The sequence below is a fragment of the Amia ocellicauda genome, chromosome 16, assembly GCF_036373705.1.
Source record: "Amia ocellicauda isolate fAmiCal2 chromosome 16, fAmiCal2.hap1, whole genome shotgun sequence".
NCBI classification, from domain to species: Eukaryota; Metazoa; Chordata; class Actinopteri; order Amiiformes; family Amiidae; genus Amia; species Amia ocellicauda.
The window spans coordinates 12,549,426-12,816,783 of NC_089865.1; the positions used below are offsets into that span (position 1 = coordinate 12,549,426).

General features: G+C 38.2%; 7 protein-coding genes across 18 annotated transcripts in view; 3 read left to right on the forward strand and 4 right to left on the reverse strand.

Annotated features, from left to right (window-relative positions):
- The window catches only part of ppp1r9ala (protein phosphatase 1 regulatory subunit 9A-like A), a 29,876-nt gene extending 22,316 nt beyond the window's left edge, over nt 1-7,560 (reverse strand). Inside the window, exons 1-2 of one of the 2 annotated variants that reach the window (XM_066688240.1) lie at nt 7,400-7,560; nt 5,017-6,807 (exon numbers count right to left, since the gene is read on the reverse strand). In XM_066688240.1, coding sequence (XP_066544337.1) covers nt 5,017-6,603 — 1,587 coding nt within the window. In that variant the 5' untranslated portion in view covers nt 6,604-6,807; nt 7,400-7,560. The remainder of the gene's footprint in view (nt 1-5,016; nt 6,808-7,399) is intronic. The other variant, XM_066688241.1, reaches the window with a different exon arrangement.
- A 15,790-nt stretch (nt 7,561-23,350) lies between these two features.
- rapgef4a (Rap guanine nucleotide exchange factor 4a) lies at nt 23,351-74,604 on the forward strand. 4 transcript variants are annotated; one of them, XM_066687929.1, is made up of 31 exons: nt 23,351-23,770; nt 29,441-29,583; nt 30,371-30,459; nt 31,831-31,977; nt 48,794-48,866; nt 51,242-51,306; nt 55,545-55,595; nt 55,751-55,857; nt 56,396-56,517; nt 56,725-56,908; nt 57,316-57,400; nt 57,500-57,560; nt 57,900-57,976; nt 58,766-58,912; nt 61,457-61,572; nt 62,920-63,005; nt 63,686-63,764; nt 64,382-64,532; nt 66,205-66,293; nt 66,388-66,418; nt 68,581-68,659; nt 68,967-69,113; nt 69,691-69,788; nt 70,139-70,264; nt 70,573-70,751; nt 71,185-71,275; nt 71,358-71,408; nt 71,952-72,039; nt 72,674-72,738; nt 72,861-72,915; nt 73,411-74,604. In XM_066687929.1, the coding sequence occupies exons 1-31, from the start codon at nt 23,688-23,690 to the stop codon at nt 73,536-73,538; spliced, it is 3,093 nt and encodes a 1,030-aa protein (XP_066544026.1). In that variant the 5' UTR covers nt 23,351-23,687; the 3' UTR covers nt 73,539-74,604. The 4 variants fall into 4 exon arrangements, with proteins under 4 accessions (XP_066544026.1, XP_066544027.1, XP_066544028.1 ...); XM_066687930.1 differs by lacking the exon at nt 55,545-55,595; XM_066687931.1 differs by lacking the exons at nt 23,351-23,770; nt 29,441-29,583; nt 30,371-30,459; nt 31,831-31,977 and adding an exon at nt 34,306-34,557.
- A 2,201-nt stretch (nt 74,605-76,805) lies between these two features.
- Nucleotides 76,806-107,065, forward strand: map3k20a (mitogen-activated protein kinase kinase kinase 20a). 4 transcript variants are annotated; one of them, XM_066688025.1, is made up of 20 exons: nt 76,806-76,933; nt 79,711-79,901; nt 82,481-82,568; nt 86,487-86,588; nt 86,982-87,047; nt 87,290-87,318; nt 87,642-87,779; nt 88,651-88,737; nt 90,194-90,268; nt 90,843-90,949; nt 92,880-93,015; nt 98,430-98,474; nt 98,673-98,703; nt 99,076-99,215; nt 99,639-99,701; nt 99,935-100,027; nt 104,173-104,289; nt 104,679-104,753; nt 105,353-105,503; nt 105,629-107,065. In XM_066688025.1, exons 2-20 carry the CDS (start codon nt 79,743-79,745, stop codon nt 106,261-106,263), a joined length of 2,337 nt encoding a protein of 778 aa, XP_066544122.1. In that variant the 5' UTR covers nt 76,806-76,933; nt 79,711-79,742; the 3' UTR covers nt 106,264-107,065. The 4 variants fall into 4 exon arrangements, with proteins under 4 accessions (XP_066544122.1, XP_066544123.1, XP_066544121.1 ...); XM_066688026.1 differs by lacking the exon at nt 76,806-76,933 and adding an exon at nt 78,223-78,381; XM_066688024.1 differs by lacking the exon at nt 76,806-76,933 and adding an exon at nt 79,255-79,511.
- Nucleotides 107,066-107,557: 492 nt separating this feature from the next.
- Nucleotides 107,558-113,651, forward strand: cdca7a (cell division cycle associated 7a). The gene is made up of 10 exons (XM_066688029.1): nt 107,558-107,778; nt 108,667-108,789; nt 109,005-109,130; nt 109,943-110,161; nt 110,243-110,320; nt 110,484-110,669; nt 110,979-111,113; nt 111,819-111,968; nt 112,347-112,483; nt 112,722-113,651. Exons 1-10 carry the CDS (start codon nt 107,758-107,760, stop codon nt 112,756-112,758), a joined length of 1,212 nt encoding a protein of 403 aa, XP_066544126.1. The 5' UTR covers nt 107,558-107,757; the 3' UTR covers nt 112,759-113,651.
- Nucleotides 113,537-177,738, reverse strand: dnah9l (dynein, axonemal, heavy polypeptide 9 like). Its single transcript, XM_066688023.1, has 79 exons — nt 177,577-177,738; nt 177,143-177,242; nt 176,783-176,994; nt 176,150-176,383; nt 175,637-175,804; nt 172,803-172,919; nt 172,324-172,461; nt 171,041-171,165; nt 170,186-170,381; nt 169,884-169,988; nt 167,952-168,344; nt 166,992-167,324; nt 165,542-165,796; nt 163,221-163,390; nt 162,764-162,986; nt 162,128-162,244; nt 160,964-161,050; nt 160,024-160,182; nt 159,606-159,689; nt 159,183-159,341; nt 158,964-159,086; nt 158,721-158,843; nt 158,204-158,428; nt 157,997-158,088; nt 157,384-157,510; nt 157,151-157,303; nt 156,708-156,941; nt 156,422-156,553; nt 153,496-153,656; nt 152,957-153,113; nt 152,477-152,622; nt 152,253-152,369; nt 151,755-151,893; nt 151,573-151,665; nt 150,897-151,091; nt 150,065-150,142; nt 149,590-149,722; nt 148,949-149,076; nt 148,056-148,204; nt 147,487-147,637; nt 146,866-146,997; nt 146,197-146,370; nt 143,598-143,802; nt 142,832-142,997; nt 141,806-141,908; nt 141,208-141,447; nt 140,378-140,539; nt 139,837-140,030; nt 139,407-139,569; nt 138,842-138,965; nt 137,679-137,821; nt 136,097-136,258; nt 133,746-133,979; nt 132,748-132,894; nt 132,155-132,268; nt 131,924-132,067; nt 131,461-131,643; nt 129,790-129,891; nt 127,634-127,768; nt 126,876-127,049; nt 125,660-125,895; nt 124,948-125,070; nt 124,632-124,836; nt 123,956-124,120; nt 123,234-123,374; nt 122,965-123,135; nt 122,698-122,820; nt 122,174-122,367; nt 121,844-121,992; nt 121,463-121,590; nt 120,200-120,427; nt 119,745-119,936; nt 119,256-119,375; nt 117,981-118,223; nt 117,308-117,490; nt 116,700-116,815; nt 115,742-115,854; nt 114,382-114,522; nt 113,537-113,954 (listed from the first exon to the last, which is right to left on the reverse strand). The coding sequence occupies exons 1-79, from the start codon at nt 177,721-177,723 to the stop codon at nt 113,707-113,709; spliced, it is 12,798 nt and encodes a 4,265-aa protein (XP_066544120.1). The 5' UTR covers nt 177,724-177,738; the 3' UTR covers nt 113,537-113,706.
- An 8,112-nt stretch (nt 177,739-185,850) lies between these two features.
- LOC136711217 (transcription factor Sp3) lies at nt 185,851-197,632 on the reverse strand. Of its 5 annotated transcripts, none has more exons than XM_066687306.1 (7): nt 197,479-197,632; nt 197,089-197,186; nt 196,765-196,851; nt 194,455-195,823; nt 192,045-192,234; nt 191,118-191,314; nt 185,851-188,094 (listed from the first exon to the last, which is right to left on the reverse strand). In XM_066687306.1, the coding sequence occupies exons 1-7, from the start codon at nt 197,483-197,485 to the stop codon at nt 187,775-187,777; spliced, it is 2,268 nt and encodes a 755-aa protein (XP_066543403.1). In that variant the 5' UTR covers nt 197,486-197,632; the 3' UTR covers nt 185,851-187,774. The 5 variants fall into 5 exon arrangements, with proteins under 5 accessions (XP_066543403.1, XP_066543402.1, XP_066543404.1 ...); XM_066687305.1 differs by having other exon boundaries at nt 196,765-196,860; XM_066687307.1 differs by having other exon boundaries at nt 196,765-196,860; nt 197,440-197,632.
- Nucleotides 197,633-212,613: 14,981 nt separating this feature from the next.
- ola1 (Obg-like ATPase 1) lies at nt 212,614-259,812 on the reverse strand. Its single transcript, XM_066687395.1, has 11 exons — nt 259,702-259,812; nt 258,974-259,074; nt 256,635-256,778; nt 255,691-255,818; nt 238,226-238,401; nt 233,061-233,141; nt 232,592-232,689; nt 219,668-219,808; nt 218,974-219,070; nt 216,728-216,850; nt 212,614-213,139 (listed from the first exon to the last, which is right to left on the reverse strand). Exons 2-11 carry the CDS (start codon nt 259,072-259,074, stop codon nt 213,038-213,040), a joined length of 1,191 nt encoding a protein of 396 aa, XP_066543492.1. The 5' UTR covers nt 259,702-259,812; the 3' UTR covers nt 212,614-213,037.
- Between the last annotated feature and the right edge of the window lie 7,546 nt (nt 259,813-267,358).

Below are 267,358 nucleotides of genomic sequence, written 5' to 3' on the forward strand. Positions count from 1 at the left end.
AGTCGCCCACAGGAGACTAACCTGATGTGACCTGGATAACCATCTGCAAACAATGGATAAACGCAAGCAACTGCTCACAAAAAACAATCTGGCAAGACATGTTGTTATTCTGCTTACTGGGTGTTGCTCAGCACTGAATTTATTACGTTCTAGCCAAACTGATTAAAAAACATTTAAAAAGCATTTGAACAGGTTAAAATAGTTTGTTTAGTTTTTTATTTACAGCAGGTATAATGATATAATTAATATTAAATGTCAGTCATTCCCATGGTTCAAAGGTCAGGCGTTTTTCAAAGGGCTGTCTAATCCTATCAAAAGCTATACCAGCCTCCTGTCAATGATTATCTTGTTAGACACACCTACTCGAAGACACAACCCTTTTTTTCATCTCTTGTGCAAATGAATGCCTCACACCTGTGCTTTAGCTCTGGCCTCCTGCAGCTATTAATGTTCTTTTCAAGCATGTGATACATCATGAATAGTAACAAAGGTCCCCAAATAATAGCTGTATGTTACAGAAATTAGTATTAAATTAATATGTGGAAATGCCTGGACTGGACAGGTAGCAGTCAGAAAAAGACCAAAACAATTTGACTGGAAACATTTTCATTTAATTTCACAATGCATTATTTTTTTGTTGTTTTTACAGTAAATTATATTTCAGTATAAGTGTGCTGGGGGGTATTTATGTGTTTAAATGTATTCCTGTGATGGGAATCAAGGGTACACTAGAGTGGTATAGCTCATCCCCCTAACGTGAAAATGCAGTGTGAAAGAAAGGACATTGGACTGTTGTCAGGGTGTTAACTATTGAATGAAAATTGCAGTAAGATACTAAAACCTCTGCAACATGGGGAAATATAATGTTTTATAAGATTCACAGACATTGTCCAAAAGCTGGTCACACTGTGTTGGTTCAGTGTTCATTTCCTGTCTAAATGCACAATCATCTAACCACTTGGGAAAGGACTTGCCTTTATTTCCTTACTCAGCCCAGAACACAAAAGCATGTTCTCATTTGGACTATTCTCTACCCAGAGGTACAACACAGGAGAGTGCTGCAGACTGCACAGAACTGCTACTGATACTGAAGAAAACTGTGGCACTGCAGCACTTCCCAGTGACCCACTAAAATGAACTGCTGCATTGCCTAATAACATGGGGACATGTCACCACTGTGCATTAATGCCCATGCAGCACAACCTGCCGCATAATTAGATGCAACTTGAAATGGTTGCTCATTTTCTTGAAGGAGAAGGCTATGTTTAACTGTAGTGTAGTATATCAACATGCTATTTAAATATAGTGACGTGTTTTAGAAGCTTTACATAAGAACTAAACACCATAGCGGCTTTGTATGTCACTCGATCAGTGTAGGTGAACATTGTGTATTTCTGTGTATCGGCAAACAAATTATTCTGCTAACTCCGCTATTTTTTCCCTTCTGAAGACAGCACCTGCACTACAAAAGTACCTGGTGACCACAGAGGCAGTAATACACAAAGAAAAGACAACTGTATGATACACTACTTGCCAGAGGGACCCAGACTCGGACTGTACTGCTTACGCCCCTTGCTGTGGTTGTCAAGGCTGACAGCTGGGGGGCTAATTTAGGTCCTGTTAGTTTGACCAGCATAGGATTCCCGTCTCCACCATCCTTCAGACTGAAAACCAGAGGAAAAAAGCAAATGCAGCCAAAGTTTGACCCCTAGTTCAACAAGCAAACACACTGCAGCTACAGAAGTCTTGACAACTGCTTCTCAAAAGCTGCCCAAAATCCCAGATTAACTTTTGGGAAGTGTATCGATTTACAACACCATTTGATACAATCATTATGGTGTTTGTAATTTAAAATAGTATATTACTTTTTTACGCCTGCATATGTCAACAGCTGTGGTAAGGGAGGTTACATCCTATAAAACGAGCACAATTTGGACTTTTTATGGAAAGTCAAATGGATAAAACCTGCCTTGGCTTGACAAGGGTCACTTTAAAGTGAAGTGTACACACACCCATGACAGTTGCTTCTTGAGGAAACACCCTGAAGACAAACTACTGTGAAAGTCTAAGGTTTGCATAATCCTCAAAAATGAAACTAAATGTAATGGCAAACAGAACAAGCATACATAGGAGAATGGAACTTTAACCTGCACCCCCCCAACCCCCAAAGTTCACTTGTACGGAGTTATAATATTATTGGAAGAAGGGTGTGATGTATCTGTTCAACAAAACTCCAGTTTGCAAATGGCTGTACACGTCACCGGGCAACGGTGATCAAGTTAATTCCCATCTTGTACAATCACAGTGGTGTTTTCATGTTAATTTGGCAACACTGTCCAAAGGGCAGGTCTTCCAAGACTGCCCGGGTCTTTCAGTGCCATTTCACAGCACGCAGTCGAGTAACACAGCACACCGGATCCCTATTGAGGAGAGCAGGCTATTTACAGCAACTGACCTCTACATCAGCCAGGAAGACAAATTATACTTTAGGCGTTTCAAGCTGCCCATTGTTCCTGTAGTCTAACAAAAGAACACATTGCAAACTGGATACTATATATCCAAATAAGTACACTAGCTGGTGAGAGAGCATTTACAAACAACCTGAAATTAAGAAAATAACAAAATGACACTAAAGATCAAAAGTCTGCAGCCATGAAAATGTACTGATAGAAAAAAAAAGTGTAGTACGGAGTATTGTAACTTTTCTTTATTACTTAGCTCAGTCTGTAGGTTGTCTATTATTGCATCACAACAGAGATTATAAATATTCATCATAAACTAGGCTAACTAGTACAGATACATTACATAGTTTATATTATATCTAGATGAACTATATGGCAATGATTTTATTTCTAATGGCTTGGAGAAACTTAGCAAATAAACTGAGAAAAACTGAAAGGAAATCTAGGTCATTTTCCAGAAATTCAAACTTTTATGTTTGGCTACATTAAAATTGCAAGTATTCATTTCAAACCACCAGAAATAAAAAGATTGCAGTCTCTTCTAAGTACCGATTCACCACTTTCAAACTGATTTATATAGTGAGGAGGAATCATTAAAAATAATATAAATAAATATATCACATGCCAGGGCAAAACCACAAAATGTTCATGGAACTTCTCCAAATGTTATCGTGTATTGCTGGGAAAAACAAAAAAAGCTGTGTATTCAAATTGCTTTAATATTGCTTCACAAGCCGAGGACTTTTTGTAGGACATAGCCTTCTGAGCAAGAACAGTCTTGTTAAGGCCCACTCCTGCAGAGACTGAGCTTTTGGTCTATTGTTTTCAAAAGTAAACTCTCTCTCACCTATAATGGAGATTTGTATGGTTAGACTACACTACGCTACAGTGAAATCTTGAAAATCTCCAGTAGCGTGCACTTGCTTGGCATGCAGGCCACTGAGCTGGAGGGGGGGAAATTAAGAACTATGAGGAAAGGAATGTCACTTATTTGCTTTGTTTTCGTTTTGGTAGTATTGTATACTACACAAACTTAAGTCACTTCTGAGTATAAAACGCCATTATGTGGACTGTACAGAATGAACAGGAATGTCACCTGCAACGCATACAGCAACTTCAAGGTAGGGGGAGGCTCTGACCTGGCATCAATCAAGCAGACTGAACCACGGCTCCACCAACCCAAGGGGGCCTCCCATATGTTGCTTTGGTTCAACTACAGACCATGAGCAATCCGTCACAGGACCCCCTGCAATGCTACTACTGATCTGTCCACACCACCGAAATGATGGAGGATCACTGATAAGTCCAAATGGGGTGTGAAGGGATTTACATACAGCTCAGTTGACTGTTCCCGTTTCAAAACCAACGGTGCGGCTTACAGAGGCAACAAGACTGCTTTTGCCTCGCTGTTTTTAAGAGCTGAGGAAGGCACTCTTTTCCCAATTTTCCTGAATCAGTTGATGTGGATAAGGTGTAATGATACTGTGGCACAGATAACTGCACACCCTTCCACAATGTGTCAATGTTTGAGTTAGCCACCTCAGCAGGGGCACTGATAAATGACAGTCATTACTCAGGAATGTCCATGACACAGGTATCATTAAACTCAGTCAAGCAAAAATCAGGAAAGAGAAAACTGCTGGCTTGTTAACAGGTTTAAATGAAGGAACCCTAAGTGTTAGACTAAGGTGACAACATATTAAAATAGACTGTAAAAAATTGAAACTTCATATTTTTTCAAACCAGCTTAAAATGATCTTCAGCCTTGTAAAATAAGAAAGTATACAACACCCTGCAGTAGGGTCTGTCCCTATCAGAGACCCGGCTGTGCCCCAGTTCCAGATTCACGGTCTCTTCCTCGCTCTGTCCTCAGCTGTGGCCTACTTATTTTCTCTTCTCTACACATTATGTAATATAAACAACTGTTTCCAAAAATAATCTTCATTAGTTCTTGCACAGAACATGTCTGAATAATTTCACAAAACTAGCTGTGCTGGACAAACCTTTCTGTTGTTTTCTGCTGTGAAAGTTTGAATAAGTTACAACATTTTTTTGCATGGTCTTGAACATTTTGCTCCAGCTCTGCCCTAAACGTGTTGACGTGGGTTCATTTGGCAGTATTGAATGCAATAACGTGCAGAATAATTGTTTACTTTCGAACTAACACATCACACTCACTCAAAGAAACCCATGCTTTTTTTAATACTACAAAACGAAGCAGATACTTTTGTGTGTCAAATACTTCCATAAATAAACATTTCTGATTATGATGCATAAGCATGTAGGGTAAGCCAATCTCTCTTTTTTGCATTAAAAGATTTTCAGAAATGTATGTTGTTTTTTGTTAGATGGATAACTGAAGAATGCCTACATGTACTCATGAAGCAGGGAATGGAGAGAGAGAGAGGGTTCTAATTAAAAACTTTCATGGGGTCCAATTCAGGGCGCACAAATAATTAACTCCCTTACTAGCATTATTCACACACCCCCACGCCCCAAGTGAATGCAGCAGTGTGACTTTTTAAGGAAGAGTAAAAAGAAAATAAATAAATACCCGGATTGGCTCAGTTGAGAACTTAATCTTCCTGGGAGGCCCTGGCTCTTCTTCATCCGACAGACCTGGAATCTCATCGTACTCCTCTGCCTGCTCCTCTTCCACCTCCTCTTCCTGGTGCTCCGGCTCGGTGTCCCTGTCGTCCACAAAGGCTGCGTTCTCAATGCCATAGATGACAGGAGACACCGTGCCCCTGCCGACGTCCCCCTGCTCCTCCACTTCACTCTCCTCCTCCCCGGCCTCATCTTCCTCAGTGCACTCCTCAACACTGTTCCCTGTCTTGCTCTCCACTTCCTGTTCCTTCCAGCCTGACACCTGACTGTTGCTTTCTGCTTCGGCTTCCCTCACCTCTCTGTACACCCCCGACCCTCTAGTTTCCTTTACGAAAGGGTTTACTGGCTGCTCACACTGAATCTCCTTCGAGGATTCTGCTTTCTGCTCCTCAAACACATCGTTGTCCAGCTCCTCCTCGTTGTCCTCGCTCTCGGACGACTCGTTCTGGACCACAACCAGCTCTGCCCGGACCATCCCCAGTCCCGTCTGAACAAGAGAGGGGCCTTGGTCAGAGAGGCTGCCGTTTGTGCTGCCTATGACCACTTGCCCATCCTTCTTGGCAGCTTCAGATGGGGTGTCCTTCTGTGCACTGTAGCTTGTACGGACACATGACTGGGCCTGCTTTTGGACTGGACTGGACACTACAGTCGAAGCAGTGATGACAGTGGTCTTACCGGAGCCATCATCCATCGGGAAGGTGGGCTGTGCAGACTCTGGACTTGAAGGACTGCGTAGATTTTGCTGGCTATCTGGTTCTTTAACTGTTGCTTTGTTGCTGGATTCCTCACCATCACTATCTACCATGAAGTTCTCTAACCTCCTGGAAATTGGCCCGGCATTCAAGGATAACCTGGACACCATGGGCATACATTTGGCTTCTTCGCCGTCACTTTTATCATCTTGCCAGCCTCTGGTCAAGGAGGTAGGGCTGTGGTCCATCTTTACGCTGCCCACTGTACTCTCCGAGGACCCTGACGACCGACGCATGCTTTTCCCCTCATCAGATCCGCTGCCCAGTGACATGTGCCCTCTGACTTTGGTGGGAGAATGCTTCTCAGAAGGGGTCTGCTCTTTTATACTTCTCTCAAACAGCTTTCTAGTCGACGAAAATTTCTCCGCCAGAGCTACTTTGTCAATCTCTACATCTTCACCCTTGTGGGTTTTATCTGAACCTGGCGATTCAGGGCTGGTACTGGACAAACTGGTTTTATGCATACTGGTACCGAAAGACAGCTTGGGCGGCGAGACCGCGGGAAGCTCACATTTGGTCACCACTTTCACCTCTGTGGTTTCACTCTGCTGACCGTCCATCTGCAGGAAGATGTTCTTGATTTTATTCACACGGTTCCCAAACGGTCTCCCCCTGGCATCTTCCCGGGTATCACTGGACCCATTGGCGTAGGACTTGGGAGCGATGTCGGGTTTTGCACCATCAAAGGAGCATTTAATGGCGTGGAAGTCCGACTTGTAGGCATTTCTGTGAGGAGAAGCGCTCCTCAGCGTCCGGTCCCCTTTGCTCTCCGTCTTGATCATTTTGCAGACACCAGTTGAAAAAGACAAGTTAGATCTCTTCTAGCAGGAGAGGATGGGGGTGACTATTCCAGGGCACTTTCCCCTTCCGTTACAGTTGCATAAGTCGTCCTTTTTCGTTTTGATAATGTGCCATGAATCCCACTGATCTCGACGGGTCAACTCAGTCCAGACACCAGTTCTTCAGAAAAAGCAGGTTGTGGTCATCTAGCAGAAGAAAGCATAAAGGATGATTAAGACTCAATGAATGCAGTGCGAACATAACCATGCATGAGCTGTCTGCATGTCTAATATACAAGTTCCGCACTTTGTTAGCATATGCCTCTCTCTATAATGTCTATATCCATACAGACAGCTGCACAGATCCTTTCCCATCTAGAGATCTAGTCCAAACCCCAGTCCAAGCCACACTTTTGCGACCCGCATGTGCTTTTTTTCCCTTCCCATCGTCTTTGTAATCAAAAGTAGGCGAATGAATACACGCCTGATGAACGCATGTCCTGAACCCTCCTTCTCTCCCAAAGGAAATCCACACCTACATTAACGAGATCTGTAACATCCACTAAACATCCACCATTTACACAAAACCACTCTCCACTCACGCCAGGGTGACATATCACTCCACATCCCCCCGAACAAACCCCCTAAAGCACTTCGGGACAGAGTTGAGACACTTTTTGTTGTTGGGAAGTGTTTCTATTGAGCTGCAGCGAGTGCTCGTTTCCCGGTTGGCAGTGAAATAAGTTCGCCGGGACCGAGGAGCCTCTGGCCGCAGATATTCCCGTTTAAAGCGCTTTACCTCGACTTTTCCGTGTTTCTGCGTCTGGGGATGAGAGCTCGTCCTTTCCAAAGCCACTCTTTCAAACTCTTGTCACTCCTCCACCGCCATCATTCCCTCTCCCTCTCCCTCTCTCTCTCTCTCTCTCTCTTTCTCTCGACACAGACCTGTCGCCCCGCCGCGCGTGCACGCAGGCCTCCGGCGCGCCGCTCACCCGCGCGAGAGAGAGGGGGCGGGGGCGCGCCTAGATCGGGGACGCGCGCCAGAACACATTCCAGGACTAGTAAACCCCCCCCCCCCCCCCTCCTTTCCCAATTTCCCAAACTGCATGGCTGCACCGGCATAGGAGAAAGCATGGGAACAGCGTGGGAAAGCAAACCCCGTGGAAGAGAGCTTTATTACATGAAAAATAAAAGAAAAAAAGAAAACACCCACCCACCTACCGCACTACACTAGTCTCTGTCAAGTTGGTAAAAGGGGTATGATTGTACTGTGCAGAAAGGCCACAGACGTGTAAAAATGTCTTTACTGTGGGGTGTATTTATTTTTTCATACAGTAAACACAATGTGGCTAGCTACATAAACTTCCTAAAAAGTCATATTTCCCAGGAAAGTTCAACTTCCAGCATGCAGTAGTGAATAGAGCAAGATAGAGCTTTTTTATTATTATTGTTAAATGTATAACAGAGATCACCAACCTCCTCTTCTATGCAAAACACCTACTGCAAATAACTCAATAACTGCCATAGAGCTGAGGCACCTCGTTTCCCCCATGACAGCGTTTTGAATATTACAGTGTTTGTTTACTGATTTTATGTTTATGTATAACACCAGACTTCAGCGGTGTGCCTTGACTTTCTTAAAGCGGACGTCAGCCTGCCAGTCTAATACTGATGCCTGTGTCACAGTGCCAACGTCTGATTACCATTCAGGGATTTCACTGCTCCTGTGTCTTAGGTATCAGGTTGCTGCACAAGCAGTGCAGGAGATGCTAATTACGGCAGAGCAAAGACGTTGACTTTTGTTTGTTTTTGTTCAGTGCCATTTGTGGTCATATGGAGCTAGGCCACATGCGGTACAGATGTTCAAACCTTTCTTTTTTGCCAAAGATTTGACACAATATAAGGCTCTATTCAAGTGTAATTCAGTAAATGGTTGTGATATTGAATTAGATGTCTCCACCCTGCTCCAATGTCATTCATATAATTGTGATATTCTGTCTTATGTTGTTGGTCTTTATTATCTTAGGAGGAGAGAAATTGGCATTTTGAAGGGATCAGATTGAAGGAAGACCCTGCTTAGCAGCAATAAGCCAGTAAGATTGAAAAGTCAAAACATGCAAATCCTGGTCCCAAAAAGGTCTTGTACTTTCCATGACTAAAGTTACGGCAACCAATCATCTACTTACTTTGGCCACTAATGCATCACACATGGCTGTTCCACTTTTCTTTTTCCCAAACTTTTTCAGTAACATTGGTTTCATGTTTCTCCCTTTGTTACACTGGAATGTAGTGCACTGCAATGATCACTGGCGGAGAGCAGATTCTTAATTTACTCCCCTGCATTAAAGTTGAAACCTTCAAAGTTTTGGAAAACAAACTCTGATGATTGTCAAGGAGACTCTTCCGAACCAGCAAAACAAAAAGTGTTCTATGGGTGTGCATCATTAGTTTATAATCCCTCTCTAATACCATGTGGAATACAATTAATTAGAACAGGGAAAAAGTTGATAAACATGGATGAATGTATCTCAATTCAAAGTTCTCAATTGCACAATAGTTGGCTGCAATTTATGCTTAAGTGCTTTCTTTGGTGCAAATTAAAAGAACGGACCAGAAGAGGTCAAAATACATTCCCACAGTACCTGAAAACTGGAGCACGCAATTGAACTGCAAGCCAGAGAGATGCACTAAATCTTTGCCAAGCCTGTCAAGAATGTTATTAGATTTTTCTCCGTAACATTTAGGTCAGGGTGGGTACTTATTCTCAATGCAGCATGCCAAATTGAAGAATTGTTCATGATTGCACAGTGTAATGAAATATTGAAATGATGTTGAAACTGTTGTCTAAGCTAAGAGATAAGCATTTGAAAACAGTTTGAAAGAATTACTGATGGCAATAAACTAAAAGGACTTTTTAAAAATTATTTAAGGAGGAAAAATTGGATTTACAAATCCACCGAGCTAAAATATGTACTTTTTTGGATATTACATCATGCTACTCCATCAAATGGTAAGAATTAAATTTTGTTTTATGCTATGTGCTATGTGGTTTCCCTGGAGGTCATTCCTGATAAGAACAGGATAAATATACTTACATTATTTAACACACACTTCAAGAGTTTTCCAAATTCATTAGCTGTTTTCAGCATTATATTCCTGACTTGTCAAAGATAACTATTTATTTTTTGTGAAATTATACCATAATGCATAACCCCTTTCTGTAATATTTTTTAAAATGTCTCTGAAATAGTAAAAGCAATCAAACTATGTTTTCAGATTGAACCAAATCCCAGCGAAAAGATCATTTGTAAAAATTAGTAATGCTTTGGAATGCTGGTTGTCTCTATTTGTATAATGATGTACAATTCGCATATCGTTGTGGCAAAAGAAAAATTAATCACCCATTGAAGAATATGGGGTGTGAAAACATTTTATTTCCATTAAAAAAAGCTGGAATGTGGACTGGGACATAGAAAAATTAAAATGCTTAAACACTGATGCTCTGTGTCAATCAAAATATAATTTGCCACAGGTATTGAAGTTTGTTGTAATTGGTACCTTATTGCCTTTTGGTACCTTTTGAAGACCATCAGCAATAATAACATTTACATGCCAGCAGTTTTAACTAAACATACAAATTAAGTACTTAATCATTGTTTGTAAGCTAAAGTAACAACAGAAAAAACACTTTACAATACTCCATAAAACACATTTTGACATAATGTGAGGTAATGCACAATGTTAGGAAATGTAATAACTTACCAGATACAAACAAAATCTTCCTTAGGAGTGAAAACAGCCAGAGGAGGCATCTAACTTAGGTTTCATCCTGAATGACGAGAATAGCCCCTAACTGCTCGAATAATGTTTTATTCCCGGCTGCAGGGTGATTGTTATTTTTCCAAACAGACTTATGAAACTACATCTCTGTTGCCTACTGTCCTTGAGATCTGCTATATTCTTTCCTGGAGTGAATTTTATGGCGTCTCCCGGGTGGCAGAAGGACCTAGATTTCAAAAATACTACCCAATCAATGAGTTACAGGAGAAGGAAGCTGAATGAGATTTGAGGGGGAAAAAGGGCTTTATACTTTATGCTCATTCATGTCATGTAAAAATAGGAGATCTCCAGGTAGTGTTTCTCATTTGCTGGAGTGGATCAGAGGCTATGTGATGCAGATAGCATGGATAATATGGCATCTTAATGTAGCCCACTAACAACTGTTCAGGCATGCAGAAACATTTGTTGCGTAAGGTGACAAGAAGTGTTTATTATGACACAAGATGTTACATTTCATCAGTGGTGTGCATATATTTGGAGGCTACTGCATATATAACTTCTAGCATGTTATTGTTTGTGTGTGTGTGTGTGGGGGGGGGGGGGTATGTTTTCTTTATTTATTTCATTGAGAAATTCAAGTATGTATCAGGATGCGTACTAACATTTATTTGAGATATTCCACAGAATTCTTAATGTATTCGTGCTGCACTGTTTCATGACTAAAAGCAAATATATATTTTTTCTTCAGATCAATGAATGGATTGAAGATGTAGTATACATGACTTGATATTGAACACGATATTTTTAGATTATTAGTAGATACTATGTCAAATTTGTAATGGAGTCAGGTATCAAATAAAATTTACAAATTACCTGGCAATATGAAGGAAATGCAAACTCAGTGCTATATTGTGGGACACAGCAATTTGATAGAGGCCTTTTTGATGATATATATATATATATATATATATATATATATATATATACTGTATATATATAGTGATGTAGTCTTGCAAAGGGGTGTGACTAACACAAGATTTGACAGTTTATACATGGAACATGTGATTGGCCAAGATAACAAGAACTGGTCTTATTATCTTAACCTCTAGCTTCTTTAAATAAGATGCCCTAGGATTTCTCTGTCTCATGGATTACAGATTGTGTTTGTTGCGCTCCTGTTTACGTGGCTTAAACGACAGGTTGTGGAACCTAGATTTATGACATGTTGTAACAGCCTTAATGGAAACAATTGGTGTTACTACTGCAAGGCCAGATGCTGTTGTGTAAAAATACATCCCACCACCAAAAGTCAATGCATTTGTTCGTATGGTTTACCATGTAACACTATAAACTTTTCAATCTAGTCAGTAATAATACATGAGTGAGGCCTAAAATATGTATGTGTTCTGTACTTAGATCAGGTTTTGTGCTGGAGTGGGAGTAGGTATACAGAGGGGAGGTGTTTTCAACTGGGAGCAGACATGGTTCAACTAATACGTTCCTGTCACATTCAACAACCTGTTTATGTTCTGGTCTATTCACTCATTTAGGATGTTGTGTTCAAGCAAAAGAGAGTTTTACATCTGTGAAGTCTCCCAAGAGGTAACCAGTTAATCATTTATTAGCTGCTATTACTGTACTATTGCAAACAAAACAAAAAACGATGTCTTCATCATAATGTCTTCACCAATCTAAGAGAATGCCATTCTGAAATGAGAATATACAATAAAGCAATCATCTGTGCAGGATAAAGACTGCTGTGTAAAGGATGAGCTGATATTTCTTACTGTGAGGTAAACTTGGCAGATATTCCTTGTGAAACAGATGGTGATCCATTTCATTCACTGTATTTTTAACATTACAGTTTTCTCACTTCCCTGGGGATTATGCTGTATACATTCTAATTACTATAAACATTTACAACTAACCTAGATTAACACCAGAAGGATGAGCATGTGTCTATATGTAAATAGACATTTTTTCTCAACAGGGAAATTTACAAATCTATTAACATTCGCAGTGAAGCTCTTTAGAAACCCCAGTTCTGTGTGTCAGTACTTGACATTTATAATTGGGAAAATAGCGGTAATGCTGCACTGAAGAGTGATTTATGAGTTAAATAAAAGAGTACACTCTAAAGCATAGTGTAGTAACCTTTAACACATTTTATAATTACATCCTTTTTATACTGAAGGTCTTAAATGGCTTTCAGCAGTCAAGACAAGTACAAAGCCTTTATTCTCTCTTTATCTTGATGAAGTTGGTATGTTTCCTCATTCATGACCATCTTTATATTTTTACATAAAGTAAAATAAAAGTTTTAGCTTAAATGCTGTGGAAAAATAATAAACATTCCCTATTTTGCTTTGTTTTCAAAGGAGATTGATTATTGCGAATGCGATTTTAACCTCAGTGTGAATACATAGAGAGTAAAATCTTTCCCTAGAGAAACATTCATTGCAAGGACTATGTCTACAGGCATTTCCTGGAGTAATGCATTTAGTTTCTTCTAGTTTCCTGTAGTTCAAACTTCAACATTGGCCTGGATATCTGATGGAAGAGAATTTATTTATCTCTGCATTATAACTCACGTTTGAATAATTAAATAGTAACTCTGAATTGACTCTAGGCTACAGGAGTTGGAAAACATTGGAGGACAGCCCATATCAAAGAAATCTGAAAACAAACACAATTTTGAAAATCTTAGAGAAAATACGCTTAGTTAAGCTTATGTTATTATATGGCTTTTACTTTTTTTGTATGTGTGTTTGCATTTCAACGTTTACTACCCTATCAAAGCTCTGCCCTTCACAAAAAGCCTGGGCACAGAATGTTTCAGCCTGATTAATCGGGGGTGTGCTTGTTTCAGAGTCAGAGGTTTTATTTCCTGTGAAAATACCTCATCTGTAGTAATGGGATTCAGCCAAATCTCTTCAACAGGGGCAAACTAAAGTAAAATCAAGAGCTCAGAAGACAGGCTTTCTGACTGATTTAGGTGTCTTTAGAGTTCTGAGAGCAAACTCTGTTCTGTGCATTGATCTTGTTCCTCTCCTCCATGTAGCAACTGGCAAGAAGTTACTCCAGATGAAAGACTGAAGAATTTCCTGTGTTCTTGTCAGGATCTTTAATGATGTGCAATTGCACACAGTGTCTGCAAGTGTGTTTACTGTTACAAATGCATTTCATAATCTCCTAGCAACACAATGGGGCTTCGCGGGCAGCAGGCAGCCATTGGGCAGCTTTTCTCGGGAGAGTTCAACGCAGGGCATCGTCACATTTACCATTTCCATGACAACTTTCTAAACATTTTCTTACAAATGATTGTATCTTTAGAGCAACAAAGACCAAGGGAATCAAATCTGGCAGGTCCTTTTTGGCCAACTATATAAACCTTTATGCAGGGCAATTAGGTCACATTTCTGGATGAGACCTTCAAATAAGGTGTATTTATTGGATTGGTTTAAAGTTTGATAGCTAAAACAGTTCTTAAAAAAAATAAAATCTCCCAATTGTTTGTGTGAAATAACTCTCTTCCATATGTCTGTAGAATCATCCCAAATTGTGTCAGTGTCTTTGACCAGGCCTACCTGAATGCCAGAGGAGTAACACAATGTGTTTTGTGGGTATTTGTAAAGACACTAATTGCAAGAAATCTTTTAACTAGTTTTAAATGGATTAGGCAGATTCAAACAAGAGACAGAACAGAAAATAATGTGTTGTGTATGCAAAGGTGTTGTTAGCAGACAGGGCCTGTTTTTCATATGGAAATTTCTCGTTTCATTGTTGTCATAAGGGGTGCATTGTCTCTATATTCCCATCTTTCTGAGCTACTGATAAAAATATTGATTTATATGAAATTATTTGTTTTACAAGATGTGGTGGTGTATTCCATATTGAGATCAGTCTGTATCTGGCTGTAATTGTACTAAGTGGATATTCACAATCTTTCAGTGTGGCATGTGTGAAGAGGTAATTTAATCTGAATGACAACGTTTGTAGTTTGATCACTATCTGCATCCCAAAGAAAGAGACCTTTTCCCCCTGCCTTTCATGTAAGTGAGAAATAATGTTAACACTTTTATTCCCCTTTTGCTCTTCAGATAAAATTATTTCTTCAATAGTGTGGGTTTTCTTATGCTATATATTTTGTTCCTATTTGTCTGAGGTTTATACTAGAATGCCACTGTAATCTGAGGAAATTGCAGTGGTAGAATTTGGGCTTCAATGAAGCAGGACTTAAATCTATAAAAGCCAACATAGTTTACAGCATGATTTTACACTTTTCAAGCATGAAGTTTCCTAACTGACAGAAACACACAGAATATTTTAAGATTTTTTGGAGTAAATGGGATACTCATTTAGCCTTTCACCTCTTACATCATATTCCAAATAAAGAGTTCCTAAGTAGATATTATTTGTTACAGGTCAAAATGTTTGCTTTAGAGAAAGCATAGGATAGAGTACTATGTGTAAGAAACCTCAGAAATAAAGAATACATTTGGCCACAATCTGAGACAGATCTCTTTTCTGTTCTCCATCATTGATCCTGGTTTGGGGGAATTGGGTCTCCTTTTCAACCAGTTAAGCAATCATCTGCTTTTTTTTCTAATTATATTGTATGAGCTGCCTTTTTAAATATTCCAAGAATGATCATGTGACAGAGGTAAGACCAAACATTCCTTCTCCCGCTGGCAACACCAAACAGGAGTCTTGTGCTATCTTGCTACAAGATCATTGTACTAGCACAAAGCAAGCTTATACAGCACTTCTGAAAACTAGGATCTTACCAGTAGTAAAATTGTGTAAGGGGCAGAATATAGACTATATAAAAAATTGAAAAGCTGCCAACAACTGCAGCCATTTTCTTTGGAACATGATGTAAGGGGCACACTGTATTGCTCTTGTACAAAATGGTCAATTTTTCCCAGTGTTCAAGGTTTAAATAACATAATGCAATCCCTGCCTCTGCATGATTTAAACATGTTCCCTTTTCTTACAAATATATAGTGTTTGGAAATGGAGCCTTTTTCATGAAGCACTCAGATAAGATTGCTATCTGTCTTTTTGAATGGAATTCAAAGACACCATTCCAACCCTGTAAAAGATTAACAACAATGTTTCTTTGAAAGCAAACGAGTATAAAGTGGTATGCTATAATAACAGGTAGCCAAGTTTTTTAGTGAACCATTAACTGGGCTTCAACAGGTGCTGTGGAGTGAGAAGAAGAAAGCTATTGTGATATGAAGGTTATAATAAGCCTCTGTAACGCCAGGGCTGAGCTATAGATAAGAGCTGCAAGAGAAAACTAGTTGCAAAGAAGGAGGGAGATGGCTTTTATGTACACATTTATCTGTGTGTAAAAGAAATCCACTGGTCTAAACATTCTCTATGTAAATGCAGTGCTATGCTTTTGTGTGGGAAATCTTCTTCTTCTATCTTCTTCTTACTTCTACCTTGTGAAGAATGAGAAATGAAAGCTAGTATCCCACATAAGTAACAGTTAAATGTTATTTTGACATTTTCTTCAAGGAATGTTATTGTAACTGATACATTGAATCTGGCTTGCCAAGGCCCGATTTTTTTTAAATAAAGCACAATAAGTAAAAGCCCCCTGGCACTTCAAATCTTATAATCAACAAGGTTGCAGAAATGTCCATACGAAGAAGTTTACCCATGAAGAGATTGTTTATTTATTTATTTGCTAAACTTCAAGTCAATTAAATAGATTTGCTTCAACAAATACTCTGCAGTGGTTATCTGCAGTAATTTTCTTCATTTGTCCCAGGACAGGATGCTTAGAGTTTCCCAGTTTGAACTGGTTTCTTAAATGTCTAGCCCACATGGTTAGCTCATCAGTCAGTACCCATTAGCCTCAGACACTGATGACAATTGTTAAGCAATTGTTGTTGGAAGTCCACAGGCCAACTGGAATAAATTCTGCAGGGTTAAACAGTAACCGTAGTATCTTAAGTTACCTATTCTTTATTCTGCTGAACATCCATACAACTCTTATTTAAGGTAAATTGTTGGGTGTAGGCCTAAGGTGTCTTAACCTAAACAAAAACTACTTTATTTAGAATTATTTAGAGGTATACGTAGACAGGTACTTAAATAAATGAGGAGGCACCAAGATACAGTCGCTGTAACAGTGTAGCTCAACACAAACATAATCATGAATGGTACAATGTCATCAGTCTAAATATTACTGTTACTTTTGTAAAAATCCAAGGAAATAGTCAGAACTCAAACTCAGGCCAATTAAAAAAATGAAAGCATGATGACTTTAATGAATACTGAAAATCAAATGTGCTCTCATAAAAATATATATTACTGTAAAATCCTCTCTATGAATATTTAATAATATAGCAATGTATTTTTAATCAAATGATAATGCATCCACATATGTATTTTTGTACGGGTAAAGAGCATCAGGCAATGTATCATACTGTTGTTACATGCTATGTGCATTTAAGGATTGATCATATTTTCAGAAATCATATTCATTTTTAATGAATGTATTGTATTCTACAAACTATATTCCAAGTAACATTTCCCTTTGATAGAGTTCTTTTCTTTGTGAGTCTTTCACTTAAACTGTTAAATGAATGCACCAGTGGTAGAGAAATTATTGAAAAGACCATGTCAGTACAATATGCTTTTATAACAGAGGGAGGGGTCACTTCAAAGAGAGATTACTGAAGTGTGGGATAAAACCTAGGATTACAGCAAAAACATTCCTATGGGTAAAAAGCCCTGAAACATATAGCAAATATGGAGCAGTAGTACTGCAAAGACTTAATACTGAATCCCTTACCTACTAGTAAAAAAACAACAACATTGTATTAATGGCAACTACAAATAAATCTCATTACTCTGTAACATCACACAGTGTCTATTTGTAAAATCAATATGTTATGATTGTTGATGCATCTTGTATAGCTCTGATTCTTCTACACACCAGACTTCCCCAATTTGTTGGGATTAGCTCAGCAGTAGAAGCGACGCGACTTTAAAAATCGTATTGTTCATGTTAGAATAGTGAGCTATTCCTCTCTACAAGTAGTTTTATTCACTCGTGAGAGAATTCTACCAAGAGGCTACTGTCTTCAATCTATTCCTAATGTATCATGAAAAATAAACACATGTACAGTTAATAACAATCTCTTCTGTGGTAATCCGTAGTTCCTAATCATGCTGAGTAGTGAAACATCAGAAGAGAGGTCCTGAGAAGGTGAGCACCACTTCAGTGATGAATTTGGTACGCCAGGGATCATTGCAGTACAGTGGGAGTCTTTGACATGTTTGGCATTGCAAGTAACAGCTAGCTGTAACAAAACACAAATGGAATGTATGTCCTGTTCAAGAAACATGCCCCAACGTGATCTCCAGCTCTGGGATAGGAAAGCATTCAGGCCTTCTCAAGATGCAGCATGCTACCTCATGGTTCCAGCCAATTGGCACGCAGCTGGCAGCGCCCTATCCCAGTGCAGGAAATGCAGCCGAAATGTAAATAGGGGATTGGTCAGCCTGAAGCTGGAACTGACGACATTATGTGATCCAAGATAAGCTGTTGATCTCCATTTCAGGCCATCTCTATGATTTTTATTATTTTCATTCTACAGCTGATGCAATTCAACCCCTTTTTACAGGTCACAGCACATACATTCCTTATTGAAAAAAATCCTGTGAAAACTAGGACAGCCCAGCAAACCAGAATATCAGTTCAACCCAGGTCATCTGCACACATAATGAGGACATGTATAATGTTAACTGTGTTTGCTAGATTTTTTGTTTTTAAACAAAGTCTATCATTTTTTAGCTGAGATGCAGATGGATGCTTCCGATGCTCTTGAAATCTTAAACCGCTGGATTTGTAGATTTGGCTGCATGCTAACTTGCCTAGACTGCAGAACCATTTCTAAATATCAATACTGCCATCTTCTGGCAATACTTAGAATGGATATATGAATGTATGTAAAAAGATGTAAAATGAAAAAATAATTGTGATATAATCTACTGTCAACGTCCTACAAAGAAATATCTTTGGGAAACAATATAAAAATAGCCCATTGCATTATTTCCCCATGAAATACATACATACATAATACAAAAATACAGTATTATGCCACTAAGGTGTCATTACCTTATTTAATGGTCTTTAAATTTGTTATTTAAATGTTTAGCCTTGAAAATAAATAAAGTTCTGTGTGACATTGTTCCAGTTTTGTAAGCCATTGAGAAATGAAACTATCAGACTTTACTAGGCAATTGTAAAGTTAGTGGTAATTTAGTTTTGCAGTCTTCTCTCCATGGTGCTGAAAGCTTGGCTTGGCTATAAGCTGCTGTTTTAACCAGCTAACTATATGGCCAGCTGGTTTTCTGTACCCTCTGAATGTCCTTTGATCCCATTTTTGTTTGCCAGATAAATGGAAACAGTGACAGAAATTGTAGCATATTTCTGTTAGGTATTTCTTTGAAGTAGCACCTCCTCATCTCATTCAGAAAGAGGACCAATTTGAGAAGGTTTGCATCATAATAGTGTCTGAAGGAATCAATATATATTTTTCTACAATAGTTTCTTTATGTGGGGTATGTTTTCTGGGTCTTCACAGACAAGTTATATAGTTATATTCAGATATTTTGTTTATGAATTGTCTAGATTGTTCCAGGTTTTCTGCTTTCCTACATTATGGAATTCCACTAAATGCTGTTATTATTTTTGTTTTCATGATTTTTAAAATGAATTCAGAGAAAACAAGGAGTTATAAACTAAACACCCCTAGCTAAGCTGTTGATTCAGAAGTTTAGATTGTATATATTTAAATATAATGAATTGATACAATAAGAATGTAAGTAATTCATACTCTAAAGAATAAGAAAGGAGTGAAATGTTATCTGTCAAACCAGGGCCTGTTCGAACTGTAAAAGTAGGGCATATGGTGTTCCTATGCAGTTTATGGTTAACTTTCTAACTTTTACCATAAATATTTACAGTACACTTTAAATAAATAAATAATAGAAATTGTAATCGCAGGTGCCGCATATTAGTTGTTTTTCTACCTGTGTTGTGAACACACATGGCTGACCCTGCTGTAGTAAATCCCCATTGCCTGAATCTCATGCTAATTCCCTGCTTCTCTCTTCTCCTGATGCAGGGAGCGGACATTTTAATTAGGCTTCATGGCACATCTGTTGAAGCCATCTGGTGCTCACTGTCTGCAAGACATTTGGTTTGCCTGGCACCATTTTGTAGTCTCTGGCAAGCACTTTTTCATCTTGATTTAAAAGCCAATAAGTTTGACTTTTTTAACAGTAACAGGTAATTTATTGTCATCTCTACAGCTTGATCCCATTGGTGATTGAAAAGTCCTAAGTCCAGAAACTACAAACCTGCTTTAATTTAATGTAATGTAGATCTTTTAGTATGACGTGTGATTTCAGATACAACAGCTCTGTCCTTTGTATACCAGTATTATATGAAGACAAACACAGCAAACAGACAAGCAGAAAACACATTTTTACCTTGGCATGGATAAGATGCAAGAAGGACTGGCCATGAAGAGAATTTATCAAATGGTTGATTGCTTTCCTATTTCTTCATGATTCACTACTTTTGATTATATAATGTAGATGGCTAAAATCAGTACATATAGCAAAGGGCACATACACAACACTAACCAGCACTTCAGTGAGTCTATAGTAAATGGAAATAATGTCCCCTCATTGCCCTTTTCAAATCATATTAAGATGTTTTTAAGATAATGCTAAAACAACAGAAATCACAAGGTATCCCTTTATGGGTTACATTCATACGTGATTTAAGCACTATAGGAACACCGCTCTTAAAAACTGCAGAGTCAATTTAAAGCCAGAGGGGTGGTTTTCAATCTGTTCCATTTATTCCACTCATCTGATTATTTCAGTGTAGCTAAGCTTTTATGAGAATTTGTTATTAAATTTGGCCTATAACCTAATCAAAAAATATTGTGACTCATGTCTAATATTTCTGTATGCAGGTCTTTAATATTATTTGGTGGTTCAGCTATAAAGAATTACTTCCGGAAGTATGAAGAACTACTGAGGTCAACAACAGGCCTGTAAGTCTAGATGTATTATGAGGAGAGAGAAATGTGGCCTTGGAGTTACCATGATTGATAAATGGTACAGCTCAGTTTATTAAGGTATATAGAGCAAACACACTCAGTGATGTCATTGTGTAGCTTTTCTCCATTGTGCACTGACACCATGATGCTTACAGTTCATTGTTTTTATTATCTCTGTAGTAGTAATTTATAAAGTGTAATTGGGTGAAGCAGTCTTAAATGCACACCTTAATGATTCAGTAGATATAGTCAAACTGTCATGTACACATATACAGATGAGTGCTCCTGAAAACAGATGATAAAGTGCAATAGCTATGCACTGTTCCAGCATCATGCCCACATAAGTTCTATCTATAACTCGGTAAACATCTTGATCTTACCCTGAAGTCACTGCCATTTGGGGCTTTTCGGGTCTGCAAATGCAAAATGGTGCAATTTTCTGTTTCCTCTTTTCAGCTCATTAATCGTGAGAGGCTCCTGAGGCCACCAAATCCATTTTACTTGTGCACTGAGGTGGAGTTGAACACAGATTGTAAGAGCTGAGATGCCCTGAATAGCTGATGCCAACATTTTAGTTTTGGAATGACCTAACTTCCTTGTAGTGAAAGACTGTCTGGAGCTGGCATCCATTATACAAACAGAGCGATCAATCTGTCATCAACACATTTTTCTCTAACCAACCAGACACATGTGCTTATCTTCTGTGTTCTGAACCTGATTTAAAAAATCACATGGGTGTAGACCTTGGGACTGTGTGGAAGCAAATTAATTACTACATTAAATTAATCTCCAGAAACCTCAGTAACTTTAGAAAGATTCTGCTGCTCCCAGAGACAAGAACCTTCACCTCCACTTTGTACTGACCACTCAGCTGTCCGACATCTGAGTGTCTCAACCAGACTATAAAGAAAAATCGCTGGATCTCACATGCCTCGCCCTGTCTCCCGCTCTCCTACAAGGAATTTAAAAAGGCTTATCAGGATTCCCCTGCCAAATCCAGGGTGTTTTGCAGCACTGACTCAATCTCACTCTTTGGGCACTTCCACAGGGGAAAACTGATTTTGACAGAGCATCGCCGTCTCTCCCTCCTACTCATCTGCAGTAATGTTGCTGCAGTGTTACCCTCTCCTAACACGCTGCTTGTCAACATGTGAAAGCCAGGAACCTCACTGTGCTCCGTTCCAGGACCTGGGGGCTTCCCTCAGAGGATTGTGTAAACCTCTATCTCTGCATGCTGCCTGGAATCAAATTCGTTTTCCATTAAAGATAGTTCTTGTTAAATGATGAGGAAGAAGAAATGAAAGGCATTGTCATCAGTGCCAACAATGTCAAATCTGTTTTTGACATGACAGTAAATTCACAATTTGTATTAGTCCTAAATATATTATTATTATTATTATTATTATTATTATTATTATTATGTATAGTATAGTATAGTATAGTATAGTATAGTATAGAATAGTAATAATAAAAATCCTGTTTTCAGTGCACTTGAGCTGCTTGAGGCTTTCCCTAGGGCACTGTACAGAGGGCACCCAGAGACACTAAAAATACACAATACACAAGAGTGCTTGACAAAATATCTTGATGTTATTATTATTATTATTATTATTATTATTATTATTATTATTATTATTATTATTATGATTACACCGATCAGCAATAACATTATGAGCACTGACAGGTGAAGTGAATAACACTGATAATCTCGTTATCATGGCACCTGTCAGTGGGTGGGATATATTAGGCAGCAAGTGAACATTTTGTCCTCAAAGTTGATGTGTTAGAAGCAGGAAAAATGGGCAAGCATAAGGATCTGAGCGACTTTGACAAGGGCCAAATTGTGATGGCTACACGACTGGGTCAGAGCATCTCCAAAGCTGCAGCTCTTGTGGGGTGTTCCCGGTCTGCAGTGGTCAGTACCTATCAAAAGTGGTCCAAGGAAGGAAAAGCGGTGAACCGGCGACAGGGTCATGGGCGGCCAAGGCTCATTGATGCACGTGGGGAGCGAAGGCTGGCCCGTGTGGTCCAATCCAACAGACGAGCTACTGTAGCTCAAATTGCTGAAAAAGTGAATGTTGGTTCTGATAGAAAGGTGTCAGAACACACAGTGCATCGCAGTTTGTTGCGTATGGGGCTGCGTAGCCGCAGACCTGTCAGGGTGCCCATGCTGACCCCTGTCCACTGCCGAAAGCACCTACAATGGGCACGTGAGCATCAGAACTGGACCACGGAGCAACGGAAGAAGGTGGCCTGGTCTGATGAATCACGAGTTCAAGGTGTTGACTTGGCCTCCAAATTCCCCAGATCTCAATCCGATCGAGCATCTGTGGGATGTGCTGGCCAAACAAGTCCGATCCATGGAGGCCCCACCTCGCAACTTACAGGACTTAAAGGATCTAATGCTAACATCTTGGTGCCAGATACCACAGCACACCTTCAGAGGTCTAGTGGAGTCCATGCCTCGATGGGTCAGGGCTGTTTTGGCGGCAAAAGGGGGACCTACACAATATTAGGCAGGTGGTCATAATGTTATGGCTGATCGGTGTATATCAATAATAGCTTAAAACAATGCCTTCACTGCTTCCCTACACTGATTTCAACATAGGCATGAAAAACCTGTACTTGTGAACCATCACCTACTGACATCTCAATGGTGACCAATACAACACAGTTGTATAAAATAAAATAAACAATATTCTATTTAAATACATACATCTTATGAACAGATTATACTATATACTATGCTGTTCTGTTGAAACCTGTGTGCAGAGGAGGCAAAGTTTCAAAACAGACATGCAATGGTTTCCAAGGAAACACTTCTGAAGCACCCATCTCACTGCAGACCATAAAGAGCTGACATCAGTGCAGCGTACGTGGTATGGAAATATATATTTATATGATATGCACAGCATTCAAAATCATCTGGACAAATTGCATATCCATATTTGTCACTACTTCTTCTTTTTTTTTTTTTCCCTGCACCGCAATCTATTGCTGAAATGATTTTCCAGTGGGAAAGAAGTGCTTTTTAAAATAGCTATTGTGTGTTTGAGCTGTTTGTGCAGATGCGCTGCGTTGGTGCTAGCGGACAGTGTCCAGGCTAACTGTGTCTAAACGATGCCTTCACAAACAGGAGGCGGCAGGGAAGAGCCCATTAATAAGTGAGGGTGTAGTAAACCGTCTTCCAGCGACGCGGGGTCCATGATCTCGCCAAAGATGGTAGCGGCGCACACGGCTTCCCATTCTTCTGCCTCGGCAGAGTGGATCATTTGCCTTGATAAAAGGTGAGTCCGACCAAATGTGTCCGTAAATAATTGCTGTGGTGCTGCTGCGGGATTATTGACTAGTTAGGACGGCTCTGATCAAGCCTCCTATTGTAAACCTGGATGCGCTTGCTCAAGCCTTCCCCCCATTGTGCCTGTGCGTTTCGCAGTTTCTGCAAATGTCGGTCCTTTTCATACAGCACCCGTTTAGTCAAACTGGCTGTAGCGGAGTTGGCACAGGAATGTTAATTATTGAAATAAACCCAGTTTCAGTCCAGATAATGTCTTGATCACACATCCGAACCGCTGCCGTATTTGGGTTGTTGAGAGAGTGGGTTGTGTTCTCCTCATATTGGTATTTCTAACATAAGAATGCAAATAATACACATCATGCTGCTCAATAGGGTGGTTTTAATGATGTATATATAAAAGAACTGTGAATCAAATGCTAAATAATTATTGCAAATGTCATCTGGTGGGGCAATGCAGCAGAATTGTGTTTGGTGCATACAATACACTTAACTTACTGGACTGGAGAATATGCCCTTTAATTTAATGCATCAATCTTCTGTCGTCAATGCATTTTGTGTTTATTAAACATTAAGCCCAAACCAACCAACAAAGCACCTGTACTACACATACATCTTGAATGTTATGAATTGCAGTATTCAAGATAACATTTAAACATAATGTATTTTGTATTGGGTTTTTCCAATTTGTTTGGTAGGACTACCATTCATTTTAAAGCCTTGATTAGTCAAACTGATTTACTGAACAAGTTCCTGCTACTATATGGTACAGGAACTTGTCTCTACTTTGATTTGCAGTACTAAATGATTATTTATATAAAACTAAACATGTATACTTTCATTCAGGGATCTTGAAATGATGGTGACTGGATTCTGGAGGTATTTTCTCAGTCTTTTCCTAGAAATTTGTTATGTTATTAAGAAAACAAGCAACAGCACTCTGCTGTTTGCATTGCACACACACCCCCCTACATCACAGTACGAGCATTTAGCATTTCTCCAGAAAGCCTCATGCAGGGACCTCAAGCTGATTTGTGTGGATGTGTGAAACAGGAGATCACAGAGCCAGTGCATGTTGTATTTATGACATAGAGAGGACTTCAAGTGGAGACCTTTTAAGACCTTTCAAGAAAACAGATACAACATGAAGATTAACTAGACATTCACCAACAGCTTGACTCATTATCCGATCAAATCAAAACACATCTTCATTATGGGTTCAGTATTCATGTTCAATAGATTGCTTCAGAGAAAGTAATGCTTTTTGTTCAGTTTTGCAGACATTACTACTAATAAATAACAATTATGTTTTGTTTTTTTCTGCATTCCTGTTATCACCATGGATATATCTTCATGGTAAAACAGTAAAGCATTAAAAATCCCAATTTTATATCACTTCTGTGATAGCTATGTAAAACCTCCCAGAGCTCCAATATAACTCATACGCTACTGGTAAGTAATGGTTAGGCATTTTAGATTTGTCTTGACTCATAACTTTGGCTGATGAATTTCAGAATTGTGTACAGATTGGTCTGTGTCACCAAGTGTATCTAGTTCATATAACTAGAATTTAAATTAATTCATCCTACTCAAATTTAAGTCTTGTCATTGTACTGTTTCATGAATCTTTGTTTCCAGAATGTAATTAAAATAAAATAAGGACAATGTCGGATCTCCTGTTAACGGGACCAGGACAGGGAAGCCGCTCAATTTGAAGGCCATATATCTACTGTCAATAAACAACATTTTACGAATAACTTTATTGTAACTGATGTATTCTAAGAAATGAATAATAGTGTGTCAGGGTGCACATCAAGGTGTTTCCCTAAATTATAAAAATGGATTTGACGTTTAAAAGATGGAGGTCTTGTTCACTGTATCTCAAAGGGCACCTGTCCTTTGGTTAACCATTAACCTTGCCATTTGTGCTTTATAAGCCTTCCTTGCCGAATGCTGCCTTTCTGAAACATTAGTCAAAGACACGATTTAAATGATGGGATGAAGCCTGTTTTATGATTTTCTCCTGGAAAATGAAGTTTCTTGCTCAGTCGGGATTCTTCTTGTGCAGTAGAATGGCTGTGACTTAATTGCAGGTAGTTTGATGCCTCTCGAAATGTCGGCCTTTCCTTGCATTCACATTGAATAAGAATGACATATTTAGCCGAATTGTTCACATGCATTGCACGATTATATAAAGCTCTGGCCTGCAGTTTATTTCTTTTAGAAGGAACCCAGAGCCATTCGGTGCTTTGTGTGCGAGGGGGCTTTCACTGCAGCGCTCAAGTGAAACGAAGGAGATGCTTTGCAGCACAGATGAGTTCAGCCTCATGCGGCTCGTTGCCTGCAGCCACACAAAACGGTACAGAGTTTACTGAATGTATTTGGCATTTATTTTGAGGGTTTACATTTACAAGGCAAACAAGATAAATCCTAACAATGCAGCATTCCACATCTCTTTTCCCTCCCTGTCTTTATTAAACAAAAAGAACAAATATTTATTATTATAATGGCTGGCTTCACAGACCTCGATTAACAGTAGTCTAGAACTACTCTACCAAAAATAACATTTGGATTGTCCATGACTAGTGCTAATTTTAGTCTTACATTAACTAAAATGATGCCTGGGCACACATTTTGTTCTAGATTAAACAGAAAGCAAAGTAAGAGATGTAAGCTTTGGTTCAGATATATAAATTAACTTGCTTGTTTTGTCCACTTTCCTTATAATATTAAGAACAGCAGCATGCATATCAAGCAAAAGTAAAAAAAACAAACAAAAAAACACATTGTTAGAGGCTAATTCCCATTAAACACAGAATCTCTCCAGCACAGCCCTGTAATTATTTTAAAAGACAGAGTTGAAAGGGCTCTGAGACCCTACTCTTATAAATGACTCCTTTTTTTTTTTCTTGTGTACACACCCTGTTGGGCTATGAGGGTTATTTTAATCTTTCACAATTTACATGTTTGGCATTTGCCACACTAATTGACAATTAACACTACTTTTGCACAGTGACAGAGTAGTCTTCACACATTATGATTTCGATCATTGTGGGAGGCGAGTCTTCTTTAAGAAGACATCTTCAGAAAGGCCGTCCTCACCGTGATGGTGATCAGAGCGGACAGGGCTGTTTTGTCTGGTTTATTTTGGTATCTTCAGAGATTAGGAATTTAAATACAGATGATAGATTATCACTGTTCCTTAGCCCCAAATACAGTTATCTCTACTTCTAAAATTGCCATAAGCATATTAACATACACTTGGTGGGAGTTGTGCCACTTCATGTATAGATGAAGACCATACTAATTTATTTTAATATTGTGTTTTCACGAGAACAAGAACAACCATGATGATTGCCTGTAATTCCATATTGTGATGTGGGTGAATTGCTTTGGATAAAGACTAATCTACTACTATTACCACTACTTATAACAATAATAATGTGATGCACTGCTCACTAGATTACAAACCAATGAGATTATTTCTAATCCAAATATCATTCTCAGGATTACTGCATGGTAGTGAATCATAGATTTGATGGGATCAGCCTTTGACCTCTCTGGCATACAGTACTGTGTGATCAGGAATATCTAGTTGGGCTGTCCGGGACTTCTGTCTGTCACTTGCATAGATTTATGTTTCTGGTCAGGATTTAAATGTCACAGATTGACCTTGCTTGACTAATACTGGACCATATGGGTGTACAGAGAATATCGCTGTTATTGCAAGGGGATGTATTGATGAAGAAACTAAGCTTGCTGTTAATGACCACTTTAGAGATGAAGATGGCATATTTGTATGAATTTGTTCTTGCAAAACTGCGGTGGCAGGAAAAACGGTCATATCTCACGAGTACTTCAGAAATGTTATAATGTTTTTTTGCACAGACGACAGATTATTCATTCCAAGAAGCTCGTGTTAGCAAGGATACACTTTGTATTCTAGAGAGAGCATGACAAATATAGTCATTTGGATGGATATGAATCTTTAGAACCACTCATTATAGAAACAGAATCTGTGAATCGGTTAGTTAAAGAATAACACATCAATTCTTCTTAATTTAACAAAACAGATGTAACAATTGAATCAGAGCTGATTACTTGATGGCTGGAACAGAAATATTTTAGGTTGAGAAATCCTTAGGTAATTTACAACAATTAAGACCGACAGTACAACAATATGGAACTGTCAATGGTCCAGATTAAATCAATTTCACATTGTTGGCATAAAGTGTCTGCAGTCATTCATTTTAAGATGGTATGTTTTGCCTAGTTGTATAATAATTGTATTTTAACCTGTATTTAGTATTTTGATTGTATTTTGTTTATCTTGCTGCTTAGCTTTGTCATAACTACGAAATTTTCTTTTGTGTGCATGGTTTATTTTCTACCTTTATATAACTGTCTTAGTGCTGTGCATTAATGTTTAATAAGTACTATATTTCATCATCACAGCAAACAGGGAGTGTATGAAGCCTTAGGCCTTTAGAAAGAAAGTCGCTTTCCTCACAAATATGTATAATGCATTGGCTGGCTTCATAGTATTTTTACATTGGTATTATGGGAACCTCAGTTAGATAATAGAATAAAAAGCTAAATCTGGTTTATGGCACGTACACACTTTGCTGCCCTTTTCTGAGCAGACCATAGGTAATTATTATTATTTTTTTTACATTTATTTAAGAGAAAATGGGTTGGTGGACAAATAAGTAAATACTACGGCCAGTAGGTAGGTGGTAACTTGGTAGGTTGTGTGTCTTAAGTTATTATGTCATATGATAAATCCTCCTGGACCAAATCTTACCTACTACCTACCTTATCATTAGCCCAACAATATCCAGTACCACAACCCTAGCGAAGACCAAAATTTGAAACACACTCAATTCACAACTCAGTCTGTTTGTCTATCCAAGTAGAAATACAACCCTAAGCCTAGTGGAAATCTGTTATCTGGGAAACCTGACCCTATCCTTAATCTGAACCCTGAATAATTCCAATATGACCATAAGCACAAGTTAATTTTTACATTTAAATAGTAAAATAGTAAAATAGTGCATGTAAACTATGAATAATCTAATAATAGGATTATCAGCACATTGACAGTAGGAGAAATAGGTTATCTATGAACAAGTACTGTAGATGTGGGTGGATAATTGACCCAGCGGTCAGTAAGAGAGCCCTCTGTAGCATGATCAGATGAAAGGATTTGTCAGAGCTGGTGGAGGTGGTGCTGAGGAGAGTGAGTCCTGGCCCTGGGGGAAGGTCAGTGTCTCATAGCAGTCTTTCGGCACAGTGGGGAGCTGATGCAGAGCTGCCAGCTTCTAGCCACAGTCTCAGGACAGCCGAGGAAGGAGAATAAAAATAGACTGCCTTAGCTGTGATGGCTCTTGGTTCAGGCGCAAGGCCTATACAATGCTGGCTCAAACCATGGCTTACAAGTACAACCAACAGATCTGCACATTTTAATGCAGGTCTCTGGTAGGAAGATGGAGTGCAATGCAATAAACAACCATTCACCTGTCTAAGCTCTATGGCAGGAGGTTCTCCATCACTTTCTTTACAAGCTGTATATCAAACCTGCAATTTGTCAGTGTGTTTAAATGTTTCAGGAATAAAACAATTAACTCACTGACTGTCTTTTCCTTTATCTTTGTCTTTGTAGGCCGTCAGAGCGCTCTGGCGAGGATGTGGACATCATCTTTGCCCGTCTGAAAGATGTAAAGGCTTTTGAAAAGTTTCACCCAAACTTGCTCCAGCAAATCTGTCTTTGCGGATTTTATGAAAACCTGGAGAAAGGAATCACGTGTAGGTCACTTTATATTTCCTATACTGCACAGAAAATGCCTTTTAACAAACAATTTCTTTTGTAAAACAAATTATACATATACAGTAGTTTTAATGCATTTGGATGATTGATTAGTTTCAGGTCACACTGTTTAGAAAAAGATAGAAGAATTAACAGAGGACGTTTGGGTCAATGCTCTTAAGAAATATTTTTTCAATTAAGTGGTTATATCTAATTAAGTAAAGGACTTTAAAAGGAAAACCCATTTGTGTGGTATATGCATGACCCAGTAATACAAGCACAGCTAAAAATTACGCATATTTTATTAATACAAGAAAAGCTTTTTCTTATTTCACTATAAGTAAACATTAAAAAAGGGGCATCAGGCCAAATCACTTCACTGACCACCCTGTCAATTGCAATATATAATTCCAATATAATATTTGTTTATTTGAGAGAGGATTATTCCTTCTGTGTAATACAACCCTCCTTCACATATTGTGTTTTTAATTTCTGATTGATAGGTGATTGATGTCAAGTTTTAATTTAGTGTGTGCTTTCCCATACTTCAATACAAAAGTGATGTAGACTTTATTAAAACATAAATAATGCTTTCACCAGTTTAAACTTTAATCATGGCTCTTCTTCTCTCCGGACCCTTCTGTACATCACTTATGGAGTGGAAGTCTGGTTGTAATACTGAACTTGTTGGTTGGTAATTGAGTATATGTATATATAAATAAATGTCATAATGCTGTGGGCTGCTGTGCCGCTCTGATTATGTTTTCCTGATGTTTTCATTGTCAGTGTATCGTCAGGGTGATATTGGGACCAGCTGGTATGCCGTTCTCTCAGGCTCGCTTGATGTCAAAGTGTCTGAGACAGCCAACCACCAGGTAAAAACATGCAGGGATTCTAAATATATTTATCTGCTGTATTTTCGTTTGCATTTGCAGAAATATGTCCAATCATATTGTTTTTAAATGAGGATGTTTAATGTTATAATAACTACTGAACAAAGCACCCAGCCTGTTTTTCTTTTTTACCAACAGAAATATAATGGAAGTCATGAGAGACAGATATATGACAACAGAAAGGTGGCCGGCAAAAATCAGTAGATGTAATGTCCTGTCATTTTGCTTATTGTATAATGTAACAGTGTATACATTTGGTACATTGAGTTTGTAGCAGCAGATTGTTTTCCACTGAAAACTGTTTGCTGAGCTGTCATCCCTGGGACTGGAGCTTTATTGTCTGATCACAAATACGTGCAGTGCTGAAAGAATCTATTACACTTCCCCAATTGCTTTATTGATTATTTTACACAAAGTGCATTAACAGTATGGATACAATATCCAGCAACTGGAGATAAAAGCGTTCAAATATACGGTGCCTAGTTACCCCACGTTCGTGATGAATGAACAGCTTTGAGTCTTAAAGATTTACAGTAATGCTGCTTTTACTCCAAGGAGATCTGTTTTTTTGTTATGAATGGAGTCAATCACTTATTTCATAAAGACTTCAAAATGTCAGAGATAACACCAGTAAAAAGCAAATCTTCAATTGCAGCTTAAGGCCAGGTCTCGCCCGCTTCTTGCACTTCTGATTCTTTTGAATTGGGATCCAGAGGGATTGTGGGTATCACTATCTAGTCTAATGTTATTGACACTGTTTGCTATTATAAGGCAAGGTAATTGTACTCTGTAAAGGTTCTACTATAACATTTTATCGTAGTCTGAAAAAAAAATGATATAATTGTTATGCTTCAGTTTGTTTTTGACCCTGCTGCATTGTCTGGCATTAACATATTAAACATCTATTATGACAGGGTTTTAAGTGCCTATATGGAGATTAAATAATAAATTTGACCTTAAACAAATTTTGAGTATTAAAGACATAAGCATATTCTACTTCATCCTCTTTTGTGTTTTAGATTCTCCACTAACCTTGGAGACTTCAAAAGCAATTTGGTGTGATTATCTAAACAGCATTTGGTTCATCTTTTTATGCAAACTAATTTGAATTTTTGGAGTGGCTCTTGTACCTGCAAATTTGAATCTAATGTGTGAATATAATGTGCAGTGTTCTTATATTGTCTGCTGCGCTGGGGACTTCATTGACTGAGTCCCACGTTTCAAGAGGTTCTTGTGGATGAATATTTTAAAATTAATAAGCATATTTTAATTGTTGAAGTCCCCTCCCACCATACAGAACATAGCTTTTATGGTGGAAAACAATCAATCTTTTTGTTTTCTTTGCACGTAAAGGATGCAGTCACTATTTGTACTCTGGGGATTGGAACAGCGTTCGGCGAATCCATCCTCGATAACACGCCTCGCCACGCCACCATCGTTACCAGGGAGTACAGCGAGCTGCTACGCATCGAACAGAGGGAGTTCAAATCCCTCTGGGAGGTAAGCTGTGAACTGCCTGTCGTTGGTGCTATATTAGGTTTTCAGATGTGTTATTCGAGAGGGAGATGAGAATTTACTTACTATGTTGAATTAACACAAACAGGGAACACCTGAGGTCATCTGAAGTGTCTACATCAGTAGAGGATTGGCCAGTAATGCGTGTTTAAAGCACAGCCAAGCATGTTTAAGGAGCTTTAACTGTTTATTAACGGGGCTGAGAGGACACATTTTACTATATTATGTTATGCAAGCCTAAAAGCAACCCTAACCTTCATAAAAGTAAGGTAGCTACATTACTTATAGTGATACTCTTAAAACAACCTCAGTAAATCTAGGTAGTAACCTTCTCCCATTTCTCTAATTAAAGTCATTGGCACATTTTTTGATCAATTGTGTCGTAAACATCTGAATCGTTATTTAATACAGAGATAACAATGAATTTGCATAATACGTTAATAATCTTTAGACTGAACTGTCACATTGTGCTGCAGTGCCAGACTGAGAATCTTGATATCATGCAACAGAAATGTCCAACCAGCATGATGTGGTCAGCACCAAGAACAAAAGTGGCATGAATAAATAATTCAAATATATTTAAATTAAATATATTTCTACGAGAATACAACAACTCTATGCATATGTTTATATAGATACATACATTAGTTTGCTGTGTTCATTTTGTAGCTAGTTCAGAAAATGAGCGGTTTGCCCTCTGCTGGTTAAAATCTGCGATGTAGATGAAAATACAGAAAATTACATTTCTTATTCTCAAAGTATAAGCATGTCAGTTAAGTTGTCTTTGGATTGCTCTTAAATTAAAACCTTTGTACTATTACCTGAATTTGAACAAGGACATATTAAATCACATCATCACTGCAAATAATCAGTACTTTTACATAAGTTGAGTTGATAACTAAAAAATGAGCCTCAAAAGTTCTTTGTCTCAATTGGGAAATACAGATTTGTCTTTCGGTGGTTTGTTGGGAATAGTTTTTAAATGCCTTTGATCACAATAGTCTGTCAGCCACGTTGTTAAGATTTGAGGTTGGGTTGGAAAACCTGCTGTTTTGAATGGTCACACTTTTCAGACATATCTTTTTATAATACTTCACCCAATTAGTTGCGTTTGATGTAAATTGTCTACATTTTTGTGTACTTCACTATGTAAATTTGCACTTCGAAAGTATACAGCTCGAATAATCCAGTTGTTTTAGTGGAAAGGTAAATTTACCTTTTGTAAAGGTAATAGATACACATTTTTTTGTTTGTCTATCATATATATATCATTGCTTCTTCTTTAAAATCACCCAGAAGACAAGTATAATTTGTGCAATTTTAATCTTGAATTTAATTATTATTATTGTGATGTTAGATTCCCACGAGTATTATGCTATGTAATCCTAGAAATTTTCACTGGAGGGCAATGTTTCTCTCATCCAAAAAATGGTCCAGCTTAACAGTTCGTTCCCATCACCAGCATGATAATACTGTACTATTACTAGTATTAGAGCTACTACCTAGACTGTTGAATTGAAAGGCAAGAGATTTCAGTTCAGGGCTGGGTAGATTTTACTAGTTCACTTGTAACTGTTTGGTATCTGTGCCTCTGAATCTGTTAAAGACAAATCCAAAACATGTATGCAGTGTTGTTTAATGGGTATGGATGTACATTTCCTCCCTAGTTTCATACATCAGTCTGACCAGCAGTTAGTACCAGTGAAGTGTATTTGTGGTGGTGGTGTTGTTGCAATTACAAAAGGGAGGGGCGCATTGTAAGGAATAAGAGCATGGAAGAAAAGTGATATAGTCAGTTTATCTCTAGTTTTATGTTTGCCTCCCACTGGTGACAAAAGGGGGAAAAACAGGCAGACAAAAAGAAGAAATTACATTTATTGATGTTTTTTAATAAAATGTGATGTTTTATTGGCACTGATGCTTCATGAACTATGTACACTTAATACAACAGCATTAGACTGTGTTCTTCTCTCAAAAGGACCTTGCATACATGAATGGGCATTAGCCATGTAAGTTTGTTTGTCCTTCAGAAAGCTTGATTTGGATCATTGTGTTGACAGAGATACGAAAGGGGTCGACCCAGGCAGGGATCTCAGAATGCCCACCGAGGCAGTAGAATCCGGAGACCGCAGATGGTACTTTTTGGTAATCTGCGGGATCGGGACTGCAGTAAACTATGGTTTGCAAACACGCTAGTCTAGATGCTACTGTAATTATTTTCCCTGGCAGATGGGAGTTCTTTGAAGTGAGTACCCGTGGAGGAGGAGGGGCAATGATTAGCAGAGCGGCTGGAGATAATGTTCCTTCGGCTCACATCCTTTCCTGCTGCCCTGCTGTCCCCACTCTGACAGGAAGGGAGTGAAAACTGCTGGGTGATGACACTTTGTCTGGAGGGCTTTTTCTTCGTGTAGGGACTGTTTAGATTTCTTGAAAAGCTTGCCAACATCAGGTTTCCTCTGGGGTGACTGGGATAAGGAATGGGTGGTGTGCTGGCTGTTCTGAAAGCAAAAAGAGCGGACGCATCTCTAGGTTGTCTGCTCAGTGTGGGAGCTGAACAATTATCAGGTTGGTCTGAGATTTGGTTTTCCATTCATCTTGCTTTTATTAGTGCAATTATGCAAAGTTTATAATTGCCTTATGGTTTGATAAGTGTGATGTATTCTTTGTGAAGTACTTTGAATTAATTTAAAGCGTCACGACTCGAGAGGGAGGCAAGATGTGTCTGAATTAAATTGAATAAGGTGTCTGCCTTTTTATGAAATTATTAAAAAAGTTTTTGTAGGCTGTCATGATGAACACTTTCCTGACATTTTTGTAGACCAAGTACATTGTACTCATATGACAATTATACCATTACAACTTATTTTAAATGAATGAGATCTGATTAAAAATCCTCAAAGGCTTACATAGGCACTTTATTCAAGGGAGTTCAGCTGGGACTGTTGTGTGGATTTGTTCTGAAATTCAACTTTTTATTTTTATTTTGAAGTGAATAATGAATTTTGTGTGAATGAATGAGTCATTGCAACTTATTTCAATTACCGAGTATGAGATGAAAACACTTATGCTATCTGTTAACTTGAACATCTTAAGATACTTCAATCAAATCACAGTGCATCTCATTAAAACAAATAACACTTTCGTATTAAAATTGGCTTCATCTATGATTTGGTATACATTTTGTGTAGAGTCTTTGCATTTTGTATTTTATTTGAGTTGTTTTAATACCATAACTGCACATGGAGGAATTCTCTCTCCAGGGCTGTTGAAAGGTTGGTCACAGGAAAGTTTTTAGAAATTGTCCTAAATGTCAGTGATTTCTGGGGGCACAGGTGTGTATTACACTCCACCTGCCCAAACAAAACTAAAATATCTTCTTTGTGCATTTACTATATAAAACAAGTAATCAGGGGTACAAATATGACCTGTTTCTACTGTATGTGCCTAATGCCAAGTTTTACTACACAGTTGCTAGCTTGTCCACAGGGCTTGTCACACTATTGTCAACCCAATCTCCCTAAGGTGCTATGCCTCGTTTTAGAAAGTGAATTGGACAGTATAATAATTAAGCTATTGCTGACACATTCTTCTTTTTACCTCACCTTTTGCTTTAAAACCTCTAGATCCTGTTTATAAATCATGCATATTCATTTATGAAGCTGCTGCTTTAACACTGGGATTGCTAAAATGATTCAACTTTAGCACAATCCCACCCATGAAGAAATACATTTGTCATTTCAATTAGTAACTTGTGGAATATTTCACAGCTGTTAACTTAATAACAGGCAGCACCAGTGAGTGTTCAAAACAATCTCTTTATTGCTTGCAATTGCTTTAGTCAATGCCCAGGGAGGCTGTAAGCATTAAGAGACATATGTGAATCTCTCTCCTCTTGCCTTTTGTTTCCTGTGTGCTCATAAGGATTATTGTAGTGACATCCAACAGACTGTGAGTAGTTACACAATGTGTGTCAATTACTTTGTATGAGCCAATATGAGTTGAATCATTCATGTTCAAAGGAACTGAGTCTTTCCCCCATATAAACCATATTCTTGCTGCTGACTTTGTAAATCACAAGTATCAGTGTACGTGATAATCCTGTGGAACATTGAAACAATGCCTGGAGACAAAAATAAATACATGCATTAATAAATAAATGTCAATGTAACCTTGCGTCATGCATTCTGGAGATCCTTCCCAATAACTTTGAAAATGTGTGTAAAACATAATTGAATTTAACGCTTCAACCGGTTCTACCAGTTTGGAATTAACAAAAATATGCAATGTGAATTTAAAGTACATTTTCAAAGTCATTGCCAAAAATAGTAGTGTATCACATGACATAATGACATATGTTGATATGATATTTCCATTATTATTAGTCCTAACCGAACACCTTAACCTTCACCTTAAATTGTGTAGGTCCCCATTGGTCTGTTTCGGTTCAGTTTGCATTATGTAAGTTTGCCTGTCAGTACATAATCATAGCTATGCACTGACATGGTATTATGTGCTTGAGTCTTGCAAAATCTTGCAGAAACAGGAGTCTGTATATGGAAGAGATCTTTGACGACGCAGGCCCAGGAACATTGTGAAAGCAGTAGCAGCCATTTATTAATTTATCTCAAGAGCTTTTACATAGAGTTCCTGTCTTCTGTCATAAAAGCTCCACTGGATATTTTTTCCAAGACAGATGTGGGGAAAAGCATTGATGAAAAATAACCTGTATGTATATATCAGTCTGCTAGGTGTCTACTAACCAGTAACTATAGTGCATAATGCCTGAGGTCTTACGCCTTTAACACTGTGAGTGTTGAGATGAGTCACTCACTTTATAAGGGTGAGTGAATTTCGCCAAAGTCCTATTTTGAGAAAGCTTCCGTTTCATTCAGTTTTGAATCGCACTGATTATCGTAGGCACCTCTGACTGTTCATCTGAACTGCTCACAAATTAACTATGCATAGGTTTTATGAAAGCAAACCGTTTCCAATGTTTCATTACATTGTATTACACTTCAATATGTGGTTGGCTTAAATACTGAATATCCCAGGCAGTGATTGGTGTTAAGGTAATCGTTGGTGTTTTATGATTTTAGCAACCACAGTAGTGATAGTGATTGATGAAAGTAGTATCTATAAACCAAACCCTGTGGTGCTACCGTGTGAGGGTTTTTAGTAGTAAAGTAGTAAAAACTATATTATTGTGCCTTGACATTGGTTACAACAAGTGGAATGACTTTTGTTCTAGTTGCTAATGGCCACAATATGTGCAGACCCTCTTCCTAATTTCAGTACATAATTTTTATGGTATTATATTATACTATATTTTCTCGATTTGAATTTTTTCTAAACATCCACATTTCAATATTTACCATAATAGTGGGTTTTATGGCAATTTTTGCATGCTGAACTGGAGAACAGGGAATATGATAGTGAGATGATCTAAAGTCATGTTGACCGAGTCTGCACCAGTGGAAATAAAGCATTGGATCAGCCAAATTGATTTTAAGTATACTAAAATCATTATTCACAGAACACATTCATTTTGGAGTAAAAGCATGTTTTTCAGTAATGCGTGCATTTCAAATTCTCTGTGTTTTTAAATAGAAAATCAAAGAAATGAGGAGAGCAATCCCCTCTCCCTCAGCCCTCTGGGGTTACAGAGGTGATTATGTAAAGCACGATTTTCCTCCACTCCAACAGCACTCAAGCTTCAGAGCCAAGTATTGTGTTCAAGGAGAGGTTCAAGTAAAATCACTTAATCACATGCAGTAATTATGGCTTTCTGGGTGATAAAAGATGTTTTAAGATGCTATTTAGTGATCGAGTTGGGGTGAAGTGAAGGGTTATGGTTTGAGTTAAGGTTTAGATGTACAATTGAAATTGGGGTAATGCTTAGTTTTAGATCTGTGACTGCTGTACATGTGCATAAAATAATGTTCCCTAGCCAAGGACAAATCTTTCAGAGCAATGCAAATGGTAACTGCAGAGTCCACAAAGACATCTTTCAACACCGTATTGACAACCTTGGCCACAGTGTACAGCTGTCCCAAATATTAAACCTGATGGGACATTTTGTATTGATTTTAGAAGCAACTGAAACAGTTAAGAGGAAGCAGGATTTGACAAAGAGACGCCTCAAGTGATCTTCATTTGGTCCAGCTCTACAACGTCTGGGGAATTCAGACTAAAATACAGTCCGCTTCTGAGAATACAGGATGTATGCAATGAAAGAGTACACTATGGTAAACACAGACAACAAAGAGAAACAGTGTGTATCTTTTACTTTTGTTAACAGAGATTAGCTGGGAAGATGCAACCATTTTTTTATTGTACTTAATTTGCTGTGGATCATAATTTGTGGGACATTATGCCTAGATGGCTGTTCATGCATGGTGCAGATTTTTCATAACATATTTAAATGTAAAACCACGTGGCAGCAGTTAGAGGTTCAGAAAATGCAAAACTATACTTCTATTAGCACTATCCTGTGATAGAGAGGTTACCCAAAAGCACTGGTATGTGTGGATGAAAGCTATTGATGCTTTCTTGTAAAAGCCATTATTCAACATCTCCAGTTTATATAACTGGTTCATTACATTTTTATTACAGTCTGTTCTGCACCCCTGTTAACATGTGAGTTCATTTAAAGAGAGAAGTTGGCCCTCTAAATGCAAAGAACCTCATTAATAATAAAAGTTGTACCTGCCATGAAATCAGACTCCTAGAGCCACATCACGTCATCATTGCTTTAGCTTCCACACACGAGCGTTCACTTTAAAAATGTTTTTGGTAATGAAACAGTAAATGCTAAAATAGAACAAGGCTGAGAGGCATGCCTGTAAACAAAGGAGCCGATGACATTAAAGACAATGGAGTAGCTGACACAAAGAGAGAGAGTGCTTCGCTGGGTCATTTTTATTATTTACATTTACATTATTTACTGCATGTGGAAGGTCTTTTTCCTTGTACATATTTCAGGCAGTAGTTGCTTTTTGTTTTGGAGAAACAGATGCAGAAATATTGTTTTCCCCGCTGTTTGAAGTTATAGATGGAGTACGTCTTCATACTGAATGTAGGCCTTATGTTTACAAGACCACACAGCTTGGCATCGGGCCATTATGTAATGCTGACTGCTAATTGTTTACAGCAGCACAAGTCCAGTGTGATCAGGATTTATGACTTTCTTTTCAAGTGTGTGTCATGTCTGGGCCACTTCATGAATACAGGGTGACAGTGAAGGTCTCGCAAAGAAGATAATCTACAGTTTAATCTATCCAGGAATCACCAATCAGCTTTACGTAACGAGACATCATGCAGTTTCTCCTTCTGATAATATTAATGATAACAGTTCCTAGCCTTTGCCTCAGATAGTTCGGAAAGCTTGGAGATCAAATTGGAGAAAGAGTGTCTGTTCCAGCAGAGAAAATACTTAATGAGACTTATATTTTGTATTATTTGTATCTTACTGTATGTCCCCAACTGGGTCTGGCGTCATGCTGTTGTGACCTTGTTGCAATGAAGCCCTGCCAGTCTTGTCTGTCAGGAAGTGGATGCTCAGTGAACACGATTACAGCCACGTTCAGCCAGCAAACCCAACGCCACCTGATCCCACATCCACAGTCTTTCAGTGTGTGTGTGGGGGGGGTGTCTCTCTGTCCCTTCCTTGCAGCTGCTTCAATGTTTCACTCAGTATAATGCAGTGCTGAGAAAAACTGATTTTTGTTTGCTTAGACAGACCAATAATGAGGAGAAATATGACAGTTAAGTTGATAATAGTTTAAGCCCTGTGCATTGAAAACAAATTATGTTTTATAAACTGTGTGTATATTCAAATATCTAAGTAATGATCTGGATTTGGAATGTGTAGATAGCTCTGTTACTCTATAAGCTAAGAATACGTGTTTGATTTATTTATGTATCTGTTCTTTCACTACCACTGTGTGAATGGTTGCACTGCCATGTCAGTTTTAGATGAGAAGCGAACACACACACAGATCCCTTGACGGCTCCTCTGCTATGGACATCCATGCCTGAAGAAGCACTCTTACTGTGGTCTGTATCTGTAGTCCTGTTTCAGTCACAAACTAGTTAACTGGTTTTCCCTGTGATAGGACTGGGCTGTTCATGAACAAATTCAGGGTGTTTTTGGAAACACCCCCAAAAAACATCTGCACAAACTGGGTATGTTGTATGGGGATATGTATAAAATAATATGATGATAATCTATTTAAATACAAATACTGCAAGCCTGTTGCACAGCATTACATTTAAAAATGAGTAGTCGTTACAATATTAGTAGTGAAGGTTGTTGTTGTGGTGAATTCTGATTTCTGAATGTTGTGGATTTTACTGGATTATTATTTTGTGTTTTAATGCAAAGTGATTTTGCAACATCTGTGTTTAACATTTTATGTTAGTTTACTTTTGTTTTATCATTCATGATTGCTTGGTCTTTATGGTAATTGAAGCTGACCAAAACCCTTCTTTGTTTGCTATCAACAGCATGATGTTGTGGGACATGAAATATAGACAGTTGTTTTACCCTGAGGCCATCGTCAACAGTGTGATATAGTTAAGATGGAATATAACAGACAAAGCATGCATAAAAATCATTTTACATATTATATTGACCTTCTTCTAGTAGTAAGGATTGTGTTTAAATGAATGGCCTTACTTTCAAATGAAAGGTCTCAAAGTCAACATGAGGTATGACACATGATGGGTATTGAGTACTTTTAATCACCATGATCTGAGACCAAAAGTTTGGCTACATTAATTCAGCTTTAGAACTGATGGTGTCAAGCAAAATCACCAGCATCAAATTGAGACTGCTGCACTGGAAATCATTTATTTGCTCACAAAGTGACATAAATCATTGAAAGTATGTGTCTGTAGCATTATCCTGGTGAAAAACCTAGTTTGTGACGGTCTCAAAACAATAACAGGGAAACTACCTCACATTGCTAAACGGCTGAGGGGGAGTGCTCAGTTGGGAGCATCAAAATCATATTAGATTGTCAGGTTCAATTGAAAACTACAGATACAGAGTCTGAGCATTTCCACGTTTTTTTTAGAACAGATTGTTTGTTAATGCAATTTCTGAAAATGCTGAAAATGTGGCCCGCTACAAGCAAATAAGGAAGTGCTTCTTTGTTTGTTTTTGGAAATGCATCAACAAACCTGTTCGCTTGAAGCTGGCATTATCTTTAAAAGTAAATAAATAATGTTATTTCATTACTTCACGGGTGGTCCTGTGGTAAACCAACTAATTATAAATGCTTTCTTGAGACACATGAGGACACCCTACAGATGCTTTGTATTGAATGAGATTGTATATAGGCTGGAGGCCAGTTAAAGTGCACATCTGTGTGTTCAGTGTAAATACCATTTAATAGTTTATATTATTGATGCTGCAGTTGCCTTCTGGGACCCCAGCAGCTCCGGCACATCTCCCTTCCACTCGGCTAGTGAAGTGCTTGAGAGAAAACGTGCACTCAGCGGAGCACGATGATTGGAATACACTAATCGCCTAGGAACTGGTTCACTGGGAAGTCGGCTGTGGGCTCTGGCTCTGGACTTGTATGCCTGTGTAAATCCGATGGTCTGATTAGAGGACTGTCAGAGGGAAGAGAGCAGGGACACTAATATTTGCCGACTGTGTACAATAACATTACATCTATTCTGGGGCTTTTCTTCTACTGGAGTGGGAGACGCTGGAGTGCTCTGCCACCCAGCATTGAGATAGGAAGTCTGTATGTGAACATGGAGCTGTCTGAGAATAGCCTGGCCCACAGAGCTCTACGCTGACAGTTCCTACACATGGGTCTGGGATAAATATTCTGGGTGAGCACAGCTTTTTCAACTTCTGTTGTGTTTTTTTTAATCTGTAATACATACTAGTATTTATTTTAATTTGGCAATGATTTTTCGTTGATACCTGAATATGTGAAAACTTAATAAGCATATATCATTTAGTTGAATGATTTCAGGGTACTGTTATAGCAGCAGATTTGGCAGTTCTTTAAGGGTGGTGGTGATGTATTGTAACCTTTCTTTTCTGAAGGATATTTCTCCCCGTTCCGTGCTGAGCTGTGTGTTATCAGACTGTACACTGTGCCAGGATGGGTTGGCAATTATATTAGGGCCAGCAAGATCCCTTCAGCATCATATTATTTTGAATAGGTCATTTTATATACATATATCTGTCAGTCATATATATATATGTGGTATATTATAATTTTAAAGAAATGAAAAATGGAATGAAGTGATGAATAGCAAAGATAGTCTTTTTCATCATCATCATTATTATTAGTAGTAGTATTTGTAGTTTTGGTTTGTGATATCAGTGACATTTCAGACACTTCTTTTATGTTAGCACTTTAACGTTTGGTATCGCAAATGAAATTGTACACAAGAATATTAAATCTTCACTTCATGGAAGAAAATTACTTTCTTTTACTATCTGTGAAAGATGAAGCCATTTTAATCAGTTGTTATGAAGGCACAATAATAGTGTATTGGGGGTATTCTAGAACTATAGGAGTCTTAAAATGAAAATGTGCACTATATTCATGTTTATAGCAAAGTGCAAGACAACTCCAATTTACGAACGTAGCACTAGGGGTTAGTACTTGTCCTGTGAATTAGGGAGCTGTATTCAAGGGGTGTTGCATGCCGATTAACCCAGCAGGGCTTAGCTCTAGCTGGGGCATCATTCATTGGCCTCCCAGGGCCTAGTCCAAAACCTTTGAGAGTCACCTTCTTATAAAAGGTGACTGGTGGGAAACAGTAAAGTGTGGGAAATATGGGAAGCACCAAATAACTGCTTTCCACATCTCTATGCACTGTGGCAAAACATTCATAAGGGCTGGGCTCAACTTTTAAGTTGTGCAACATTCACCCAACAAGATCTTTTCAAGTTGTTTGCTTCTCAACTGTTCATAGCTTAATTCCAGGTTAGCAGGCAACAGAAATAACTGATTCGGTCATTTTAAAACGAAGGTAGTAGACTATTGATAGCAGAGTAGGAAGTATGTTTTTGCATGTTAGTAATGTGAAAGGTCATTATACAAAAGGAAAGTTTGTGTTTGTTTTGTTTGCTTTTCTCTCACGGACAAGGAGAAGGGCCCTCCAGACTGAGTTCATGTCCAATGCATTAGGGAAGTATACCAGCACATGCTACTCATTGTCAGTGCAAGTAGGGCAAATCACAGTGAGTTTCTCAGGCACTGGCATTTCTCACTGGTCTCATAAGATAGTGGAATTTTTCACATGGATTGCTTAAAACATCCTTTAATAAGCTGCTGTGGCATTTTGTGATACATGATTACTTCAAGGAGCTGTTGTGTGATTACAGTATTTTACGTGTCTCCTGAGTGAATGGTTTATTACAGTATGTGTGTTCCCATTTTGTTAGCTACACCAGATTATAAAACCATGCATGGACCCACTATGTTCAACTTAGCATATATTGTATATTGCATGATTTAAAGTGCTTAACATTGCTACAATCATGCAGAGTTGTTTAGTTTGGAAAAAAATGTCAGACCAAATAGTGTAAGTGTAAGTAAGTGATTGAGAGTTTACAAAAGTGATTGGAGTCAAAAGTATTGATTGCTGACAGACACTGCTATTCCAATTGTAATATCCAGCCAAAAATGTTATTCATGTAATTTTTTTAGTAATAATAGAAGTAGTAGTAGTAGTTATCTTGCAACTTGTTTTTGTGAATCATGATTTTTGTCAGAATTCATCTTCAAAGAGAATTGCCATCAATTTTCTTAAAAAAATTAAACAAAAAAGTACTAGGCAATGCAGCTGTCACACAAGATTTCCTCCGATTTGTACAAAACCACAAGACGATTTTAATTTCCTGTTGAGAAAAAGAAAATGAATGAGTAAATCTTTCATTAAAGCAACACAAAATCCACTTGGAAAGTGTCTTAAACCGTAACCTTGTAAGCCTACTAGGATGATGTTATGGGATTAAAAGCAAAATGTTTTATTATCCTTATGTAATAATCCTTATGTAATACCAGTCTGATTTTATATTTAATTATTTACCGACAAAGTCATTAAGTACAGCACTAGAGTAGTTTGGCCCGCACAGGGTTATAAATGTTCTTTATAAACTTAAAGAACTTAAGATCTTAACACCATTAGATATATCCATCCAGAATTGTAAAGGTGATTAAGATGGTACTAACACAGTAAGTCTGTGGCTCCCACACAGATGCGCACAGTAACAGGACTAATGCTTGTAGGCAGCATGCATGGTTTAGGGCAGGGCTCTGTGTTTCTTTACTTCACTGGTGGCAAGTATAGTCAGTAGATCTGCCAACGCTGGTAGCCAGAGGAGTTGAAAGCCAACGCAGGCCCTTGGGCAAACAACCTGTTTGTGCCCACCGCCTTGCTCTCTTTTTTTTTAAATTATTATTATAATAATTTTACTTTTTAAAAAGGAGATCTTAATTTGGACAGCAATGAGCTCATGGACAAGGCCACATCATAGCAGCAATTTTTTTTTAATCTCACAACAAAAGTGTAAGAAAGAAAGTAGCACATACCTATAAACTGTAAAAAGGTATAAAAATATACCAGCTGAGCGGCATGCGCTTTACTGAATGTGGTACATCAGGCAATGAGGAGAAAGGACGGGGGTTTTCGCTATACTATTAAAACTAGGATTGAGTCGGTTATACATAAAAGAGAAGCTTGGGCTGGGCACCTCAACAGACCCCAAGCCCCCTTCATGAGACCTGCTGGTAGCACGTGATCGGGGGAAGTTTGCTCATATGAATCGTGTGTGTGTGTATATTTGAAAGCATCCAAATCAGTAGTCAATACATGAATTACAGTTAAAAAGCATAAGAACTAAATGATGGAGAGATTTGACCATAGAAATTACTTAAACTTAAACTTTCTTTTTAAATTGGATACAGAAATAAGAATGTCCAGATAAACTCCAACTCCACAAGTTTGAAACTATTATGGAAATACAAAAATATTAAAATTCAGTTAACCTTTATGAAAATAACTGGTATTTAATCATTAAAGACTTAAAAGTGGTTTGTACATGTCCAAAATCTAGCAGGATACCGGATCTGATGCAATTCCTAGCACTTAAAAATAGAAAGCCCCAGTCCTGGAGGCTCTATCTGATTCTCCAGTACATTACCGTAAATTAGGGGATAGCTGATGTGACTGACTTATGAGCCTGCCTTTTGACTCATGCTGTTAATCTTCCCATCTAGTGTAGACTCTAATCTAATTTACTGTAATTGTTGGTTTGCAACAGCATTCTATGGAAATGTCAGAAGCGCTTGCTGCGCTAGTGGGGTGACACAATGATGAAGACATTTAGATGATTCAGTCGAGGTGTTTGTTCCTTTTGGACGGGCTTCCAGAGATGCTGATGGCTTGTCATATCCAATTCTGATTTCATCTAGTGCAACAATTATTCACAAGGTTAGATCTTTGATTTGTTATCTAGTGGCACTCATTTGGATGAGCAGAAATTGCATTTTAAAAGTAGCTCGCTGAATGTGCTGCGACCTTCCTGTATTTAAAGTCAGGTGGGAGACAGAAAGGGGTTAATCTGAGAGTTGGATTGAATTGTTATAACATATATCTCTGGCAGCACACATACAACTATGTTGCAAGCTTACAGATAAACTGAATGAATGAAACTGAGGTGTCACTTACCCATTGTGTATGTAAAGTGTCAAATGCCATTATTTAGTAAAATTATCTATCTAATTTTGCAAGTGACTTTTGCACTTCAACAGCTATATAAAACCCTAATAAGAGGTTTAATGTGATGTAAGTTAATACTCTTCATCTGGCGGGGTAAGGGGTAATGGAAGATAATTTGGGGAGAAGATCTTAATGGATTATGTTACTGTGAGGTGGTAAATCCAGTGACAAGGCTGGGTTTCTGCTAATGGAGACTAATTGTTTAGGTTAAATGTTAGAATCTGAAAAGAGCAGAATGAACAATACATCAGCAACATGTTATGATCATGACTAACAAACTTTCTGTATCTTACTGTGTTTGACATTTTTGTAGGTTAAGTATTAAACCTAGCTCATTTATGTGTGCCAAGTACATCTATGATACTGGAAATAATGTTTATATGCATGACATGCTTCTTTTACACTCATCTGTTCAATTTATATAGTATGATGTGATATATATATATATATATATATATTCTCATTGTCTACAGGGAGCAATAGATTAAATTAAATGTTGCAGTTGAATAAATTAATCATCAGTACATTATTTTCTTTTTCCCATTTAACCTATTTGAAGACATTCGATTTCACTGCTACAGCATGTGTTTCATGGGTGATTTACGGGTGTGATGTGCACCCATATATCCCAGGGGGGCTTCAAAACCCCAATTTAAATGATCCAATCAATTACTTTTATCGGTGTCTTTACAAGCTTTTGTGTCCCGATAAGTGTTTGGTTTTGAGTAATTCAGCTCTACCCAATCTATGTAATTGCCCACACAGAAGGCACAACTCAGCTTTAAAATGTTACTTAGAAAGATAAATGTAATTTTAAAGGTTTAGTTTATGCAGTATTTCTGAACTGAAACCTCTCAGTTTACAGCATACTTTCTGCATTGTTTTAATCGACGGGATGTTTATTGAAATGTTTCAGTTATTATCTTATTAATAGGTAGCTCCAACCAAACATTTTCTACCACATTGAGGACATTCTGGTTTTTAAATAAGGTATTTAACTGGAGGAGAAGGCTGTTTAGCTTTAAGGGGACTCAATTTGATTACCAAGCAGCAGTAGGTAGAATTTAATTTTGTTACTCAACCTTTGACAGCTAAGTGCCATCTGGTAACAAACGGCTTTGAGTTTAGTGCTTTTATGAGTTCCAATCTGTGTTGCTGACTAAGGTTTCATGTTTTGTATTTGATTACAAAACTCAAGGAAGATGAAACGCAATGCTTTATGTACTGTTTCAAACTTTAATGTCTTTAGGAGGTCTTTAGGATGTGAGCGCGGGGCAGTATTTCTTCCCTGGTGTAATAACAGGGCTGTTGTCATTGATGCTTTAACTGCATAGAGAGAAAATGTCAGAGAGGATTTCTTCTTTATGTTCGCCTTCGCTGGGACCCAGTTGGATGCCACATTGAAACTGTTGCCATAGTGAGTGAAGGCTGGCTGGCCAAAAAGCCTGTTGCCATTCTTGACTGCCATTCTTGACTGATGCAGACATAAGAAACATATGAAAGTCAACTTGTTTTGTGAAAGATAGAAAAGATGATAGTTTGTTATTGGGAATGTAATAGTCTGTGTCATGTTGTTCCGGAATACTCGGAATACTGAACCTTCTTTAAAGCATGAATCTGCCCATGATTCTTCATTCAAGTTAATTGCGGTCTGCAGGTGAGAATAGCACGCTCTCAATGTGAATGGACTGAGGATGAAAGGTATATCAAAGAGTGTGCACCAAAAAGACAGTATTGGTGTCCCAGAGATCTAAACACACTGCACATTTCACTCATCTGCGCTCCTTATTTACATGATAAATCTTTTAGTTGTGTTAAACCCAGAGAGGAAATGAATGGCATGTCTTCACTATGACAATCTACACTTTGATGTATTGTCTGTAAACAGATTATTAGTTACATTTATTGAATGAGTATATTTATAGCTTGTATTAATGTGTCCTTTGACAGAGTTTTTAAGTACAGAATCCTGTGCACTTCTTTTAAAATCCCTTCCCTTCTTTTACTTTGATAACGTGGATAGAATTTTTGTGTTGTTCTGCAAAGCAATTTGAGATTTTATGTCTATGATTTTGGAGGTGTAATCTGGTATAATCTCCACACTGCACAGTGTTTAGAAACTCGAGAGTAGGATCTTGATCAAAAAAGGATTAACTGTTGCAATTGCAGCTTCTGGGCGCAATCTTGTTTGCTGTTAGTGATTCTGTTATGCAGTACAATCACAAAAACATTTTATGAATGCATAAAACACACACAAAAGAAACAACTGTTGCCATTTTGTAGTACATGAGCACTATTACAGAACTCTGAAGAAAATTTACCTCTTTAAAAGTGTGACAATATAGCACAAAAACTGCATTTCCCTGTAACTGCAACATAGGTTATAAAGGGTTAAAATTTAAATGTCCCAATCTACACAAAATATCATGGCCAAAAAAGAGTGTAATTAAAGCATTTTCATTTTGTGTCCGTGCGAGCGAGCTGGGTGACATTCTAAAGCTGTTTGAAGTAGAATAGAAATTAGTTTCCAGTTGTAAAGCTTTAACATGCTTTATAGTGCCAGCTGTGAAGATCAGCTGCATAATTACGTAAGACCGAATTGTTATTTTAATAAGGGAAGAGAAAGACAGCCACCAGAGGAACATTTTGCATTACATGCTGCATCATTATTATTATGATGATGATTAAAAGGAAAGAACAAAAATGTATCAGCAGTAAGTTATTTACCATATAGGTACAAATATAGATCTGTAAAACGGATTCTGGCATTTGTGGGTTAGTAAAAGATAATGGGATTTCTAGCACGTATGTTTCCCTGGTTACAAAATGATGCTTCAGTTTTATAATTTGTCCCATGCTGGGGTGTGCGTGTGTTTTACCTGTGATTCACTAATGTTCTTCGATTTTATAAATCCAATTAATTGAAAGCTGAAAGGGTCCACACTGAGTGCAGGATTAATACCTTTCAAATGACTAAATAAGGTCATTCTGAAAATCACTCTTATTATCTGACTTTAATATAATGTGTTTTTGGTTTTTCCAGAAATATCGACAGTTTATGGCTGGTCTTTTGGCCCCTCCCTATGGTGTTATGGAAACTGGGCCCAGCAGTGACAGTAAGTACTAGCTGGTACTTTAACAGTTGCAGAAGGTGTTTATTTTTGACAGAAATGCTGAAGGAAAGAATATCTTAGCATCTTAAGGGCTTTCTTTAATATGCCAGCAGAAATAAATAAATAGACATGAATAATGTACATTGACAGCTGAAGGGAACAGTTTTCGAAATGGGATACTGCATTTGCTAATATTAAGGAAGAAAATTATTTTGCATGATATTTACAATTTGATGTGCTTTTTAAGGGATGTGAAAGTGTCAATTAAAACATGCCTGCTCCTCAGGGAGATGTTCCAGTTCAAATTCTAAAAAAATACAAAAACGAGGAAGACTCTTTGTAAATGGTTAAAAAACAAATCTATGGACTAAAAATACAGTGAACAAGAAAAAAAAAAAGATCTAGCCTAAATACATCACAATCAATAGTGCTCTTCAGACAAATGGAAACTGACTGCATCTTGACAATGTTCTGGCACAAGCCAAAGAAAATAACTGTAAATCCATTACATAAAGAGCGATGCATTTTTAGCCTTTAGAACAGCCCATTATGCTGCACTTCTGCATCCTATGACTATATCCCTGTGTCTGGTAGACATAAGCTTAATGTGAGAAATAAGTGGTAATAAAAGGTATGTCTGCTGACACGTAGAACTACAGTAAATGTCCATGAGCTATGAGAAAGACTTTATTATCAATGCTGCCTGTGGCTCAGTGGGTAAACTAGGCCTGCTGTATGAAATGTATTATGTAATCCTTATTGAATGCCAATGTTTGCTTAGTTAATGTAACAGATTGTTTAAAGGATTTATTGTGAAAATTAAGGTTCTTGAAAAACTGTTTTCTTTGAACTGGGATTGTGTTTAGCTGTACTACAAACAGAAACATTAAAATAAACAATAACCACTTTCATCTGCTCTTCATTAATTGCAGTACATGCTTCATGCATCAAGTTTCCACTTTGATGGGAATCCCAGATTAATTTGATATCTCTGGCATCTGTTCATTGGTTTCAGTTTTACTGTGTAGGGAATGGATTTGACATGGAAGATAGTTTAACTCCTTCAGGTGCCTTTTAGCCATGATGTGGTGGTTTTTGGGCTATTTTGTTTCCTACCACTCCATATGCCTGTGTTAAAGGCACGGGAGAAAAAAAAACAACTCAACAACAAAGAGAAATAAAGAGAGCTATAAAAGACTGCGAGGGATACTGTGCAGTCTGGAGGAGAGGGCTATGAAAACAAGTCACACGAGAAACTACTGTACATCCAGATGTGCCTACAGATATTTCGTACTTTTGATAGATTGGTCTGCTAAACCCTGCATAAGGTAGAATTAGGAAATGGAAGGAGAAAAACACATCCATGATTTTGTGATATATGAATATATCTGTAAAAAGAGAACAAGGATTGCTTAAATGTCTCTATTCTCATTGTATGAATACAGAAATCAGTTAATAAAACCCAGAAATGCAGAAGAAATCATCCATCCAGGTGTAAGCTCACAGCCCATCTGTTTCACACCAGGACTCTTGCGTAACCCATTCAACACATCCACGAAATGCCTTGGTTGATTATAATGACTTATAGACATGAACACAAGCTACTAAATAGTTTTACAGTTTGCGCTGTGAGCTCAGGCAGTTTGTTGTTGATACCCACATTGGTGCTAATGATGTGCAATATGTGTGAGGATGTTATTAATTAATTACCATCATTGTTTTTATCTTGTTGATTTATGTGTTCTGTGGCTAATCAGAAAATGGAAAAGCCAGGCACTTCTAGATTGATAAATGCAATTATCTCAACATAGTAATTAATGTCATCAAGGAGTCTGTGTTTGACAAACACTTAAGATAAAGTGATTAGTTTATATCCATGTGATGGATGTCAGACTCTCATTAAAAAGGACACTCTCATATTTTTGTTTCTTCTGTTCCTGTGAACACATTTTTGGTTATTAAGTAGGATTATTAAACATACAACGCATTTGTACACTTTAAAACAACATTATACTGGTTTGAATGGATGAGTGCTTTTGAATTTGGCCTTTGATTTATTACTTTAAAAAAGAATAAACTTTCTCAGAATCATCTTAGATGCAGGTATAAAGTGTATAATCTCGGTCACATCTCGGTTGCATTTCCTTTAGTTTTGCAAGTCAGTGTAGGTGAATGGTTGATATTTAGAAGCACACCACACACTAACTGTTTTTCTCACTCACTTAAATCTATTAAAATTAATCTCTACCTTTGTTTGGAAGTATAGGGGTGTAGCTTAGTCCATCCCGCAAAAGGAAGTATGAGGAAATGTAAATGTTGAGAAAGCCTTCATGTAACAGTAAACTAGGTTGTTGACTATCATTTATCCTTCTTTCCAGGAATGCCTGACAAGGAGAATATGTCTAACAATGCCTTAGGATCCACCTCTAAAAACTTGAACAAGGTAAGGAGACTGCTTCAGTTAAAATTTTCTCTCTTTTTTTTCCCAACTAATAGACTATTCTGCATCTGAAGGTGTGCTGTGGTATTTGGCACCAAGACGTTAGCAGCAGATCCTTTAAGTCCTGTAAGTTGCAAGGTGGGGCCTCCATGGATCGGACTTGTTTGTCCAGCTCATCCCACAGATGCTCAATCGGATTGAGATCTGGGGAATTTGGAGGCCAAGTCAACACCTTGAACTCGTGATTCATCAGACCAGGCCACCTTCTTCCATTGCTCCGTGGTCCAGTTCTGATGGTCACATGCCCATTGTAGACGTTTTCGGCAGTGGACAGGGGTCAGCATGGGCACCCTGACTGGTCTGCGGCTACGCAGCCCCATACGCACCAAACTGCTATGCACTGTGTGTTCTGTCACCTTTCTATCAGAACCAGCATTCACTTTTTCAGCAATTTGAGCTACAGTAGCTACAGATCGGACCACATGGGCCAGCCTTCTCTCCCCACGTGCATCAATGAGCCTTGGCCGCCCATGACCCTGTCACCGGTTCACCGCTTTTTCTTCCATGGACCACTTTTGATAGGTACTGACCACTGCAGACCGGGAACACCCCACAAGAGCTGCAGTTTTGGAGATGCTCTGACCCAGTCGTCTAGCCATCACAATGTGGCCCGTGTCAAAGTCGCTCAGATCATTACGCTGCCCATTTTTCCTGCTTCTAACACATCAACTTTGAGGACAAAATGTTCACTTGCTGCCTAATATATCCCACCCACTGACAGGCTCCATGATAACGAGATTATCAGTGTTATTCACTTCACCTGTCAGTGGTCATAATGTTATGGCTGATCGGTGTGTGTGTGTGTGTGTGTGTGTATATATATATATATAATTCACTCTCCATCATAAGGTCTGTTGTTCAAGATACATTTATGGTATTATGATAATTATTTACTTATTCATTCCAAAACAGGAGCATGAGCAGACTTTTTGACCGGGGTTTTCCATAGTTATTTTAGTTTTTTTCCTGGACCTGACCCATAGATTTCCCCCATTGTTTCCCCTGGTTTGTCTCTTTACCAGTTGAGCTTTTTTCCCTTGTATATTCAAGTCTGAGCATGCTCAGTGGGTTGCATTAAAACCTTCCGTGCTCACGTATGCTGAAATGCAGAATGCTAGCCAGGAAAATGTGCTTTCTTTGCTTACACGTAGACGAATACGTCAACATCCACTTCAGTCTTTTACTTCCTAAAACAACTAAAAACAGAAAGGCAGGTTTGTTTAACATTGCTAAATATAAACAGAGACACTGGTGGCTCTTCCGTTTCTGTTACATTTTTAGTAAATCCTGTCCCACCTTTCTGTATCTCAAACAGATTTCCCTTTTACGTACATTATCTGTCACCATCCTGAATCAGAGGCCTAAAATACATAATTTAATAATGCTCTACGTTGCTTTGGGTGTTTTTAAAACATTTAACTTATAGGCAAGTCTTGTCAAAGCACACAGTCTCTAAGAATAACCCCGATAATAGCACCGTTCTTTTTGTAATATTTTCACAGCTTTTGAATGAGAGTGTTGTCTCTCTTTATTGAACAAATCTCTGCCCTGCTTCACTGTGTTCTGTCTGTGATCAGCATCAAGACCCAATTGCTTCACACAATAAGATAAATTAAACTATATATTGTAGTGAAATGCTTCATCTGAGGTTAGGCTGTATTATATCTTATTATATTGTAAGACATAGTGTTTGGCCAGTAAGTCTGTATTGGTGTGCTTTAAAATGTGTTTTGTAGAGTTGTACTGGTGGATAAATCAATGAATCTCATTTAACTTCTGTGTCATTTATTATTCATGTGACATGGACAGATATTATCTGCTTGTAGAGCTCTATCAGGATTCAATTATCATCTTTCCTCCCACTTTGTGTCCTTCAGTTTTCCTACAATTATAGGTTTGATCACCTCTCCGTTCGCAAGAGTTGACTTGCACTAAACAAAAAACAAAGCTCAGCCAAAGCTAATCAAAATCACAAATCAATCACTGACAGTTATCGACATATCGTATGTTTTATCAGTATTGAAGAATGTATTTTGTATTTGAGGGTACTGAATTATTAACAGCACAGTTAAGTATGCATTGACAGCTACTGATCATACAAAGCCGAGTGATTCTTCACTGAAATGTCAGTTTGATAGAAAAGGGATAGTCATTTAAAGCATGCAGGTAGGCCATTACAACCACTTTATAATGGTAGATTGGCTTTTCCCTCAGGAGGTGACTCACTCTCTTTCATTCTATCATTGATGAACTACCAGATTGATATATGAAACATTATTGTTTGCATAGGCAATACGGTGGAGAGAGTTTGTTTTGCTTTAGCTAGGCTTTGTTGATTCTTTGTGTACATATTTAACATGCAGTGTACATGAATAAAAACAGAAATCTCCACATCAAGATATTGAGGGCTGCTGGTTTTGTTCTACATTGACAGGCAGTTGCTTAATAAACTTATTATGTCTTTAATGGGACCAACATGTGGCTAGGTCTTAAACAGTGGATATTTTTAAAACTGCAGGTGTGTCCCAGTCAAATATATATATGACACACATATTTGTAGCTTTAAACACTATGATTAGTATTATTATCAGTACAAATTATTGACATTGATTTAATTCAATGTCAGTTGAGACTGCTGTTGAAGTTTCAACTGGATCATTTCTCAAGACAATACAAATGAAGTACAAAAAAGGCAAATATAGCAAAATGCCTGCTGTTTTATTGAAAAGCTATTTAAAAGATACAGTTTCAAACTATATTGTTTAACTGTGACTATACTATTCCTAGGAATAATAAGACTCATGAAAAGGCAAAAAGTATGAGATATCTATAAAATAGAGACAAAACAATTGAAGTATGATCCCACGCCTCTGACATCGAATTTACAAACGATTAGAGTACATGCTTAGTGAAAAGGTATGAATGTCTCTGAATGCATGGAGGTAGTCTTCTAATGGATTGGAAATTATGTATTATTAGAGGCAATTGCTTTTTCTCTGTCTTTCATCTCAAAACCTTTGCCTTATGCAGGTATTATTCTGCCTATATAATAGAACATGTTCATTATCTGTTCATTGCAATATGACATAATTTACCTTTCAGACTGTTTCAGGCCTACTGTCTCGACAGTGGTCAAAACAACACATACTCAATTATCATTAAAAAAGGCAAAAGTGCTCAGGTTTCACAGTGTTTATATTTAAACTGGCAAAGATGTATTTTACTGATATATTTAGAAATGTTTTGAAACACAGATTTTTTTTAATAACCTACAGCAAAACCATATACATGATCAAATTCTGAATTCCAGAGAACATTATTTAACATATAATAGCCAGTTGGATTGAATTAAATTTAGCTGCGACACATATTACCATTTCAAAGCTCAAAGCCCAAGGAAGTTGATGTGATAACTGAAGGGCACAATTTGACAGGAGAGGGGTACTGCTCGTCTGCATGTACCAATCAATTTACAACATATCCATTTTGCTCTCTGCGTGAATTAAAGCATAAAACATTTAACTTATTACATAAGTGAAAATAATTACATGCCTGCTCTTTATAGCAGTTTCACATGGCACCATTCTAAAAAGGCAGCTGTTAATCGCGGGTCACACAGCGGTCACGGCAATAATCGGGTGGAAGCGATATGCCATTCATTTTCATCAGATTTGTCTTCTCTGTTGAGTTGTGTGGAATGGGTTTAGGAGAGTGGAGTTTTTGGTATAACATCACGGATGCAGCACAGCAAAGGGAGGTATCGGAAGATCGTTGCACACAGTTCAGACATTGGGAAAAGCAGCATAGAAGAAGAACGATCATGTTTCTAAGGGAGGATATAGGCCTAGGTCATTTCAAAATTCTGAATAACATTGCTGTGAAAAGTTGTATATTGTTTTAATATATTTTGCACCTTGTCCTGTCATGTTTTTCATATATTTTACATTAATTTACTATTTATTCATATATTTAATTTGATTTAGTTGTTTTTAAGTGTGAACATCATTGCAGGAGTTTGGTCAATTAAGTAATGAGGAACAGATAACCTTTTCACATTCATATCAGGGGTACTGAAGGCCATTTCATGTCATCATTCATTTGACTTCACTTTATTTGTCATTTTGCATTTTTGCGTTCCTTTTGTTCCTTTTTTCAGTTTGTATTAATGTTTTATTTTTCAGACACCTCTCAATGACAGCCAAGCCAAACCCCATCCCAAATCCATTACACAGGTATTGGGAAATTTGAATTTGAAGGATAATGTGCGTGTGCTTCTGTGTGCAGTTCTTTCTTGAAAAGGGAGTTTTTCAGCTTCAGTATGCGGAACAAAAAACAACAACAGACAAACAGCGACAGTTTGACATTTCCCTCCTCTTCTGTGTTGTAGGTTCCATCAGAAAAGATCCTCAGGGCAGGAAAAATTGTACGCAACTCAATCCTTTCTCGAGCTCCCCACATGATCAGAGACCGAAAGTACCATCTGAAGACTTACAGGTAGGCATCGAAAGAGAATGCTATTGTTTGAATTCTAGATGGTTTGTTTTTATGTAAGACTTTGGGTAATGCTGTTTTTGAATTATTTTCTTCAATCTACAGCTTGTCTATTTATCCAAAAGGCATGTAATTGTTAAACAAAGCCTCTAGTTTACATTAGTGATGGCAGAATGAGCTGTTCATTGAATCCTCCATGACTAAGTTATGCAACTGATAATCTCGGACAGAATATTATGCACACTGCTGTAAAAAACAAGAACACTTAATTTTTTATCTTTATAATTCCAATGCATTAAAACCAATCTTATGCAAGAACATTCTTGGAATATGTGATATAGTAACAGATAGGCATCAGATAATATTACTTAATCTTCCTAGTTCTTTAAGTGGCTGGACGTGGACACTTCCATACTTTGACCAAGGCCTCCATACCTAACAGCAGGCCGAGTATCCAATGTCTGTGCACCTGAGAGGGGCCAGGGCAGAGCCACTGTGATAGTTTGATGTTTGTGCTGAGCGGTATGTGTGTCTCTTGCAGGCAGTGCTGTATGGGGACGGAGCTCGTTGATTGGCTGATGCAGCAGAGTCCATGTGTCCACTCCCGCACCCAGGCTGTGGGGATGTGGCAGGTGCTGCTGGAGGAGGGTGTTCTCAACCATGGTAATGAGAAATCGACCAATCATTACACAGCAGCATGTACACTTCCTGTTATGAGTTAAATGTTGATCTGGTGCAGAAATGTGGTTGTGTGTGACAACCATGGAAATCTTGCTTTACACATTAGTATAAAAGTGCTGGACCCAAATGTAAAGTATATCATTGATGTTTGTAAACTGAATGGCAGGGTTTTGTGTGTTTGGACTGCAGTGGACCAGGAGCACAACTTCCAGGACAAGTACCTGTTTTACCGGTTCCTGGACGATGAGCAAGAGGATGCCCCGCTGCCCACGGAGGAGGAGAAGAAAGAGAGCGACGAAGAGTTGCAGGACACACTCCTCCTCCTGTCCCAGATCGGCCCGGACGCCCACATGAGGATGATCCTGAGGAAGCCGTGAGTAACACAGCGGGCCTCCCGTACTGCTGACCCAGGGAGTCGTGACTCTGCAGACGCCGTCACTGTGAAGGACAAAAGAATGGTTGTGTCATCAGAACTTGATGACAATTAGTACCGAGCTTAGGGACACACATTAAATGATGTTGGTGGCATGAAAAAATCTTTCACAGAGGCCATCAAATCATTGGCATTCAGTGGTCAAGTAGTACAGCCAGCTTCACAGAAAAAGTAGTGTTTTAGGTTCTGCCCTGAATAAACTGCATACTTTCTGAGGCACTATATCACTTAAAATACTAATTATTATGTATTATAAATAGTCCTGTCTAACAATTTGTTTGTACATGTATTTGTTGATATGTAGAGACATCGTTTATCCTAGACAGATAGTATGTGCTGTTTTGCAGGCCCGGCCAGAGAACTGTAGATGATTTAGAGATCATATATGAGGAGCTTCTGCATATCAAGGCCTTATCTCATCTTTCCACGACAGTAAGTACAGATTCACTCACATTAAATGCTTGTAAATTGCACTAATGTGATTTCTCCGTGATGATGTGGTCAGCTAATTGTGCCATTTCCTCCTGGTAGGTCAAGAGAGAATTAGCTGGCGTGTTGATCTTCGAATCTCATGCTAAAGCTGGGACAGTATGTAAGTAATCTAGTGATGGCCTGCCAGTTTTGATCCATCATATAGTTCAGAAAGTCATATTTGTTTGAGGATAAAACTTTTTCCATACACCATTATAGATCTTAAATCTTGAAATTGCAGAATCTTGAATTCTTCCACTTATATTATTTTAATCGCAATTGCTCTTCTGAAAAATACAGCACATTCTGTGATATACGTTTGCATCTTGTGCCATACCTTTTCAAAGACATGGGAATATGGTAAGCTTTTATAGGTATAATGAAGACCTAATTATTCTTGTAATTTACATTTCTTTGTATTAATCTGGTAATATTAACATAATTTACTTTGTATGTTAAGTGTTTAATCAGGGAGAAGAAGGCACATCCTGGTATATCATTCTGAAGGGATCGGTTAACGTAGTGATCTACGGCAAGGTATGTTTGTCTCGACAGTCTTTCTTTCCTTGTCTTGGCATGTTTAGCGTATGCTGTGGATGTCACTGTGAATAGATAGTTTATTCAGTAAAACACATTTTTCTTTGGAGTGGTGGAATGTGTTAAGTGGGAACATGTGGAGAAAATATTTAAATGGGATTTGTATTGTAAATCTATGAATAATACATAGGCTTTTACAGTAAGCAGTTTTTGTTACTTATTTTATTTTATACGGCATAATGTTGAATACCAAAACTTTTGCCTCTTCCAATGTAAATTATTAAAGATGTCTTAATGGTTTGCCTTAATGTAAAGAGGTATCCTTTTTTTTTTTTTTTCGTTCTATGTACCAGTCACTATGGGGAAGGCAACACATGCATGTTATGATAAGGGTGTATTGTGACATGCTTAGGATGTTACAGTATCCATTTTTGTGGATTTAATGGCCCTGCTGGCTGCTGTTTTAGACATGCAGTAAGATAAAGTCATTATTAATAACTTGGAATTGAATGAAACCGTGGCAGGGATGGAATGTTGTCATGTCAGGTTTGAGTAATGAATTAATAATACAGGGGACAAGTCATGCATTAGAAGTGTGTTTGGGCCTGTATTGGGACATACACATCTTTTTCTGCATGATGCTTCCAAGCAATAAATCAAAACACAATATGCATCTGTATGCTCCTGCTTACAAGGGCTTTAGTGTGAAGATGAATATAGTAACACTATGGGGCACTTAGCTTTCCTGGTCCCTACACCATGCAACCCTCTTTCGGTGTCCCTCTGCAGGGTGTTGTGTGCACGCTGCACGAAGGAGATGACTTTGGGAAATTGGCTCTGGTGAATGATGCTCCCAGAGCCGCGTCCATTGTGCTGCGCGAAGATAACTGTCACTTTCTCAGGGTGGATAAAGAGGACTTTAACAGGATTCTGCGGGTAAGTCGGCAGCAATTCCTTCTAGGTTCGCATAAGGACGTAATTAGAACATTTTCATGGATGTCTGTATCCTGCTGTAAATAATCCCTGCCATGATTTATTAAGCTCCCAGAAAATCCCGCTTCATCTGTTGCAACAATGGAAATAAGAGATTTACTAAGGGCTAGAGGCATGAAGACCGATCTGTTCTCCCCGCTCAGAGAATGCCACTCAACTGTTTTTGTTTTTTTTGTTGTGTTTTTTTACAACCAAACACTTCATTTTTTGTTCAGATAAGCTTCTTCTATTTACGTGCTTCTGGGATTCAGCATCCTCCCAACTGTTACATTAATGATACAATTACCTGGGTGAGATGTTTTCTGAAGATATTTGTTCCATGTTTGTGGGTATGAGCATCAGATACAGTAGTAAAACATGTTACACAACATCAGGTGGACAGATTTGAGAGCAGAAATTATTACAGGGAGACTGAAAACAAAGTTAGCTGGTTTAGATACAACATACACTCACCTAAAGGATTATTAGGAACACCTGTTCAATTTCTCATTAATGCAATTATCTAACCAACCAATCACATGGCAGTTGCTTCAATGCATTTAGGGGTGTGGTCCTGGTCAAGACAATCTCCTGAACTCCAAACTGAATGTCTGAATGGGAAAGAAAGGTGATTTAAGCAATTTTGAGCGCGGCATGGTTGTTGGTGCCAGACGGGCCGGTCTGAGTATTTCACAATCTGCTCAGTTACTGGGATTTTCACACACAACCATTTCTAGGGTTTACAAAGAATGGTGTGAAAAGGGAAAAACATCCAGTATGCGGCAGTCCTGTGGGCGAAAATGCCTTGTTGATGCTAGAGGTCAGAGGAGAATGGGCCGACTGATTCAAGCTGATAGAAGAGCAACTTTGACTGAAATAACCACTCGTTACAACCGAGGTAAGCAGCAAAGCATTTGTGAAGCCACAACACGTACAACCTTGAGGCGGATGGGCTACAACAGCAAAAGACCCCACCGGGTACCACTCATCTCCACTACAAATAGGAAAAAGAGGCTACAATTTGCACAAGCTCACCAAAATTGGACAGTTGAAGACTGGAAAAATATTGCCTGGTCTGATGAGTCTCGATTTCTGTTGAGACATTCAGATGGTAGAGTCCGAATTTGGCGTAAACAGAATGAGAACATGGATCCATCATGCCTTGTTACCACTGTGCAGGCTGGTGGTGGTGGTGTAGTGGTGTGGGGTATGTTTTCTTGGCACACTTTAGGCCCCTTAGTGCCAATTGGGCATCGTTTAAATGCCACGGCCTACCTGAGCATTGTTTCTGACCATGTCCATCCCTTTATGACCACCATGTACCCATCCTCTGATGGCTACTTCCAGCAGGATAATGCACCATGTCACAAAGGTCGAATCATTTCAAATTGGTTTCTTGAACATGACAATGAGTTCACTGTACTAAACTGGCCCCCACAGTCACCAGATCTCAACCCAATAGAGCATCTTTGGGATGTGGTGGAACGGGAGCTTCGTGCCCTGGATGTGCATCCCACAAATCTCCATCAACTGCAAGATGCTATCCTATCAATATGGGCCAACATTTCTAAAGAATGCTTTCAGCACCTTGTTGAATCAATGCCACGTAGAATTAAGGCAGTTCTGAAGGCGAAAGGGGGTCAAACACAGTATTAGTATGGTGTTCCTAATAATCCTTTAGGTGAGTGTATATGTATTGAGGATGATGCTTTGGGCCAATTAGATATCCCTGTAACATTTGGCAGTTAAAACATTAGACGTTGCTGTCATAAGATTAGTCTTGAAGGGTTTATCACTGGGTGTGATTTTGAAGCTTCCAGAAAATAACATGCACCTTGATATTCAGGTGTGACCATACATATATCCATCTCAAGTCGAAAGGTCCTTTATAGAATTTATGATTAGTCCCCCTCTGCTGGTACAAAAGAGTCATTACAGTGAATTTCTATACAATTTAAGAACAAAGGCCAAAGTATTCAATCAGTATATCAAAAGATACACAAATTCAGTTATTTGTTCTTGCTTTCGTGCTTTGTAGATCGCCTCTGTACTAAGCAACACATTCCCTGACAAACACATGACAACACGTCTCCCTTGGCTTTGATTTGACATTAAGCCCTCAACTGCCCCTACTGAAAACCTGAGTGATGTTTATCTGTATGAGCAACACCAACAATTGAGCTGAGTGGACCATCAGGGTCTTCTCATATAAGTCTCCTCATCCTCTCCAAATCCCCTGCAATCTCTTCACTGGGACGTAGAGTTTCAATCAAACAGCTAAAAAAAGCTCCCCACTACAGTATTGCCCCCGAAAGCAGTGTGGACAGCTGTAATGCTGAGTGTGTTTACTGTGCCTCTGAACATGTGAGCACGTGGGTTTGTTTCTTCGCACACTATTATATGTGAGCGTTTTCGATAGTCCTTCCCAAAATGTACATTATTTTAACATTATTTTAATTCAAAAATTAATGAAAAAGGAAAAGGAAAATGTAATGTTTACTCCTGCAGGATGTCGAGGCCAATACAGTCCGGCTGAAAGAGCACGAGCAAGATGTCCTGGTGCTGGAGAAGATCCCCACCAGCAGCCGTATGTCCAACCATGGCAGCACTCCATCACACTACAAGTAAGCCTCCCCTCTCTGCTCTGCGTTCATTGTGAGAATAGCAGGGGGAATACACACGTTAGACGGGAATTACACTCCTGCTCTAAAGCACAAGCACTATTTAAATTCTGACATGTGGTGGCTGTTGGTCAAGATCCACAGTCGAGTGTCTTTTCACCACTTCTGGCAAGCCAGCGCTGGGTGTCTGGGCCAGTATCTGAAAGGTGTCATAAAGAACCCAAGGGCAAATTAATCAGGGACCATAGAGAGGCTGCAGAAATTGTCAAGCCTTAATTGAAACTCTTTTCATTTACCTCGCCAGCTTTATTAAAGAGTCACTTTAATGGTAATGATCGTCAGTTCCCCGTGAGGAGGGCTTATGGGAGATCATTAGTGCTCTGCAGGTCAGAACCAATCTGCCAGCCGGGTCAGACAGGGCTTCTGCTTAATCAATTGTAGCTGGGAAGTGTAGAGTACATGATGAGTGCCTTTGGGATGTCAAAATGCACTTATGTACAGCAAGAGCCCTGCTATGCAACACCTATAGCTTTTCTTGACTCTGACTGGTATTAAGGAGTGTTTCAGAAAATATTTCAGTGTGAGAGTCAAACTCGGTACATAATGAAAATGTTTTACAGTGTTTCAAACGTGCATTTCAAACTAAAAGCTCCAATGAAGATTTACAGATATTAAACTTGGTTTGTACCAAAGTCATACCCTAGAGATGAACTTGGTCTTGTTGCTTTTGCTACTTTTCAAATGGCTTTAGTCAGTAGGTTTTGGGCCAAAATGTGGAGATTTGCAAATGAAACGTCTGTTCTCATGACTGAACTGCTGAAAAGAGCTCTCCCTAACAACATGGAGTTTTGCTCTCCAGGGTTGTGTTGTGTCACGTCTAATGATTCTCAATGTGACTGTTTTATCTTCTTTTGAAATTTGTGTAGCTTGAATCTTTGCATCTAAACAAATATGTTCAGAATGACTGGACACTATGTCATTGCATGTCAGTACTAAGATGCAAGTACTAATTGGGTTTCTCTCAGTTTATTATACATCCCAGCCAGGAAAGACTTTGTACATTTTCAGTGACACATCAGTTAAAACTAAGTAGTAGGTGTTGCACTGACTTTCAAAATGTCAGCTCCCATTAAGCAGTTGTATCTGTGGGGCTGCTGTCCTACCCTACTGAGCTTATTAGGTAGCTACTATGTACAGAATGAAATGTGGTTTATTCATTTAAACAATGAAACAATGTTTTTCAAGGCCCTTATGTTATTTCACTTCTTAGTTTGGGTGATAATATCATATAAACTGCCTTCATAGACTCTAGAGAAGCTTGTGGGATTAATCCTTCATCCCCCCATGCAGGTACACAGTGATGTCTGGGACTCCAGAGAAGATCTTGGAGCACTTCCTTGAGACAATGCGTCTGGACTCAAATTTCATTGAATCAGGTATCACAGAGAGATGCATTTTCTTCTTTTATTTTTGTATTTAATTTCTTAGGGTTTATCTTACACGAGTTACTCTCTTCTTAGTCCACTCATTAATTAACTTTGCAGTAAGCCTGGTTAATGTCATAGACTAAACTATAATGTTTTGCAAATGTTTTACAATTGTGCTTATGATTGACAGTTTCTTGAGTTGGCCTGATTATGATTACAATTAAATAAACAAATATATTCACAGTTTTCTGCATCTTGAAATATTGAAACTTACTTGTCACTCTATACTACATCCCAAACAGCTGCAAAAGCCAGTGCTAACATCTATTGGGACTCTAGCACCCCCTTCTCCTGTTTTAAGACTGTTTAATCACTTGAGAGAGGCATGAAAAAATATATATATTTCTGTGTACGAAAAAAACCAAAAGAGCTGATATCATTTCATGTTTTGCTTTAATTAGTCAGTACATTTTTTCAGATATTGTACATTAAACCTGTTAATTCTCAGCCACGGTGTTCAGTCCCTGGTTACCCTCTAGAATGAGTGCCGAAATTATAAGATCATTATTGCTTACGTTGGCATCCAATGAGCTTAGAGGAGCCGAGTGAAATCATCACTGACTTTAGCTGGATTCCCTCACACATATTGAGCTATCAGCCTAATTCTGAATCTCTCTTTGTTTCCACAGACCCTGCTCTCGATGACTTTGTGTTGATGCACTGTGTATTTATACCCAACAGTCAGCTGTGCCCATTGCTCATGGCCCAATATCCTTTCACTGCAACTGTCACTGTCCATGCTATTACACAGAGACTCAGCAGAGTCCTTCATACGAATTTCCTTGCCTAAACTTTTCATCTGTAGCTCTTCTGAGAAGGCTGACATTCAATTTCCTGAGAGGCTTTTTTCGTGTCTCCATTCAGATTCAATAGCAGACATGAATCTGTCATGAATCAGTTGTCCACAGACCATTTGCAACTTTGCAGTGTAACGTCAAACAGCCCTGCAGCTCATGAAAAGCACCAGCCATTATAGGGGTCTTTGTCACCTATGATCAGACCATGAAAGCCACAACCTAGCAGGGTTATTAATGCTAATTGAATTCAGCTGATTTACGAATTGTTCTAAAATATAAAATTTACAAAAATATATAATGAAACTATGCATGCACATTCCCCAAAATGTTTCCATCTCTAAGCTCTGTCGTTATTCGGAAGACTATCTTTGGTATATTGATGGAAATATTTCAGATGGTTAGAGTTGCAGATCCTTCACTGGTCCCTGTATTTTACAGTGACCCATGCGTCTCTCTGAGGGCAGTCCTTCCCAGAGGTGCCCTGTGTGTCAGGTGTCAGGTGGTCTTATTTCCTTAACCTCGCTGCACTTTCCACGCGCAGGCCTCGCAGGGCTCTGAGCAGGAGAAGCTGGACTACGCGCTCAACAACAAGAGGCGCGTGATCCGCCTGGTGCTTCAGTGGGCCTCTGTGTACGGAGACCATCTGCAGGAGGAAGATGCCTCCGTGGCCTTCCTGGAGGTCCGTCTCTCACTCGCCATCCATCACCACTGTATATTTGGTGCCAATTTAAGTAATCAAAGCCAAATATGTTTTGCCTATGTCTGAATACATTTGATTTGGTGTGTTTAGAAATAGTTAGGGCCATAAATATTTGGACAGTGACACAATTGTCATCGTTTTGGCTCTGTACACCACCACAATGGATTTGAAAGGAAACAATCAAGATGTGCTATAAGTGTAGACTTTCATCTTTAATCTGAGGGTAGTTACATCCAAACTGGGTGAACGGTGTAGGAATTACACATTTTTATATGCGTTCCCCCCAATTATAGGGACTTAAAAATAATTGGACAAACTAACATAATCATTAATTGTGAGTTTCAAGACTTGGTTGCAAATCCTTTGCAGTCAATGACTGCCTGAAGTCTGGAACCCATAGACATCACCAGCTGATGCTCTGCCAGGCCTGCACTGCAGCTGTCTTTAGTTCCTGCTTGTTCTTGGGGTGTTTTGCCTTCAGTTTTGCCTTAGAAATCAAAACAAACCAATCAGAAAGATAGCAAAAATACTAGGTGAGGCCAAATCAACTAATTGGTACATTCTTAAAAGAAAGAATACACTGGTGAGCTCAGGAACACCAAAAGGTCTAGAAGACCATGGAAAACAACTGTGGTGGATGACACAATAATTATTTCCCTGGTGATGAAAAAACCCTTCACAACAGTTGGCCAGATCAAGAACATCCTTGAGGAGGTAGGCATATCTGTCAACAATCAAAAGAAGACTTCACCAGAGTAAATACAGAGGGTTTACCACAAGATGTAAACCATTGGTAAGCCCAATTGAATCCAATTGAGCATGCATTTCACTTGCTGAAGGCAAACCTGAAGGCAAAATACCCCCAAGAACAAGCAGGAACTAAAGACAGCTGCAGTCCAGGCCTGGCAGAGCATCACCAGGGAAGAAACCCAGCATCTGGTGATGTCTATGGGTTCTAGTCCTCAGGCAGTCATTGACTGCAAAGGATTTGCAACCAAGTCTTGAAACTCACAATTTAATTAATGATTATGTTAGTTTGTCCAATTACTTTTGAGTCCCTAAAATTGGGGGACCACATATAAAAATAGTTGTAATTCCTACACCGTTCACCCAATTTGGATGTAACTACCCTCAAATTAAAGATGAAGTCTACACTTATAGCAAATGTTGATTGGTTCCTTTCAAATCCATTGTGGTGGCGTACAGAGCCAAAATGATGACAATTGTGTCACTGTCCAAATATTTATGGACCTAACTGTATATGCTGCTACGTTTGACAGATATGCTTCTGATGCATACAATATTGATAGTAATCTTTTACTCTTTTAAAGAAACATGACTGTATTTTCTTTGCTAAATCAACATTTATTTAGACTTCCTCCAAATACATTTGGATGTTATTGTATACATTATGCAATTATTATGCTAACTAGAGCTTTTATATCTCCAGGCAATCTTGTGTAATGGACTTTTCTTGATGAAACTTGAGAGATAATGTGCAGAGCCTTTCAAAACACACTTTGCAAAATCATGTTAAAATATTAATCAAATTAATGTTATTTAAATATTCATTTCCTCGCACGTGTTTCTTAGTCTTGTTTGTGTAGTACTTTTCCACATTTATACCTATGAACTGTGCTGTGGTTTTCAGGAGTTCTATGTGTCTGTGTCCGATGATTCCAGAGTCATCCCTGCTTTAAAGGAACAGCTACCCGAATTGGAAAAGATCGTCAAACAGAAGTATATATATTAAGTATTGAATGTATTTCCATCTTTAAGGCAAATTTGTCACAGAACATTTGGAAGAATATTAACATTTTCTTTTTTACTGTAGCTCAGAAGAAGCAAAATCTGCACAAAAAAAGGTAATGCTCGTATTTGATTCTATACCTACTTTATTTAAAAAAAGTAAAAAAACAGACCAGTGTTCATACAGCGTGAAGGGACAAAAGTAATTTCCTCAATTCTCATTCAGGTTACAAAATAAATTGATTCAGCCCCAGAAACATTTAAATCAAATTAAAATGTTGATGCTTATGGACATGTTACTCAGTTACAGTGAGGGAAAAAAGTATTTGAGCCCCTGCTGATTTTGTACGTTTGCCCACTGACAAAGAAATGATCAGTCTGTAATTTTAATGGTAGGTGTATTTTAACAGTGAGAGACAGAATAACAACAAAAAAATCCAGAAAAAAACACATTTCAAAAAAGTTATACATTGATTTGCATGTTAATGAGGGAAATAAGTATTTGACCCCTTCGAATTAGTACTTCATGGCAAAACCCTTGTTGGCAATCACAGAGGTCAGACGTTTCTTGTAGTTGGCCACCAGGTTTGCACACATCTCAGGAGGGATTTTGTCCCACTCCTCTTTGCAGATCCTCTCCAAGTCATTAAGGTTTCGAGGCTGACGTTTGGCAACTCGAACCTTCAGCTCCCTCCACAGATTTTCTATGGGATTAAGGTCTGGAGACTGGCTAGGCCACTCCAGGACCTTAATGTGCTTCTTCTTGAGCCACTCCTTTGTTGCCTTGGCTGTGTGTTTTGGGTTATTGTCATGCTGGAATACCCATCCACGACCCATTTTCAATGCCCTGGCTGAAGGAAGGAGGTTCTCACCCAAGATTTGACGGTACATGGCCCCGTCCATCGTCCCTTTGATGCATAATGTTTCCACCTCCATGTTTGACGGTGGGGATGGTGTTCTTGGGGTCATTCCTCCTCCTCCAAACATGGCGAGTTGAGTTGATGCCAAAGAGCTTGATTTTGGTCTCATCTGACCACAACACTTTCACCCAGTTCTCCTCTGAATCATTCAGATGTTGGCAAACTTCAGACAGGCCTGTACATGTGCTTTCTTGAGCAGGAGGACCTTGCGAGCGCTGCAGGATTTCAGTCCTTCACGGCGTAGTGTGTTACCATTGTTTACTTGGTGACTATGGTCCCAGCTGCCTTGAGATCATGAACAAGATCCTCCTGTGTAGTTCTGGGCTGATTCCTCACCGTTCTCATGATCATTGAAACTCCACGAGGTGAGATCTTGCATGGAGCCCCAGACAGAGGGAGACTGACAGTTATTTTGTGTTTCTTCCATTTGCGAATAATCGCACCAACTGTGTGTCACCTTCTCACCAAGCTGCTTGGCGATGGTCTTGTAGCCCATTCCAGCCTTGTGTAGGTCTACAATCTTGTCCCTGACATCCTTGGACAGCTCTTTGGTCTTGGCCATGGTGGAGAGTTTGGAATCTGATTGATTGATTGCTTCTGTGGACAGGTGTCTTTTATACAGGTAACGAGCTGAGATTAGGAGCACTCCCTTTAAGAGAGTGCTCCTAATCTCAGCTCGTTACCTGTATAAAAGACACGTGGGAGCCAGAAATCTTGCTGATTGATAGGGGATCAAATACTTATTTCCCTCATTAATATGCAAATCAATTTATAACTCTTTTGAAATGCGTTTTTCTGGATTTTTTTGTTGTTATTCTGTCTCTCACTGTTAAAATACACCTTCCATTAAAATTATAGACTGATCATTTCTTTGTCAGTGGGAAAACGTACAAAATCAGCAGGGGATCAAATACTTTTTTCCCTCACTGTATGTGCATCTGAGAGGGGCCACTATGAAAACATCAAAGCCAGTTAGGTTATTAATACAGGGGCTGATGTGGACCATAAAGTCACATGCACATTTGAGATGTTTTATTTTCATGAGGTACTATATAAATGTTTGATTGATTGATTGTATAACTCTCAAGACTATCTTCCTTTCCTAGTTCTGTCGGACTACTTCACTGAGTATGTCTGCGTTTCCTAGCTGACACATTTCTGTGAACATTTTATGAGTGCACAATACTGGACCGATGCACAATAACACACACACACACACACACTGCTCTTGAAGTCTCTGAACACACTGGGACTTAATTGAGATTAGAGCTTTGAAGATTTGTGTGTGTGTGTGTGTGTGTGTGTGTGAAGATCACTTCAAATCTGTCAGGTTTTAACAAAAGTCTGTTCTGTTTCAGCACAAAGTTCTGCTGCGCCAGTTCAGCATCGGCGATGAGAGGCTTCAGAAGAGACAGTCAATTAAGAGTAATGATGAAAGTGAGTATATTTTAGAAATGGATCACTACAGCAGGTACAAACCAATTGCTTTCAAACATCTCTCCAAATGTCATAGTCCACAATTATATAGCAATTGCAGTTACTCAATTTTAAAGCAGCAGTGAGCCTACCCAAGTGCTACCCCCATCTCTAACCTTAGCCAGAGAGTACTACCCTCAACCTCACTCTTACTGTGTGTCCCATATCTCACCTTGTGTGTCAGCCATAGTCCTAACCCTAGCTTATGCATCTTGCACTTTTCTGATCCGTGTGCGATACAACTGACCCGTGGTTGCTGTGTCTCCAGTTCTGTTTAAAGTGTACTGCGCCGATCACACCTACAGCACCATCCGTGTGCCAGTGTCTGCCTCTGTCCGAGAGGTCATCAGCGCGGTGACAGACAAGCTGGGCTCGGGGGATGACCTCATCCTGGTCCACCTCAGTTCTGCGGGAGGTGAGCCAGTCTGCAGTTACACGGCAGCTTAACCAAAATCATTCTGTGTGAGAAGCAGCTTGTGTTGTTTTTTGCACTGATTCCTTCTTTCTTTTTAAGTACATATTGAAGTAGGTATTGTATTTTTGTGAAAGCAGTAGAATTTCATTTAATTGTAGGAAAGTCACTCCCCTTTTTGTTGTTTTGGAGGATTTAATTAGCTTGCACTTTAAAGAATAGGTGAAGCTTTTGAAATAGGAGCGTCCCGCTGTGTAGACACCTGCACTGCACTGCTATACTTGCCACAGCTTATAAAATACCCGGATCCCCTACTGGGGCTTTCGTGTACATTTACTTGTAAAACAAATTCCATTCCTTCTGCCAGAGTACACTAATACTCTAGCACTTTATATTTCTGGCTTTCATTTTTAGTTTTTTTTACACATGGTTAGTTATTTGAAGCTTTGAGGTCTTTAAAACAAAAGACAAGTACACAGGTGTTAAAATGTAAAAACAAAAAGGTGTTTGATGGTAAATCTAGGATTGATAGTATTGTACACTTTATAGTGTCTTGTGTTTTTTTCTCTCTCATGTACAGACAAAGCAGTGCTGAAACCCAACGACATTTCAGTATTTTCGACCCTCAGTATCAATGGCCGTCTGTTCGTTTGCCCAAGAGACCAGTTTGATTCACTGGTGTGTATCTGCCTGACAGGAAGCAGCCCTCAAATCATACACAAAGCACAAATATATACTCAAAGCAAAAAACATCTAATTACCAAACATACCAATAATCGCTCATGCATTTCTGGTGCATCTGTGGTATTGGTGAAGATATGAATGTGTGATATAGACCAATCGTACTTGAGTTTAAGCGCCAAGCTAATTCTTTCACTGTCAATATCCCCATTGGAACTAATTATGATTCACAATCAATTTAAATTTATTATGACCTCCCACATATTTTGATGGCAACCTTCAAGCTTTAGTGACATAATGCATTTCTTCCTGCATGTCGTTTCGATTCTTCTTCTCATTCCATACAGACTCCGCTTCCAGAACAGGAAGGCCCGTCAACGGGATCCATTGGAACCTTTGAGCTCATGAGTTCCAAAGACCTGGCTTACCAGATGACCATTCACGACTGGGAGCTCTTCAACTGTGTGCATGAGGTGCGGTGAAACTACTGCGCATAGGGACCATTGGCTGTTTGTCATATATGTCTATATATATGTCATATATCTCTTCAACACCTGCAAGCGTCTTTTTTGTTTGTTGTTCAATCATATCCCTTAGTATCCCAAAGAGAACTCCAGAAAGACTACTGAATTATTAATTTCTAGTTTATATCTTTTAGGCATATTAAATGCCTTTTTTTCATTTTCACTGCTCAGAGCATCTGTTTTTCTTTGTTGTCAAGCTTCTTCTCACATTTTTCTAGTTTAATCCTAATAATGTATTTACATGTATTATTCCACAGCATGAGCTGATATACCACACATTTGGGAGACACAATTTCAAGAAGACGACGGCCAACTTAGACCTGTTCCTGAGGAGGTTTAATGAGCTGCAGCTCTGGGTGGTCACGGAGATCTGTCTGTGCTCCCAGCTTAGCAAGCGCGTTCAGCTGCTGAAGAAGTTTATAAAGATAGCTGCTCAGTAAGTTGGCGCTGTTGAAGCGATTGGGTTTCGTGTGTGCATTTCCTGGTTTATTTAACAGTCTTCTGATTAAATGAAGTGAACATGCCTTTGATTAGCTGACATTTCTTTGCACACTTTGTATTGTGTTGCGATCCACAAAGAATTACACAACCAGAGAATAAACGAAAGTACGAGTGCCTCTGGGTGTACTTGTTTTTAAATAATGCATGTTATGTAAATAGATGCATTCATTCATGTGTTAATGCTCTAAACAAATGCCACGGGACAATTTGTTTTGGCTGCACGTTAATTCAGATTCTCTCGGTGCATTGGCTTGGCTGCTTCTTCTCCATTTTATTACCCAGCTTTGGTGTAAGTGTAGAATTATGCAATGCATGTCAATCACCTGTCTATTGGCAGTGAGATGGGCTAATTTGTTTCATTCTTCCAGCTGCAAGGAATATAAAAACCTGAACTCCTTCTTCGCCATCATCATGGGGCTCAGCAACCCAGCAGTCAGTCGTCTCAGTCAGACCTGGGAGGTGGGTGCTGTACCTTCATCAGAGTTCAGCAGCCTGTCTCAGTTTCTTTTTTAATGTTTTTATTTCTTGTTTGTATTTGCAGAAACTTCCAAGCAAGTTTAAAAAGTTCTATGCAGAATTTGAAAGCTTAATGGTAAGTTTAAAATACTGCATGTTCCCTCATGTTTAATTTTTTTCCCCCATGATTTAATGTACTGTTCTCTTGAAAAGAACATCAGTGATGGGGAGAAATTGTAACTGATGTAAATTACATTTTAATTATGTTTTCTTTTAAGTAATTCATCAGAAAACAATTACATAGTATTTGTGTTTTTTTCAAAGTCCTGCTGCAAATTAAACATATGTAGGCTACGTGTGCCATGAATTGACAGCCATTCTCATTTTAGTTACACATAATAGGGATCATAACTAACAAAACAAAAACTTATAATGAAGAATATGCTGTGTGAATGAAATGTGTCCATCCTTTATTTGGCGAATATTAGGATGGTTCAAAGAATACCAAAAATAAAATAATAAAATGCCACTATGGAGTCTAATGTAAACATTTAGTTTGGAGATGGCTGTTATTAAGCTATTGGCACGCCATCGGTGAAATCTATCGGCATCTCCGGCAGGTGTTCATCAGTTAATGATGTCATCACTATGATGTCATCACTACTATTTGTCTTCCCAGGATCCATCCAGGAACCACAGAGCATACAGGCTGACTGTGGCCAAACTAGACCCTCCCATTATCCCCTTCATGCCTTTACTCATCAAAGGTAAGATTATTTTAAGTGTCACTGAAAGCTAACACTACCAAATCACCACTGTCACCAGGGTGTACACTTGAATATTCTGAGAACTATTCCTTTGGGGAAGGAAATGGAAAATACTGAAGTTCCTAATTCTAATTACTAATTCCTTCTCCTTAAACTCTTCTGTAGTACTTATACTTCTTGGAGCATTACATCTCTAAATCCTGGCTCCAGCTCTGCACGCAACCCTAATTCAAACAGAAACTGTAGCATTTGCCTTGAAACACCGCTGCTTTGTACCGACTGGTTTGTACCGGCTGGATTGAACAGGCTGGTCTGTACAGGTTTTTAGATGCAGGAATCGAGCTGTTTGGAATCAGTTGTAGCTAAAAAAAAACTGGATAATATATTCCTGGATAAGGGCATCAGCTAAGAAATAAATCAATAAATAAATGTACATTTCAGGACATAGACTACACAGGGATAATAACAAGCACTAGTCTTGAAACAGTTCCATAAAATATTGCATATTTAATATTGCAAGAAAAGTAGATTGTCACAGATTGACATTCAGACAGAAACCAATATGAAACAGATGATGTATAAACATGCACAGCCTGTGGTTTAGTGCCTAAAAGATTGTTTTTGTTGTTTTTAGATATGACTTTTACCCATGAGGGCAACAAGACCTTTATAGACAGTCTGGTCAATTTTGAAAAAATGGTAAGTTTGTCATACGGTCACCACACAGTACATGTAAATCTCACTTAAACAGTAATCAAACAACATTATGATGTTGTTGTTGTTCTTGTTGTTTTTAATTCACTGATGGGTTTATTTTTCAGCGTATGATTGCCAACACCGTGAGGATAGTCAGATACTGCCGAAGTCAACCATTCAGTGAGTCACTGTCAAAACCACCTGACCTCAGATAAGCCTTTCAATTCTGTTTTGCACTTTTTAAATGTATTGCTTATTTAGGCATAATGACATCATAGCAGGCGGGGACTATTCTAACTGAATTATTTATCGCCAAAATGGTCTCCTCAAGGGATTTTGATTGCATGATTTGAGCTCGTTGTGATTCGATCGATACATTAGTAAATTCTATTTCAAGAACTGTGGTTGTAATTCACCCTGTACTTAAGATCACTTCAGCGATCTGATTATTGCGAAGATTACATGATTCCTCAGTAGGTGGCGTCGTCTGTTAAGCTGCAGAATGTGGCGAGTTAAGTGGATCCTTATCCACAGCTCATCGACATGCTGATTTCTGCAGTAATGATACCCAGACTCCAACTTCAGGGATTGTGAATGACTGATTTAGAAACCAATGTCTGGTTCTTTTTGATACATTTTACTTTCATGGGATTGTGTTTCTCATCCCTTTCTCAGATCCAGATGCATCAGTTGCTATTAAGAATCACCAGGAAGTACGGAGCTACGTGCGACAGCTGAATGTGATTGACAACCAGAGGACTTTATCCCAGCTCTCCCACAGACTGGAGCCTCGGAGGGCCTAAACAAAACCAGTCTGTGGACTTGGTGGCACAGCAGTTGGTTGATGACAGTGTTCATGCTGCTACTTTTCTGCCAAAACATAACCATGCTTGGTATTTATCTTACGTACCACGGAGACCCTCATTGCGGCTCTCTTAGAAAGACAAAAAAAAAAAAAAAGCTCTAAGTCTGAAGACCTCATGTCCAGTCCCTACCTTTAGGGTTTGCATCATCTAATGTCAGTTTGGGTTTTTTTGGGAGGAGGACGTTGTTTCCTTTTTAAAAGAAAACTCCTACTTGAAATCCCTTAAACTGCTGCTTCAATACCGAGTTCCTGTCAAAGTGCGTTTGCTGTAAATGTGCTCCGTCTTTAGTATGTATTCAGGTCAGGAAATTATAGCAATTTGCTTTGGTTTGGAAATCCACCTATATGATGTGACCTATCAACCATGTTTCCCTTGCATACTCTTATGATAAGGCAAACTAGCAAACTATCTGAACCTGCCAAGTTTCCATTAGAAGATTCCATGATGTGTGTCCTGTATAGAAAGTAAATGATGGTGAAGCTCCAGGAATTCCCAAAAATGTGTAGCCTCTAAGAATGCTCATAAACAGTAATGTATAAAAACACATTTAGCCGTTTCCCCTTTAACTGGAATAAGAACGCAGGCCTTGAATTAACAGGATATTTTATTCAAATTTTGTTTTTACCATATATTTATGTCATATTTTGTTGTACATGATTTTACGGGCATTAAAATGTAGTTTATGTGCTATCCATTCACTTATGACAGAAGAAAGCTTTTTATTTTTTTAAATGGATAACAACATTAAAAAAAGTTCAGCACTAAGCTTGCTTTGCTTTGTAAATAGACATTTATAGATCTTTCTGTTTTTCTGTGATCATTAAATTATAGATATGGTGCCAGAAGTATTCAGTTTGACATCAGCATGCAAATTGATTGTTTTAAAGGAGCACAAAAACAGACTGCACCCCCTCTGTAGAGAAGCTGTGAGGTATCTATTGTGTTAAAGCTTTGTACTGTATGTGTATCCTGTAAATAATATATACCTAATAAATGTATTTGCTCAAAATAGGTTCCTTGTTCATTATGAGGCATCACCATTGCCCTGTTTTGCAGTATTATTTTTAACCTGAAAGGAATGCAAATTGCCATTAAATACGTGTGGGTATATATTTTAATATATAAATGTAGCAAATGTGATCATAACATGATATATATCCATACAGAGTGTTTAAACCTCCCACGTTGGGAGTCTTTTGGTGTAGTGGGTTTGTTGCGCTTATATATGTAGTGCTGGATTTTAATTGCTACTATAATCACGTCTATAGAAATACATTCAAATACTTCTCGTTAAAGACAGTAATTGATTTTGGCAACTAGTCACAAAACGAATTTAGCATTAATCAAAAAACTAACGTTTGCATTTCTCAAATGTAATTTCAGATATATAAATTTACTCCCACTTTATGCTAAAAGCCATACTTCTACTGCTTCAAGGATGACATATGCATAATATATTAATCATTGACGATCAGAATGGGTTGCATAGCTCATAGTCCTGTAAGGCCGGACACTTAAAACTGATCTGCTGCCTTACTAATTATTATTGGAGGATGAGGAGGAGGGGGTTTCATATCAAAATCAAAAATACACATCTACTGCAAATTGAGTGCAGCAAAAAGACTGGGAATCAGAGGCCAGTGTAATTCAACCTGCATTGCCAGTCAGTTTGAAATATTCTGGTAGAGAGAAGAGCATTGGCAAATGTATAAATCATCCAAAACTGAGCTCCAGAATGAGAACAAATACATAATATATTTTTTCAGACAATGTCAGAGCATAAAAAGAAACCTTAATCAGCAAACTTTTTAACTGTTTCCGTCAAGGTAGCAAAGACAGTTGACTTCCAGTTGACCATCTTTCATGACTTGAAACCATGGCCGACTTTATCATTATTGTTCTTCTTGTTGGATAGCCCTGTTCTGGTCACATCCTGTTCTCATTTTCTGACTCTCCCTGTTGAGTGAAGCTGGCCTACTAACCCCAGACATATACCCCTTATCCTCTGGCTTTCCAACCAGAGCCAGTATCACTAGGTACTAAATGATTACTAGGTTTAAATACATGACAAATACTTAATACATTAATAAAATACATTACTTAACAAACTACTGCTGCTATTTATAGACTGGTAAAAAAAAAGTTTAAACAATTTCGAGTGATAGCCCTTCTTCATCTGTTAACTCCTTTTGCCTCTCACAATGTATAAATGTGTTTATTTATAACAGTAAATGCTGATACCTTTTATTACAAAATAAACCATGGCAACAATGATTAAGCCAAACATTTGAATGTTGCAACATAGCTTTTGAAATAGGTAAGCTTAGAAATTGTATAACCTCCACTTTTAGGTGTTTATGACCGGGTAGTTCCTACCAGCAGGAGATAGCATTAACAGATAATATATATAAGGCAATACACACCTCTCACCTGCATGGTGCAAAACAGGTAATAATGATCCACACAGAGCTGAGACATTAGTTTAACTTAAACATGTTGTTGTCATATCTGTAAACCATAATGTGATAGAAGTGGCATAGTCTCCAGCAGTTATGATGTGGGACAAATATTTCCTACACAGTATGTTACATGTCCTAAGGTCGGGCCCTTATCTTAAGAGCTGTCGCCTGCAACTCTCAATTATGAAACTGTCAGCAGTGTGTAAATCGTTGTGTTCACAGGAGCAGTTAAACAATAACTGAGGTCTTTCCAATTAGCCTCACTCGAGGACTCATTAACTTATCTGTGTGGTGACTCCTTTTACTAGAAAGAACATCCTTGACTTGGCTTTTGAAACCGGATTTAGCTTCATTCCCAGAATGGGTGAAGGTGAAAATGTACTTAAGCTTTACTAAAGGAGAACATCAAAAAAAGGAGTCAAATTAATGATTAACTGAAAGAAGATTAAAAGGGGACATTGCATACAAATAGTAAAAAATGAATACAATTTACCTATAAGTCCTTGTAAACACCAAATGCCCAACTAAATAAAAACTAACAACAAGAGAGATCAAGCCTCTTTAGTTACACACACGGGTATACTCTGATTATCTGATTTTTAATTATGTGTGCTTGTTATATTAGGTGAACTATGGCCCAGATCTCTACAGCTGGGTGTTCCCCCTCTGTGTGTGTTTCCCCTCTCTCCGCGATAGGGGGCGCTGTTGTCTGACTGCTCAATGCTGAGGCTGTCCATTCCTTATAGGAAGTTAGGCAAGACGAGAAATCACACAGGAGCAGACACTGGCGTCATCGCTTATGCAAAGTTGATTTCCGCGTTTTATGGTGGCTTTATACAGTTTTGGAGACTTGTAAAACACCAGCAAGCACAGGTATGTATGGGACAATACTGGACAGTGTTTGCTGTGAGCATTGAAACCGGCTTGTCTGTAGTACTGGTCGTTATTGCAGGGATATGGGCTGAATGGAGAAGTCGTGAGCTCGGTAGCCTCATCGTGCAGACGGGAATGTGAAGCAATGTGCTCAGGGCAGCCACCGCTTCTTTGAACATGTAGGTCGAGACCACATTGTATTTAACTTCTGCAGAAAAAGCAAGCACGACAAGATAGAAATAATAATAAAAATGGTGTCGAATTTACTTTTTCACAGAGACAGTGGGTCCGGAGTGTCATTTTAAACTGCGTTTTGACATTAATGACCCCACGACGTGCTGTCAGTTTCGGTTTGACAGGTGACATGACAAGAAAGAGAAAAGAGTCACGCTTATGTATCTAGGCTGATCTGTTTTTAGTTTTTGACATGTCTGTAAACCATGTGACGAGCCCAGAGCTTGTCATCCACTTCTCCTTAGCCCAGTACAGCAGAAACGTCATATATCACTAATATATAGCGCCTTTCACATATCACTAATATATAGCGCCTTGCTTCACTGAGCAGGCACGTCGCGGGCCCTTTGCAGTGGGAGTGGATAGGTTGTAAAACACCAGCAGTTCACAGGTGCCCCTGGACCCCAGATTATGTGGTGAAAAAATAACTCAGTGACTGACACTGAAACTGAATAAAATCTAATGAAAATGAATATAGCACTCATATGTCAGTTCCAACTGTTTAATTAAATATGCTTTAATAGTATGGCATCAGTTGTATTTTTAGAAAAAGTGTCAGTAATTGCGAATTTGTGTAAAACCTTTCATAAATCTGGGCCAACCCTGGACATAGGACTGACAGATGTTGTAGGCATGATGCATTGACCATGTAGGCAATCAAGAGTTTGGTCAAATCAAATCAAAACGGTATCCATTTTGAAGCTTAACATTGTAGAATAAGTTAACCATCTGTTGGAGGAAAAGTAACACCAGGATAGAAGTGATGTGGATTTATGAATACTTTTTATCTTTATGCTTTTCATGTACAGTATGTGCATTCAGGGAAGACATTGGTGTTAGTGATGTTTGTGTTTAATAGGCTGTATTGTATTTTGTAACATTGCAATGCTCATAGTTGTCTTGTTGAGATGGAACAAACAACTCTATAAAAGTGTTATTTCACCTCTGTGTCATCACTCTGTGCTCTTGGGAAGGAACTGGTTTGGACTTGTGGTCATGCCAAGTCATGGTTGATGAACCCTTATTAGTTTTCATGGTAAAATGTCTACGGCTGATTTGCAATTTGCTCCTGAGCTGTTACCTGGTGCAAGTACTGGGCAGCTGGTGCTGATTAGGTAACAGGCAGACGCTGAGATTGTAATTAGTCATTCTCATGTCTGTAGGATGTAATAAGGATGTGAGTTTGGAACTGGGCATTAGCAGCTGAAAGGAAGGTGAGCGAGAAGAATATAAAGTGTCAATTGTGCATGTTTTAGACTTGAAAGCACTTTGTATTTTAAATCATGCAGTCCAATCTGCTTCAGAAAAAATATGTATTGTGAAGTCTTTATGGAAATAATACAGTATGGTTGCAGTATGTTTTAATTAGTTTTACTTTGTCACAGTAAAGGCAATAGTTCTGCTGGGGTTTTGTTGTTTACTTGGTAAGTGTGAAGGAGTTCCCCAATATCCAAGTGATCGTGGCATTTTGAGTAGCAATGGAAACGGTTTAAAAGTTCATATACAGAAAAAGGGCAGTACGGTGCTAAATATAAAATTAATAGCAGCAGGCCTCACGAGCGCACTGGGTTCTTCTGTGACAATAGAAATATTTCCTGCTGTCGGACGACAATCCCACTTGAATTGCAGCTAACAGCCTCTTAAAGGTCATTACTGCAAAGCAATAACTCTTACATTTGGTAGATTGCATGATGCAATTACACCTGATTTCCAGAAGTATTGTTTTAAAAAGAATGATTATGAACAAACAAAAGAGTACCATTACAATTTAAGAATTGAAATGTTTAATATCAGACATAATAAATTATTTAGTAGGTTTTTATTTTATTGACCCAAATTGTATTACATATCAACCCCTATTTGTATCATAAGGAGTCGGATTTCTTACATTAGCAACTCTTCAAGTTCAGTTAGGCTACTTGTTGCTGTAATCCTGCTCCTTAATATTAAAATGTTGAATTTCTAACTGTTAGCTGGTGGAAGGATTGACGTATGCTTTTTTATTTTATTTTATTATTTTATGTCTGTCCTGTCATTATACACCTAATCCAAAATGTGCCAGAATATTCGGTCGCTTCAGCCATGTATATTTTCCGCAAAGTGATCACAGCACAGAGAGAATGCATGCTTCGGATTCCAGAAGCCTTATACAAGCTCACAGCGTAGTCCCAACTGCTCATTTGTCAGAGAGCAAGAGCACAGGTCCTAGTGATTCATAGGGAGTCTTGGAGTGGGTTGCTGTTACTGTAAATCAAAGGCTCAAATCCACAGTGTTGCAGTACAGCTCTGCCGGGAACTTGCCAATGTCTGTGTGAGATACTAGGAAAAAAGGTGCACAGGCGCTGTAAGTATTGTGGCTCTTCTGTAAACAAATGCAAGCAGTGTTTGCTGTGCTTCTGACAGTGCTTGCTTGTCTTCTGTTGAGCACGACTGCTGGAGGTAGAATTAAAACTCTGTTGCGTGCTTTTGAATGAGCCGGAAAGGGGCTGATGCTTAACAGAACCCTCTCCTACTCTCTGCTGCTTCTCTCTCTGGCCCTCCAGAACCTTGAATTGGTATCAAGGGTCATTATGCGATGTCGTCTCTCAGTGCCTCGTTTGTGCAAATCAAATTTGATGACATCCTCTTTTATGAGAACTGTGGCGGCGGGAGCTTTGGAAGCGTGTACCGAGCCAAGTGGATCTCCCAGGACAAAGAGGTGGCTGTGAAGAAGCTTCTGAAGATCGAAAATGAGGTAGGAGATATAATTACTTGTGCTTGTTATGTACGTTTTTTAAATCCCACGTATAATAACCTTTTTAATTGCTCTGCTATTAAGCCGGGTATAGTAACTTTTGTGCCCGTCAGTGGTTAAGTCATTAAACACCCCCATGCACAGAAGTGATTGTGCTGTTCCTTTGTGAGGGTTTTCCTGTCTGTGTGAAGATATGCATATACGATAAGAGCAGTCTTCTTTAGAAACAAATGACTGCATAATTAAATCAAATTAAACCCTATTAAAGCATGAGTTCTGTTAATTATTCTGAAATTATGGTTTTATTGTTTCAAAGTTTTAAAAAGACACCTCCCTGACTCCTTCTTGAATGTTACAGGCAATGGTTGCCTTGGTTTGAGACATACAGTTAGGTTCATAAATATTTGGACAGTGACAGAATTGTCATCATTTTGACTCTACGCCACCACACGGGATTTGAAAGTAAACAATCAAGATGTGCTTTAAGTGTAGACTTCTTCTTTAATTTGAGGGTAGTTACATCCAAATTGGGTGAACGATGTAGGAATTACACCCATTTTTATATGTGGTCCCCCCAATTTTAGGGACTCAAAAGTATTTGGACAAACTAACAAAATCATGCATAAAACTGTGAGTTTCAATACTTGGTTGCAAATCCTTTGCAGTCAATGACTGCCTGAAGTCTGGAACCCATAGACATCACCAGATGCTGGGTTTCTTCCCTGCTGATGCTCTGCCAGGCCTGCACTGCAGCTGTCTTTAGTTCCTGCTTGTTCTTGGGGCGTTTTGCCTTTAGAAATCAAAACAAACCAATCAGAGAGATAGCAAAAACATTAGGTGTGGCCAAATCAACTATTTGGTACATTCTTAAAAATGCACTGGTGAGCTCAGCAACACCAAAAGGCCCGGAAGACCACAGAAAAAAACTGTGGTGGATGACAGAAGAATTATTTCCCTGGTGAAGAAAAACCCCTTCACAACAGTTGGCCAGATCAAGAACACCCTCCAGGAGGTAAGCGTATCTGTGTCAAAGTCAACAATCAAGAGAAGACGTCACCAGAGTAAATACAGAGGGTTTACCACAAGATGTAAACAGGAAACAGGAAGACCAGATTAGAGTTTGCCAAAAAACACCTAAAGAATCCTGTACCGTTCTGGAACAGCATCCTATGGACAGATGAGACAAAGATCAACTTGTACCAGAATGATGGAAAGAGAAGAGAATGGAGAAGGGAAGGATCTGTTTATGATCCAAAGCATACCACCTCATCTGTGAAGCATGGTGGAGGTAGTGTTATGGTATGGGCATGTATGACTGCCAAGGGAACTGGTTCCCTTGTATTTATTGATGATGTGACTGTTGACAAAAGCAGCAGGATGAATTCTGAAGTGTTTAGGGCTATATTATCTGCTCAGATTCAGCCAAATGCTTCAAAAATCATTGGACGGCGCTTCACAGTGCAGATGGACAATGACCTGAAGCATACTGCGAAAGCAACACAAGACTTTTTTAAGGCGAGAAGTGGAATGTTCTGCAATGACCAAGTCAATCACCTGACCTGAATCCAGTTGAGCAGCATTTCACTTGCTGAAGGCAAAACTGAAGGAAAACGCCCGAAGAACAAGCAGGAACTAAAGACAGCTGCAGTGCAGGCCTGTCAGAGCATCACCAGGGAAGAAACCCAGCATCTGGTGATGTCTATGGGTTCCAGACTTCAGGCAGTTATTGACTGCAAAGGATTTGCAACCAAGTATTGAAACTCACAGTTTTATGCATGATTTTGTTAGTTTGTCCAAATACTTTTGAGTCCCTAAAATTGGGGGGACCACATATAAAAATGGGTGTAATTCCTACATCGTTCACCCAATTTGGATGTAACTACCCTCAAATTAAAGAAGAAGTCTACACTTAAAAACATCCAGATTGTTTCCTTTCTAATCCAATGTGGTGGTGTACAGAGGCAAAATGATGACAATTGTGTCACTGTCCAAATATTTATGGACTCAACTGTACTTGATGCTTATCAATTGTGTAGATCACATATGTTATTTGATCTCTTAAAAACAAAGAATGCTCAATTAATAATGGGAAAGAACTTTCTTAAGTTGGACACTACCCAAGTGTTGCATGTTTTCACTAACCAACCATGATACTTATTTTGTGGGTGTTCAGCTCAGCTCAGATTTTAGGAGTGACAATTTGTAACAAATGACTGTAAATGTCTTGATTCATGTCTTGATAAGATTTGTTCATTGAAATGCAGCCAAGACTTATGCAGACCTGCTTTGAGCACCAGTTTTTGGGGGGCTTTCAAATTCTTCCAGTAAAATGGCAGTTTAATTGCAGCAGCACACGTTGGACGTTTACATATTTCCCACTGCTCATAAAATGATCAGCTCTACTTCCAAATGTGGACTGTGTTCAATGTCTTCTGTCAAGGTGGTGGGGGGGGTAAAGGAAGAATACACAGACACACCAGCTGACACCTATTACTGGTAGCCAGCTCAAATACCCATTTACAATTCCTATATAAAAACATACTTATTTGTTTGAATAAGTTCATTTTCTTTTTTAACAGGCTGAAATTCTTAGTGTTCTGAGCCACAGAAACATCATCCAGTTCTATGGAGCTGTTCTTGAAGCACCCAACTATGGCATAGTAACAGGTATGTTTATTTCAATTTTTTATATTGCTTTGTTGGTTCTTTGCTTTGGACATGTTGACAGAGAATGTACTACTGATACACAGGCTGCTAAAAAAGCATCAACATCAGCATCAGTGTCAGTATCAGTAAGAGTAGCATGTCCACATGACTGACTGATACATTTCTATATATACACGTGCGTAAGAGCTGTCACTCTTCTTAGACAGACTGCTGAGTCACACCAGGTTTATAACTTCACCCTGCGTATAATATGAAAATATTGTATTAATGGCTTGGCTTATAATTAAGTTTAGAAGTGCCTCTAGATAAAATAGTGCAACAACATTAATATAACACTGTATAATGCAATTTTGCATTGGACAAAAAAAAACATTCACTGTGGTCTTTAGCTGTGGCTCTTATGATTGTTAATGTCTGTTCACTGATATAGTGTTGATAGCTGTGGCTCTGAGAGGAGCTTTGGTAGTTGTGTTTTTGTAAAGTGCTGTGAAGGATCAGTCATATGCAAATAAGGGCAGCACACATGTGTGTAAATGTAAAGCACAAAACTCCACACACTTAATGGCAGCCTTATCTTAATGAGGAGGATCATCTCAATACCTGCCTTCTACGCTCGCTCTCTGGAATAGAAATGCTGAGAGCGCTAAAAAAGTTTGTGTACAGTGAACCGACCGTACAGTGCACTGGGGGAGATGCCTAATGGGATAAATACATTGCACAGCACAGAGAGGATTTGGCCTGTTGACCTCTGGGATTGTTAGCAGCTTGAGGCGAAGTGGAAGCTGGTGAAGAGGCAGTGGCCCTGAGAGCAGGGCAGGTGCCCTCAGCTCATTAACCTGTTCTGGTTAAGACAGGCTGGGAGACACCGGCCGACGATCACCCACCTCTCGCCCTTCACATTTCACCCACCAGCCGCACGATGCCTTGGACACTCACTCTCAGTGCTGTCACACATATTCACTAGCTTTCTCACTTGAGCAGCATTTCACTAGCTGTTGAACTTTATCAGGTGCTTTTCTTAAACAGATGGTTTGAAAATGTGATTGACAGGGGTTATGTGCAGATACAAGAAGAGGATGGAAAGATAAGGCAGAATGTTCTGCTTAGTTCATAAGCGAGATCAGGGGGATGGCGTTTGTGCCTGTATTACACTGTGAGAGTGCGTCTTGATGGAATAGATTGGGGAGAAGTTGGCAGACTGAGTTTGAGTAATGGATTTCGAAATGGAAGGGAAAACTGCAATATCCTCAAAGTGATCCCACTGCGTTGGGTGTATCTGGGATGAATATACTGCACTTTCCACCAGAAATAATTACAGATTCACTCTTGCTTAAATAATTGAACAGATTTTAACACAAAAATACAAAATACAAAAATGTGTAGCAGATATAAATAGATGTTTCCCCACTATTCTACCTATAAGACAGTATTCTCGTGCTACAGAGCAGCATTATTAAGTTCTTGTTCCAAAGGTCTGGCACATCAGATATCGTTTCACTGCTGGGGACATTGTAATTTGATTACAAGAACCTGATGGGTTGCCAAGGAACTGGCTTCTCTATTTATGAAGGCAAAATCCAATTAGCACCAGGTAAACAAAACATGTTTGTTGCTGGCATGCCGACATTTCCACATTCATCAGCAAACTTATACATTTCCCCCCCGCTGGTTAATTATCCAGAGACCACTGCCACTGCTTTCTAACTAACAATATTGACAGAGAAATCATAAATATTTCCCTTTTATCATCTCAGTTAAACTGCTTTTGATATTGCAAACACTGCTGTGAGATATGTTATCTGTTTAATAATAACCAACGGCAGACTGACGGCTGAAGCTATAACAGAATCTCGAACTACTCCTGTTGTTTCTTACAGTGAGCCATTGATCGGGTTTTGCCGTGCAATGTCTGCTGACTTGTTTAAACTGTTGAAATGTAAATGAGTTTGTGCAAAGTGTCTAGAGCAGTGTCCAGTGTTCTGTTATCCGTGACCGAAGGGTAAATGCAAGGGCAGAGCAAGCGTTTGACTTTATTGTGCCTGGAAGGAGACAACACGCCGCAGAACAGACAATGTGATTAATCTCCTTGCTTCACTCTTAAATTACTGACAGTTGTAGAGAGGGTGCTTCAGAATACATGAGTGATGTCATGAATTAGTCATTATTTGCTATAGTTAGGCTACTGTCTGCTGCATCCAAAGAGCGAGAAGCTTCCTAGTTTTATGCAAATGGTTTTCCATGTCCATTGAGGAAAATAGTGTATATGAACATGAACATTTTTGTGCAATGTATCGTTCTGTAGCCTGCTGCTTGTGTTGTAAGGGAGTACAAACCTGGGGCTTAAAGGAGTAGGGTTAGTGTAAGTCATATTCACAACAGGCAAATGTATTTCTGTTAGTCTAGCTATCAAGCTATGTGGAGTGCTGTGACTTTTAGCTACACAAATACACTGTGGCAGATACATGATCTTTGTGTATTGACTGTTCAGCTGCACAGTTTGTTCTAATAAAGTATGCAACGTTTGTTTTTTATGAGAAGATGAAGCATGCCAGTTCAGTGCACGACTGTTCGGATCATGGGTTCGAAATTTAATTTGTGTTCCAGTAAGCTGTTTTATAACCAAAATATTTTCCTCAGAAATAAGTTGCCGTAATAGTTTGGTTTAAAAATAAACTATAAGTGAAGCTGTTCCATTTACGCCAATCGAATGATAATCTAACTTAATGTTATGGTACCAAAGTATTGGGGATTTTCATAACATTAGAAGATCACATTTTACAATTCCAAAAAAAAAGTCTGACAGTGGATCTAGGATACTTGCAGGAAACATTAATAATAATTCACTTACTGATTGTTTTATTAATAACCACCCCTATACCATCAATTATAGGAGAAGCTTGGCAATAATAAAAAGCTATAACTATATAACTATAACATGCATCATGTGTTTCTCTTTGTCTTCTTACCTTTTTGTCTGTAATCATCATTTGTCATCTCTGTTTTGTTGTTGTACAGAGCCATTATACTAGGCGTTTGGTAAGTAGGTCATGGTGGAGACAGACCCATATAGGTTATTAAAATTTGATCATTAGAAGGTTTGTAAACAGTTTACGATTCAACCACCTGTCAGAGTTCTTTGTTGGATTAGGCTATACAATCTTTTGTCTGCTTCAAACACTCAGTATTTGTGTAAAAATAATCTACTCCATAATAGCTTCTAGCAAATCCTGTGTGTCTGTGGTGATAAAACCACAGTATTGTAACCACACTGACTCCCAGCTCAGATAACGGATCAAACAGTGTTCACTGTGAAGTTTTGTTTTGTTTTTTCCTCTAAAGATTGAAGGCTGCAGCATAACCAAATCAATGTGTGAAGGGAATAGACTTATTAAGCAGGCTTATTAATACGGCTGTTAATGTAAACGAGCAAACTGACGTATAATGCTTTCAGAGCTGACTCTGGCCTTCTGTTGGCAAGGTTAGACAGGGCGGTAGGCTTGCTTGCTGGGGTATAGCTGTGTTTTGGGTTTCCTCTCTGATTAATGAGCTCAAATGTGCGGTGTTGCAGACTGTGTCTTTTCAGCAGCGGGTGACAGGGAAGAGACTAGCCTGTCCTAAAAACAAGTGACATTGTGGTTTTAAGATGCACAACCTATGCAAGTGTTTAAATAAACATGTTAGGTATAGGTTCAAGCAAAAATGAAATTATCTTATTTTTCTAAAGTTGCATACATGAAAAACACCTTGCACCAATGCAGGAGAGGAGTGGGGGGGGTACCAGCCCAACTATACTTCCTCTCACACATTGATCAGATTGTATTTTTGTATTTTTGTATTTAGGTAATGGCTTTGTGGTATGTCCCTATACTCTATTAATGGTTGTAATAATGTGATGTATGTGTGTGTTTTGTTTGGCAGAATATGCTTCTGGAGGATCTTTGTATGACTACCTGTCTAGTGAAGAGAGTGAGGAAATGGACATTGAACAGATCATGACCTGGGCAATGGAAATCGCCAAAGGTAAATCATCAGTCACATTGCCTGGTATCTGTGCAGTGCCTTGTACAACAGATTAAGAGTGTCCAGAAGAGCCCGGTCCACAGTGCTATGAGAATTTAGTGACAGAATGCAAAGAAAGCCCTCATGGAAATGTATGTCGAAGAGGCAACCCTTCTTAACCCGATGAATGCTTAAGATGTTAGTAGTACCCTTATATTACATTTGAAGATATTAAAGATGTATATTTCTTTAGATAACGATTAAATCTATGGATGCTTACATCATCACATTATATAATTCAGTTTTGGGTACGGGTTCCACTTGAAGGAATGGAGTTTGTGATCTGTTGTGTTGATGTATATTGACCCGCAGATATTGATTTGTACTGAGAGTCTTTTCTGCCTTCTCCATCAGGAATGCACTATTTACACATGGAGGCTCCAGTGAGGGTAATTCACAGAGACCTGAAGTCCAGGAATGGTAAAGTTAACTATTGTTTTATTAGGCAGATTGGTCAAGGGTCCTTCAGTATTTAATGAAGGGGCCTTTCCCTTGAATATTTATAATTAACTATTTGAACACATTTCATTTTGCACTTTAAAGACCGTAAAAGTGAGGGATTGTCTTGAAAGTACCGAACACTTCTTTAAGGGTGGGCTTTTAAATAAAGTCATGAGCTTTTTTCATGTATCTAACTGCAGATGTTTTATGTTCTGTTGCAGTGGTGATAACGGCAGACAAAGTTCTCAAGGTATCGTCACGTTTTCAATTCTTTGTTTGGTTTTCTTGCTGTTTTAAAGAGGCATGTACAGCTCCAGACCACTGCAGATTTTTCTTAAATCAGCATTACTACATGTATGGCAGCCATTCCATTCCATTCATATTTTTATTTTGAATTTGTGATAAATGTTGTCAGTAGTTTATAGAATAAAACAAAAACCTATAAATAGTAAAACCAGAGAAACTGATCATTTTGCAGTGGTCTCTTTATTTTTTCCAGAGCTGTATTTGTTATTTAAAATGCATTGACCCTCACATGGTAGAACTGCAAGCCCCTTGTTTTCTTTTGGTCAGATCTGTGACTTCGGGGCCTCCAGGTTTCACTCCCACACCACCCACATGTCTCTGGTGGGGACCTTCCCATGGATGGCGCCCGAGGTGATCCAAAGCCTGCCCGTGTCCGAGACCTGTGACACGTATTCCTACGGAGTGGTGAGTAATGCAAGTGAGAGGCCAGATATCATCGAGAACCACTCATGTCAACACACAGCTGAACTGGGTGTGTGCTATTGAACCCCAGCTGTCAATGTAGATCAAAGTAGAGTTTTATTTTAAATACCTCCTTTACAGAACATAAAAGTTCCCGTGGGAGCCCATTCATATATATACTGTATATATATATATATATATATATGTCTTCATAAACACAAAGCCGGATCGAACCTGATTTGGTCATATAATTTTGACCATTTACTGTAGGTATACATACATTATATAATATGTTTGATTTACTTTTAGTTTTAAGTTCGATCCTCTGTGTTTAAATCCCACCCTTTGGTGTTCCCCTTTAATTAAATGATCCCTTCGGAAAAGGACAAGATGAAGGGCTTGTGGGTTCCTGTAACTATGTATGCGGATTTGTAAACTGTCTGCATGCCCACATTCCTCAGAGCTGAGAGTAAGCTTTATAGACTGTAATGTGACAGAGCGCATGGATACTCCCAGTGTCGCATATCGCATTTCACAGTCATAGCTGCGCTGCTGACCCAGAGCCTGTCAAGTATGTGATCCGTGAGTGGCAACGTGTCAATGGATGGACAACACACTGCTGTGCTGTAATGAATACTAGCCCGGTAGATTGTGTGCCATTGTTGCTGTGGTTCAGTAGTTTGCAATGCCCTCTTTTTTTGTACTTGGATGGAATCTGTCTCTATGTTGCATTCGAAATGCTTATGAAGTTCAATGTCCATCACATAAGAATTGTGCCTTTAATTGAGAGGTGGCACAAGGGTAGAACTGATCTGAATACTTGAGTGCCAGTAGTGTAAGTATATAAACATACATATCTCAACTTATTTAACAGGTTCTTTGGGAAATGCTTACGCAGGAGATACCCTTTAAAGGTCTGGAAGGATTGCAAGTGGCCTGGCTTGTGGTGGAGAAAAACGAGGTACGGTAACATCCGCACATAGATAGTAATAACATCTGTAGGACAAATAAACAATGCATCGGTGAAAATGTTTCTTGAAATGAACTGTAGTGTTGTAAATAAAAGCAGTTTGCGAAGTGGTTACAACTCTTGCCAGTTTCGTGCAAGCGGTTAAAATTCAATGCTGCTGCAGAGAATTAATAGCTTTTAAATACCTTTCTTTCTTTAGCTTCTGAAACAATATGGGGCACTCATGAATTCCATAGTGAAGTGAGCCGGCGTATTTTTACGCAGATTACATCAACCCTCTTACTCTAAAACTGCCTAAAGGCGATTGAAAAGAACGTATAAACAGTACATCCTGAGAACATGGAAATATTAGGCTTTTCATACACGTAACATATTTATAAGTATGTGTATATATAGTTTTAGGATTAAATCATAATAGATTAAGATTTGGACTGTTATTGCAACCAGATAGGCCTAGCTGTACGCACCCTTTGATTTATCTTCTGTGCTTTCTGTAGTAAAATTGGCCACATACTCTAGTGTGACTTCAGAATGATTCCTGCTCTCAGTTCATAGCCTTTCCCTAAATAGACCAAGTGTTCCTTCTCAGTATAACACTATAAGTATGGGAAGATGTCTGTAGCTTATGTTGTCAAAACCGTCTGTCCAGTAGTGATCGTCATTTTGGAACCGGCATTCAGTGGGTGACCTAAGAATAATCTAAACCGCAAGAAGCAAGCAGTTTGAGGATTATAAAATAATTTAATTATACTTTTATCCTTGTAATCATAATTTTAAATTTTTACAATAGATGTATGTGTGACTCTTTGTTGTTTTCTTTGTTTATTTGAAAGAGTTAGCTTTGGGATTTTCATCAACAAAATAAAAATGTATTGTTTGTGACTTTAAATCCATCAAAACCATGCTACTCTACGTCTGTTTACTGTGTGTGAACTGTATACAACATAAAAAGCTTCACTTCCTTCAGGCCAGTTGTATGACAAAGTTTGTAAAGATGGACAGTATGACCTTGACTTTTTAATTTAACACTCACTGCAGTAGGTTTTTGTGTATTGTTGAACACATGTATGTGATGATTAGTGGTCTCTATAAGTCCACTATATAAGGCACCATTTTGGAAAAATTGTAACACCAGGATATTTAATCTGTTCAAACTATAGTCATTATTTTAAGAAGACCAGATTTCCTCACGGTTACATGAAAGACATCTAGTTTCTCTTTGAATCTCTGCATTCATTAATTGCATTCATACAAATCACCATGATAATTATTTTTACTCAGGGGATTATAAATGGGAGCGATAATTACGCCCGTGGTGAACGTTAGTGCTGCTGTACACGGATGTCCGTTCCTCTTTGCATAGTGTTGGTATAATTCACTTTGCAGGGAAACATGTGTGGCCGAAGAGCAGACACCCTGACAATAAACTTCTCTGCTTTTCTCCTAGAGATTAACCATTCCCAGCAGCTGCCCAGCCAGTTTCGCTCAATTAATGAGGCAATGCTGGGAAACAGAGCCAAAGGTAAGTGACTCTCCAGTTTAATGCAGGACAACAGCTACATGTCAGCCTTCTGATTTACAGAGTTTGCTCCGGGTGTAACTGAATACTTTCTGCAATCAGCAGATCCTTAATCCAGGCAGAGGCACTCTTTGAAAATAAGGTATCATGCCTAGCTCAGGTTGCAAGAGAGATGCATTAATTTAGCTCAGTAAGTGAAGGATATATATTTGCAGCTGATTAAGAATAATGGATGGTTATTTATTTATTGGATTATTTGTCTATATGGAAAAGTGTAAGAGGAGGGGTGCCATGTATAATGATCCATTACTTTTAGCAAAATGTTTATCTGTAGTTTGTATTGCATGTGCTTGTACCTAATTTAGAAAGAACTACAGCATGTTGTTGGCTGTTGGCCTGTATTATTTCTATTCTAAAGTACATTTAAAACAGTGGTGGTCCCATTAAGCTTAAGTGAGGCCACGCCCATGTCTCACACTGAGGCCGGAGAGTCAGGGATGTCTTTGCAGCAACATTGCAGGCTATACTGTTACAATCATAGAACAAAATACTAATATTGTGTTTCATCATTTTTCAGAAAAGACCAATGTTTAAACAGATCATGATGACCCTGGAGTCCATGTCCAACGACAGCCAGCTTCCTGACCAGTGCAATTCCTTCTTACACAATAAGGCGGCGTGGAGGTACTGTACGGTCAGCCCCTGCCCTCATCCCTGCGTAAACTGAGCTCTTTATTTACCATTGCTCCTGTAAAATATACCTTCCCAAAGCAGCTTTGGTGTAAACCTACCCATAAGTGCAGTGCAGCGAATCTGAAAATCTCCCTTACAACCTTTACGAACCAAAATGTATGTCGCCATGACAACAGCTGGCCTCTCGTTCAGTACAGGTTACTCCCCCCTACTGCTCATGCTTATCTCAACTCACGCAGCAAAATCCCACAGGCGCAGAGAGCCTTCGTGAAAAGTGTGTTGGGTTTGATGTCTGTTTCCCAAGAATGACAGTCGATGGGATTGCAAGGCAGCAGTTTTAACCAAATAAACAGTTGTGAGGGCTGATTGTTCCCACAGGAGACTGAAATGATATTGTCACTGTCATCTACTTCTGAAACACTTTAGATTCCCAGGCACTGAGAGATTAATGTAGACTCTATTACCTGGAGTAAACAGGTGTTACCGAGAGCAGTTGTTCTGATTTATTCTAATCAGAAGACTTCCGTAGCAGCTGCCTGGTGCAGGTTGTACAGCAGAGTTTATCAGATCTGCAACGCGAGGTGCGGCAGACTGATGACAGAACGATGACCATTCATTGATGAACTACTTTGTTTTCTGGTCTATAAGGGCACATAGTGGAAAATCATAATTTCCTCTAGACTCGGTAGTGTTCAAACCCCCGCTGTCAGGGTCTTTGGTTGCGCTGCTGGAGTTTCAGATCAGGCACTGGGAGGTGTGCCCGAGACGGCCGTTGCAAACAGAGAAAATTTGTCTGACCCCATGCACTATACTAGGAAGAGTTCACAAAAAAGGCAAGGCTTAGGGTTGAGATAAGTCGACAACAGCTTCCGGTTTCCTTCCAAGTGCTTACACTGTTGTTAAAAAATGCCTGTTAAAAGGAAACTGGAATTCTGTGTCGTAATATTTAAGGAAAAGCATAACATGTATTGGCAAATAAATTGGCCCAGTAATCAAATTGTTTGTTGTGTGAAACAATCTTGCAGAATTTCAGCAAGAAGTGATCATGAATTAATTAATTTGTCAGGATGGGAGTTCTTCCCCAGCTGACCGCAACCCTGCTGTTAAGTGCTATCTGTGGTTCTTTGTGCCGGCTTTTATCAAGATAGTTTTAGGGCAAAGAAAAAAGAAGGCAACCTAAGGGTGAAAGTATATTACTCAGGCTGTACTTCACTCATCTGAAAAGGACCTCTGTTGAATTACCAGAGGTCACATTTTTTTAAAAACAGAATGTCCAGTCCCACTCTTTGCACACAAATGTGCTGGAAGTTTCTGGCTGGGGTCTATATTAAGGCTGTCTGGAAACAGTCCAGGTGGACATGACGAGGGCTCCTTCAGGCCGCGTTTCCACTGCAGCTGTCTGGGCTAGTGAGAGAGGGAGAATGCCGGGAGAGAATCCGAGGTGCAAAAATAGGGCAAGAGAAGGGAGAGAGGACGAGAAATTCCATGAGTGTTTGTCAGTAAACCGGCGAGCAAGAAAATCAATTACAGGAGAAGTTTAGAGCTGAGTGGAAAAACTGACCATGTGTGGGGGGTTTTCAAGCTGCATCACATGCCTGGTTATTAATAGCTCCTCTGCAAACTGACTGTGGGGCTGCTGTGACTCAGCACAGGGCCAACCTCTGTAGTAATCACACTCCACCATACAGCCCCACCTGCTGGGCCAGCCTGCACGGTGCGCCAATGACTGCAGTACCGCCCGTGCAAAAGTTTGTCCAAGTCTGACATAAGCATAGAAGAAGCCGTGACAAGTGTTCTAAGAAAACAAAGGTCTTCGTTCTTTCTGCCAGTGCTCGTGTGTGTACGGGGGGAGCTTCTCATCAGGAGAATTGTGGGATTGAACGGTGTGCCAGGCAAGTAAGTGCGGTTCTGTCTTTGCTAGATGTGAGATTGAAGCCACTCTGGAGCGGCTGAAGAAGCTGGAGAGAGACCTGAGCACCAAGGAGCAGGAGCTGAAGGAGAGGGAGAGGCGCCTCAAGATGTGGGAGCGCAAGCTGATTGAACAGTCCCACACCCCGGTGAGTGACATCACAGCTGGGCCAGGGATGGATTAGCCCATTCACTGCTCACTGAGTATGGACACGTACACAACTGGCTGCCCACTATGCGCAATTACGCTGCTTTTAACGGCAAGCGAGATTGTGTCGCTTTGCATTTTTGGCTGTGGAGAGTCACTCCAACACTTTGAAGTCTCCACATGTTACAGGTTGAGATCAAGGGGAAACAACAGTGGTAATGAAATCTGCATGCTTCAGGGTGGAGTACTTTGATTAAGACTTGGGGATTTGGTTTGTACAATGTGTCTGCTTGTCACATTGCATTGCACGGCTGTTACCAATATCCCCTGCCTAAGAAAGGGCTGGAACTGTGGTGGATATGTGCAAATCCATTGATTTTCCAGGAATACCCAGGAGACTGTTTAGGTGGGCAAGTTTGCCTGGGAAGAGCTTGTAGTATGTGCACTGTTATCTGAAGTCTTATGAATATAGACCAATTCTTCTGCTATACATTGACGGTTGCTGAATAGTTGCATTGTTTGTTTAAGTTTTGCTAGTCCCGAATTTGTCCAGGGGAATCGCATGTTGGCGTGTGCATGTCTTTGGTTTTTGCCTGCATGTTCTGAGCTGTCATTTCAGTACCATTCAAGATTTCTTATTATTTTGTTTAAAAAGCCTTTCCGTCATAAACGTTTAGCGCAGTTCTTCTGTTATGTAGACGTACAATTTATAGACGTAAAAAGTAGCACAAAGACGCTTTCGTGAGACCCTGAATCTAAATCAGTTACACTAAATCAGTTACTTGTTTGATTACATTTGTTTTAAGTAATTTATAGTTGTCCAACAATTTCTATTATCTTTGGCTTCTTTTGTTTTATGTATCTATGACTTCAAGCTGAGTGTCTAACATTTCTTTTTCGAGAAAGGTTTCTTAAACATTCTACTCTCCATCAGCCCTTTGTCCACTTCACAAATGGAAAACTAATCCAGGCTTTTATTTCCCCTTTGTTTTGTGTACTGGTTCTAACTTCTGCTCCCTTTCTATCCTTTCCTCTTTTTTCTCAGCTTTTCTTACCTGTTGCTGCAAAGATTTCTGAAGAGTCTTTCTATGAGTCTAAAACAGAGGAGTCAAACAGTACCGAGATGTCTTGTCAGATCACAGCTGCCAGTAACGGGGAGGTAGATGGCCTGAGTCTGCAGGCCATGATGAAGGGCTTTGGAAATATGTTGTCTATGGACCTGTCAGGACCGGTTCTGCATTCTGGGATGCAGATTAACATGCAGGCCAAACAGAACTCCTCCAAGTCTACCAGTGTCAGAGAGGGGAGGAAAATCAACATGGCGGTGGGGCTGGGTCATCTTACCTGGTCAGACGACAGCGACTAATTCCGGCTAGTCTTTCACTGCGACGAGTTTATTGCATCCAGCTGGGTGGGGTAATACAATACGTGCCAATCAGCTCATCTGGCCTGTGTTAAAACTGGGGTGATCGCAACCACCACACTGTAGTTATGTTAACGGCATTACGTCATGGTGTATCGTAAGAATAGAATAGAGTCAGTGATGTCTATGATAGCATCAGCTGGACTTTCATGTCTGTATCATAGACACGCCTGAAATATCTTTTGCACTTTTTTGGTGAGTGATGCTGCATAGTTTAGGAACATATACATAGTATTCAATATTTTCCTTCTGAGATTGCTTACAGTGACCTGAAAGCATACTTGCAAGGTTTAAACTGTGCAACAGCAGGGTATAACTTAGTGCAACTGAAACTTTATACTTTTTATATTTCTCAAAACGGGTTTAGTATCTTATCCTAGAGCTAACGTTTGCTTTTATGAAAGTATTCCAGCAGTATTTTTTATTAGTATATACAGTTTTATATTTAATTGTATGTTTTATACAAACCACGGATGGAGGAAAAAAATCTATATTTTACAACTGAATAAAAATATCAGGTTTTGGTCTTAGCATGTATGCAGATATTTTCAGTTATTTTAATTGAGGGGATTTATGGAATGATACACACATCAAAGGGTCAGTAGGGTACAGAAATGTATGGACTCTGATTAAGTACAGGGTGTGGTAATTACCTGCATGGCATGACTAAACTCAAGGATTTCATTGGTGATGAGAGAATTTAATTTACCTAACATCATGTTGCGAAGCATTGGGTGTAAGAGCATGTAATGCTTCTGAATATTGGTTCACAAATCTTGTAAAAAGTTAAATTCAGATAAGTTGATATTCAGCATGGCAGACAGAAGGAGTTTGCCCATATCTGTAGTGTGAACAGCTATCCTGTGTGATAGAAGCCGACCATTCTCCTAGTTATCAGCACACACACTTGTTGTCAGCCAAAGTGTGATCCACAAACCCTGGGAACTTCCAAGGCTCTGGAAAGGCTTGAAGTGAGGGAAAGATAATCCACAAGTAACCTGCAGCAGCAGATGGTCAGTGTATGGACCTATCGATTGATCAAATTAAGGCTTTTGTGCTGCAGAAGATCTTTTGAGATCTCATAACAGTTCAGTTGGGAATTCATGACAAAAATGTGACTCAGTGGCAGACTCCTAGCAGTTTATGTCCCTTTTACACCCGGGCATCCTGTCTGTGCAGTGCTGCACCATGGGGCAGTGGAGCCTCATTCTGTGCACCGATGGGTCAGGGCACAGCACCTGGCTCTTAGTGATGCGCATGTCTCACTGCCAGGATATTGACTAGTTGCACTTTGGGAGATTCCTGCTGGAATGACTAACTGTTGAGAGAAGAGCATATTGAGGAGTGTTTCCATACTGCTGGTGTTCCAGGAAGTAGCATTCTGCTTTTTACCTTAGCAGTCATATTTATTTCCAGGCACACTTGATTTATATCGTTTTCCTCCCTAAAAATTATCGTACAGGAGCGTATACTGTGATGAGAGGTTTGATGTGTGTATCAAAGTGCTCCGTGTACATGCTGTTATGCAGAGTTTAGTTTAACAAGTTTATCTTACTAGCTGGCTGAGGTAAACCACACAAATGTGTGGAACTTCCTCTAAAAAAAAGCTATGAAGATGCAGTGTCACAGTGCAAAAGATGGGCCTGTTGTACCAGTCAGTGAGCTTGACTTCTGATGCAGTAAAATGAACCTTTGAGAGTGAAACCTGAGCTATCCTGTGTGATAGAAACCTGAGTTTATTCACGGTTTGAACACGGGCCAAATGAATTGTTGATTAGGTATGTTCAATCTCAACTGAGCCTTACTGTGGCTCCTGAGTACTACAATTTAGATGTCTACATGTATGAAGGCAAACTAGAAAAGCATCTACTACATAAAAAGAAAAAACAACAGTAGGTCGGAATGTTGTTTAAATCAACCTTCATCCAAAGATTTTACCCCCAACCCCAACACCCACCCACAACCCACTCAAAATACGTTTAATTAGTCGTATACCGGAGGTCTGTAGGTAGGACAAGCAGTCTTTGGCAAATGCTAAAATAGAGCATCATGTCTAATCTGAACTGGTGCTGACGTTAAAATTATACACCAGCAAAGCTAAGGACTGTGAAGAGAATTGTTTTGTGTTTTGTTTTTTGTTTTTTCAAATTGTGCAGATGTATGCTGTGTTTTTTTATTATATTGTTGCTTATTTAATAGCCACCAGGTATGCACAACCACCAGTCAGTTACAAACTACTGTATGTGAAAATGTCAACCACTTGTTGGGTTTTGTGCAAGTATTAAAGTGATAGAACTGCCATATCATGTGCACTGCATTAAGGCTTAAGCACTTTTTACAATACTACATTTTTACTGTGACGTAATCCTATTTATATTTCACATCCTATTTAAAAATCCGTTTTGATGTGAACTTTTTTTGCTGCTTTCTCTTCTATATTCTTATTTTTAATAAACTTTTGACATGAAATAATTTCTTCTGTGCTTTTTCTTTTCCTGTTGAAACATATTTTTTATTTATGTCTTCAAGCTATAGATAAATATATATTATCGATCAGCCACCCTTAATCCAGCTGAAATAAAGTCCTTCCAATAAGATCTTTTGGCCTGGAGCATTTGTTGCCCATCCAGCCTTACCGTGTTATAACCCAAAAGGGGTGTCTGATCGCCGAGACGCTAATTTTTATGTGGAACAGTGTGTCTGAAAGGGGTAAAATGGACAGCTTGTTTTCATCAGCTGGTCTAGTATCGTGTTCTGAAACCAAAAGATAAAGTGTGAAATGCACTTTAGAAATTATCCACATTGAATACAAATTATATAAATGAACTAGAATGATAGTTTAATAAAACACTTATTGAAAGTGTAAATTCTGACTGAATACAATTTTGACAAAAGTGGGAGCACATTGGTAGATATCATCACACTAAAATGTCTATCACCCTGAACTTTGTACATTCAATATTTTATTGTATTTGTTTTTTAAATGAAAATGCTGAAAGTGACCGTTTGTTCTGGGTTAGTTCAAAGTCTATTTATCCAAGGACTTCTTCAGGGATCTGGGAGATCAGTTTGTGCCCCGTGTTCAGTGTTGTGATTTGCAGATTCCCTCCTCTGCCACCAGAGGGCAGTGCTCTCAGGTCACTCTTGAGATGCTCTGGGCATTCAAAGGAATTCCAATTAGTGAGCAATTTGTGCTGACTTTCACTTCCTGCTCTGTTTCCCCTTGTCATCAGTATGCTTCAGATTTTAATAAAATGATGTAACTCATTTGTGAAGTATAAGAAGGGTCCTCGATATGTGCTATTACATCACATTAATTAATGTGACATGTCATTGAATTTTGTCAGATGGTGGTTTTACTGCTATTTACTTACAAACTGATGTTCAGTTCCACAAGTGTTAGCGAACTGCGCAGCTGGGCTTCTGGGGTTAAACATTGCAATCAAGGTCTGAAGAGAAATATATTGCACTGATTTCATGAGTGATTCTGTTCTTGTGAATGTTGCAGAAATGCACTTGAATAACAGCGCTCTCCATGTTGTGTGTAGCTATATAAATGCTTTGTGAGTTTCTACTTGATTTCAATGTCACATTCACAACTGTAATATAAACGTGTAAATAAGCCAACTGAAATGGAATATAATTTGTCAATGACAAATTCATATTATTTGAGGAAATCTTTTTATAAAGCAGAGTAAAGCTTTTTATTTATTTTTTTTGCCGTTTTTGAAATGTGGCATATAACCTTTAGTTTGTAAATTAGGAGGCGCAAACAGAGCAACACAACACCACAATTGTTATAGTTAGAAGAAGTCTAGGAAAGATTTGCAAACATACAGTTATTGTATTTGTATCCTCATGTAATAAATGACAATGTTCTTTTGTTCCTTTGTAATCTGATTTTTACATAATTATTTATAGCCACAAAAACATGCAATTAGTAATTCTTCTGTTTTTTGTTTGTCTTATTTCTGTGTTTTCTTATTGTGCAGCTGCTCCCATCTCTTGATATTTATTCCTGGGCAGAGGACCATGTTGTAAGTATTAATTTATGATTCAACACTCTAGAAATCTATTTTGTTTAGAAAACTTTAAGTAAATCGTGTTTTGCTGTGGCTCCAGTAATAAAAAAAATCAATTCTGCATACCTCAAAAGATGCGATTGAATTTGAGTATACAAAATAAAAATGAAATCGTGAGTTTTATAACTACATTTTCTAATGGTGTTTTCACAGTATTTCTGGATGCAGCAGGTTTTTGGAGAAGGTAGGAGAGCTGTTTCAATTCATTATCGTCAATTTACTTGAAACATGTAATTGTGTGTATATATATATACTGTGTGTGTGTGTGCGCGCATAAACATAAACCTGTGTTAAATAATTATATGACGATTCACTGTCTAAGGGATATAATGAAATGGTAGTTTATTAATTTTTGGAAATCCTAATGTTAGGTTTGAAGTTTGTTTTTAAATGTGATTTGTATTTTTCAAGTAATTGTATTTGTCTTCCAGTGGTTCTTGAGTGTAACCGTCTATTCTTTGTTAATTCTAGTACAGCTGTTACATGTGTGAATGAGGAATTGATGGTTTTCTGTGATTCTGATTGTGAAGCCACGTTTGCCTTTTCCTTCGTATAGCAGAGGGCTTGTGTGACATGCAGTGCTACGCGGAGCTCTTTAAACAACATCACATCACGGGCAAGAGACTGCTCCTCCTCAGAGAGGATGACATGAAGGACATGGGCATCAAATCCAAGGGACACATTATTCATTTAAAGGTACAAACATGACAGCCAGGTTGAACAATGCAGACAGCACCGATCTTCAAACAACAAGTCATTAGGGGGAATATTGTTTGTTTTTGTTTTTTATCGTCTATTTTGGCAGATATGATGTGTAAATTGATCCCAGCAGTACTAGTCAGAGCTGTTATCATACAATTATTAGTGGTCAACAACCAATTTGAGGCAATATACGTTAGAGTACAGAGCAGTGACCTCTGGGACACGGAGGCCTAGTGTATTGGAGTTCGTGCCTAAATGTTTTGAAGAGAAAGCAACTTTGTCCTGCTGTTGTTATTGCTGTTGTCACAGAGTAGGTGGACACCACTAACCTGAGCTAGACACACACATTCATAAAGTATATACACATGTAATTATAAGTTGAAGTTAAATCAAATTATATATTTTGTTTTCTTCCAGAGTGCGATTGAAAACCTAACCAGTGATTATCTGGGACTTTTCCATTTCCCTCCATTAACCAAGGTATACTGGGAGAACTGGGGGAACAGTCCTGTTCTGTTCTGTGTTTGAAACATTATTTAAATACTATTTATTGTGTATATTTCTATAGAGACATGGGTCTCATTTTACATAGTTTCAGGTAGCACTGTCATTTTCAGGAATTAATTAATTAAGTAAGAGTTTAGATTGATTTAAAACAAAGCAGCTTTTGTTTCCCTCTGGTCATTTTGTCCCGTGTAATGCTGTCTTTCTAGGAGGCTGAACTGGAGATGGGAGAAGAGGAAAAGAAAATAGTAAATCTGGAACTGGTGTTTGGTTACCATCTGAAAGCTGGAAGTGGACCTCAGGTAGGAAGCACAAAAGTCTGACAGTTTCCCTAACACCATTCTCGTGAATTGCTAGTGAGAATCACAGGAATAAAACCAGATTTGTGTAGGCAATTCCTCCGAGTTAAGAGTTTCTTTGCTGCAGGTTTTGTTAATCACATGACCTAACCACATCGCTTTTGAGCAAGGATTGACCACTGCCTGACACTTATGTGCACATTTTGCAGAAATGTTATATACAAGAAAAATAATCTTTCTCCTAAATGTAACGTTCCATATTCATTCTCCGTCGCTCTGGCCCTTTACTGGGGTGTCTCGAAGGGCGGGGGGGGGTGGGGGGGGGGAATGCTTCTCTCAGGCTGTTTGAATATAATCAAAAATTGCCCATTTAGCCAGAAGTCATTTTCTTTTTAAAAGGCAAATGTTATTTAATCTTTCAGCTGTTCATTGTCCCATCATAAATACTCTCTTTTCAGTGCATTTGCAGGGCTGAAATGAGCCCGCTAATTGCCTCCCATTTCGACTGACATGTGGTGGTTTAGTGGGTAGAAAACACAGCGGGTAGAAGGAAATAGGAGGCTGAGAAAATGAGAGCTAATTATTTTCCCTGCCTCATGTCAGGTTCTATGTCAGCCTTGTTTTTACAAACTGGAAGGTTTAGCACTAAATAAAACAAACTGGCGTCATGTTTTTATATACTGGCGGTGTCATGGAAGCAGCTGCACTTCTCAAAGACAAAATAATGCCTGCAATTGTATGGACACCATCTGACAGCCACTGTAGGTCTCTGCTAATGAGGATATCACAGTGGTGCCAAGTGAAAGGTTCTGAATTATGTATGAATCTTCATTAGAACAGCTATAGTCCTGTACATCATTACTAGACATTGTTTCTGCCGAAGTGATTAAAACAGCCTCAGTTCTAGACCTCGGCACAACTTGGAAAAGGCTGGTTAGGGTTATTAGTGCACTTCTGTGCAAACAGCTTCCTGTGGATTTCTTTTTAGTTACATGAAAAACCCTCGGGACAATGCAGGAGTGGGTCATGACACTGCACCGACAAGGCCACCATGTATTAACAGTACTTGTGTGATCTTGGTACAGGGTTTTCTCGTCCCCTGTGATCCAAACACAAAAGAATTCCCAAATTGTGAACCGAATGGAGCTAAGCTGTGACCTGAGGCTCAGTACAATTGTGGAAACTCCAGAATCATTAAGGCTTTGTCAGCATGCAAGATGTGTACTGCAGAAACACGGTTTCTTCTCTTGTTACAAAGATAAATATATATGTACGTCTTAAAATGTCTTTAAAATATATAGTGTAAAATAATGTAACGATTTCTGTCCTGGCAGTATGTGCTTGTTTATAGAATATTGACCACTGCAAATCATACTTATAACAGAGGAACAATACACAGAAGTATGACATAACTGGTCTTTGTCTGGGAAATGTTTACATAACATTTTGATTAGGAAATCAGTAAATAATATGTAGAAGAAATGAAGCTGCATTAATCTCTGATATCTAAAGACCCAGTTGTGCAATAACACCAGACTTTTCTGATTCATGGTGCATGGGTTTTAGGTGTTGTGATACCAGTGCTTTGTTACACCACATAATCTAAATCTAAGTTTGTTTTTAACATTCTGTGGATAATTTTTCCAATAAAAAAAATCATGAATAGTGAGTGAGTCACATGACTTTCTGTTTAATTAATTAATGTATTTATTTATTGTAACAAAATCTTGTTTGAGCTACTAATAATTATTTCTCAATGGGCGTATAACTAAACTAACAGTGTGTACATAATTTGGTTGTTTTGCAACAATACATAAAATAGTTTGTCCTATACTTTCATGTATACAACGTTCATATTGTTTATCTTTGTTTATATTACCATCACTGGCATTCTCCCCAAACGTACACTGTTAGAGTCTAATGTTACAGATTGTTCAAGTATTCATTAACTTGAACACACAAAGCCTTCTTTCTGTGCTTATTATTTTACAGTGTTTTAGTTTCTGTTGACTACACTATGTGTTATTTTTCCACCTGTAGCACAATTACCAACGTTTTTTAGACAACCACTTGCAATTTAAATTCATGCAGCTGTTATTTCTGGTTGGTGTTTGCTTCACCCCCTCATTTGTCTGTATGATTGTCGGCTGTATCATTTAATGTGATAAGTGTGCTAAAAGCTCCCTAAATGACTGCGTCTTCTGACACACAGCCCCGGAAAACAGCCTCAGATAATTTGTACCACAAGTGCATTTAGTCAAGTCAAGTACATGTACCACAACAGTGGTACCATGGACCAAGACCGTTTTGACATTGTTGTGCCTCAGGATGGGTCACCTTGTGCTTTCCAACACTGTGTTGATCTCTTTCCCTAGCGGTGGCTGTGTGTGAGCCTGCGTTTTTTTGGTTTTATTGAGAAACTGAATGAGAAACCACGGTACACAAGATCGAAAGAACAGGAATGGAAAAGGTGAAGGCTTTTGCCAGGATTCATCTTTCTTTTGTGTGAGGCTCGTCAGGCAGATGGAGGAGTCCTGGAGGGGCTGGCGGCGCGGCACACCAGCCAGCGCACGAGGATCTGACAAGCTGATTAGACAAGAGCAGTCCTCAGCCTCTCCCGTTCCTCCAGCTTTATTAAAACCAGGCTTTGTCAAACAATTAAAAGACACTACAGAGCCAGACCTGAAACATCCTTTGATTGTCTGACTAATTACACGCCACGTAGGAAGTTTTCATTCCTGCTCAGAGAATGCAGAGCAGACCAGAGAAAGAAAAGCAAAAGCCACAGGTCTGTACATGAGGAAAAGGTCCAAACGTTTTTTCCTAATGGAAAAAATAAATCCTTTATATAGGCCTAAAAACGTGCTAATTTATATAAAGCGCACACATTACATTTATGTTCCAGTCTTTGCTTTGCACTGAATCAGAATGTATTTCTGCCTCTCTGTGAATCCCAGACCCACCCAAGGGACAGCTGCTCCTCCCGGAGACTCGGTGTCTCCTCCCGCTACCGCAGGCCTCTTGAGTGGTTGTTCAGTTTCCCAGGCCGGTGGGGTCCTTGTGTGTGTTGTGGGGGCGGGGGGGTGCTCCCTGTGGAACGCTCATTGTCTTTTTATGTCCAGCAGCTCAGATAAAACACAGCCAGGTTTGTCATTCATTACAAGGTTTTACTTTCATGATGTTTGCGTGCGATACGCAGTCATACTTCCACATAATCACTGACAGAATTTTAAACTAAAACAGATCTTATTTTTTCTATTTCCATAAGAAACATAAATTGAATACAATAGCGAGCTGCTTATGAATTCAGTAGGGCTGTGCAGTAAAACTGTAATATATATATGTGTGTGTGTGTGTGTGTATGTGTGTTGGGAATAGTCCTTTCTTAAGAATAAAATGTACACACTGGAAGTCTGTACTGTACATTATAGGTTGTTTTGAAGTCTGTCTTGCATTCTCTTTGCTATCGAAACTTTGAACTTGATGATGAAATACTGAAGACAGTGTATTTTTGTCTTGGCTCTATCATTACTACCTCTTGCTCAGCTAGCCATTATATTCTTAGACAGTTCATTCACAGTTCGCTGTTTCTTTGTCGATTTCTGTCCAGTACAACAGCAGATGCATCTTATTTTATTTTAAGAGAAATATTGTAGTAGTATATATATTACCTAATTCAGTCCAAACTAAATGAATATCTAAAAAATTAGGACCCTAATTCCAAATGTAAGTGATGGGATTATGGTATCACCATGTCTAAACATTCATTATTTAACATTTTATGTAGAAAAACACCAAATGTATTGCACTACCAGGAAGACTTGAACTTGCAGTTGAAATACATTTTACCTGATTAAAACAAACACTTTTGTTTTTCTTTCAAAAAATGTAAAACTCCAGTAATTGTATTGTAATGTTCAAATGTTTGTACTGGAGAATGACATTATTTTCCATTCTTGTGGTTTGATTTTTTTTTACATACCTAGGCATTACAGTATAATGACCTCTAGGCTGTGCTGTTGGTTTAAGATATAGATTCATATTCTTATTTGTTCATATGACTGCTTCAGATAAACACTGTAGTTTGGTTATGTGCAAGAAAAATAAAAAGGAAACGGGCGATTAATTTCTTCCCTTATTTGTTTCAGGATTGCAAATGGAAAATGTACATGGAGCTTGATGGGGATGAAGTTGCAATAACCTACATAAAGGATGTCATTTTTAATGTTAACAGGCCTGACGTGGATGGAATTAAGATGACCAAGGTGAGTGATTATAATGATTTTATATATAAAAACATGCAGTTATGATTAAATTAACCATATGCATATGTAAAGCCACTGATGTGCAATTCCCCTACATATACCTTCCTATCAAAATAACAAAGTCAATCCTTAAAATGAAAACAATGTAAAGGAAAACATTCAGATTGACAGTATCCCAAGAGTGTTTAACCAATATTGCCTTTGAGTTGATGCTCATGAACACATGAAAACCAGCCTTTAGGTTACACAAATCTCCATTGACGATACTAAACTGTATTTAGTCAGACATGTACAGCAGCTCTACTGATCATTAAATGTAGCCCACTAATTGCACACTATCACATAGGGTTTGTAATTAATTATTTTTAACACATGCCATTGTTTTACAGCCACCATTCGTGATGGACAAGTGGATTGTTGGAATAAGCGAGAACCAGGTTGTTGAGTGTATCATAAATTACGAGGTGAGCCTTCTTCCTCAATTCAAAACGTCTGTCTTATTATGTGGAAAAAAGGTCCCTGAGGTTTTAATAAACTACTTGAGGCAGAGTTAGCTGGTCTAGATTTGGCTCAAGGAAATAGATCTTGCTGCAGAAAAGTGGGATATTTCAATGTGCCTATAAAATAATTGTCTAGGCTTCTGACTGAGTTTGTCATCTTTGTTTGTTGTCTTAATATGTGACTAAAGGCCAGATAGTCAACTTGTTCTGTGGAAGAGAGGAACTATAGAGAGGTCTCTGTGTGTTCTGTGAAAACCTCATCTTTATAGACGTGATGTCAATGGGATTAAACCTTTTAACAGTAGTTTAGCTCCTACGTATCAATTGATAAATGAGTTAATGGATGTTTAAGAGTCTTTAGAGAAGATATGAAGGACACCTTCCTTGAATAGAACACCTTCCTTGAAATATGAAGAGCTTCCTTACAACAGAGACTACCATCCTGTTAACATGTCCATGATAATCACAAGGCTTTAATAAATAACATATTCTTGCTGCTTCTTGAAAGAAACAAAATGCTTTAAATTTGCTCAGTGGTGTCCATGTTGTCATGGCTTTGACAGAATGACGTCAGATCTCCAAAAATAACCAGACACATCCATGCAATGCAATGGAACAAAAAGAGCGGTCAAGATGACATCAAGACAGTGGAGCTTGTGATCCAGACGGCTCCAACAAATATCGAGGGGATACCAAGGAGCAGATCAAACTCAGGTAAGCTCCTCTGCACATACTCCTGACACACAAATTCATCAAAACATACATGAAGTCGGCAGCTTAAGGAAAGAAAAGCTTTGTGGTTGACTTCCGTTTCACCATTTTTATCTCCTTCTTTTCAGATGTGGATGCCCAGTGGATGTACGCCCTGAGAATGAAACAGTTGCAAAACAATACCTCAGAGATCAACAACGCTGCTGCTCCTCCCTCCAGCTGTGATAGCATTACGAGTTTACCTCAGTTCTTGACATACTGTGCAAACCAGGGCTCGTACGCGGCAGCCGTCAGGAGGTCGCCCAACTACAGTCTTCTGTCCATTTGGAGCGACTCCCGAAGCTCTTCCCCCACATCAGGGCTCTCAAGGAAACTCTCCTCGATCCATCTAGGCTCCAAAGGCAGTAGCCCATCCAGCACTACCTCAGAGAGTGCGTCCGAAAGAGAACGGTTGCCAGGCAGTAAAACACCAACCAGTCTCCGCAAAAACAGTTACCCAACAGGAGCAAAATCAAGCGAGAGGCCCAACAGAACTTTCCACACCGGGAAGCCAAAATCATATGCCATGGCAGCACAGAACTCACCCCGGGTAATACCTGGCATGTCTACGGTAGACAACAGCGCCCCAAGGAACGGAGAGGAGGCCAAAGCCAGCGAAGGTGGATGGATCAAAGTCGAGCGACTGAAAAAGTCACCCAGGCCGGAATTTAAGCAGACCAGAGGAAGACCTAGGAGAGGCGGCTGGGGTCGTGGTCGGCCGTAACCTTTACAGGACATTTCTCTGGAGAAGCTGACAGACTGTGGTGATGTTTACACACGTGTCATGTGTAAGTGCAGTGGTCAGGGTGGTTTAAAGGACACAGATTCAGTATATATGATATTTTAAGTAATGCAGTGATCTTTCTGTGCCTCCTAAAATATTAATTGGGAGCACTATTCTTGGAGACATTAAAGCTGAACTACTGTACCATATCACTATCAGCAGTATAAAAAGCTACTGTTCTTTTGAATGTTTTAAAAGTTACTACTCACATGTTTATAGTAATAATAATAACAGTAATATGGCCATTTGGACGTAGATTCAGTGTGATCTATTAATATGTATTACGTTGTCTACCTCAAAAGCACTATTACTATATTATAAAACTGAGAAGCGGTAATGTCTTAAAAGAGCTGTTCATTTAAACATACATTGTTATAATTGCAGCCACTTCAGTTGTTACATTTGTTTTTGGAACTTATATTTGAAATTATTGTTAACATGAATTGGGACTATTTTTAGTGTCATGTATATTTTCACAATATCCTTTACGACCTTATTTGAAGGAAATACATTTGTATAGCACAGCCAGATGTTTTATACTGTATGAACTTACAATTAGATACAGCTATTTTAATTTTAAATTGCTGATATGTTCAGAATTGTATTACAGGTACGTTTGTAATGTTTAATATACATTTCTGTACTGATATTTTGTATTGTATTTGTATAAATTGTACCTTTAATTTATCATATGCCTTGCGTATTATATACATAATACACACACTATATGTGTATCTATTTATATGTGTGAGTTTGACTATACTTGTTTTATTTTGTATGGACTTTATTTTTCATTTCAAGGTCGTGACGTGTTTTATTGTAGATAGCGCGCAAGCACTGATATGAATACTATTTTACTATTTACACTTTTATCTTTGAACTTCATAGGTACATCAACAACAAAAATGCAACACACACTATGCATTATAGTTTTTTTTTGGGGGGGGGGTAGGTAAAGCGCGCCATTCATGCTACCTTATCCGGTTGATTAACACTTCGCCACAGCTGTTAAAAAATGCGCCGCAGTGATCTAGTCTGTGTACCTTTTATGTAAATTAGCGAATGTTTTCAACAAAGACCGATTTGGCGCCAGTGCACAGGACCTGGATTTTGTTCAACTTGATTACCTACAAACTTTTTAATAAACCCATATACAATACAGTACCTACCGTTAAGGCTGAATTTGTACAAACAATGTTATACCCAGTTAAATATATGCTTTGTTTTGACTGTTTATTAACTTTAGTTCCACCGATATAAACTTGCATTCCGCTGATCTTTAAGGACCTGAGGTAACCGCGGGAAATCGAAGCATGTGTCTGCCTCCGAAGGGGGCTTGGTTGCCGCGAAAACGCCACTGCTCTCCCCGCACCCTGCACACGCAGCAGCAGCCGGAGCTGAAACCAGTCGCAGCAAAACCAGTAAAATAAGAAAATGCGTCGCAGTCGTGCAAAGGTAAGCGCCTGAGCTCCGCGCATTACAATGCAAACGAGTTTTAAAAGCGAGTTTTGCTTCTGTTCACCTTTTCCCCGTGCAAAGCAAGGACGTTGTTTTTAAACAGCGGATTTTGTTTTGGGGGTCTCATACAACAAGCGCATTATATAACAATAACGGCAATGTATTTCCATTATTGCTATTTGTATATATATATATTGTTAAAAAGTAACTTTGCAGCTGTGCTACGTGAATGCATTTTAAAACCAAACCAAGAACAATACAATTTGAAGTCACGTTGAGGTTAATTGTATTGTCATTTATTTTAGTTTTCTAAACCATGCTGATTTGAATGAAAGCGGTGTGATCTATGAAGAGTTCAGCTTGTGCAGCTTATGGAAGTATTTCAGATTTCAATTGCACTGTTTCAAGGACAGGTTGGGGCGGAGACCCGCGAAAGTGTAAGATGGGGGTTTCCACTGCAAAATCTGTAACTGCAGCTCAACTATTTTGCAGTTGATATTTTTTGTGCATTTAAAAATATCTGGTCGTCTTAGACGCAGGTGTGGTTTAAGTGAAACCAACTGTTGAAAGTGAAGACAAACGTATTGTTGACTGATTTGTCTGGCAGCCAATAGCACTACAAAGGATTATTGTAAAACCTGAACAGAGGTTAGTTAATAATTCACTTGCCTGTGTGTAATCCGAGTTCACTTGAACGGGATCACGGGTGAAGCCATTTATTTGAAACTCACAAGTTTCTGGGCCCGCAGGTAAGACTTGTGAATTGTCCTCCCCCAGGTGTCGGTGTTGATCATGGGCTACAATAGCCCTGCTGTTTAAATGTCCAAATCTTGTACTGTGATCTGTTTTAATGTGTGTCTCTGTAACCTCATTTGAACCTTGCAGGCAGTCGTGCCATTGGTCAGGATGAATCTGAGAAGCTTCCGCACTGTGCCCCTGGTGCCCATGGAGACCTCCTCTTCAGATGACAGCTGTGACAGTTTTGGATCGGATGGTTATGCCAATACAGTAAGTCAGGGTGGTGAAGTGAAATGGCACAAGATTGTAGGCATTTTGATATTGTAGATCTCCATTAGTGTGTAGTATTAATCCTGCACAATATTCTGTCAACTATAAATGGGATTAGTGTTAATGTTAGGTATGTCATGTTTGCCACAATCCTGTTCTTTATTTCTATCTTGTCATGCATCAGTTTTTAATTATTTGCTGTTTTTCATTCTCAGAAGAAGACAACCTTAAAACCAGCAAAAGTGCCAGCTGGCAAGCTGAAGATCTTTAACGAAGCCCCGGAGGAGGAGTCTCTCTGCGGGTTTTCGGAAGCCACGTTCAGCGATGTTATGGGTGCTATGGTATGTCCTTTGCTCACAGGAGGGGTAGGACTTCCTGCAAAATCAACTTAATCAGTTATTAGCATGAATATGGTGGGCCGCCATGAGGAAAAGTCAATCATTGTTTATTTTATTTTTTAAATGTATTGTACAGAATGGGAGATGGAGTGTGTGTGTTGAATGATAAACTGGCACATGGTTTGATTACAGATTATATTCATTATTAAAGACTATGCCAGAGGAGGTGACATCTAGCCCATCTTAAAGGTTTTCTTTCTTTTTTTGCACTCTAAAAAAGCTTTTTAAAAAGGGTGCTCGTAAATGGCAAATCTGAGTAACAGAATGCCATTAATAAAAGGTTAACCAAAGCCACAGTGCTTTGTTTAATAAGAGCTGTTGCCTACAAGTACTTCCCATCACAAGGCATTTAGAGGATGCACTACATTGCTACAATTTAGTTTGACTTTTCATTGAGATTGACCCTTTTTTCCCTTAATGAAGGTTTTAGAAGTAAGGTTTGCCATTTAAAAATATATTTAGTATTGTAACGGGTATGTTTTTAGTTAATACTTTTAGTCTGAGATAAAACCTTTGTGTAGAACATAATGAGCTGGTTTTACAGACCTCAAATTAGCACATGTTTTGGACTACCCCATCTAAAATAATATTCTAGAGTCCAAGACTGGTGATAATCAAGTGGACTTGATGCCCATCCTGTCACAGTGATGAATAGTGCACTTAAACTGGGCCTGTGTGTCATGGATGTGTTTCAGGGTTTAAACCAACTGATCCAATAACTTAAACACACTGCTCTTCTGTGTTTTGCATCTCAGACGGTGAACTCGGACGAAGAACACGCCTCGCCCCGCAGGAGGCGAAGGGGATCGCAGCCCTTAAAGGTGGCCATGAAATTCCCTGCCAGGAAGAAGACGCCCACAAAACCTCTCCACCAGCAAAAAAACGAGATGGGTTTGGATTCAGAGTCAGATGACGAAAAAGGTGCCAACTTTATGACGAAGAGGGCCATCAATATAAAGGAGAACAAAGCCATGGTAAGATGGGAACCTGCAGGATGGGCTCACTGCGGTTTTCAATTGAGAGATTTTACTGATTTTGTTCCCATTTGTTCCCAGCTTGCAAAGTTAATGTCTGAGCTGAAGGGCGTGTCAGGACTCTTCCCCAGGAGGATGACTCTGCCTTCTGCAAGTTCAGTAAGTGTTACTGAAGTCACTGACGCATTCCTGCACAGCTTCCATAGCAGCTGACATAGTGTTAGCCCGTGCATTACCAGCACCACTGTAAATGTATGGTTGACCATTTTGATTGTATGTTCAGCGTAATTAAGCTTCTTTATGTGTGTGCTGTGCTCTGCAGCCCCGACGGATGCCGCGCCGCTCTCTGGGATCAGGCCCCTGCAGGAGAAACCCTGAGCGCAGCTCCCGTCCCCACACCCGCTCCCGCTCCCTCATCGAGGGCCCCCCCAGCCCCCCACCAGAGGAGGAGCAGGAGGACAAGTACAGCCTGGTGCGCAGGAGGGAGGCGGATGAGGATTATGAAGAGGTGAGAGCAGGCCCTCCTCCTGGTCGGTGTGAACCGTGTGCCTTGCAGGGGTTTCCTCCCCACCTGGTTTGATGAAATGCTGAGAAATTCTAGAAGAGTTTCCAGTTCTTCAGAAAGAAATTGGTATGATGAGCCATAGTCCAGGAGATTACTGCTGGAAGTGGTCAGGTTTAAAACTTGAGGGAAGTAATTATACCCCTGTAATTTTAGCTTCTTCGACTTGAAGCCTGATCCATGACTCTTGTCTACCCCGGTCTGTTTACTGTGATCTGTGGCCACGCCATCACCACTTCCTGTTGTGTGTTGCAGAGAGCGCCGCGGCGCAGGAGCTACACCGGAGCTCTGGTCATCCCTCACAGGGTGCGTCCCGTGGAGGAGATCACGGAGAGCGAGCTGGACAATATCTGCTTCAACGTCAGGGAGAAGGTGTATAACCGGTCGACTGTGAGTATCTTGGGGTGCAGAGACGTAACACATTTTGTGCATCTTTCAAGGGAGATGCTTTTAAGAGGGTAAAGCTCAAGATGTGTTAATGGCTTAAAAGAGCAAATGCTGGAGATCTTAAAAATAAAGCATACATCACAACCTAGTGCTAAGAACATACCTGTTTTTTTTTCTCTTGCACAAGTCTTTTTTTTTTTTTTTTTTTTTTTTTAAACTTTAAGTAGAGGGGAATCACTGCCAATATGTCAGTTCCCAGTCAGTGCTCCAGGGTTTGTCTTTAAGGCTGTGAATCGGTCTGAAGTCACTTTTAAGCTGCTGGAGAAACCTCTTCCCCTGCAGTGGAAGTGCCTCTGTGTAGCGTTTGTGTGGCCGCTGTGGAGGAGGCCAGACAGATGGCAGTTCTGAGCAAACTCTCCTGCTGCATGTGTGCAAGCTTAGGCCTTAAAAGCACAAGTTCTCCCATAAGTGTAAAAATGTGTCGGGCGGTGAGAAGTGAAGAGCATTGCTTAAGCAATTGCAGCAGGAAGTGGTGATGTCTGTATAGCACCAGATCCATCCAACAAATTACAAGTTGTTTTAAATACGATTGCTGCTCAAGGAACACTTAAAAACTAATGCTTGTGCCAAATTGGTTTACCCCCACGCCAACACAAAAGTCAAGAGGATGCAGCTTCACATGTGAATCAATGTATTTATTTTCAACAGGGATCGACTTGCCACCAGTGTCGCCAAAAAACAACCGACACCAAAACGAATTGCCGCAATCCGGAGTGTGTGGGGGTGAGGGGGCAGTTCTGTGGGCCCTGTCTCCGAAACCGCTACGGGGAGGAGGTTCGAGATGCCCTACTGGATGCGGTGAGTGTCCGCTCTTTCATTGCGCTGTTTGCAATGGGGGTGAGATTTTCACAGTAGAAAATGAAGGGGAAAAAAGTTAGTTGTCACAATTAGCCCTGAAAAGTTGAAGTGGAAAATGGTCTCTGGTAGTGATAGTCTTGTATATTGTGGTCTTTAAATGCCACCGGTCCGCTGTCTCTAGGGCTTCACTGTATTCAGTTGTTTTAAAGCGTTGAATAACAAAACAAAGACATTATTTTAAAGGTTACTTTTTCTTTGTCCCCCCCACTGCATTTTTTGTTGGGGGGGAACGATTCACTAAAAATGTATATATACAAAAAATAAATGGAAATCACTGGAATTAAACCCGTGTTAATGTGGACTGAATCTCTCTTCCAGGACTGGCTTTGCCCTCCTTGCCGAGGAATCTGTAACTGTAGTTTCTGTAGACAGCGAGAAGGGCGTTGTGCCACTGGGGTGCTGGTCTACTTGGCAAAATACCATGGCTATGACAATGTGCATGCCTACTTGAAAAGGTAATTGCTTTCCTGATTATTTTGAAACCCTCAGACCCCTTTTAATAAACCATGTGCTATGGTAGAGCTTAAGATGTCTTCCACACAGTCACATTCAAATTTTTTTTTTCTTCTACGTTTAGTTAACCACATTAATGTTTCACATTTGCTACACATTTATTTCCTCCACTTAATGCAAAGAATTTTAAGTCAGATTTTACACTGGGATAACATAATAAAGTAATTGTTCTTCGTGTAGCCTCAAACGAGAGCTGGAGCTGGAGGAGGAAAACTGAACGGCCGCAGCAGCAGCCTGGCTTTGGAAAGCGTCGCCCTGCTGTTTCCGGATCAGGCCTTTTCATTGTTTGGATCTGGGAAATTCTTACTGTGGCTGTATTTGCACACATTTAGATGGTTTTGTTGTTGCTCTGGAGTACAGTTAGAGAGATGGGGGAAAGCTTTTATGTTAAGTAAATGCATGTCATTGTTTTTATACAGAAGTGGGGAAGGGCAAGGGGTGTATATGGAGGCAGTGGCATTAGATACAGCGACAGTGATTTCTCATTTCTAAATGAAGGGGGTGAATTCGATCCCCATTAAGCTTTGCTTTCATAAGGAGTCGAAGTGATTCTACCTGTACACAATACCCAAACTGATGTGGTTTAAATAGCTCCTCTGCTTTTGTTTTCTGATTACATTGTTTTAAATGTATAAAGTTCTATTTGATCAGATGTGAAATTTTAAATTTTATTTGCCATGCAAAACCAGGGCACTAAAATTTGGCCTGTGAAATTTGGGTTGTGCTTACTGCATCTATTAATGCAGTGTTCCTTTAATTTAGATACCATGTATTTGTCTGAATCTTGTGCTTCCATTTTCCATCTTTCATAATCTCAACAGCAAGGACTTTTTTCTTTAATAACTTGTTTCTTTGCATATTTTTCAAGCTAAATCCACCCTTTTAATGCTTGGTTGATACAGCATTTACTTTTTGTTATAATCCTGTGATTTTCTTTCTGCTTAAAGAGCTTTGGCTTTTAGATGTAACAAATGAAAATATTACATGTACAAAAGTTGTTTCTCTATCAACATTTTTATTCAATAGGTGTATACCTTAAGATACTGACCAGTTTTAAGTACACATTTTTTTTTGAAGCACACAAAAAAAAATAAACTTGAATTAAAACTACAGGTGTCGTCCAGTGTCTTATGTGAAATGTATGGTGGAATGGATTCGCTTGCCTTCACACGCTCAGGAGCAGCGCCACGCCCGCCAGAACCCACTTCGCCGGCCGTTCTTTTGTCTTCAGGCTAAACGTCCAAACATAGGTGGCACCTCTGAACTTGGTCTTGTACACCGGGCACTCGTAGATGTTCCTCGTCTCCTGCCTGTCGTTGGGAATGGCCCTGACGAACATCACAGGCATGATGGGCGTGAGCTCCTTCAGACGGGCCTCCGTGATGTTTCCGCCCTGCGTGTCCCATCTGGCACCTGTGCAGAGACGACGGGAAGGGCAGGGTGGTGGGGCCGTTACCTTCGGTGTAGCTGAGAGTGAACACATGATATACGGCAGAGCTCCCCGAAATACTTCATTAGATAACTGTCATTAATGGTCTGGAAACAATTAGCAAGCTCTAATGGGAATTTTATACCTGTAAATCATTCCTAGTTGTAAAGCTTTTTTTTTTTTAACCCCCCGCCTCCTTTTGCAGCTACTATTTCAAGATTGTATAAATTGTTCTTAACACTTCTCAGTCCCTGTGTCTGTATCTTTATATTTTTTCACTCTTTAATGCTTTATTTATTCTGTATACGTCTGATTGGCAGGCAGACAAAACTACACTTCCATTTCTGGCAAATGTATTTATGTATGATAAGCTTTTTATACTGCATCAAATCTTATATGGTGGTCTCTTACCCTCCATGTATAAGCCATAGACGTATGCCCCTTCTCGGGCAGGTTGGTTAAATTCTTCCTTGAATTTTTTTGTGACATCCACCGTCAGATGCATCTTATCCAAAGGCCATTCGTTTTTCCTTGCTAAACTCTGCATTACAGCTAGAAGGAAAAGGTGTCAATTTAACAAATACTTATTCCTTTAGAGAAGCATCAGTAAAAGCCTACTTCATAATAGATACACAAAGTAAAAATAACCCCCTGCCCCTACAAAGAATCATCCAGTGTTTTACAGCTGCAAGGTAGCAAACCATAGTTGTCTATTTTTTAATAGTCCATAAGAACAAAAAGACGACAGATGTGGTTGTTTCAATAAATCTATTTGTTGGAATGCTGTAGTTGAGTGATAGTTCTGTATTTTTATTGTTCAACATAAGTAGTTCTAGTTAGAGCTGAAGTAACTCAACCCCACAGTGTGCATGGTTACACAAATTGTTTTGAAAGAGCCTGAATAATTTAATTTTTTTGTCTTTCAAGTACCTCTGTAGAATTAGGAGTTTACAAAACACCACTAATCAGCCTTTCACATGTTCTTTAAAACAAATCGACACCTTCATTGTTTGAGAAATGTTTAATTCTGTGCACTAAATAAAACCTTTTTTCCTACATTTGACAAGTTTGATTTTCACCTTTGATTTTATATATATGATGAAATTGATTTTTGAAACGTAGATACGTGTAATACTTTTTCAACATAGCCTAGCTATTGAGAGCCACAAAACCAAAATGTCAGCTTTAGACAAGATACCATTATTTTTTTCCACAGTTTGGAAAGCCAGACAGAGACTGAATATCTTCTAGCCATTGATGTTGACACTATATATATATATATATATATATATATATATATATATGTATATTGTATTGTAAATGGTTCAGAGATTGACATTTAAAATAAGAAAGCTGTATATTCAGCACTGCAAGGACCAAAAGGCTACATTTTGGTTGTCTAATTCTGTCATTCCCATCACTGTGCCTGCGCTAAAATAATACATTTTCCATTTACCATCTTTATTTTTAGTTTGCCAAAAAGCGCTTTTTTTTTTCTTGTTCTTCAAACATAACTGCTTCAAAAACTATTAGCATAATAAAGATGCACTTGAAAATACCAGTATTAAATACCAATGATCATCCACTTTGAGGTGATGAATATTTAGGGAAATAATTGTTTATGACATTCAAGCATTGAGCTGATCTGGTAATCAAGCTATGAAATACAATATTTATTCATTAGAGCAAATTTAATGAGGCCTCCTGGCAGTAATTATAAAAACTACTGTAGCAGTAAATTACTAATGAGTTGTGCCAGGCGGCTGCCTACCTGTGAGGAAAGACTGGGGGTTGAAGAGGCCAGCAAGCCACACAACGCTGGGCAGGGCCAGGTCTTGGGTCCAGCTGTCCAGCTCTCGGCATCGCAGGAGAACGTCATTGTACCTGCGGAGAGGAGAGCACAGCCTTCGTCACCGTCATCATCGTCATCTCTGCTGTGTCTTCAAATCGCAACATTAGTCAGCTGGCCTCACAATGTTAATTCTGCAGAAAATTCACTGAAGGCAAGCGCTGGGAAGTCTTCTGTAAAGAGCAGGTTTCTGTACTAATTGTAATGATTATTAACACTACTATAACTACTAATATAATATGTGAAATTACTATTATTTTGCAATTGCAGTATTTGTGCCAATTTTAGAATTTCTTCTCTTTTTGTTGTAAACATAAGTCTATGCCAGGCTCTATGGTGATCAGATCATATATATTGTTTTTACCAGGATATCCTGAGGGGGGGGTTGATATTATTAGGAGCAGGATCATGCAGTGAGAAAGCTGCAGTAAATTCAAAACTTGACAAAAATAGGAAAGGACAGTGCTGTGCATATACTTCATGAAACATTGATAAGATAAAAAGGGAAAGATTTATTTGTAATGGAAAGAATTTGTATGGAAAAAAATCAATTTCTTTGGATTACAATTTCTAGATTTAAATCATAGCTATGATTTTTCAAGCACACACACACACAAAGCACACTTATCAGCTATCATATGTCTGTAGGTCATTTATTTAAAACAATTATTACAAAAAATGTTACGGGATTCTGGATGTTTTCATCATTTTGATGAAGCTCGCAAGCCATTCCAACACCCAGCGTACACACGGGAGAGACTCCTTTCATCCCGACCTCCACCACCTTAAATAAGAATGCTAAAGTGTTTTGCAATTGATGTTGCCTTTTGATGCACACCAAGTAATACAAATGCTGTTTGGCTTATGACATGTTACTTACCACTGTGCAAGACTGTATGTTGATGGATATGCTAGCTTGGTCCAGGTGTCAGGAACATTATCAAAGAAAAGAGCTGTCTGCAGTTGCTCCATCTCTGAGGAAATTGCCAACTCACCCTAACAAAAGAAAGCGTAAGTGCACTCGTTGTGGCTTAAAAGAGACTGTGATAAGATGACATGATAAATAGTGAAATCCTTGCAGGGAAAACACATCAAGGAGCTGAACTTGACAATTCTGTTATTTCATCAGCTGCTACATTAAAGCACCATTTGTTCTGTTTCGTGTGTAGGTTAATTTAAAAGAATGCGCTTAATGTTATGAATAATTTAAACGCGAGAGATCTGCATTGGCATGTATACCGGGTGAAATCCATTGACTATTGCTCGTAATTGCCCAGTTACCTAGTCAAAACAGTTTGAAGTTTTAGACGAGATGGGAGCCGTGTCAAATTTTTACGGCCAATAATGCATAGGGGAATATTATATGTTTAGTGCTTTTGCATTTTCCCTAAATATATGTGACACGTAGTTATGTACCACCTCATTACGCTTCACACTTCACATATGTATGAGCTGTGCAAGAAGATGGATTGTGAGACATTTACCAACCTTCAGTCCCAAATCCAATTCCTTCAGCGAGCGTCTGATTTCATATAGGAGAGTATTCATTCGTTCACACTCCTGAAAACATACTAAGATATAGGGAGAACGTTCTGCCGTCTTGGAGGTAATGTCTGACATGTTATACTCCTCTGGCAACTTCTCCGAAATATCATCAAGGATTGTTTTCACCTTAAAAAAAAAAAAAACTTATATTAGTTAAACTCTTTTGATTCAATATACCAGATGACAAATCAACACCTTGTTCCAGCTTTTATGAAACTACACACAAAGAGCAATTACTATTAATATTCCATAAACATCCTGTATTAAATGTAGTTACTGGTTTTGAAAAATAATAAGAAAAAATGTGGTTACATAAATACCATAGTATTTGTAATCTAGGTCATATTATAGATCTTTCGTGGACTTTTTATTTTAAATTTAGTAAAAACAAAATGATTAACAGTTGGCTTTAGAAACGTGCAACCAGAAAATAAACTCTATTCATGCACTGTAAGTAAAGTGTAATATTATTTAAATGCTGAAATACAGAATATACATCAAAAGGTATGAAACAAATCACCAAGCTGTCATAATCAATGACATTTAATAAGAAAGCGGTAGTGTTAATGTGACTGTCAACTGCTTCAGATTTCATTCACTCTCTGCCTCGGCTGACCTTCTCTTCCACGGTTTGGGAGGCCCCCTCCCCGATCACAGCGTCTCTGGGCTGGAGCTCCAGCAGTGTGTGGAACAGATTGTCAGAAGTGACAGTCAGGAATTCTATTTCAGCATTAGGATGTAGTCCATAATGCACTGGGCTTTCATGTGGCAGCATCTCATCAATGTAGCGGTGGTATCCTTGGTAATCCAGGTTTGAAGGGACTACAAACCCAGGAGCTAAAGCCAGCTTTCTGTCGAACTGAAACACAAAAACATCAGTCACAATGAAACATGGGTTTTGGAGCTCATACAAAACTGAAATTAGGTATTCATAGACACACTTCTGTATATATGCACACACACTTAAAGTGCTTTTGTTATTTTGAGGGAAGTAAATTTTATTTTGTACTTTTGTGTTTCACATGAAAACATAACAAGGTTTGTATTTTTAAGTTGTAAAGAGGACAATAAAAATGTTTTGTATTCAGAAAAAACTATTGAATGGCAAAATACAATAAAATCCAGGAAGACATTTGTCTACTTCAAACCAATTTTGGAGAGAACAAGCCAACAAAAAAGTGTGGAAGTGTAGAGAGTAGACAGCAATACAGCACATATAGAAAATACAATGGTCAATAAAATAATTTACAAACAAAAATATGTAATATTTCTGAAATGTAATTTTTTGAAAGACTAACATTTATACCCAACTGCCTAATAATTTCAATATGGTTTAAAAATCCTTCATTAAAAAAAACATTAAATCCAAAGATCAGATACTTATTCATAGACTTCTAATGGTGACAGCTATTTGTAATCTGATTATTGTAGAATATAATTTATGTAATTTTTTTCTCAATATCGGGAGATCATCTGAATTTGAAGCACAGTGACTGTATTAATTTATTACATTTATCTTACAGGAAATCATTAAGAGCGAAATAAGTATGTCAGTATAAAAGTATCTTTATGAAAAGAAATGTCACCCAACAGCTTCACATTTGTAAGAAGATAATTTCCTTCTCAGTTTTGTTGGCAGAGTTCTGGTGTTCCCACAGGATTCCAGAAGGGGGAGTTCTAATGCAGGCAACACTGACAACCTCAGTGCAACATCACTGCTACAGCTACATAATATTCATATATATTTATATTTTTTCCCATATTCACTGATAAATGTAAAAATGTTTGCCTTTTAAACATTGACATGAATGCTATCTTTGCACCCATGTTGGCTCCTTCATTCTAGAGAGCCATTAGACCAGAGGGGAGTGCAGTGGGGCCTCTCTCATACCTGGTTGGGCTGCATGTACTCCTCCAGGTAGGTGCGACACAGCCTCCTGTCCCAGTCGTCGGTAATGTGGCCACCATACATGATCTCTCCAAATAAGTAACGCAGGTCCTCCCACGGCACCTAGCACAGCACCAGAAAAAACGTGTTCCACTATATTGAATAGATAAATGTGTGACACAAATCTATCTATAGATGTGACTAAAAGGGTGCCCGCTTTATGACAAACAGTGCTTGTAGTGTAAACATGCTTTAATGTCTTTACATCTTTATATGTCCATACTGGTTCAACATGTTCAACTGAATAAACTGATTCAAAAAGATTATGTTTGATGTATATTACAATACTATGTGTATTTTTTTAACAACACTTGATTGCTCATCATTGCTTATAATAGCTGAAGACATTTCAGAAGGAAATATATTCTAATTGTAAAGCAAAGGACACTGTAATATAGCATGAGCAGTAAAAGGCCTGCCTCTAGTGCTCACCTGCGAGTTGGCTTCCAGGTAGTTGTAAAGCACATTAACCGAGATGGTGAGGTCTCCGGTGTTAAAGGGGTACTTGCGATTCCAACCCTGAGGCCCAAACTTACGGCGCTCTGCGACACATGCGTGAAAGTAGCAGAGGGAGAACAGGATGGTCTTGAACTCTTGCTCCCGGGAGCACTGGTCTAGAATATCCTGCCACACAGACAAGGGGGGGAAAGAAACCAGGGGCATTTTTGTTTTTTTTCATTGTTCACATACAGAAATATACAGTAGCCCATACACTTGAAAGAATAATACAATTTTTATAAATAATACTAAAAATATCTGCAGCAAGAACAATCTTCTGTCAAGCTGCTCTTAGAAAGAAAAGGAAAAAGAAAGACATAAATAAGAAAAGGCATCTCAGTGCAACGGCAGCCAGCTTCTTCCTCTCGGTGACAGGAGCAATGAGTCACCTGGTCGAAGTTGTCCAGGGCGCTGTGCAGGTTGGCCAGCATGCCAGTGGGAGGCTCATTGGTGATCTTGATCGAGTTCTCCAGGATGCCCTGGGGGATGATGTGCTCGGGCGCGGTGGGTGCCGGCTCGGCGCTCATGAACACACGGTAGTCTGGGTGACTGCCCTCACTGTAGCGCTCCAGCAGTTTCTCCAGGTTGCCCAGCCACTTTGCTACCAGGTGGATATTCTGCACCAGCAGGGCACAATAATGAGCAAGGTTTGTTATATTGTTTTGTGTGATTGTGAAGATTACAGAAAACAACATAGATAAGCATGATTACACATCAGCCAGTTTGTCATAAAACAACAAGCACAGTTTAATGAAGACTAGAGAGAAAAACAGAGCAAGGAAAAAAATATATATATTTAGTCATCAAATTGTCAGGAGAATATCCAGTTATGCTGATACATCTGAAAAATTATGCACCATGTTGAAATAGCTCTGTGGTATTTAAACATTTTTTTCCAGCAATTGCCAGTTTGCTTCAATTTAAGCTAAATACAATTACTCCAGTGCAATCTGTCAGCTGCAACATCAACATTTCAGCATGATACACATTTCACACTACAGTGGAGACGTTATGGCATAATCAATATAAACATTTTAAGCGAAAAATATTGCGCTTAATCATGTGCAGTACGACAGGGTTTGCAGAAGTGTTTTGAGAAGAAGCCCATTAGAGATGGGTTACCGATATACTGGTGACTAGAGGAAGCTAAAATACTGTGATTATGCTTTAAAAGGCGGCATTAAAAAGTAATCTCCCTCACAGCAAATGTTTGAAGTACAGGTAAAATACATCTTGTATGAATTGTACATTTCCAGTCTTTCCCTTTTTGAATGCAATGTGATTGAGATACAGGCCCAAAAACAATGCCCAGAAAACCGGTCAGCCAGCAGAATCTCTACTGCAGAGTGGTTAATCCCAGGTCCTTGTGGGTGAAACATCTTCCACCCAATACCTCAGTAAATTTAAGAGAACTATTGACTTTTTTCAATGGACTATTGAAGATTTAATTCCAGTACTACATCTTTTCTATAAGTACTGTATCTTGAATTAGCTCTATAATTTAAATGAACAACTCTATAGGAATGTGAGAAGAAATTAATTTACTATAATAAATTAATATAGAAATGGGTAAGTTACACTTGGAACAGAGAAGAATGGCCCGTGGCTTTGGCCAACACCCAGTATGAACTCCCCTCGGTGTGGCCTCTGACCTGCAGGATAACCCAGTGGCCCTCCTTTGAAGCTTTTTCCATGGCCACTTCAGCCACAGCCTCCTGCCCCTGCCCCAGGGACACATTGTGCAGCTTTCCCAAGTCTATGGTGAAGCCAAGCTTCTTACCTACATTTAACAGACACATTAGAGATCTAAACACATACATAATTAGTCACATTTCACAAAGTATTACAATAAAATGCTTGTGTATTTTATTAGAAACCAAAAAGTAACCACACTAAGAACATCACAGGGATATATACTTTATTAAAATGGTTGTTAAAATATCCTTCCAAAAAGCTCATATATACTGTATTACTAAATGGTGTATTTAGCAATGATTTTATTATTTTCTTTAAAACAGCTATTTGTTCATTACCAAGTGATTCTACATCTTTCAGGGGGTCTACTCCAGGGGAAAGAATGAAAAACACTGGCGACGCCGGGCCGCTCTCTTTGAATGACTTTGCGAACTCCGTTTTGCGCACTTCAGTGTATTTTGCTCCAAGCTTCTCTTCAACAAAATTTCTGTCAAGACATAGGTTTAACAAATCTGGATCAAGAACAATATATTACATTCCAGTGACTGAGATTGAACACTAAGCGGAGAAAACACACTTTAATTTTAAAGCACCCATGCTGCATTCATTTGTTTTTCAGCTTCACATGCTGGACAGCACTTCACACGAGGCCACGGCATGTCATTTACCTCACTGCATATGTCATCCGGTCGGGGCGCAGTGCGCGCATCATTATCAGCTTCTGGAGGGAGCTTTTACTCTTCCACTCTTGAGGGAACTTTTCTTTTTCCGGACACTCTGATTCAACAACTTTTTTCCAGCGTTTGGGAGATCCCTCCATGTCCCTGTCCAAACCACGGAACTCATCAGTGAAACTCATTGTCTGCAGTAGCATGATGGAGAGGGAAGGAGGATGAAGAATTGATTGTAATCCCACAGTGAGGACAACAAAAATCAGCACAACAGTTTATAGTAATCTGAAACAAATAAAAAGTGCCTTTTCACTTCAATAAAGGGCCAGATCTATTCAGGTCTTTGTACCACTTATAAAATGAAGAGGCATGTAAGCATGCGATTTAAGTAGTTAGTTTCAAATGCTGAAGAGTATATTACTTTTCACCTACATGCCTGCAATATATATATGTAAAATAGAAATAGTAACGTTTATGTTACTGTTTATAGACTAATGCATAATACAACTAATAGGTCATACCTTAATAGCACTCCAAGCCGAATTTGTCAGAAAGTCTAGAGGACTGATATAGCTGTGGTCAATGTTGAATCGGAGTAAGAAATCCAATTCACGGACGTCAATTTCTTTACTCATTAAGAGAAGCTGCAAGTAAGCATAGAAACATCATAGTGTAAATTCCCAAACAATGTTGTCAAACTTAAAGTACCAGGCTTTGAAAAGCATGCAGGAGCAGGGTTAAAGGTTGAACAGATGCACACCTAAAATCACACACGGCACAAATTATACCTGGAAGGCCAGCTGGGCTGTGAAGGTAAGTTTGTCTCGTTCAAACAAGCCTCGACTAATGTAATTGAAGCTGGAGAAGGTGATGCAGTCGATGAGGGTATTTACCCTCCTCCTGACATCATCAGAGGGTTCTGCTTGACGCACAGCCTTGTGAAACACAACATTAAATGCCTAAAGAGGAAAAAGAAAATGACTGGCAATATAGATCTTCGCTGGGAATAAATACATATTTGAAGACCATAGGCAGTAATGTGTAAATTAAATTTTACCTTAAGTGAGAACTGGTACATTGGATTTATTTTATTGAGATCATTCATGATGAAGTAGAGCAGAGAGGCTCTTACTGCTACAGGACGATAGTGCTCACGTGCTTCATTAATTTTTACTTCATTAACTTTCGCTTCCAGAACCTACAACACAGAATTCATTGCAGTTTGTTAGGCAGGAGGACTGGCCACAGGCAAACAGCAATGAAATGCAAGCTTAATGATATGAAAGCATATAAATATATATATAAATATACACATATAGTGTTTTGTACATATAATTACAAAAACATACATAATATTCATATGTTTTTTTTCCCATATTCACAGATAAAAATAAGCTATTGTATAATAATAGTATAAATAAGTACATGGAGCGCAAATATTCAAATGTATTGTTCAATTAAAAGTCAAGGCATTTATAATTACATTTTATAAACACAAATGACAGATTTTAATGTTAACTGGAGACAATGTTTGTAATTAACTCTGCCAATAACGACATTGATCTTAAGAAGAAGCTCAGTTTTAGAATAATTACAGTTTTACAATAATATATATGTAGCACATCAGTCTATGTATTTATCTGTTCTCTGACTGCTTAAGTTCTAAATACAATGTGATCTGGCAGAAAATACATAATTTTACTATTTAATTCATATTTTTACAGATTATTGAGTTCACCATCATCACTGAAGAAGGCATGGACTTCCTGACCACTGTACCTTCATTTCAATCTCGGCGGCCGTGTGCTTGGTGGTCTCCAGTTTCTCCACCAGAAGGTTGTCTCCGAGGAAGTTACTCTCTGCAGCTGAGAGGCGGGTCAGCAGTTCATCCTCCAGCAACTTCAGCTCAATCTTAAAGTAGTTCTGCTGCTTGGTCAGGTCCGACTGCAGACACATGAAAACAGGGTCAGGGTTCTCTACTGACGGACCTCTTTTAAGAGTCTGCTTTCTGTTCAGTGCATACGTTTCTGTATTTTGATTATTTTTGTATCTATTTCTAGAGAATTATTAAGGCAAGGGGTATTGGTGAACTAGAGATGAAGTTAGAACAGTTTGTAGAACACATGGAGGGTGTTACCATATCTCTATCAAGTATAATGACATGTAAGCAAGCAAGGCCTCCCATTTTATAACAGTATACAACAAATAACATTGTTGCAATCTATATATTATTTTCAGCATTGCTCATATTTTTTTTTCCTAAGCACAGTATCAACCTCTCTTACCTTGCATGGGCCATTTGTTTGCTATTATAGTCTCTAACTCAACAATATAAATCAGTCAGCAACCTATTTGACCATGCTCCCATGCACACAAACGCTCTGTTTTTATTAACCCCGAAAAGGCCAACTCATCTCCAGGTCTTTAGGGATGAATCCGAGAAAAGCCGTCCAACCTTTAAGTGTTCCAGGTCAGGCCTTTCCAAGTTCACCACCTCAGCCAACAGCTGGTCTTCCAAGCCATCACGAGTTACTGTGAAGTTGATCAGTGTGGTCTGGGCCTGGATTTCTGGCTTGTAGTGAGGGTTGGCCAGTTTAGTGTGGAGGATCAGACGAAATTTGGGATGGAATCTGCACTCCTTGTCTCCAACCTTGATATATCTTCCAAACGATAATTACCAGACATAATTAAGAGAAAACAAACCAAAACCTATATAGTAATTATATGCATTGCAATTCTCCATTCATTTCGAATAAGGTCTAAAATATTACCTTCCCTTCTTAATGGTATGCCTCCCCAGCAGAGGGTCGATCACCGGATCAATCGTTTCTTCTAGATTCTCAATTAAAACTGGATCCCCATCAACTACTGCTTGCTCAATTACATCCACATACCTGCAGAAATGTTCCATACAATATAAATACCGTGTGTAAATTAAAAAGTGCATCCTCTGCAATAGGGACTTATTGAGGAATCTTCTTCGAACTTTGAAACTAAAACACACCACACAAAAGCCATTTTAACAAGAAACTAAACGTACAATTGGAAAAAATGACAGCTCTTCAGAGTGACAGACTTCTGTTTTGTTGATAAATGGAGAGCAAATACCAAACAAAGTGATTTCGAAGGTGGATAGCACAGTAAATGCAAACTTCTCGGAATAAAGTTGATCAGAGTTTGCATGAGGAAAGGTAAAGAAAGAACAAGTGTCAATAGGATTTGGGGCACTAAACTAAAGAACGGTCCTTTTTTTGTTTCAGCGCACTATTATGCCTTCGTTGCAGGTCATGCAGTAAAGTTGTGCAGCTGCTTCTGAAGCTACTGCAAGGTCATTATGACTTTTGTTTGTTTTTTTACCCTGTCAAAAAAACCTTTCAAACAAAAGAATTAGGGTCAGGTCTCCTCTGCAGTTCTCCAAGAGCTATGCTTAGCCTCCTTTTCACACTGGTGGAAGGGATGTTTCAGTGGCGCACACTTTCTTACCCTTTCTGACCCAAACTGATGACTTTCAGGTTGCTGCCATAGCGGCTCTTTATCCATTTTATACCCTGCAGCTGTGGGTCAATGAGGAGAGGCCAGCGCTCACAGTTAGTGAGAATAGTGGCGTTCTGTGTGGACATTTTATCGCTTGGCAAACCCTCATTGTTCCACTTGGCAATGGTTGCATCATCGGTTAACATGCTAACTGGATCAAGTCCTTCGGTCATTGGGATAGGGACCTGCAGGACAAGAGGAGGCAGAATTAGAATGAAATGTACAATATTTAAAGTACAATAAAAAAACACAGAATTGTAGTTACTAGTTTAAAAAGTGGATAATGTTTGAAAAAACGATTTGGGCACTAATCATAACAGGATTGCTGCAGTTTAAAAGGCACTTGATACATACATATAATTCAGCAATTTAGATATATCCATCTCCAGAATTGATGCATTGTTCATAAAACATCAAAGCTCTGCAGAATATGCCCAAAACATTTAAACAATTACTTTTAAGAAGAATAAAAGAAACTGCATGAAAGCAGCTCTTAGACAATTAGAATTTGAGTACACTCTGTAATTTAAAAGATTATGCTCTCCACTTTAAAAGCTGCACCCGGTTTATAATAGGCTACATGATTGTCGGCCAACAAGATGTAGCCTTTAATACTTTTATTTCCACTCCTTAATCTAAATTTCTTATTAAGAGTTTTTTTTTTGTGCATATTTCTCTCCGAAATACCCATGCCAGTGGGTGTATCATACCCTTGCCATAGTGTATCATTACTGTCACGCCACTGCAGCCATTTCCAAAATGCTACAATGAGGGGCAAATGTTTAGTAAATATTGAAATACATTTTGATGCATTGCAAAAGTATGCTAAATGTGTTCCCGGACAGCAAGAGAGGACTAATTCTATCCAATCATCCTGAGATTGTTGACAAAATGGAATAGCGGAAGTGCAATATATTTTTATCATATGCAATAACATACAGCACAGCAATTTTGATTATGTGGACACAAATACAAATAATAAAGGCCTTTGGGATATAGGACTGTTCACAGTGTGGTTCACTTCCTGCCCAGTGCAGTGTTGGTTTCCAGGTGTGATATGTCACTTTCAACTTGCCAACGCATTTTGTAAATTATGAGGGTAGAGGATGAGTTGTAACTAGCAGAAATATGAAGAAGGCTGCAACATTCAGAAAGAAACAGGTACCTTCTGGGTCCTCAAAAAGGGCATCCACAAATTCTCCAGAAGCTCATGGCGGTATCTCTTGGAAAAAGAGCCAGCGTAGGAGATGAAGGCCGCGGTGAGAAGCACGTCCCCACAGAGCGTCTTCTCCTGTTCGTGGTACTGAGCCACCGAATGGGCCCAGCGCACATTCTCTGACTGGACTCACACAGAGAGTCAAGCACAGCACCAAGATGAGATGAGTTAAATAAGAAAAATAAATAAGGTCAATATGATCTATTCCATCACTGAAAAGGCCAGGGAAGATTGGGTTTCCAATACAGCACTACGCACTACATCAAAAAAGGCACAGCACTCTTCAACTGATACTGTATATCGAACAAACACCCTGTCTTGGATTAACAGTAAAGGTCTAGCAGCAAGGCCAGCATTAATTGTGAATGTCACATAAATTGTTAAAATACCCACTATTCCAGCACCGCTCTGGGTTCCTAATCAGGACAGCCTTTCGTTTAATCACGTTGTGGGCACATACCCAGTGCGCTCACTGCCTAGTTCCTTTATATTAATATGCAGCAGTTTTGATTTTCACATTCTGCTTTAACCGATGAAAGTGGAAAAGGTCAAGAAACATTTCCACGATGATGGTATAAATGAATAGTAATCTATTTTCGCAGCTCATCAGCTTCTTTGATAAGTGCTGCAGGTATTGTCAGATCAGCAGTCGCACAGAGGAGGGCATGCCGCAGACTGCTTCATTAGGCCGTCCTCGAGGGTCTCACCTCCAGACCCTTCACTAATCTGTTGGCCAGCTCAATGGTCTTGTTAGTTCTGTTCACTTCATCTTGACAGCGCAGTTTCTCTGCAGTCGCTGTCTCAAAGGCAGCTGTTAAGGTGGCCAGGCTGGTGTCTAACTCCTTGAAAAAATAAACAAATATGCATTCATATTATTATTGTTATTCTCTTTGGAATGGACAGGCAACTAGTTTCAGTCACTGCCAATTAAATTTGGATCTGCACAAGTACTTATTTTCATGTTATGCTTTCCCTCTAGATACTTCAGATGGTTTGACTGTTGTTTTTTTATATATATATCTGACTAAATATGTTTAATAAATAAGTTATTTTATGTGATTTAGTTTTTTTGGGGGGTGTGGAACATATAACAGTAATCTAACCCCAGAAGAAAAGTGAAATTATGTTTTGGAAGGAAAAAACAAAATACAGCTTTTAGATGGATTACCTAATTTGGTTCTCTGTGTACTTGGTTAGTTTTGGCAATAGGCAAAGTCTCCAGTGCTCTTATTAAATTATTTCTCACTTGAGTCAGCGTAAGGCAAAAAAACAGTTAGACAGCAGCAATGTTTACCACCGTGCACCACTTGACTCTGTTTCTAAAATCTGAAAATAATTTGTCTGCATGAGGGTTGTAGTCAAGGTAATTATTTTCCATACAACAGGAAAAAAAAACACCATTGTCATTTTTATGTGATTTAAAACATTTAATTATGCAAAATTAATAATAAATATAACCATATTTGAATCCCATGTTTTTAATATCTCCTTTTATGTGCTTGTCAGGATCCTTATTGTCATGAGACCAAGGTGGAAAACTGTGGAGGGACCACAGGGTCCTTTTATTTTAAACCTCACAAGGCTAAGCTTCAGTCTGTGAATCTCTTCTTTCATTTAAAGAAGTGCCCTTTTCAAAACAAGGTGAAGTTCAATAAAGTTTCCCTGCCACAATGATCAAACAGTGTCACATCTCTATGGCAATGTCTAGCAGGGCCAGGAATACAGATCAGCTTTAATTGTACAAGGCCTTATTGCCACTGTATGTCAATCAGAGCCTCTGAATTGAGGAAAATTTGCTCTGTTCATTCTGTTAAATGATGTATCCAATTAAACCTGTTAGAATTCATGATCTTCAGTCAAGGTTAAATGAAAGTAGTTACTCCTGTCAGCTAGGTGATTAAATGCTGCCTACAGCAGGCACATTTATGTGCGAAATTAAAATTTTGGTATAAAGCATGAATCTTTATGCATGTCAGTTAATTATCTTGCAGTCCTGCTACATAAATGCCCAGCACATTTGTTCTTAATCACCAGCTTCGTTTTAAAACTTGCGTTAGTTTCCATATCAAAGTAGGTTTCAATGTGCAAATAAAATGTTGAAATAAGCCTTTTCTGACTGCTTAAAATTTCCACAAACAGGATTTATGGCTTTACATGCTTAGACATTTTATTTTGTCTCAAAGAAAAAAAAACTTTATTCTTGCATTTCACAGAGGCGAAAGGCATGCACAGCTTTTCTATAGCGGGAGGTGAAGTATATAACCAGTTACCTACTTTACATCTAGGTTATGATTAGTATGGAGGTAATGAAAAAGAGGTATCTATGTAAATAACAGCCATATATAAAATGAAATAAAAGGCTCTCAAGTGGCTCAACAAAACCACCCCTTCAAGTGCACGTTCAGTCCTCTAATCTAGAGATGACCAACACAGCGGCGCCGGGTTTGTGATCTGACAGTGTTGCCTTAGCTCTGCTGTTTATATGCTAGGGGTGGCGGTGTGAAGAGAAGTGGACAGTCAGACAGTGCATGTTACAGAGGACACTTGTATCATAGAAAATAACTGAATACAAAAATAAATATACAGGGGAGTCGAGAAATTACAAAAAAAAAAAAAAAAAAAAAACAAGCATTTTGTTTTCTGTTTTCTATTAGGAGGATACAATTACAATAACTTTTTTCTTCTTTTTTTTACACTTCTCTTTGTATACACACACAGATGTACATCACTGTGTATTAAGTGCTATCCGAATAAAAAAAAACCTGATTGTCCCAAGAACATAAGAATGACTCCAAAATACATCTGAAACAATGTATATGGCAATAGGAAAATGTGTCCGATTATGTGCGAGACTCAGACTCACGGCTAGCTTTTTTCGAATGCTCTCCAGTTTGTCCGCAGCCTCAGCCAGGTCAGCGTTGGCCTGGGTCAGGGCATGGCGCTTCAGCTCCACTTCACAGAACACCTGACACAAAGCACAGACATGCTATATTCACCAACACCTGAGGAGCCCATAAATTATCACACTATAATTGGCAGAAACAAACACAGGGGTACTTCAGTCCCCGGTGAGGGGTGTGTGTGCTGGCGAAGTGTGGTTTCGGGGGTGGGGGGGTTGGATCAGGGTGCTGGCAAAGTGCGATCCAACTTCCCAGTCAGTTGCGGATCGCGTCATTGATCGGGGGAGGGGCGATCAGGAAAAATGGGGCAGGGGAATGAAAAGGGGCAGTGGCTCGCGCCACCCCTGCCCCCCCACCCCTTCATGTCCCTGCTGTAAAGTGTTATAAAATATACACAATAAGTTTGATTCCAGTACCTAATATTAGACAGCCACAACAACCTAATCTATTTATATCTTTAAATGAACACTTTACTAGTGTTCTATAGTGTGAAATTACAAAAGCCCTAGAATGATAATTTACTTCTTAAAAGTATTTTAAAATGTACTATTATAAATACGTTTACTATGCTGTGCATTTACAATAATCGACACAGTTGTTGAGCGATTTGTCAAGTAGCATTTTACTTTCAACATGAATCTGAATTTTCAAGGTATCATGTTATAACAGGGAACATTTTTTGGTTCTCGCCATTTTCATTATCATTTTGAGTGCTACTGAGAGTACAGAAATAAAATCCTCTCCGAATAAAATAAAAAAAAAATACTTAAGTCAAACTTTCTAGAAAGCTTCAAAGCAGCCGAGCATTAAATTAGAGCAATACTTACATACATCTTTTGGTGGTGTCAGCGTGACAGGCATGCAGATTATTGGGAGAAATGGAAAACAGTAATATGCATTGTGACAAAAATGAACAATTATGCAATGTAACGGAAATTAATTATGCTCCAGTAAGATGAATCATGCGTCACGTTATTAATGAGCATGTGCACTTCCGAGTAACTTTTCTATTTACCTGTGATAAATGTGATAATGCTTGTGAAAATCACAATGAAAAATGATCTCGTATAAAGGATTAAATCATGACACTTCAAACCTGGGAGCACTTTACTTATCTCTCCCATTTCAGCACAAAATAAATTGTCTCTGAGGATTTAGCAAATAAAGCTATTGTAGTGAAGAAGAATATACACTTCATTATAAACATTATTTATTGCTAAATATGAAAACAACATAAAAGTGGAATTTTAAAACTAAAGTACTGCAAGATGTCCCTTCTTAGTTGGATGAAGACAAGAAACCAATTCACAGGTGTCTTGATGTGGAAATTGTAAGTGTTAAATGTTGTCATAGGTTTAGTATATAATTACTACTACTGATCTGTACACAATTCAGCAGAGAAAACAGCCACACTGTAGACAGGAATGAGCAATGTCAATGGAGATGGTTGCCCCATGGTCTTGTTCTACTGTGTAGGTCTTTGTTCCAGACCCTCTATGCTTTTAAAGATTAAATACCATTAAATAAATTGAAGGATGCAGTAAACTAAATGTTTTCTCATATTGAGTGTGGACTCCAGTAAGTGTGTGTGAATGATGAAGGTTACGGTGCCGCCCTGTCACAGCACTGTGTACCTCGTGGAAGCGGATAATGTTAATGACCCAGGCGCACAGTCCGGCCGCAGCGGACGACTTCAAGCGCACAAACTCTGGGTTAAACTCGGGGTCGCTCAGGTACTCCTCCTTCACGACCTTTACTGTGGCTTCGGAGATGCGTTCCTTGTCGAAATTAATCAGGGCTTGCAAGAAATCATCAACCTGCCAGATACAGGAAGCAAACAACACCTTCGTAAATGTACGCCTGGAGGTTACATTTGTGCATGTTTTGTGGTACAACTCCGAGATCCAGGGCTCTTGGGCAGTAAGAATCGGATGCTGTACCAAAGATTGTGCTGTCAAACAATTTTACTCTTCTACAATGCAGTTTTGTTGAAAATTAAATGTACCCCCCAGACTGGCAGGAGGAAAATTATCCCCACACAAATCAGCATGAGTAAATTTCACTTATGTAAGTACGCACTAGCTGATGTCCTCTCACCTTATTCATATACATTTTAGCTGCCTTCCAGCTTCGATCCTTTGGTATTCGACCAGGTGGAGCCAGCAGAACCAGCACAGCAGCCAACACGTTGGCCACAATGGCAGGGGGGGTAGGAAATGTTCTCAGCTCGGTCAGGTTTAACTGAGAACACAGTGCAACGTGAGGGACAATGAGTCACCAACTTCAATCGTAAAGACAGCGTGAAGTGGGATGAATCACACAATGTACCCTGTTTAAGGTGTTGAGAGCTGCGTTGGCAGCATTGAGAGCAGGCTCTGCTTTGGCCAGGTCGTCCTCGGACTCGTGCTGCTGCTTGGTCACGTCAGCTTGAATGGTAGCAACCTGTTAGACAGAAGGACATGCTGTAGCCCCCCACACCTTCATCTGACCCGCAGGACTGCCCTGTATCTCTGACAGGTCTGAACACGCTACATTGAATGGAAGTTCAAGAGGAGGGAAGAAGTAAAAACTTGCTTTTTTGTGAGGTATGATGCTTTTGTTTTTTTTAATGTATTTTAATGTATTTTATCAGTGCCAACGAGAGACATCTTGTTCAAATCTGTGCTGCCAATTTATCAAGGTCATTGTATCAATGTATTTCTGTATATCATTTCTTTGTTTTTGTTTTAAGTATTTAAAAATACAATAAAACAATAATAATAAAAACACAACCACCGGTTCTTTCATTAATTTTAGTTGTTGAATTTTATATTTTATATCATCCATGGTGATGATTTAAAGGTTAAATGGATGTTTCAAATGACTTATATACGTTTTCTCCCTTGAAGACAAGCAGGCTGTGAGGAAAGCTGTAAATGTACCCTGTGCTCCTCGGCATCTGCCACAGACTTCTCCTGGTTCAGTTTGTCCGTCTGCTGCCCTATTTTGGCGATGAGAGCCTCGGTGTCCGTGTTCCTCTGGTGCAGCTCCACTTCCTGAGTCGCCAGCTTCGCCTTCAAATCCTCCACCTGAGTAGCCATAATAGCACAGTCTAATTGAACACCAGCGGGGTTTTAATTTAAACAAGTGTCAGGAAGTTGAAAACAAATAAAGCCCTGGGCTTATTCTTTAATGTATTCAATTAATTTGGGTCCTCTGGAGATGTGTGTTTGCACTCATAAAAATACAGAATAATGCCTGAAGATGAATACTGTGAATATGCTCATCTTCCAGAAGATGATTGGAAATTTTCTTCAACAGGTCTTCATTTAATTAAACTTCCTAGTTTTCTCCATCTGCCTTTCGAGCATATTAGCAGGCGTGGGGCTGTATATTTCAAATATCAAAAAATAAATTACATTTTTTTTTTATTTGACATATTTTAAGCCATGAATAAATATATATTTTTTTAATGTTAAACTCAGTGAAGATTAGATTTGAACATCATTTTTTTTTAAATCCACCCCTTTTTAAAGCGCATTAAATTAGTGAAATATTACAGTTATATATCAACCCTGTATGCTGATATAATTAATTGTGTTTTTGATGCCCATAATGTGTATAATATGGTGTCAATGTGTCTGACAAGTGGATTCTGAATGTAATGATTAGCAATTGCAGGATCTTAATGCATTCCCAGAACATTTTTTTCCAGATGCAAAGATAGGGGATGTTATATAAAACAATTTCAATAAGTTTCATGATAGCATTGTAAAGTTCAGAAATATCTGACCACTGACCATTTCTTAAAAAACAAAAACAAACAACAACAACAACAACAACAACAAAAACAGGTTCCAAATCCAGTTCTAATGTCTTGTCATTTGGGGTATTAAAGTCTGCAGCTTGGTATATTTACAATCAAGGATGAAACATTCACCTGGGAAGCTGTCGTCAGCAGTTTCTGAAGCCCATTTTCAAGTCTCTCCATCTTTTGGATCAATTCTCTCCTCTTCTTACCAAGCAGATTGTCGTAGAGTTTCATAAACTCCAGGAAGCTCTTGGGTGTGGTGTAATTATAATGCTTCTCGTTCTGCTGGTACTTTACACTCACTTCATTGACAGTGGTGTGTGCATAAGAAATAAATTCACTTACTGAAGCTTTAACTTCAGGCTAGAAAAATATATAAAGAGAGGGGGAATCAGAAAAATGTCACTACCCTTACTTAAGAAAAATACAAGCTCAAATTCTCCAAGAGTGCGTAATCATGAAGGCAATATGCTTTCTTCTTTACCAAAACCATAGATAATTAAAAAAATCATATTTCACAGACATTAATACAATATTTTATCAGCAGAATTCTATAATTAAAAAAAAACAATATTGATATAAAAAGATCTATATAGAATTACAAAAAACGCCAGATGGGTAGAATATATTGTTTTAAGAGACAGAACTGCATCTTCTTTTCATGTAATTATCTAAAGATGCCTGTTAAGAATTAATTTTGCATTCCTTTGTAATTGTTCTTTAGAATTTCATGTTAATCCCAATTGTGTTTTAAAACCCTACAGCATTTCGTTTCTATTAAAATTAATCTCTTATTATATCGCCTACATTCACCCTTTGCTACTTAATTTTTCATAACAAATCAACTTAATCAAGCTCATTAAGTGTCATTATTAGCCATTTATTGTTATCTTTCCCAGTGCACTCCTGAATGGCAGTCGCTCCCGCCCACCACTGTTCCACTGACACCGTGGGATTAACTACTCCTCGCATCTACACACCAATCTTACACTCCGAGCCACAGAAAAGGGTTTAATTGCATTTTTTATGGTCATTTATGGTCACCAAAGGATAAAAATATTAGCAAAGGAAAAAAACATTTTTTAAGACCTCTAGAAAGGCTGCAAAAGTTTTTTTGAAAAGTTTAATTAATTGTTCTAAATAACACATTTCATATTAGATAAACAATATCATATATGTATGTATGTATGTATGTATGTATGTGTGTGTGTGTGTGTGTGTGTGTATGTAGAACCGCACACTCAAAGACAATGATGTTTAAACAGCCTTTTGGAGACGGGTCCCAAACAAAACTCTTTGACGTGAAGTGCTGCTGAACAAAGTACTGGTGAATTATTCCCTACTTTGCATGGAAAATGTTTTTTCACAGCTGTCAAAATGATGGACAGGCAGAGAATGATAGGACTTGGGTTGTTTGCTTGTACCTGCAAACAATAGCCCAGTAGGAGCCTTGCTGTGTTTGTGAGACGAAGTTTGTCCCATTTTGGAAGATATTAAGTTTGTCTCCGGGACACACATGGCTTCACCAGGGTGCCTGCCCTCATTCATAATAGATGCTAATCTTTTCAGGGCTGACTGATGACAGCACTTCCTGCCCTTCACGGAATTAGACCTCAGTTTTATCAAAGGACTTGAACTGCCTGCTAATTAGAGTAATTTCCTTCATCATGAATTATTTATTTCTATTGTAACTGATCACGGCAACGTTAATGGATTCTGCGGTACCTAGTTTTCACACAGATGCACAAGCTACAGGAACTTTGAAACTCTTTATGGATGCCTCGAGGTTAACTATACCTTGGGGGGAAGAAAAACATTCAGGATTTCAGAAAAAAAATATGCTCCCCATTCTTTTCTCTTAAATATTTTTTTTAATAAACAAGCAACTGCTTTAAATGTCTCTGCACCTTCTTACTAACAGAGAAGGCCACCTACTGGTTTCAAACCACAGCTAGATTGCAGACCATGATTAAAAGTAAGGACTATACTTCTCCTGCTAAGTGAAGGATCTATTGTTTTTTTATTTTCAAAGCTTAGGTAGCAAGGAAAATGCACCTTGCGACGATCTTTAACAGTACTAGAACAGAAATTACCTCTAAGAAAAATGTGTACCTGAAATGCCTTGCATAATAATTGCTGACACTCAAAAATACATTATTCTTTTAAATATAAAACTTGATTGAAGCATGATTTGAAAAGGAATAATTCCCAAACCTTTTTTCCTTTCTTTTTTTACAGACTGACACATTCATTTCTCCTTTCATATAAAGAATGGTGTAGCCTAAATGATGTTTGGGACATTTCTGAATCCTCCACTTTAACACAGATATTTCTGAGATGGATATCTTCCATATTCCCCAAACCTGGCATACATACATTTAGCTTTCTCTAGTATCCAGGACAAAAGTTGCCTAATCAATTTTCTCAATTAAACAATTGCAGGGTTTGTTAACACCATGCACTTATCAATTTCAACTTACATCCAGCCCATCTATTTTCTCAATGAAAGTGCTGCTGACAGATTGCAGTGCCACTTGAGGCCAAGCATGAAACCAGTCGATGGCTGTGCAGTTCACCAGAGCTGGGAACTTCCTCGCTCTGGTTCTCAGAGTGAAGCCGACAGGGGAGAAGCAGAGAACAACCTGGGGAAGTGATGGCGCACAGAGACACATTAGCATAAGCCAAACATTGCGGCTGGGGACATGTTTAGCCAAGACACCACACACAGCAATGTGGTCAGCAGGAACGTCTATCGCAGTGAGGTTTACATTACTGAAGCAACCTTAAACATCACAACAACTGTCAAGCCAGACAACCAAACGTTAATAACACACTAGACAAATGCTACAAAAAAAAAAGATAAAGGAGTCTGGACAGTTTACATGTAGTTTTCACTGCAATGACAAAGCAGTTAAATCAGGGGTGTCTAACCCTGGTCCCAGAGAGCCCCAATCCACTTAAACTTATAGGTCACCCCAAATCACTAATTTCTAAATACTGCGAACACATGGGAGTGATTAATCAATTAAGCAAGCCAAGCAAGGGAATTCTTCCCTCAGGAGGCTGCAGGTATTCAAATAATTGCTCTAATAGTTTCTAAAAGACTGAATTTATCAAACCACCTGCTTCATTGATCAGAATGAAATACTTCCAGGTGCTTATACATTGGTGATAGAAGGGTCACCTCTAAAACCTGCTGGATAGGGGATCTCCAGGACCAGGGTTGGACACCCCCCGAGTTAAATTATCCAGAATATCTGACACTGCTGTGGAGACGGCAGCGACTTGGTTTTCCGTTTTGACCAATCAAACGCTGACTGGTAAATTAAAACATGAATATACACCCGAATGTGCAATCCTGCCTCCTTTGCTGTTATTTCACAGAGAAGTTAAATTTGGAAAACAACTCTGTTGCCTTTAGAAAATACATTATGTGATTTATAGATAAATATCACAATATACATATTGCAACCAAATGGCATTTAGTGTTTGAACCTTCAGGCAGTAATGTTTGTATAACAGGACTTATTATGTTGCAGAATGCAAAGAAAAGTAAGTTAATACAATACTAGCAAATTCTATGCAGGACTAAGTTTTTAGTTTTACTTCATCAACTCAAGGGAAAAAAAACAAAACATGTTCTAATTTCCAATTATACCTACTTAAGCAATTTTACAAAAAATGTTTTGCTTAATTGCATTACTATCTGGGTAGGCGAAGTATGCCGAGCGCAAATGTATAAACAGCGTGAGGGAATTACTAATTAGTCAGAAAGATATATTCTAATAGAATATTAAATAAGTAAATCATATTAGCAGGAGCAGAATAGACAGCTTACTTTAGTTTTCTAATTCCTCTGTATTAGTATATATTGTTTTAGAAATCCTCAATATATTTAATAATAATTTAAAAAAAAGCTATCTTTAATCACAATTTTTGGGGGAATAGAGAAATACTATGAATAGTATACTATTTCACACTCTGCAGTAGTACACGATTTAGCCCACACTTCTGTTCTCTGCATTGGACAGACTCAGCTTTAATGAGCTTTGCAGAACTGACCTTCAGCTGCCGGCGAATCCTGTCAATGAAGAATTGCCAGCAGTTCTCCCTGGTGTCCAGAAGACCTAGTCCTCTCAGCTCCACCCGAATGGAGGAGATGACAGTGTCCACCTCCTCCTCGCTGAACAGATCTGGGATATCCCCTGAGACGCAGTACAGTGCTGTTCAGTTTCAGAGCCGGCACCGGGGCTGCCCTTGTTTCTGCCTAAACAGCCTCTTGTCTGGCTCCAAGATTTTGAAAAACTGAACCACAATAACTAGGCATTTCTCTAGTCATTTCTCCACAATAAACACTTTTTGTGTCAAAATTCATTATGGTTTGTGGAACCGCTACTTTTGGTGTTTGCCTATTTAATGCTACTTTAAAACAAGCTGGGTTGAAAAGGATATAGCATGGGGGAAACTGAATGAGATATGGAGAATAAATATTAATAATAATAATGTATTAGGGGAATTGGAATAGAATGTTTATAGGAGATAAACCCCTTTCTTGGCTGAGTTACGCTTTATGCTTCACGATTTTTGCTGCATAACTAATCATTTTGTTTTAAATTGTGGACTAAATGGTCCCTGTGAAACTGATTTATTTATTTTTCTCAGCAAAAGTACCAAAAGATACACAGAAAGAACAGAACCATTCCTCAATCTGGGAAGCGAAATCTCACTGGTCAAATGAGAGGTATTAGAACCTATGTCTGCACAAACTTCACAGAAATCGAATCTTTATCTTTAAAAGGTTAATCAGCCTTTCATGTTCGGCAGGATGAAGGTTTTTCAAACAGAAAGAACACTTTCTAAAATAACACTTAAACCGTGTTCTTTTGTGTGCCTTTTTCAGGCGAACAATACGAAATTATACTACAAAAAAGGCCTTTCATAATGAACTCTACATTTACTGATTGCAAATAATTATGTTAAGCAGCTTATTTTACTTAGGTTAGGGAAGGTGACTTGAAATCTCCAATATAACTAATATCCCAGGCTGATCCCTAACCCCTGCTGATGATGCCTATTCAAAACTCAAGTGACCTGCACTCATTCAAAATGTTTTATGTCTGAAGTGTTTTCATGATGAGCATGTTTGTCAAAGTTTTAAAGCACCGATCTCTGCTGCTATTATTACAATGCCCTAACCTACATCATTCAGCTAAATTGCACGGTACCTGATGCCAGCATGTCATTAATTAGCACTAGAAAGCGCTCGTCTGGTATCTGAGCATCTGTATGGAGGAAGACGGTCCCGATGTTCTTCACCCCAACCTTCATGTACAGGGCAGCGATGTCACTCTGTGTGCAAAAAAAAAAAAAAAGTGGTAATCACAGCTTCACACCGTGAACTCTCTCAGTGTGGTGAGATTCAGAGCAACTTAACTCACAAGGAAAAGCTTGAGTGTTAGCAGCAGGTTTCCAAAGGGCCAGGCCACAGGACCACACAGAGCACATTTTCAAGTGGAGCGATCACTTCAAGAAACAAGCAACGAGGAGGAGAAGACGCCAAGATCTTACTTTAGGCCTGAGGGTTTGACATGTTTCAAGGGCAAGTTATTGTTAAAGGAGTTCATGCTAATTTAGAAAAGTGGCTTCTAAACTAAAACCAGTGGCCTCTACAATATTGTAAAGTATAGCTTAACAAAATAGAGAAGTAATTCAAATAAATATGTTTTTCAATGCACTGAAATGAGAGCAAGAATGCCATAATATGTTAAGAATTTTGCAGTTACGTCTTACTCGGAGATCATGAATGCCATAGCCCTTGCGAAGAGTTATCTGAAAGACTTCCAACATGCTGAGAAAGGCCGCAAGACGACATAAGCTTTGTTTTCCGCTCCCTCCCACACCTATCAAAAGAGCATTGCCATGCGGTGCCTCCAGAATACGGCTGATTCTGCATCTAAAGGGGTGAAACACAGATTAAAGATTATATATATCCATTTTGGTGCCGTTAAACTGTTTATTTTCAAGTATTCTAAATACTGAAACTAAATGGCACAGTATTACTATGATCTATGAAACTCCAGGTAGCAGCTGCAATTAAGTAATTAGGCCAAGGGTGGGCCTAGATCCAATTAAGTGTATTGTGAGCAGCTGTCTTTTGTCATGTGTCTGCTGTGCCAGTACCCTTGGTAATGCAGTGTATGTTGCAAGGGCATGGACCTACATGTGCTGCATTGCTTCTTCAAAGAGCACAAGGTTCATGACCGCATGTAGTTCATTGTAGTGCTCCAGAGAGTCAGTTAAAGTCTTATGCAGTTTTTCCCAGTCAGACACAGGGAAGTAGCGCGGCTCCCCAACGCCTTGAGCAAAATGGCAATAGATGAGAGGCTGATGAATAAATATATGCTCATCAATGCCCTAAAAAGAAATGAAAGAATATTTTGACACTTGCATTTATTTATTTATGCATTTCATTATTGTGATATTTCTTTAGCGGATATTTTCATGACTAAAAAACATTTTGGAATTTGGAAAAATGAAACTAAGATAGATTAGAAATCATGCAGACTTAGCATGCATTAGCTAAGGTTTGAATTAAGAATGGGAAGCATGCTTTCTGATTAATATTTATAATTTCCTCTGAGGCTTTAAAATCTGTTAAATATGTTATTTCCCTGAAACTTCCAACTCAAAAATCATCTTCAAATACAGAAAAAAAACTGTACAGGTAATTAGCGAATGACAGAGCATATTTTGATCCCTACCTCAAAGTATCTCTTGCCTGTGTCGATCAGGATCTTGTTGAAAAGCTCTACATCTTTCTCTTCCATTAGTTTGTCTGAATACACTCTGGACGATTCGTGAAGCCATAAGTACACTAAATCAATCGGGTATCGTACACATTCTGGTTGAGCAAACAGGATTCCCTGAAACCATAATTCCAGATGACCTTCAGTTTGATTAGACCGTTGGTAAATCAAGTGAGTAAGAACAAGTTTCTCACAGAAAACATATAAAAGTAAAAAGCAAAAAAGGTTACTAATCATGTAACCTGTTTTTCCAAACCTGCTGCAGATTTGTGATCAAAGTTTAACAGATCCTTTCCTCACAGTTAGAAACACAATAGTGGACAGTTGCAGTACATTTCTTATGTTCTGTAACTATATAATATCTGTGAAATGTAATATCCATTTATTATTAGTTTGTTTGCTCATTCAGAAGTCCTCTGAATGTGACAATTAAGCAAGGACTGGATAGCACCAAATAACACCCAGGGCAATAATGATTCAGTTACATTCAGTGGATTCAACACAATGTATGTTTAACCCCTCATTGTCATTCAAAAGCAGAAGCATTGACAGTAATGTATACCCCCGCCGTATGAGGCCTCAAGACCTCAAAATGTCAATCACTATGCAATTACATGGACAGAAAATACAGTCATGTCTTCTTGCATATGTAGTAGGAGCAATAACCTGCCAATCAAAACATGGCTGCCCAAGCTGACATATGTAAACTCTGAAACCAATACCCTGCAGCCAGTGAAGAGCAATGCACCGGCTCACAACAGAAGAACATAAAAAACACACTATACCTGGAAGATGTTTGACAGATCCCTCATATTAAAAATGTAATGGAAGCGAATGGCTGTGGGCAGGAAGTTCTGAGTCATTTTCTGATGCAGGCAGATTGCGGCCTGAATCACAGTGCCGACGGATTTGGTCACACCGTAACTGTATCCACCTTGCTGGAAGTGGGCGCTGAGGATGCTGCTGTACACAGTGGCCAAGGCATCGACCCCCGGGAAATGCACAGCAAACACAGAGAAGTGCCTCTGGAAGTAAGAAAAGTAGAATTAGTTTGAGGGTGAAATATTAACTGATGTGGTATCCCAAAATAAATATGGCCATTACTTTATTGCATCTTTCCCAAAATAAAGTCTCCCAATTGCCCTCTTGAATAAACCAGAGAAATATATTTGTAACCAGTTCAGTCCTCCGGGTGTTTTAAGATTATTGTTTCATTTTATTGGTTGATTTAATGCATAAAAATATAACGAGCAGAGGAAATGAATTAAACATGGATGCTTCAAAAGGTATTCTTTTCTTAGATGTGCACAGATGCATGTAATTACTACTTGAGCTTGTTAAAACTAATTTTTTCTGCCAAAATATTTATGATTTTCTGTTTACCTGAAGTCTTGGATTCACTGAAAAGCTCCCCGCTGCCGGATTCATGCATGTAATGTACTGGCAATTGTGTATTTCTTTCAGTGCCAGCTTCTGTCTGTCATACCTAGACAAAGAGCAGTCATTTTTCATTCAGTGCTGAAATCAGGCTTTACAGGGAACATGTGTTTTTTTGAAAATCCAATGTACTATACATTAGATCTTGTGTTAAGATTAGTGCCTGCATGTTTAAAGCTGCCACCTCTCCAAGGATATGGAGGTTTTATTACCACAGCCATCGTGCATGAAAAACATTAATTTTGCAAAATATACATTATCTCTGTCATTTCGGTTTGCCACCTCCTCTGTTCCTGCCTTGAGGTTGACCTCGTCCTGTCTCCCACATGCTTCTTTCATTAATTTATTGATTTACTTTAGTCAGACAGCTTGAAGACAAGTAACACAATGTGCTGCAATATATAAGGTAATGTGCTAATAGGGTTTATTTATGGACATCTGTATTATGCAGAAAAACGCACAAAAAGCTAACAAATGGGATATAAATAAAATACCAAACAGTACTGTGCCATAAAGGGGAGTGGAAAAAAAAAATGTCATTAGCACAATTATAACAATTAAAGCATTTCTTCAAGGCCTCAAACAAATATAGGCCCAGACCAAAAAAAACTGACCTACCCGCAAATTGCAAATTACAAATAACAAATAACAAACATGTACACAGTAGTGGTTTATTTTATTGTCAGGGACCACTTCCTACTACTTATAAATAAAAACAGTATAGGGTACAGAATTGTAATTTGCAAATTGCAAGTAGGTCAAATGTTTTTATTCTCGGCCTACTACTTATGAATTTGAGTATTTTAATTACATATCTCTGCTGTTTTAGAGTCTCAATGTTTCTTATTCTTCGAATGTTGAGAATGACAATGGGAAGCGAATAGCTTTGTAAACACCCTCATTGTTATACAGAGACAACCAAGAAACCTAGAACATATTGTTTACCACACTGTTAACTGCAAACACACTTACCAGTGGCTGTAATCCAGATGTTGTCGTATAAGAGTGTGGGGCTGCACTGTTCCATAGACATCCACCTCTGGCATGTTAAGATCATCAATGAAATAAATTAGCTTCTTTGTGCCCGGTGGGGCAAAATTTCTTCCAGCTTTTTTTTCTAAAGGCTTTTCAAGCACACCTACAATGAAAAAAAATATTTATAGCCTAATAGCCTAACAATAATAATGCTTTACAAGAAAGGAAAACAATAACAGCTGACACTAAAGATATTCATGTAAACGGCAATTTTTTTCAAAACAATTAATTACATTATTTTTTTTTATTGTCATTAAGCGCCAGTGGGTATGAGGTTTTTTCAATTAATCAGAATAAAAAAAAATATATAGCAATTAAAGATTATTTGTAAACCATTTAACATCCACTTAATGGGATGACTAGTATAGATAAGAAATTTAATCTTTTTAATTTAACATTTTAAAACGTAATATATTGGTTGCCAGTTTTTATTCGGTAAAAGTATACGATTCATTTAGAAAAATAGGAGGAAGACAGTCTGCCATTTGTACACTCATTTTTAGTTAAAATCATTAACAAGAAATGTTCCTCGTTAGAAACTGAATCAAGGATTCATAGTATGCAAGGCATGCAATTAATTTTTTTCACGCAGAATTAACTTCCATATCAGGTATAATGAGAACATTGCTAATAAAGGTTAAAACACATGGGGGGTAACTTCAAACTAGCAACAGCTTTGCTCCTTCAGGAGAGTGCTACTCACGCTGCAACATGGCGGAGGTGGTGTAGTAATTGAAAGGAACCTTGGCCACCATATAATCTTCACACAGCCTGGAAACTTTGTCTGAAACCAGGATTGTTTTCCCCACACCTGCATTCCCAACAAGCATGACTGGTTTGCCTTTCTTCAGCAGCAAATCCACAAAATACGTCAAGCAAATGGTTTCAGCAGAATGAACAAGGACCGTCTGGCAAACAAAAACAAACGTCCCTGTGTGAATTATATTTCATTTGAAGATTTGTTTTTATTTACTTCAATAAATAAATAATGTTCAAATAATATAATACTTTTTTATGGTTTATAATTAAAGAGAATAATTGTATTGTTATTTAATGTTACTCATTCAAATGCATATACTAGCCAAAAAAAAAGTACTATTGACAATAGGAAAATCATTATATTTTATGAACAAGCATTTTAAGGTGGGCGGTTTTAATTTGAACAACATTACCACTGTTCCTTTAGACCCCTCTGTCAATTACTATTTATCCCAATACACAAATCTGATCATATTGGCAAGGGTATTAATTTGAAGGATATAGATTAGGTAAGAACTGCCTATTATCCATTTCAGCACATTGGACACATTAAAAAAACATAAATATTATTGATTAAAAATAAATAATAATGGAAAAATCTGCACAGTGATCGATGTTAGATTAATACAAAGGGAGGTGAGGAGGTATTTATAGGCAGAGAGAGAACTAATTCTCACATGCAGAATGAGGGAAAATAGAAAATACAAGTCCTCAGTGATGACTAATTTAATACAACCAAATGGATGATAAAAATGAAAAGGAAAAAAAGGACAGTTGCAAGTGAAGAGCAGCATCTGCATCTGATTCTGATCAATTTAAAAAAATGGTGTGACAGTTTTTATGCTTATTTTGTAAGTGAGTAAAACACAAATGAGATTTCTCCTGGTAAATGTTATTATAAAGAATGGGCTATATAGAACAACTACAGAACACTCTGCACAAAGATCATTCGGGAAACCGTTTATCAGCTTGAAATGCAATTTTCTGCATTAATACTTCCCAAACTGCTCCCCCCCTACTTCCAGAACAAAACCTCCCTGGCTTATGCTTATCGTATGATGGGTGAAGAACCTCTGTGTTTCAGCGTGGTATGGTCCCGACAACAATACCACTGCCACAAGGAATTTCTTTCCCCTTGCTCTGATAATTTTGACATAAAGCTAACCAGACCCCTGCAGATTTCAACAAGGTTGTCATGAGTAATGTGATGTAGGTGGACACAGACCCAGAAGAGCTCAATCGTAGCTGGAGGATGACATTTTTTGATTTTTAACCATTACAGAGTTTTTATAAAGCTGCAGTCAATTTATTTTATTTATTCTAATGAAGAGCATTAGGACTGGTGTACTGCATGGCACGCATTGATCACATCATTAATCACACTTTGCAGACAGTCGCAAATCAAGTTCGAACAGCAAGTACTGAATCATGGGCAATGAAGCATAAACTCCTTCACAATTTATGATCTTTCAAATTGCATCTTTTCAACCATTAAATTGCAAGATACCATAAATTTTTATCTTCTTCACTTCAGTCACATTATTGATTCTGCCTTGTGAAATATAGAAAAGCAGTAAATTCAGGCAGTTAGACAAAATTGAAGCCTTGTCTTCAGAAAAGAAACTGAATGGCACAAGGAAGGCTGTTAATTTTGCCATTGAGAACAAATACCAGGAACAATAAAATGTAAATGCCCAACAGGGATTTCGAGCACAGGATCACACTGAGCTGTAGTCCTTTGCAACCTTGAATTCTTGACAATTCTTAGTCCTAGTTCACTCTTGTCAAATGCTTAAACCTATCCATGACTGTAATATATTAAACTGCCACTGTTTCGAGAGACAGAGAAAAATATACATTTTGTGAATGCTGAAGAAAAATACAGCCAAAAGGAATGTGTGTTATACAATGTAATTTAGAAAGAAACTGAAAAATTACGTTATTTTAAGTTTTAGTAACCATCTTAAAGTACATCTGGTTTAAATGGGAACATGTTGTATTGAAAATTGTTCCAGATTCAGAAGTTCAGAAAATGACTGTCTACGTATAGTGTGTATGTGCTAATCTACTAATATTTCTATGATCTCAGCCTTTTTATTATTCGTCACAATCTACATCATCCTCTATATTTAAAAATAAAAGGTAACAACAATCTTCTGTAGTTTAATTTGATGACTATGTCAGATAACTACAGCTTTGTATGTTTTGACTGCCAGTGTAAAAACAAGTGTGAAGCTCAACTGAAGCAACAGTAGTCATTAAACTTAACTCTGAATTAATTAAAGACTTTTAATACCTCCCATGATGTCTCTGCATGAAAAAAAACTATTTACAATGGCCATTTTCAGGTGCTATAAAACAGTAGTTATAAATAACATACATTTTTGTATCTTGTTACCCTGGCTGAATGAGTTTTACAAGAAGTGTAAATAGTGTTTCCTCCATTCTCATCTTTATCTCTTTTAGTAGCCAAATAAGCTGTGATCATGAACTGACATTTAAATATTATACACAGACAATGTTCTTCATATAGGAGCAATTACCTGCAAAGGAACATCAGGTTCAAGTTCAAAGGGTGGAGTCTTATCAGCCCAGGGAGCAAATTTCTTTGTGTCTGGGTCAACAAAGTAATCGAACACAGTTCCCTGAGAAGGAAACTTTACTGCCCTCATTTCCTTGGACCACCAGCGGCTGAATTCTGAACGATAATCAATAAGCTAGGAGAAACACACACTTGTTAGAAGGGATTAAATGCATAAACTAACGTGTTTTTACCGCATTGCATAACACTTACTTTGGGCCAACATGGCATATACAATTGAAATTACGCCCAAAACAAATGAGAATTATAATCAGCCAGTGACTGACTAAAATCTTGTAATCTTAATAGATTCCTTTTTAGTGAGCTATTGAGATCATGTTGACCCTGAACAGTCCTGACCAGGCCTTATCAGAAGAAATGGCTGTGTCGATTTCAGACTGCCAGCCAATTTGTCATTCTTCAGAGCCCTTAAGAATACACAGCCCTCTGTCACTGAACAAAGCATAGCTCAGTCATTCCTCGGGTCAGTGAAACTTGACACACCGCACACACGTTTCCAACTAATCCTTCAAAACATATTTATCTTCAGCCAATTTGATGGATAAAATCTTTTCGATGCTTTAAGGCATTGTTTCCAACAGAGGTGACTCCTGTAAGGGAACTCACTCACATGATCCTGGAAGAGGGCCCCACCAAAGGCCCAGACACAGGCGAAGACGAAGTAGATCTCGTAGAGCTCACGTGAGGAGTCAGGGGGGGTGTTGTCGGGGGTCAGCAGACAGTCCAGCAGCGAGCACAGTGTCTGACAGGGAAAACACACACAAGATACTGGCACTGCATAAAAGTCAATAATATATATATTTTTTTTATGCAGAAGTTACAAAACACCACAGGGACTGTTAACATGATATATAGTTTGGACGTTTGATTAAAATTAAAGTTATTTCTAGGGTAATAATGCATTATTGTATTTGTATTTAATATCCATTTCATTAAACTCTATACTCATCCAAACAAGAACAGTGTCGTAATATATTTAAAACTGAATATACATTGCGGTACTGTGACAACATTTTAGAGCGAATTTCAGAAAGTATAGTAATTCTGTACGCTGTAGCACAACAACTTTGAGTGTAAAATGCAGAAACACCCATAACTAATTGAAGAGCTGGAGTAATGAGAACCTTCTTTTAGGGCAAGAAATTCACCTCAAGGAGGCGGCCACAAAAGAAAGACAAAATCCAGGAAATTATGCTTGATGAAACCCGAAAACTAGCTGTGAGCTACTTACCTGCACCATACTGTTTTCAGGAATTGGTGTAATTGTTTTCAGATTACATCTCACTTGCTCCAAGCAGTAAGGAACATACTTGTCAAACAATATAGTCAGATTAGCTCTTTCTGATTGAGCCTGTCGAGTATCAATCCAGCTAGTTACATACCTAAAAAAGAAACATAAGCAGGAATGGTACAGCATGCAGCAAACCTAGTCTGAGGGTACTTAGAGAATATTAGGTTTAACCCTCAATAACTCACAGTATTGCATTACATTAATACTGATGTGCAAGGTTTAGAGTTAAGCAGGTCAGGATTTGTATTTGTGTTTTATGGCTTCTGAGACAACTATGTTAACATCATATTGCATGTTAAGAAATGTCATCTCACCAAGGACAATAAAGCCAGGTACATTACCCGATAGGTTTATCTTCCCTGGTGCGCAGAATACTGAGCTATGGGTGAAGTGTGTGTGAGTGTAACCATTAACTACATATTTACTCTGGTCTAAGCATGCAGTCTTCTACACACATTTTGAACACCGGCTCTTATTTTTCCATTTAGTTGGCTCTTAAACACACGTACGAGCTCCAGCCCAGGTCCTGCTGGTTGACATAAAGGATGCCGGCTCTGGAGACGGTGGCTGGGGTGGCCGCCCTCAGATGGCTGATTTCAAATACCAATCTCATGGAGGAAGTCAGAGATATCCGCTCATTGCTAGCCAGAGTGAGAACCTGAGAGGTTGATAAGAGTTTGTAAGGCCATTACAATTTTCACCACAGAAACAAAATAAATAGTTATCGTTCTTACATAGAGGATCTATTCTATCTTGAGATAGCACTGACATTGTCAACCATTGATTGCTGTGATAACACAGATGGTTAAAATCACAGAGAAGCACTTGAGTCACTTATTATGGAGACAAATGGTTGTATGCAGTTGAGGAGTTAGAATCAGAACAATTTCTCTAACCTTGTTTTCTTCTAGCAAAACATATGTCTATATTAGAACAACACTAAATATAGCTCCAAGCTGCCGTGCTTTGATTAATAAAGATGCCTAAGGACACTTTCTTGTGAATCCATTAAGGAAACCAGATTAAAATAAAGCAACGAGTCCTACTGAACAAAGTAATGAACAAAGTATTGTGATACAGATTGCCAAATGCTGCTACAGATGTTTAAGTAACATTCATATGCTTTTATTTCTGCAGTTAAAATACTGAAACTTTATTTTTTTGGTGGGGGGGGGCAATGATGCATTGTGTGTGGTGGGGAAGAGAGTCATGACCGTGCGATTTTTAAACATAATTTAGGGATTTTGTCTTTGTGTGCACTGTGACATCTGTATAAATATAAACATGCCTTCCAGATTCATAGACCATTAATTTTACAGCATATATCCACCTTGTTGTTGTGTCTACCATAATCAGCTTGGCAAATACATGCATGTCACTTGGAAGCAACAGTTGAGCTCACCTTGTTGTCATCCATGACCGTGTTGAGAGACTCTATCCACATGGGGTCAATATCACCATCCAGCACAATCCACTTGGGCCCGTCATGAGCAATACCGGATAGCTCTCTCATTGTTGAAGAAAACAATCCTGAAATATCAAATGCAGTCATCTGTATACATAATCCATGTGTGCAGAGGCCTTTTTCTTTAAGAGAGCTGAAGAGGCCTGCATTTCACATGAAGAGACTGATAATAGAAAGTATTGCTCGACCTAAAAATACATCGCTTTCATTTCTTGCATTTAAGGATCTTCGACACCTGAAAGTCATTAGCCGACGAAAAGGAAATGCAACTTTTCAGGAAATCTTTCAGCAGACGGCATACTGTACTGAATGGGTTGACACAGACTTAAGAGTATACCGCACAATGAAAACTGATCATAAAACTCTGAAAAGCATCCATTTGGATCATTGAGAAATAGAGCCCCTTTTCCCCATTTATATTTCTTTCAAACACACAGACAGAATGTTATTCAAAGATGAACCTGGAATAGGATCATTTAAAATCAGTAAGGCGTCCCTCCATGGTTGAGATGCACTGCAGTGTGACAGAATAACAAAGCAGGAATAATGCTAAGTGTCTGTGATGCCACCCGTCTTACCGTCTTTCCATTCCCTGGTGGAGGGATGAAGAAACCCAAACAGTTCGTCAGTTGTTACCGCTTTCGGATTCATATCGTTCCAGACTGGTTTTACCTTCATATTTCCATACGTCTTGTGCAGAGTCTTTAAAATCTATAAAGCAAAACATATATCAAACCTATAAAAAGGCTCATAAGATTTGAGATAAAAGTATTTTAGCAATTTTGTTGCCAGTTTCCTCAATTGTATATTACATAGAATTGAAGGCATGCATTTGTGGACACAGTTTTCATAATCCCCCAGGATGTAATAATAAATATTATGTTGGTGATAAAAAGAAAAAAAAAAACTATACATGTCAATCACTCAGGTGAAAATGTAATGGCTGATGTTTGTTTTAAAAAAATCCAATGGCTTTTCCAACTAAGCTGAATGACACAATTCCCATGAAGAAGATAAGGCAGAACATCTTCAATTACAAGATTCTCACTGTACCTGACTTTTGCCAGTCCCCGCACTTCCCACTATAAAGACTGAATGCCGTACTTCCAACAGTTCCTCTAACTGCGTAACCTGCACATCAGGAAAGACGCACAATAGGAGACAATACTGGAGAGCACACTGGGGTTTGATGACTGACAAAATTTCACTTCCTTGCATTATCACTATCTCTAGGCAATATTTTCATTACATTTGTAACCATTAACCAACACAACTACACAGCTTGTGAAAGACTAAACATAACTTAACAACAATGCATATGTTTTACATATCAAAGCATTAAGTGTTAAAATCTAAAATGTGTCACATATCTCCTGTATGATCATTTTCTTGGAAATTAATTCCTTTTAGCTTTTGCCACTTTGAACAGGAGATATTTCATGAACTCTTTGGTGCAGTTATAGCAGCACGAGCACATGAGATTGTTTTCAACAGCAAATGAAACACTGTTCCATAGAAAATGAACTGAAGAGTATGCTCCTGTAATGGTACAATTTTCCTGTTTCTTGTGTCAGTGCATTGTCCTAATGATAACTGCTGAAAATATAATTATAGTATAAATAGAAGGGAGGTCAAGCCCTCAGTGACTGCTGCTCACAGAGGACTGAGCTGGTTCTTTCCCTTTCGAGGGTTTACTTTGCGTCCCTCCATGTGCGTAACTTCACAGAATAAAATAACTAAACCAGTACCACATGAGGAGGGTTTATGTTTGTAGCTAAGGGCTGAAAAGACATTAGCCATATGTTGTTGCTGATGGCATCAAACAGTGAACATTAAAGCCTCCATCCGATACACAACAAACTAAGCAGAAAGTCGTTATGCCCACCTTCAGGATGAAGTTCTCCTCTGGCTGCAGGTGGAGCTCAGCAATGGACTGGCGCACCATCTGTTCCAGAGAGGGGTCTCTCTTTCGGGGTACATCCAGCAGAGGAAACAGGTCACTTATCAGGCCCAGGAAGATGGGCACGTCGTTTGTGACTATCTTCGGAAGGTTGAAATCACGGAGGGCACGCATCAGAACCTGAAAAGAGGGGGGGGACCACGTCTGAAATGTAATGCTACAAAAACAAACCGTAACCAAAGGCATAAAATGAACAAACATTATGATCTACCATACTTCAACAATTACAACCCATATGGCTTGTTAAACTCAATCTGCTAGCTTATCCAACATAGCCTAACAAAACCAAGTGCTTTTTTATGCACAACAGATTTGTCGAAGGTTGACAATGATGTGTATGAGTATGATTTGGGTAAAAAATTTGTGTTTATTTTTTTTATTTTCTTTTGTTATTTGTGATACGTATAATTTTATCACTTACATTAATATAAACGTAATGTTTATTTATTTTGTGGGATAGGAGATAAAAAAAACAAAAAACAAACACACATACATGCACAGATTTAACTGTCATGGAAATTAAGCCAGATCTGAAAAGCCAGATCTACACTGTTGTAAAAGAAATTACCAACCTGTCTTTAACTGAAACTATGTACTGTACCTGGTCTTCAGGCCTGCTCCTATCTTCTCTCTTAAGGGACCCAGCAACCACCAGTACTGACTTTATAGCTCTGAGGCCCCAGTCATAGTGATCCTGATTCAATGTACAGGACAAACAGGCAGTGAGGAACAGAGGCAGCTGGTATTGTATGTCTTTGTGAAGTCTTGGATCTCTCTCTTTACCTGTTTGGACAGTAGTTCTCTGCACAGCGTGTACAGGCTGATGAACTTTTGTGCCAGCAAACGAGCATCAATGAACCCTTCAGCAACCAACATGATCTCACAGATGAGCTCAAAATCTGGAATCACCATTGCGCAGGGCCTGATGAACACACACAACAAACAAATACCAATGAGAAGTAAAGAAACTATTTTATTCAGGACTACTTAAATGGTAAAATCCACTTATTTTATATTAATTAACTACATAGACATGCAAGTAACCCCATAACCATGAAAACATTCCTACCTTTAGCTGTATCCTGAATTAAACCCAAACATAAATCATTACGTCCTTCAGTCAGGCAAAACAAAATAACCCTACAATTAGCAAGAATATCAAACTAAGTTATCACCAAACTTTTAAGATAAATCCAATCGGAAAATGACTAGAAATGCAGCCCATAATGCCGGGGATGACTTGTGCCATTTTTCTCTGTAACGGCCCAGTCATATCCACACCTGAATAGTGCTTTAAGATTTTCTGGAAGCTCGGTTCTCCCAGCATATCCTGGATTGAGGGTTATAAAGATGCCAACAGTTTGTTTTAATTCTATTTCCTCTCCAAGGAAATGGAACCTAGTCAACAAGGACAAAAACAAATTAAGAAAAACACAGCACACCTTTGAAATGAAATGTCAAAGAGTAAGTTAATTGCGTTGTCAGCAATATTTAAAAAAAGCCACCTTTGTCTCTTATTGCGGATAGCGTCTTGAATAGTTTTTACTTGTACAGCAACAACGGAGAGGACTTCCACAGATATTCTATTAAACTCATCAAAACAGCCCCAAACTCCTGTCTGGGCTAGGCCTTTATATATGTTCCCAATTGACTAAAAAACAGAAAGAAAAAATAAATGAATTAATGAATACATACTTAACTACATAACTGAAACATGGGGGGAACATCTGTAGGCTAACACCATGCGGATAACTAAAAATACAAAGGAAGGTTTTTTACAGATATAATGATCTAGCAAGAATTCACGTCATGGAACAATGCCCTAGTAAGCAATTAATAATAATACTTTTCATTATAATTATAATATAAAATAAATAATGTATAATAATAAATAGGTTGGATTACAGATAACATTCAAAACAATGCAATCTGCAGTTTGTAATGAGATACTAATATAATGTGACCCTCCTAACACCTGAGTTTACCTTGTAGTCCATCTGCTCAGAGCAGTTGAAAACATAGACCATGATGCCGAGTGAGCGGCCCAGGTCTTTGGTGGTCTCGGTCTTGCCAGTGCCAGCTGGGCCGGAGGGAGCCCCACTCATGGTGAGGTGGAGGGACTGCGTCAGGGTGATGTAGCACCTGCAGAGGATAGCAGGGCACAGTCACATCACAGCACACAGCCCTGCCCTGAGTGCCTACCCATGCCTTTTGGCCATAAGGGCAAGCATAGTATGGTGCACAAAACAATGGCATCCGCTGTGAGCTGATGTAGAGTATGCTTTTCCAAATAAAATTATTATAAAACAAACATTATAATTACAAATCTAGTTTCAAGGTATGAAAAGTTACAAACAACATTTTTCCATTTTAAGAAACAAATCATAAATATCACTCTCAGAAAATGCTTTATTTTTAAAAATCATGTATATGCTCTTTATTTATCATGAGTTATGTTAAGCACATGCATCAGGCATTGTTGCTCAGTCACGCTTTGACACTGGCTGGTCAGGTGGGTCTTTACCTGTCAGTCAGAGGGGTGATGACGAGTCTCAGCGTGTTGCCCAAGTACTCGTACGAATACTGAAACTGAGCGTCACAGATATTGACATAACAGTGCCTCCGCTCCTCATCCCAGCGGTGCCGTAGCTGGGACAGCCAGGCAAACGCCTGCCCGTTAATAACCTAATAAAACACAGTGCCAGCATCTCAAGAGTCTGTTGGGTCATCACTGAAGAAAATCTTACTTTTTCACTGCCAGCCGTGACAATAAATCTTCATTTATGGCCAGAAAGGACTTAACAGATTTGAATTACAGAATAAGCATTTAATGCAAGTATGATGAATAGAGCCAAGAGTGTGGGATCATGTGCGCTCTTCCAGGACTGACAAATACGGCTCATGGGATTCCTCGAGGCTCACTTTCATTCCAAGTACATCTCTCTCACGCCCCCAGGTCTGGACTAACTCCTCTACTGGGCTCTCCCTCTCGCAGCACGCACTCCCATCTCGGCTGATGGGATTCACATAGATAACTGGCTGCAATAAAATAGACCTCACTGCGCAGCATCCACACTGACTAATAACTGGGAGATTCAGTACTTAAGGAGGTAGGAAAGGCATACAAATGTTCAGCATTTTCAACACCCAGTTCCCCCTAAGCTTCCTCATTGTTACAGTTCTATTCAAAGGCAGTGCCAGTACCTTTACAGATGTATGTGTGTGTGTGTATACAGTGAGGGAAAAAAGTATTTGATCCCCTGCTGATTTTGTACGTTTGCCCACTGACAAAGAAATGATCAGCCTATAATTTTAATGGTAGGTGTATTTTAACAGTGAGAGACAGAATAACAACAACAAAATCCAGAAAAATGCATTTCAAAAAAGTTATAAATTGATTTGCATGTTAATGAGGGAAATAAGTATTTGACCCCTTCGACTTAGTACTTTGTGGCAACACCCTTGTTGGCAATCACAGAGGTCAGACGTTTCTTGTAGTTGGCCACCAGCTTTGCACACATCTCAGGAGGGATTTTGTCCCACTTCTCTTTGCAGATCCTCTCCAAGTCATTAAGGTTTCGAGGCTGATGTTTGGCAACTCGAACCTTCAGCTCCGTCCACAGATTCTCTATGGGATTAAGGTCTGGAGACTGGCTAGGCCACTCCAGGACCTTAATGTGCTTCTTCTTGAGCCACTCCTTTGTTGCCTTGGCTGTGTGTTTTGGGTCATTGTCATGCTGGAATACCCATCCACTACCCATTTTCAATGCCCTGGCTGAGGGAAGGAGGTTCTCACCCAAGAGTTGATGGTACATGGCCCCATCCATCGTCCTTTTGATGCGGTGCAGTTGTCCTGTCCCCTTAGCAGAAAAACACCCATGTTTCCACCTCCATGTTTGACGGTGGGGATGGTGTTCTTGGGGTCATAGGCAGCATTCCTCCTCCTCCAAACACGGCAAGTTGAGTTGATGCAAAAGAGCTCGATTTTGGTCTCTTCTGACCACAACACTTTCACCCAGTTGTCCTCTGAATCATTCAGATGTTCATTGGCAAACTTCCGACGGGCCTGTACATGTGCTTTCTTGAGCAGGGGACCTTGCGGGTGCTGCAGGATTTCAGTCCTTCACGGCGTAGTGTGTTACCAATTGTTTACTTGGTGACTATGGTTCCAGCTGCCTTGAGATCATTAACAAGATCCTCCTGTGTAGTTCTGGGCTGATTCCTCACCGTTCTCATGATCATTGAAACTCCACTAGGTGAGATCTTGCATGGAGCCCCAGACCGAGGGAGACTGACAGTTATTTTGTGTTTCTTCCATTTGCGAATAATCGCACCAACTGTTGTCACCTTCTCACCAAGCTGCTTGGCGATGGTCTTGTAGCCCATTCCAGCCGTGTGTAGGTCTACAATCTTGTCCCTGGCATCCTTGGACAGCTCTTTAGTCTTGGCCATGGTGGAGAGTTTGGAATCTGATTGATTGATTGCTTCTGTGGACAGGTGTCTTTTATACAGGTAACGAGCTGAGATTAGGAGCACTCCCTTTAAGAGAGTGCTCCTAATCTCAGCTCGTTACCTGTATAAAAGCCAGAGCCAAAAATCTTGCTGATTGATAGGGGATCAAATACTTATTTCCCTTATTAACATGCAAATCAATTTATAACTTTTTTGAAATGCGTTTTTCTGGATTTTTTTGTTGTTATTTTGTGTCTCACTGTTACAATACACCTACCATTAAAATTATAGACTGATCATTTCTTTGTCAGTGGGCAAACGTACAAAATCAGCAGGAGATCAAATACTTTTTTCCCTCACTGTATGTAAAGATATATGCGTGTGTGTTTATTGATCAAATGTACAGCTTTGGAGATTACAGAATTAAAAGCACGAAAGTGTCAATAACTCAGAAACCAATGAGCACCGCTAAGTTCGAGCTATGGCTTATTGTTCTTTAGGCTGTGGCTGTATATGTAATTGTATTATGACAGCTTCATTGCGCTGTAGGCACACTTGAAGGCACTGTCATAATCTCGAGCAGATCCCACAGGTCTTCTTAAAATAGGTCTATTATGCAGCAAAGAAGTTTTCTCTTTATATATATATAATTCTTCTCATTACGCCTACAGCTTCCTCATTAAAGGTCAGAACATATTATTGCCTTTCAACATGCATAATCTTTATAGTTTAATTAGGAGCATTTTCCCCATCATAAAAATGTGAAGTGCAGAATTATTGGGAGAGCCGCCATTGTTCGGCACAAACAGACAAGGCAGGGCTTCACGCGAGGAATGGGACTGTTTTTTTGTCTTAACATGAAAGGTCGTATTAAAGAAGAATCAAAACATGCTGTCACGGAGCAACATAAGCACGAGAAATTGTCATTTTTAACCAGGAAATTATTCTTTATTTCATGCTTTTAACATGCATTAAGGTAATTGCGACAACAAAATTACCTTCTGTGCGATGAGCTTGGCTACGACGTCTCGAGCATGCACATCAATTGTGCAGATTGTCATGATCTTCTGACGATCGCCGGGGGTGAGGTCTCCCAGCAGCATGTTTATGAGGGCGTTCAGTTGGGTAATCTGCACAACATTTATATTTCAATAGAGATATCACACTAAGAAACCAATTCCTCTGGGGTGTCGGAAGGCTAAGCACTGCTAAGCAAAAACTAATAAATAAAAAGCATTAGGACTAAGAAGATTCTGGATCGGAGAAAAAAAAAAAAATATCTACCTGTTTACGATTGTAGTCCTTCAACGCCGTTTCAAAGCCTTCTTCCACGCGCTCAAATGCTATCCCCACATCGGTTGCCCACCAGATCTGGCTGCCAGTGAGGGCTACCTGGGCAGGGTAGTCAAAGAGCCACTGGTCCCGAGGCTTGTCTTCGTAGGCCGACACCGCCTCCATGATCTCCTGCTGCACCGTGCGTCGCATCGTTGCCTCTAAATCACTCAGCCAGCACTCAGCCTGAGGACAGCAGCAACAAAACTCACATGAACCACACACACCGATGCGCCTGAATTGGGGGACGCATGACACACCTCATTTGCCATCTTCTACGTGGTCTTTGATGAATTCCCAATATGCTAGGACAAATGTGTTTTTCCGCTGTGCTGGAGCCTGCACAGGACTGCTAGGATCAGTGTGGTTCCCTCTGGGTTTGAAAGAAGCCTTACCTGGCCTTCACAGACACAGGGCTCCGCAAAAGGCACGTACTCCCCTTCCCTGCTGAGCATGCCCACCGCTACAGATTTCTCCCCTTCAGTCTCTCTCTCTTTAAACTTCAGATCAGCAAGGTTGTCAAACAGTTTCAATAAATGTCTTGTAACCTGAACAACGACAGTGAGACAGAAGTCATTTTTCTGTAATACTTATCTGTAAAACAAAACAAAATATTTTCCGATCCTACCTGCTTCGGCTGTGTTCCCTTTGAAACAATTTCTAGTAAATCGGATGCAGATACAAAATAAAACCTGGGGAAGGTGAGTCTTTTCGTTTCCAGATACTCTGCCAAGGCCTTTTCACACACCGATAGCCTGCAAAACACAAGTGGAAGGGAGATGTTTAGCGTTACATTATCTGAGATGGCATTCAAGCTTAATTTTATCCAGAACCTGCCTTCAACTTGATTGCCAACATAAAATGCATTTCTGAGCTGGCAACAGATAAAGCATGGTAGTGCGAGAGTATGTTTTACATTGGAGGTTCCCAATGACCAAATCTGCCAATATATTTCTTTGTAGGATGACAGCACAATTAGACCTATTTCACAATCATGTATTGTTAATGACAATAGTTAATTGTTAATGACAATAAAAAAATCATCTGTGTCATCAAATAATCATCCTTCAGGACCTGTCTTCAATATGCCCCAAAATACTGCCTATAACCGAGATTTCTAGATCTGTGCTGCAATTCAAGCGTTACTTTCACTAAGACCTCGAACAGATATTATTTTAGCATCATCAAACTCATATTTACGAAAACATGCTTTAACACAGATCTCTGTGTATACAGTGTACCTTTGTTGAAGTGCTTCTAAATTTTCAAAAAATCCCTTCTGGTTTGTAACCTCAATTACTTTCTTTGTTTTAACAACAGCGGCCATCAGATTCTGTTTGACAACACAAAAACATCAAATTTTTGTATTAAAGGCTGTTTCTTTTTTGAAAGAGATGCTCCACACATGTGAATTGTAGAGGTTATAAAACTGGAAGTCTTTTCAGCACCTGGAAGTCAAGGTCAATGCCCTGGAACCTTTCGGCGTCGCGGGCCAGCTGGTTGCGGATGTCCTCTGAGTTGGTGAAGATGCTCTGAAGGTGTGCCCAGGTCCTCTGCACCTCCATCCAGATGGAGATGACCAGGTCTGCTACCACCAGCTTCCTCTGCCAGGTGCTCACCTGCACCAGGAAATACTCCACATACTTACTCATGAGGATGTTTTGCAGCTGAACCTGTTTCAACAACAACAACAACAACAACAACAACAGTCACTTTCTGATGCAGTATTGTCTTCATATGAGAAGCATATATGAGTATAGTATATAACAGAGCTAATGTAGAGTCTGTGACCCCTGGCATTGTCTCATCATCTACTTGCATACATCATTTGCCTCATTCTGTACAGTATTAGCTTAACATTGACTCACTGCAATCCATACTTCAATATTTTATGTCAATAGATATGCAGAAGGACCAACCAGTCAGACAGTTATATAGTCTGTCAGATTATCAATTAATCAATACCTGATTGTCTTCCAGAGTCTCTATCAGATTTTCATCAGACTTCAACAAAGGTGTACCCGTGTTGTGGTGTTTTTCATATGAAAAGTTCATAACACTCCAGGTCTGGTTGATCTCTGTAAGCACCTAACTCCCAGATGTTGATATGAATACAGAATACATGAGAGGAAGGAAAAAATCAGAGCAACATGACATCATCCACTGAAGAAATCAGATCCTAAGTTAAATGTTAATGGTAAAGGTCACCTTCTCTATGGCCATTTCCTTCACTGCCTTATCCACAATGTTCTTCACCTCATCTTCGACTCGATGCAGCTGCAGCTCCAAAAGATCCCCCAGAGTTGTAGTTTCGTCCATCACAAATTGAACCTTTAGAATAAGAAGAATGTAACCACACTTTCACACCGGCAAATCCACCACACACGCCACAGCATTTTCTGACAAAACAATGGACTAGGATCTTACCCCAGTGGTGGTCATTAACTGCTGCCAGTGCCTCTCTCTGACAGCGGTGTTCTGCAGCTCATTGACGGCTCGCAGCGAGGTGAGCAAATTCTTCACCATCGACTCCAGTCCGGTGTAGACATCCCACACACGCACCTCTTTGTCGAGTGTTTTCATTTCCTTTGCAAAGATCAGGAAGCATTTCTCCATTGTATTATACAGAATCTCTTTGCGATTTACATTTCCCAAAATATCGACAACATACAATCTGAAGGTATTCACAGTAAGATAAAATATTTCAAAACCTTTCCACACACAACTTTGTCAAACACTTAATTAAAATTCTGTTGTTTTAATGCCTCTGTAAACAATAAATCCAATTTAATATTATACAAACATAACATAAGTGTCCTCTCAAATTCAGGTGTCCATAATGCACAATACCTTTGCAAATCTCCTTAATTCCATATCCATTTGCTCTACGTTAATTTCTTTCCATGGTGTTTTGGTCCAATCTTCGATACTAGTCTATTTGAGAGAGAGAGAGAGAGAAATAGATAAATGGGATTATTTTCTGGCCCATCTCCATAAAGAATACATTAGAGATAGGAGCATGTCTTCTGGTTTTCCTTCTACATAAAGTCTGTTAGGTTAGTGGAATGCTCTTTCTACTGCTCAAATTAAGCCTTTGCTCCAGGTATGAATTAAGTAATGTCTTGCAGTGGCTATTAAACCCTGCTAGACTACAGCCTTTCAAAAACTTATGAAGACCCTTGGAATACACACTTCAATTCTACAATATTTGTATTGTAAGACAAGCATGTCTGTCTTTACTATGTTTGACATGGATGGATCTCCTCACCTTGACAAATATCACCATGTCCCAGACAGACTTCACCAAGATAATGTCTGCCCGGCACTGCTTGAGCTGTTTATAATCGGGAACGCTGACTTCAAAAAGATCCGCCGTGTCCTGCAGCTTTTGCATTTCTGCTTCCAGTTGAGCCACATTCCTATTAGTCTAAAATGTATAGAAAACAAAACACTCATACTTTAGATTTTAGTACCAGACTGTTTTATAACTTATAAACTCTGAGTTAAACGAGAGATCATTGGAAAAGAAAATAAATAAATTTAGAAACAGGACAGACACCGGATTTAATGAATGCAATTGCAGCTAATTATGGTATCTGGTACATGTCTCCACTGACTTCCGTTCATTGAATACTTCACTGGTGTAGAAACTGGAGTACCCAAGCACTTGAACCACGGTTCACTTATAAGTACTCCAAAAAGAAAGAGGCGTGTGAAACCTCCATGGGAGCATATACATATGCAAATATATATGCTTACAAGTAAAGCAAACAACAACAAAAACAAATAATATTGTTTTATTCAAAATCATATTTCAAAGATGCCAAAGTGGTAATATCAATCCTATATCGACTATAGTCAAATAACTGGCCTTCCAATTAATTTCAGCACAGCAGCATTTCAAAGTAAGGAACTAGTGGTAGACAATTCAAGCACTGATTATGCCCACATCTTTCAATGGAATCATTTAGAAGGTACAATATTATACTTGACTACCCCCCAGCCATGTGGAATATATCTAAGTTGACTTTTATTTAATGTTTCTTGTGTTCCCAGTCTATATGATCACAGCAGTGTTAAACAAAACAGGCGTACAGAACACAGGACAATTCGATTGCATTCATCGAAGAGCACGACTGACAAATCTCAAGGTGAGCACACTGTGTATTACAACAAGGGATTGGATTAATGGGGTAGTAGATGCTTACCTTGTCTATAAGCTTATAAGGATCATCTACATCAATCCTGAAGATGATTTCATTCCGAAATTGTTCTCTGAACTCATGCTGTTTGATCTGAAAGAACATTTCTACCAGCATGTTAACAAACATATAATTTACATAAGTGTATGCTATAATTGACAGCTTGATTCAGCCCCTGCACAAAACTGACAGACTCGGTGCTGTTTTAATCGAAATAACACCAGTGCATGTCCATAGAGGGCATAATGAGCTTCAGACAGCTTTACAGGGATTAAAAGACAGATCTCATTGTTGGAAATAGGATCTTGTAAGAGTTGTTGACAATAAGCTTTATTTTATTGGAGAGAAACGTTTGTAACATTAATAACTTTAACACTGGCAGGCAGACTATTGAAAGTAATTATTTTCTGTCTGACAAACCGTAAGCCTACATATCAATAAGCTGCCTCTTTTTTAAAACAACATCTCTCCAAACAATCAGCGTTCTATATTCAGAAGAGTGGTCAGCCTGCTTTGAGCATTATAAAGATATCAGCCAAAAATAATAAAAATCTGTTTAGTTTACAATATTTAATAAGCTCTAGGGAATTCATATAGTCTGTGTGTGTATCCGTTTGTCATACTACGTGAAATCATGAATAAATTGCTTTGTAGTTTCATCTTGACGGCAAAGTACCTTGGCTCGTAATAAAGTGGAATAAACAACAGCAATTGAATGCCTAGCAGCCTGGCAGCCAAGTGAAGGTGTCATGTGGCTTTATAAATAATTAAAGAGGGGATCCTGTTTGCACAGAGACATTATAAGCTCCATGGAACCAGAGTATAAATATGGTGGACAAAAAAAAATCCCCTTTATTAAAGCTGGATTGAATGGTATATGAAGAAAGTAAATACATATTTATTCTGACAAAAGTATTTGCAAGTGAATATCAAGCTACAGGATTAAACATAACTCACCATACAAGGGGAGGAAACAGCACTCCCATTTTGAAGTAGGTTTTAGCTTATCAGATCCATCCCAAATGCATTACCAACAAACATTGAATTGTTATCTTTAGACAGCCTTTTTTTAGAGTTTACAATTTCTCGCTTCGCTGAAGCCTACCTCCAGCTTGTTACCAGGACAAAAAGAGAGAAATGGTTTGGTTCACAGCACAAAGCTCATCTCACCTCAAAATGTACACATTTCCTCCTGATAACAGACACTTCATTGGACTGCAGAGGTGCTACTTCATGCTTTACTGTAAAGGCAACCTTTTTAAGATTCTTCCATTTCTCTGGCAGCTCCTGAGTGGAGTGTAAAGAGGAAAAAATGACATTTAATTCACTGACAAAATACATTATTAATAAGGTTAGTATGTAAGGTAATGCTCTACTCAGTCATTTTGTCTTACATAAACAAATTAATGGCATCATTTTGCTGGCATTTGTTTCATTCAATGCTGGATTCAAAGACTCAATGCTGGAGAGGTAGAATTTGCCTCCACCAAATACTAGAATACACTTGACACAATACAGCCTCTTTATTAAATAGGCTTTTTTTTAAATGGGCAGCTGTAGAAAAAACAAATCCATGCAAGTTGTGGCTTGTGGAAGCTAACTCATTAACTAATTTCTTTGATTAAGGAAAATACTGTAATTATTAATATACCAAGCAGGGTTTTATTATTAATTTCAGCCTGAATCCCAGAACAAAAGGGTCACCTCTAACTGAAATTATATACATTATATACTTAGCTTGAAATACATAAGTCTGCTCAGCATTAACAAAATTAACAGTTCTAATCACATAATTATGTGCTTTACCTCTAGCTGTGTGTAAACCTGCTCTGGCAGCTGCTGTCCATAGGTCTTGAGGAGATCAGCCGTTGACTTTAAGGGTTTAAAGTGCTGATCTGTGGAGATCTGTCTGTCTCGGATTGCCATTAAGTGCCCCATAATTTCCACAAGGCCGCTGTAGTCTCCCTCCTTCACTTTCTTGGCCAGACCTTTGTCAGTCTCCTGAATAAACATCTCCAGATCTTTAACACTGTAGAGAAAAGAAAGTCAATGTGAAAGATCAGTCTAAAAATGCAAAGGCTTGTCTCTGAACAATTGTTTATATATTTCTAGGCTAGAGCAATTGATCATATTCTGATTGTTATGGACATTGTTATTTGTCAGTGCTGGGAGTATGTGTGGGGACGAGGTAGTACAAGAAATTTAAAAGGATATAAGAAACAGGTTTGCCCCTTTCTGTGGTTTATAATCAGATCGTCTTTACCTGACATTAACGTGATTGAGAAGATGCTCCTTGAACATCCAGCTCCATTTCTTTATCACATTCATCAGTGAGACTTTAAACAGCTTTATGTCTACTTGACACCAGCTGTTGAAAACCTTCTTGTCTTCAAGCTGCTGGACTTTAATGAATAAAAATTCAAAAATGTTGATCTAGTAAGAATGAGAAGACAGAATTCAAAAAGAGAAAATCACATTTAATAAAAAGACCACTATACTAGTTTCATCCCATTTGCTATATAGTATTTCTAAAGTTATATTACCTAAATTGCCAACATTACTGAGAGCATTGTCCTTCCAACAGTCTTTAGTAAAATAATGTAATAAATTGCTTTCTAGTTTGTGTATTGCCAATGGTGTAAAAATAATATATATATATATATATATATATATATATATATATATATATATATATACACTCACCTAAAGGATTATTAGGAACACCTGTTCAATTTCTCATTAATGCAATTATCTAACCAACCAATCACATGGCAGTTGCTTCAATGCATTTAGGGGTGTGGTCCTGGTCAAGACAATCTCCTGAACTCCAAACTGAATGTCTGAATGGGAAAGAAAGGTGATTTAAGCAATTTTGAGCGTGGCATGGTTGTTGGTGCCAGACGGGCCGGTCTGAGTATTTCACAATCTGCTCAGTTACTGGGATTTTCACGCACAACCATTTCTAGGGTTTACAAAGAATGGTGTGAGAAGGGAAAAACATCCAGTATGCGGCAGTCCTGTGGGCGAAAATGCCTTGTTGATGCTAGAGGTCAGAGGAGAATGGGCCGACTGATTCAAGCTGATAGAAGAGCAACTTTGGCTGAAATAACCACTCGTTACAACCGAGGTATGCAGCAAAGCATTTGTGAAGCCACAACACGTACAACCTTGAGGCGGATGGGCTACAACAGCAGAAGACCCCACCGGGTACCACTCATCTCCACTACAAATAGGAAAAAGAGGCTACAATTTGCACAAGCTCACCAAAATTGGACAGTTGAAGACTGGAAAAATGTTGCCTGGTCTGATGAGTCTCGATTTCTGTTGAGACATTCAGATGGTAGAGTCAGAATTTGGTGTAAACAGAATGAGAACATGGATCCATCATGCCTTGTTACCACTGTGCAGGCTGGTGGTGGTGGTGTAATGGTGTGGGGGATGTTTTCTTGGCACACTTTAGGCCCCTTAGTGCCAATTAGGCATCGTTTAAATGCCACGGCCTACCTGAGCATTGTTTCTGACCATGTCCATCCCTTTATGACCACCATGTACCCATCCTCTGATGGCTACTTCCAGCAGGATAATGCACCATGTCACAAAGGTCGAATCATTTCAAATTGGTTTCTTGAACATGACAATGAGTTCACTGTACTAAACTGGCCCCCACAGTCACCAGATCTCAACCCAATAGAGCATCTTTGGGATGTGGTGGAACGGGAGCTTCGTGCCCTGGATGTGCATCCCACAAATCTCCATCAACTGCAAGATGCTATCCTATCAATATGGGCCAACATTTCTAAAGAATGCTTTCAGCACCTTGTTGAATCAATGACACGTAGAATTAAGGCAGGTCTGAAGGCGAAAGGGGGTCAAACACAGTATTAGTATGGTGTTCCTAATAATCCTTTAGGTGAGTGTATATATACTATTGATAATGGTGTAAAAATAATGGAATGTGCTGAAAAATATTGAATTTTCATTTAAGATTAAGTGAAGAGTCATTTCAGAGATCCTTTCTTGGAATAAATAGGTTGTATATGTACTGATATTCATATATCTTTTTTATGTTTCCCTTTAAATGTGTATAATAGAAGTTAAATATCTGAATGCTTGACTGCTGAAAATCTCCTGTACTATTTTCCTCAACATTATAAATCCATATTGTGCATTGGATTTCATTGTTTCTCTTAGAAAAGTTTCAGCTGTGCTTTTCAAATTCGGTCGCTGGGACGGACTATGTCTTTTTTTTTTTTCAGCTGCGTTCTCAGTTTGTCAATTGAACTAATTAGTTACTTAATTAGACCTTTTAAAAAAAAATTCAGCTCTTTTTCAGATTTCAAACTTTTTAAGAGCTGAAAACAATTACAAATTATTAATTACATATATAATTATCTCTGTTAAGGATTTAATTAACAAGCCCAGTTGGAATTAAATCCACATTGTGTCCTGAGGACCAGGTTTAGGAATCTGGTTTACGATACTTTGGTTTGTTGGTGGTTCTGAGGGCGGTAGTTGAGATCAGCACAGTGGCAGTGGGAATCCAATGCACTGACAACACAGAGTGCCCTTCCCGCCCAGCCATACCTGCTCTTTGAATTGCCCCAGCAGAGGGGGGCATTTGGAGAGCTCGTAGTCGGCATACAGCTCCATCTCCTCTGTGCTCAGAACGTGACCATACAGCAGGAACTGACGCATGAATTCAGTGCGGTCGTCCATCCACAGATAGCGGTAGCTGCTGAATGTGCTCTGGTACTCCTTAATTTTGACTATGACACTCCTCACTCGGCTCCTTATGATCTGAGAGAGCTCAGCTAACTCTGCCACCTGGTCTATATCAGCCTGGGGAGAAACAAAGTACACAAATTATCAGGACTTATACTTAATGGAAACCTGAGAGGTAATGAAGACACACAAGGTTTGTTGTAGGTTTATTGAGGTTAGGGGTACATGTACATATACATACACACACACACATACATACATACATACATACATACAGTACTGTGCAAAAGTTTTAGACAGGTGTGAAAAAATGCTGTAAAGTAAGAATGCTATCAAAAATGTATCAATTAACTAAATGCAAAGTGAGTGAACAGAAGAAAAATCTACATCAAATCCATATTTGGTGTGACCACCCTTTGCCTTCAAAACAGCATCAATTCTTCTAGGTTAAAAATGTACATTTTTCTTCTGTTCACTTACTTTGCATAAATATAATCTATTAACATGTCTATTTTTGAAAGCATTCTTACTTTACAGCATTTTTTCACACCTGTCTAAAACTTTTGCACAGTACTGTATGTGTGTGTGTATATATATATATATATATATATATATATATATATATATATATATATATATATATATTATATATATATATATATATATACACATACATACACACACACACACAGAAATTCTATTTTTATACACACAAAAAGCAGGCACACACATGTTTCAATTATTAAAACAGTGCTGCCAATAATTATACACATTGTTCATAGAAATAGAGAAAACAAAGACGGTGAATGTGTACTGGTCAATTGGAATCTGTCAGTTCAACTGAATTGGGTACACATGTGAGCAGCTTGCCAGCTTTTAATAATAACACTGTTTGCTTGGAACAATTTCCCCTCTAAATAGCTCATCAGCAGCAGATAGAGTCTGTCACCTTAGGCTCTAAATGACACTTATTTTGCATCTTCAGCTGTTATTAACATGTCTCTTTAAGACAAGCCCAATTATTCAAACACCGGCCCTAATTTCCATTCTTCTTGGCGCCACAAAGATTCCCTCTTATTTATTTATCTCCCCATTTATTTATTTATTTATTTTACAAGGAGAAAATATACAATGTTAATTATATAAAAGCAGAATGTAAAAACTTGAAATGAAAACTTACTATCTATACGTTTGGGATGTTTTATGTTTCAAAACTGCCAATAATTTCCGACCTGGAGAAACGAGTAGTATCAGCCCAGTGCAGCACGTTTGCATATTGTTAGAACTGAAAACATGAGATAAGCTGGCTTACCTGATAGGTCTCCATATTGATGTGTTTGGCAACTCTTTGCATAAAAGAGGCCATTTTAAATATGTCATTCACCATCTTGTCTATGATGTCATAAAAATTGCCCTTTTTAACAAAGTCTAAGGACGGTTTGAAGGTCATTTCCCTTTCATTGAGCACCAGATGCACTTCAAACAAGGGTTCCATTTTCAAAGAAGAGTCAGTGTTTTCAATTAAATACTGAAGAGAGCATTTGGTAGCGGTGACAAACCCCTCTAATACCATGCCATCTATGTATTCAGTGTACGCTCTCCATTCTTCAGATTCTGGGGAGGCACTAAGCAACTTCTGGTTGTCCTGTGACAAGAATAAAGACAATTAAAACATCTTCTGCTTAACAAAAGCACAGATTTGATTTTTGGTGGTTTGTGTTGAAATAAAATGTGCACAGCCTCCATCTCTAAGGATAATATTTGAATCCCAATGTGCAATAAATAACAACAACTATGATTTATTCAGCTGTCTTTTAAAATGTGACTTTCAGAGATGATCTACATATTTATGGGATGGGAGAAGTCTTATTTACATACACACATAGACGTACTAGATCCCACTACTGTCATCAAAACCACCACATTGTGAACAGAGGTAAACCCTGGTTATCTGTGAAAGAGGATTCTACCCAAAGGGGGAGGTTCCTATGTTGTTACCATGGGACCTTAGTGAACACATTTTTGTAAGTGACAGTCACTCAAGCTGTCTCCCCCTGCTTATATAAAGACTATGATGCACACTGCACAGTGAACCAGCCTCATTTTGCCATTTATCCTGGGAGATCTTCTCTTCAGACCAATAGCACAAAAGCCATTACAAAACAGTTTGATATTCTTACCTCTTTGGATAGTATTCACGACTCAAAAGAGAACTTTGTTTAAGAAGAATGAAAACAAAACACTTACAGGAAGATCTTCGAAGATGCCTCACCTCAACTATCTGATGTATTGTTTCCCCAGTTTCCCGGACTACCATATAGAGTTTACGAATGCTGTCGTTCATGTCATTGATGCTGAGAAGACTGCCTTGGCTACTCTTTCTGGTCACAAAGGGAGTGTTGCTGAGGTTGTGCATCAGCTCCTGGATGGCCTCCACATTGCTCTTGGCCTTCTGAACCCTGCTGTCGACACTGTGCACAAGCTCTCGCGTCTGCTCAATATACTCCCACATGTCATCGCACTGCCAGGTCAGGGTTTCCAGGGCAGGCTGGAGCTGCAGTTCGGTCTTTTCCATTTCGCCTTCGACCAGCCGCAGCTCCACGTCCAGAATTGTGCTGTGCAGCCTGTTGTACCATTTCGTGACGAGAGACAGGGTCCCAGTATACTGTACAAATACAGGACAGCACAAGGCAGCATTAGGCAAGACATAAAACACACAGCTTGTGATTTATGAAGCATGCAGACACACCAGCACCCAGGTATTTGTCAGCAAACAACACTTTAGCAACAGAAGCCAAGTTGTTTTCCTTTCCCCTTCAGTTGGAGGCTGAACTGTAATTTCGCAGAGTGATTCTGGGAGTGCTATATGCGAGTGTGAAGAATGGATGCAGCGCTAAGTAAAAATAGTTCCAGTTGAGTTTCAATGCAGTCACCCATTGCAAGATATCCAATTAACTAGGTCCCATTACTGTCACTGTAGGATTGCATTTCCATTTCAAAAAGGAATCAATGTCTTGTACAGAGGAAGCATATAAATGACTCCAAAGTGGCTTAACCATGAAAAGCATCTGCTTAGAGCCCAGGATGATGAACCCTGTTGTCCAAACAGTGCTGGTTCATGTGGACTATATCAAACCTGAGACTACATCTACATAATGAATATGATGTTAAGAAAGGAAGTGCACACATCATATCTATACCTGGACTGTTAGTGTCCTTTCACTAGGCTTGTAAACCTTTAAAATGAATGGATGCTGATAATGGATAATTTCATTAATAAATAAATATAATGACATTATAAGAGGGAAACTTTAAATAAAGCTACTGTACTGTGCAAATGTGAAAGTGATCAGAAAATTTTACCAGCAATAACGTGAAGACTTTGCATTAATACCATTCGCACATCTGCATTTAACAAAGAAAAAAATCACTTAAGGCAATACTGCAGCCTGACACTGTGCCAGACAACAACCATTAGAACAACTTCTTGCTGTTCGCTCATGAGTCACGCCATTCACTTGCGGGTCCCCCACAGCGCTACTGTCCAGGTTGAGAGACAGTGTGTGCGTTGCATAGAGAGGTTATCATTATGTTGTAAAATGCTTAGAACAATGTTGTGCCACACACTGATTAGACTTCAAGTCCCTTCAGTTCTGGTCCCCACAACAAGAAAAGGACATGGATACCTCGCAGAATGCAGAAAAGGGCAAGTTGACTTATTACAGTGCTGAAAGGCATGAGTTATGATGACAGACTGAGAGAGCAAAACCTATTTAGCCTTCGCCTGGAGATGGCTGCAGGAAGCTTTGATTGAGGTCTTCCAGATTATGTAAAGAATAAATAAGCCTGACTCCAGCAGTTACTTCAAACTTAGTTCCTGCGGTAAAATGTGGAGACAGAAATGGAAACCAAGTAATGTGAGGTTTAGAACTGAAGTAGCTTCACCATGACACCAGCATACTTCAAGGCCCAGTTGGATTGTGTATTAGGTCCACATAGTTCACAGGATTTGAGATGCATGCAATGGGCCACAGGACATTTTCTCTTTTTAAACTGTTCCCCACATACATTGTGAGGTTTAGTGTGGCTCCCAGTCTGCTGGGGCTTAGCTGAAGCAGCCAAAGGTTTCAGGACTATTCAGTTAGGGAACTCATACATTTAACTATTCAACCCCCTTCCGTAATAAGGAAATAAATACATTTACCACATGGAGTGTCTCTCTTTTAGCATAGAGGCGAAGAGCCGCCTGGGGAATATTGTGGCATTTTAACATCCGCAAATATTTCACCTCCCGCAGCACAGAGGACAGCTGTTAAAAATAAACATTACAGGTCATATAAAAAGGAAATACACAGCTGTACATGAGTATATACATTATACAAATACAGTAAGTGGTCAGACTAATGGATTAAAGAACTATTACAGCTTGAACTCTGTACAGGCTTTGTTCCAATGCTTGTCCACATAGAATAAACTACCTGTCCCACCTGGGCCTCGGTTACTTACAGCTGGATGAAAGTTGACCTCGTACAGCCCTGTCTCGTGGCTGTGTTTGAGCAGGTGCTCCTGCAAGTGTGAGCTACACCGCTCCTCCAGGCTCTCGGCCCATGACATATAGATCTCCTCATCATGCTGCTCCATCTGTTCCAGAAGTTTCTCACATTTTTTAAGAACTTGATCTGCTTCACCCCTCTCCAACAGCCTGAAAGCAAAAAAAAAAAGAAACTTAAAAGCCTGTACAGGAAAGGGTTAGGCACAGGAAGAGAAAGCCAACCACTATTTCTTTATTTCAGCACAAAACCCAACCTTATCACATACCACAAAAACAACTAGAGCAGGAATGAAATTAAATACAGCATTATAAAATATAATACACTTTCTGATATTGGATGCAGTTAAAGTTGATTTCTCCTTTCTTGTTCTTTTTGTATGTCTTTGGGAAGCTCTGTGCTTGCTGGTGACTGTCATTTTGCCTGAGCTGGTAAGGGATCTGCAGAACTACAGTCTGTCTCTCTGTTGCCCTATAATGGGTTTCCATTTCCATTTATTCTGCACAGTGCTGAGAGAAGAGCCAGAGGCCTACAGGTCGCAAACAGCAACCTGAAATGACGCACCTGGAGAGAAGGCCCATTATCCTCCGATATTACTTTGGTGACAGTAGCTCTCACCTTTATACTGGACAGCAATAGGCACTATCTCCCCCTTATTTCTCTCATTCCGAGTTATATCTGTTGCCGAGCTAGAAATGTCATCTCTTCCAGTGTGTATTTTTCGTCTGTTTCACTGCAAATTGGCCAGGTTTTGCATTCATGGTTTATTACCATTCGATTAGGAAAAACCTCCTGTAAATGGACTACTCACATGTGTGTCAAATGATTCAGGTTGCTCCGGTTGCTCAGGATTCTCTCACGCAGCTCCTGTGACCATTTCAGGTTGCCGGCGACTGTCGGCATGTTTTTACTGAGGACTGCACAACCGTGTCGGAGCTGAGGGGGTCAAAAGGAACCAGGAGAAAGCAAGGTGAAATAAAACTACTCATACTGTATGTGGAAAAACAAAATCTCAGAAGTAATTTCCTGCTATGGGGAAGCACGATACAGAGCAATACTTCATTATTGTGAAACATAGAAAAACAGAAAGAAAGGCATTATGGTTAACGGGTTCATGTGTAACTATCCATTTGGCACTTTCAGGAAGAGTACGTGTTTACACGTTTAGATTTATAAGTCATTTCAATTTGCCCTCCAGGATGCTTTTTTGTTTGTTTTTTTAAAGCAGTCAAATCATATTCAATTATACAGGTGACAAGTAAGCAAAGGTATTTAATATTTTATTCATAGGTTTATATAAAATCATTTAATGCTTTACAACTTAATGGAGTACTGTATTTAAAAGCTTACTGTATCCATACCAGGCTAAATCATGGTTGTTGTAAGTAACAATGTCAAATATCCAAATCCAGCCCTTGAAAACCACAGGGTCTTGTTTATTTTACTGTGAATGAGCTATTATTTGCTTAATTGAAATAATTATTGACTTAATTAGTCAAAATTACCATATATTTAGCAGTTAACAATTTAAAAGGCATTGGTAAAACGGTCATGATTCTGGCTCTCGAGGATCAGGATTGGACAGGATTGGATAAGTCATTTATATTTGATTAAAACTGTCAGCACTCCAAATGTTGGCCACGATAACTCAAAATGAATCACCTTATTAGTGTGGATTGCAACCAGACAGATCTCTGAAATTTTGGATGTGGATTTTTAACATGCATGCATTTCATTTAGTAATTATTCTACACCCGCATACAGACTGCTAAAGCCAAATAAAGCTTTATTGGGGTCTCCTGTATAATGGGAAATTATTTCCCTGTCATCCCAGATGAAGCCGAGACAATCTGTGTTATCAGGTAACCGAGTGCTCAGTCAAATCTATTTGCCAAAGCTATCAATGCAGGCTTTAGACAGTCTGACTGTAGTACTTTTTTTTTAGCTTTGTTTAAAACGTCAATCTTTTTTTTTTCTTTTTTTACAGAATGCATAGAGTATGCCTCAAGGGTTATAAAGATACAACAATTTACCGTATGACAATATGACTGCATCTCAATGTTCTCTGTTAAATGGTACCAAACATCGACTTACTTTCTCTCTCTGAGTGTCGAGGATTTGCTGGCAGCAGTTCATTTCCGTCTCAAACATATTAAGTAGGACGGTGTAGTTTGGTGCAAAGAGCTTGTTGATTCCCGGCCTCTCCAAAAGTGTTCCGAACATTTGCAGAAGCTATCAAAACAATCACGGCTGTGAATAGGCTGGGAACAGTTTTTTTTTTTTTTTTTTGCAGTACAGAAAAAAAAAGGAAATGAAACCAATTGCCAGTAGGTTTGCAGTTGAGTCTGTAGTTAAGAATATGATTTGAGAAATATAATTGTCATAAAAGCTGCCAGTAATTATTCACATCGCATTTTAAAAGCATGCATGCTATGTAGATAAAAACCGAATGACCTTGAAAGTCAAATAAATATATGTGTTTTGTCATCTCTGGAATGACTGTGTGTCTGACAACTGTCCACTCCATCTCCAGCTAGTAATGATACTGCAAATGGAAAGAAAATTGTCTTCACCTTAAAGGCAGATTCCAGTCCTCTCGAGTGTTGAAATGCGAGGTTAAGCACAGTTCCCAGTCGCTGATCAAAATCCTTGTTTTGTTCAATGAAACGGGTGTAATCAGAAAGAAAATCCTGTACAGATTACAGTTTTCAATCAGTAACTGTGGAAAATGATATGTACATCATCGTCAAACCCACACATTTCAGAAGAAAGACTGTGTCTGCATGAATATTACCTGAAACAAACCCTGCGTTGAGAAGTCAACTTTAGGGAAAGTGCTGCTGCTGCTACAGAGCACTCCATAAATATTTTTTCTGTTTCCTGAACAACGGAATAGATCAGAGCATTTGACATAGTGCCAATCATCCCAGCAGGCTTCTGTGTTTATACTGGCAAAGTTATACACTTAACCAGAGACAACAAATGTATTTAAAAATATTGTTAATTTAACCTACAAAACAAATAAATGGTACCAATACAAATGTAATATGACAATAAAATACAGTATTGTTAAGCTATTTTTAGTTGATATACTAAATTCTTTTTCAGAGGAATATACTATGATGAGATTAGACCCAGAGAGAATTGTGAACATCTGTAAAGTGTCCAAATAAAATGATTTCCATATATAACAAATATCCAGTCTATTTATTTTACTTTTTAAACTTATTACATTGTCGAAATTACATTTTTTGATCCGAGTTGTGCAATTTATTTTTCCACACTTGCAAAATACTGTTCACGTTCTAAAAGTTAGAAAGAAAGTGGTGGAAATGTGGGGAGAGCTGCTGACAGAACAGTAAAATCACACTGCGTGGGTATTGAACATAACTGAATATAAAGGACAGCTTCAAACCATTTCAGTTCAAAACCTTTCAAATATTCATTAAAAATGATATTTGTCCATATTGTGATGCAAATGTAAAACATTGCAGTGCACCTTGTGAGTCAAACAGAAACGGTTTCAAAAATCCTTGAGTCGCTCAGTTAACAATCCACAAAATGAGCTCTTAAATTCAATCCCCCTGTGAGCACCAAGCAATGCAAACCAACAATTTCACTGAAACAAGTAAAAGGCTTAATTACACACTGCAAATAGCATTCCCATTTCCTGAGAGTGAAAACAGATGAAACAATTGCAACTTACTTTTTTTTTTTTTGTATCTTTCATGTTAACTTCCATGCAGACAGCTCACTTAAAGCACTGATGATAAGTAATGACAGTAAACATGACAACAAAATCCAGAGCTCAGAACTACAACCTACCAATAACAAGTTTGCATAATAGCCAGTTTCTAACTCCACAGATAATAGTTCACCTTGACTAACAAAGCCTGTTCCTCAATGTCAACACACCTGCTTGCAGTGGATCGCTCTCATATCCTGCTGGGATGCTGGAGGGAGGTCACAAAATTGTCTGAAAATGTTTTGTGGAGACAAAAATCACTGACCTACTCTAAAATTGGCCATATTATGTAGACTGAGAATATCAGGGTATTGAGCAAATACATGCTGTGCTTTTTTTTTTCATCCACAAATTATTAGTTCATTGTTTGTCTTCTCCAATAGATTAAGGGCATTTGACATTGACTACACTTTGCAGGGGCCGTGTAGAAAAGTACAACGGAGAGTCTGACTTTTCGGAAGTTTCTCTAGAGGCCGAAGCACACAACTCTACACAGATCGACACTTAATGTTCAGGTGGGAAGGATAATAAAAAGGCTTACAGACAGGAAGAGCAGAGACCAATACACACAATCCAGTAGAATACATGTATATAATATATATGGTAAATTGTAGTGGTTTATCTATCAAGCTATACATTAAAAATAATAAATCAACATAAATATTTAAAGGTTTAAAAAAAGAAAAAACTGAATACTGACAGTATTGCAAAAATGAAATAGCTTCAGCATTCCCTTTGATATCACTATACTTTCAAACCACAGTTGTTTCTTGCATACGAAAGTTATTAGATTTTTGAAAATCACTTACAGAAATTCCGAAAGGAAAAATAAATAAAGATTGTACAAGTATTTTATGTCTTCAAAGAAAAAATAATAAAAGAAATCATTTCAGTGAATTGTTATCATTATCAGACTGCGGGAAAGTTCTATAATCCCTATGGTGTTTTCAAATTGTATCAGAAATGTTTGCAGAGAATGTGTTTACATTATTATAGTATGTGTTTCAGACACATCCATTGCTACTTTATAGTTATCGTATTTATGTATTTTGCACATAAATTGAAATAAAAAAAGGCAGAATACTATGTGCAATTACACTGCAATTCAAGAAGAGAAGGCTAGGTGAGAATCTATCAGAAAAGCCATCAGCCTTTATCTCTCAAATAGTAAATAAACGGTTGACAAGATAGAATCTGGGAATCGCATCTTCCCATGTTAGATCACAGACTGACCTGCAGCTACCAAAGACTGACCGCATGTCTCTTTCTCTTGGAATGAAAGCAACTACACAATCTGCACCGCGATCTGCCTAAGTACTTCCATTTCTAGAGAAGAAAAGTCCATTGTTTTACACAACATCTATATGTATTCTTCTTACTGAGAAGTCCCATGCATTCACTTATAACACATTTGGTATATAAACAAAAAAACATTTAAAAATCCCCTTTAATATGAAAAAATGTGCAAGTGAGTGTGCAATATTTAGTATTAGATTTTTCACTAAATGTTCTGTGCATTGTACTGTTTTTATTAAATAAAAAAATATACAAAATATTTAAACTAGGGCTTGAAGGTCTTTTCCAAGATTTTGTCAGTCTTGCTTTTGCATTTAACTGTCATGGCCAAGAACATGGTGGATGAAACATGAAACTGTACATTACCACTTTTTCATAATCCAGAGGATCATATTTGCTTTCTCGTAGCACTCTCCAGCGGTCATGGAATTCGTCGTTCATGCCGTACACCATCTCACTGAGAATCTTGCCCCGGGATCCCCCAATCTCAATCTTCTCCAGTTTGAGGAAATCCAGTGCCGAGGCAAATAGCTCCTAAAAGGTGTAAAAAAAAAAAAAAAAAAAAAACTGTTGAGAAAGTGGTAGCATGATATATATATTTAATCTGGGAAGAAGTGTAACTTTTGTTTGATGCACACAAGTAAATGTCAAATGCAAAAGTATAGAATAAATAGGTCTGTCAAATCAGTAATATATTGTATAGCAATTGTAACTCTCCCACAAAAAAATATATTCAGATTAAGGGGTAAAAAGCTTTATAATAGATTGAGAATGTTTTCTTTTTTTTATTTCACTGGCAAATCAGGTTTAACATTAACTGAACCACATACCCTTAAAAAACAAAAATCAACAACAAAAAAGCACTTGAGAATCTTTTACCTCAATCATGAGCAGTCTCTCAAGGATTCTGTCAGTTCGTACAAACACAAGATGTGATGGGAAATCCCAGTGTCTCACTGGTTCTCCCTCTCTGTAATACTGGCTGATCTTGTCTTTGTGCTGATGGAAGCACCTCTTAAAGCTTTTGATGATGTGTATGGTCTGTTGGACCCTCTCAACTCCTTCTTCCAGCTCCATTTTAAAAAGCTCTTCAGGAATGAGGTATGCAAATGCCTTCAAGAGCAGGGTGAGGCAGAATCACAAAGCTTCCTTCAAAATACAAATCCTAAGCTACTTGAACTATAAGGTGTTAAAAACTGTCAATAGTATAATTACAAAGCAGCTTAGGGGCTAATTTCTGTAACTGAACATTTTAAACCATATTTAAAAAATATGAATACGTTATACAACATTTAGGGTTTTACAAGGCACATTGTCTCTACTCAGCACACTTATAAACAGACTTTTCCTGCATTCAAAAGGTGTCCCTGTGCTACGATTAACACACTGAAAATTACCAATGAATATGGAGGCTAAAACAGTCTTTTTATTACACAGTAGTTAATTATCTTGTATTGTACTGCAGTCCATGAGCAGGTAGGTAGAATATAAATTCATTTGTAAATGACCTACCCTTTCAATCAGTAGATTACAAAACTCCTGTAGTAGAACGACAATTCTGGGAGCAACACAGTAATATTTGGAGTGACTCCAAATCAGGCAGAGGGTGTGGAAGAGAGGGACTATGAGGACTTCAACATCAGTGAAGCTGCACTCCTCAAAGTAGGCGATGTGTCTCCTCAGCGGCCTGAGGTGAACTTCTATATCTTCAGCCTCCAAGACAGCTATATAAAACAACCAAGAGTGTTATAATGTTGTAAAGTAAACAAGGTACTTCACAAGCAGGCAGATGCAAAGCTATTAAAGGCCCATTGAATGGAGTGAAACAGTGGGGATATTGAGCAGGTAACCGAGTGAGACATTTATAATTACCTTCATTTAAGTTCTGGACAATATTACTGAAGGTTGAGTAGTAGCTGCTTTTAATCCTCTTCAGGATTTCCATGATTTTACCCATTTTGGGATTCTGTAACTGAAACAATGAATAAAATAAACGGTCAAGGGAGAGAAACATAAAAACCTGCTCTTATTCAAGTTAATGAGATTCTATTTAGGATTATCTCTTATGTAGTGTGTGTGATACCCACGTGATACAAATCTACAATAGAATACAGAATGTGTTTAAGATACTTCTTGGTGCATTTTGTTTTTTAAATTTTTGACATTCTCTATGGTAACATATTAGAGAGATATTAAAAATATAAAATAAACATCATCCAATTAATAAAACACTAGATTTATGTGACAAAAACAGAAAGAAATGAATAATTGCAATCAAAAAGTGACATTATTTTGGAACACTGTACCTGTTTTTGAATGCCAAGCAGATTTTCTCTTTGGGCCGCCCAGAAGTCAATCTCAGTTGAGGGACCCGGGTTCTCCCCTTGCAGGAGGCTCTGGCTGGAGTCTTTACTCAGAATGGCCGAGATCTGGTGGGTCCACTGAATCACCATGGTTTCAACAGAGTACAGCAGGGCTCTGTCGATCTGCAGCCCTTCAAACCTGGCACCAAAAAAAGGCTGTGTCCACATTCGGATAATATTGACAACCTTGCAGATAACTACATTATTTATGGTCCCTTATTCAAAATACAATTATTTGCCTATTATTTAAAAATAGCATTGGTGAAAAGTGCAAGTGTCCATAAGGGATGACAAAATAATATCAGCTCAGGGGGGTGTGTTAAAAAGTGGACAAAATAAAAATAATCTGAGATTGTCAAAAGCAAAATCCTCGTTGTTGCTTTTAGTTATGGTTCCACGAGATGTGCAGAAAGATCTTGGTGTTATCATATCCAGAGAATCCCAAAAGCACTGGACACGGTTAACCCCTACTGAAGCTGGGTCATTCATATGTTAGGTTAAGCACTAGGTTAAGGGCTGGACTAAGTACTAGAGATAATACGTATGACTAGGCATCTAGAATAGTTATGTATAGTATTTGCTCATTTTTGTCGTAAGATCTCCATTCCTTTTAACTTTAACAAAAAACAACCTTAAATCGACTCTTGCTTGCCCAAACAAAAACTGTGCCTTACCCATCTATAAACGTATGTCCAGCTTCTGCTTGAAGTGCATGTGCAATACTCTCCAAAACTTGAATATGTATTCTTCACTAATGCCTCACTCCCAATGTCAAGACAGGAGGTGTCCAAATAAAGCTCATAAAAATAACACGACTTCTTATGAATCACTTTGGTTTCGATATATGTCCATGTTTAAGGATGATAATTGATAACGGATCTTTCCTGAAAATGTTCACCACATGGAACACGCCAGACCTCCCGTTAACACTAACGTCACTTGAAGCGCACCTATTTTATAAAAGGTCCTGGGAAACCAGTGATCAAGTTGAGTTGGATCCTAATACTGCAATAACGTATTTTAAATTTGAATAGAATAATAATCCAATAATGCACAATACAATTTATTTGTATTATTATTTTAATCATATAACCATTACAAAATAACCAGACAATGCGATGTGACCCATACTTGAATAAAACCGAAGCTGCTAATATAAATATAAACAGAAAACATGTTTATCACTGGCACGTTTGACCTATCCTTTACAAAATATTTTGTCACAGTTTTATTAGGAGCACTTATTTATAATAAAATGAATTAGTCTTGTAGGGTATAGTGGTAATGTAAGCATTTAAGTGAGTTTACTATGGACCAAAGATGAGTTTAAGCACTGTGGTCGGATGTGGGATCTCCTTGGGGCCAGAGAGCAGACTATCAGTGAATCAGCTCTTAAGAGTATTTAAGACATGCTCTATAAATTTGGTCTTGCATGTGATCACAATATCTCATCAGTTATATATTAATAAAAAAAGTGTATGGGGACCTGCCTAATAATGCATAGTCTATGTATAAATGTGAATAATGTTCTTTCCTATCATCATCAATAAAGAGGTTGTCTCTTGGCAACTTTTAAGCAATTTTACATCATAACCCCTTCAATATGCAAATACGAGAGCATAGGTAAAAGTCCAAGTGTGGTGTCATACGTGAACAAACCAAAAAAACATATGTGACTAAAACAAGTCAGTCTCATCTTTGGCCCATGATGTATACCTACTTCACCTGGTCAATGTGTATGTATTCATCAGTGTACCTATGTTGTCAGTCAGTGTATGTGTGTGCCTGCTTCTGCTTTGCAAATAGATACTATCAGACCTCCACCTGGCCAGAATTACAGTGCACTTAGTGCATACAAACAAGGCTTTGTCAGTGGCTTTTCAGTTACGACTGATTGGTGTAATTTACCACACTACACTTATGGGACAACATGGCAGCCTCCTCTTTGACCCATGTAGTATATATGATTATTTTATTACACCACTGCTCTGTGTGTGTGTGCCTGTCTGCATCATAATTTAAGCAGTTAAAAATCTATTATTTTGGATGATATCAGGTCATGTGACAAAATGTTAAGAAGGCAAATGTAAATCAAATGTTTAGCGTTATATTACTTTCCTGGAAGACTCAGAAGGTTATCTGCAAACCATGCAAGAAAGTGGTTTTGTATAGCCTAATAAAACGACATGCCCAGTGTGGAAACACCTGGGTACTTGCCATCTGCAGAAGACGACGTGCAAACAAGCCAGTATTTAGGACAATAAGTGAAGAAATAATATGAAGCATTTTAATTACTATTTGATATTTACGTTTGTTCATAATGTTTTGTTTTTGTTCTTTCCTGTTCTACATCTAACAGGTGAAACGAAGCAGGGGATAAAATTGCCAATCTTGAAATACGCAAGTTGTTTGAGTGTATTATAGTTATTTTACATTTTGGTGCTTTGACTTTATCATATATTATGCACCAGATCAAGTGAAAATGGTTAATCTTGAACATAACATATTTGATTGTATTATAGTTATTTTCCAGTTCTTCTTGTTACATTTAGATTTTAGTCTTTTGATTTTAACATTTAAACGTTTTCCATTGGAAATTGTTCTTAGGACAACGGACATAAAAGCAAATTGACAGTCTTGCTGAATAATTCATTATATTTATCAGGGCATGCATTTAGAGACTCACTTGTGGGAAAGATACTGGTCATCCGATCTCTCCACACACAGGGGCAGAGGGAGCAGGGTCCTTCCTTCTGCTTGGCCTTGCAGGGTGATGACTCTGCTTTTTAACCTCTCTATGTGTTTTTGAATATCTTCAGACACCACTCTGGGCCAGCCGGTGTGATTCTTTGCACTTGCCAGGATGGGGACCAAAACCTTGGACATGATAAAGACTAAGCTACCTTCTGTGATCCAGAGTAACATTGTTATCACTATACGACTCATTCCACAGTGAGAACAATAACAGGGTTTTAAACATGTAAATATGGTTACGCTTTGTTTCAACCCTGGTAACAAGACTGCCTTTAAGGGGAAAACAATTATATAAATATCAGTATTCATATTAGTACTTCGTTGGCCATACTTGTTCAAGGTACCTCACACACATCTATGGTCTGTGCAAATGTACTGTAAATGGTGCCTCCCATGTATAGGTGTCTTAAAATTAAACCTTTGCATAGTTTTCTACACCCGATTCTGCTTAACCCAATGCATTGCACTAAAGACAGGATTACCTCAGCAACAACAAGTGGTAACTGTTCCAGTGGCTGGCAGGACACTTCTCCAAATCCAAGCTGTCCTTTAAAATTAGTCTTAGACACTTTTTTGGTTCCTTTCTTCAGGATGCATAATAATTTAGCTTTCCAAGAAATCGGGGTCTTCAAAGGAACAAAACAATTGTTTAAATATATTATTAAAATATATATTTTTACAAGACAACATATGTATGGTGAAGGTTTTACTTCATACAGTTGGTATTTCTAATATTTCAGTATGAAATTTATTTATGAAGATACAATGACTAATATATTAATCAAATTAATAGTAGATACTGCTTTTGTTTAGGGATTATAAATGTGTTGGCAACGTCCTTGTGAGGAGCTTCGTTACAGATATGTATGTCTTTTCAGCTTTGATATGGTAGCACACACCACTCCTGAGGAAAAGAGAGCATCTCAGAGTCTGATAATAGAGTTAAACCGAAGTTTATTGTTTGAATACTTGATCTGCCGAGTATCATTTCGCAGAGCATCTACTTATTTCACAAGAGCAGTCTTTGTCATCACACTCACCTCTCCATCGCTAATGCACAGCGATCCTCCCGGGCCAGTGAAGAGTATCAGCCTTTCATAACAGTTCTTATCTAGAAAGTCCAGCAGAAATTTTTGGTTCTCCTCCGTGGCGATGAACCGGTTCCATTTATCAGTTTTTAGACGAAGGGAAGTGAAGGCCTGCTCTCTCAGAAAATCGATTCTGTCATCGGCTGCTGCGTTTGGTTTGAGAGGCTCCAGTGGGGCTCTGATGCCACTTTCTGCCATCGCTGGGCCCCACGGTATTGAACGGAACAAGGGCAAATAGAAATTAGTTCTCTTAATCAGCCATGGAAGTCATATAAGAAAAAAATAAAGAGAACTATCTTTTCTCATCAGCAGACATTGGCTTATTCCTATAGCAATCCACAGACAGTCAAGAGATGTTTCACAAGGAACCCAAAAACAACAGTGTAAGAAAGGCAGGTAAAGTTTGATCTTTATCTGAAGTATACCCCCTCTTCACTATTCTCTGGTAGACTTAGAGGAAATGATACCTCATCCAGAGTGTCAGGTGGCTTGGCAGCCAGGGCCTACAGACAATGGGCCGCCCTGCCCCTCTGGGAGAGAGAGGCCTGCTGTGATGTCACTATCACTCCAGCACGCTGCACACCTGTTTCTGCTGCAACCTGAGCACTCTGGCTCACTGGCATGGCCTGCACTATGGATCTACTCAGCAACACCTGCTACCGCAAATTATTAACCTACAAAGCTACCAGCTGAACACACAGCAACTGAGCCATTGTGACTCCCTTTACTCCACACCATGATAGTTAGTCTAGCTCAGGGATTCCCAAATCGATCCTGGAGGACCCTCTGCCCTGCTGTTTTTCTTCCGAGCTCTTAATTACATAATTGAGCCTTATATTGTATTAGTTCAATTAAGCAATTACAATCTGTTGGAACAAAAACCAGCAGGATTTCCTCCCCCCCCAACCTGCACTCTGTAGGGTATTGTAATGGTAGTTGGACTACGATGGTCATGGCCCCGTACATGAAAGGTAACGATGAAAACTATCTGCTGAAATCTAGGAACTCCCTTCAGTGAAGATACTCTAAGAGGGTCTAGAGTTCAGGAGCCAGACAAGTTTGCCAAATGGCTCCCACAAGTGGTAAGTTTCACACTGGTCTATATCAGCATCTGCAACATAGACTAACCCTGATGAATGTGTAATACCAGGTACCTGACCTTTCTATTTAGGGAATGTGACCAGTGTGTACTTGTTCATGAAAATTAATTTAACAGATTTCCACAAAAATTACATTCTCTGCATTAATGTTAAAATACACACACAAATATAAAATGTTCCCTTCCTATTAACCTATGATCTAAAACACTGGTTAAACTTTTGCAAAAGAATGCACAGTTGTTATAGTACTCTAATTTGCATACTGAAGAAATTAATTGGACTAATTTACATACAAGCAAATGATGATTCCGTTAACACATTTCATTAACTCAAACTGTCATTTCATGTTCCTTGTGCCATTAGGTGTTGCATTACAATGAATTGAATAATTAGATTATGCAAATTAAAATTACTGCAAAATGGACTTGTCCTTTTATCTTTTATAGGCAGCATTTTTGAATCCGTACTTCCTCTTTCCAGAAATAAAAGTAGCTGTAAAACCCATCTGCTTTTCAGGTTAAGCAGTCAAAAAAAACATTTTACAAGGCATCCTGTAGTGAGCTCACTACACTGCATTCCACAATAAAATAAAACCCATTCAGTAGATCTGGATTCTGTGCATCATTCTCTAGGTTTACCTCAGATCATTCCCAGAGAGAGAGAAAGAAAGCAATTTACAAAATGCTTCATTTCAATTGTACAAAAACTATACAATCAAATACTCTATTGGGTTATGTTGTTCACCACCTAAAGAAAATCAGAAATAATCCAGAACACCAAATTTCATAAGCAGGATGGGCAGACAAAATGCACAGAAATAAATTAAACAAACATTAAAACTATAATTAAAGGAGCAGAAAGCCACCTCAGCATCCATGCAAATGTCCTAATGGAGCGGGTGCATCGATTTCAATCATGGTTAATCTGTTTGGAGGAGTCAGTATGTCTGGATTGAAGATCTGGTGCTCCTGAAATTGTTATACACCACAAATAATAAAAATCATCGCTATTACGCCTGTACCACTTGCATCTACCACGTGTCAGTTGGACCAGGTCAAACTTTACACACATTCATATATTTTTAAACTCTTCCTATCCAACTTTGGATCCTGCAGTTGTAGTGACATCTACTGGGCTTCAAGAATACAAGGTACTCATATCTAATTCAGGTAGGTTAGTAGAGAGCGTTTGTGCTACCATTGTGTAAATGCAGTCAGTGGAGGGTCTCTCCATCACAGACTGCCACATGAAGAAACGGTCTCCATCAGCCAGCGTGGCAGGTTGCTCTGTTATGATGCAGCCATACAGAAGTGGTCGCCCCACTAAAGCAAATCAGCCCTTCAGAAGGGTTGTCTCAGAAGGGTTATATTCAAGTAACACGACAGGTTTATTTGGTTTGCCCTCAGATGATCCAAACAAAGCCCATGGCAATAAATAGGATACGGATTCCTCCCTATGGCACTTCATTCAGTGTGGGATTCTCATCGTCATAAGGGACTACTATTACTAATTCCTCACTGCTAATTCTGCACGCACGTTGCGCTTGCTTTTCCGGTGCTATGGGAACAGTGTGAAAGAGCCAGCCATGAAGACATGGTACAAACAGCAGCACAGTGAACACAAACTTCACAAATCAGGTCTGGCTTCCTTCTGGAAGGATTTATCTAGGGTCTATGTGGTTGAGAAGCAGAAGGTTTCTCTTGGAATGCATTATCCAATTCTACCACTGTAAACTGGAACGAACTGACTATTCTTCAGCTTACTTTTCCCACACCTACCTACCAAGAATTTCAACAGACAATTCTATCATGGAGTAAAACAGGACTGTATCAGAAATGTGGAATGCCTTTGTCTAAAATGTAATGGGAATATATACACTCACCTAAAGGATTATTAGGAACACCTGTTCAATTTCTCATTAATGCAATTATCTAACCAACCAATCACATGGCAGTTGCTTCAATGCATTTAGGGGTGTGGTCCTGGTCAAGACAATCTCCTGAACTCCAAACTGAATGTCTGAATGGGAAAGAAAGGTGATTTAAGCAATTTTGAGCGTGGCATGGTTGTTGGTGCCAGACGGGCCGGTCTGAGTATTTCACAATCTGCTCAGTTACTGGGATTTTCACGCACAACCATTTCTAGGGTTTACAAAGAATGGTGTGAAAAGGGAAAAACATCCAGTATGCGGCAGTCCTGTGGGCGAAAATGCCTTGTTGATGCTAGAGGTCAGAGGAGAATGGGCCGACTGATTCAAGCTGATAGAAGAGCAACTTTGACTGAAATAACCACTCGTTACAACCGAGGTATGCAGCAAAGCATTTGTGAAGCCACAACACGTACAACCTTGAGGCGGATGGGCTACAACAGCAGAAGACCCCACCGGGTACCACTCATCTCCACTACAAATAGGAAAAAGAGGCTACAATTTGCACAAGCTCACCAAAATTGGACAGTTGAAGACTGGAAAAATGTTGCCTGGTCTGATGAGTCTCGATTTCTGTTGAGACATTCAGATGGTAGAGTCAGAATTTGGCGTAAACAGAATGAGAACATGGATCCATCATGCCTTGTTACCACTGTGCAGGCTGGTGGTGGTGGTGTAATGGTGTGGGGGATGTTTTCTTGGCACACTTTAGGCCCCTTAGTGCCAATTGGGCATCGTTTAAATGCCACGGCCTACCTGAGCATTGTTTCTGACCATGTCCATCCCTTTATGACCACCATGTACCCATCCTCTGATGGCTACTTCCAGCAGGATAATGCACCATGTCACAAAGGTCGAATCATTTCAAATTGGTTTCTTGAACATGACAATGAGTTCACTGTACTAAACTGGCCCCCACAGTCACCAGATCTCAACCCAATAGAGCATCTTTGGGATGTGGTGGAACGGGAGCTTCGTGCCCTGGATGTGCATCCCACAAATCTCCATCAACTGCAAGATGCTATCCTATCAATATGGGCCAACATTTCTAAAGAATGCTTTCAGCACCTTGTTGAATCAATGCCACGTAGAATTAAGGCAGTTCTGATGGCGAAAGGGGGTCAAACACAGTATTAGTATGGTGTTCCTAATAATCCTTTAGGTGAGTGTATATAGGCTATACTATACCATGCAACTGTTTAATCCTCAGTATAAAACTAGACAAACTCACAATTTGGTTCCTTACTCATAACAGGTATGCATGTACTCTCTACAATACTCTATTAAATGCAACTGAAACTAAATTTGATTCGAAAAGCCTATTCACAAAATAGCAACTATCATCAAATCAAAAGTCAAAATAGTGTTTTATTAGTGACCACTTGGATAGAATATATTTCAAATACATCAAGGTAGATTCTGAATGTCTGGTGGCCTTAGCAGTTACAGTATTTTAAAAATATTGTCAAATAGTATTTTATGGTTTTATTTTTTTTTAATACAAGTTCTTTTATCGAAATTCTAGTTACTAGAATAATTAACTCCAGTAACAAGATTGTATAGCACTCATAATCTACATTTTAGCTTACATTACACAATCTGCATAATGAAAGTCAGAAACGTGTATATATATTGTATGTGTATATACACACGTGTGTATATATATATATATATATATATATATATATATACATACATACACACACACGCACGCACGCACACAAACATATATATATATATATTATAAACAAATTATATAGGAATATATATATATAAAAAAAAAAAATTAAAAAGACAAATGCATATATTAACAGAGCAAGAGTGCATAGCCTACACACAATTTCCAGGGCAGTATCAAAAAAATGAGACAATGTTTATACAAAAAGACTTATTAAACTGCAGTTGATTAGTAAACGTACAGTTCTAACAATAAATAGGTTTTCTCTTGAACGGAGTGAACGATGGCATTTCACTGGATTGTTTTTGCCTGCAATGATGGGAGCGTGGTCACAAACGAGAGGGACTCCCATCACCTAGCAGTGGGGGGGAACATTTCACAGGTAATTTAGCAAAAAGTCATTTTAAGACCCTGACATATAAATTATCTTGACACAGTATGTTAGAAATGGCGGCTGCATAATTATTTTTGTCTTTTGGTCCATCATCATGTGATAAATCTACGTCTACAATAATCCACATGGATCAGCCTACGAATGCTGCAGAAAATGGGTGTGCTACCTTGTAATCTGACATTATTGCAAGTCCTTAAGAAAATAAAATCAAATTTGGCAAATCAACCCTTTAACATGGCTTTTTTTTTTATAGAAAGGATTCAGACTTTAATTGAGTTCCATTGGAAAATGAAGTTTTACAAAAGTAACACATTTGGATATTATACATATTTAAAAAGTAATTAAAATAACGAGCTTTTGATACAACAAAACCAGTTTACTAAGTAAAGCCTACTATAAATAGCTTTTGCTCAAAAAAAACTTGATTTGCAAGTTATGCATAATAAACATCAGATCAACAGGAGACTTACAAGGAGAAAAGAAAAATACAAAACTTTTAATTACATGATTGTTTTCTTTTGCCTTCTGCAAAATACCTCAGGATGAATTGAATCAGGTGGGATTACTCTAAATGCTGACAGTTCTGACTAAACCCTGTTTGAGTCTCTATTGAAGGACATAAATTGAGTGAAAACATTGACACAAAGAAAGAAACTGGTTCAACACGAAGGAGTCGGATAAAGAAATGACACATTTCAAATGAAGAAATTACATTTGGACTGCTGTGAGCACACACTGTGCCAGCAAATATGATGAGTGGACTGACATTTGATTTATATTAGCCTAATTAATGTTTTAATAAAATCTGAGGCAGAATGCTTCCTTACCTTGGCCACCTTTAAAGTATGCACATCAACAATTTCCCATTTAATATAGATTTAGGATGAAACTCCCATAATTCTCTTCTGTACCATTCTTTTCATATTACAGAAACATTTTTCAGAACTATTACACATTGAACAGTAGCTAAAACCACATGCAACTCCACCATTTATACTACAGAGTATGATACAAAATAAGGCATTTCAGTGTGTATTGTAACCACATTAATGTCAATTTTTGCCCCTTCCGTAAAAAGACTGCTAATGGACATAAACTGATAATTATTTTTTTAAAATATAATATATATATATATAAAAAACAAGAAAAAAACAAAACAAAAAAAAACACGACCAATAAACAAGTTCATGTCATTGTCTGTTACTCCATCACCTCACTGGCTGAAACTGTGACCAGCTGTAAAGGGATTTCGGAGTTGGAGAGAATCTCTTGAGCGCTGGCATTTGTAGAGTTCACTGTCCCGATGCCCTGTACTGAACCCTGTTGAATATTGGTTAGGATTAGGGTTGTTCCCCCTGCTGTAATAATGTTATCAGACGACGACGTGGCTTCCACTGTCGCCATCACTGTACTGCTCGAGTTAATGCCTTTTTTGTTCTGGTGAGTTTTAATATGCTTGGCAAGATGATCGCTCCGCATAAAACGTTTGGAACATTCCGGGCAGACAAACTTCTTCTCACCTGTCACAGAAAGGAGACAATGTTTTTTAGAACATGATCTTGAAAGAAAAGAAGAGACCAGTTAGAAGCTGAGGCTGTGAGAATCACAAATGCCAATCCAGAGGCTGCACACTCACAGAACACGGTACAGAATCTCTATTACACAGATCAGACATTTAGCACATTATACTTGAACACCACAGAAAATGTATACATCTTACCCATGTGCCCTCCCTCAGACATATACTATCTCTGGATCCCTACAGCTGTGCAAACTAATTATTTTCTTCCAGCTAGTGTATACTGGCAGTTACCTGTGGATAATCATACCCAACATACAGAAAGTCCTGTCTAACAGGAGAGAGAACTCCTGCCTGCCTCTAGGACAGCTGCTCCCAATCCAGCTGTCAAATCACACCAGCATATATAGGTGTCAATCTTCCAGAACCTGTAAACTGCAGGACAGATTGCCAGGACTTCCCTGTTTAATGCTGGCCAGCCTGCAGGGACATAGTGCCCTCCTCCATCACCTATACAATCCATCAGGAGAGAAAGGCCTTCAACAACACCTCCATCTTCAAAGTGGGTCCAGAGCAAATGAACAGCCAGTCAGATTGTCTCTAGTGTCTAGTGTGATCAATGTGTGGGGAGAGAGAAGGGGGTGCATTCTAACCTGTTTGAATGGGGTAACTTTTTTTGGGATTGATAAGAAGGAGGTGTAAAAGCACCCAACTCAATATATTAGTTCAGCTCCAATGAGGACAAGTGTGCGCTAATAAAAGTCACCTTGCAAAGTGACTGCCAGACAGACTGGTACAGTTGGCAGGTCACCTAGTGTAATCGATGCGAGTGCCACCAGGAATGTTGTTTTGATGGAAAGCAATGGGAGCGGGTGTCTTCAGTGGTCCTGTACAACTGCACAGGGTTATACAAACAAGTGCAGTTGACTGCAGGGTGTCACTGCACAACAGCACAACACAGGCCTGGTGGGACTATGCCATTTTAAAGCCAGAACCACAACTATAAAGAGACAATGCTCAGACTCATATAACTAGATAAAGGATCAAAGAGCATCCAATAATAATAATAATAATAATAAAAAATGAAATACTGTAATCCCCCGAGATACACAAATTCAAGTTAGGTGATTTTGACATTAACACTATTTATAAATGGACATCCAAGCAGGAGAATCACTTCAGAAATACGTGACATTCTCTATGTTTAAATTACTCCATTCTAGAGCACAGGGAGCTGGCAAGAGATTGTTTTACAAAGTCTGGTAATAAATCTAAAATTAAACCAGAAATATGCTTACTGGGGCAAAAGTCTTAATTTATTGCATTAATACATTTGAACAATTAACAGAGAGTTAAGTTGATTAAATGTTTTATAATAACATTTTGACACCTATAATGTATGACTAATATGATTACACAACAAAGGAACACTGAAAAATGAAGGGCAGCAAGCAGTCACAAATGCAAGACCCAAACACATATCAAGTGCATGACCAAGAATTTAAATGAAATCTATTTAAAATGAATTCAAGATAAGAATGTATTTCTCTTACCGTTTTGTCAGAAATGTATAATTCAGGATAATTAAGATTAAGAGTAAATTAAGAAAGTTCTGAGGCGTCACCATACATTCGGTCTCTCTCTACCTAAGCTGCGCAGACAGCAAATGCAGTCACGCATAGCTTGGGTTTCTGGGGAGGAATCTGGGTCGTTTGCCCAGCCAGTCCACTGAGTTTTGCCTTTTTGACGCCTACGCAAAGTTTTCCAGGAAAGCAACTCTAGTTTACCTCAAGGAATTACTGTACTTGCAAGGTGTTAGCAAAGTTGAAAATTAGTTCCAGTAAAATGAAGTGATTACCAAGGTTCTGAAAACCTTTTTTCTCTGACCACTATAATTGGAGTCCTGGTATATCAAGAAAAAAAGGGGGAAACTCCAGGCCCCACAATATGGTGGGAATACACTGCAACTGGTTACAAGTCCATGGGCAAGATATAATTGTCAATTTCAATTCAGAAGAGGCAGCACAACTCGATTATCTCAATTAATAGAGATCTTTAAATTTTTTATCATGTTGATGTCAATTATTGTAATTAAAAGCTTTTAAGACATTAGATCTTTGTGTTGTGTATACCCATCATTCCTTGCAGTTTTCTCCGTCCCGTAGAAAACTAAACCTCTCGCCACATCACAGCTGCTCATTATATCCCACAGATCATTTCCTGAAATTATTTGGCCAAGAAAAACATTACGAAACATCTTTACAACGATTCAGACTGTGCACGGCAGGAATTTTATATTGTACTCCTGGCCTACAGGAACATAACATGAACATGTGTAAGCCCAGCATATCAGGAAATGGGATGCAACCCACCGTACTCGAGTAGTGTTAATTTGTAGGGAGCACTGCTTTAAAAGATTCTGCTCTGAATGTGCACAGGTACATGTTTTGAGATACATTTTCTGCAGTCAAAACAGTTTGTTCCAACACTGTAATGTGCTAAAATTGCATTAGGGGAAAATAAAATAATAATCTAGTCACAACTCGGGGGGAAAAAAGCAATTTGAGAAAATATCCAGACACGCAAAAAATAAAAAGCGCCATTATATTCAAAAGCAGTTCGATGCCTTCCACTTTTCTCCCACAGCAGGCGTCTCTCTCTCTGGTTTCTGGGGCCCTATCCGTGCTGTTCTTTTAACAAGCAGCATGGGGGAGTGTTCCGATTAGAATTACGACACTGTAAAAGGACCTGATTTCAGACCTACAAAGCAAAGTCTTCAGAAAACTGATTAAGGAGAGGGGGGGAGAAAATAAGCACTGCACAACACCACAAAGAGCTCCTTAAAAGAATTGCAATTGGGTTTACATTGTTACATTAAAATGCACCTTTTTTCCCCTCCACTTCTTTCCTGTTTTCTCAATTTCAGATCCTTAGCAAAAGTCTTTTCTTGGCATATTGTTTTGATGTTGAAAGCGATTTAGGTTATTTTGCCAACAGTGAATGGATAATACTCCATTACCCTACCTGTGTGTGTTCTTCTGTGCCTCTGTAGCTCATCGCTACGCGTGAACCTTTTGCCGCAGAACATCCAAGTGCAGACAAAGGGGCGCTCGCCCGAATGCCAGCGTAGGTGGGCCCTCAGGTGTGACGTCTTCCCATAAACTTTCCCACAGCCAGGAATGTGGCAAATGTGCTGCTTCTTTTTTCCCAAATTAGACCCTCTGAAAGACAAAGGCCCACAATAACAAATCTCCATGCTCTTCGCAGAAGTACCTTAAGTTTCTGTCTATATTTTTTCAGGTCCTCTGCATATTTACTTAAGTACAATTGACAATTAAAGTTGTACTAAGTTGTAGCATTAAGCTGCCAGAGAATGACCGAAAATTACATTGGTGCATTTGACCGTTTATATTTTCCTCTAGTGTACACCAACAACAAAGAATTGAAGGAATATATTATAAAACTATTCCCTTCTCTTCAGTGAGAAACAACAAACCCTGCAAGACATAATTAAAACACCCCTTTAATCTTTTACAAAACCTGCAAAATGCACAGCACTGTAAAATAACTACAGGTGCAAAGGAAAAATAAATAAAAGGAGGGTTGCAGAAGCCGTCTCAGGAAGAATGAAAGCAGCCTTAAAGGTCAAACAATCCACACAGCAGCTTTGACCCAATATGGAGCAGGCATCCGCTCTGCACGACAACTTGCCATCCTTGCCAAAATCCCCCCCTGCTTTGGACTTCATTATGCCACCTCCACATTCTTACAGGGTCCACAAAAGACCACCTCGACTAAACCAGTCTAACATCCTCTCAGTCTTGGCGCTGGACCTTATTTGATTTTCACTGAAGTGGACACTGGTGTCATATGGACATCCTGGTAAACGCTGACAATGAAAGTGAATTGCTTTAAACTCTACGCAGGGAAAGCAGCAATGAAGACACTCACCTTCCGCCAGCCTCCTTGCAGTTGGGACAGGTGCAGGCCACCCGTCTCAGCCGCTTGCCCTCTTGGTTCTGCTGGTCTGTGTCCTCGTCCACCAACCGGACCCGCAGGTGGGACAGGTCACTGGTGTTCAGGGTGGAGTCACTGCCCAGCTGCCACTCCTCCGAGTCTGGCTCCTCCTTGATCTGGATATCTGAGGGGCAGGTCAACATTAATTTCTTTTGCAGTTTCTGCAATTTCAGGCAACAATCTATCATATTAAATACAAATACCTACATTTTCTTTTTTTGGTAACAGACTGACATTTCAGGAAGTATAGTGGGATTAAAAATTAACTTAAACAGCAAGGAACCTGCTTAAGCACAATATACAAAACAGTCAATGAGATGTTAAAGCTAGAATACAAATATTAATACTTAATATCTGATATCTTATGCATAATTATGGGAAAGTGCTCCACATTAAAATGTAATATGACAAACGCTATTTTTTGTTAAATTATGAAAATGTTAAACTGATCTTCACAGATCAAAATGTGATCTACTGTGCATGCGAAAATTGGAAAAAAAAAGTTAAAAAAAAGACAATTATTTATTGAAATAAAAACTGTATACCAAGCTAAATAGCTTTGACAAACATCACATTGGATATTTTTTCCCCAAGACACACAGGGAATATGCCAAGACAAAGGAGACCAGTCCACCACTCCTAAGCAAAACACAATATTAAATTTCAAAGTTATTCTTTGAAGACCACAACTCCAGCCAACTTTGCAGGGCTGAGCTGATATGTCTGAGGGTTCATTTTGCAGGCTGCAAGTCTGGCAGGCATTTATATCCTAGCAGATGTCTGTTTTTGTTGTTTTAAATAAAGAAATATACATCACTTGTACTGAATGAATACTATTAAAGCTTGCATGCCACTCACAGAAAAGTTTTACATGTAATACAGAATAAATTAAAATCCATGACCAAGCTGAAGGTAATCCAAGCACCTGTGTCAGGTGCAGGGAACAGATGCCTTCATTACAGTCCTAAATGCAACCTTCAGTGTCAAGCATGTGTATAAAACATTCAGGATTACTTACTAAAGAAAGCCTTGGTTTTACAATATGGCCCACAGATCATTATAAAACCCCTCCATCTTATGGAACAATAATTACTTCAAGATGCATTTTGCTAGTACATGCCTACATGCAGCAAAGTTAAACAGGATATTGCCATTTTACACAAATATAGCTTAAATTGAAAATCAGGTAAGAATCTTATACTCTTCAAATTATTCTTCACAAACACACAGGGAGTATAAACAAATCTTGATAAATTCCCCAGGAATGTCTCTGATCAGCACTGCAGTCTTATTCAGAAAATGAAAATAAGCCCCTGAAACGTAACACCACAAAACACATTTATATATGAAGACAACTGTGCAGTGGAAAATATGACTGGTGCACTCAGGAAGTCAAAATAGTTTAACCTGAATCACATGTTCTGCATTTAAATAAAATTCAACCCATCTAGGTTTCTGAAGCCACAATAACAAACCTGAACTTGCAAAATACAGACAGATTTCAAATTTCAACATAAATGTGTGTGAGTTAGAAGGTATTATTGAGGGAGTTATAATTGACAACACTTTCTCAAGAGACAAGGGTCTGCGTGTTGCCATGGCGGAGACCCACATTTGCATATTCATAAATCATTCAAAATTGAGCTTAACAATGTGAAAAATAACAGCACAAAATCATTAGACAACATTACCCATTTACACACACACACAAACTCAAAAGGGTTTTGCATTTGCAGCTCACTTAGAATAGTCTACTGCAGAACAAAAACCGACACTTCTGATCCACACTATTTTAAGAACTGAACTGGATCAAATACCTACATCAAACAAATACGAATGTGCCACAGACAAGCTCGAAGAGGAGTAGACTGACTGTTACTCAGACATTCGTGACACTGACAAAACCCGAGCTGTACTTGCTGACAAGGGGCGTTTCAAAGTGTGACATCTCAGTAGTTTGCTTTTCAACTCATTCCAGTTTCTCACAGCAGATCTTTTGATGTCAAACTTCTGTCATTTACCAAAACTTATTTTCCATGAAGTTTTAGCCATTCATTCAGTCATAATTATTTAGATTGTGCATTTCTACGTATCCTGCCAATGTTTAAGCTATACTTTACCCTAAACAATAACTTATTTCCATTGTGTTTGATGGCATCCTCATGCTGAACTAATTCAGGGAACAAGGTGGCATATAACTGAAACTCAGATTAGGCTATAGACTTGATATGTACAGGTAGTGAATAACTAAAATAAATACATAGAACACTAGCATAGACCCGTATTTTGTTTTTAACCGTTATCCACAAAGTCTTCAGAATACTTCCAAACCAACCTGACATACCTGCCGGACTGCTCGTGTCTTCTTGCTGCTGAAACTGTATTCCAGTCGACCCTATAGAGTTCACTGTGACTGTCTGGAGGTTGGGGATCTGGCCGGTGCTGATGCTGACTGGACTGGAGCCCAGCGTGCCCCCCTGCCCTAAAGACAGGGTCTGCACCGGGGCCAGGGTGATCTGCTGGGCAGGAGCATTGGGAAGCTGGAGGTTCTGCAGGTTCTGGACACCCTGCACCTGGAAAGTCTGCCACTGGATCTGCCCGGAAGGCGTCACTGTCTGGGCCTGTATCAAAAAAGTCCCTGGGTTGAGGAGTTGCAAGTTCTGCAGGGCCTGGGTGGAGATGGTCTGCCCCGCCTGGACCTGCTGCTGGGGGATCCCGTGGACGATCTGGCCGTCGCTGGTGGTGTGCGTGGGGACCTGCTGCAGCTGGATGATGGACTGTGCTGTGGAGACCTGAATGTTCTGCACTTGGCTCTGGTCGGACAGAGCCGTCTGGATGTAGTTTTCCTGAAGGCTGGAAGGGTCCACCTGCTCCCCGGCCGACGAGCCAGACGTGGCTTGCTGCAACACCCCAGTGCCGTCAATGGTTTCATGCAGCTGGGAGGAGGACGTTGTTGGCACGTACATGTCTTGGTTAGTGTTTGAATCATTCGAGGATAGTGTTTGGGAGATCTGACCACCAGTCTTGTCAGAGTTCTCCGAGGTGTCCATGGGCTGGCCAGTCATGATCAACTGGCCATCAGAGGTCACCCCCGTGGCTATAGTCTGGGCTGCTCCCGAGAGCCCTAACGAGTCCAGATCGACACTGTTAATCGGTACAAAGGTAATATTTCCAGGCAACCCAACAGGCACATTAGTAACAACCTGACCCTGGTTGTTATAGGTGGAGCTGCCAAGGGATACCCCTTGAATCTGGACATGCCCCCCGGGGTGCTGCACGTGCCCAGTCTGTGATATGAGGTTCTGGCTGTTGGTGAGGATGTCTGCGGAAGATGTACCAGCAACGGTTATGCTCTGATGCACATCAGGCATGATCTGTATCTGCCCTGTGGCATCTTGACCCAGAGCGGTCCCATCCACAGTGGAGGTCGAAAAGCCCAGCTGCACCTGTTGCCCGTCTGCAGTCTGGAGCTGTGGGATCACCTGGTATTGTATATTAGGCACTGCACTGGCAGACGTGTCTGTTCCTGAAGTCACAAAAATCTGTTGGTTTTGCAGATTCTGAATCGGAAGAACATACTGTCCGTTTGACGTTACTATCCCCGTATTTTGAATCTGTACTAGGCCCGGCTCCTCCTTTATTGTCGCAGTCGGCGTCAAGACTTCCCATCTATTGGAGGTCCCTGACAACTGTATGGAAGTGAGATCTCCAGGCTAAAAAACAAGAACACATGTATGAAAAGGGTTAATATTTCTTAAAAATATCCCCAGTAAATGCATGTATTGATGATATCAAACTCAAAAATACTATTACAGTATTGTAGTCAAAGTAATACATTCTCCATGAAAGGAACTATTACTTGATGTTGTATTGCAACTTTAAGGGAACTGGAGAATGATTATGAATTATTAAACTATTAAACTATTTCTAAGAGAGCAATACAGATTCTCTTTATATGGATAGAAAAATATAAAAGTAGTCTTAGATAAATACTTCACTGTGCTCAGCACCATATTCAGTGCTGTAACATGCTGATGCAAGTTATTAAGTTACATTATATGAATCATCTATAATACTTCATCAATAATTGAATGCAGATGCTTCTTGTAGATTATAAACCTGGATAGGTGAAAAACTGGTTAAGATAGTTTAGATTTCACAGTAACGGTCAACAGTGAAAAGGGGAAAGAGGACAAGAGTCAAGAGAGGGTTTACAGTTGACAGTTTGGGTTTCTTAGGACAGATCGCATTCGTATTAAAGGTTGCATATATCTACAAAAAATAAGTATTTTTCGGGGTGTCGGGGAACCTTATCGCAATGTTATTTGATTAATTGAAAAGCAGGCCGTTTCAATGCAGTTTAATTTAAAAACAAAGAAAAAGAAAAGAAAAAAAAACGCATCCGGATATCTGGCACTTTTGAACCCGTATCAGCCAACCTGGCATGTTGTGTCCAAACCCCAGCGGTCTGAGTGACAAGGATCAGCACGTTGTGATCATCAGGCATGAACACTACTGAACACCGCGCTCACTTCAGCACTAGGGCCGACGAAGCACCGCGCTGCCGTGGCGCTTCAGTCCCGCAGCAGTGCATTGGCACCGGGCAGGGCTGCTGCGTCGGCTCGGCTCCGACTCTACCAGCGGGCTCACTTACCACGCCAGCGGCGGCACAGCCATCCTCCTCTGGCGATGGCGACCCGATCTTGCTGCAGGTAGCTGCCAGCAGAGCGAGCGGTGACGGCTGAGTGTCCTACCCACAATGGGCGGGTTTAGAAAGAAGAAAGTGGGTGGCCGTTAGTCCGGAGCTACACAGGAAGTACGACTTTTTTTTTTCCTCCTTTTTTTTTTTTTCTTTTTTTTTTTTTTTTTTACAACATCAAATTTTAAAACGTGTGAACTTCACCAAAAAACACACCGTGCATTTACAACAAACCTGGCAGAGGAGCAAGCAAGGGGGCAGCTAGCGAAAAAACATTACCTGGTTTCCTCCGCCGCCGCCGTGCTGCAGATAGTCGCTCTGACTACTGTCCACGTCTAAGGCAGCCATTTCCTCTTGTTTCACAGGCTTTTCAGGCGCTACGGAAAGGCAGAGAGAGGGAAACAGAGCAAAACAAATCATATATCTCCACTTTCCGCTCGCCACAACCGCACCAAACGGGAGCGAAACGACACACAAAGGCGCAAAACACACCGATCGCCTCCCATTGCCGGCGCCGGCGCAAGGATTGCGATGCAAAGTCTTAAAAGGTTTATACTTTAGCGTTTAAATCGGAACTGCTGCCTGTGCTGCTGGAGAAAGATTAAAGACTTAAGGGTTGTACAAACTCACCGGTGATGGTGTGCGTGAATCAGTTTAAATGTTACGTACCAGTCATAGCGTAAAGGCTTAAATCGGGAGATTCTCGATTTATTTAAACGCCAAACATGATTATTTTAATCAAAGGCGGGCTGCGATCGGTGATTCGAGTCGATTTTTTTTCTATTTTGATTGACGGTGCGGGAAACACAAAAGGTGGGGCTTCTCGGGCTTGACGGTGAAGTTTTGCGTCACGCACAGGAAGTCCCGCCGTTCTTCTCTCAGCCCATTGGCTGCCCGGCTCGACTCCGCGCGTCGGGAGTGGCCGGAGCCGCTGTCAATCATTTTTCTCGGGTCGAGCGCTTCCTGTTTGTTATTCATACGAGAAGATGCAGAAGCGCTTTGGGAAACTGTGCCGGAGCTGGAGTCAGATGCCAGGAAGTAGTTGAAAAAAAACACACATTCGGCCATTAAAGTTTGTGTGCTGATGTGGAGCGGTAACATGCTGTCTCTTGTATTGCTACGAAACCGGTCCAAGCGTGTGTTTTTAATCTGGAAACGTATGTTTATTATTTTGTTCACGTCTAAATGAGAACGTATAGTGGAAAAGGCATACAACGTGGTTATATGAACACGAAGGCGAACCTGTTTGTTGTTGTTTATTGCTAATCGGGTTGATTGTACATTCAGGCTAATATATTTTGCACGGCAAGTTAAACGGTGGTGACCAGTGATTTTATTTAGAACAATAATAGTATACATACTATTAAACGGTAGGGTGAAAACCACGCTGTTTGGCATATGATCCGGATACTTCCGAGCACGTTGTGATCGTAGAGGATGCAACTTGAAAGCACATGTGGGACGTGTCTCTGACGTCTCGGAGATACCCAGTGTGAGGTCAAAAGCCTGAGACTACAAACTAACCGTTTGTCTGCACGTGTGTTTTCAATGTAACTAGTTTGTTGCAATGATCCCCCAAAATAAATTACACATAATTTGAAATAAGTATGTAATTATATAGTCATTCATATACAGCCTGCACTATACAATGTATAATGAATAATGTGGAATCTTAAATCCACATGTGCACCTTGCATCCCATCTACCAAAGGGAAACCGAATGGGGATCTATTAAAAAGTTGGGAGCACCTGGTATCACTACACTATTTCCATACAGGCCACTTATTCAGCAGATCAGATTTTTTTTTGTAGTTCAGGCAGTTCTTTGAAGCAGCTTCAGCCCAGTGCATGAAAGCCTTTGTTTTCTGCACAGTAGTGTTTTTGACCTGTCAAACACGTGGAACATGGGAAAATAGCTGCCAATTATTTCATATAAATGGAAACTATGTTCTGTGAAAGGGATACAACACGTCCCAGTTGTGTTTTTATATCAAAACTAAACACAACAAAAATAATCTCAGAAAGAATGTGAACCCCCAAAATGAATTGACACCGCACTTGAAGTTAAATATTTTTAATATAGTTATGCATTCAACATCAGTAGTACAAACACTGCACACAACTATATCACTGAGTAAACCCTTACCTGAAATCCATGACAGTGTGCATTTCAGATAACTAAGAGGGTCACCTTGGGTTTAGTTTAGGCTAAACATATATCAGAGTTAACTCTGTAAAGATCACAGACAATTAAAATACATCTTCTGATACTCGTATAGATTTAATACTGTTTTGTATGTTGTACATCTGTTCAGATAGTACACTTTTCATTCTGTGGTGATGTAACATACATGTCAAAACAATCTGCAAAGCCACCAGTTGGTGTTGGATTGCATGGTCACTGTATGGTGCATTTTCGCTTAGGGTGGGACCTCCTCTCATTAAAGATTTCTGTAACTTCTTATCCCACACTGTTACAAACTGAGATTTGAGTGTGACATCAGGCATTGACAGATGTGCCACAGAATTTGTATGCATCCCCACGAGACAAAATAAATGAATGAATAAGAACAAACCTTTAATTTACTTTAATTAAACATGTTCCTGACAGAATTGAACAAAGATTGGTGCCCCCCACAAAATGGTTTAAGTGAAGAAGGTCTGCCTTATTATATTACATCAATAGCTTAACTGCCTATCTAAGATTGAAATCTTCACTTCAAGCACAGATAAAAATGTATTAACCTAACACTGGAAAAGTATTTTGAATATTTATGCTGTACTGTGATACTACACTGCAGTTCAGAAAAGAGAGAGTTCACTCTAACCCATTGAATTGCATCAGTAGGTTGCCTTGCCCTATGTTAAGGCCAAACAGTCTAAACTCCAAACCTAGCTAACACCAGAAATGTCAAGCTAGGCCCATAAAATATGTCAAATCTATATTCTGACACTGCATTTCAGTATTTTTTCTGTATATCATCAATCTTGGTATAATATCTTTATATTCCTAATCAATTTGTGCAATAAAAAAATCAGCTGCTTAATTAGTAAAGGTGGAACTCACGTCTCATAATTCTACCTATGGCTGCTCCCCCCAAAGTACCTGATTTCTATTTCATATGGACCTTCATTTAAATTAAGAAAAAATATTTTAAAGTGTATGCCTACTATTTAAAGAGAAAACATTGTTTTTCTCAAGAACCCTGCTGAGATTGTGTAATAGACAGTGGTATATTTTATTGTGAGGAAACATATCTCACCTTACCTTCATGATTCTGCAAAATAGCTCGTCAGGTTTAGTCACCAGTCAAAGTGGATAGAGTTCAGTGGCCGGGGACCTCAACATAGCTCATGGGCTTCACCGAAGGGTCTCTGGGTATTGAAACAGTATGGAAATATTTATGCAAAACATCTCAACAGCTCGTGGTGTAATTATCCATAGTATGTTCATTGAATTGTGTATTGTTTGGGGAAGAAGCTGAACTGTAAGCTCACACAGTGTAATACAGTGGATTTATGTTAAGAAAGCAATGAAAAAACATCAATTACATCAGAAACCAAAGATCTAAATTCCTTGTTTTGAAGCTACCTGACAGAGGGTCTGGTTTTAAGGTTTGTTTTGTGGACACATTCTCTCTACCAGAGTTCCCATCAGCAGGGTGAGAATTGTTTCTACTACAGCTTAAAGCACATCTGTCCCTCATGTATCCATACGTGTGTGTGTGTGTGTGTGTCTGTGTATTTGAATAATTGTGTGTGGAGAATTCATTCACTATCAGTAACAGACCAAAAAAGATTATGATTTTTTGCTTTAGTTTTCTTTCTCCTCTCAGATTAAAAAGACCTACTAAGCACTGTGTGTGCTGTGTCATTTCCTCTCCAAGTGTTCCTGACAAAGAGTGATTTCTCTCAACCTGCAATTCATACTTGGGCCATTAAGGTCTGACTACAAAGCACTGCCAGTGCACTCAGGGGCTCATGGAAATGAATGGGGGATATTTTTAATCACTTTGCTGTCAGTCCCAGTGGCAGGTGACAACAGGGTTACAGAAATGCCTGTAGAAAGCTGTGTTTAGCAACTCATCTGTAGTTCCTTTCAAAAAGACAGCAGAATTAAGTTTGGGAAAATAAAAAAAAAGATAAGAATAATGCAGTCTTTACCTGGCAATGATATATTCTTATAGTAAGCTACTATTTGAGGGCTTTATATACTAAATCTGAAGTTCTTTAAAATGCAGCGAGTGTGTTTTTAGGTTTCCCCCCAATATATTAGTTTGCAAGCCAACACACACAGGCAACTTGAACCATTTGAGAAGTAGAGCAGAAACATTGAATGCCAGAATGTATTGGTGTTATTGATTGATTCTATTCCAATAATTGCACCAGTAGAGAATGCTGTGTATCGACTTTTATAACATGAAAGATCTCAGCATTCTTTTACCGCAAGTCCTTGTGGATTCTAACAGATGCTTTGGGGGCTTTGACAAGGTTCTCTTTGAATTTGTAAAACAGGGATGTTTTGAGTAAAACTAAGGTTGCTGTAGACTGTGTTCTGCTGTTCTGACAGCACATTTCCCTGAACAGTGTTTGCAGACAATCTTTGCAAGCCACCCTGGCTCACATGCCTGTGTGCATCAGCTGTAATCTCAACACATCGCTTAGCATATTTTAACAGCTTGTTAACCTCAGCTTTAATTAGCACAGAAAGTGCAGTAGGGTGGTGAAAAATGAGATTTTGCAAATTTACTGAATCTCAGGAAAACAATCTAGAGGACGTGGCTGGCATTATTCCTGTGTGTTTTGTGCACAGAAGAGAGGCTGTCATGCCAGACCATACAACTGTACACTCCCAAGTGTAAGGCTTATTCTGTGTGTGTTTTGTTGTTAGAAATAATAGCACCAGCATGTGTTGTGTTTACATTAACCCTTTCCAAATGTTTTCTGGGCCCTGATTTCCAGTGCGTATGATATTTGGTAATCACAGCACTGAAAAATAAAGCACTGTAATAACTCTGTCCACAGAGAACAGTATAGGTTCGCTCTCCTTTCTGATCTGCCAATATGCTCTGGTGAGACTGATACTGTTAAAAATATGTTTAAATCCAATTTCCCTTTTCCAGTACAAACTCTTAAAGCACAGACACAAACGGGGAATCAACGTTCCCCCTTTCTTTTATCATTAGCAGATACCAGTGGGCTGCCAGTGCTTGATCTAGATATGTTGTGGACAAAGCGTTAATTGGAAATCAGTGTCCAATAATAAGCAAGGCATTGTGAGAGCATGTTTCTGTTTCTGTGTGACTGAATGTTGCTGCTGCTCGAAAAAGAGAAGGGTCTGGAGGTGTTGTGTTGCATTAACATATTGACAGTTTTGTTCATAAAGACCACTCTGAGAGAGAAGTGACCCTGTTGAGCAAAAGTGCCGCACAGGAGACACCTTGTAGGACATGATAAATGGGGCCTCAGAGGGATGCTTCAAAATGGTGCAGCGGGGAGGAATGTGGGCAGAATATGAAATGTGTCTCAATGACAAACACAGGAAAGGCCAGGAACAAGGACACAGAACAAGTCAGAGATCAATACAGAAGGGTTCGTTGGAGGTTAGGCCTCTGCAGGTGATGGCAGGTTTTTCCCGGGGTATGCCCTCCCGTGTTTCACAGATACAGCATAGTTAAATAGTTAAAGGAAAGGCACAGTACCCCCGCGACACTTAAAACTATCAAACTCAGCTTCCACTCTTCTGGCTCAAGGTCACATTCACCTTGAAATCAGAAGATGGAAAGCCAGACTAAAGGGGGAAAAAACACCTATAGGCTCTCATCTAGGCCACAGAGGAAAATGCTGCCCTTGGGAGTTCACGGTGAAGCACTCTCACAGAAGGCAGAATGTCTGAAGATGCACATAAAAGCTTTCTGCTAAACTCCGCGTTTCAGGTGTCTGTCGAAACATTCGGAGCCTGAAGTAATTTTTCCACCTCAGAGCACATCTGTACACTGTCTGAGGCAATTATTATGACAGCGCTACACGTCTTAACTTCCTATGATGTTTGTTTGTGAATGCGAGTGGTGCACAGAAAGTTTGTACTTCTTGTTTGGTATGTATTCTGGTTATAGGTTAAACAAACAAATAAATCACAGGTTTCAGATGTTGTGTTGCTAGATGAAGAATATTATATTAAGATGTCTGTATAAATACAAAAGAAAAGAGGGAACGAGAAATGGTTTGTCTACTGGATAGAATCCCTTCACTGACAGAGTTTACAAGCCAGATGCTAAAGCAAAGTCCTTTGGTCAGATGAATATACAGATATTGTTTGCTTGCTTGAGATGTGTGGATAATGGTGTGGAGAAAGTCACCAGCAGATATTTTCAGTCCTCTATTAGTGTCTGGAAGCCTTAGGTGTTTGGAGAAAGTTGATTAATACAAATTAATAATCAAATTATTACAATAATAGAAATACAAATATAAATGGAAATTGAAGGACATTAAAATTATTTTTGTACTAAATCCAAATTAAGTAAGTAGCAGTTTCTTTGCACTAGGTCCCCTGTTCTTATATTACCATAAAGTAAGTTGCAGACAATGGTGGAATTCTTTTATCTGGTGTGAAAGAGAAAGATGACCTAGTTTTATTCATTCCCAAAGTCGTCTGTGATTGTGACCTGGACTGGATTCACTGAACACATCTGAGTCTCAGCAGGGGGTCACGGGAGGCCCCTCCTCCTTAATTACAGGCCAGTGATGAACAGCAAAGGTCACAAATAATCAACCAGCAACACGAATCCCGCATCACGTGAGCGCAGACAGCTGCTGTATTTATGCAATCAAATATGCAAACGTTCATGAAATTGTTAATGCCACGGTTTGGCTCCAAAAGGGTTAATCCACGACCGAGCTCCATAGAAAGAACATGTTCCATTATGAATAGAGACAGAAATGATCATTTAAATGACATGATTATGTCACTTTCGTTTAACCTGTTTTTCTTGGCGATGCAACACATTCGCTCGTTAGCTCACATTTGTGCCCGTTTCATTTTGTACCCGCCAATTTGAATGTGAGGAAGTGTCCCAAATCCTGACCAAAGTACCCTCCCACAATGGCATGTTTCATATATATATAAGCTTTTTCCCATTGGGTGTAGAGAATGTGAATTTTTTCACAGGGTTGGGGGAAACGAAACCAGGGCACTAATAATTAATTCCCCAACAGAAATTAATAAATGGGATTTACAACTCTTACCGTACACAAACGGGTTCTTCAATGCCACGCATCCAGCTGCTGTGCCATGTGCCATTCTCAGAACCCTCGGTCAGTAATTTGGCCTGTGCCCAGCTGATACCCTGGGATGTTTCTGTAGTGTCTTGATTACTGCAGTGTCCCTCTCTCAGATCCTTTAGTTAAGACTGCTTGAATGAGTCTCTGGAGATGTTCTGCTCACATCTGAAAACTACTCCCATCTGCAGAGAGTGATTCCTCAGTCCTGTTGGCAGTTTGCCCAATGCTATGCCCAATGTGTAGAACTGCATCCCCCTTCTCCTTTCTTTACATTGTGTCAACCCATTGAACATCCACTTGGCAGAAATAACCCCCAAATACAGTTTCTGTAATCAACACGGTCATGGTATTTTTCATATAGTCGAACTAAGCGTTTTGGTAAATGCTGCAGATTAATTAAAAGTGTCAGTTACTGTGAAGAAACATTTTTATTGTAAATTTATGTTTATTTTAATTGTAATTAAATTTAATTGGATATTATTAAAACACATATTCGAACATAAAATTAGACAAACACCAAGTCAGATACCTTTTATTCTTAAATAAAAGGTTCACCCAACTAAAGAGTGACATGTATTTCAGTTATATTAAAAATATATATGTATTCTGCCTTGTTTTTAATGGTTGACATACAGTGTTTCATAATGAATCTTTTTTTGTGCTTGTTTATTGGTTACAATTTTCTTTCCAAGGCATATATTAGTTTAAATCGAATGGGATTTGGAAGGGGGAGAACAGAGATTTCTTCATCAGAACCCGTCCCCAGTTCTTTCTTCCTCATTTCAGTATTCTACAGACCCTCTGAAAATGACTGTATAATAAATTATGAAGCTTAAAAAAAAAAAAAAAAAAAAAAGCTTACACTGCAAATACAGTTAATTGATATTTCTTTATCACTACGGGGAACAGTTCTTGAATCTGACGGCTGCAAAACGTGATCATTTGAAATGGGACTCTTTAATTGATTTTATTCACTAGGCTTGATTTCTGAAGATGGAGCGCAGCAGAGCTATTTAAAGGCAGAGCTGAATTTCTTTAGATTTCTTTGAAACACATCACTTCAGACTGAACAGTGCTGTAAAAAGAGCCCAAGTGTTTAATTTCACTAAGCTGATAGGCATGTACTAAAGAATCATATCATTTCAGAACATGGTCATAGTGTCACATTGCTTTGATTGACAGACAGCCGCATAAAGCTTGCAGGTCATAATGTATAGAAGTCACGTACTAGGAATTTTTAGTGGCGATTGTTCCTGCTCATTCATACCTCGCTAATATGTGGAGCAGGTCCTTATCAGGTGAGTTGGACTGTTAATCACTGACAGAAACATAACAAAGGCCTTAAAAATGTTTACATAACAAGACTTCTCCTTCGGTCTCATTAGTTCATCTGCAGCGAGGGAAGTAAAACATAACTAATTAAAGTTAGCTGTAGCATTAGTCAATAAGCAAAAAGTCTGCATAACACTGGCACTAGATATGTTCATTATAGTAACTGTAACATTCTTTTAGCTTACAACTAATAAAATGTCATATATGTTCCCTGGAAAGATAGCGTATGTTATATATTTGAATGATATCTATTTCAAGAAGCCAAACATGTAAAGGTTTCTACATCTGTGAAAAATGTAGGTCACAGGAAGCAGCTTCTATCATCAGATCTTAGTAAATTAACTGCAAAAGCCTACTTTATCTAGTACGTGCAAAACCATTCTGCTCGACTGATTGGTTTTTTCCAGTTACTTCATTAACTGTTCAACAGGTGTTATAATAGCAGTTTCAAATAAGCTATGTTATTAAAACTTAAACAAATGAGCCTTTTTTTGCAGTCTTCATTCATTACTTGTGCCATGTTCTGCTCTATAATTTTAAAGGGTCAAATCCTTATGAAGATTACCAGGCACTGAGCATATATAAAAACATATTTTATATATATTTTATATATATTTTACGGCAGACTTAACTATTTATAAATACGTTTGATCAAAATGTATAATTTTCCTCTCATATGCAGTTTTAGAAACCTTTTGTTAGCTCTACATTTACAATAGGATAGTTCATATTTAATTGTAATGTCAAATACAACCTCCTGCGACAGCTCTACAAAATACTGATTTACATTTTGCAATATTAAAAAAGTCTTAAGTGAGAACTGTATATATTACTACCTTTGTGTTAAACAATTTTCTATCTGAAAAAATCGTACTCTCTTAAAATATAGTAATAACTTTTTTTTTAATTAATATTGTTTAAGATGTGCTAAATTTGTAACATTTTTAACATTTGTAAGGGACATTCATGTGTTAGAAAATGATCTTATTCCATTGCTCATTGCTCCTGTATTTAATTTGTTTTAATTCACACAACACACACACACACACACACACACACACAATACTCTCAATAAAATAAACAGGATTAAGGCTAAATTAATAAATACACCTTGTAATAATTAAAACAGTAAACAGGAAATGCTGCCCCCTGGTGGTTTGGTTCTGATAAGGCTGTGTTGACCATTAACCCTTAAAATATCTGCATATAAATTATGAATTATTTAATCTTCCTCAGATATACTCATGATTTCTACTGTAACGCATTTTTATTTTTTACATTCCTTTTTCTACATAACTCATATACAATTATACAGATATATTAATAAAGTTTAAACTACAACTCTGTATGATAAGGCGCTAACAAAGATAACATTTCCAGGCACTATTATATTGATAAAAAGAATCTACATCCAATCAAATAAGCAGTAAAACTGTGCAGAAATCAAACAAAAATAAACTGTTTTAACAAGAACAATGAGAACAAGATCAATATTATTATATTGCAATGCAATGGTGTTTACCATCAATTTATATTCATTGGGTAATATCATTATTATTAATAATAACAATACCCAATTAATATAAATTGATGGTAAACACCATTGCCAAAAGAGTATTGAGAACAATAAAGCATGATTAATTTACCAAGTTCAACTGACTCCAAAATCAGATTCGAGTGGCTCTAACAAAATTAGCCAGACAAATTAACACAAACAAACCATATTTTCGTCTACTAAAGTACTTCAAATTTGATATTCCCTTGTCAGGAAAGAATGCAAATTACACTGAATTCAAAAACAGTGTTACACACTTTGGACCTCCTTACCTTTCATTGCTAACCCGAGATTGTGGCGTAGAGCCGGAGAAGGTGTCAGCAGCCTGGGGCAAGTGTCTCCATAAGACTCGGACACTCCTTCTATTGAGGATGTTTTGTAGGAATTAATCAAAAGAATGACACTCTCTATTGCATGTTTATTCAGCCCCAAGGAGAAAGCAGTAAATCACCACATTCAGTTATGTTGCTCCTGTTCCAACAGTTACTGTTGCCCATCTTTAAAACGATATATTCACCGTACACAGAATATTTTAATAATGGTTGTCAATGTCAGTTGCACAATACAAAGGATTCAGCAACTGACTCAACTTTTTTGAGGTTTAGTTTTCAAATCTAAAGTAAAGACTAGCTCTCCTTCAATGTATCAATATTAATAGTCACTTTTTTTTAATCTCTGTGAAATAATCTCAAGAAACACCTCCTGGACAATAGGTAGGTTCTTGAACAATTGCCCATTTGTATTCACACACCTTAAAGATCTCCAAGACATTATACAGAGCTTCTACCTTCACAAACGTCTTTTAATTGGGTTGGAGTCGCAACACATTTCCACACGACATCAAACAGCCTACAGTTGTGGCACAGAGCAAAACAGAACTTGCATTCTTTAGGAAACAGGATTCTTAATCAATGTATTTGCCCTTCATTATATGTTCAAAAGTCGTCTTTAGAATGTCATTGATGTCGATTTATTTATTTGCCGCTTATCCTAAAATGTTTTATGAAAGGAATTATGTATCCTTTCAAGAGTGACTCAATGCTTTCTGGTTAACACTGAACTTACATGATTTATCATCACAGGCTTTTGCCTTTCATGTGTTTAGTTTCTTTAGTTCTCTTTATACTTACTGCCAGTCTTGGGCTGGTGCCACTGTGGTTTGCCTCTGGGCACAGTGGCACCGCTTGATTGATGATCCTGACAGTGAGGATTTGAACCAGGAGATACAAATAAAGTCCTACTAGTCACCAATCACATTGTCCCATTTCCTCGAACAAATAGAAAATTCAAATCAATGTTTTAATCTAACTAAAACCAATATCTTCTGTTTTTCTTATGAACACAAAAATTGAAGCTAAGTTAGCTGAAGTTAAAGGCTTACAACTGCATTTAAGTTGGTTGTTATTAATGTAAACCTATTATTAATGTTATCAGATTAGTAGGAAGATTTAGGACAGCATGCTTACGTTTTTATCATTTCACATTTATGTCTCCATTTTGTATCTTTAAATCTTTAACTAGCAATAAGCTGATTAACAGTAATTATTAAACAGTGATTGGTTTTACTTATTTTATAGCTCAGGTCTCATCTCCAACTCTTACAATAATTATAATACAAATAAAAACAATAACAATTATCATTATGGATGTTTTTATTCATTTTGAAGATTTATCCAAGGCAGTTTACCTGATCTTTAGCGGGCCATGTATCTTATATATAGTTATGGAGAAAGTTGCAAAGGAAGAATACAGGACCTACAGTCTAATAAAACTCTCCTTAATTAACTCCATCAAAACCAATATACCAGCATGTCATTTCCTAGGTTTTTGTGTTTTGCATTTCATTATAACAGATAATGCAACCCAAATGGGAAATTAACAGTGTCAAACACCTGTTTTTTTTGGTAGTGAAAAATGTTACAAATAAGATTGATTATATTATAATGACTTAAATTGGTAGAATTGAGATGGTTTTCAATTATATTTGTGTAACATGTAGTGTCATTATCAATGTGGCAATACCAGAAATGAAAAAGTGAAGGAAAAAAAGGTTTCTGCCAATGTGTTTTGTTTCAGTCCTTTGAAAGCCAGCCGGTTAGTATTGGGTAAGTCCACAATGGTTGGATTGCAAGATGACTTTAAGACCAAAATATGTTATGGTATTTTGACTTAGGGGGTGCATCGCCACATTTTAAAATAATTTTATTATCGTTTGTTAAATATTACTGCCATTGTATAAAAACAAAACAGTACAGCTAAACCACAGCAAACAACTCGTAAATCTCGCACACATTAAATCCCGAGATTGCTAGAATGTTGGTTTTAAGTCCTGGCTGACACCATCACAGCTCCCTTTATAAGAAAAAAACATCAGAAATGACTCCCAAACTGGAGACAGCATATGGTTACAACCAAAGAGTCTGTGAAAAACAAGGCACAAAAACTATTACTAACTGCCAGTTGGCCTTATGAACGTACGGAATGTGTAGGACAAGCAATCCTGACTCTTCCCACATGTTTGCAGATCCCGAAGAGGAAAAATCTATTTAATGCGTGACACACCCGGTATGAATTTAAGGACACTGCCATAGATGAAACAATCAAAACAATAATGTAACAAATCTGAAGAAATTAAATGTTTTATACTGCAACAGGAAGTGTTTGACATGATGTTATATACAGTAGCCTGTAGATGTATTTGTACTCTTGGGAAAGTGCATCTAAAAATCGATTTAGTTAGTACATGGAGATGCACGCAGTATTTTTCGATACAAATAATCTCATGAATTTGCCCAAGTACCAACATAGTTTGCATCATCAGCATATCTGTCAAAAATAGTTACACTTATTTCAAAATAGCAGATTTTCAAGTTTATTCATGTGCAAGTACTTAGTGATTCCTACTATGGCTTTGATAACTTGGGAGGCATTTCCTGTTGGCTTTTAACAGGTTCATTGACTTCTCAGGCTGATAGGACCACAAATGGCTCCTTCAAGATGAGTATTAATCTGGATGCCTCTTTCTTTATCTCTTAACATAAATATTTAAATTACTTACTGCATCAAAAGTGAAACAGCATCTGGTCCAAGGGAGAATGGCTAGATGGAGAAAGCGAAGATACTTTAAACGCTCTTGTAGTTACTGCGATTTGGTCTTGGCCCGAGCAGTCTCGGCCTCAGTGGAGGATTTTACTTGGCACAAATCACTCTGCCTAAAACTAGCAACATTACCTTAAGCGCTGCAATTTCATGAAACGATCGCTGATAACATGGCGATGTTTAGCCGAATGGAGTTGACCACTGAAAAAAAGAGGTTGTGCTTGATGCACGTCTTGGAATACTCACTTGCTGGGAAGATGATTTGCCTGCGGAAATAGATACAACCACCATCATTCAGATTAGAGCTCTCTCTCACAGTGCACCGATACTGTTCTCTGCCCACTTGGATTGAACCAACTCCTTGGGTTAGAAACTGCTAGTCACATAAGATAACAGATAAGCACACAAAATGTGGGGCTCACAACTTACATTTGACTTTTTCCTGTAAACATAGGGGAAAAAACTCAGTATACATTTTCTCACATGCAAATGCAAAACATATCCATACAGAAGGGCTGACCAACATCCTTTGACCACAGCACAGTGCAATGATGAGTATACCTTGAGGATCATCGCTTCTCCATGACATTTCACCATCAACATTAGCAGGCAATACAAGTGTGGCGTTCGAACTTGGCCAGGCATTTAACAGCAAGTCTCTAGGACATTCTTTGCCCTACACATCCCTTTCCATTTAGCGAATATGTGCGATGCATTCCTACATTTGCCTGTATCACAGTTCCAGGCAATACTGGGAAAGAGATAGTTACCCGAGGGACCCAGGGGAGATTCTCTGTAATCATCTGGACTCCTAAAAGCAGTAAACAATTCTGTATTGTAGGAACCCAAGAAATGTATCCAATTGTACCTGCAAAGGAAGGCCAGTGCAAAGCTCAAAATCAACCCCACTTCCAGGCTTGAGAGTGCTGCTAATTAAAGATGCCCTTACACAAGCTTCCCAGATTATAACTGTTCTTTTTCTGTATGCAGAACGTGGGCAGTCTTTCTTTGTGAGATCTGGTACAACCTCCTACTGCGCATAGCAGATCTAAGTGGGCAATAACAGGCTTTTGCCTACATAAATATAGATTGCAAACCTTTTTGTATGGAAAATAAGCCGAGCATTCCTTTAGTTTTTTATACACTTGTATGATTTCTATCTGTCAACATGAATATGTTAACACTAAATGCTCCCCCTTCAATCTAGTGCTATTTCGCCGAATTATTAGTAAAATGATTTTTGGCATTTTATTTTTTTATTTGGGCTGCTTACAGAAAGTGAGACAATAGAATTCAAGTATTAAACACTATCTTTAACAAACAAAAAATTATGTATATGGTGTATTTTGTAAATGCATACTTTTGCTGAAACTCTTGCATATAGCATCATTCCTACAAAATGACCATTTTTATTCAATCTCTACACCACCATCAATGCACCATTTTATTCCCTATTCAGAATGGGTTATTTATGTTTGAAAAATATTCTTGTGAGAGGGCTGATTTGCTCAGTTTTCTCACTCCTGTGGTGTGGGCAATCTTGCTTCGCAGTTGTACAGAAGTCACACAATTCTATTAGCATAAATGCTTCTTGTAAGCGTACAAATACAGTGAAGAGGGGGGAATAAAATTAAATCTGTCATCTGGCAATAATATGAATTTTTTTTTTTTTTTATGAACAGATGAACAATACATATTGAAGACAGTAATACATGACATATGTATGCATTATTGACTCACACTCTGGGTGGATATATATGCATCTTAAGTTGATTTATTGTTTGAGTGCTTCTGATGATTAACCTACTTCAAAAAGAACACTGTCAAAAAAAGTTACAAAGTTATCTTCATAATATCACTGATTACCCCTCAGACAAGCTACATTCATCAGTTAATAGCTTTATTTTTTTTTGTTTTTATCCTTCCCCACAAAATCTAAATAGATGAAAAGCCACAAAAGTATAAACTGAAAATTACAACTTATTTTGTAGAACTGAGAAATGGGCAAGGAAGCTCATACATCAAGTCAGTGAGATTGAAAATCAAAAATATATTCAAAAGTATATTGAAGCTGTTAATATACAACAGATACGTTGCCCTGAACCAACCCTATATAAACCATTTTTTTAAATCTCACTATATTTCATAAGCCTTACATTATGGAACTAAATCACAAAATATACTTTGCAATTAATAACATTCTGTATATTTCCCCCTTCAAAAAGTGTATTACCACCAAAAGCAACAAAAGCGGTACAGTGTTCAAACTCTACAAAGAGTGTTCATTCACATTCACCTGTCCAATGAGGGAAGAAACAGCAGGATCCCCCCCTTTCTTCCCTGTATGAAATCGTCAGTATCCTACCCTTTCCAATCCAATAAAAGAATCACTTTAAAGATACAATTACAGCTGCCCCACGTTGCCAGTCTCTCCATCACCCTCGTCTTTTAATTCTGTAATCAGCTTACACCAGGTGCCATATCACATTCAGCACACCGCCGCCAGTCAATACAGACATCCCCAAACACACACAGGCTGGTTTTGTCAAATGTTTTATTGAGTGTAGACATCTGGGGTACTGTAAAACATGCATTATCTGTAGATTCAGAAAGGAGCAAGCTGCATTGTCCCTGCTGTCAAATGTGTCAAGTTTGGCTTACATGATGGAGATTAATGAAGTATCATGAGAGTAATATGGTTCCTCAAATGCTTCTACAATTTGGAGTGGCGTCCTAATCTTAAATAGCAAAGCTGTCAACATTTAGTAGACCTGTGCTTCCGGGAGCTGTATTATTGAAACCCCAAACAAACAGAGTGTGTGCTTGGGAAGGGAGACGGCGGGCACCAATCCCTCTTTCCTGCTAATTCTTTCAAAAACAATGAACACCCCCCCCGCTCCACCCCACCCCACCCCACCCCCACTCCCCTTGCACAGTTTATTCGTCAAACTCTGTTTCAGGTCACTTCTTCTTGGGCTGGTTTGGGGTGTTGAATTTAAAAAAGATAATATCTCCATCTTCCACAGTGTAGTTCCTGCCCAGTTGTCTGTATTTTCCCACAGACTGTGAAACAAACAAAAATATATATCATGAAGGGGGAAAACAAGCAAGTACGTAACATACACACACAGATCTAGATACAGATAGATTCACATGCGCACACACATACACAATCCATCTTTCTCATATTGAGACTCCACGACTAAATGTATGCTTTTTCTAGGCAATGTGTAAAGACGTGATTAAATCAAAAGCATCAGTACTGTAAAAATAAACTTTTGGGTTTCTTTAATATATATTCGCTACATTTTCCACCCCCACCCCCTACCCGTCAAACTGGATATAATTCACTTGATGTGCTAATACGCCATAGTTTATGCATTCTGGTTGTACAGAGTGTACAATTAATTAAAAGAATCAATGTTCCTTTTAAATGCTCTGGAGACCATTTAATCCATTCTCAATACCACCAGAAACACTGGTTGGAGGGGAGAAAAAAAAAAATCAATGGCTATTTGTGATTCCTGAGTATGTATTAAACTAGACACGTCTAACCAGTTCATTTGCACTTGAAAGCAGCCATCTGGAGCAAGCTTTGCCTAAGCAGATATGATTACTAATAATGTGATATCCCTGTACACTATAAAGCCCACACATAGCTATTCAACGTCTAGTTCATACTAGTGACTTTAAATAGTATTAGCTATGCTGTACTTGTGCTCCACACATAAATCAACTTTAATAAATAATAAAAAAAAAAAAAAAAAGGATTAACCCGATAACACGCAGGGAAACCTAGGCTCTGATCTCTCTTCGCTGCATTTTATGACCGGCAGCATTAACTTAGGGAATTTCACTAACACGCCAATTGATGTTGCTCAGTGTTTAGATTTATGAAGAGTACTACAGCACCCACCTAAATTAGCCTGTCTTGTTGAAGGAATTTAAAATATCTAATTAGTACTGTCAGCTGTTTATGGAAATCTTAAAAAAGGAGATCCCCCACCCCCTCATCAATCCATGATACAAGCACTTAGCCCAGCTAAAAAAAAACTCCCCTTAAATTCAGAAAGAAAGAAAAAAAAGAAAAGAAAAAACACACGCTTTTCTTCAATCTTAACCGGCCCATCTGAGCATTAGCACTTGGTATCTAATATTTAAAATCTCCATCACTCCAGTCAAACAGTGGGAATTCAGTGGTTGTATGCTCTCTCCAATCATCAGAAGGGTGCTGGCTTTGGCTCAGAGGAGCAGTTAAAACTAATCCACTGCAATGTGTGGTGAAAACATTGCCATCAAATCCCTGAGAGCGGTTTACACATTACACATGATGACATTCATTTCATACAGTAATATGCTCTCTTTGATTACAAATATATTGAAAAAGGTTACATTGACAGTTTGTGTGTTTATTAAATAGTTTTATAAAAATACAGAAATAAACTTTTAAAGTCGGAGATATTAAAAATAACAAAAAAAATCTGTGTGAAAGTAAACCACCTTGCATCATGAGATATGTCTGGATTAATGAGGCACTGCATCTTATTTTAGATCATTTATGATGTAAAGGAAAACTAATTTGAATATAAAAGTGGAAGAAAATGTCAATTTATTTTGGTCTATAGTTTGTATTTTTTTTTTAGTCCAATCTTGTTTCACATAATTAAAAAGATTACATATAGGACAGTTACATATATTTTCTTACACATACATTTGTATGTCATTGCTACAAGAAAATGTGTTTGGACAAAAAAGCAATTTATCCATTGTATACATTAGTAAGGATGGCCTGGTATGTCCTCAAGTATGTTCACTGTTGTATCACAGTTTAGGGTTAAAGAGTTAGCTTCAATTAAGACCTAATACCAAGAACAACAGGATTTTAAGGGATCAACCTGTGATGGGAATATATGAGCCACAAACCACCACATAATCTGTAGTTATTTCAGATTCCTGCAGGTGTCTTACTAACTGAAAAGTTTTTCTAATCCAACAGTTTTTTTCCCCCCCAGTAAATAAAAACATTTACTTCAGGGTAAAAGACTATTGAATTTCAGAAATAAATAAATAAATAAATAAAAGTACAATATGAATTCTGATGCATCTGAACTCTGTTGCTAACATTAATTGAATTAATAAATTGAATAAATTGACATGCCATCACAGAGAGGTACTTTAGTATCTAAAATAAATATAATATTCATAGATGAATACCTTCAGACTTACACAGGGAGGGAGATGATTTAATACAATGTAGTTAAATCATCGAATCACAGGATTATTTAGTGAAATACGACAGCACTAACACACTTAAATCAGGTCAAAACTGTTCAGTGTATATGCTCCTAAACCCACAGCAGAAGACCAAAAAGATATTTCCTTGTTCTCTTCAAGAGTTTGAAGGAAACAAACCATCACTTTTCCACTGTGCACAAGATCCACAGTAATACAGCCAAGCATTTCTCATGATGACAAGGTCTATAAAGTGTTCAAGTGGAGCTCCATATTCATACCGGCGTTTCTGATCAAACCTGTTCTTCTGAGCACCTGACACACTACATCTGTTTTGTTTTAAGCTGAATGAAATATTAAGACAACACAATCATTGTTTGCTTTATTCTGCCTAACATTACACAACTGATGTCAGTCACCTGTCTAACTCAAATCAATTTATTTTCTCGTCATGTCATCTAAACAACTTCCTTTAGACACACCTGTTAACCACAGTTGACACATGTACATTTTGCATCCTCAAGGTACAAGAATACAAAGATAAACCACTTATCCAGACAGTTAAATCCTGCTCTAGGTTGTGAATTACCTATGATGACAGAAAGTTGTGGAGACTAGTATTCCTTGCCTTAAGGCACTCAAAGAAACAATCCAACATATAATGATACCTCACTAGGGGGAAGTTATATGCTGTAAAGCCTAAGCAGGGAGAAAACCTTCATCTGCTACTGCAGAAACCCAAAAAGCACTCAAACATATGGAAATGACCAATGCTATACTCACCTGGTATATTTATTGCACAGGTATTCATGTTTATAAGTTCAACCACACATAAATTGACGGCTTTGACTCTTATGGCTGTACGGTTTAAAAACAACACGGGCCACTAAAAAGGTCAAAACACATGACTAGCTATAAAAGGAGATATATAAGCCACTTATCTGTTATTCATCCATGAAACTGTTCTTATGTTAAGAATTACACACTTTATTTAACTTGCCTTTTCAGATCACTATCATTGTGCTACAGTAGCTTACGAGCTGACAGCAAATATTCAGAGAGACTTGAAGAGAAGTTTCAAGTTCCACACGCTATCCTTTTTTTAGACAACCTAGTTTAAATTACAAGGAGGAGAAAAAAAAAAAAAAAAAAAACTTTGAAGAAGCCTCTTAAATATCAGTCTGATTAGGACCGAGCCTACACGTATGTGGGAAATGAAGGCATTTAGTCATGGAGTCTGTTATCTTGTCAGATCTATAGTGAGAGAATATGTGGTAATTTCTTCCCCTGTGTAAAGGTGAAGTACATTTGTAGTGGCTGCCTAGTGAAAAACCCAAAGTGACTGTCAGATCCAGTGATCGCAAGAGACTTCTCTCACCGGAAAGTGATGTTGAAGCGGCTCCGAAAGAAATATCTCACCTTGACAGCGTTCTCCGAGCCTTCTTCTTTAAAATCAGCAAATTTCATTACTTCAGCCATAATGAACCCCTTTTCGAAATCGGTGTGGATCTTCCCAGCAGCCTGTGGTGCCTTCGTCCCTTTCTGTCAAAAAAAACAAAAAAAGAAAAAGAAAGAAAAAAACAAAACAAAGAAAATTAATTGTTTTTAAGAAGATGGATTACGGCGCAGACTGTCACCTCTTTTGATACCGAATCAGGATTCGCAGAAACATTGCTTCATGTCGCTTGGCATGCCATGAGTACAATCACTCGGCTCCTGATATTGGAATCCTGTTCAGATGCTCCTCACAGGGCTGCGTTCACTCAAGATAAGGGTGCACTGCTGCTATCAATGCAAGGCAGCAATTTTTGATACAGATTTCGAGGTGGTATTGATTTCAGCTGAAGCAATCTTGTTTCATTGTGGGTTTCAGCTTAGCCTCTGATCATCTCTGGTGTCCAAGGTGATGTTTTGGTTACAGAAACTGAGATTATAATTGAATTTATTGACCTCTGTGGATCAAACCTAGCAGTTTTCAAATATACAGTGGCACGGGATTTTATAGATACATGTCCGGAGCCCTCATATCACAAATGAACTCAAAATATAAAAATCAATAAATCCTCCACGTTAACCCTTCTCTCTCATGTTTATAAACCTTTATTGCGGTGTCTCAGGAAGAACAATTGAGGCTAAATGGGATGTCAAAAGGTCCTCCAGAAGATTTATTATAGACTATTTAAATCAGCCACTTCATAACACGTGAAACGAAGAGCGTATGATACAGAGGACAGAAAAGCATACCGAAATAGTCGACTTAAACAAAAACATCCCACTTTCCGTTTTTATGACTTCTGTCTATAAATACAGTTCAATCCAGCATTTTGTTCAGGAACTGCTAAGCAATTTTTAATTATGTATATAATAAGGTCAGGGTCAACATATTTCATGCCAAAGAATGATGTGTATTTAATGACTCCAATATATTACCATCCCCATGTAATTTCATTGACAGAGCACTTGTAAGTATAACTACCATAAATCAGCATCAAGGTTTGTCTAGGTGGGGAAAAATACATTAGAATGTGATTTTTCCATATGGTGAATTACAAGGGTATACATTCTGTGCACATATAACCATGCAGAGTAGGCTGATAGATAATGGTGACCTCAAGGCTGCCTAATAAAGCATGTTAAAGTGCTAAAGAGCCTGACATTACAGAATGCAGTTTTTATAATAAAAGATGTATTGGGTTAATATAGTTACTCAGTGATGCTTACCTGACTAAATGCCCCTCACATAAAATCAAGGCTAGCTATAATCAGTTACACGAGAGAGAAAAAAAAAAAACAGCACTCGTTTTGTCTTTCCTTTAGGTAAATAATGTACACGTTTCAATTATAAGAGATTAACTTAGCAATTGTTTTTTGTTCGTAATTCAAACAGAAACACACAGTGGAAAATAAATTGATTAAGCAGCCGGGCTTGCATGCTTTTTCAACAAAGGAATCTAATATTAAATGTATAGGCCTATTTTTTCTATTGAATCTTCATACCGGAATATATTTAATGAAAAGTCTGTTCTGTCATCCACTCCACTAAAGTAAAAGTTTACCTTAAGCGTCTCCTTCAATACAATAAAATCAATTAAAAAAAGAAAGAATGGCTGAAATACAAATGTTTAAATATTAAAGATAACACTATATATATATATATATATATATATATATATATATATATATATATGCTTTTAAAGTATATTTTCTGTTTACACAAATTTAACAACTGTATTATTGTAATTCTTTCATTTTAAATACAGACTGCAAGTGGTGACAAAGATACAAGGGGGAAAAAGCCACCAGTAACCCAAACAAACAGCCACTGAAAAGCGACATCAATTTCATTGGAGACAAACCCAGTCACACAGATTAAGCAAGCACAATACGCAGGCTCCTTATCTCCGGCCACAGGAGGAGGGAAGACAGATTCTACAGGGTGAAAAAATTCAGAGTATGTAATAGGCAGAATCAATTGTTACCCTCCTCAATCAATGCAGCCCCACTTTCACTGTTCAACAGCTCACAAATAATTAAAGTTATCCTGGACAAAAACCTCATCTGTAATGACTAGCTAACCGCTACCATGACAAACTTCAAACTCTGCGATATCAATCTGTATTCAATAGTGTGGAACTGGAGAGAGCTGGCGATAGACTGAAACGTACCCTGACGGTCCAAGCGCGCACTTCATCTGGTCCGGCGGTGAAAAAGTATTCAAGCTGGAGAGCCGAATAGCCAGTCTTGATGATCTTGGTTAACACACTGAGGAGTTGAAAAACAAAAGAAGCCATCTCAGATGGCCAGAAATCCATATTGAGACATTAATTTCTTACAAAACTGCTCATAACCTGCAAGCAAATCACATGCAAATCATCATCAACACTACTGTTAATTTAAACTCAAATGTTTGAAAATCTAAAGACTAAATTCACACGGGCCCAAAAATAATAGTTAAAAAAAAAAAAAAAAACTCGATGTAATTTAGAAATTCTTTATTTTACCTAATAGTCTATAATTAATGAGTGTACTTGTGGTTGAATAGAGCACAGTTTATGAATCTGTCGGACAGTATTTTCAATATATGTAAGACAGTTTTAATCATATTTTTAGGCAGCACTTTTTACATTGTAAGAAAAATGTACAAAAAATGGCCAACTTATAATTATGGAGAGATGACAGATGACAGTTAAAAACTTAATTTAAAAATAAATCCTTTCACTGTGTCTTACCGTAAAGAGAAGGATTCCTTCTTTATAATGGTAATTACTCTGTCATTTATTATTCTATCAGCACAAGCAATTAAATTACTGCAAGGAAATAGTTGATAATAAAGTGCAGGGAAAATGAATGCTAATTAACCTTTGTGTCTTGTGCTCCTCCGTGTACTTCTTTTTTTCCTCATCGCTCATGTCTTGTAGCTTGAGCTCCAGCCCACCGCTAAAAGGGATGACCAGGGCTCCTGGGTCATGGCTGTCCACCCACTCTTTAATTTTTACCAACCTGTAGACAAAGAGGGCAGTGGCATTAACATCTGCTGCTCGCATGACAGTGCTACATTCATTATCGAGTGGCACATCCATATTCATAGGCACACGCAGTGTTTATGATGCCGTCTCCGTGCGCACCTCTTCAAGGTCAGGGGACTGTCACACTGTAACACTGTAGTGTAAGTACTCTACACACACACACACATCATACCAGCATGTACCATGGTCTTACCAGTTCTGTGCAATATTCCTCACAGTTGACTTGGCATCCATAAAATCTCTGCCCATATAGGTTTTTTGTAACATGTGACCTCTGGTAAAATCCAATAAAAGCTTGTTTTTAGTAGTGCATTACTTATATGAAATGTACACAATTAAAACAAACCTTACACAATGTAGAGAGATCTAAACGCCTGCAGACTCATTAAAACTCAGACTGAAGACACTGGGGGATTCACGCTTATGGATGTCTTTGCTGTTCAGACATTTAAAAGCTCTTTTGACTTTTTACAACTTGAGTCAAAATTATTGTCCCGGCCAAGAGGCAGTAACAGCAGGCCACCTGACATTAGGGGACAAAGATAGCCTTGCAGTTAATCATGACTTTCTTTCTCAACAAAGTGGAAGGAGATGGGGGCAATTATGAGATTAGGCACACACCCATTCACCAGGGGTTTGGACCCATCCCAAAAAATGGGCTCACAAAACACTTCAGTCTGCTGGAGCTCACACTTAGATTACTCTAGAAATATCCTGTCATTACACATAATCCCGATTTCCATTTAAAAATGGTTAAAGTACTAGAACAAATTACTATGTATTCATGACGTGAGCATTTTATCACCATTTAAAACTACAAGATCAATCAGGAAAGGCTGCTATGCTATTGAACACCTAAAGGCAACGATTCCAAATTAAAACAAACTTTTGATTTGACTCAAACTATATAATTTGATCATGTCTCAGATCATATATGAGTGCATTACAAACTGCTTTATAGAGTATTTATCCCTACCAAAGAAAGGTGATAACATATACATTATTTTGAAGTTTGATTTCTATTCTAATTAAAAAAGACATCGTGTTTTGCAGTTACATAACCACTTAATATTTCAGGGACTGTAGTTCTGCAATGCACCTGGCAATTTTATTAGAGTTGTCATTTGCACTCCTGTAACATATACCAGCACACGTCTAGTACAGAAAAGAACATGGTGTGACTGGTAAATCACAAAAGCATCACACTGGTGAGCGATGAAGACAACTGCTTCTTACTAAGAATCCAATCTTCGATAATAACAGTTGTAGTTTGTCATTTAAAGAGCTTTGTGATCTATTCTTTCAAGGATTATTTGCATTCCTCAGGTATTCTGTTCGGCAACACGGTTGAATAATGATTCACAAATCATTCCCCTACTACTAGTCAGAGGCTTTGATCCAGTGAATAGACCCTTGTACCTGAAACTATAATTGGTGAAAACTTGACAGTGCTGAGCATCACAAGCTAAATAACAAAGAGTCTCTCTAAAAGTGTTTGACAGATGATTTTCATAATGTAAAAGCAGAAATGGTACATGAACAGTAAATGAGCGTGGGGGTCTGAAGGTCTTTAAACTGAGTGACACAGGACCTGACAAAACCCTGCAAGAGGAACAAAGTATTCAAATTCCCCAGCTATGGCTCTGCGCTCTATCAATTTAGAGATTTTATGTTTCGTACAAAGCATCACTCTTAAAACCAGTTTCAAAACTTTGCCAATAGTTGTATCTTAATGCAAAACACATAACCTTATAATATGTTCCAATCTGAACAACAACCCACAGACGAGTCACAATCAATGGCACAGTTCAAATATATATATATATTTGAGGAACAAAAAGAATGCTTTATCTACTGGAAAATAACAGGAAATCACAGCTGAAATAACTGCTTACTCATATTTATACATATACACAGACTTTACAGAAATAGCTCTACCCAAAAAGAAATAGGCAAAGAAGAGAGCAAAATACATTAGCAACCTGTGAAGCAAATTGTCAAAGTGTGATGGATTTTAAGTACTATTGTATTGATGGTTTCAGCTTCAACTGCCTTCACGTCCTGTACTCCTCACCCTCACTGGACGGCTGACTGAGAGGGAAGGCCAGCCCAGCCTTTGTCTGCATGCCTCCACTCCACTCTCATGCAGATAGTCCCTAGAAGCCATGGTCAAGCCTCCCACTGCCATTTCCCACTGGGCAGCTTTATTTAATGCTACATTTTAATAGTACTTGTACAAAAGGAGTCCAAGTGATGTCACCTTTTCATGATCAAAAAACGGTCTGAAAAACTAAACCATTCCGGAAAGGACCTCTGTAAGAAATCACAATGTGGTATGAGGACAAGGACACACACGCACGCACACACATTATATAATATTATATATTATATAAAGAACATTAAATGTAGAAAGTTCAATTGTGTTACCTTCTCTTGATACATGTAAGATGTACTCTCACTAGTGCATTATACATTTCGTTTTGTTAATCTAGAAAATCAAAAACCTTTGAAAACTTTAATAAAGTCAAATGCTCTGCATCTTCCGTTTATTTAAATATTCTGAAAACCTGTCTGTGAAACAATCCTCTTTTTTTTTTTTACTAGTATTATTATTATTTCTCGCACTTGCTTTTAAATTATTTAAATACCAGAAGCATATCAGCGGTATTGTTTACAGTTTTCTTAACATCAGAACAGTCTGCTCTTTCGGGCTACAATCGAGTGTTAAACATTGAATAATGATGTGTAGCCTAGAAGAAAACTTCCACAAAAACAGTACCTGACGACTGACCTATCGCAGCGTAACCGAAATTGTAATGTGTGGATCTGTGTGCAGTGCAATCATTCACAGTTACACTGATAGAAAGATTCAGCAGTTTCCAGTCCAGGCCTCCTCCTTCTCTGAACAAATGATGCCTGAAATTTTTATTCTTCTTATAATGGAATTTCAATGGCCTTCACTGCAAATCTAGTGGAAATTTTTGCATATTAAGTGGGAAAAATTAAATGTTAACCACGTTTTAATGTGATTAAGGCTGACAGGGTGATTATTTCTGCTAATCATTCATCTGCTTAAAAAGCTCAAACAAGACTTAGGAACAGACCATGTTTGTGCCTTTTTTGTATGTCCCAATAAAAAAAGGGGAATTTACCTTTTTTTTTTTTTTCCTTTTCCAAAAAAATGTTTTACATGCTCACAATTACCAACATTTATCTGTCAGTTTAAAACAATACAAATTACTAAAGCAGCCATCATGCTTTGTAGATAAGAGGTAGTTGAGTGTGTCAGAGTTACATGAATAAGGAACAAAAACTAAACAAAATAACAGCACATACTAAACTTACTCTGACTTATATATATATATATATATATATATATATATATATATATATATATATATATATATATATACTGCAAATACTGACAGATGTCAAAAGGACATTCAAATAATTAAAAAGGTTACAGCGATCATCACAGAGAACTGAAGTTAAACAAGGATCACTTTTGAAGGTTGCTACACTGTCACATGAATAAATACAGATTTTTCAATTATCTAACGGGTAAAACAACAAGTCCTTTAATAATACTGCCCTTTTGGAAGATGAAACAGACCAAAAATCATTGAATCTACACCTTTTACATTACCTTAGAATACAGTGTACTACTGCAATCTTCCTCATTGTAACAGCCAAGTTTGAATTAAATATATAAATGATCTAGGGAATTAAAAGTTTTCTTCAGTTTTTGTTATTTATCCTACTTTACGATCACACATCCTGAATTCAAACAATAAAAATGACAGGAAATAATTAATTGAATGCCCATTTCCATCAACAAAGACATACCAATCCAGCAATAAACCTAATTTAGACATTCTTTTAACACTGCACTCTATTACAGAGGGGCTTGAATACAAATCTCTGGCATTTTTTGGCTAAATCTTGGATAGGGGAATAATATAAGAAATTCCACATGCTTGTGGTTGCCTCAAGCTATTTATACCTTTGATCTGCTGAAAATACTTGAGGGGAAAACAATTAACTGCCCAAAATACAGGTGCAGCTACCTGATCCAATGGCTAGGATCGACCGCTCCTTTATTTCTTGTGTAGCCTTACCTGCATGCATACAAATAGGTATATTACCGTGATTAGGCAGGTAAACCCATAAAAGGAGGTGACAAAGGGGCCCAGCACCTGGGCATAAACAACCCTTTTCAAATGCAATTTTCCACCAAACGAAAAACTGAGGAATAATCCTCTGAGAGCTGTAAAACTGTAAAGCCCCAAGAGGAGAGGAGATACTCCCACTCGCAACAACTTTATTACCACTGAATCCCAATTTCGTGGCCTAAGCAAACAATCAACTCCGCATTCATATTATCCTCGGCACAGACTCTTTGCTGCTTCGCAACCAGAAATGTTTGACTTTGTATTGTGCATTTCTCTGCTGGACATTGCTATTTTACTGTGATGCTATGCACTGATGCATCAACTAATAACCTTATGATTTTTTTTTCCTCCTTCTTTTTCATGCCTATCGAAATGAGTCCCCGCTGAACGTTCTAATACATGCTATTGTGTTCCACCCCTGAAACACCCCCCCACCCCAGGGGGAAAAAAGCGCATATGAGCTCATGATGTGATTTGCGGCTAGAAAGTCATAGAATCTATGGGAAGCTTTTCATCCTCCCAGCAGTACATTCTTTTGAGGACATCAGTGTAGCCACTGTCGTTACCTGCAGATTACTTGTATTTCCTTAGCCTGTGTCCTGCAATCTAAGAACTGATGGAGGGTCATTAGAGGGCTGAGGAGGGGATGGAGCGAACGGCATAAGTTTCTTTATTTCCCTCATAAGCTACAGATTGGAAGGTTCATTTTTTATATACATGTAATATACACTCAAATACATATACACTTATTTTTTAAAAAGGATTCTTCATTTTAGCTACAATCACGTTTTAGTGCATTTCACTACATTAATGTTAACTGGTACATTTTTTTTTTTTTTTTTTTATGTATTAAGTTATAAAAGAACCACAATCCTGAAATACCCTAAGCATTATCATCTCAGGTCCTTCAAAAATAAACTACAGTATTTTAAAATCCTCAATGATTCAGTTCCCAATGTTCAAAACGAAACGCTTTTCCACAGTCAATCGAAGTAATTAATCAATAATTATTGCTATACAGGTTATGCTTTTGCTTCTCTTTCCATGGGAAAATATTGCTTACTCTAATTTCAAAGATTAATATAGAGAAAATTAAAACAATAACCATTGTCGAGTATGTCTCATAAAATATTCACTCGCGTTGGCTTTCATTGCCGTTGACTATAAAAATAAAAAAAAACATGTCAGATTTTGACAATTGTGACAAGAGCTGGAAAACTGTAGCGCAGCAGAATTTCTTGTGAATTTTTCCAGCTACTTCTTATAAATGCTGTCTTAGATGACAGCTTAATGTGTACCACATGCAATATTTATTCTCATCCCGTGTCAGACTGTCTAGCCATCCAAGGGAGTACAAAGAATGTCACTTATTAGAATAAAAGCAGACTGAAGGTAATCAAGGACATATGTAACATCAGCCAATCATGCCCTGTTTCAACATCCCATTCCATTCATAACAGTTCAACAATCATTCTGATAACAAGCTTTCACAAGCCGTATGTGGCAACACAAAATTCATTTATTTAGCTCATTAAACTAGGCCACCACAGGACACTTGCTGTGACATATGCATTTTGTTACAACCTTATCTTGAATATAATAAATAACAAAATGCGTCTTGGTAATAACAATCAAAATATATCATTAGCTAGGCTTAAAAAAAAAAAAAAAAAAAACACAGCATATTCCATATACTCTCAATATCCCACACCCCCCCAAAAGCTAAGCTCTTGAGTTATAATGATAGACAACCACACAAAACCTGCTTTTTGCGTTTACATTATGACACATTGGAGGAAAGAAGACTGTGCATTTGAGACATAGTTGTAATCAAAGGGGATCCTCTTATCGATTTTACAGTTACATTGAAAAAGCTTAATCTGCAGCACCGTTTATTAGGAGCCCTTTTAACATTGCCAGTTGCTACAATGATAATGACTATATAGACACCCCTTTTCTCTGGCTTGCTTCTGATTGAAACACTAGAGGAAGAAAGGTTAAACATGAACATCATCAAGTATGCGCTATAATAACAAGTAAACCTAGCCGAGATGCTCTCCCTGCTGTTTCATAGTGGAAAGGGGTAACCGTTTTCCAAAACAAATTAATGCAGTACCACTCCCGGCTCCTGCTACAGAGCAGAAGAAAGCAATGAAAGCCAGCTAATTGGTAAAGGTAGAGATCCTGAATTTAGCACACTCCAGAGCGGTAATAGAACCATTTTAATTTCAGTTTTGGAGTACTTGGCCCTACAAACGTTTTGAGATTGATGAGGAAAAATAATAGTCTAATAACTGCGACTGAACACGGATGTTTTTTAAAACTGGAATAGTTTTTTCTGCTTTTAACATAATCACTCCATCTACTATTTAAGTTATTAATTCCCTTCATGGAAAGGGGAGGGGACCCCTGAAAATTAAAAAAACCTTGCTAACACCAATTCTAATAAGTGTTATCAAACTTTTCTTCTTTTGAAAATCATTCTGACCTTTGCCTGGTAAGGTAGGAATCTCTTATGTTCATATCTTAAAAAAGCAAAATGCAAATGGATTAGTATGCATTATAAATGCATATATAGTTCATAAATATATAGTTCACTTCATGCCAAATATAACCGACATGGTTTGCATCAAAAATAGGACCATGAAGATATTGATGAGCATGGTAACATCCAGAGACAACACAATAGCACATGGAATATATTTTATATATATATATATATATATATATATATATATATATATATATATATGTGTGTGTGTTTGCTTTTGAGGTCTTAAAAAAAAAAAAAAACTAGTTTCAGTATTCCTGACATCGACTGGATTGGAGATACACAGACAGAGCACTGAAGGCTCTTACTTGAGAAGAGCTTTCTGAGCAACCAAAATAGCTCCATTTTGTGACCTTAGGGAACAATTTGGAACCCACTGAATAAGTAGTTCTTTGAGGTAGGAAGGCACTAATCCATGAAGGACTTTGTATATTATGAAAACTTGAACTATTTAACACAGTTCAAAAAAGTGCAAATTTATAGATCACACTTTTCTGAAAGGTTAATCTTGAAAATATTAACCTAAAATAAACTGGTTTGGAAAATGATTGGACTAAAAGCCAAACCGCTGTTAATCAAGGTACAACGTGTCTATTTGGTCACGGAGTCTCGGGGGGGGGGGGGGGGGGTGGAGTTATGATCTCATTAGTGATAAGAACCACAATGTAATGGCACTCCCAAGTAACGACAAAGGCTACCTGTGTCGCCTTTTCACCTGACAAAGTGAAAATTTGACACTTGTAAGAGGCAAGCTTGTGTTACCTGAACCCCAAGACACTTCAACACAAACAAACAGATCTAGAAGAACTTTATTAGCAACATCTGTTTATGCTTTACTGTGCGCCCTTTCCAAGTCATTAACACTCACTACAAACTTACCTGATGTGGGGGGGAGATACTGTTATATTACAACTTCTAATAGACAGCTGAGTCTGTGCCTTCTGGTGGGAGTGTGTCGCAGCTAGCACTTTGGGAGCACAAGAGGATTATGAAGGAAAAAAGGAAAACTGTTTTGTCACCGCAATACTCAAAATAACCATGTATGCATAAATCATATATTGTGACTTGTCCTTCAATTTAGATTTCATCAATTTAGTTTCAAAAGCAATACACAATTATTAAACATTCATAAGCCTAAAAAGCAGTCTCTAATCTTTCCCTAATTTCAAGACTAGTAATCACACACAGGAGTAGACTGCTGTTTTTGCACTCAATTAGGTTTCAATTAAATTCTTATGTATGAAGCTTTTGGCAGCATTTTCTGTTGCTGAAGTTGTTAGTAGAACCAAACTCCAGCTTTACGATTTTTAATCAACATTTCTTTCTTAGAGTTTGTGTATCTTCTTAAGTACTATGGAGCCACACACTGGCATTTGTTGTTATATAGCTGGTATGACAAACAGACCATCACCTGCAATTTGTGCACTTCACTGACGGTATCATATAAAGATCTATCAATTACATTAGAGCAGGTAAGACTGGAGCAACCATACTGTACAAAGTTTTGTATCTTTAGATTTTTCTTTACACCAGTTAAATGATACATAATGTATTGCTATTCAGAAATGCATCTAGTTTAATACATTTTGTTCATTAAACTTTATTTCAGGAATATGTTTCCAGAGACTGTTGACCACTGACTGACTCAGCCTACAGAAAACTAAAGATTGCAGCTGAGTTATAACCAGGTGTGTCTAAAACATCGCTCCCCTGGCAAAAAACCTCAAGAAAATTTCTGACAGGGAGATGGAGGCTTCCATGAGAAATACAAACTGATCAGATGGGAGATAAATGGTACAGGGAATGCATCCTCAGCCTAAGAATCTGTTTCAAGCCACACTGTAAGAGCATCACCTAGAGGCCAGGCTGGGAGAGCCCCCCCTCCTAACAGATTAACATCTGATCACTCTGTCCTGATAACAGGCACAGCTGCTCTCAGCTCCCATTCATAGACCAGTCCCTAATTGTAAATCGAGTGAGGGACTTACTTGGAGGTTTTCCAGTTCTTGCATTCTTTTTAAAGGTCAATGCACCTTCTCAGAAGCTTGCATTTACTTTAAGTACATTAAAAAAAAAAAAAAAAAATCATCGTTGAAGAAATATATAAATAAATACATACATACATCACTTGATGCTTAGTGCAAATTAAAATGACAGTTTCCCCCCTTCAATCTGCTTCTCGGCTGGTACTTGTAAACCATAGACAGTGGTAAACGTTGAATCTTTTGCCAATTGAAACACGGAACATGACATTTGATCAGGTTAAAAAAATAATTAAAAACATTTTAAAAAGTACAAAATCAAAAACTATAAAGATCAAGTATATTAATCTATTTCTATTTTTTTTAATGATTCCACGAGTGACACTGATTCAAATCCTGTTTGTCTTAAAACACAAATAGTTTGACTTACAGTGACACCCCACCAGACAAAGCCACTGTTTGCATTCTTAGCGGTGAAGTAATTTATTTTATCCTCTCTAATCCAAAAAATATGTGCATAAACAGGGTGAAGCAACTGAATAAAAAGAAAAATGGCAATCTCTTTTCGTTTCTAGATGCCATTCTCTATCACGCAATGCTTCCCACTCATAAAGACATGACAAATACTTCCTCAATCATTTTTTACGAGCAGGGATGTGCAGGGGGTAGTCAATGACTAGCTTGAGGGAAAATAGGAACAGCAGGCGGCAGAAACTGTGCAGAAAAAATGGCTATGTGGTAAATTCTCTTCTGGAACATCACTCGACTAGCCTGGCTTTGATCTCCCAACTGCAATTACACTAAAATCCAAATGAGCAAGGAGTCGCCTTTTTATTTTTTTCTAATATAAGACACAGTCACACGCACATATATGTACATGTACACACATACACACAATAAATATACATACATAGATACAAATATACAAACATGCAGATTGGAAGCAACAAATAATGTAAGAAGAGACAAGGGATGAGAACAAAATTGGTCACTGTTCTTTCGATCACTATTATCTTTGCAACCTTAAATAAACAACCATAGATTCATTCAAAATGCACTGATGTCGACTCAAATGTAATGGCAGCTTACTGTGTCCTCGTTTTAGTAGGAAAGTCATACAGCGGTGTAGGGTATGCGTTGCTTTACAAATGAAGTAAGGGTACTTCAAGCATACGTATTGAAAAAGTAAGAAGCAAGGATTTATCAAATTGTAATACATCTCAATAAGCTGAATAGAAACTTAACCAACTTGTTTTTCATAATTCAAGTTCCTTTTCTTCTTCTTCAAATTAAAGCTGAGATTGCAATGTCTGATGTTTTGCTTTGAATAGGCTATAACCATGTCATCATCACAACTGGTCTGCAGAAAAACACGGGGAGCCTGGCGACAGCAAAATCACAGACTGGCGTCTCCAGAGCAGACTGCCTGCCATTACAGCCTGAAAATAGCATTTATTGTACAATTAGAGCCAGCAAGATCTACCTGTAATCATCTCTGTACAGGTGTGAGGAGCTTTTGGGACAAGGGAAGTGACTCATCAAATGTCAAATAAATAAACTTTGAAGTCTGCATTGTTGCACTGAGCCTCGGGAAACCTGAGCATACAGTACGCAACGTCGAAGATTTATTACATTTGGGTCAGGTAGAAACAAAACACAAAATCCTTCCTGTTGATGACAGATGTTTAACAGGGCATGAATCATTTGATTTACAAAGATTAACTAGAAAAGGTCCAGCTACTGCAGAGAATCAGTCTCATATAGATTGTCAGACTGAAATGTTGTTGTTATAAATAACCTATGCTGTAATATACCAAACATTGACATGCCTAAATAGGCCCTTCCAGGGCCAAGTATGAATAGTTAACAGAATAGTAATGACAAAGAAGCATCTGTTTTCAGACAGAACTTCATGAGAACCCATAGACTTGGAAAGGGGGTGCAAAGCTGGCTAATACAGTGGTGGAGCTCAACAGGAAATAGTTCATCATGCTACTGCATAGCCAGAGGATGGAAAATAAGCCCTGATAATCAGCTAAAATGTGGCAAAACATATGGAAGTGTACTCAAGATGCATTAGACACCATCTCCAATGGTCACATCCCTACAGAAGGCTGTATGCTAATGTTGGACAGTGCCTTGGCTACCACTGCCATTGGAGTACAAAGATGTAAAGATGACAAGGCCCAGTACAGACAAGATGTCATTAGCAAGACCAACATATTAATAATTGCATTTGCCGAGGTAACTTCTGTAACAGATATGAGTACACTGCCTGTTAAACTGAAATTGATACATCATACTAAAACCCAGTTAGAAGTGCTCCGTTTTAATTAAATCCTTATACGTGTGAGTTTGCACTTCTAGTGTAAGTATGGCTGATAAACAGTGTCAGTGTGTTGCTAAGATACCCCTTTGGGCATAATGTTTTGGCCTGGTTATATCTGGAGCAAAGGAAAGTGAGGCTGGAGAAGTAATGATCGACAACTCTTCAGATCATGTGTCAGTGGGAAAGGACATTAATGGGGGGGGGGAAGTTTTTACATTTTCAAACTTTGCCATGCTGAACTGAATCTATATTGCTGCCTTTTTGCCTTGACTGAATTGCCTTCCTCAGACAATGCTAGTATTAATTTACATAATCCAACCAAGTAAGTTCACAGTCAGTACGTATTTTATCCGGCACAGAAATTACTGATTGTTTGTTGAATACTCTACTGAGCACCTAATGCCGTTGTTGTTATTTGGTTTGTTTTGGTGCAGTTGTAATCCATACACAAAATTATAACCTATTAACAAAACCAACTGAATAACCACATTCAATACTTTCTCCTAAAAGGATTAACTAGTGCAGTTGTCATGGTTCTTTGAAACCGAACTCTGTGTGCATACAAAACCATATTCAGAGCAAAAGGTGAACTTGCTGCCACATTTAAGCTGGGTGTGTATCAGGTCTGTGGGACAGATATTCATAACTCTGCCATGGCCTAGCCAATCACTGCAGATGAACCCCACTGAGTCTTGTGTGAGCTAGTCTCAACAGCTCCCCGTGAAAGCGTCTAAATAAACCCACATCCTTGTACACCTAAATTCAGTCCGTGAAATCCTGCAAACTTGTCCATACAATGTGAGAATATGTGCCTGTGTTGCATGTTCTAAAGGTAGCAACGTAAAGCATTAATCGTCAAACTTCAGTATCCATTTACTTATGTCAAGTCTCTGTATTAAGGAACCAATATGCAGTCCCATTTAATAAATAAATAAAAATAAAGTACTGAACAATAGAAGCAATCGTTCAGTAAGGATTTTCAACCACTGCCACAACATCTGAAAACAGTGAAATGCTGAAAAGACTAAACATTAAGGGAGACAATTCTGGACAGCATGATATTCAATGAAAGAATTCTTATGATTTATTGGAGTTACCCATATGACATTAATTATTGCTTTGGCTTCCAGTCTATGAATGTTTATTTTTTTTTTAGTTTAAAGCTTTTTCACTCTTTGATATCATATGGAAATGAGAATTTTTTAATGGAAAATTGAAACCATGTGCTTTTAAGTACTTAATGAACTACAGAGAGCAGTGGCTGGTGTACTTTCTGAGTGTTGTGTTGTGTCGGATCAGGTTAGTTTTTAACCCAAGGCATGTCTTGACTGATAGAACCTAACCTAAATTTGTGTGTATGCTTCCAAGTAAACTGAGAGCTCACTGGGCTCATTAAAACTGAATCAACACACAACCACTGTAGACCTTTGCTTAATACGGTCGAATTTACAGTATTTTATTCACAAAAAAGTTCTTGCTGAATTAAGCTTTTGGATGTCATCTGAGAGATAAACAAAGGTAAGTCAAAAACTGACTCGTCATCCAATTCCAATGTAAAATACAGGGCTTTTATTAAATGCTTGTCAAAGTGAAAGGAAACCCAAAAATAACCAATATGTTATTAAATGATAAATGACTTGCCCAGTATTCTTTATAATAAAACAACTATAAACATATCACCTTGTGTGAGATAAACATCAGAATGCAATCTCTCAGAACTCACCATTTGTTCTTTTTTCTAATGTAGTCCTTTTCAGATAGGTTGACGAGATAAATCATTGGCTTGGAAGTCAAAAGCAAATATTTGTTCAGCACTTCAATCTGCATAGAAAATAAAAACATATCAAGACAATTGGCAGAAGGGAAAAAACAGTTCCAAAGTTCTTTCACAACTACACAGGAGGTGAAAATAAAGATAGAAATAAAAGCTCAACTGAATTAAGATCTAGGACAGACACAACAGGCAGTATATCTCTGAAGCTTGTTGCCTGTTAGCATTCTGTACAGATGTCATTAGTCCCATAAAAACAATTTAAGAAACAATTTAGAAAAAGTAAGAAAAAACATGCACATTAAGTCAGAATTTGCATAAGAGACCTTTGTACCTAAAGAAGGAATCCAACATGCAGCACAGATTAAAAGATTCCAAGAAAAGGCATATTAATAAATCTGAGTGTACATCAAAGCCCTACCTCCTTGTCGTTCCATTCGTGATTGTAACGGACATGTTTCTTTTCATCCACTACCCAGTTCTTGATTTTGCACATTATGTCCTGTTCAGGATTAAAAAGGAATGAAAAAGAAGTCATTAAAGTAGATGAAAAAGAATATAAACCCAGCAGGATACTGGGTAATTATTTCCTAAATGCATGGCATCCTGATGCCAAAATGAACAATGCTCATATTCAAACAGGAAAGGCTGAATTTTGACAAGGACAGCATGCACAAAGGTTTTTTTTTCCTCCCGTCTTTCTTCAAAATCAGAAGCAAATGCCTCTCAGAGAACGTTCATCATAAAAGGCAGTACACTATAAGGATTATTTTAATGAAAACAGCTAAGCCATTAAAGGTATGGAGAACTATAAAATGCACACAACCATGAGGAAAAGTTTAAGAGAGATTGTTTGTTCTACTGCCTTTTCCCCAGACTATGTTCTGTAAACCGATTTACATGTTGAATATGTAAAAGTAAAGTAGCAATTAACTTCATCTGAAGCAGTAGAAAATATCAGGCTTTTGTAACAACATTTGCCACATTCATTATTTCAGCCATTGTGGGTTCAGACCACAGGCAAGATAGCTGTGCTATTAAAGGAGCTGGAAGTGGGAATGGGTGGGAAAATGGGAGGGAGGGAGTTATAAAATTTGTAATAAAGAAATTGAGCCTATTATTGTTGATCCAGCCCTACAGAAATTAGCGGAACAAGTCAAAGCATTTTTTTTTTATTGCAATAATTTTTTCCTCAACTTCACCTCCTCCTCCATACTACTCCCCCCCACCCCACCACCACCACTACCACTTCACAATCACACTCCCCTGACAAAAAAAAAGAAAAAGAAAAAAAAAGAAGCCTGCCAAAGCCTCAATTACACAATGGCAGAAACCTCAAGCTGATGACCTCCAACCAGCTGCATTCACTTTCAGCACATCTTTCTCCACAGGAATTCTAAAGGCCTTTTAGTTAGTGAGCTAGTGTGCATTGAGCAGAAGCGACTGCAGGAAGAGCCCAATGCACTTTGTTTCTCTGGCCTTTCCTCACAGAAAGATTAATCATCTGTGAAATGGAAACAGCAAACGGCAAGTGACACAAACTGAACCCTTTCGAGGTTTTCCTCATCAGTTTCGCAGCAATGAAACTGAAAGCTGCGTGTGGCAGGACCCTCCTAACAAGCAGGTGTTAATAAAAGGCGCGCAGGTCTGGACGGGTCAAACTGATTCTGTCAGAAAGGGAAGGTTTAAGGGTCACCTATTTTTTGTTAAGGATTGTCTATCTGCCATCTTCCAAATAGGACACTTAAAACATCCATCTTTGTTAATTACATATAATTTTGAGAATTAAAAATAAATTTTCAGACAGAAAAAAATGATATATATAAATATACATAAGTAAAAATGCATATATTTTTGGAATAAGCTACTGTCTATTCAGAAAATATTTTATTAATGTTCAAAATCTCGAAAGTGACTGGATTTATATGAAAATTGTCAGTGAACGCAAATAGAAACTTGGGAACATTTGTAGATACAAAATCCTGTTTCTCCTATTATTCCAAAGCAATTTTAAAGAACTTCACTAACTGTTTTGTAAAACCTTTCTGTAATGGGTTCTCAATTTCATGACCAAGTCCAAGAGCAATGGTGTTTATGTGAGGCACTTAACATGTAATGCCATGGTGTCTTTCACGTAGAGGACAGTGAAAACTTACCTGAAAATCACATACTGTTCTAATATGACAATGTTAAGAAAGCCTCTTAAAGAAATATGTTCTATTCTCAATACTTCAATAAACTGGACATCTTTATACTTGAAACAAATGCCAAGGCAGGGCAATGAGAAATATGTATGTATGCATGCATATATGTATGTATATACACATGTGTGTGCATGCATGCGTACATACACACACACATATATATATATATATATATATATATATATATATATATATATATGTGTGTGTGTGTGTGTATATACACATATATATATATATACATATATATGTGTATATACACACATACATATATATATATATATATATATATATACACATACATATATATATACACACACATACATACATACATACATACATACATACACACATAAATAAATGCATATACAATTTCAATTAAAATGAAGGATGCTCACTATGACAACAACCCTTTTCATTTTCATTAAAATTAAACTAAGCTGAACATGTCAAATACCAAAATTGGGTTATTCTGAAATTCATTATTTCTTCCAAGCTCTGTGCAACCCTTGATAAGAACCATTCTTTAAACTCTAAAAAGGCTTCCCATAGATTTCACTTGGCACTGCATATACAACCTTTGACAAGTAATGTAGATCATTTTTATTCATTGCCTAAAATTGTCAGCAATTATGTGCGTCAGTAGCCACCTGCAAACACTGAATGGCTCCTCCAGCAGCCAGTGTGAAAGCCGGTGTTGGTGGGGATTATGCCGAGGGAACAGAGTCCTAATAGATCTAGCAGGTGAAATAGCCCAGCTTGTTAATTTAATGAGTGGTCAAAGCTTATATACACCAAGGCCTATATTTGGGTGCATGGAGAAGACTGAAAGCCTAGTTGCTACGTCTTACTGAACCGTTCACCAATGGAGCTGAATAAAGTTTATCTTTAAAACTGAGTGAATCTGACTGACTTTCAGTGGAAAAACAAATGTAGATACAGACTAAGCTTTGATAAAAGCAGGATCAATTAAACATGTACCACTGAAATGTCATTTTATTTTTTTATTTTTGCTTTTTGCAAAATGCTTGCATCAAAAACAAAAATATAAAAAGCTAAAAAAAAAAAAAGTAGTAATATATATTTTCACGTCATAACAACAATAGTTCTATGCTTTTATGGAATAAATCTTCTTAAACCCTGTCCATGGTAAAGAACAGACGCTGTAATATTGTGACTAAATGTAATACCAGAATTGCTCTGGGTTGGTTTTCTTAACAAGATGCCCAAGAACTTCCAAAAATTCTTTTGGTTTCCAGATGACAATTAATTCCACTGTTTACATTGTTTCTGCTCTCATTTTATACCCAGTGCTAATGAAAATCACTTTCAAAAGCTAGTTAACATAGAGTTTTTGATAAAATATTATATTTTTAAAAGATGCTAAACAGTGGGTTCATAGTGGTGTTTTAAATCCTTAATTTGATATCATTCAAAAGGAACAAAGATTTCATCCACAACCTTATGTATGGTTTACCATTTTCATAGCAACCTATCAATATTTGAGGAAAAAATGTATCTTTGATTTTCTACCTGCACCAATATTCCATGGTTACTTTTATGAACAATGTTTTTCAATATAGGTTTCTGATAAAGCTATGTGAATGAATACATCATGTTTTTCATAAATCATGCCAAAATACCTGCGTCTGAGAACTTCCCTTCTCGAGCTATACTATGAATACGAATTTGAATTGGCAACTGATTTGTTTCCTTTTCTATAAGCACTTTCATTAGACCTTTCTCACAAAAACTTCAAATGCACAGGAAATGCAAAGACACGGCACAGATGCCTCAAATTGACGCGTTTTTCCTTTGGTCAGTCAGTTTCAATAAAAATCAAAGAAATCCTTGAGCAGAGTCAACTGTCTCATAGGTATTTAAAAACTTTGTCGACATAAACAATGGTAAAAATGTATTTCATATGCCCACTGAAATCCTAGAAGGGGACACACTCCTACAGTTTTTGGTAGTAAAGTGAGATTTTAAACTCAGCCTGAATCCCAAGACTAGCCAACACAAACATTTCAAGACTTATGCAATTGAAAGTCAGTTGAAAAGCAAACCCAACCTTAGCAAAAGCCTACACTTACTGGGGACTCTAACCCTAACCCCAGCAAGGACCAAAATAGAATCCTAATATGAACTTCATTTTTAATTTGAGTGCAAAATGTAGCTAAATTACAGAAAATAATCTTCTCCAAACAACATAAATGTAACTTAGACCAAACCTACCTTTATCTGTAGCCCTCATTAAAAGCTCAGAGATTTTCCTATTTTTGTATGGATTGTGAATCCAAAACTTCATTTCATACATATATCAACTATCTCCTTATGCTAAACTTTAAAGGAGACTTTAACCAACTATATTGCATGAATATGTAACCATTTTAAGGCCAAACAATAGCCTGAACTCCAACACTTGCCAACACCAAATTTTAAGCTGGACCCACAGAAATGTACACCCAATTCAGTTAAGTAAGTAGAAAAGCAATCATAACCTTAATGATTGCCTATGTTTACTGGGGACTAATCGTAGCTCAGGCCAAAATGTAACCCCTCATTTAATCACTTAATAACAAAAAATAATGCTCTCTCAAAAACCTAAATGAAACAAAGATTATGCTGACCATCTGTATACCTAATTTAACCTTAGCTTGTTCAAGTTTCCCATTCTTTCACTTCATATCACTTGGCCGCTGGCAACATGACTAGGAGAGTGAGGCTTCTTGTAATCAAACGTATACTTGTACATGAATGAAATGTAAGAACAAAAATAACATCTGTTTGCAGAAAACTGCCATTCTAATGTAGCTGAAGATTTTAAATGAGTTGTGTGGAAATGCCACACAGCTGACATGAGGATCTACATAAGTGATATATAAGGTATGAATGAGTCATATTTATTATTCACACACATTCCAAGATTTACTGGGAATGTAATGATTTAAAACAGGAAATAAAGTAGTATTGTTCATAGTGTAATCTATTCTGCAGAGCTGAAATGTACTGTCAAAACAAAATCTAAACATTTATACATGATCTTGCATTGAGGATTCTGGGTTTTCAATACTTTGCATTACTAAATTCACAGCAAGACAGTACTGTGAAGTGATTTGAGATGAAAAGAAGCTTGTGGAAGCACTTTCATTAGCCCAGCTCTGTGACCCGAGGTTAGCAGCTGAATAAGTAACTCACTATTAATGATTTCTACCGCGGCTGCCCTCTGACCCCTTATCACTTTCAATCTCTGAAAAGAAAAAGGGGGATGAGGGGGGAGCTTGAAGGAAAAAAAAAAACATTCATCCACAGTGGAATATATCTGTACTGTAGTGCAAGGACATGTGAAAACCAACACACTGTGAACCCATCAATTAGGACTTACATATTCAGGTTTCAGCTTTTTGTCTCCTCCTCTAACAGCCACTTTCTCCAGTTTTTCAATGATTGGTCCGATGAGCTCCACGTCCTTTAGCCGCAGCTCCTCGTGAATGATTTCCATGTCCCGCACCGGATCCACACAGCCCTCCACGTGGATGATATCTTCGTCTTCAAAAGCACCTACAACAGGCATGATAAGAAATGGCCACTTTGGTAAAGTGCAATTATTACAGCTGGAAAAGATAATGCTTACAGTATACTTTCGTATTCAAAAACTAAAACTAAAGTCCATATTAGATTATTTTTTTCTCTCAATGATTTACAGTTAATAAAAGATTCTGCTTTTATATGACGGATTAAAAACATTGCTCCACTACTGCATACATTTTTTTTTTATATAAATTCAAGGCAGTGAATTTTAAAAATTCCAATCAAGAACAATAAATAAATCAGAGATTAAAACATACAAATAACAAAAAAGAAAAGCCAAAACCAAAAAGTATGCTGACAAAAGCACTGTGACTGAATATACAGCATAAGTAACCAAGGGAAATACCACACTTCAACTTAAATAAAACAGCAAATTCTAGTCAACATGTAATTCAGTTTATATTCTGGTGAGATACATATAATTGTTCCCAGCTTCAGTCTTCCACACAGAAAAAACAAAACGGGCAAGAATCATCTTTATTGCACACCTCATATTCCATCTAAACATATCTGAATTATGAAAATAATTTAAAAAATTAGTTTCATATTATTTATAAATCAAAGTATATATTTAAACGTATCCAGATCTTTAGTGGAAAGTAGCCTACATATAATATACAGCAACAATGAAAACAAATATGTATATCATCAACGTATGTCTTGATGTAATTGTGTGTCTGGGAAGGAAATTCTTGTCACTTCTCAAAGAGGTCCTTTGAAACAGAAAACTGAGCACGTATTATAGAGGAAATATTTGGAAGTTATGAGGCATAACATGCATTTTCCATGAAACATGAACTTTAAAAATGGGCTGAAATCAGTCCCTCCTCTCCAAATCAATCTGCTTTGTTGCTGTGGTCCTGATGGTGATTAGATAATGAACCACTTAGACACACAATTTACACAGCAGCTAATTTCATCGGCCTGATTCCAGGGTATGGGTTTTAAGGCCATCCAGAGAGCAGAGGAAGGTACATTTGTCACATATGAGTGACAACTATTCACACAAACCTAACAAAATTGTGCTGGTCCTTATTAGAACCACATGCTATTATCACATATTCAAAGTGCAGTTAGGGCCATCATTTTAAACTGCCAACAGGAAACATCGGGGTAAAAACAAGCAGATATCATTTAAGTATGCTCTCAGACTCCCACCCTTTCAAAACACGATATGGCAAGATAATGCAACCTACCTTTACCATTAATTTGCCATAGGTAAAACACCATCTTATTTAAAAAACTGAGTGTTTTTTGACAGAGTGAGGTCAAGCTCATTTACAGTATTCTAGCATACATGCAGACCCTGAATTTTTTTTTTTTTTTTGAGTAGCACATCAGCGGCGTAAGCTAAAGTCACTTAAAACTGTTGTGTGCGTATGCACAACATTAATCAACCTGTCCACCAGAAAACACTACAGTATGCATATACTTCCAATAACTCCTTTATTATTTGTTTTTACATTAACCTGGAGTCCTGGTTACACAAGTTGTTCACACAAGTAATTACGGTATGTTCTGTGTTCAGTATTTTAATACTTCATGTATACGTGTAATTACGGTATATTGGGTCTCCTAGGATCTTGCACAGTGTTGTTGTTTTGAGGGAGAGACAAAGCGATTACTATGTTGAGAACGAGTATATGTGGAGAACATTTCTGTTAATTTTTCATTGAGAATGGCAGATACAATTCTTGCATTAAAATGCATTGCAAGTTGCTTGGTACACAATGATAAACAACTTTGCACAGAAAATGCCTAATATATATTTAATGTAAGTACTATTTATTTGCATCACATAGAAGCCTACGTCCTCTAGTCAGTGACTATAAAAGCCACTGACAAAGAATGATCTCAGGTTACCTGCAGTGTGTAATTATTTGTTTGATTAGTTTTAGACGCACATGAAGCATGACTAACAGAGACATGTAAGAAAATCTGTGTAGAAAATGAATCACTTCAATATCACCACCACCATTCAAAAACCACCCTTCCTTTGACAAGACGTAACAATGTTGTTTGACGCCAATTCCCAAATGAGCCGTGTACAGTTAAAAAAAACACACACATACACAGATAGCATTATTAAAACTACTGCCAGACTTTCCCATTCAACACTGGTGTGTCGAATTAGACATAATTCTGAGTACTACAGAGATTCTTCGGCTGTCCCTTGAACAGCCCCTGTGCTCTCTGCTCACTCAGGCCTTGTTAATTTCATCTCCAAGATCGCTGCTACCTAAAGGAATCTCCCTCTGTGGGCGTTGTGAATATATTGTCTTGGAGAGGCTGCAATCAGAGTGGGTTACCACCTCCCAACCAGATGAAGCCTATCACTGCTTGCTTGCATGCCGTCCAGTAGAGTCCACCTGACAAGCCCAGCTCAGCCCAACCCAACCAACCCAGCCCAGCCCGGTTCAGCTCTAGGCAGACAGTGTTTGTATCTTTAGAGCCCTCTCCAGGGAGGGGAGCACCTCCCTCTCCCTACATCACTAAGTGCAGCTCCCTCTCAGGCACAGGGGAGGTGCAGACGCTCAGGGAGTCCCCATAGCTGTCGCAGACCCAGCAGCAAACCGGGCCCCCACTGTCACAGGCTCTCAAAGAAAAGAAACAAGAGTATGCCACAAGAAGACCGCAAGTAATCACAGACAGCCTTTCTTTAAAGGATAATAATAACAATATTACTACTAATAATGATCATCATTGGGCCTTAAGTTATCATTTAGGAAAAGAGCAGATGAGATACGGTTGGTATTATCCTCTGTGTGGCTCAAAGAGAAGGAATCACTGAAAAGAGAATCTGAAGAAATGCTGAAATGCCCATTTAGAAATGCACCTGATGTAAATAATTATGCTCTTACACTGAAATAGTAAGACTTAATAAATCTCATATTGTCTGTGTAAGATTATAATGTTTCAACATCACTATCTTATACAGGATACAAAATTACATTTACAAAAATAAAAAAAGGAAAAAGTTGTAATAATGGCGCATTATCCATTCAATTCAACATAACCACTACACTTTGGTGTAAGCTGTTATCAAGCAATTCTTCCTCCTGGTGAAATGAAGTTATCCAATTACTCTTTGACTAATCAGGCTGTTTTGGCTTTTCTTCTTTTCCAGAGGTACTTAACAGTATAAACAGTTCACTTACAAGAAATGGAAAGGGGCTAATCAGTGGAATTATTGTTTTGCTGCTCCAATTTACAGGCTGAGATTTATGCACTGATTGGATTGAAAATTTGCTATTGTATGTTGTGCTCACGTTTGAACTATTAGGTACCAGAATAATTTGCAGCACAAGTCTTTGCAACACCATTGCAAAATAACCCAAAATATAACGGAAGTACAGAAAGTCTGCAAAATAAAATGTAAAAGTATCATGTGCGGTGCTTTTGTAGCAGTTATTTAATCAAGACTAAATTCTATCATAATGGGGGAATAAAATGTTTGCTAATATTAAACTTTTGTTGGGAGAAACAGTTTGCTACAAAGAAACACTGTTGCCAATGTATTAATTATATATAAAATACAACTGCTGCAGTTCATACTGTAAAAATGTACAAGAGAGTACACTGATATCTATATTTAATAAGCTTACTTTTAATCCCATTGTGAGACACACACATTGAAATAGAATTATACTTGAAACGGCAGAGAAGAAAAATAATTGGATAGACAGCTTGCCATCACTTGCCTCCTTCAAACACAATACATATTTAAATAGAACAATTCTGAGTACTGATGGAAGAGGTTTATATGATTTTCACTTCAATATATAATGTCAGAAATGTGCTTAATCACGGTATCACAAACCAGCTCAGACCTGGGAGTTTTACAAGGGATAAAGGGAGGTGGGGGGTGTAAAGAATTGGCCCAGTTTCCACCCCTGTATTAAATAAACAAGACAAGATTGAAACAAAGCAGTGAATTTCTATCATTTCTTATTTCTCTCGCTCTCGCTCCTGTATTTGGTTTCGAGCAGCTGATCAGCAGGCTGTCAACTGTTCGCTGACAGCGTCTATTTTCTGGGTTCAACATTCCAAAGTAATTTGCTTTAATTTCACCCAATTTAACCCATACTTCACACCAGCTCCATTCAGCCTTAATAGCAGCGCTCTATGCATGGGAAGAAAAAAATAAAAAAGTGTGCGGGGGGGGGGTCGGTTGGGGGTGGGGTGGATCTCCACAATTAGACCTTTAACGACTGCATCCAGTCAGGCTTCTATGAAGACGGCACTTACAAGGTTGTGGCGCCACACAAAGCCATGAGGAAGACTTAACACAGACACACACACATGCATGCATGCACGCACGCACGCACGCACGCACACACACACACACACACACACACACACACACACACACACACACACACACACACACACAGGCATGCATGCACGCACAAACACACACACAGACACACACGCTCCAGAAGTCAAGTCTATCGTGGCATTTAACTTTGTACCACTTAATTTCGGTTACTGTATTTTTTGAAAAGACCATTAGCAGGTGTGCCTTTATTGACTGAACAAAAGCCTTTTTTCTTCAAAAGGATCTTGATCGGCCTGCGTCCGAGAGGCGCTGGTGCTGCACTGAGCGGCCGCCCCACTTGCTGAAGGAGCGCCGCAAGGACAGATCTATACATCTCCAGGTGCTTCATTACAACATTCACATGAATAAGACTGCAAGGAACAGAAACTAATAGCAGAGTGTTTATTTCAATTAATCTTACCTGCCAGTGTTTGCCTTTTATTGACATTTATTTAAAAAATGTTTTTCATATTTCACCTACAAACATTTCCTGCAATGCCACATTCTGATATTACAAAATTTACACAATTATGACCAATTTTTTCAAATGGAGCCTGTTTATAGACATTCATCACAGCTTTTGAAAAATAAAAATAAGATTTATGTGGTGGGTGTGAAGGAATTAAGTTCTTTGGTCCATTGACAACTTCAATTACAAAGGTATTGAGGAAATAACCTCAGTAAAAAGGATGGCTAAGGGCAGGCTGAGAACAGGTTCCACTAAAACACTTGCAAAAACGACGACCTTGCAAGAACAACAGGGTCCCTGCCTTCAATGCATCTTCTCTCTCTGTGGAAAAGCATGACAGACATAAATACCCCCTGCAATACCTGTGCATTTCCATGATTCAAACTACATTGTGAAGATGACTGGTACCAAAGCGCTAAATATCGCTTGCACTTAAGCATAAGTGCCCATGAGTTCCTTCGCTTTTACCATTTTCAAATAACTGCATGTATGCCAGTTTGAAACTCAATTAAACAGTCAATTAATTGCCTCCCCCCCCTCAATTGTCCATATTTTTAAATAAGTGGTCTGATTTCATATGTTGAACAAATGAAAACTACAAAAGCGCTCGGACACTCTAATAGTACTAGGCGGTTACACACTACTGTACGCCTCTAGCATACAGCCAGCTGTAGAAGTCGTTCCTGGTGTGCGCTCACTTGTGTTAAGTAAAAGTAAAGGGTCCCCTCTAGCCTTCTACATGGAATGTGCAATAAATATTTCTACCTTGGTACCAGAGCAGTAGCAGGATTACAGCTTCCAGCATTTTACATGTTCAAAATTAATGGTCAAAAACAGCAAACATCTTGTTTTCTGTAGATGCAAATATTCTGCCACTTTCCAAAGGAAACTGTCTACTTAAATCTATGTTTCAAAATCAACTAGGCTATAAGCATTGCAACTCCCCCCCCTATTTTATTCTAAGCAGATGGGTTAGTTTTGAGAAATGCCCTTCATTTGGCCCTCAAGTAAAACACTGTCTTGCTCTCTCTTTTCTACATGCCTATAATTTGCAAACAATCAGACCAATACATGAGAAGAAGTAGAACAGTCTGAGAGACCACAGAATCCGCTTTAAAGGTTGAGAAATTAAATGTTTAGAAAAACTGCCTGTTTGAAGTGCAAGTGACACTTACTATATTATAAGTACAGAGAAATGAACACAACAAACACCTAAAACTGGTTGGGGATATGTTCAGGTTCACACAGGAATAAGGACATGTCACTAATGCAATCTTGTCAAATTACAGTTCTTGTTAACTTAACTTCCTTCACATGCCATCACATGTAAACTGAGGAAATGGCATACCTACCTCATTTACAATACATTCCTACACCAGCTTTTAAGATGTAGCCTAGTACACAAGCTTACAGCAGCAATTTCCCTGGTATTCAGCACAGTAAAGACTGGTTTACAAGTCCGCACTAGGGACGGGCAGATTACTGACAAATTCGGAAAACAGAAACCACAAGCAATGCAGACAAACAGGACCCTTGTTGTTGTAGGCTGAATCTAAATGCATAATATTCATGTTCTGTCACACGTTTCATTATTTATATAGGAAATCTCAATCAATTACTAATAAATGCAGACAATAAAGCATCTCCAGAGGCCCTGGATATGATATCCTGCATGAACAATGTTTTTTAATGGATGTGTATCTGAGAATAGTCTAGCTGATTTGTATTGGTGAGTAAAACATTGAAAGTAACTGCCCATTAAAATGTTTTTCTACACATATGCATTGGGTCCTCAGGTGTATAACCATACACCAATTGCTGTACATTTAAAACCCTAAATTATTAGATTCACAAGAAATTACATGTTTTTTTTCCCCAGCCATGATTTATGTTTGCATGTATGTCTGTGTATGTGTACATAAGACTGGAAAATAAAAGTAAGTATGCAAAAAAAAAAAAAAAAAAAAAAAGATTTGTAAGTACTTCCAATGCAGTTTTGAAAATACATTTGATCAAACTGCTGTGTAACAGGAGTCACAAATTCCCACCTTTTAACGTTGTATTAATTCAATTTTATTGAAGATACAAATATAAAAAAGCAAAACTCAATTAATTCTAATGTACAGTGAAGCTTTCAATTTTACTAGAGGTTTGTGTCCTGAAAGAATTAATGCATTATGGCACCTTAAAATTTCATTAGCTTGATATATATTATAAAAAAAAAAAAAAGGTGTTCATTTCCTTTCCATTTTTTCACTATTTTTACAAGAGCTGGGCTGAGGAGGCTATGATTGAAAGAAGCTATCTTATGCACATCACTGTTGTCCCACATCATTCAGAGAACAAACCTTTTTAGATCTTTAACTACCATAGGAGTGCTGATTGCACAGGCACCAGCAATTTCCTAACCAATGGCCACCTGAACAATGATGTGTTCAGCTTTCAGCCCCTCAAGCCTTTCAAAGGTGAATCATTTCACAGTTTGGAACTGGATCTCCATAGCAACTTCTCTTTGAGGGGTTTAGAATCACCATCCAGTAATTCTATGATCATCAAGCTCAGCCATTCCCAATGGTTCTTTTCACAGCAGATGGAAAAGGAAGCCTTGAAATTTTACAGTCTATTTCAGGCAATTCATGTGGCAGCCTATTAGAATTCAAAATATTTCGACCTTCAATCACGAAGCATGTTATCTGAAGCTGCGGTGATCTCAAGTCAAGACAAGCAGACATTTTAGTCTAATCATCCATGATGAGAAGAGACTGACAAAAACTCTTAATTCCACCGGCATCAAAATGCTTATTTTAGCTGCATGAAAGTCTTTCAACGGGCAATAAAAACACACCATGATTTTATCAGGATTTTCTTCCCAAAGCAAATATAATCCAAAACACAGGAGATCGGTGTATTAATCGAATGAGATTTTAAATAAAATAAAATGAACGCATTTTAAAATCTGCCCAAGCTCAGTGAATCTGGTTTTAAAGTATCACTTCCAGTAATTACAGTAGTTTTGGGGATACAGATGCAAAACCTGTGTTTAATACACTTCTGCTTTTATTAATAAAAATCATAATAAACCACACACTGCCCTTACAACACCACTCACAACGCTCTGTTTAGCATGATTGAATGCAGTCCAGTTTTCTGCTTCATTATGACCAAAAGCATTATGGATTTTTCTCTAACCGTAAACTCTGCACGTTTTTCTTACGCAGTATTACCCTTTAAGTATATCATTAAAAACAGACAACTCCTTTTAGTGGTTAACTACATTTATAGTGTAGAGAATAGTCTATTCAGTTATGCACTCATCCAAAGTTGATTAGCATTCAGTGAGACAAAGCTGTAACTCCCTAAGAAAACCCTGGATTAGACATCATGCACTGCGCTTGACAACTCTGAACCGCACCATATTATTTTGCATTAATAACAGTACACTGTATTAAGTTGTTAACCTAGGCAGTAAATGTTTGCCTTCATAGCTTGATTCCTGTATTTACAGAAGGCTGCAGCTGGCATGTACCTTCTAAAATCTGGGACTGCCTGGCTGACTGAGTGACTGTCTGGCAGGGGAGCTCTTTGACGAAGCCCAGGCTTAAGGGCAATCATTCTGGTTAAGTCTACTGCCAGAATACCGCAGCAGATGCAGAAGTCGGAGACACTGCCACAACTGGAAAGTTTAAACGCACTTTGGAAAATTCAGTCAATGCCCGAGCCTCATCCCTTCAGGGACAGGAAGTCTGCAATCACAGGCGGAAACAAAAACTCAGCACAGAAAACAAATACAATGGATTCACACCTTCTGGTTATTGAAATCGACTTGAATCAATCTCTACAAAACACAAGATGTTCCCTCCAGCATATGGCAAAAATACTGATTTCACACATGCGCAGAAGCACTACATTTTTTTTGACAACCAAACTACCAGTTTGGCATTGGCTAGACCAGTTACTGGTGCTCCTAACTCCTATTATTTGTATTTATTTTTTAAGAAAGACTTTAAAACCATTAATTACAATGTTTGATCTTGAAATGACTTAATGAGTTAAGTAACTGTATTGAGATCTCTAACCACCGAAAGAAAGCACTTCTCCAAATCATAAAATCCTCACCTCATCTGTGAGGATGAAGGACTGATAGACAGGGCTGGACTGGACTGGAGCACTGACAGCTCAGAAGGACTCCTTTACAGGTTTATGACACTGCCTAACAATACCTAGCCGTTTGCAAATGATGACCTTGTTACCGGTAAAAAGCCAATCTTTATTTGCAGTTTAAGGACAGTGTTGGCAGTCACATTATACCGTAAAATTGTTAGTCCTAAAGAGCACTAAGAATTTCAGCTTTAGACAATGATAGATGTGATGTGATGGGGCCTTCTTCCCCCTAGGCACAGAATTAGCTCAGCAGACACTGCCTCTGGGTCTACAGGACAAACATCAAACATAGTTTTGCTAAATTAAATTGGACGCCATATATAAACCTGTTTTTTGAACAAACAAGTTTTCAAGACATAAATCTTTATAAATAACAAATTGAACTGAGGCAAAGATGCAGTTTTTTCCTGAGCAGTATTTTCCCTTCCTTTTGGAATTTCTATAATTAATGATCACAACTCCACTACTACTTGTATTAAACAATCCAAACATCATAGGAATGAAACTATGCAAATACAACCACAGTATTTAGCGGAGGATGAGGACGGGATTATTGATACTACACAGCAAAAAGTCATGTGGAAGCTGAAACTGTATGCATTCAATTTCTGCATGCATTTGATTGCTAAAATAAAACCACCAGGAATGGAGCCAAGGAAATCGACAAAAACAAAAAATTTGGGGGAGCTCAGCAATCCCCTGCAAAGAGAGAGGTGTGTTCCAACATCTTTCCCTGCCAAAACTACTAACATCCCTGAATGTTTCCAGTCATTGACTGGATGGTTGGAATATTTAGACTGGAAACTATTTCTCTTGTGAAGTTTTTGTAAGGTATTTAAGGAATCAGTTTTCAGAATGTCATGATACTCCTAATAGTTTTTGGAAGGTTTAGTTGTAAGCAAATCCATTATTTACATAAGCTTTTCAAAGCCATTTGGGTTAAAAACACTTATAGCCGTTCACTACTCAAAGAATTGAGCAACTGGTTCTACTTTTTTAAAGGTTTCATTCAAAGCAGAAAATCCAGTTCCACCACTGCTGGTTCCAATAAGTAGTTTGTAAAGATGTGAAACTTAAAAAGAACTTTTAAGTCTAAAATTATATACTACCTCTACATCTCATCTCAAACAATGCAAGACCATCCAGAGGTAGCCCAGAATATTCACATTTCCAAAGAACAAATACAAAAGAGCATTACCTTAAGCATTGCCAAAAATAAGCGCTTTATATTGTTCAAGATTTGTTTTTATAGAGTAACTTTTATATATATATGCTTTTAGATAGCTGAATATAGTTACCATTGCTTACTACTAATTAGCGGTCATAAAACATAATTAAATACATTATACAATAAAAAAACTAAATGTAAATGTTAAAAAGTGGGAACTCTGAAAAGGGTGGAGAGAATAGGACAGGAAAACTGCATATTTGGTCATAAGAGCTCATGAAATGTGTATGAGCAAAGCCCTCAGCCTTTAATTGCTGCCTTACAGGATTTATCATAGCTGTTCATGGTGTGATGTCAAAGGTTCAAAAGCTTAAACTACAAACAGGAACTGTAATTATACCAAGGATTTCATACAAAGGCACTAAATATGGGGATCGTGTTTCATAACACGGCGACGGAGACTCTGCCACAAGGCACCCTGCCCCAAGACAGACAACAGCGGGAACTTCGGGAATGTAGGCTGCTTTGAGTTCAGACTTATCCGCACAGCTTTAAGGATCATCAGGAAACAGCTATACACACCTGACAACTGGTAACTTACCATATCATTGGTTTTGAGCATATTTTGCCGTAATATCCTACCACATGGCAATGTTAAGGAAAAGGGAACACGTAAAGTGCTAAAACTGCTATATTGGGGGGTTTGCTTTAGGATCTTTTATAGAAACAGACAGAGTAAAATTAAGTTTCTCCTGGATTGTGGTCTGATTTCAGGACAGTCCAGTACCCACAGACCTTACCCTCATTGATTATATTATGAATGCACTGGGTTAAGCAATGGGAGTAAAAAAACATTTAAGAACACAAAAAAAAATTGCTTTCAATTTCAAGTAAATAAAGGCTGAATTCATTTCCTGAAAACTGCTCCTCTTTTATTGGTAAATAGTATTTTTTGTGGAACCTGTTTCTCATTTTAAAACCAAAAAATTAATACTGATCTACACAGGGTTTTATTTTCCCTGTAACATATAATCAGTGCATAACAGTGCTGTTATGTAGTGTTTGACAGCAGTTAAAATGTCTCTCTGATTATAAAATGAAAACTTTTTTTTTTACATTTAACTGGCGGAATAAACATGATACTCGGTGTGATTGACGAAAGGAAAAGAGTGGTAAACCAAGACATTAGTGAAGACACTGTGAAAATGCTTGGACAACAAAGTTTTGATGAGTAAAATTCCAAATCCTTCATTCACACATTTTCCATAGCTTTTAAGAAGTGGTTGACTATGATTATGAATGTCAGAGTTGAATTAAATTAAAACAAGAACATGATCAGAAAATTATATATATTGCCATGCAATTAAAGTACTTCCAAAAACCCAGTGTAAAATTTAAACGGACACGACTGAACAACAGATTACATTTTTATGACCCACGTAAAAAAACATTAAAATTGGGTAGTGTATTAAAAGTGTAGAGAAGCACTCCTTTAAAATACAACATTGTAGAACTGATAAAATACATGAATAATTTATTTTCAACTCCTGAAGATGCATTTAATTTGAATTCTATCTTAAACAGGCTATTTCCTTTTAAAATTATAATTACAAACATATTACACTTTAATTAACCACTCGAATATATTGGTTTAAAACCATTTATAATATAAAAACAATAAAACAGAAGAAAAACAAAACCTTGTGTGAAGGTATAAACAAGATCTAAAAATGTTTCTTCTCCTAATCAATGTTTCTATACAACTGTGTGAATATCTCAACACCAGCTTTTAAGGGAGGCTTGCGTTTTCCAAATTACTAAAACAAACAGAATTACATTACACCAAGATATCAAGTAATCATGTTATCAAGAAGAAGAATGATAGGTTATTGGCATTTTGTGGAATGACTTACAAACAAATTAATTTTAAAAATATTGTGTCATACTTCAAATGACAATAGTGTACGATTCTAAAGATATTTTACAAATGGTAAAGTATTCGATGGAGCCAGGCCACCACGCCTTCTGATGAAAAACTATAACTCTTATAATCCAGAAAAATAACCACATAGGAATGTTGTTGATACTTCAGGGTGATTTAAAGAGCTGTTGGAACAAATGCATTCACTCAGTAGAAAAAGCTGAGAGAAAGCATTATAACAGGGAGGATTAGGTCACAGATATGAATCTCTCTACTTTGCTTGAATTCCAGAGTGCAAAAAAGTACTGAGGGAATGTAGAAATATTTTTCAAAGTATGTGCAACACTTAAATTGTGTAACCACGTACTGTGAGAAACTTTAGACTGCAACAGGGATGACTGAGTGAAATAGTAGGGCTTTCTGAGAAAGAAATATACTATATCATTGAGTGGAGGTGGTTCACAACTCCCAAAAATTATATTTGAAATCTTTTTATCACAGAATCTTTTTTTTTTTTTCTTCACTTCGGAAGGTATACAAAACGCGGAATATGATGCCAGAAAACATAAGTTCAGAGCATATATACCTAAATGAAAACAAAATAAAAACATTTGACTTTAATTTTATTTTTCCTTCTCTTTCTATAGAATATTATCAGTGCCAAGGATGACTCTCATATCTCTTCAGTGAGGCCTAAAGAAAACCATTTCAGCAATTCAAATTGCTATGAACTGATGATAGAGCTTTTAAACTTTGACGACAGTTACAACAAAGACACTTATATTCACATGACTTTAAAGTCTGTTGTCCCACACTGCATTTATAACAGAAAAGTGGTTTCTTTTTGACAATCAAAACATTTTTCCAACATAACAGGTTATAAAATTGGTCAGCTATTCAAAAATGTTTCCCATTTTCTAGCGGAGTATCTTATTTCACACAACAGGAAGAAAAGCACAAAATGTTGTTCCTGCAAACATTTGGTGATCTTCACACCGTAACCTTTACTTATGCAAAAAAACAAACTGCAGCACTTTACAAAATAAAGATATGCCCCCTTCAGCCAACAAAAAAATAACAAAACCAGAAATGACTGTTACCATGAAGCAAAATAAAAATAAATACATACAAACTTGGGAAAAGCTAACCTGTGATCCCAGATTCTTACATAGTGCATTTAATTTGAGTGCAGGTGTACCTAATTTGTAATTAGCAAGTCTATTGTGACAGGTTTAGAAATATAAAAATGACACACTTATTATATTGACCACAGAATCATTCCAGCCTGAACTGCTCCTAAGACAATAATGGAAAGTATGGCATACTGTATTGTAACACTGGCCGTTGCTTTCCACTGCCAAATCTAAGAAACAGTCTGACTAATCAGAGCCTTTTCACATAATAGAAAAGTCAATAGCTGCACACAATCAGTAAACAAATTCAGCTATTTTTAAAAGGACCCAATCTCCATTTGGCACTGGCAATTTAAATTATTCTAGCGTGTAACACTTTAATTGTGTAAGACAAAGACGATGTCGGAGACACAAAAGAACTTGCAGCAAAGGGAGAACTACAAGTAATTTTTAAGCTGCCACTATCAGATGACAAGTGATAAGCATTTTGTAAGAATTAGTTTGCTTATGTATCTGAAGGCGGTGAAGGGCTGTTAGTGGGAGTAAGCAAAAAAAAAAAAAAAAAAAAAAAAAAAAAAAATAGTTTTAACTAGGTCCCTCTTTCCGATTATAGTTTAAAAAAAAAAAAAATTGGAGACAGGCATTACGTGAATAGGGATTTAATTATCCTAAAAGAAATTGCTTTTATTCATAGTATATACTCACATATATATGAGAGAGAGAGATAGCTTATACATATATATATATACACACAGTACTGTTCCAAAGGTTTAGGCAGGTGTGAAAAAATGCTGTAAAGTAAGAATGCTTTCAAAAATAGACATGTTAATAGATTATATTTATCAATTAACTAAATGCAAAGTGAGTGAACAGAAGAAAAATCTACATTAAATCCATATTTGGTGTGACCACCCTTTGCCTTCAAAACAGCATAAATTATTCTAGGTACATTTGCACACAGTTTGTGAAGGAACTCGGCAGGTAGGTTGGCCCAAACATCTTGGAGAACTAACCACAGTTCTTCTGTGGATTTAGGCAGCCTCAGTTGCTTCTCTCTCTTCACGTAATCCCAGACAGACTCGATGATGTTGAGATCAGGGCTCTGTGGGGGCCACACCATCACTTCCAGGACTGAAGATAGTTCTAAATGACTTTCTCTGTATGTTTGGGGTCGTTGTCATGCTGCAGAATACATTTGGAGCAAATCAGATGCCTCCCTGATGGTATTACATGATGGATAAGTATCTGCCTGTACTTCTCAGCATTGAGGAGACGATTCATTCTGACCAAATCCCCAACTCCATTTACAGAAATGCAGCCCCAAACTTGCAAGGAACCTCCACCATGCTTCACTGTTGCCTGCAGACACTCATTCGTGTACCGCTCTCCAGCCCTTCGGCGAAAACATGCCTTCTGCTACAGCCAAAAATGTCAAATTTTGACTCATCAGTCCAGAGCACCTACTGCCATTTTTCTGCACCCCAGTTCCTGTTTTCATGCATAGTTTGTGCATAGTCGCTTGGCCTTGTTTCCACGTCGGAGGTATGCTTTTTTGGCCGCAAGAGAGTCCAGAGAGTAGATGGGTGTACCAGGGTCCCACTGTTTTCTGTCAATTCAGAGCTGATGGCACTGCTGGACATCTTCCGATTGCAAAGGGAAGTAAACATGATGCGTCTACTGCAGTAAGTTTCCTTGGCCGACCACTGCGTCTACGGTCCTCAAAGTTGCCCGTTTGTTTGTGCTTCTTCAAAAGAGCTTGGACAGCACATATGGAAACCCCCATCTGCTTTGAAATTTCTGCCTGGGAGAGACCTTGCTGATGCAGTAGAACTACCTTGTGTCTTGTTGCTGTGCTCAGTCTTGCCATGGTGTATGACTTTTGACAGTAAACTGTCTTCAGCAACCTCACCTTGTTAGCTGAGTTTGGCTGTTCCTCAGCCAGTTTTATTCCTCCTACACAGCTGTTTTGGTTTCAGTTAATGATTGTTTCAACCTACATATTGAATTGATGATCATTAGCACCCGTTTGGTATAATTGTTTAATCATACACCTGACTATATGCCTACAAAATCCCTGACTTTGTGCAAGTGAACCTAGAAGAATTGATGCTGTTTTAAAGGCAAAGGGTGGTCACACCAAATATGGATTTGATTTAGATTTTTCTTCTGTTCACTCACTTTGCATTTAGTTAATTGATAAATATAATCTATTAGCATGTCTATTTTTGAAATAATTTTTACTTTACAGCATTTTTTCACACCTGACTAGTACTGTACATATCTGTGTGTGTGTGTGTGTGTGTGTGTGTGTATATATATATATATATATATGTACTATAAATAAAAGCAAATATTTTAATATGTTAAATAATTCTAAGAATAATTCAACATATTAAAATATTATCTAACATATACACAAAATTCACGGGGTAGAGTTTCACATCACAAAATGCAGCGCACACATCTCAAAACCACTGCGAACACAAGGGAACCTCCAACTGTATACTCTCTAACCCACAATTGTTACACACCAGGAAGCGCAGCTTGACTAGTGTAGACATCTCCTATTCACTGTGGTCCACTGATCACCTGTACTGTTCTCAGATGAATCACAGTCCATTGTAAACTTCTAACATGGTAATATTAGGTGATATTGTACACAAGGATATTATTAGCTATCTATAAGGGTTCTCCACATTCAGCATGGTGCCGAGACACTACGACTGCACGACTAATGTACACATATGTCAGAGTAGTATGGCTTATTACTAAAAACCTATTTAATGTAGGTCAAGATTAATTTGTCTGGGTTTCCCATGCACATCTTAATTTCACCCCTCCAAGAAGAATAGCACAGGATCTCTTATGTGCAGTTGGGGCAACTCATCACAAGCCAATCCAGCCTCAAACCTAAACAGTAGACCAACCAATTGGTGATGTTTTGGGTGAAAAAACATTTGCCTCCTTACCTGAACTTTTCACATCTCCGGTGCGTGACAGATCTTTTTGCTGGATGTTTCAGAATAATCCCCGAAACGTTCCTATACATATTCTTTTATATCCTACTGTCTTTGTGCAGAATATGTATGCACAATACACTTTACAGATTGTATTGATTGTTCAATGACCCTCTGAGCATGAGAAAAAAAAAATCTATCACAGTACTTACTGAAGCTGTTCTTGTGCGCTACCAAAGCAAAGCATATTGCAGTGGTTTGAGTTCAAATTACAAGAAGCCACAGCATGAGAGAGGATTCTTAAGACTGTTAGCCTTTGAGTATGTCACAGATTCAGTTATAAACTAACTTCTGCTCAGTTTTCTTCATGTTCCTATGGATAAGTTGATGGCTAATCCAGAGATACTGCCAATAGGAGCATAGTATTAAGCCACAATGCCTCTGCCCTATTCTTCGCTGTATAGGAATCTTGACATGTTACCCATTAAACCAGAGGTTCACACAGAGCGCATTGATCACCACACTGTCTGAAATATCTCCCTGAAGATTCTTTATAATAATAGTATTTAGCAAATTTGAGATCAGTAGCAAACAAAATAAAAATATAGAATTTTTATTACATTTGCTCAGCACAATTCTGAATGAGGTTTAAACAGGTTTCCTATAGCTGAAAACCACAGAATGAAAGAGTAAAACAGATTTTCATTTATATGAAGTAGTCTAACTGCAATCAGGGAGAATCAAGACTGAATCGGAATTAAACAAAATCTAGAACTACATCACTGATGCACAAGGATAGTTTAAAGTACAATTTTGTAAGATAATCACGGAAACAACTTCAGCCAATACAGGTAGTTGACAAAACCATTACCAGGCAACAAACACAAGCTAGCAGTGTTGGAATCCTCAAGTCTTCCCTGGGGGTTCATGCTTTGGTTTGAAACTTAGTCTTCTGCATCATAGAGGCAGGTGATGGAATTCTACACCATAGTAAGCAGCAATTCGCAAAGTAAAGCAATTCAATATTATGCACTTTGAAACTCCCGCCAGGTCTTCTACAAAACATGCATACAGACACATATGTATAAAATATGTATAGAATTAATAGGCTAGGAAGGAAGAAAGTACTCACGGGTCATGTGGAAAATGGCATCACAGGCACTGATGTGTGACAGGAAAGCATTTCCCAGGCCCTGTCCAGCATGGGCTCCCTTCACCAGACCAGCAATATCCACCACGTTAAGAAACGCAGGAACTTTGCTGCAAAACAGAATCAGTTCTTACAAACACTGGTTCCTTACTTTCACCCACAGCTCTTGCTTGGTTACGGATTGACTCTGCCGTTCATGTTCTTCATAGCAGGAGTAAGAGAATGTTGGGAATGTAGACGTAAGGGATGGTTTTGGTGACTGCTGGAAATATAATTGAATGGACCTCATCTAATAATTGGGTCAGGCAGCGTACTTGACTGCATACATTCTGGCAGTGGAAAACATGGTTATAATAAATTACCCTCCGACCCACAAATGATATAGAGCTAGAAGGGGTCTCCCTTACGAAGATGTCAAAGTCCAATGATTTCTGGATTTCTCTATGACTTGGAGTCAGTGGCCCCAATGGACAAAAGCCATGTGGTAACCTAATTGGTTTTCTCTCCTGAAGATATGATTTGTTATCTTAGGTGTCTACAAGTAGTACAAGGAAACACTTTTGAAGTGCTGCACAAAACATGAAACTAGCTGGACATCATTCAATAAAATTTACTCTAATTTTCCCTGTAATAAGATACTGTCAAGTCACACACAATTGGGTCTCTGGTGACAATGAAACAGCACAGGGCCTCATAAAGACAGTGTTAATTACATTTTAAACAAATGTTAACAATTAAAAGCATATTTTCTTCACACACTTTCAAACATACTGTATGTGTGAATGCAAATGATACAAAAAGGTCTGTGCATCTGTTCTTAGGTTTTCAACAAAGTTTAATTTGGTTAAAAATTAAAGTATTCAAACCCTTTAGATTACTTTCAGCTTTAAATTGGGAGACTTTTTCTATAATAAAAGCAAGCATACCTGAGAGGCTTGTGGAACTGGCAAAGATAATCATAGCGTTCATCGGGTATGGGCACCCTGCTCTCATTGGGGTCAATGGTACAGAAGGGGAAGTTTTCTGCCGAGGCCTGGCTTTTCGTGAGAACATTGAAGAAGGTGGATTTCCTGCAACCAAAGTAAAAGAACTTAATTAAAGGAATGCTTATTTTGAGATCAGCTATAGTAAAGTTTTATTGTATTTTTATTTGTAATGCATCCACAGACAAAATCCACATTAATTCAATAGACTCAATTAAACACATATTCCTTGGCCATAGATTAATGACATATATTCCCGACAGCACATGTAACACTTGATATTCACAACTGTAATACCCACCCTGTATGCTAACAAAATAACCCTTTACAACATTGCTTTTTTCCTTTGTCCATATCGCAGATGACAATCTAGCAGAACAGCACTAGTCAAAATAGCCTACTATTACTTACATTCATGATACAGTGCATAAATAGGGTCTTTAATCCCCAAATGTATAAACTGGGTCTCAACAGTCCTGTGGCAGACTGTACAGGCCTCTCATATATGAATTGCAATACACAAGCAGTTAAATGCATCCCTGAGGAGAACTCATTGAAAGATTACTCCTGTTGTCTAGGCTTAAAGAGGACAGATTATAGTTGCACAGCAAGAGTATTTTAGGCATATATAAAAATGAACATTTACAGAGATCTAAATTCATGAAACACTGGCTAGTTTTCATCCTGGGTAATTTCTCTATAATTCAGTTCTTTCACCTCTTCGTTGTGGTTTGCTAGGTGTAGATTAACATTTTAAGCACACAACCATGGGGAAAGTGGGCTTCTTCCGATCCATTATCGCGGGATGTCATGTCAAGGTGGCTTGATTATTTTATTATTTGCTTAAGATGCAGCATGAAGAAATCCTGCACACTGCACATCCAAAATTCACTCACAACACCAAACAGCTTTCCTGTTAAAATGCATACCAGCTCAAAGGCTAAAGTGGCTGTGAAAAGCAGTACAAATCTGATAAACCTATTTGATTCCCTACAGACACCATGCTTGTGCTTTCATAGCTACGGGTCTAGTATTGGCTAGTAATAGATTATGATACTACATATTTGACGGACATAAATTATTTTCTCATTTTTATTTAGGTTTTAATACCAAGACACAAAGTTGGTAAAATTAACACATTCCTAAAAACCTCAACAAAAGGACTGTAGTTAGTGTGACTGTACAAATATCTAATGTAAATAAACCATCAAATTGAGAACAAATAGCACTCTCTGAGAAGTCCAATATACAGAAACACAAGCTATGCATGAATAATAGTGATTATCTTTTCATTCTTGGTTAATGCAAGTGTGGGACGAGAAGCCCGGACAACGCATGTCCAAGATGTATGAACAGAACAATAGCCCTGTAGATAAGTCCATGATTCAGTGCTACAGCTGTACATCTCCAGACTCTGTCCACTGGCACTGGGCAGGGGATTGCCTCTCTTCAGGAGCCAGGTCAGAGGCAGCTGTTTTCAGGCAGAGGGCAGAACCGGCATGCCTGCCAAATCCTTCTCTAACAGCAGCAATTCATGCAGGTGCAAAGCAGTTATCACTGGTGGGCATTGGGTACAACAAAAACCTCAGGCTATTTAAACCCATCCTCCCTGGCAGAAATGACAGTGCAGGGATGTGGCATTTAACACATGAAGCAAGGAGGCTTTGCTGGCCTCTCAATTGTACACTGCAGACCTGTGAATGGGTGTGTCCAAAAGTGTGCTTTCTACAAGGAAAGGGGTCGTGACAAAACAAGAGCATAGGGCTTCAGTACAGGGTTTAACTTTGCAGAAACATAATATTCACACTGCCTTGCTGTTTCTGCCATCCAGTGACAGACGTATCTTAAATCCACTTATTATTTTATTTTAAATGAATGCTCACATACATATAAATAAACATGGCACAATTTAACCACATATGAAACGTACACACAAGTGCAAGTCAACATCACAATAACACCATATACAAGTCACTTATTTATAGCACTAGAATTATACTCCAATGCTTTTATTGTTATACAATAAAACTGACATTAATCGAATTGCAATATTTCCAACCCTATAATGCTATTTGACAATAATGTGTCACATGAACATCACTATCATCATCATCAGATACTATGTAGAGGTATGGTTACTGCAAATTGCACTTCTAATAATTGTAATGAACTAATCTAAACTAATCAATATAGACGTATATATAAATTATGTAAAACAGCATTCATATTTATGCTTGGGGTTTCAGTTGATAATACAATGACATTATTATTTACAAACATACCCAACATTTGGTAATCCGACAATGCCAATCTTCAGTGAAGTCCCAAACCTGCCAATCAGAGGCGCTTGCTTTGGTCCGTCATCTGACTTTTTTGGAGACATCTGAAACAGCAAAGACCCGAGCAGTAAATACCTTTTCAACATGCCACCAGTACCTGGCTGATGTCAATCTTGCCCCAAACCCACCTTTTTTGGAGCCATGATTGCACATTACTCACAGCATATCTACATTCAATAATAAATAAATACCCAGAGGCCTACTGAGTCATTGCTACATTAAGACTCAGAAGTAAGTATGCATTACACAGGCGACAGCAGGATACAACGAAGCTCACCCAGTCCTAAAAATAGAGGATGCAGCTGGGAGCTGTGAAAGATGAAACGACCATAATAATTTGCTGACCTCACAGCTCTATATTTACGAACCAAACAGGTTAATCAACCGCGCAATGTATGGACGGGCTCAATGACACGCTATCCCTGCGATTATACATTGAGGAACTGCAGATATCTAAGGAAAACCGCGTTGGGACTTTTTTGTTTTATTAACTATACAACATAAACTCATGTGCAAAACTGACAAATGCAGATGAGGCCCGTCTCTTCCATTCACTGTGCCACCGTCCGCAAGCATGCAGGCATGGGATGATAACACTTCAGAGAATCGTTTAAAAGAAATCAAGGCTTTCAAATATACAAGTTTTTAAAATATAAACCGTGTAAATTCACCTTTCAGTCTAATTTTCTCCGGTGTTATGAACCAAAAGTGAAATACTGTACAACAGTACACACACTGCTCCCTTTGCAGAGAGTGATGGGAAAAGGGGGCGGGCTTTCCAACACACCGGAACATCCACTCGCTCGCCGGCCCCTCATTGGTCAGAGAGCCCGACGCACAGGCACGTACTTTGCGTGCTGAGACCAACGTCATCGCTGCGTACAGGAAGTATTCTAATAGGAAATGAAAGAGGTTAATAAAGTTGTTGCGTGTGCGAGGACGGTTTGTATCCAGTAAATATATGTGACTCACTTAGCTTTGGGTGTCTATGCACATGTTCAGACATGCACTGCAAACCAAATAAGAAAAGCCTCATTTCTGCTTTTAACACGTGTTTAAGCGGACTAAGGATGAGATCAGCCGTGCCCGAGTGCTTCACGAACACAGACCCGCTTCAGATCGGTGTTCAAGCCTTGCGATTGCTGAGACATACTGACCAGACAGTCACAAACATGACAGCGGCTGCTACATCACTCTGTCTTTGTCCATTCGTGAAAAATCCCTTCATGATGGATTTGCATAGACATGAAGAGAAAGTCATGGGAATGCTTCCTTGACTTTTTGTAGCTAGTCTTCATAAAAAATGGACTTGTTGAATATCATAAATTGTGGTTGTGGTCGGCGTTGGTAACTTACGCAAAATACTAATATTACCACAACCTTGCTGAATTGTTCAGCCAAAAATGAGTCCAATCTCCGGGATCATACTAACAGCAACAACAGCCCATTCATACTGCATGATCCCACGACGCAGGTAATAACCGTTCAGTCAAGCCAGTCTATTCCCCACTGTACAGGTATGTGCAATACTCTGCTGGGAATGAGCTGCCTTCCCACTGTTATCTTCACCTGACTTTCACAATTATTTATCCCTTGCGGTTGAGCTTAGAGTTCCAAAATTAGGAACGACTTGTAAATCAATTAATAAAAAAACACATGAACTTAAGAGTAGGCTCTATTTCTGAAATTAGTTTCTTGTTCTTGGGGTTGAGCTAAAGCACTACGTTTAGTATTCTATAATATGATTGATTATACAGTGCACATCATTTAAATCAACCGACCCCTCAAGGATTACACTCATTCAGTAATCATACATTTAAGAAATAAATAATATTTTGCAACAACTACAAGACATCATATTCATTATTTTGTAATATGATGTATTATTATTATTTTTTTCTGTAGAAGAAAGTAGATACTTTGAAAATGAAAATAAATAAATAATAAAAAAACAATAAATAACTTTTTTGGCGTTATTCTTGGGAAGCCAGAAAGTTTCTTACTATCTGTTATACTGGCTTTCAATGCACCGACCGCAGTGGCGACTTGAACAGCGGCTTTTTGGGCTCGGTCACATGCTGTGTGAGACGCACATACCAGCACACACAGTTAACAGCACACACAGTTACCAGCACACACCAGCACACACAGTTACCAGCACACACAGTTACCAGCACACACCAGCACACACAGTTACCAGCACACACAGTTACCAGCACACACCAGCACACACAGTTACCAGCACACACAGTTACCAGCACACTTTGGGGTCTGCAATATGAAGATGTTAACATCAAAGGTGTACCTCCAGCACACGCACACAAAATAATGCACGTTTATTATGGGAATGAAGTTAGAACACACACGCAGTAATATTACAGTGAAGACTGTTTGAATTATGTCAGAAATAAGACGAATTAAAAAAGAAGAACAATCGTTACCGACAAGAAACATGTATTGTATCCTCACAATAGCTTTAAAAAGTCTGTCATCCGAATTGCATATTACAGCGTTGACTTTTAGAAATAAACTGTATGCAATTATAGGCCTATACCTTTAATAGTTTGGTATTTTCTAATTCAGAATAGGGGGAAAAAACATGAAAAAAGGAAAATATCATAATTGTTTTTTAAATAAAAGATCAGCCTCAGTTGATTGTGTATTATATAACCTGCAGCCAAGGGCAACTCCAGGTAAATGACTTGTAACTTATTGTTCTTGCCGAGTCTGTATAGAGCTACAGGGGAAATTCTTTAGTATTTGTCAGTGCATGTATTTGGGGTAAATTACAAATTGTACATAAAACGCGACCTCCCCATGCTAACGCTGAACTAAACGGCCTCCACCTTAAGTAGAAAGCACATATCATTTCAGGAAATTATAACAAAAGGAAATTGCTTTAACTTGTAGTAGACTGGACTGCGCTTGGCCTTCAAAAATATAAGAAAGAGTAGAGTGATTAGTAAATACCTAATCCTAACCGACAGTGCTTGACAGGTTACTCTATAATGCACTATGGATACACCTGGATAATCCATATTAAAATAAACATGCATATTTTTCTTTTTCTTAAAATCAATGTATTTTTTTAATTAAAAAAAAAAATCGTGAAACTTAAATATTTGTGGTACCTTAACATTTTAATTTCATGTTCCTGCTTTATTCTATGATAATGTTCATGTGACCATCACTAACATATATGACTGTTTTCACGTTGATGCCAATTGTGACAGCGAAGAGTTTCCAACCACAGGCAGTTTTCCAAAGACAACGTGCTCGCTATGAGACTACATACACATCTGGGTGTCTTGTTGTCGTTGTGTCTTGTTATAAATTGTTTAGAATTTATGTTAATATGTAAATTAGGCTATAATTAACCCTTTGCCTTTATGTATTCTGGATTTTAATCACCAGATGAAAGAATAAAACGTTAACCTTTTATATGTTGGGGGAATGATTATTATTGTTCATGGGATCTAAGACTATTATTTTTATAGTGTCAAATCTAAGTATTATATTACAAACAACTTATGAATTCTAATATCCAGTGCGGTCACCAAACCACAAGACGGAGTGGAAAACTGGCCTATAAATTCGATTTAGCGTTAATAAAATAATATATATATATAGTAATAAATGTAGGCCCACTGATCTTGTCAACGTTTGATTTAATAAACGATGAAACTCTAATCTTGCATCCATATTTTTGAAAATAGACATTTATTTCCAGTCTGTGAATAAAAGACCCAAAACAGCTACTGCATGTCGTGCCATAATGTTTCGTAGTATAAATGCACTTATATTCAAACAAAGTAAAACAAAGCCTTAAAAAAATAAGCATATACACCAGAGGTTGCCAACCTATGTTGTTATTTTGTTATAGCTAATTTAGCAAAAAATATATATACTTATGTGTGAATTTATATGAGATTATGTTGATGTCGTTCAAATAAGACCAGAAGTGGTCCTGTATCTTTAATGACGTTTCAGGGGACAATTGAAGTTCCATTAAATGAAGACTTCACACCGTTTCAAAATCACATTACAGGCCTGCATTATATTCGCCAATTGTAAACTGCATTTCATTAACGTTTCTATATAATTGTATATTAGTAAGTATTGAATACACTTATGTTCAATAAGGTTTTGACTGGTAATGTCATAAAGATGGCATGTAGGTATCAATTCACAATATTGTTTCTGATGTATTGTAGTGATGTTTTCTTAATAACTTAATAACTAAAAACATGCCAATCGTGCAGAATACAAGTGATTGTTGATGTGAGTATTTTTGTACTCGAAAATTATTTGTGTATCAAATGTATACAAAAATCCACAGTGTTATCATATTACATATTTAAAAGGAATGATATATCGACGTTAAAAGCATTGAAGCGCAGCAACATTGACACGCACTGACGAGCTGTCACACACACACACACACAACAGTGAATCCACAGTGTATTAGGTCTGTTGTAGTTTGCACGGAAAAACATGGGTTCTTCTTTAGTAAGGTATCGAGTACACAACTCTGCTAAGCTGTGATCTAATATTTTTCAAGATAGAAAATAAGAGCTATTAACACAGCTTGAGCCAGAACCGTTCCAGCATTACAACACTTTTTGGCTGCAGGTGAATACATTTATTGGAGTGCATGAAAAGCCTGAATTAACGGAAATATAACACAGCGTTGTTTAAATTCAACTAAAATAGGATCATACACTGATAAGTCCACGCTTTGTTGATCTGCGCTTGGAGTCTAGCACTGCTGTAATAATAATAAGGTTATTTTAATCAAGGTGCCTATATGAAGGGTGCTGACATGACGGCTCTTGGTCCGTGTTTGAGAGCAATCAGCGCGCAGTCAGGACGAGCGGGAGCCCTGCTGCATATATTCATATCTCACGATAAACACGTGCAAAACTCTGCACATTTACATGCACATATTCTGCTCAAAAGAGATGTATGCTTACAATTATTTTTTATCAAGCGTCTCCAGACCAAATTGAGAATTTGGTCAAATGGCTGCATGCATACCAAAGCACTTGTGTCTTCTTCGTTCAATTGAATTTAATCTTCAGGGTTTTTTTTTCCAAAATATCTGGTGAAAGTGAAATAGGCAGATGACATCGCTTAAACTCGGTTGTGTCGAGTCATTTATTTGCAACGTGTTTCATTCTTGTTTTCTTGCTTTGTTTATGTATGCATGTAGCCTATATATGCATATATGTTAGATTTAAATATCCCGATTTACTGTAAAGTTTGATTAGACTATACTATTTAAGTGGATTCCCTCCACATAGAACTGTATTTGCTACTCCTTCACAGCTGTTTGTTTTATGGCTAAGGATTAATTTAGTTGTTGTTGTATTTCCATTTTAATTACACATGTTTTTACACTTCAATATAAACAGGTACTTCAAATTAACAGGTATGGGCTCACGGGGCCTTTTAAGATTATGCAGAATAGATGATGTGCTTAATTGTTTACAAATAAGCTTTTTTCCCCCTATAGGCAAATGCCGAATTAATCCGTTCGGCAACCAGCCGAGTATTTCACTCAGATGTTTCTTAAAGCCAGCACCCTGGGTCGTTTAACATACTGAAAACGAGACTATAATAATCTAGAAATGAAGCAAGTCGAAATCCCTTTGTACGAAGTATTATAATAAATAGGCCTGGATTAATCATTTATCTTTTGTTGTTTAACGCCGTGATGGATGTACTTTCAGTCAGCCTCACTACAATAGATGCAGAACGTTTTGTTCCGACCAAATAAATCATTCACATTGTTTAAGGTACATTGATCAATCTAATGACTTGTAATGGGCTCCTAATTGCCACCAGAAAAGTACCGCACGCTTGTATTTGAACGTGGAGTGTAAACCACTATTTGCTGGACCCCCTTGAACATTGCTAAACCATTCCTATATAATAAATAAACAATCAAAAATCAAATAAATAGATGGGAGAGTCCTGGATGTTTTAACCTTATGTAATATTCTTGTATTGAGTTAGTTTTCTAGTCATTAATTTCTATATTTAATATATAGTGTTCGTGGACATCACTTGAGTTTGGAGAAATATCCAGTACTACAATGTTTAAATGCATATTCAGTTATGGTTATAATGTTACATGTTAAATGAATAACACTTATAAGAGATTAAATTATTACCTTCTGAAAGAGGGAGATCACATCAGTTTATACATACTTATACATTAAACAAGAAATGGTTAAGACGATAGAACCGAATAAATGTACATAATTTTACATGTAATAAATGTAGGCTACATATTTTACTTTCTGAACATCAGCAGAACTGAATTTATTTTTCTTTATAAAATCAAGAACTACACTCTTGCTATGTAGTCTGCATGATTTCCTCAGAGATAAGAAATTATGTGTATAAAATAAATGCACGAAGCATATATATATATATATATATATATATATATATATATATATATATATATTATTGTCGGTTTAATGTAAATACCGTCCCTTTCTGTAACAATGTATTGCAAAGCAGACTGAATGACACATAGGGTGTTGAATAATCTGAGAATAATCACCCTAATTAAAACCCCACACTCTACATAGAACATTCATCTTCCTCTCCTTGACAAAAGATCTCTTTCCTTCAATTTACAGGCAACTTTAATCCCAGATAAAATGAAAAGATCTAAGATAATTTAACATGATGCTGTATGGAGAGAACAAACATTTGATAACACACGAGTAGAATATATTCCTTATTAAATAAAATAATAAAATATTAGATAACAGTAATTATGCATGGGGGGGGGGTTAAAATTGGGAACAACACAAATACATTTGTTTAAGGTCATGTGCTTTGAAGGGTAATAATACAAAAGTATTTGATCAAAATATTGCTACACTGTTCAAAATATTAATACATCGCTACCGATAGTAAAGTGATAGAATTTTATAAAAGACTGTGTATAATATATGTAATGCATAATGTGTGTGTGTGTATATATATATATATATATATATATATATATATATATATATAACACGTATATACACACACATATATATATATATATATATATATATATATATATATATATATATATATAAAAAATACACAAACACACACCCGTGTGTGTGTCCGTGTGTTTTTGTTCATGAGGTCTTCTGCACTTCTGCATTTAAATCGAATTTGTTTATGCAGAATCGACATTTAATAGTGCTAATTGCTCTCCAGTCAAATTGCCATGATTGCAGAAATGAAGCAATTTTCTGAGCTCCGTGCCTAGGATTTGAAGAAATTGTTTTATATTCACCTCTCCATAGGTGGGGATTTAAGGCAGTGAGCCTTCGCACAAATTGCACTTGGACTGACTGGCAGCATTCAGGCGCTATAATAGAGCATTATTTGGCCGTTTTGAATACTGTAATGTACAGCTTTTGCTGAAAGCCATTCTCTCGAAAATTGCTTTAACTTTTAAAAGGATGATGATTCACTCCAAACCGGGCCATTGTTACATTGTCATTACCCCTAAATGTTTTAACAGCCTGCGCAACACATTGGCATAATGCATTGATCTTAAAAAAATATAAAAAAGTCATAAGTGGAAAACACATAACCATTGATAGAAAGCAGTTGACACTTAAAAGGTTTCCACTGCATATTTGTTCTATATTTAAATTGATCATAAGTCCTGGCTATTTCTGATATCCGTGTCTTCTTTTTCTGAGTACCTCTCAAGACAAGCCCATCACAACATAAGATAATCTACATACATGCATGCACACACACATACACACATACATACATACATACATACATACATACATATATATTCAGCATTGAGTTCAGCATGGCAACACGTTGAATGTGTTGAAAAATAAATTCAGCTGATACAACAACAAACGACTTAGGAATCATTGGAAGCGTGTCCAACATATGGAAATCCAAGAGTCTGGAAAATAACAGCCTCTTCCTTATTATATTTCAAAATACACGTGTTTTACTTTTGTCTTTCCCCAAAAATCGTTTCACTCCTCCCTCTCCTGCCTCTGGGCCGGTCAGAACACCTCACAGTCATGTCTCTCTCTCTCTCTCTCTCTCTCTATATATATATATATATATATATATATATAAAAACACACCTCTGCATCGAATAAATAACCTGCACCTGAAGTAAAATCTCAGCAGACAGACAAGGATTCACCTGTTGTAAGTGAGCCTGAGATTGCGGGACTTACCCGCGCGTCTTCTTTATTTCTTCTGACAAATTATCCAGAGGAGACACATAAAGTCCCTATGAGCGAGATTACTGGCCCCGGGGGTAAGCCT

What these genes read in the sequence shown, in the direction of transcription:
- rapgef4a (XM_066687929.1), top strand. Translation starts at nt 23,688, where the DNA reads ATGATCTCGCCAAAGATGGTAGCGGCGCACACGGCTTCCCATTCTTCT. An exon ending in ATCATTTGCCTTGATAAAAG is followed by an intron (nt 23,771 to 29,440) that starts GTGAGTCCGACC and finishes TTGTCTTTGTAG; the next exon opens with GCCGTCAGAGCGCTCTGGCG. An exon ending in CCTCCGTGGCCTTCCTGGAG is followed by an intron (nt 64,533 to 66,204) that starts GTCCGTCTCTCA and finishes TGTGGTTTTCAG; the next exon opens with GAGTTCTATGTGTCTGTGTC.
- map3k20a (XM_066688025.1), top strand. Translation starts at nt 79,743, where the DNA reads ATGTCGTCTCTCAGTGCCTCGTTTGTGCAAATCAAATTTGATGACATC. An exon ending in AGACCTGAAGTCCAGGAATG is followed by an intron (nt 87,048 to 87,289) that starts GTAAAGTTAACT and finishes GTTCTGTTGCAG; the next exon opens with TGGTGATAACGGCAGACAAA. An exon ending in GCAGCAGGTTTTTGGAGAAG is followed by an intron (nt 98,704 to 99,075) that starts GTAGGAGAGCTG and finishes TCCTTCGTATAG; the next exon opens with CAGAGGGCTTGTGTGACATG.
- cdca7a (XM_066688029.1), top strand. Translation starts at nt 107,758, where the DNA reads ATGCGTCGCAGTCGTGCAAAG. An exon ending in AGGTGTATAACCGGTCGACT is followed by an intron (nt 111,114 to 111,818) that starts GTGAGTATCTTG and finishes TATTTTCAACAG; the next exon opens with GGATCGACTTGCCACCAGTG. An exon ending in GTGCATGCCTACTTGAAAAG is followed by an intron (nt 112,484 to 112,721) that starts GTAATTGCTTTC and finishes TTCTTCGTGTAG; the next exon opens with CCTCAAACGAGAGCTGGAGC.
- dnah9l (XM_066688023.1), bottom strand. Translation starts at nt 177,723, where the DNA reads ATGGTGATTCAGTGGACCCACCAGATCTCGGCCATTCTGAGTAAAGAC. An exon ending in ACATGGTGATATTTGTCAAG is followed by an intron (nt 159,690 to 160,023) that starts GTGAGGAGATCC and finishes TCTCTCAAATAG; the next exon opens with ACTAGTATCGAAGATTGGAC. An exon ending in TAATGACATGCTGGCATCAG is followed by an intron (nt 137,822 to 138,841) that starts GTACCGTGCAAT and finishes ACTGCGTCTCAG; the next exon opens with GGGATATCCCAGATCTGTTC.
- LOC136711217 (XM_066687305.1), bottom strand. An exon ending in GCTGTGCCGCCGCTGGCGTG is followed by an intron (nt 195,824 to 196,764) that starts GTAAGTGAGCCC and finishes CTTGTTTTTTAG; the next exon opens with CCTGGAGATCTCACTTCCAT. An exon ending in AGACACGAGCAGTCCGGCAG is followed by an intron (nt 192,235 to 194,454) that starts GTATGTCAGGTT and finishes CCTGCCCCTCAG; the next exon opens with ATATCCAGATCAAGGAGGAG.
- ola1 (XM_066687395.1), bottom strand. Translation starts at nt 259,074, where the DNA reads ATGTCTCCAAAAAAGTCAGATGACGGACCAAAGCAAGCGCCTCTGATT. An exon ending in GAGGAGCACAAGACACAAAG is followed by an intron (nt 219,071 to 219,667) that starts GTTAATTAGCAT and finishes TCAACTCCTCAG; the next exon opens with TGTGTTAACCAAGATCATCA. An exon ending in GCTCGGAGAACGCTGTCAAG is followed by an intron (nt 213,140 to 216,727) that starts GTGAGATATTTC and finishes TTTGTTTCACAG; the next exon opens with TCTGTGGGAAAATACAGACA.